Below are 280,050 nucleotides of genomic sequence, written 5' to 3'. Positions count from 1 at the left end.
TGTGATTATAATGAGAGGTATTTAACAGAAGCTTACTTCTATGGTATCGAATATCTGAAAAAAGAATCTCATTTTCATTTCAAAGAGTTTTTTGAGAATTTATCGTTTAGTCAGTTCACTAATTACAATATTTATTTCTTAAGAGTTCCATTTTAAACGCTCACAAAAATACGTGAAAATATTAGACACTCAGAGCTGATTGTCAAAGGAAAAAGCCGTAAACTTATAACGAGAACAATACGAACAAAATCCTTTCATTAAAATTTCATTATAATTCGCAATTACTTGACTTGATCTTCAATTTAAAGCCCCACAGTTTCGCTCAACTGCAGAGTTGCTCTCTGGAAAAAAAGCAATTAAATGGGCTCTTTTATATGTTTCCTATTTCTCTACCATTATTACTCTTTCCCCTCCTATCCTGCGTATCCCTCGTATCACAGAGAAATGTATAAAAGCGGCGGCTACGACGCTTTCAGCTTCATTCAAAAATTCGATGACGCCGCGTGTGTTTTAGCACCCGGGCGGAAAAAGGCTCGAAATCGTGAATAGACTTCGCCCCAAGGGCACTTGAAAGCGGGGGGGTACCAGGAGGGCAGAGAAATATAGGCCGGCAGTAAAATGGCTTTCAGTCTGCGCCCTACGTCTGCCTCCTGTGTGTGTTTGCACTCTCATTTCAATTCCAGTTCCGTTTGCATATTTTCCACAAATTAAAGTGCTCGGGCCTTAAAAATGCTAGTAAATGTTGTTGCATATAAAGGGCAGATGGCCTGTTCTACAATATAAAAACTTTATGCGCATATTATCCTCCTTTGGGATGCCGCTTTATGGGGTCCTGTGGAGTGTGCAATTAAAAGTGAGGTGGAGTTTTCTCTGGTTTTCTCTGTGGCGCTCCTTTGTCGCGTCAATCAAAAATCAAAGGTGCACTGATAATATAATAAGCTCCCAGCCTGTTGCCCCCTTGGTGGCATGCAACACATTTTTCTGTGAGACTAAAGTAGGAACAGGGACAGGAGCAGAAGGGGGAGCAGGAGGAGGATATGCATGTGGTTGAGGGTCTGATGAGATTCCTTTTGACTTTGACTGCAAAATATTGTAAGCTCATCCCATTCACCGCCCCGTCGTCCGCGAAATACAAAAGCAAACGCTGAAAAGCAGCTGCCAACGCCATCAGGCTGAGTGATGGGGCAACAATTTTGTATGCGTTTGCAGCAGAACAGAACAGAAGCTACAGTGATGTCTCGCTACGGCTGCTGAGGAAGTGAAGTACATGTGGAGAGCAGAAGTGCTCTTCACTTGAGATAATCTAATTCCTTTGAGATGTGTGCTGCTCTTTGGATTACCTGCCTGAAGAATCCTCCCGAGCCCTCACTGTATCTCTTTCTGCTTGCCCCCAATTTGTATGCATTATCTTCAGCGCTCTCAAAAGCGAAAAATTAAAATCTTAGCAAAGCAAATTGTGCGCACAGGACGGATAAAGAGATAGCGGCGGGAACAGTGGACAGGGGACAGGGGACAGGGGACAGGGATAGAAGCGGCTTAAACAGATGAAATGTTCAGGGTCTAATTGAAGAGCCCGCACATGAAGTTTGTGTCCCGGAATGATAAATGAATGATTGGTGTGCCGGAAAAGTGTGTCGTAATTAGCATATTATGCAGATTAACAAAACCAGCAGGAAAACTGACCAGAAAAATACTGCCAGCCTTCCACGGTGGATATCTGTGGGAAAGAGGTGTGGAACCATCCCCCATAGATATGTAAACACTGGGAGGTGCTCTGTGGCGGCTGTCAGTAAGTTGAGTTTGTGTTATCCATTAACATGCAGCACGCTCCATTCGCTCAGCGCCTCATACTCGTCAGTATGCCAGGCTATGGTCTCCGTTCTGTTAGCTCTTCTCTCTCTTGTATAATACTTAATAATTGCTTTGTTGTAATTAAAACTTTTCTTCAATGTTTGCACTGAGGATAGCCGCCGAGCAAAGAAGCGATTGGGTAAATACGAGAACGAGTGGTGGAGGGGGGGCCAGCAGCCAGAGATGTGTTTCGTAACCCTTTCGTTTCCTTCCTGCCTTCTCCTTTCCCCATTGGCATTGACAAGCCACAGAGCTGACAGAAAAATCCAGCAAATACCCATAGTGAAGGGGTGAAGCTTCTGCACTTGCTAATTTGTATCTGTGTTGCGGTTGAGTGAACAGAATGGAGCCCAAATCCAGCCAAACCGAACCAAACCAAACCACACCAAACCGAACCGTACGAAATGGAATGGAAGTGAACCGAGCTGATCCGAGCTCAGTGACTGAGGCACGTACTGGGAGCTGAGAGATGAGACCTGAGAGCTGTATTCGGTCTCAGCTTTTGCATGGTGGACCTATTATTATGCAAACCGCAGCCACAAGCTTTCCTTTTCTTTTCTTTATTTTGTTTTCCATTCTCCTTTTATTTTTTTGGGGTTTTCCCTTAAAATAATTTTCATCACGCCCGCTGATTGATTGATTGGTGGATGGATGTCCTCTGAACCCCCCTTTTTTGGACCATTCAATTAAATGAATATATTAAAATTTATTTGCGAGTAAAAAGCTTAAAATGGAAATGCTTTCCACTTGATGGAATTGCAATTGTGATTGTGAAGAGCCTTTCGAGCACTTCTGATCGGTTAAAGCTGTTAATGAGCTTAGCGGAATAATTAGCTGCCATTTCTGTTGGGCCAATGTGGCGTATGCGTGATTTGTGCATCACATTATGAACTCTTGATTCTATGCAATCAAGAAAAATGGCCAAATAGTTGACTAGTTCTATACAAATTATGATTTCTTGATTGTTTGGCTTACAAATGGCTAGGAAAACAAATTGATTTCATTTGTTTAGCTGTGGCAGCGGGACGTAGTAATGTTATGGGAAAGATTTGGATATTTATTGCCAGAACGATTGAGGCTCGGTGGGAAATCGCCCACTCGACACGAATGTGAATACGTATACGAACTGGAACCCCAATCCATTCGTTGAATCATTAAGAACCGTATCGTCAAGGAAACACACATCACGATATTAATGCAGATGAGCCCCACAGACAGCAACTTGCAACTTAATTTGTATATTTAATTATTTTTCAATTAGCATTTTAATTGATTTATGCGACAACGTCATTTACCATTCCGGTCCCGTATCGGGGCCGTGGCCGGACCCCAATGTGTCATTGATTTCGTTCGCCAAACATCTTCGGATGACATGATAAATCATTGCAAATTTAATTGAAAAGATTAAACATTAAAATATCAATATTTCATTGATTACATGCGGTCCAGTTTAACTGCATTAATTTTGATGGGCATACGATAAAGGTTTTTCATCTTACTTTTTTGTGTATTTCATTTATTGCCTGTCTGCTGATGGCAAAGGTAAATAAAATTTCGTTCTCCGGCCACTCGCATGACAAGCACAAGCATGCGTGCATCAGATGGAAACGGGTGGTTTGGTTCTATAGATAGACTTATCTGATGGGGCATATGCCCAGTGTATGGGGTAGGGTACGCACATGTCGCTCAATTGCCTGCCTAACAGGTTCATGATTGATTGCCCAGTTTCTGGGAAGATTTGGTCAATGACCAACCAAAGATAATATAATAATTAAGCAATCTTTTATTGTGTTGAATTATTTATTGTATATATTACTTAGTGCCTAGCACTTCTTCTTGAAAGCAAATTGATGTAAAGGCTAATTTCATTTGGTTAAATTTTTTTGGATTGAACAGGAATCGGTAGAATTATCGTAAGTCAGCATCTCATCCCATTTAAGGGCATCAAAGATTCGCCCTTATTGAATCGAACTTCTTTATCCCACGAAAAACAAACACACCCAAAAAAATATGATATAAATAAACAAGTAGTCGTAAATATACAAATAAATTGAAACAACAAGCTTAAAGAGTTGGCAGCCGCTGTGACAGACAGACAGACAGACTGCAACAAAATACAAACTTCTGAATTATTAAAAATGCTTTTAGAGCTGTTCGAGCAGCCCAAAGCCTAAACGTTGACTTTTCCGGGCCCTCAGATCGCTACCAAAATGTGGGTTAAGTGCAGTAAATACATATATGTATATTGTACACATGCTTGTGTGTGTGTCAAAGTCTTATTGAAATTTTCATGAGGCAGCAGTCCGAGCAGATAATGTGGCAGGCCTTTTGATTAGATTTTATGCAAATACTTTCCGAGCAGAACCCCAAAATTTGTGGGAAGAAACAAGAAAGAGCAACCACAGACCGAAAGAAAATCAAATAAATATATAATCATGCGGTTGGCGCAGAAGTATGCCGCGCTTTTCAAATTGGTATAAATGCGGCACGCAGTGGGACATAGGCGCCACGCCGGGGTGCCCGACCCCCCCGGGGACTAGAGATTCGAGGTGTGCCGGAAAGGAAGAACAGAGAAACCTCCATGAAGCTGCCGCGAGTGTACAACGACTGTTGCTTAAAAGCCGCGTGATGAAATAAAATAATAATCATGATGCTGTTGAAAGACGAGTTGGCAGTCCCTGGGCTGCCCACACCGCTGGCCCGCCCGTCCCCATTATTCCAACTGAAGGAGCAGCCTCGTCGCGAAGCAAGAAGTTTTTTTTAGGCGCCCGCACTTGGGGGAGCTGTGCCGTTTAATTAATTAAAGGTGTTCAAATAAAATACAGAGTCGCACTTGCCAAATTTGTTGGCTTTTCCCATTACACACATGAACATTAATGGACGTGGGTGAGGGGGCTGTGGTGTGTATGTAGGGAGGTTCCTTTTCCTTTCGTAAGGTTTGGTTAGGGCAATATTCCGACGACGTTGTTAATTGGGACCAAGCGCAGAGGAAAGTGTATTAAGGAAGTAAGAAGCTTAAGTTATTGTTCAGCTAAGGGTATGAGATCCGGTAAGAACTGTCTTATATGATAAACAATAAAATAAAACACATTTTAAGACGATATTTTATCCCTAAGATTTCAACCATCTGAACAGAAACTGAATATTTTAAAATACGAATATTCTTTGGCGAATTTTTGGGTATTTTGTTGTTGTTGCCTTTCATCATTTGGCAGGGCATACAATATTCGTTGTTTGAGTTATTTTCTTACCTGCTGTTACTATTACCAATTATATATTATTGTGGGTGAGTCCTGCGGCTTTCTTTGACTCTGTTTGCCACTGCCACAACACTCTGCCACACCGCACTGCACTGCAGCACAGCCCCTGGTCTGGTCGCTGGTTCGTCTATGCTTCGAATTGTTTGCTTTGAGCTGCATTTGCCATTAAAATTTTGCTGGACATTTTATTTGATTATGCCTGGCTGGGATTTGAAATTCATAATTGTTTGCAATTTATTTATTCCACGAGAATGACTTCTGTTAATTGGTTTACACTTTGGGTGTGAATGTGCCTGGAAAATGTGTTCGAGGAGTTTTCGGTTTTGTTTTGCCACGAAACTTTGTGCACAGAAAACTTTAGCTATTTTCGCTATTTTGCGTATAATGAGTCGACGAATCGAAGATCAGGCCGCACTCGATTCAAATTCAATTTGCGTTGACTTTGTCGTGAAAGTTGATATTGGTTGGGAAATTGTCACTTGAACTCTTGCGGCGTATTCTCAGCGTGCAGTATGTTGTTGGGGCATCCCCATCAGCCAGTGGCATCGGCCAGAAATACGAGAGTCACGGAAGAACACCTATTTATAGCGCTGCCGCTCGCGTCCACACCCAACGACGATTCGAACAGAACAGAACAGTGCCAGTGCTCGTCGTCCAATGCCGTCCTTAAACTCCACGAGCTTTCGTCGGCACCGTGGCACAGTGGCTCGTTTGTTGTTGAATTTGCTTGGAGAGCACCGTAATTGTACGCTTAGTTTTTCGTGCGAGCGCCACTGTGCGTCGCTCGTGCACTGAATTCGTGTTCGGCGTCGGTTAAGCAGTGCATGGCACCGCTCTCTTTCCGTTCTCTCTCTCTCTTCGTTGCCAAACTGTTGATTCCGCCTCAAATTGAAAATTCCATTTGCTAGTTTTCGGTTTTTATTTCCAATGCTGGGGAATTTCTAGATAGTAATTGCTTCTCCTCCTCATAGACACAGAACCGTTAAGAGAGGCAGCGGGAAGGAGTGTGACAATTCACATTAGACATTCATGGGAGTATGATGAGTGGTGGTTTGGGGGGGGGGGGGCACACAGAGTTCTTCCTGTTATTCGTTCATTCTTTTATGGCAATGAGTTAACAATAATATGTAGCTGCTGTTGGATCTCTGTGTGCAGGCAGGAAACTCAATTATCTGGGAGCATGAGAATGAAAAAGATGAGAAATAGCAGCACTTCTAAACTGTAGGGCTTCTCGTCTAATGCATGTACATACACATACTCGTACGTGTAAGCCCTTGTCCAGCCGGATATAATCTAACTCTCAGTGTTTGCCTCTCAACTGCTGCTGTCTCCTGTCGGCATTCTTTCCGTCTTGCTCTCGCTCTCTTTGCCTCTCTGGCGTCAATTAAAGTTTTAACAGTTGCATGTCACAGCAAATTATCGTGGCAACAACAGCACACACACACACACACACTTAAATAAATGGCAAACTGTGGCAAGGTCCCAGCCAAATTATAGACCAAGTGCTCTCAGACAGACAGGTACAGTGAAACAGTGTTGGTTGGGACACCATTAAATTTTGAGAAAAAAAAATATGCTTGGTCTCTCCAAAGATAGTTAACAGCAGAAGTTATAGAACTGTTTTTCTCTCAGTGTCTGTCAGCTAAAGAGACATTCCACTGTGGAAGGTGCTAGGGTAGCCCCCCTAAGGACAGTTTTTCTTCATAAACATTAGCACATAACTTGACCAAAACACATTAAAGTGTGATACATACATATGTACTACGTGGATTGCTGCTTGCAACCCCATCACAGACACAGACATGGCAGCTCCAAACAACACACAACTCCTTCAGAGCCTTTGCCCACCTCACACGCACACACAAATACACGTAGATGTCTGTCTCCGTCTCCGTCTGTGTCTCTGTGGTTAAGAAGTGGGTCACGTCACAGAAATTTGCATATTTCATTCTGTTGAACACATCAAAGCGAATCGAAACCTTAAAATAATTGGGCATTTCTTCGTGGCATTATATTTGTATTTTTTTGTTTTGTTTATAGTTTACAATCCATCCTTTCGGTTATTAACGGTTCAGTGGCTGGGCATTGGAATTTTCGCACCAGCCCGCAAACAATTTCGATACGAGGAATATCTAGAGTTATTTCATGTTTCACTTACATCTGTCAACCCCGCACAAAATTAATTTATCTTCCAGCTGAAATGTGGAAAAATATCGGGCAAAAAAAAATATATATGAAAATTGTGGGAATTGAAAATTGAAAAGTTGCAAATTACAATGGCTCGGATCGATGGTATATTATACGAATGCGAATACATATACATATGCATTCTATATGTCTGGTACATTGTTGTTCACATCCGATTGGGGTTTCTGTAGTTGTTGTTTTTGTTGATTTTTTGTTTTTCCTGTGGCACAAATGAATTGGCATCTTTCGAATGCTTTTGGTTTGCCCGTGCTCTGCGGCTGATATCCACTCTCTCTCTATGCCCCCACTTCGTGCTGCTCTTTTTCACTGCAAAATCGCCAGAGATGTTTGCTATTCGGTGTTTTGGCATTGCCGTTCTGTTTCTGTATCTACATGTGTGTGTTTGTGTGAGTGTGTGTGTGGGTCTCTTTGTGTGTTTGCCTCTATGTCCTTTTGTGTGTGCCTATTTGTGTGTGTGTGTGTGTGTGTGTTGCCCTATCGATGCATTGAACCAGAAATATGTAGATATGGCAATGAGTCAGTCCTCTTGCCTTTTTTGTTCCTGTATGCTGCTCTGTGTGCCACTTTCTGCTCTTGCTGAGGATTACGCCTAAATGAATGCCATGTATTTTGCCATCGACAGTGAAGCGCCTCTTGGGCGCACACCTACGGGTCCCCGAGGAGACAAGTGTGTTTATCCAAAGGCGCTTTCCTAACGTCTCTTGTAGCTCTATTTAATTATTTAATGCTTCCGTGTTGCTGCCAAGCCATTATGCTTTTAGCTATGATTTAACCCCCCCTCAATCGATACGAACTCCGCCCACAAGTGGATATTGATTTTCCCGGGCACAAGTTCCCGGACCTAACTCAACTTTAGTTGTGTTCCGGCAATCCCCTCGCGCATATCCAAAATAACCACTTTAATAGCAGGTGAAATTGCGGACAAAAGTCAACTGCCATTCAGAAGTCAACCTGTGGGTTAAATTTACCCAGAAATTAATTATCTTAACAATGGAAAAAACCGTGTTCGAGAGGCTCAGAGATAATGAAGTTGTCAGTGTTTAATTTTTAAAATGTCTCCTAAAGTCCCTCAAAGCCTCGGGTCAATTACTTAACAGGCTTTTATGTTTGGTTCTTGTCAGCCAAATGTTACAGAAGGCCAGGCCAGGTTCTTACGAAGGCCCAAACAAATGACGAGATGCCTCTACATACAACTCTTGATTTCATTTGATAAATGAATGGACCAAAGGAATCCGAGACCAAAACCGACTCCAGCTCCACGTCTGGCTGGGAAATCCAATAAAAGATTAGCCAAAGCCAACAAAAATGCGGAGCCGCGCCTTATTTTAATTATGCGAACAGAGATATCTTCTCTTTTCTTTCGGGCGTTCCATTTGCTCAGAGCCAGTTGGCAAAAGGAATGCCACACGGCCAGAATGCAATAAAACAATTTAATTAAATTTTATGCGAGCCAAGTGAAAGTATATGAAAACAAATAAACCACAATTTACTCCCGACAGCTGGCACATGTGAACTATACTCTGGTCCTTCTCCATATTCTATTCCTGCTTGGCCATTTCCATGTGGCAATTATGAGCTTAATGGTGTGTTTCCGTTCCTCTATTCCGTTTCCATTTGCCACAAACTGTTACACATCATCAGAGTAGGAGATGAACAGACTTGCAGAACCGACCCCACCTGACCTGATCATTTGGGGCATTTAAAAACTTTGGCTTTAAGCAACTGTTTGCCAAATATTTCATTCTGTTCCGCTCACCGCTTGCCGCTGCCTTGCCCTGGCTTCCCATGTGTGTGATTTATGCATGTGTTTAAAATGCTTGGCTTGTGCATAAATCGCTGGCAAAGTTTCGGCTCCTTCTGGTCCTGTTCGAGCTATGTCCCAGCTACTTTGTCTGGGTCATCCATCCGGAGTGCAGAGTCCGGACTCCGGGCTGGGCTCACTGACCACTCTTATGTTTGTGCTTGGGTTTCGGCCTAGGAATTTCCTTTGTTTGCTGATTGAAATTGACTTTCAGGGGAAGAAGGAAGCCAAGGCGCCAGTTGGCCTACTAACCGACCAAAAGAGCTACAACCAAATGCGGCAAGGCTTGCTGCCGCTTGTCGGTTCATTGCAAAAGGTCACTATGAGCGATTTGGGGGAGGTCGTAAAATGAATCAAACGATTTGCGTGTGGCTATGCCTTAATATTGAACTTATCATTTTTCAGGCTATATTGACAGCTTTGAAGGCTCAAAATTTGAATAAATTTTTCTTGCTACGGAGTTAGGGTAATTTTTCGAGGTCAGCTTTGAAAGCCACCCTCCACCATTGGTTATTTTTCCTAGAAGTCCAAGAAATTTATTGACTTTGTGTAACTTTAAGCAAAGTTTTTTATAGTTTTCTTAAACTTATTTCACCTTTAAAAGTTTCGCATATCTTCATAGAGTTCTCTCTGCATTTTGTATGCCTCTGATAGCCTTATTTATTAATTTACTATCACATTCATAACTTGATTTTCCTTACATTTGGCCACTCTTAATCGTAATGTCCCACATGTCCTTCAATCTCGAGTCCATCTGTCGATGGGAGGCTTATGCAAATGCAAGGCAGCAACGACTTCGACCTCAATTAGTTGTAAATACAAGCTATTGACCAATGCTTGACCATGATTATGGCAGAATAACAAGCATACGTCAGGTGGGCGCCCGGATACGTCAGCCAGATGAGGATGTGCACGGGGATTGCACTCATTGGACGTTTTTGAACGTGGATTGGGCTTGGGCCTATCCAGAGAGGGGACCGCAAACAAAGCCAATTAGCAAAGACAACAGCAAGCAATTAAAGTTGAAGATGTACAGCTTGAGAGGATGAGAGGAGTCTCCTGGCAACTCAACGCTGAGGCTTCTCGTTTGCCTAATAATACTGTGGGTTTTGACAGGCACGTGGCAAGAAAATGAGTGGGAACTCAGACAGAGAGTAGGCAAGCAGTAGCGGGAAAAAATGCCAGTGAATTAGTCTTGATTTGGATGCGTGCGTCACGTTATCGGAGCTGCTTTTACCCTCACGCTTTCATATTATTTACTTTTATTTTATTCCTGTTCCTGTTTGTGTTCCTTGGCTTAGTGAAGGTTGTAATCCATGCTTTCTGTGCTCCTCCCTTTCTGCCCCCCCCCCCTTTGTCACCTGAGTCTTTGCAGGCCATAAGCCAGAGCAAATTCTCTTGCCCCTCAGCCTTTCGAGAAATCCATATACCATTGGGGTGACGGGGAACAAATCTGGAGAGTTGAAAAAATATTTACATAACTCTTTGGTCAGCCATGTCCGAATGGTTTCGTCAAGCTTCAGCACTGTAAAGTTTCACAATTAGCTCCACCACAGGGCCAGTTCGAGAACAATGTGTTCTCCGCCTTAATACCCCGTAAACCGCTGAGCCATGAACATCTTTCTGACGAATATCTGCTTTTTTACACTGCTGCTGTTGATTTGCTGCCTCAGCCTGAAGGCTATGGCGGAGGACAATACTGCTACCACGATTAAGCCTTCCACGAAATTTGTCAGGAAGTGCTTTAAGAAGGGCTATCGCTGGAACATAAAGCAAGCAAAATGTGTGAAAATAGTGCGTAGAGTAGACATTCCGAAAATACATTTGTTGTGAACTAGTCAATAAAGACAGACTAGACAGACAGACTAGACTCGCCCGAAAGAAAAGACCCATTAGTTCTGTTGAATATTGTCCGCGTTTCTGTCATTGAAGAAGGATTAAATAAAGAGAAATGGCCTGCAATCATTGAACTCGAATTGTCATCATCTGTCTGGGCCTGAGGTGCGGAGGCCAGGACTATTAGCTGGCCTCTCAACATGTGCGCCCTCCGAAAGTATATGTACAAATGCCAATGGAGCATCATTCCCCCAGTTCTGATCCTCCGTCGGTCTCGGATGTACTTCAACGGCAGCTTAAGGCATTTGTAATGATTGAATTTGAATTGCAAGGCAAAGGCAAAGGCAGCTGGAAATCTCTCATGTGTTGATTCGAGACTCGAAACTTCTTGCCCTCCACCAACGACGCGTCGTTCTGCTCCGCTGGCAAGTAATCCTGCCCCTGCCCCTGCTTCCGTTCGGGTTCTCAAATCTCTTGCCAGCCAGTTTTCCTGCCCCGTTTTTGCTGCTGGCTAAAATAACATTTTATTTGGTAGCAGCAGGAAATGGTGATTTAAATTCTGTGAAAATATTGGATTGGCTCACTGGCGGCTTTAAGGGCTCTCTGCCGTATTTAGTTGTAGTTGAAGCTTAAGCTGCTTTTTCTTTGGTGGCTCTCATCGCTCTCTCTTTGCTCGAACGCTCAAAATTCCCTTCGAAATTCTCCCTTTTCGATTATTCCTACAAAATTCGAGTTTTGACCTTAGCGAAATGCAACCCATCGATCCGAACCTGGAGACGGCCCATTCCTTTGTCGTGTTGGGTGCTTCGGGGAGGCTGGCCACGCAGAAGGTTTTTCCGGCCCTCTGGGCCCTCTACAGGGACAATCGCCTGCCGCAGGGCACCCGCATTTTCACCTACAGCCGAACAAAACTCCACACGCGGACTTACCGGCTGACATGCGCACCCTATATGGACCTGGATCCGGAGCGGGATCCCCAGAAATTCAACAGCTTCTGGCTGACGGTGCACTGTGTTCAGGGGCAATACGACAGTCCGGAGGACTACGCTGCCCTAACCGAGGCCATGGTCCTGCAGGAGTCAAAGCACAACCAGATCTATGCCAATCGCATATTTTACCTGGCCCTGCCCCCCGTCGTCTTCGATCAGGTGACCCTCAACTTGAGCCGAAAGTGTAAATCGTCCACGGGCTGCACACGGATTGTGGTGGAGAAGCCCTTTGCCAGGAACGATCTGACCTTCAGGCCCTACCAGACGGCCCTCTGTCAGACGTTCAAGGAGTCGCAGATCTACATGATCGATCACTTCCTGAGCAAGCAGATAACGCAGAACGTGTTTGGGCTGCGCTTCGCCAACCACCTCTGGTCGGAGACGCTCAACAATAGTCACGTGGCCGCCGTGATGATAACGGTGAAGTGCGAGAAGCCGGTAAAGGCTCGGGCGGAATACTTCAACTTCTTCGGCATCATCCGCGACGTGATGACCAATCACATGATGCAGCTGCTGGCTTTGGTGGCCATGGACAAGCCCTACTCCAACACCATCGACGACCTGCGAAACGAGCGGCTGAATCTATTCAAAGAGGTGACCACCGCGAACATGGGGGACGTGGTCATTGGCCAGTACCGCAACAACCGCATGGAGAGCGATCCCGACAAGGTGGGCTACACGGAGCACAGCTACATACCCAGGGACTCTGCGACGCCCACATTCGCTATGGTTGTCCTGCACATCAACAACAGGCGCTGGTCGGGAGTGCCCTTCATTCTGCGTGCCGGCAAAGCCATGAACGACACCAAGACGGAGGTGCGGATCCAGTACAAATCGGTGGGATGCGATGAGGGGAACAGCAAGGATCTGGACATCAGGAATGAGCTGGTGCTAAGACTCTCACCGTTCGAGGAGATCTTCATGCGGCTGCGACTGAAGCAGCCCGGAGAGGAGCTCTGTCTGAAGGAGGCGGCTCTCAATCTGCGCGTGGATGACAGAAACACCAAGTACATGCCCAACTACAACAGCCTCATCCTGGACATCTTGAAGGGCAATCAGAGCATGTTCATGCGCACCGATGAGCAGTGCGAGATCTGGCGCATCTTCTCACCCATTCTGCAGAGGATCGATACGGATCGACCCAAGCCGCTGCCCTACGATTTTGGGTCACGGGGCCCACTGCTCGCCTACCGCAAGGCCGAGCGGGTCGGATTCGTGTTCTTCACATCAGATGAGTGGCGCGAGAACAAAGAGACCCTCGACTACACCGTGAAGAGCAGCAGGATCCTGAGTGGGCCACACCACGCATTGAAGCCCGACCGAGAGCCAACGGTCGTCAAGTTGAGGTCCACGGAAATCCAATAAATAAAATCAACAACGAAAGTTTTTTAATTAAACAAGTGCAGCCACTGGCACTGGCAGTGCTACTAGCAACTACCAACTATTACTGCACCAGCTGGCCATCATCAAGGCCCGGGTTGCTGCACCTTGACTTGGTCTACTGGCTTATCCCAACTTATCAACACTTTGTTCTGTGCTGCTGCTGCTGGTGCTGCTGCTCTGGGAGCGTATAAATAACACGCATGATTTGGCCATTGTCCCTTGGTCGGGCTCTGGGGGCTGTAAGGGGCTCGTAAATAACCAGTAGGTAGCGAGGAACAGCTAGCGACTAGGAAATTCCCTTTCAGTCAAAAATTAAGTAGAATAATAATGGAACATAGATGGGGCCACGAAGAATTCAATTTAAATGTGAAAGACAAGTCTATCTTTCACGGACAAGCACGAAGAAGATATACATATGTTACTTTTACTTCTCTTGAGCCCGTCTTCTCTTCTCAGCCTCATAGCTGATATACCACAGCTGTGTTTCTTGCAGTTCGTTAGTGTATTAACTGGTCCTGGGGCCGTAGTCAGGCGTTGGCCAGTTGTTGTTCTGCAGGAGTTGGCAAGTTGCCTGCTCTGCTCTGCACTGGCTCTTCTGGTTCAGTAAAAGTTTCCAATAACTGTATAGCAGTTGATGAAAAAATGTTTGTATAAAATGTAGATACATACATACAAATACCCCTATAACCGAAATAGATATAGAGAGAGAGAGCGAGAGAGAGATGCTCGCAATGGCTGAGAAAGTTACTTTGATTTCTTAAGCGCAACTTTGGCTAGGAAAACTTCTTCGAACTGCTCAATCACCAGTCCTTGACTTCTTGTTTACCCCCGTAAACTTTGCTGCGGTCATTCTACGGGTATGGTCGCTCGTGTTCCCGTTTCTGCTGCTCACGATGATGATGATTCCGCGCTGATTCAGGGCAAAGTTCAAATGTAAATTGGTTTGCGTGAATGAAGCGTGCCCCGTATGCTCTCCGAGATTAAAGCGCTTCCAGTTGATTTTCGAGGAATTCCCATCTAATTAGCTAATGCACTAAGTGCTCTATATACGTAATACGTATGCAACACATTGTTATCCTTGGCACAAATTTGCTTAAAAGATTTCCCTGCCAGCACAGTCCACAGGAGTAGCCATTCATTCGTTCCCCCAATCGCGCCATTGCCTTGATTTTTCATGGTCTTTTGTTGTTCTCTCGTAATGCGGCCGCCCACGCATATGCTTTGTGTTATATATATTTTTTCTCTCTCCGGTTTGTTTTGCTCGATTTTCCGGGCTTTCCTTGCTTGCCTTCGGCAGCCAAAAAGCCAAATAAAAAGATTCCCCTTCGTTCCCCATTCCACACGAAACGGGCGCTGTGTGTCGGTCTCGGTCTGTGTGCCATGGAAATCATTAAAAACAATATTGTCGCTTCCAATTGAGATTGCCTTCAAAGTTTATTTATTTTATTGCCACCTCCTGCCGCTGCCGCTGCCTCGGGCATTGCTTTTCTTTTCTTTTTTTATGTATCTCTCATAGGGGCGCTTCGGCTACGCCCCTTTGCTGCTGGCGCTGTCTTGCCTCAATATGTTTGCCTATTTAATTTCCAACAAACATGAACATGACCATTAAATCAGCCATAAAGCGATTAAGCCGTTTACAATTTTCAGCAAAGAGGAAGTCTCAGAAATCACCTCAGATCCACCACCACCATCATCATCATCAATCTGTGCAATCCGAAAGCATTTAGCTCCGGCTTAGATCACCGCAGCGTAACCGAAACCAAAACCAGAACTAGAAGTAGAACCCATCCGTACCTAATCGACCCAAACCTGAGCTAATCTCTGTCATGCCTCTCCCAAGGCCTGCCCGGCTCTGGCTCTGGCTCCGGCTTCTGTCCCTTCCCCGTCCGACATCCCACATGCTACGAGTATTCCCTCTACACACACGTGCAAACACACACATATGACTTGCATCCTTGGCTCGCTCTCTGGGGGTTTTGAGTGCCACCATTTCACTTTTTAATACCCCACAAACAGGAGAACCAAACAAACACACCTCCAGCAGGACACACAAGGGGGCGAGAGCGATAAAAAACGAGCCCTGGCTACACCTAGTGGCAAAAAGGATTTCGTGTTTGGAAACCGTAAAGTGAAATTAAAATGGTTGGGCCAGCGCTGAGCTGGTCAAAGCCGGCTCGGATTGGGCAGGGCTCGGAGGCGGTAAAGCAAATGGCCAGCGCGCTCACAAAACACGGGCAATCAAAAAATTGTAGTTAGTCGGCCATCGACTCATCCTTCGACACAGTCCGTTGCCTCCCTGCCTCTGCCTCCTCCTGCCTCTCTCTGTGTGTTGGTTGTGCTATCTTTACGGGTATTTTCAATGCTACAGCAAGTGCTATGAGTTCTGCTGCTGCTGCTGCTGCTGCCACTGACCAAGTTACAGCCACCTACAACGAACGATTACAACCCGTGACACTCTACACAACTTGTGGGCCAACAGTTTGCGGTCTCAGTCGGAACGGAGGTGATGGGCAAAAGGGAAGAAGAGGAAAGATTCTCTGGTCAACATTTCAAATTGCTTAATTTAAAAGTGACTGGCAAAAAAGGAGCAACATTCGTCGAAAACAGACACAGAAGGAGAAACAGAGTAGGAGAGTAAGAGACAGAGAGTAAGAGAGAGAGAGACAGATACGCTGTCTGAGACAGAGATAGAGAGAGTGTGAAAAAATAGTTAGCTAAATGTTGACCAGCTCAGTAGTACGGGTAGTTGGGCTTGTGGCTTTCGGAGGTGTTTCTGGATCTGCTCCTCTGCCTCTGCTTCTGCCCCTGTCCCTATCTCTATCCATTGCATCAGGCGGCAACAAGCTCGTAATCAAAGCAAACGAATTGGGCAGATTTTCAACGCTTCTTCCGGACGAGGGCGGTGCGAAAGAACTCCCAAAATATGTTGCAACAACTATGCTGTTGGATGGGATGTTGTTGAGGCTCAGTTGGCATAGAATTGCAATGGGCCTGGAAAGGTGTGAAATGGGGGATTAGTCAAGTGAGATGACAGTTAATGGAATTGAAGGCTCAGATATAGATATGAAAAGTAATTTGCAGTGATGTTGAGGGCTATGAAATGGGAAAGGCAAAACATCTTTCAGGTTGTTTGGTTCAAGGATTCTCTTTCAGAGGCGAAACTATGTTAGTTGCGGTTGAGCATCACCTGGGATATATTCTAGCTTGCCTTATGGGGGTTGTCCTTGGCGTGATTTAAGTGCTAATTATTTTATTCGCTTGCAGTTTAGAGTTTGAGGCTTTACCCTACATTTCGTTTTATTGCTCATAGTCCTCAAGCCACCCTCGCTCGTTAGATGCGCCTTGTCCATGCTATCCATACATTTTTCAGTATTTCCACTCTGTTTTACATTGGCTTTCCGGGGCGCTTCGCCTTCGCTGACGTTCTCTGCCATTCCGTTCCGTTCCGCTCCGTTCGACAGAGCGACGACACTCGTTACATTGATAACGTTTCATTTACTGCTTCTCCCTGTACCACTCAACCTGGTCGAAACCAAGGATAGCGGGGAACGGAGACCAGAAGAAGGTGTGTTAATTTCAAAGATATTGCAGAATAATTGCTTATTTGCTCTGGCCACTGCAGATTGGCAGTTTCTTTCGTCTTGTGTGCTAGCATCACTTCTTTAAGGCAGGACTTTAAGAGTTTAACGTTTGGCTGCACTTTTTGTGCCCTGCCATTGGCAGCCCTCCTTCCGGGGCACGTAAAAATGCGGTTTATAGTTCATGTGCACTCGCGGTGGCATCTTCTCCATGCCATCCCTATGGCTCCTCCACTCTCATCAGCGTCAGAGCTGCAGCAGGAGCTCCAACGGAGCCGCACAATGGCCGCATGCACGTCTCCCTGGTCATGGTGTTTGAGTCTGTGTCTGTGCCTGTATGTGCCAGTACGAGTATCTGTGTGTGTGCGCCTCGACGACTATTTGTATTGGTGCTAAAACGTGTCTTTTGATGCGTAGAGATGTCGTAATATGAGCTAGGTGCTCGGCTTGGCTGGGCTTGACTTGGATGGTCTTTCACCATTCCCCACTCCCAGCGCATTTTTTATGTGCTTCGTCAGTCTGCTGCTGCTCCCAAAACTTGGAATTCCTTCCACTCGAAGCATACCCGTACATATGCAAATAGTCTACGCTTTAGAGGGGGTTTCATTTATTTTGCATAAATATTTAGATGCGAAGTGTTTTTTTTTATTTTTCGGGAACTCTTTTATAATCTAATAGAGAGCAAGAGCAGTCGTGGACAAGACTTGGCCAAAAATGCGGAAAGTTGTAGGACTTTTGGCGTTACGGTTTTATGAATTTGAAGGAATTATATACATACATTTTGGCTGATTTATGCTGATATATGTATATACATATATATACAGCTATATATATATGATCGAATATTTACACTTCAGATTCAAAAATGTATATCCATATAAGCATCGAGAGTAAAAATTAATATGAAAATAAATTATCTAAATATACTAATATTTAAAATAAATATATTTCATATAAATACTTTTATATGCAGACTAAATATCTGTCTTAAAAAATTTAATATATATAATTTAATTATATGTGTTGAAGATATAGATTAAATATGAGACGCATTAAAATAACTTTTTAATACATTTAGGTTTAAATTAATGTGAGTTCCATTTAATTTCACTTCGTTTGTTTACCTACCATTTTTCTCCGATTCTATGTGATGTTGGTTAACATTGACTAATATTTTCTTGGGTAAAGAAAACCGCAAAAAGCCATATATTTTTCCTAAAATTTAAATACTATTTCTATCCATTTTTATTGGCAACTCAATTTCTTTAAACTCGCACTTTGGCTTACATACTTATTAGCACTGACAGCAAGCGAATCTCAATTGTCGAGTCATCTCCATTTGAGGCTGGTTCCTGATTCCCAGCGGGTTTTTTGACGGCGAGTTCCAAGTTTATTTGATTATCCGTGCTGGTAAACAAATATTATGCGCCAATTTGTCATTTACGAGCATTGTCCGGATCGTAAATATGTTTTTATGTTGCACATTGAGGGAAATTTATTTGTTATGCGATTTTGGTTTTTATAAACAAGTTATGAAGTGCTTTCCTCTGGATTACTGGCAGCTGGTAGGGATCCTACGATTTTATGGGTCTGAGTTATTGCTGATGGAAGCTCGCTGCCGGCGGATGATCAGGGTAAGCGACTCTAAATTTTATTTCAGCTCTGATGCTTCACCTCCTGGCCATACTATAATTTGAAAATAGTTCTTCGCGCCACAGTTCGGTGAACATTTTCATAATGGCAATTTTGGTGTGCAAATCTGTGGATGTGGTGTGGTGGATGAAGGGATGGCGGGCTGGCTCACTTTAGTTATGGCTGCATTATAAATTTCAAATGCAAAACCAGACACTTGCGAGGAACCGAACCTGGCTGCTGCCTGCAAACCGACTCCCATTTGTCAGCGTTATATGCGCCTCCGCAGGGGGAGTGTGGAGGAGGGCCCTGCGCATACGTTGCGGTTTATGCACATGGCAATCTCTATGAGTAAATGCCCTTGGCTCCCGGCGCCCGTCTCACGGCAGCCGCCTCCTTTTGCGACAATCGTCTGTCTGTTCTGCATTACGCTAATAACCTAAAACCGTGTGAGTTATGCCATTCCACTTGCCACTGGGTGAAGCTGGGGCACTTTGGTTTTGTCTGGCGGTTTAAGCTGAATTTGTGAGAACAGGACGCATCTTCAGCTTCAGGGGCAGGATATACATACATAGTTCTGCTAAGCTGCTAATTGACTCAATGAGATCTTAGGGAAAACACTTTGTCTGGGGCCACTTCTGTGCTGGCTGAGATAAAGAATTTACCCCCTCTTTGTGTGCGTTAGTCAGGCTTTAGAGCTGCGATTGAAATAACTTTTGCCAGGTAAACGTTACCCCGCTGCATGTTATTCCCTCCCTTATTGGTTGACAGCATTAAACGTCTGCTGCTTGGTTCACTTCCGTTTACCTTGAGGCGGAAGTTGACCAAACGCTCGAAGTTCGCTCCTCTGTGAGTGTTCGTGGCGTGTGCGTGTGAATGGAACTTCCGTGTCATGTCCTGGAGCAAGGGCTGTCATTGTCATGCGCCACGCTCTAGTTTGCATCCCCTTCAACCAAGAGCCGCCTTCATATCTTAAGCATATTTGCTTTGACAGTTTGTTAGCATATCAATGACCCCTCGGATGTCACCCAAAAAGGTGCAACCAGCAGCACATGCATATATACATATGAGTATATATATATCCCCTACATTGTACATATCCTCTATCCACATAGATTCTCATCCAACTTTTTACCTACGTCGGATACCAGAGCAAGCAGTAACCATAAAAGTGGATGATGACCACATCAATTTGGTTATCCTCTGTGTCTCCCACCCACTTAATTAGCGGCTCACAGTGGACATTTTTTTTTCGCTGTGATGAAGCTTAAAGTGAAAATAGTTTGCATGCCATGCTGGAATATATTTTGGATACTCTGAGTTAATACCCCAGATAATTATAACCGGTGCTCATGGAGTGTAGAGTTATGTTAGATTCGTGTAAAAAATCTCCCCTGTTTCCTCCCTTTCTCACACACTTTTCCTCAGCCAGTGTATGCCCCCTGGAGGTGTGTTGGTGTGAAGAGCGGTGTAGTGAACGGAAACAAGTAGAAAATATTCAAAAATTCGAAGCATAAACAAATTCTAAAGCTTTAAGCTGCCAAGTGCAAAAATTAATATTAGACAGCAATCTGCGGGCTCTGCACATGTCGTGCATAATGCTGGATTTAAGTGCGGTCTGAACACCTTCACAGAGAATTTGAAACCAGTTTAAAGCCAACCGCAGCTGTCAGAGCAATGTGTGTGTTAGCTAATAAACTAATTGAAATTGGACTGTCGAATTAGTCAAAGGGAATACGATCGAGTAAGTCGAAGGATGTCCAGTCACCTTTACTGGTTTACTCCACCACATTCTCATATTTCCACACACATACACAGACACACACAAACTAGCCTTAATCCCCACATAAAGTTTGAGATTTATCATCTTGTTGGGCTTAAATGAGTTAGCATAAATCACAGCCAAATGTGCTGTATATGATCCGCACATATTAACATGTTCAAGTCATAAATTTTGAGTACAAAGAAAAATATATATAAAAATTCCAGCCCCGGGCCAAAAGTTGACTGGAAAACGGTCCCAAAAAAGAGAACAGACAGGGACAGTCTGGGTGCAGAGCGGGACATGAGAAACTGACGAAGGGAATCTTGGCTCTGGCGCCAGTTCGACTTGGCCATTGTCCGAGGTTGAGGTTGAGGCTGCAGCGGATCTGGGTCTGGTTTTGAGGCTGTGCAGGAAATCATTTCAAATTTGGAACTGTCAGAGCGTACACCAGAAACAGAAAGATGGAGATTGGGGAGCTCGAGGTGGCCCAGTAAGCTCCCCAATTTGGTTTATTGTTGTCTGACGAAAGTTTTCCTGATTTCGGTCGCTCGCTTTTCGTTGCATTAGTGCAGACGTCTCGCGCAAAACTGTTGAAAGTTTTTGCATGTTCTAATACCCTCTAGCAGAGAAAGTAAAGGTATATGCAATGATATATTTACATGTGTAATGAGTAAGGGTATCCCTTAGTCGTTACGATCAACTGTGGAGCCTTTCCCTTGTATTTGATGTTGCTGGCGGCTAATTTGGCTGCAGGTGCCGTAGCGGTCTCAATTTAATTGCATTTGCCATGCTTCTGCTGCTGCTGCAGCTGCAGCTTCTCGTGGCCTTTGCTGCTGCTGCTGATTCTGCTGCATTTGGAATTCCTTTTACGCATTATTACTTAACTAACAAGCAACTAGCAAAGTTTCCATACTTGTGCTAACTTTTGTCTTTAAATTGTTTTTCAGCGCGCAGCCGACAGAGGCAAAAGGACAAAGTGCCAGCGTCCCTTCCTGCTGCCGTTGACAGCCCGGGGGCACGCGAGTTACACAAAAAAAAAAAGTGAGTAGATCCTACTCATAAGCAAAGGGAGGGACAAAAAGTATGTTTAAATTAAATAAGATAAAAATCTCATAAAAATGAAAATAGTTTGCCATCGTGTGCCGGCTTCAGCTGCCTTGGCTGCCGGGTCTTGCCCGCAAAAATGCTTAAATCAAAAATTTATCTCATTAAATCCGTGTCTAAAAGAAACTTCTCATCTTCCCTCTCTTGGCCCCGTTTGACATTTGCTTATGCGAAAATATTTTCTTAGCTCGATTTTTATTCTCCCTCCTTTTGGCGGCCAGGGCCACATGAATCAACATACGAAATTTTTGTCACATTTTGATGAATGCTTTGTGTGTCTCTCTCTAGATAATCTCAGGACTTGCTCATTTATTTTTCCAAAGCAAAAGAGAGTTAGCCAGTTGGTCTCGTAGATTGTTTGGTAGGCAGACTAATACTTTTGTGGTGCAACCTCAATTCGCCTGCCACATTCGCTGCAATAAAAGCTTTCATCATCGCCTGGCTGCATTTCAATTAATGCAACGGCATTTGCTTGCAAATCGCATCAGCGGCAACAATCGCCAACGTTTTTGCCGCATTTAAATAGGCGGCTAAAAACAAATTGGCCACCATTTTCCCAGCCATTCCAAGAGAAACAGCGGGGGAGAGAGCGAGCGGTGGAGAGGCCTCATTCATTTGCTCCGAAGCTCAGTGCTCGGTGCCGGGAGATTTGTTGGCGGGATAAGCCCGCAAACAATTTGCTGCCACTGTCGGCTCTGGAAATGTTCGAAGCTAAATGGAAAACTGCAGGATATGTGACAATTTGCATTTTTATGCAAACTATTTTAGCTCAATTATGGGGTTGCTGTACCCCATGCGCCCTTCCACAGGTGAGCCGCTCACGCGGGATGATGTCTTTTGCCCAACTGCAGCTGGGGAAGGGTTCCCATTGGAGATGAATGCGTGACACAGCGTGGTATTAGATTGTAGCCAAAAAATAAGCATACAAATAATGAAATAAAATAAACAACAAATAATAAACCAAAACTATATAAACAGGGAAATCCATTTTGATGTTTATGGATCATTATGCGGTTTGCCAATCGACTTGTAAATAAACACCATCTAGTTTTCTGTTCCTGCTTTCATATCCGACTTCTTCCGAGCAGCCTTTGAGCCACTCACGAGCGGTATCCACTCACGCATTCATCTCCGTGTCGGCTGCCGTCAGAGCAGGAGAACGTTAGGCAGGCATGCGAGAAACTCATTTTGTTTTGGCATATAAAACACGCGCGGCTGCTCATGCCAGCCATGGAATGGGAAGAGCAGTAGGAGCGGATGGTGCAGGTTGTTCCTCTAGTGCAGATTCAAAGCTTTGCATAGGCTTGCACATAACTTCACATACTTTGTGGCGCTGGCTGCCACACGACTGAGTACGAGTACAGTGTGTGTACAGGACAGGGGCTGGGGCATAATCTATATGTTTATAGAGAATTTATGCATTAGTCGCACCTGCCACGCCCACTCTTATTGGTGGGTCTGTAGGGGTGGAGCCCCACAGCCGTGAGCCGTTTTATGGCCATCAGACATGTAAATTAACATAATAACCATCATGAGCCTGAACCTGAGCTCGAGCCCAGCGCCAAGAGCCTTAGTCTGACTCAAATCCAGACTCTGCTTGGCGCTCTCTGAGCCGCAGCTTGGACTGAAATGCCTCTTGGGGGAGAAGGACGTCAGCAGCCCTTTGGGGGGCGGGTGATGGCGCTGGAAGTGCGCTTACGGTCTGATGAGGCGACGCCGCAAATTATGCAATGTTTTTCCCACTCTTAGCTGGCTTCTGTGCACCTGTTTGTTTAGCATTCTGGAATAATGTAAATCAAATTATGTTAAACTATGCAAAGCCTGTGGGGGGAGAGGAGTTCGTATGTTTTGTGGAAGGGATTTAATTTCGGCCGGATTTGGCTTCAATTTGGTGAGAATTTGCATTTTGACTCTATAATTACAACTAAAATTTAATAATAAATTTTAATGTGGGACTCGTCCTAAGCGGGTTCATCGGGTTCATCGGAAGTCTACAAATACTGGCTATATTTATTAACCATGTGTAGAGTATTAAAATTATAAGCCCTTACATAATATAAATATTTATCGCTAATATAATTATTTTGTATATAAAATTATACATTTATCAATACTACTTTGAAGTGGCCTTTAAATAGATTTTCATAATCACCGATGAGTTTTGATTTCCTGCCAATCACGCAAGTTCGCAGCAATTATCGCTTGTAAGCCATAATCCAACATACATATTTGAGTCCAGTGCCGCGTCCTGGGAGCTTTTCCATCAGCTCAGTCCACTGCGGCACGTTAAGCTCGTGTTGTCTCTTTCGCTGCATCTGTCTGTCTGTCTCTGCTGCTCTCCTTCTCTCTCTCTTGCACTCACTCGTTTGTATCACTTTATTAATCTGCCTGCTTGGCATGTGTACAAAAAAACAACAATCGCTATCCCTTGTTAATTAATAGCCGTTGCATTGAGTGTGCGAAAAAAGACAGGAATCGAGATATTTTAAAATCCCTCTTTACAAGCATCAGCAGCAGCAGCAAGCAGCACAGGCTTGGCTCCGGGTCCAGGTACGAGGCAACCATACAATAATAAGCACTGCGTTAAGCGCCTCATGTTGCACACGCAACAACAAAATGTGACAAAGGCTTTAAAACGATTAAAAATCAGGCCACAGACTGAGGGCCAAAATAAAAACGAAAAATTTAAAGTCTTTAAACTGAAGCGAGCGCTTTAATAAACGGTTTGGCATTATTTATGTGGCCATTGCTGTTGTTATTGTCGCTGTATGTAGTAGCTTCTGCTGTTGCATGCAGCTTAAATATTTTTAATTGCATTTCGCGTAATCACCGACACCTACACAACACAACACAACACACCAGCGGCAACGCCAACGCCAGCACAAACGTCATCATCAGCAGGCTCCGACTACTCCTTCGACTCGTTCGACTCGTTCGACTCCTTCCATCGCCGCCTCTGTATACGCTGCAGAATCCCTTTCATGGACGGGTGGAGGGGCAGAGCCAAAGTCGGGGCAAGCGAGGCGAACATTTTTCCAATAGTTAATGGCAATTTGCTGTTTTGCTATTTACGCCAATTATCCAGCATTTCGCAGCAACAACATGAGCACCAAGCCAAGTCAAGGCTCCGGCAACAGCAGCTGCAACACAATATGGAACCAGCCAGGAGCCGACCCAACCAGACCAGACCAGTCCCGACCAACTGGGTCGGGGCTTGGGGTTTGGGTCTACCCAACCCAACCCAACCCAAGCCACCCATCCCATCCCGCCTTAAATTCAACTGAGTCCGGGGCAAAGTGCAAGTGCGCTGCGGTCGCTTTGTGCGAGTGTGTGTGTGTGCATCAGGGGCTTAGTCAGAAGGGTTACACGATGGAGGGGAAAGTGAATAATATCCGAAACTAAATATTCCTCAGTTCTCCCCAAAGTTTTCGTTCTCAGATATTATTCAGCAGTCGTCAAGCTTCAATTTTTAGATCGTGTCGTTAGCTTGCGATCAAATGGCTATGGTCGTGATTCGTGTCTCTGCTTTATTTAATTTCAACCCCCCTATAAAATTCTCGTTCTACCCCTCTGTTCAATGTGTGCACCAATACAGGGACGCTGTGTAAACACATCATAATTGAAGCCTTCAACAAGTTTCACATACAATTACGGACACCTTTTGCTGGTGCTGGAGTACAGTAGGTGGAATGACGTCCAGGGCCTGGCTCCATACCCCTTTTGTTTAAAAGTGTGCGACATGGGCGGTCAGTCGAGGGGGAATTGGCCTTTTGTCATTTGACCCGTAAGCGGTCAATTGCATTAACGATTTAATGAAGGCAAAAGTTCATTTCTGGCCAAAAGAAAAATTCCAGCCCATCTCTGGGACTCTCCAGAAAAGTTGATAATTATCACTCTCATGAATTGTGAATATGGCCAAATTGTCATTAATTAATTTCAATTTTTAACAGCGGTTTGCTCATAATGGGCCACTATTCCCTTTAACATCTGTTAATGCTATTTACCCATAGACACACTCGAATTTATCGCTCAGAGGAAGCGCCGTTCACATTCATTTTAATCCACTCATAATCCTCTTGGAGTTTATGCTAATTGACAATTTGTGCCGCGCTGGTAGGGCTAGTAGGAATTTCGACAAAGTGCAGCCCTGTCTCTGCCTCTGCCTGTCTCTCTTCCTATCTCCCTGTCGCTCTCTCTCTATATCTCGTAATCTAATTAAAGCATTCAAGTTTTGTCTAATTTGTTGCGCACAGTTAGTTCTTGTTGTGTCGAGCTTAGTGATTTTATTAGCATTCAACACAGAACGCCAATTAATTCCATTAGTGGTGACGACGGCGTTCTCCTGGCTCCTTGCTGTCTCCTAGCTATAGCTTTGGCAGGCAGTGGGTCGGAGGAGCATTAAAAGTAGATAGCAACAGGGTGTGGAACGGGGACCAATGAACGCATTCTAGCTGATCAAATCAGTTGAAATAAATTTTCCCCACACAAATCATTTCAACTTTTTAATTGCTGTAATTATTTGTGCACCACGAGGAGGTGGTGGGGGGATAGTGTGGGGGGTTAATGTGATTAGCAGCCTTGCGCCACAAAAGTTGACCTCGTAGTGAGGGGGATAGTAAATGGGAGAGATCGCAGAAGCTGCTTATGATAGCAAATGATATTCCATTTTGTTTCCTTAATTTATGCAGTAAAATGGGGATGCATAGCTTTTAAAACGACAGACGAGAGTAGAACAACAAGTTTTCTAGACTATGCAACAATAACTTTTAATCTATTTAATTTCGATCTCTTGAAAGGAGAAATGGGAATTTCGCTCACTCCCTTCCTTTTATATATACTATATATCTGCTTAGGGGATAAATAATAAAAAAGTATTTCGAAACTTTGCTAGCGACTCTCGACAAACACCCAGCTCGCCTAGTCACACCTTCTCCTGCCGTATGTCACATTGGATTTATTACTATTTGATTGGTTTTATTTATTTACCCTACCACACAAAACGACAACTGTTGGGGGCAGGCATATCGAGGCATCGGCATTGGCATCGGGTTAGACCAGTGCGTCACAATCACATGTGACAGCTTGTGACTAAATACTTTCGGCTGGTCACTGGGGAGGGGCTTGCATGAATAATTCATGGCCCGGAATAGGATAGGTCATAGCCAAAATAAACATGCAGCAATTATCCAAGGCTTCGGACTTTGTTTATGCAATTGTGAAATTAAATTCAATTTTGATGATTTTCTGGGACAATTTAACATGATCGTCGCTTGGACAGACGACAGGCGACAGACTCCATACGGACATGACCGTAATGTTTGACAAATGCCTGCCTCTGGCACAATCTCATTGCAAATGCTGTCTGACATCAATTTGGGAGATTATTTCCTACAGCAACTCATATATATTCGTATCTCTTGTGTGCTTCGAGCAAACAAGACAATGCCCGTTGACATTCGAGTGGAGAAGTGCATCTGTGTGTGGCTCTTGTGACTTGAATTCGCCAATTTATCGAACTGTGTAATTTATGGCATTTGTTGTTAATTTGTCTTGCCGCTTTTCCCCATGCCATCACTCTCCCTCCCCGCTCCGTTCACCGTTCTCCGTCTCTGTCTAATACTTTTTCCCCAAACAAAGCCAAAGTCAAATAGTCTAGCAAACAGTGCGTATACTTGATGAATGGCATGGACAATGGACGTTTAGAGCTGGCCAATGAACTTACGCTTATTTAAGCCCGCATTGAGTTATGGCCATCAAGCGTTAACCACAATATAAACGGCTTTTGCAGGTTTAGTCCTGGATGGGAGTTGTACGAGTAGGGCGATGGAAAGGAGGGTCCGTAAAGTGCTGTTTGAGTTAACAGAAATTAACCTAAATATCTATTTTTCCACTCCAGCCGGATAGTATTATGGTTTTGAGCTGGGTTTCTATATATCCATTGGTTTGGATTTATATTTTAACTAAAATTAACAAGAGATAGTTTTATGTGTTGCTCCCCAGTTTGTCTTAAATCGATGTTCAAGGGTTATTTATTTTGCAACTTTAATTTAATTAATTTTCGCTCGCTGTTGCTTCAGAATTAAAATAAAAACACCTGAAGATGGATTGCATGTGGAAAGCTTTGCTTATTCGTTTTCGCTTTTGCTGCACCCCAGGCGAGCACCGTGTCCTGCCACCTACAGTCGCACCCACTAATTTCATTCGAGCCCTCAAAGACATCCGACTGCGCGTAACTGCATTTCAGCTTTGGCAATTAAGTTAGAAAGGTTTTTTTCCAAAAAATATGGGAAAATCGACTAGAAATTGATTTTCAGCAGCAGCAGCTGGCTGGGAGCATCTTAAGGCGTTCCCTGCAGCCGACAGCAGAGGAAAATTAATTTGAGAGTTAAATTTAAACCTGTGCAGGTAATTAGCGTCTGGCAGCGGAGTGGCTGGCACGCTTCAAACTTGCAGACGGAGTTTTATTTTGTTTCGCACTTGTTTTCCTCAGAGTGCTCTTCGTGTTATTCTTGCCGAGAGGCTCAAAAGTTGCATATGCATACACGGCTGAACAAATAGCGGTGGAGTGAAGGATACTTGGGGAATAGTTGTTGCAGCAGCAGCAGCAGTTTTCATTTCAAACTCTCAAGCAAGCGATACTCGTTTCGGTACCCGCAGTGCAGATGAGAAGTGTCTGAACTTTGATAAGGCAAATACCGGAATGCATTTCTTAGGAATTGAATATTTAATGCACTTCAAGGTGCAAAATTCTGCACATTTATCTGGTACGAGTATTTCAGAAGGTATTTCACGGTATTCATGCAACTTTCTGCTGCTGGCAAACACTTTTATTGGACACTTTACATGGCATTTGCCCCAGCATGAATTTCCATAAGAATTGTTCTCTGTACAGCTTGGTAAAAAAAATATATATATGTATATATTCACCTTTTGGGATTGGGGATTGTGGGATTGTGAATTGGGTTGTGGTGCGTGGGTGCTGTGCTCGTGGCCGTATCCGTATATCATCCGCAAGTTGCAATTAAAACGTTGTCAATGCCGGATTTTATGTGACCATACTTTTTTGCAATATTTATATGCACTCTGGTGCTGGTTCTGGTTCTGATTCTGGTTCTGGCTTCGACCCAACGAAATCCTCTCGGGCTGCCAGTGGCACCAGAAACATGTTACTTAGGAGACAGCCCCCTTGCCCTATCACTATCTCAGACCGTGCACCATCCCCGTTTACATTAGTCTGCTGCACAGTTCCGTTTTGCTGTTTGTGTTTGCTGTTGATCTTCAAGTTTGATTTTGCTCAAGTCCCCCAAAAAGCTGCGAGCATTTGTGTGCCACGTTTTCAGCAGCAACACAAAGGTAAAGAAGATGCGTCAGAGTGTGGCAGGAGGTGTGCGGCAGAGGCAACACTTCAGTTGCATGCACGCCTGTATTCCTTATGCACACACATACATAGTACATATATATGTATGTAGTGTATATATATTGTTGAAGTTAATGCCATCGCTAGTTGAGCCAAATGCATTTCTCTCATAATTGGATGGGATTTGCTTTGCTCCGTGTTTGGGGTTCGGGTCTGTGACTTCAACAAAGTGTTAACATTTGCTTTAGTCCCAGCAGCATCCTTTGCCCTTAAAGGATTTGGCTTCAACTTCTCACTGCTCTGCACAGCAGAAGGAATATTTCCCAGTTTAAAGAAATATTTAATTTTCTAGGATTCTCTGGCATTCCATAAATGGTAATTGCAGAACAATCGGCCAGCAGGCCACAGCAGCGAGGGCATGGCACAATGCAAGTGACAATTTAATTAACACATTTCATAGACACCGCAGTTGGAGGGAGAGAAAGCGGAGAGAGAAGCCTCGTTTTGTGGCAGCAACAATTGGTTTCCCTTTGGCATTTTAATTATGTATTTGTTGCACTGGCTGCCATTTTTGTGATTGCATGTTTAGTTAAACAATTTAATGGGTCCCGTAATTTATGGGTGGCAACCGCAGGCTGACCATAAATTAACACGCAAACGAACGCTTAAATGCCATTTTGCAGGATATCGCTCCTCTATAGTAATTTCCTCTCAACAATGGGGGGGCCCCAGATGTGGTCTGGTCTGGTCTGGTCTACATCCGCAAAACTAACTTTTAATAGAGCTTTTAATTCCCGCTTATCCCCTGCTTTCAGCTCATTACATTTTATCATTCGAACATGCGACGGAGGATAGAAAATAATATAAATGACTCTCCCCTCCGAATGTGCAAACATCTTGTAAGGCATTAGTTAACATGTTCTCTGTCCGACTATCTACATGAAAATGTTTTCATTTTCGTTTTTGTTTTCACTTTTACTCTTCGTTTTGCCTCTCCATTGATTTTGCCTGGGTGTTGTTCTGGTTGTTTGTCTGCTGTTCATTGTTGTGTCGTTCCCGACAGCCAACAAGGATTGCACGTCATTTGCAGTTTTTTTCTTTTTTTTTTCATTGGCAGCTGGAATGTTCCATTGAAGTTGCGGCTGAATGACAGGGTTAAGGGTGAGCCGAGGACGTTGGGAATGCGCCGCGCCAGTTTATTCAATAAGTTGTGGAATGTCAGGGTTAAGGAGGAGGGCAGCATCTCAAACTAAAGGAATAACTATGAAGAGCTCTAATTGAGGCTCTCTTTGCCTTCCTCTGGGACTGGGCCTTCATCTCTCCTTGATTGATGGCTGTGCGAGCATACATTAGAGTCATACTAATATCTCCCCAGTGAGCCACAGTATCGCCCTCCCGCCCCACACACCCACAAGTCACATTCCAGTGCCTATTGACAGACAATTAGGTGTGCCAGCCAGTCAGTGATTGATGAATCTCTGCACAAGTTTCCGCTTTTCCAACTAATTGCATCGCCACGACCGAAAAACAACTATTAATAGACTACGGCAAGAAACTACAAGATCAAACTGAATCAAGAAGTTTGCATATCCATTGCACGTTCTACAATTTAATTGCGAAATTGCAGGGAGAATTTGTCGTGGCGCAATCATAAAACAAACTGTCTGCCAGCTCCAGTTGTTGGCCTGGTACCCGACTCATGCTCCTGCTCCAGATCCGGTGTCCTGGATGCCCGGAAATGGCAGCCAGTTGAGTCAACAATAAACGACGCTTGGATTTTCACGTAAAGTTTCCCAGTGCAACTGCAGCGGCTCCGACTCCAACTCCAACTCCGACGACAACGAGGACGGGGACGACATCCGTTGGCAACATTTCACGGCATATTTAGTTGGCGGGCTCGGTGACTTTAATTTGCCTGGCCGGCACCTGGGGAAGCACAACCCAGACCCCTACCCCTACCCGTACCGTCAGCCACGGGCCCCTCGTCTACGGTACAGAGAATCAGCATTGTTGGTTACTTACAGTCGCTTGTTTTATGGTCTCGAGTCAGCCCCCGAGTTGGCAATTAGAAAAGGGAAACTGGCGAACACACGCGGCGTATGCGTAATTTCCAAGGCACAAACTAAAAGGAGACTAGGGAAATGCAAGGAAAGCCGGGAACGGAAATGCAGACGAACAAAGAGTGAAAATAATCTCGAGATGGGGAAAGGAAAACCAAGCCAAGGAAGGGGCTTTCCTTCCTGAAAAGGTTTCTTAAATTTCCATTTAGAGCATTCAAAAATGGCCATTCGGCTTGGTTCCATTGTTCCGTCTATGATTGTGAAATCCTTTAAGTTTTATTACCAATCAATTCCGATCCGCCTCTCATAACTCTGCCTGTTGTTCCGGGGAGTAGCCAGGGGAAATCATTCCGACCGTATCCAATCAACGCCTGGCCCACGCCTGACAACAGTCCCGCCAGCCAGCCATGTGTACAGTGCCACCACATGCCACCATGTCCCGCCTCCACACTAGGCCCACATCCCCCAGACGCCACCCTACCTCCATGCCACTCATCGCACTTTGTTTGCCTTGTTGCCACACACTCATTTAGCGCCGAGTTTGCTTTGTAATTGCTTTCCATTGTTGGACTGAAAATTGCAAAATGTTTGCCACTCCACTCCACGCCGCACGGGACTCGGGGCGGGAGCACCACGCACCTCAGACAGGGAGCAGGAGCCGGAGATCCCTCATTTGCCTACCGGTGCACATAATTGTAGACTTGGCAACGCTAAACGCCAATTGTTGACAGCCCAGCAAATCAGCTTTAATAGCTCCAGTGTTTCAATGAGAATGCGGGACAAAGAGGTTTATTAATAAACGACAGCTGGGCCAGGATAGCAAACAAAGGACAAATGACAAACCTTTCAATTTATGCCCAAAAGGTTCTTTATTATTAATAAATTTCGTCGCAGCCCACGCTCCCGCAGCGCTCAAAATCCAAATCGCGACTGTCGATGACACTTGCCAATTGTTCTGGGACGACCTCCATCTGCCAGATGCCCTTCGACCAGGGTCTGAATCAGCCCTGCTCAAGTTCAATCCAAGTTCAAAAGCCAGGCTGCACAAAGGACAAAGTCAAGGATTGTTGGGGGCTGGCCTTTAATGGAATTTCCTGGCAGTTATTGTGTACTAAGCACCTTTGGCATATTAATTAATGGCTGATTGTGCGGCTCGTTAGGCTTTGTGGGGGCTCTGAAAAAAAAAACCAAACCAGTTAATGAAGCCCCCGAAATTGCCGAAAATTTCAGCTCAAATAAAAATTAAGTCATTGAGTAATTGACCTCGGGCGATACCGATTACAGGGAACTGCTTGAATGGAATCTGAACACGAGTTTGAGCCTATGTATCTGGATAATGAGAGCCAGTACCCTCATTTGTAATTGACATATCAAGGGAAGAAAGCCTCACATTAATAGCAGGTGCTATGGGTAGCCAAATCTATCTAGATGCTATATATAGAATTCGTGGAAATTCCATTGAGTTGATCTTGGTTGGGGCAATCTTAGTTAATTCAATTATTATGAGTGCACACCAAACATATATATGTGTCTAAAAATAGGTAAATATTTACCTTTGCCACGTCACCTCATTTTTCACACGTCACGTCGTACAATCCAGAGATTGCTTCGGGGCAAGCAGTATAAGTCTGGCCGAGGTCATGAACATTGTCTGCACTGCGAATGCTCATGAGCCTACGACGAGTCAAGGCCACAGACAAATTCTAATCATATTTGAAATAATCAAAATAAATAAATACATTTATCCCGGCGAGAGATGGCAGACGCCCACCAAAGGTACTTTGTATGTAGTCGTGTGTGTTTTTTTGGCCCAGACCACATCAAATACTCGTACCAGCAGCGAACAACGGTACTAATTTCGATTCATATTCATATTCAAATACGGATTTATCTTTAAACAAACAAACAGAGAGGAAAATAGATGCGCGACAGAGCAATAAAAATTAACACATGCCCGATTTGTTATGCCATGCACCACTCTCTGCATCTGCCCATTCCCCATTACCATTACCATTTCCAACTGACAAGATATGTTAACGTGTGTACTCATAAACAATACACAATCGAATGGAATACAATAAAAGGTCCCATAAATAATGCAGTCCGACAATTAGAGGAGCAAAAACTGATGCAGCATTTCTAATATATAAAAGTTAAATCGAAAATGGTGTGAATGGAATTTTAATTGGCATATTGCATGTTTGTTTAAGCGAAACAATGTAACAGCAGAAGTCAGCAAATAAAAAAGGGAAAGCGCCGGAAAAACTGTTTTACTGAATGTGTTGTGTTGGAAGGCAAACAAACTGCTGTTGCACATTTCAAATGGAAATTGAAATTACGAAACACAAAAATTTCAATAGGCGGACTCTGGGGGAGAGAGAGAGAGGTCCAGTTTGTTACGCACTCTTCTTGGGCAGGCTCTGAACTTTTAATGGCTATTTATTAAGTACTTTCTCCCTCTTTACTTGCTTGATAAGGCGTTCATTTGGCTTCCTGCCAAGTGGCGCATTCATTTCATTCAGCTCTAGGTTTTTTCTGATAAAATGCTCGCCATTTCGCTTCTCATAATTCATATCCTGACGCAATCAATCCTCACGAACTCATTCACCGACTCTCGAAGCACTTTCCCTCTCGGTTGTCGTTCATTTGCATGCGACCGTCGTTTGTTTGCTCATTTATAATGGTCAAGAGAAGACCCAACTGGCCCGGACTCGATGCTCAGCTGGTCCAAACACAAATCCAGACCCATTTGTAAACATCGTGTCATATTTTTGCATTGCTGCAGAACACTCGTATTTATAAATATTTCCCATGCTCATAGTTGCCCCTCATCATGCCCCTCCGTCCTGTCCGCGAAATACATATACGAGTATGCCTCGCTGGTATTTATAGACGGAATGACAGTTTTTTTTTGGTTGTTCTTCTCTTTTGTTTGCAGACACATGGGCATGGTTTGTCGACTTGTGATGTGGGTCAATAGGGGGTCTGTCTTCTTTACCGTTCCTTCCGCTCGGAGACTAATGTGGCCTACACGTGCTGGCAATTAGTCTGCGACGAGTCTCCTCCAACGTGATTGGGCGCTGGGAGCTGTGGGGCAGCGCGCTGGAGAGACTCCGATTAAATGAAAATGAATTCGAACTTTGCGGATTAATTTGTGCCACTTGGAGCACGCCTGTATTTAATGTGATTAATGTGGCGGAAATATTTTGCATTGTCGCCCAATTCTCCTGAGGCGGCTCATCAAAATATTACGCATACGCCCCATTGAACTTCTCACGCCCCCTATACCGACATTGTTGGTCTTTTGGAAGGCTTTCGGCAAATTCGCGAATATTTGACAAATAAAAATATTAAAGCTCAAGCTAAAGCCTCTCGCCTCGTGAGTCAATGACATCGCTGCCCTCGTTCCACGGAATATTTGCTCAGTACTTCTGTGCGTTGCTCTGGCATAAAATTTATGAGCTTCAGCTTAACTTTCAACCAGCCGCAAGTAAACCACACAAAAAATTTGCTACTTAATGCGGCCAAAAAAAAATATGGGGGCAAAATGTAACGAGAAGAAGAAGAAGGAGGAGAAAATAAAACTTCCACTTGGCGCCAGGGGGAGGCTAATTTTAGAAGCAAAAGCAGCACTTGAGAGCAAAATACTTGGACGCACACTTTTAATTTTTCGCTGCAGTCCGGTGCCGGTCCCAGTCCCTTTCCATGTCCCTTTCCCTGTCCCTGTCCTCGCGCTGTACTTATGGTGGATGCACACGATGTGGGTGATGGGTGATGCATCCTCCCAAAGTGACCCGGCCTGACCTCTGCACACCTACGGGCTGCTAAGCAGTTGAACTTTATAGTTTTTCTATATATATATATATATTATATACTGCTCGTATAATATACTCTTAGCAAGAATGAGTCCCAATAAACTGAGCATTCGAAGAAAGTTTGCCCACTTGCATTGCAATTGCAGAAGTTTCCACAACTGGCGAACATTAAAGCCACATTAATCTCAAACTGTAGCCATCAAATATAATGCGATTTATGCAGCGGAAAGAGGAATGCGAAAGAAAGCGGAAAGAAAAGCAGCGGCAGTTATTTTTAGCAGCCGAAAATATTTTAATTAATTAAGAATATTCAGTGAAAAGAATCAGAACCCTTTTTTTTAGACCGAAAGTCATAGACAGAAATGAAAAATGGACGCTAAGTAGCGTAAAGTATTTGCAATGAATTTATGAAGCTAAAGTGAAAGAGACAGAGACAGAGAGAAAGAAACGGCACAGAAAGAGAGGAGTGGGGAAAGCTGTAATAGATAACGTTTCAAGGATGTCTGGTGGGAACATTAGCCTGGGCCTTCCTTGAATTTGTGGTATTTTAATTGGGTTGGGCCGCACATGTAACGTTTCATGAACACAAATATACAAATTATGCCAGGCTAGTTGTTGGTCAGCGAGGGGAAGCGCACGCTTAAGGTTTCCGGCTTCTGCTCGTCGGCTATTGGGGTGATGATCTTGCCCCCCTCATGCTGGTGGCCTATACTCATCCTACCAAAAATGAAGTAGCGTGCTACGACGAAAACTTAACCGGGAGATACTACCTATCCCTGAATACAAGAAAAAGCTAGGGACTGTGCTGCGAAGAGTTTCGACTCCGTCTCTGGTGTTAATGAGACCGTCTCGCCCGCCCTACCTTGGCCATTCCAAGCCGCCTTCATTGAAAATGGAATGGCCCCTTCTGCCTAGGGACGCCTACATGGGGAGGGTGCTAGCTAAGGCAAATAAAAAAAGGAATTAAAACATTATAAAATATATTCTGAATTCTATAAAAATGAACTTACTAACATACTTAAACTACGATATGCACGAGAAATAAATAATAAAATGAACGCATATAAATAAATAAGAACAAAGGATGAATAAATATGAATAAATACGAATAAATGATCAAACCGCTGATCGTTGTTAGGACAATTTTCCCGATCTGCGATCATTGGCTTGCAAAAAGTGTACGCGTAAACTTTGATGGCAGAGGATGGGCTAGCGCATGATTAATTAGGTCCGCGAATAAAGATATTACTGCTGGTTTTGGTCTGTTGTTAAAAAACGCAGCCTTATGTGGCCATAACAGCACTCACCCTTGTCAGGAATCCATCGACGAAAGCGCTCTCACCGACGTATTGCTTAACGGAGAGAGGGAGAGAGTATCGAGATGGAAGGAAAATATTCTAAGCGCGCACTCCTGACCTCTCGCTCTCATCGCTTACTGCCAAAACACTCTAACTTGCTGGGACACTAACCAAAACGTTAAAGCTTAAAACTATTTTTTTTTTGAACTAAACATTGCAAAAATCACACAAAACAAAATTAATCACAAAAAAATGAAATCTCTTGGGCATCTGGTATGCCTCTGGCCACCCCGTCCGGATCCAAGGGGGCTCTCGCGATTCCTTTGCGGATCCCTCGCTCCCAATAGCGCAGGGTCGCCGACGCAGCTGTCTCCTGCAAGGTTCACGGGCACTAACTAGCCATCCGCTGAGCACTAGCTCTGCCTGCTAGAACTTCGGCTAACTTCCCTCTTCCCTTTCCCCCTACGCTGCTACTTGCGAGCGCTGCTGGTATTTGGCGTATAGGGAGGCACAAGGGAGACAAAAAAATGGGCTCGTCCGAGCTCTGCGCGTGTCAACTGCCGCCTATATGGGTGATGGAGCGGGACTCCTCTGCTGATCTTCTCCTGGACACGGGAGCGATCCTCCAATCCAGTGTCCAACTGAGGGCACCTCTTTGCGGCGTCGCCTGTGCCCAGCGACAGCTAACGAGCGCCAAGATCTGCACGAAGCGATGGAATTAGGCGTTGCCGCCCTCAAACTTTGACTATCCATGCTCACCAATTCAACGCCTCTTCGCCAAATAAATCTTTTCCTTCTGGACTTTTTCACCGTCACTGTGCACTTTACTTGTGCGTATACGCGTATTATAAAATTAAGGGAGTTTTTCCACTCCGCACAACTGCACTGATTGGGGGACCAAAAGCGAAAGACCGAGCTAGACGCTTCCGTTTAAGCGCCAACCTCATGGTCTCGAAAAGGTTAATAGGGCCACTGAGTGAAAGGCCTGACATTTGCCCCTGTTACTCTCTTTTCCTCCGAAAATTCCTTGACCCGATCATCCAATCTGAGCCCTAGAGGGCGCCACCTGACCTTCCCCTGGCCGACAGAGAGCGCCACCCGCTAACACTCTAGATGCTGCTACAAGCGTTACACACAGGAAAGGAAATGCGGAAAGCAGAAGAAAACGCTTCAGAGAAAGGCTTACAGTTCGTGGGTACTCGTACTCGTACCCGTACTCGTACATTTTACCCGAACAGGAAATTGCCTTGATAATTGAGTGACCCTTGCCGTAGAGAGGTGGATGCTCCATGGCATATAATTGAAGAGAATCCCTAAAGATACGATTGAACAAGTCCAAATTGAATCTTCGACTGTGTATTTTCACCAGTCCAGAGACTTATCAGAATGCCATTTAAGCCTAGAACATAAAACAGGGACCTCTTTCAAGGCCCAATCAAGGCTCTTGATAGAGCATATTTGACATGCAGGACAAATGGCTGGATGTTTGAACATGTCCAACCATAATTTCTGCTGCCAAAAACAAACACAAAACAACAGCAAAAACAACAAAAAAAAAACAAAAACAATCCCAGAGACAGAAAGAACTGTGGCCGACAGCACACAGACGTCTAATAAGGCTCGTCCCTGGGATTTGATTGATTAAGTGCCTGCATTTGACGCTGCCCTTGACGAGACCGAGCTCGTCGGTGATGGACAGCTGGATAAAGTTGTAAAAATCTATAAAAGCCGGTCCTGTCCGGCCAAAGTAGGAGCCGAACGGAGCCCGCCCGTGTGGGAGTCTAAACACATTGTTAACATTTTCTTTTACGAGCGAGCGGCCGTGTGGACAATTTTATGCACATTACATTTATTACTAATACGCCACGTAAACACTTAAAGCTCGGCCCGGAAGCACGGAAAGCACAGCCTAATGGGAAGCAGAGAAAACAAGCCACTTCCGTTCTCCTTCGGTCGTCGGTCTCTCGAACAAACAAACCAACCAACAAATGGCAGTGGGTCAGTGGGCGTGGGCGTGGGCGAGCTGCAATGGGGATGGGAAGTTCAGGAACTCTCACAAAAGCCAGGCTCATAACACGGCAGCGGCTTTTTATTTAGATTGTGTTTAGTTACCCTACAATCTGGTGGGGTATACCTCATTGCAGATTAAATATGTCCCGAACCAAATCTCACCACTCAGTTTCCATTCGACGGTATCCATATCCCACAACCATCTTCGGATTTTCTGTGATGAATTTTATATTTATCCCAAATTTATATGCACGACCGCAACGTGACATTGTCAAATGTGTCTGCCCGTATGTCCTGTACGTCCTGTGCATGGGTTTGTGTCTGTTCCAAGACCGGAGCAGGCATTTCCGGGATCAGCGGTGGCGGTGTCGCCGTCACTGGCAGACGACCCAACCCGAAAAACACCAGACCATCAGCTCCGTGCGACCTGCTGTGCTCGTTATTATGCAGTAGCAAAATAATACGAGTCACAATCCCAGCTTGTGGTACGGAGCGGGGCTGTGGCATGCCAAAACAGCAGCAGGTGTTGCCAAAACATAAGAAGCGGAAAATCAACATGAAAAGATTTTGTTTTTCCGGAGCCTGAAAGAAATTTGCCATTGACGTGACGCCTGTCTAAACGGAGTCAGTGCCGTGCAGTGAGTCCGCCCAGTCCTAGTCCTAGTCCCAGTCCCATTCCCATTCCCCCCCCTCTCAAGTCTCAGTCTCGGCTGCTCAGTTTGTTTTTCCATCTACCCGTCCGCCCCCTACTAGAAGCGACTCTGTCTATCTGGTTGTTTGTCTAGGACTGTCTGTTGTTGGTGTTTGCTGAAGGCAGTACATCAGCCGGATGCAGACAACGAGCGCCCATGGAAGAGTTTGCATTTTTGCCAGCACTCATTGTTTCAGTCGTTCCGAGAAGCGGCTTTTCCTCCGAATAACCCACAGCGAGCTGGGCTCGTACGAGGAATATTTTTTGTGAGTGGAGATGGAGATTTTACGGGCAAAACGTAGCAGGGAACGCACTCAGTCTGATGCTAGATTTCCATTTCTCGGCCATTTGCTGCATGTCTAAGCTGTTGCTGCTGTCAGGGCTCTCTATTCTCATCCTGCTGCCGGCTGCCGGCTGCCTGCTGCCTGCCAGGCCCGCCCAGGCTAAGTGTGTGTTAATTTTACGCCTGTGTTGGGAGTACCCACTTTTTTAGGCGTGGGGTGGGGAGGGACTGGAGGGATAGTCGGGGCACATGTTGAGGTTAAGTTTTTGCAATTTGAATTAAGTGCACGCCTCTCATCCAGCACCCCAGACCAGCACCAGCACCGACCCACACCCACCAACCCAGAGGGAAGTGCGGACGCTTCTGCGTGTTGGCTCGTCTCCGATGATTTTATTGCAGCTAATTGCTCATTTACAGTCACTGCCAGCTGTATTCGCCCAGTGATCTTCTACGCCCAAATTAAAGGCATTCCATCTTCGTTCGCTCCCACTCTTTGGTAATTATTGGCTCCAGGAATTGCGGATTTATGCTGCTCGCCTAGGGAACGACTATCAAATGGCCACACGTGGCCGGTTCTGGATAGCGGACCACAAAACTTAATGCGTTTTTAATTTGCAGCGTTTTTATAGTCCCACTGTGGTGCTTCTTCTCATAGACCAGAAACAGAAACCAGAAACAAAAAAAATAATATAACGAAACCGCTGACTCAACGAGGCTGCTGTAAACACTTAATGTGCAGGTCGCGTATGGATACTAGGACCAGCCAGAGAGGGACGTCGCCAGCCGTGCAAAGGGTTCGTGAGAAAAAAAAAAAGGAATTTGCTTGGGTAACATTAGATCAGACCAGCGTATATGATTGTAAATGAAATAGTTGTTTAGCACGGAATGTATGAGTGATCTCATAATTCAAGATCCAAACACCTAAGCTATCAGAAATGAATGATCCATAGAACTCTATCCAGACCTTTTATCGGGCTAGTATTCAACGTATTCTGGACTCTATCCTAGCCAAACCCATGCCGAGCCTAACATAACCCCTTCTGCAGCTCCGCCACTGCTCCTACTGACCGCTGACCACTGACTTTTGTTTCCTCTAGCCACTCTTTCTCTTTCTCTTACTCTCTCTCTCTCTCTCTCTCTCTCTTTCATTCCCCTATCTTTGCTGTTCACAGTTGTACATTTTTTTTTGGACAGGACAGCGACAGAGACAACAACAAATGTGCACAACAAGGACAACAAATTTGCACACCACGTTTATGTAAAATAGGCAACATTTGTTTTATTGTCGTGGGCCGCCTCGTGTCATGGCATACCGCCGCCTGTTCCTGCACCTTCCCTTGCCACAGGCTCTCCAGTTGCCAGACCACATGCCCATAGTCGTCGCTGGAGGAGCACGCTTTCATTTTAATTGCACACATGCTTATCATTTCAACAACAGCGCAGAACGTACAATGCGACATTGGACCAACATTCATGTATATATATCTACATATATATATATATATATGTGCATAAAGTAGCTCTTGCTCGTACCCCCATAACAGCTCGTTAGCCCTTAAGGGTGGTAGGTAGCCGAAAAAAAAATGTTGCCAGGCTATTTCTGCCATCCAATTGTTCCACTGCCCGCACCCTCGCTGCCTCTACCAACCAGTTTTTGCTGAAATTTGCAAACGACAACAAGAGAGCAGACAACAACTGTTGAATATATATCTACATATATAAGTATATATACGTACGAGTAAGCGCGCGAGCACGAGTAAGAGTATGTATAGATATATGGAGAGTAGGATACTGCAGGCAAAAGCCATAAAAGTCAGCTACTTAAACGCAATTGAGCTTTAATGGTGGGTAACTGCAGGGTTTGGGGCATAGAAGAGGACCCGGAACGGGTCTAGAGCCACATCAGCGAATAAACACCCCAGCAAACGGGCCAGATGAACAGATTTCTGAGAGGGAGTCGAGCGCCTCGACTATAAAAAAGATTTACTGTCTACAAATTTATGATGCCGCTCCCACAACCCTTGGGCCACCAAACCCTCAGGACTGCCGCAAAAACAGAAGCAGAAATAAAAACAGAAACAAGGTTAAACCGAGCCATGAACAAAATTCGCTTTCTAGCTTGGCATTTTAACTCTCGGTGTAAATCTCAATTAAAGGGTGTGGGAGTCGTGGATGGGTTCTGCGGCTGCTCGGATATGTCTGGAATGCGATGGCCACTCAATCTAATTGAAATCCAAACGTTTAGCGCACAAACCAAAGCAAACAATGCGTCTCAAGGAGCTTCCTTCCGAGACACGCCAGGGGCAGGTCCTGACACAAGGGGAGGTGTCTGCTATTATTTGACCGTCGAATGAATTCAGTTGGGGGAATGGAATGCAATTTAATCTTACAGAATTCCTGGACAGAGTTGACATCGTTAAAGGAGGCAGGGAGGTAGGGCACAAAGGACTGGCAGGAGACAATCTTAGCTGCCCTGCCTTGACCCTTTACTTAGACTTGATTTTAGTTATCCTCTCTCCGCGCCCAGCCTATCTGATCTAAGCTTAGCCCCAGCCAACCCCACAGAGCTGCCCTCTTTGAGCTGCTATCTAACCTAACGGCACTCCATCTTAGCGTACCCACCAACTTGGACAATTATTTGCATAGAAGGACACTTAGTGAGGGGCCTTCGCCCTTCCTAGAGCGTGGTACCCATTGTCCGTTAATAGGTTCCCCTTCTCTCTCGCTCTCTCTCTCTCTCTCTCTCCCTCTCTGTCTTTCTATCTATTTCTACTTCGGTGGAACATTCTTTGAAAGGAGCTCAAATTGCATATTCTATTTCCAGATTTCTGTGTCTTCTTGTCTTTACCTCTCTCCGAGTTTACTTCTGCTCTTCACTCCATTCCCCCCTCGCTTCTCACCACCCATCATCCGCTTTCTCATTCCAATTGCCTCGCAGCTCTTGGCGTAAATCGTTTTAATTTCCAGCACATTTTACGCGCTACTCATCTTACCACACCCCGTACAAAAACATTCACACAAACACACACACAAAAGAGTTCCAGATAGAAAAAAATACCTGAACAAAAAAGAGGAGAACTGGAACCTGAGGAGGGGGCGGTGTACTGTACGTACTTGTGCACCCCTCGCGATGCAATGGGCAGTGGACTGTGCCTCGAGGGCAGGCCAAAAGTGTTTGGTTCTTCGGTACTTGGCGGCGGTGTCCGTGTCAACGTAACTTTTATTTCCCCTGACGGCCGAACAATACAAAAAAAACCTGAAGCACCCTTACCCTTACCCTTACCCTTACCAGCCTCCTCCAGTACAGCTCCTTCCAGCCACCTTCCTTCCCCCACCATTGTTGTCGGTTTTTTATGACAAAGAGGCGCACGCGGCCCCCACCCCATGAAAACTGAAACAGTCAAATGGCGTGGGCTGGGGCCTTGCACCCCATCCCAAACAGAACCCACTGAAAATGGGCGACAAAAAAAAAGGAACATTTTTACTAAAACGGAACTAGCCCCTCAGTGGAGAGGTGCCTTCTGCATATGTGGTGATGCAGGGGGCCGGTGCGGTCGTATATATAGTTGAGATATGCAGATATATACGTGGGGCGGGGGAAGAGCCCACGTAACCGAATTTATGATGTCGTTATTTACATGGCATAAACTTTTGCTGTCCGCTGTCCGGTGCCCGCTCCTGACTGCAAATAGAATTTTTGCTTTGTTTTACCTGCCAACTCGACACCCTACGAGTATTCCTATATCCATTTCTGGGTGGTGGGGACTTAGATTGGCTCAATAGAGGTGTTGGCAAGTGTTGACCGCGAACAATGGCCTGTTGTGGGCGGTCTCCACTTGCATGAAAGATGATCGCTCCAATGGCAATCTCTGTCAGCTTCATCTACGTCCATTTGCAGTGCATCTGCTAGTCATCTTGCTGATGCTGGCTGCGGGGTTTTTTTTTTTTTTTTGTAAAGTTCCACGCTATTTTAATTGGATTTTATCTTCCCGCTGCCATTTTCATGGCTCCACTTTCTACTCCTCATCCCTGTTCGGGTAGCGTAGCTCCTCTCTGTTGTCGTTTTCATGCTACGTTGATTTGAGCTTGAGGAAAATTGGCAAATGAAATGCTTGGGGTAAACAGCTGACACTGGAAAGGGGTTTGGTTGGTTGTTTCTCCACCTTCAGCTACTGGCATCGTTGTCATTGCTTTGACATGTTGAGGAAGGCCGCAAGCATCCGCCATACTGGTTTTAAGGGGCGACCTCCGGGTGCGCCAATACTAAGCCACAAACACGCACGAGCACACACACATTAAGGGGGAGCGCAGCATGAGCTGGCATTGGATTTTGGCACGAATCAATTCGACAAATATTGAAGCCAAAACTTTCTTTGCAGTTCTCAAAAAAGTTTGTGCCATTTGCTGGTTAAGCTCTTTCGTCTGTCTCCAATGTAACGTCAATTTGCTTAATGAGTTGCGGAGAAAATGTTACGCGCTTCAAGTGGGAAAGTAAGAAGAAACTACTGCTGATTGATCGTCCAATCAAAGCGTCCTACCCCTACTACCTTACTTAATTTGTTTCCATTTGCTATAATTTCTGAACAACAATTAAGTCCTTTGGGCGACTGGCAAATAAAAAGTGGCTAGCATTTTCCATTCAAAATGTCTCACGCACACACACACACGAGTCTGGGGTAAATAACATTTCGATTGAGGCACATAATAGATGGCAGATGATAACTAAAGTCATTTGCAAAGCAAATGGAGTGGGGGAATGTGAATGGGAATGGAGCAATGAAGTCCACTTAAATTTATACAATTTGTTTCATTTCGACAAGGGGAAAAAAATGGTTCAGAGCAAGACAAATGTTTCTTTTGTGCGTCGACCATTTCCCCGACTGAAGACGGGAATGAAAACGAAGACGAAAATCATAATGACAATGACGATGATAATGATGACAGAGGAATCCAGGGCAGGACAGGACAGGGCAGGGCAGGGCAGGGCAGTACGTTGAAGGAGCTGTGAGAAAATGTGTTTTGTTAACATTTCCACACGATGGTCTTAGGCTGCTCAGGAGGGCTTTCCTAATGGACAAACAACAAGAATTTAAGTGCTGGCTTCTCTGCTGAAAGGCGACAGACGAGACAGCGGAGAGTTGTGTCGGCTGACCATCATTCACACAACGGACGGCGAAGTCTTAAAAGTTGTGGCAAAGTTCCTTGACTTTTCCTTGTGGTACTCTTGCCTCAGGGGATGCTCTGACCGTACGATATGTTGTGGTATAACTTTTACAAGTATATATCTATGCATTGAAATTGAGATGAGATGATAGGCAAACAATTTTCCTGGACCTGCACAAATTTCATTTCCCTCAAAATTGTTATGATTTTTCTCCGTTGGCATCTGAAACTTCAGTTAAATTTGTTTTCCATCATTTAAATTAACTTTTCTCGGGCTGTTATTTGCTTGGAATTCATTTGCATTTTATTGTGTTATAGATGTGTGTTTATAATTGTTTTCCATTTTACTTTCGACTCAAAGTCTTGCTTCCTTATTTTGTCTGTGGTCTGGCCACTAACCATATATAGTACATATCTCTGAACAGAGACTGAGCTGCTGAATGCACATGAGAGGAAGAGGCTTATCTGTGAAAAGATTCTCACTGGATTCGCTATATTTCGTATATCATTGGAAGCCATTTGCCTACCCGCACCTGGCATTGCTCATGCCCCGATGAGTTCTCTCAGTCATGCAACATTAAGCATTTGTCTTTACAGCCCTGCCACTTTGTCCTCTGCAGTTGCTGTTTAATCTGGGCCCCAAAACCCATTGCACACTTCCCGGAGAACTCGCATGAAAAACCCACACAGACATAAATTTATACGCATTTTCGCGGTATACATACTTAATGCTACTATTAATTTATTGTTTCAACCGGCGAGGGTTGTTCTCTCAGTTGTGATCCGCGGTTCCATCAGTGTTGCTAGAACTTCTCGCACCTCCCACCCCCGAAGGCAGCTTGGGAGTACGCATCTGGGTATAATTCATATACTCGTACGAGTATGTGCATGAGCTCAGCTCGGGAGGGAGAGTTGCCGTATTTCCGTAGTCTTACCCAGGTTCCGCGCGCGTGTAATGCGAATGATTAAACTGTTACGGCAAACAAAGTACCAGGCAAGACAATGACGAAATGAGTTGAGTCGAAACCGAGTGAGTCCCAAATTCCCTGCGGGTCGCAGCAGCATGTTGTGCTCGAGTTAATGTTGAAAATTCTGGCACTGCTTGCCTTCTCCCTCTGCTTGCATGAAATATGCAAAGCCACTTTTCATAGGTTGCATCAGCATCTGGCATGAAGCACTTGCAGCTAAGGACTTAGTTACAGATAAAGATACCACTTAATAGAAAGAGATACTCGCATGTATACACATCCCCATCAATTCGGACAAGTTTACGATACGAGTATTTGCTGTTCCCTCTCAAACAATTCCTAAACGGAAGCTTCAAGATAATGGTATCAAGACAGATATTGTCTTCCCCGCTTAAGTTTTGACGCTTTTTTTGGGTGGGGATGGGCAACCTTTTTGCCACTTCTTTTCCTTTTCCTTTGCCTTCAGCATAAGTTATTATTTAGTGTGCTCTTTGTTCTGTTCTTCAGTTTTGTTTCTTTTTTCTTTTTTTTTGCCTTCCCTTGGTACGCTTTGTCTGTGCCACGAGCTGCAGTTTTGTCGCCTGCAGTGGTTGCTGCTGCTTCTGGTGTTGTTGCTGCTGTTGTTGTGCTCCATCCACTTGAATGAAATTTCCGGCGACAGCACTAAACAATCATAATAACAGATACTTTTTTTCCTCCTCACACAATGCTTCTTTCCTTCTGTCAGTCCTTCGCCCTGCTCCCTGCTCTCTGCTGCTGTTTCTGCTGCTGAAATGGAAGAGGAACTCAATGTCAGTCAGGGAAGCGTTCCCGGGAACACAAACGAACGGACATACAGACAGACAACTGTCTGAGTTTGTTCTTTCAGCTTTAAAAAAATTTCATATGCAATTAGTAGACGAAAAACTAAATAGAGACAAAGGGGAAAGTTTCTCAAAAAATATTAAAAGAAACTGGACAAAATATGTTTATTATTTACACTAAAAGAATTTGATGGGAAAGAATGAACTTATTTAATAAGAAAAATATGGCTTTCTGCATTCAAAGAAATCGAAAACAAAATGAAAACTTCTACGAACTTCTTAAAGGTCTACAACTACTATGATATAAAGCCAGACCTTTCCCTGCTTTAACGGCTTCATAGATCTCGATGATGTATTGCCCCTGCATCAGCTAAGGACTGTCCGTGCTTCTCCATTTCCTCTTGTTCAAAGTCATTTGGCCATAAGTTTCCCTTATCCAGACGAACGCACTGTGTCTCTCGTGGCCGGCCTAGCCAGGCGGCTTATTTGACTGCAGCAGAAGGCGATAACTTTTTGCTTAGAAAACATATTGAGTAAGTGTCTTGACCTACTCAACGGCCCGATTTTGTAGTGTGATTTGTGCCCAACAGCAGAGCAGGCAGCGCTGCTAAAGCAACGCAGAAACAGAACTTTTGCTTTCATTTCAGGCAAAAGTGAGTCAATGAAAGAGAGCGACGCAGAGCGAACGAAGAGCGGAGCTGCAACGAAGAGAAAATCCGAGTCGATAAAGCAGTTGGAGAGCAACGACAATGAAATGAGGCAATGGCTATATCAATGTGAATTTTGGAGGCTTTCAAAGAAAACCGAAAACCGAAATGCAATGAATGGATAATTGGGTAGCACCCCCTCAGGTACCCACACCCCCATCCATTAAGATTTGCCTTCCTTTGAGAGTTTGAATTTTTGTGGAAATTGGGGAAACTCATTCACCTCTGTTTTTCAGGCCATAAATGTCCGCGTGGCGTTTGTTTATTTCGGGTTTATTACACTTTGGCGCACAACCAGGCGTATGGGGGATATTGTGCATACGCTGCCAGTGAGTCGCTTCAGTTTTTTTTTGTGTGTGCTTGCTGCAACATTTTTCGCAATTTCATATAACAATTAAAAGCCATTAGGGCTAAAACTAAAACTCGTGTCAGTAGAAGCATCTTTACCACACAGCGCCCACCCCACTCTGCAGCTGCAGTTGCAACATCTGCTGCTGCTTTTGATGCTGTTGTTTGGAGGTAATGGCGTGTCATTTGCATTTTGCATGAAGGCAACAAACCAACAACAACAACAACAACAACAGTCTTGCATGAGTAGCATGCGAGTAGTGTGGCAAATGATTTTTGTGTGCTGTGGCATGCCACACACACAGAGAATGCGAATGGGAGAGATACTCGTATGCTGCGGATCCTATAGCTCAGCTGGGTAAAGGCTCAAATGGACCCGATGATGGTGATGAGGAGCTCCCTGGCTTCATGCCATTCCATTTATGGATATAATGTGCTAATGTAGTGAAGTTTTTACACTGCCAGGAACATTCAGGAGTACCGGAAAGGATGCAGAGTGAATCCGAGCATAATGCGGTGGGAAAAAATCTGTGAAAGTCATAATTCCTGCAGAATTCACATTAAATCCAAATTAATCACGCTCATTTGGCTGCACAACAAAACAATTAAAATGCTGCCTCTCATAGAGGTAAATCAAATATCGAGTGCTCTTTCGTAGCCGTCGTTAATTTGCTTGGGAACGGATCGGAACGGAACGGAACCCCCTTCATTAATGCACATGAAATGTAATTAATTTGCGGGTTGCCGTTTGATTTACAATTTTATTTGCCACTGGCCATAAATAACTGTTTTTTTCCGGCACGGTCAAAACGCACCAGGATCGAATGCCCGGTCGGTAAAAGGCCAACCCCGACAAACTCAATTCAAACGCTAGGACTTGACAGGGTATTTTTTGTTCAAAATTCGATTGCGGTTTTCCCCGTTTTATTGTCGCGATATTCCGCGTCAACGGCAGAGTGTCAGGCGATTGTCGTTATTGGCATGTTTTGCACGTTTTTAATATTGAAACTGTGTACCCACAATTGGTTTTGTTTTGTCGGTTTTTGCGGATACGTATATAATAAAATTTTCCATTTTCGATTGCACTCCCACGATATTTATACGTTTTACTCTCATTGGCATTTTCAATTGCCATCAATGCGAAACTATTTACACTCAACACGAATTGAAGAGTATATCAAGAGGATGTTATTGAAATATTTTTCAATTAGTGATTTTTATGTGGCGAGAATAGTGCAAGAGAATACTTTTTCAATGGGATATCAAGCAGGATTCAAGTATTATTGTGGGCAGTCTAATATAAAATTAAATTAAGTTTCAATTAAAATGTTTCGCTCATTGTATTGATGCCGTTTGGCAGAACTACCCGCAGAAGATGCAGGTTGGCAGCCACGTAGAACTATCCTAGAACTGGCAGACTTAGACCACTGGCAAATGCTGGCAGCTAATAAAAAATGGTATACGAGTAATTCAGAAAATTGTGACAGTTTCCTCTGTCCCAAGTTGACCATTTCAATATCCTGGCTGGAGTCCCCTCTCCATTTAACTGGAAGGCCATCTTCGTCTCATTCCCGGCACAGATCCTTTTCGGGCCACATAAATTATGGTCAAAGCACCAGCTAACCGGCATTACCAACTCGTTTAGCTAAACTTGCACAATAACTGCAAAAGCCAGTGGAACAGTTGCCATATTTTGCTCGACCTTTTCACTTTCCTTGCTCACTTTTCTTTCGCCGCCGTCCCCCCACCTTGTGCATATTGTGTGCAATATTAAAGAAATAAGCAAGAAGGGCAGCGAAACGACAAAGCAACAACAATGGGACTGCACACAGCCGGCGACCGCACCGCGTCTGGAATTTCAATATCCGAAGCACTGGTAATATGAAAATATTGAATTTTAAATTCAACCATATTATACGGACCATTGTTATTATTATTATTATTAAAACCAAGTCAAAGCTCAAAACACAATGCAGACAAAGGGAGAAATTCTCTTTAAGGCAAAACCTAATGCAAATTTATTAAATTACAAGGAAACCCGGAAAAAAAGGAACTCAAAGGGAAAGCATTAACAAAAGATTTTCCTGCTCAGAGCTTCATTTTTGCCATCTGATTGGATTTCCATCCCAAATTTTTAACTTTTTCCGCTCTCTCTCTCTCTCCTATTCTCTGTCGCTCTCTTTGACCGCAATTAAGCGATGGGAATTTGAGGCGCCAAGTCTGGAGGGATCTCAGGCCAGAGCTTCAGCAGAGTTTTTCCCTGAAATTAAAAAGCGCCAAAGGGCAACCAAACCAAACTAAACCAAACCGAAACTGCAATTGTTTCAACGTGGTTGCAAACCAAAATGTGCTTTTAAATAGTTTTCCACTCCTGTTATTTGTTGCGATCTATCGACGCGGGCGCCCTTCAATTCAATTCAATTGGATTTGATATGGTCAATATCCATAAAATCAGGGACAAACTTTTCAACTTTTCTGCGGTTTTAAGCTGGAAAGTTTTTATTGGCGTTGGCACTTGCCACCCCTCCACTATCCACCATCCACTCCCCACTGCCTCAGATTCACTCCCAACGCTTGCCCCAGCTCGTTTGTGGCTTTGTTCGACTGGCAAATGAAAATAGTTTGCTGCCTGCAAATGAAACCAAAGTACTGAATGGAGGAGCAGTGTTCAGGGTCAAATATTTAGCATCTTTTCCAAGAAAATTAAGGTCAAACCCAAAGACCCAGAATGCCAGAGACAGTGCCTGAGCATCTGTTACGGAACTTTTGTACATTTTTCCGCTTCATATGAGAGCTGCGCAGCGCAGACAAATACAAATATAGTACGAACAAATTATATATTCAGTCAGTGAGCAGAAAACTGTTTATGAAAGTCAAATTTTTTGTTATTTTTCATGAATATTTCAAGCTGTAATATGAGTTAGTTTTGTGATTGGAACTGCTGGAAGGAAGTCTCTCTATTAAGTTTGAGTTTATTGAGCTGTTGTAGAGACATTTTTGAGTCTTCCTTGCCAGCGCTGAATTACCATCCCGTAAATATAGCAGCTGCTTAGAGCACAATCCCCATCGATATACGGGCTCTGCCGTCCCACCTGCATATGGGAGCCGCTTCGAACTTTGCTGATAAAGTGGGAATGGGATGGGGATGGCAGGCTAAACCAGAGCTTAGCTGGAGGCGCCTGCTCCTTGCCATATGCAAATTGTTGCGGCTCAAGTCTGCAGCTGTCGACAGCCTCGGGGACCCGGAGGCAGCACTTGATTTTTACGGCTCTGGTCTGGCCGTATATTTATTCTGTTGCTGCTGCGGCTTCTGCTATTGTTGCTGCTGCTGTGACACACGTAGAATGGAGAATTTATGGTAATTAAAGCCAGAGTTTTGGATAAAGGAAAAACTGTTCTGTTCTCCGTCTCTCGATTCTGCTTGCCCCATTTAGCTGGGTTCTCAATCAGTCTGGTAATTATGTATGCACAACCGATGCTCGAGCAGCAGCAGGAGCCACTTGGATTGCACTCACCGCATCATCGCATCAACGGCATCAACGGCAGCAACGGCATCATTCCCCCATATCCCCATGTGGACTCTCTCAATCCGCAGGGAATCGCAATCGCAATCGGAATCAGCATTAAGCTGATTCGCATTAAACAAAAAAAAAAAGAACTGTTCGCATTTCGCTTTCACATATCCTTTTCCTTGTCCTCTGCCTCTGCCTCTGCCTGGCAATGCGATTGCCCTCCTCTTCATCTTTATGGCAGAGTGCACACAGAGTGGCAAAGCCGGCGGAGGGAGCGTCCTCGTTCTCGTCATACCTCCCTGCAGAAGAAGGAGCAGTGGAACGCAATTTATTGTAATGCCTTCTTTTCCTTTTTTTCAATAATCACTGCACTTAATTGCGAGCAACTATTAATTGAATTAGGAGCGCTTCCACACACACACACTCACATACACACCCACACAGTATACATACAGTTACACAGATAGATGGAGGAATGTTGTCATAGTGAGCTGGAGGGAGTTGGGATTTCCATTTCCACGTTGCCATGCAGCCACTGAAAGCGGCGACTGCGAGTGCCAGTATCATCCTTTCTATAAGCCCGCAATGTTTATGAAACCCTACCCTGTCAGTCTTTCTGTCTATCCGAGAGTCCCTTACCTGGATAAATCTATAAACAAGGGCAGGCAGAGCAGTGACAGGGGGGGACAGTACACTTCAGTGGGTGCCGCCAACAGGCGCTGGCTCTGACAAAGATGCGATAATCGCTTCATTCATGGAACTTAAGCCCGAAACGAGCCTACGCAGAAGGGATAAAAGGTGAAAATTGTGTAGATACACGTGATGGGTGGGAGAGTGGGTTACAGCAGGGATCGATATTTATTTTTCCACGTGAAGACAGCTGATATTCTGCAAGGCTTAAGCCAAAAATAGATTACGTACATTTATGCTTATCCATGGGTTTGACGAAGGTAAATCGAAGTATAATCAAAGTTTGCTTTCTGAAGAAATTATTGAAAGTTTTTTGTTTGTTATATGTTGCTTATTTCTCTCACTCTAGTCCATCATCTGTTTACCGATGATTCATAGAAAGTTGATACATAGTGAGAAATGATAAATATCTACATCAATCTTTTTCAGCGTAATTCTTTCTATAGAAGCACATACGTATATCAATCTTTGTGGGACATACATCAGCATTTTGGAGTTTTATTCGATACACATATCAATCTCTATAGATCGATAAATATATTTCACGAGATAATTGCTTCCTGTAAAGCCACACATGCATCAACGTCGAGTATGGGTGTCTGTCTCTCTGATGTTCTCTCGCAGCTTTGACATTTCTGAAAACATTTTCCATTAAATCGTTCCTTTTCGGAGCAGAGCCTGCACCTGCTGTGCACTAATTGAATTTAAGTTTAAGTTACGAAGAATAAAACAGAAACTCAAGAAGAGAGCCCACAACCATGTGGGTTAAAGTTTTCTCTCTTTTGGTGAAACGTCAGTTAAACTCATTTGGCATATACATAAATTTAAATTTGCCGTTTCCTGGAAGAGAAGACGATGATGATGATGATGTGATGGAGTCGACTCAACTGCGTTGTCTGCTGTGGTCAGCCAGGAGGGGGTTATAGTAGTCCCATCATGGATGTTACAGCAACAGCAGCCTATTCTGATGAAGATTGAGGGGTCCTGGTATCATGGTGAAGCCCTTTTCTTTATTAATTTCCTGTCCGCATGTGGTGCACCTCAAGCCCGGAAAACAATTTGTTAGCTTGTCAAAACCATCGACCATCAAGTCCAAGTTTCGGCCCCATGCCTCAGCCCAACACCCCAACACCCAACCCCATACCCAGTCCCAGACCCAGGACCATACCACCCGCAAACAACTCGTTAACTTTGGGCTTTAGTTCCAGAATTGTTTTCCTTGGTTCGGGGCAAATCTGCATAATGAAAACGGCAAATATATTGAAGTATTTGCCTTTGGCATTAACACCAAATTATAATGGTATCAATGGGCGGGTGCTGGGTGCTGTGTGCGAGCGGGTTGCCGGGGGCTAGTGCATTAAATTAGCATAATGTAAACAGCAACAAGCCACACAACACTTGCAACTCGTTGTTGCAGTTTCACCGACTGCAAAACAATTTCCAAACAAACTATCGAGGCAGCTTATACAGTGGTGGGGTGGAGAGGGCTCTCCGGGAGGCAATATGGAAACTCTGGCCAGACTGCAATTAAATTCAATTTGATGCCCAGACAAGAGTGGCTAACATGACCGACCAAACGATGCAATGGCCGAAAGTGGGTTTAGTATTCGAATAGTTGATACCAACAATTTTCCATTTTCCATTAACCATTTATCTTTCCCCGCTTTAAAACTCACACTCATCATTTCGTACCCTCATTTCAGCGGGGCTTCTTTTGTGGACTCGTATATTTCGGCTCTCCCGTTGTGTCCACTGATTGATTGAGTGGCCACTCCATTCCATTCCCATCACAATCCCATCCGAGTCCAAACATTTAGTTGTCTGCCAATTGCTGGCCCTACGAGTAGTTTTTGTGGCGGATAATGAACCGCACTTCGAGTGCCCCGGGGGGCGGGCCAGAATCGGTTCTAATGGAGGGTCAGTATGACTCTGTTTTACCATAGCACATAGTTGTTTGGTTTTCCTTTTTTTTTTTTTTAAGGATATCCCCATAGTCAGTGCGATCCCAGGAATGCCTAATTTTCCTAGCAGTTTAAGTTATTAGCAGACTTGCAGTGTTTATGGACACATTGTAAGAATTATAGCACTAAACTGAGAGTTCAACGCTTGTTGCCAGTTGCCACTGGCATTTGACTAATTAGGCTTCGGCTTTTGGCACCTAGTTTATTCATAGATTGCCGAATTCTGCAAAACTTTTCGTCCAAAAGTTGCCAGGTGTCTCTGTGTGCAACCGAGCATAAGATTGTGTGTGCGTGTGTGTGTGTGGGCGATAACTGGTGGAAAGTTTTTGCAGCTGTTAAATCTCTCAACTCTCTCCTTGAGTAGATGATTTCTGTCCATCTCTTAAGCTTCCCCAAACAAGTGGAAGAACAAAAGTCATGGCGACTGACAAAATGTGACAGGCGAGCAAAGCGCTGTGAGCTGCTTGACTCGGACTCGCATATTGACATTCCCCCAGCTGTCCAGTAAAAGTAAAAGTTTTCCTTGGACTGATTGACACTTGGTCCAGTCCGAAGCCTAATTAAAAAAGTTTTCCCCTCCTGCCATTTTGTTTTTAGGGCTCGCTTCGATTTCAGTTCGATTCATGTAGGTTATTGGTTTTTATTGTCGATACAACCGATTTGGATGGCACTTTTCTCCATTCATTCAACAGCTCCCGTAACTTAAAACCAAATAAGAAAATTCCGCATCAAATAAAAATATCGAAGATAATAAAAAAAGAAGGCGTTGCCTGCTCGTATTCTCTTGTTCTCTTTGTGTGGTTTCTCTGTTCTGTTCTCGTTTATCTCTCTATGTTAAAAACTTCTTCATCAACTAAATGTAATTTTAAAGATACTTTTTTCATCGAATTGCCTTCTGGCTAGTTAGCCTCTGCCCGGCCCCAGTGGCTAGGCAAATGTCTTATGCAAGAGACAAATACTAGACACAAGAACCCAAAGAGATGTTGGATGGGCTTTGGGGCTGGCCCGATGTCTGGGCAGCAGCGGAGGATAGTGCTTAGAAGCACTTGCGGTGAACGATGCCAGGGCCGGACTCGTCGTACTCCTGCTTCGAGATCCACATCTGCTGGAAGGTGGACAGCGAGGCCAGGATGGAGCCACCGATCCATACGGAGTATTTGCGCTCAGGTGGGGCAATGATCTTGATCTTGATGGTCGAGGGAGCCAGGGCGGTGATCTCCTTCTGCATACGATCAGCGATACCTGCACACGGATGAAAGCAAAATTAAACCATATCCTTTGAAAGGACAAAGGGAATCCCAACCTGGATACATGGTGGTACCACCCGACAGCACATTGTTGGCATACAGATCCTTGCGGATGTCCACGTCGCACTTCATGATGGACTGGTAGACGGTCTCGTGGATGCCGCACGACTCCATTCCCAGGAACGAGGGCTGGAAGAGGGCCTCTGGGGTGCGGAAGCGCTCGTTGCCGATGGTGATGACCTGGCCATCGGGCAGCTCGTAGGACTTCTCGAGAGAAGTGGAGGCAGCCGCCGTGGCCATTTCCTGCTCGAAGTCAAGGGCGACGTAGCACAGCTTCTCCTTAATGTCGCGAACGATCTCACGCTCAGCGGTGGTGGTGAACGAGTAGCCGCGCTCGGTGAGGATCTTCATCAGGTAGTCGGTCAAGTCGCGACCAGCCAGATCCAGACGGAGGATGGCATGGGGCAGGGCATAACCTTCATAGATGGGTACGGTGTGCGAGACACCGTCACCGGAGTCCAAAACGATACCGGTGGTACGGCCGGAGGCGTACAGGGAGAGCACGGCCTGGATGGCCACATACATGGCTGGGGAGTTGAAGGTCTCAAACATAATCTGGGTCATCTTCTCGCGGTTAGCCTTGGGATTGAGGGGGGCCTCAGTCAGCAGGACTGGGTGCTCCTCTGGGGCCACACGCAGCTCGTTGTAGAAGGTGTGATGCCAGACCTTCTCCATGTCGTCCCAGTTGGTGATGATGCCGTGCTCGATGGGGTACTTCAGGGAGAGGATACCGCGCTTGCTCTGGGCCTCATCGCCGACGTAGCAGTCCTTTTGGCCCATGCCCACCATCACACCCTGATGCCTGGGGCGGCCCACGATCGATGGGAAGACGGCACGGGGAGCATCGTCTCCAGCGAATCCGGCCTTGCACATGCCGGAGCCATTGTCGACCACCAGGGCTGATGCTTCTTCGTCACACATTCTGATTTAGTTCGGTACGGTTCGGGGAGAGCACTACAAGGAGGATGCAGGAAGCACTACAGAGCTATAATATATCCTGAATATATGTGGGGTATATATCCCAGCAGGGGCGACACTCACGACGTGTAAATCCAACAGCGACAGCAATCAGAGTGATTCGTTCTGCGAGAAGACATCGGCATTTAAATAAGTTCTGTCCCCAGTCCCTGTCCCTGTCCCTGTCATCTTGAACAATTGTTCATCTAGTAACATGTTGATGAATTTCGCGATATGCTACGCTTGGAGGGGATCAGGCATTCACAGCAAGGGGGAGGGGGCGGGCGACGGCACGGATACACATCAGTTCGAGTGTACGCGAGTGTTGCTCATTCGGGGTATTCCGATTTTCTGGCCGCGTTTGTTGAGCAATTGATGGAATCTATGTATTTAAATAATATAACGTTCTGCGACTGTCATCTCTTACCTTGCAAGCTTTATGCTTAAGCCGCTCTCTGAGAGCGCATTAATTACTCTCCCAGCTGCTCTGAGGGTCAGGTTCTGGCCTGCGCTACCTGCGAGTAGCGAGTATAACGGCAGGCACGTTCTGCGACTATCATCTCTAAGTTTGTTGTGCTATCTCGCTTTGCCCTACAGGCTTTACGCCTAAGCCGCTCTCTGAGAGAGCGCATGCATTACTCTCCCAGCTGCGCTGAGGGTCAGTTTCTGGCCTGCGCTACCTGCGAGTGGCGCAATAAGCTCAACAGGAAGAAAAGAGACCTGTAAAGAAATCGTTTTGTGTTTCATTCCTTCACAAAACTGTAACTTGATGAACTTTTTATTGAGATGCTCGTTTATATCCCCTCCCAAATCCATTAGGGTATCCATTTGTCTCCATTCGTCAAAAGCATTTATCATTTAGTTTCTTTTCGTTTTCGCTAAATTATGTCGGCTGCGTTTTTGCCAGCACCGCCTCGGACTTCCACATAGAACGGCGGGCATGGGCACCGCAGCACACAGAAGAGGGAAATATGCGCCAGGACTTGTATAGTCATCTGTTGTTGTTATATATTTTTAAGTTTTTATATAAATAAACCCCCGCAAAACTACAAAAAAAAAACCAAAAAAAAAAAAGAAAGAAAAAAGGCAGCTGCAACAAGAACAATGTAGGCATTTTACCCTCAGATGCAGTTTTGACGTCGCTGCAGAGGAAAATAGTGCCAATGAAGAAGAGAATACATCTCGATGCTCTCGGGCTCGGGCACGGTCTCGGTCCCACTCAGTCCCTAGATGGTGTGGCCCCAAAATTTGTCGCCCAAAAATGCAGCCAAAGCATTTACACATGATAGAAAATGTTGACGGCGTCGTGTGGATTTCATTGAATCTATATAAAATAAAATGAAATTTGTTTCGCTAAAATATGTGCTCAGTGAGCAGGGTTGTGCTGCAGAAACAGCCCAGAGGGAAGGGGATGGGTTGGGTGCTGCGGTGCAGCGGTGCAGCGGTGCAGCGGTGCAGCGAGTGCATTTGGCCCACGGCAATTTCTCGCCTGTCTTCTAATATCGCTCGATCTTAACGTGGTATTAGCCACAAGATTAATGCCTGCTATTCTAATTAAGTGGGCCCCAATCGAGGACTGCAGTGCTGGGAGGGAACACCCATTCGCATTCTCATTCCCATTCGCATTCGCAGTTTCAGTCGCTAGTCCCTGCCCATAAATGGGTAAACTTCTCCCCAGCTAAGTTGCTCAAGTGCTTGGCAACTACGGCGGAGAACTACGTGCTTACCGCACGGATCAGGTACGGGAAACTTTCACGTATCATTGTCTGTACGCGCGCTGAGCAGTTCAAAGAGGTAAAAATGATGCTCGTCCTGCCCTGTACACGTTATAAGAACGAGTTGCAGTTGCCGTTGCCCCCGAGGAGGAAGTAGAAAGATAAACAAAGCGGGTCGCTCGAGCAGTTCAAAGGGGAGCATCGTATCTGCTGCTGCTAATGCTCAATCCGCCCTGGCAGAAGCTGACCCCGTCTTCAATTTGGAATGGAAGTTAGGATGCAAGTGGGAAAGCCCGAAAAAAAGTTTGGCGCGTTGACAGGACGCTCCACAGCCACTCCACCACTGCTCCACCTCTTCTAACCTTTCAACACGCTCAATGCAGCGGCAGAAACTTGAGGCAAAGCGAAAGAGAGAGCGCTAAGAGCGCTGCAGCTGGAACACGGGAAACTTGCCCCAGTGAACATAAAAATTAAAATACCTGCCACGCGGTCGCATACCAAGTGGCGAGGAGCTGCAGTTCACGTTTCTTGGCTAATTTATGATTTGCAATAGGAATGTATATATACACGTGCATATATATGGATAGCTCCGTACTCGTAATGCTTGCGGAAGATTCAAACTTTAAGCGAAATTCTTGGGTACGAGTAATTTTCGGTTTATTTCATTTTCATTTTCCGTTCCATCTCCTTCTAGAAGGTGCGGAGGAACTGGAGCTGAACTTTCGCTGGGAAAACTTTCGGAGCCCAAGACAAGGGCTGACAGTTTTAACTACCCCTGGCACCACCTTGCAGCCCCCCGGCAGGGCAGCAGCCAGCCACTTCCTTTACTTTATTAATTACACAAGTTGTCTGGGCAAATATTTTTCACTCAAATTAATTTCTCCCATGTGGCCACGACGGCAGCTGTCATCAGGGAAAATAGGGGGGACATGGCTCAACTCCGCACCAGAATCCTGCACAATCCTGCCACCCACCGCCAAGTAATTACCCTTCACTCAAAATGCACTCCCGAAATCATGAGGCAACGTACATACATTCTTCTTCAAAACACGAATCCGGGCACTTAAAACTATATACAATTTAGATTAGATTGGTGAGTCCTAGCCGTCCAGGGGAAGGCTCTCGTGCAGCCACGTGCGCTCGCCGCCCTCTGCAAAGTCCGCCGCGGCATGATCCTGGCCATTCAGTACCCACTTGGTGGTCAGCAGCCCCTCCACGCCCACGGGGCCGCGGGCATGGATGCGTGCCGTCGAGATGCCCACCTCGGCGCCAAGGCCGAACCGGAAACCGTCCGCGAACCGGGAGCTGGCATTGTGGAACACACAGGCACTGTCCACGCTGCCAAGGAATTGCTTGGCCGTGGCATCTGCATGGGGGGAAATGGAAATTGTAGAAATTTCAGAAAATGTGAAAATGTGTAGAAATGCAAACACGAGAGGGAAAGTGTTGAATAAAATTAATTTCCCAAATGATTTAAATTTGTTGTGGCAAGCACTGCAAAGAGGGGGCGGTATGGTGGGTGGTAGTGGGTGGGGGCGTGGTAGTATGGTGGGTGCATGCATGCAAAAGTTCGCATGCAAAAGCTGACGTAACTTGAATTAGGACTTGGGTTTAGTTTCTGTTGCTTTCTGTGTGTTTTTCTTTGGTTAAGGTTTTGACTGGGGAACTGCAAATGTAATTACAGAAGCCTGTAGGGGGGAGGGGGCGAAGACCATATAATTCGCACTTGTTTGAAGGTTCTCCTTTTCTCTTTCTACTCCTATAATAATGATCATGATGGGGAATTTTCTAATTTCTAATTGAGCTGCATATTCTATAGTCGTTTTACGAGTGATTAAATGCTGGTTGGGTGTCTTTCCTTCAGCTTTAATTTAAATTGGAGTTGAATTTTGTGTTCCTCATACCATGTTTGCGACAATAACCATTATGAAAGGCCACTCCATTGAGATCCCAATTGAATTACAGTCGAAAGTCAGAGACCACCTGCCATGGCGCATATAAATCTCATATTTAAAGGTTCCCCTAATTCAGCTTTTGGCTTTGTAAACCCTCTAAAAGCAACTCGTCTGCAGCAATAACCATTATGAGAGCTCGCCTCGCTCCACAATCCACTCCAGCAGTGGAAAATTCTCATTACCTCCGAAACACAAATCAAAATGGAATGAAAAGATGGCCAAAAGGGGAGCCTGTTCCTATGGTCAGGGGCTTCGGCTAAACAATTTTTCTGCTCCGATTGCAAGCAATAGAAATTAATTTTCAATTACCGTTTTCCGTAACAATGACATCGGTGTGGCCACTGCCATATGTATGGATGTGATTAATGGCCTCCTCCAGACTGGGCACAATCTCAATGCAGCACTCGAGGGCACCGTACTCGTGCCGCAGGCTCTTGGCTGCGGGCGGGCCGAAGGTCAGCTGCTGGTTTAGATGGGGGCCGGCATTGATTTTGACGCCCTCGCGCTTCAGCATGTTGCAGACATCCGTGAAAATTTCGCCACTCATCAGATCCTCGTGTATGAGCAGGGTTTCCATGGCATTGCAGGCTATGGGATATACGGCAGCAAATGGCTTAAAATGTGTAACAGTTGGACAGCTGGATATGTCGGTTACCCGCCGGATAGTCGCACTTGGCGTCGCGTACAATGTGCAGGGCCTTCCTTAGATCCGCATCCCGGTCGATGTAGACATGGCAGACGCCCTCCGCATGGCCCAGAACGGGGATGTGCAGCGACTGCTCTTGGATGCTTCGCACTAGCTCGGAGGAGCCGCGTGGAATAATCAGATCAATGTGCTTCTCCATGGACAGCAGATCGCTTATCTCCTCACGGGTGGAGACCAAAGAGACGGCATGCTCGGCTCCCACTGAGACCAGTGCTTCCGTGACCAGGTCCATGAGCGCCCTGTTGCTGTGGGCCGCCTCCTTGCCGCCCTTGAGCAGCAGCCCGTTACCAGAGGCCATTGCCAAGGCGGCGACTTGGGGCAGCGAGTCGGGACGCGATTCGAAGATGACCAGAAGGACGCCAATGGGAACGGTGACCTGCTTCAGCTCCAGTCCATCGGCCAGTAGGGTGCGGCGCAGGACGCGACCCACATTCTGGAATGACAGCGAAACGGAATGAGAGTAAGAAAGAGAGAGAGAGAGAGAGAGAGAAAGGGCAGAGGCAAAGCCAATCGGCAATTCAGCATAAATCGCATAACGTATACGCCATGTGGGACCGCTGGTCATAAAATAACTCGATTCCTTATGCGACGCTCCCACTCCCAGAGGCTGGGACCACCCACTTGATTCAGTGCTCCCACCGCATTTGGATTCCCCGGCGTCCATTTTGAGGCGTTACATAAATCAAGACGCTCAACGCGTCGTAATCTTTATTTATTTTTAATGGCCCCCTCACCAAGGAGGTCCTTGCGTTCCAGGTCCCTTCTCATGCCATGAGAAATCTCTAGAAAATTGGCTGCAGATAACATAAAGAGATTGCGGAATGGGTCTGGTCTGGTGTGGTCCAGTGTCCATGTCCGTGTCCCTGTCCGTGTCTGGGTTCGGGTATGGGCTGCTTCTGACAGCAGTTGACTGGCCTTGTTTGCATAGACGAGACCTCCGACCAAGACATCCTTGCAGACCTGCCATCTCTGCTCTGCCTTTGTTCCTTGGCTGTCCGTGTTTAACCATTAAACTCAACTTGGGCGCTGAGTAAATTTGGTTATATGGTCATTATTATTGACTTTGGCATTGTACGATGCAAAACTTTAAATTATATTTGCAAAGGACAATTGGATAAGTCATGGCTGGGCTGGGCTGGTCTGGGCTGTACTGGACTCTATGCAGTGGAGTGGAGTGAAGTGTTCTTGCTTCGAAAAAGTTGGGGGCTTGGACAACTTTATTATGGCCCAAGAGAGGTCCAAGAAACAGATAACTGTGTGATGGGCAAAAGGAGGAAATTGAAGAATTTTCGTTGTTGTTGCATTATTAGAAGTCGCTGGATGATCTCGGAAATTGTTCGGTATTTTGGGATGGGTGAAAACTCTGTACCAAATCTGTTAGCACCTCCCTAACCATTCAGCTCCTAAACTCGAAACATTGGGCCTTTTTTTTCGCTCAGTACTTATTTTGCAATAAAAACTTTTTATATGAACTGTAAGTAGTCTGGGTAATTGAAAACTGAAGGAGTGCCCTGAACCCTGCCCCTGTGCCTACCCTTGACCCTGCCCGATTCCATCATCCCACACTCAACTTTCGAACGGTTCAGGGGGCGCAGGCCTGTGGGCCGGCCCAGCCCAGAGGCCAAACAATGTCCGCGGCATTTGGTAAATGTGGGCACGGGCGGGTAAAACAGAAACACTTTCCGCACCATCCGTGCGACATTTATGAAGTGCGTTATGGATTTTCTGTATGCCCAGCCAGCAGCAGCCTTATGCGGGTACGGGCAGGGGTACGGGTGCGAGTGCGAGTGTGTTTTGGGGTCGAGTTCGCTTTTTATGATTTTTCACGCTGTCGCCATTTTGTGTCACAATTTCGCTTGCCATTTTTACAATAAACTCATGTCCTGCCCCATCCTGCCAGCCAGCCAGCCCGTTGCCCCGCCACCAGCCTCAATGGAAAAAGTTTTGCTGAAGCAAAAAAAAAAAAAAGTAAACACGAAGGAAAAACTTTTTGCGTTTCCGCACAATCACATCCAATAAAACGGTTCGCTGAGAGGGTGGTGGCTCAAGCCCAAGCCATAGTCCGGATCCCTCCCCCGTTATTCCTGCCCCCAACGATATTCGATCAACTCTGTCTGGGAATGTGTCGTGGGGTGGGCGGGGCATCTAGCTAATGTCACTGGCAAGACACCCAACGAGAGGGCATACAAGAAAACTGTCTTTTATCTTCCACTTGCTTAGCTTCTGGCACACTCCCTGGGCAGGGGCCAGGGTGTATCCGGCTACACACCAGGACAGGCAGCTCGTCCCCCGTCGAACACTTTAGCTGCAGTTGCCTCGTGCCTCGTGGGGTGTCAATTTTTGTTGAAGTGTAAAATTGCTTAGAGATTTCATAATGTTGTTAAAGCGCTGCAAAAACTACAAAAACTGCATATGGCTCTCGCTCTGGCTGTGGCTGTACGCCACTCCTGGCGGAGTGCTCGCCCTTTGTTGCAGTTCAGTCCATGAAATGGCCATTTTGCCAGGGGAGACAAATCCACTGCAGGAGCTGCTAACTCAATTTCTGGCTGATTTTTCGACATCGCAACAAATGCAATTTGCTCGAACTTTGCCAGAGGTTAGCAGCTCAGTGTGCCGTTTGCTCTTTGACCTGCCTGCCTGGCCCACAATGCAAAAGTGGGTGGTAAAAACGGGCAGTTATTAAGTTTGGCTTACCTTGTGACTGACGTCGGCGATTTGCTTGAGGCCAATGGCCAGGTTCTTCAGCTTGGCCGAGTTGAGGGAGAGTCGCGAGAGCAGCGGCTTGGCCAGGCCGTTCTTCTGGGCCTCGGCCAGGTCCTTGGCATTCGCCTCCAGTATGAACTTCTCGCGGCTCACCAGCAGATCGGCGAGCGTATTGACGGCGCTGGCTCTCTGTGCGGGTGTCAGGGCCTGCATCTGACGGCTTCCGGTGCGAGCTGTGGCCGAGTGGGAATGGAGAGGGAGACCAAAGAGTTGAAATTAGCAACAGCCGAAACGAGTTGCAGCTGTCTAATTAACAGCCACTTTTGCTGCCAACTGCTGCAGCTAGCTCTAATAACAATTAAATTGCATTTTCCCCAACTATTTTCCCCAAATAGCAGCAACATCTTCCACCCCCAGTCGCCTTCCTGACCCACTTTTCCACCCACTGACCCACTCACTCTCTCTCTGGCACCCTCTGTGTGCCTGTCTCGGCTTGTGTAAGCCGTAATGGCCATTAGCCCGGGCCCCAGCCACTTGTCACTCGCTGTTAGAGCGATGCTGGTAAACTGCTTCCAAGTTGAAAGTTTCCAGCCAACCCGCTTAAAGCCTTACTCCAGTTGATTGGCAATCAATGTGGTCGGATGGGGAGGGGGTGGCGTGGCTGCCACGAGTGGGATGAACAAAACCGCTAATTACAGCCGGAGTTGCCGTCTTTTACTAGAGAGTACTACTCTTGTCCAGTGTCTAGCCACATCATTGTCTAACCAACGTTGTCATGGCCATAAGCCGGATTGAGCTCAGTCGGCGACCGACTCCTCACTTACCATTCTCGGCCATCACCTCCACGGACACGGTATTGGTGCTATCCGTTGCCTCCGTGAAGAAGGTGCCCACCTTCCTGCCGCCAATAATGGTCTTGATTGCCTTCTCCTGCATTCCGTTGCAGATTACCACGCTGACGCCACGATCCAGAGCCCAAGTGGCTGCCTTCACCTTCGAGTCCATGCCGCCAGTTCCCACCTGAGACAAAGGGAGTTGGAGAGAGTTAGATGCCAGATAATTTAGTTAGGAGGGATCTGCACCCACCTTTGACTTCTTGCCGAACTCGATGCTGTTGCTGTCGTCGCTGCTGTAGGTGTGCATCAGCTTGGCGCCATCCTCCCAGGGGGGCTTGTTGTAAATGCCATCGACGTCCGACATGAGGATTAGCAAATCCGCCTGCACCTCGGCGGCCAGCATGGCTGACAAGCTATCGTTGTCCTTAATGGGAATGCCCTATACACACACACAAACACGAAGAATAGACTTGGTCACGTTGTCCACCTGGTACCTGGCCGATAGCTAGGAGACATCCCACTCACCCGCCTCGCTCCTCCGGCCGGCTCATCGTCACGTATGAACATTGGCGGCGACACGGCGTCATTCGTATTTATGATGGGCACAATATTCAGGCTAATTAATTCGGAGAGTGTGCTGAACAGATTGTTGCGTGTCTCCTCGTTGTAGAAGTCCGGCTTGGTCACCAGCACCTGCAAACAACACAAGCAACAGAACCGACAACAGCTCAGGGTAATCCCAGGGTGAACCCTAATCACGGCTGCACTGTCCACGTACCTGTGCTATCTTGACGCCGTACTGGGCAAACATTGCATCGTAGAGGGACATCAGACCCGATTGACCCACCGCGGCCGCTGCACGCGGCTCCAGAGTGGCGCCATCGAACTAGGTTTGGGGGGTGGGGCGAGTGGATTATTGTGGGGTGGTGTGAAAAGTGTCGGCGATTGTTTGATGATTGTGCTCACCTCCTTGCCTTCCTTGGGGTTGAGAGTCTCGCGCATTGACAGTGACATGAGCAGCTCCTGGGCGAGCTTCTGCTTGCCAAAGGCCACCGCTCCGCTGGTGACCATCATCACCTCGCGGCCCTCCAAATGGCATTCGGCCACCTGGACAAGGGCAGAGGAAAGGTGTGGGTAAGGCAGGATCATCCAGTCAGAGTCGTGTCACTCACCTGCTCCACAATGGAGGCCAGTCGACCCAGAGCCAGGCCATGGTTATCCTCACGCGTGATGACCGCGCTGCCCAGCTTGACCACCAGGCGGCGGGCGTACTTCAGCTGGCTGCGATCCGTGAATGTGGGATGGGCCTTCTCCAGGCGCCTCTCGGGTGACACCAGCTGCAAGGATCATAAATCGTTAGCACCTATTTCTGGGTTGTGGGTTCTGGGTTTCAGGCCAGGAGCAGCGCGCTGGCTGGGCTTTCCTATCGCTGACAATCAGCGACAAATACACGAGTAAGGTCGTAAATTACGACAGCACCAGCACTGGCACTGGCACGGGCACGGGCACCGGCATCGGCTTTGGCCATAAAAACAACAAATCGAAATAAATGGCAATCCAATTAATGGCACAGTTCCCCCTCGAACGCGTCCAATCAGTTTATAATCAGCAAAAATACAACTGTTAGCTATCGGGTGAGATGAGGAGACCCCTATAATGCGAGGTTCTCGTAGGGGAGGTGGGGGACTCTAGTTATTCGAATTTCAAATTATTATGTGTGTTAATTGGTTTTTTAGCCAGCGGCGCGTGGTCAAAAAGTCAGTTTGGCTGCACTGCACGCCCCCCACTGGATAATCAAATGGAAATTATGCATAATTGAATTGCATAACTCTGCCATAAAACTCCGCGCGACTGGCTCTAATTATACCGACTATCTGGCCGCACTTTAAAGGCACACAAATTCAAGTGTTTACCATTTGGCATTTTAAGGGCATTTGCACTTCCGGGAATCGGAACCTCGCAAAAGGCTTCCTGGAACATCAAATCATGCAATAAAAAATCTCTAGAGCTGTGCCCCAAAATGCGGAAGTCAAGGACTGTGTGTTTTCCCTACTGAAGTGTAATTTCGAAGGTAATCGGATTACATTAACCATCAAAATAAATGCCAAGCTGATAAACAGAGTGAAGTGATAAGATTAGGTAGGCGGTCGAGATACAGCTAGAAGAAAATGGTAAGTGTAAACAAATTTGTGTCCCCTCTGCTGCCCGAACAGCAGAACAGCCATCATAATCATATTTTAGCTGACTCGTCCATCCATCCATCCATCCATCCATGCGTCAATCAATCAATCAAACAGTTTTTTCAGTTGTTTCCAATGGTTTCCAGTTTATTTTTTGTGGTTCGTTTCATTTTGATTGCCTTTCAGACGCAATAACATCAAATTAGCTTTGACTATTCACATAACTCGTCGTCGTCGCGTTCGTGTCAATTATGTCGGAAAAATCAGCTCGAAATTGAAGCGTAAATACTGTGATTTTGTTACTTCCCAGCTCTGACTGACAATCGCGTTGAAATTGCGATGATTGGTGACAGGTGCAGGACCGTAAACCCTGCTCTGGCACTGTCACTGGCCACGTTTACTGGGAAATTTTCTTGTTTGTTTGCTTTAGTCAATTGTTTGGACATTTACAGTCTGTTATCGCAAAAGGCACGCTTTGCCTTTTTTGTTCTTTTATCAGTACGAGGAGTACAAGTGCGAGTATCGCAAAGCAAAGACCTGCGAACCTGCCCAACAAGAAATAAACGAATCAGAATCAGCCAAATGTTTTACGAGCAATGGCCCTGTCTGACACACACCAAACACAATAATATTATGTCTGGCCGGTGGCGGTGGCGGTGGCGGCACTCATGGCATACATACTCGTAGTATTGTGGCATGGCGTGATATCAAATGCAATTAGTCGAAGGTCAAGTTTCAGAGCCCGAAATGGATAGATTGGGCTGGGCTCTTATCGAGTGTCTGGACATACATTCATATCTGCTGCCTGTCAAATAAGTATGAACGAATTCGAATTCTAATTATCGAGCAATTAATGCGAGCATTCTGGCACATAGCATCCACATCTTATCCGGCTCCACTCCAAATCTAGCTGTTGCCTCTGCCCCTACCCTGGACACTTTGTGGCCGGTCGCTGGCTGCCTTTTTGGTGCTCTGTTTTCGGGTTCTTTCCTCTGTGGCATGTTGCTCTGCTCTTTTTTATGATGTGCCCGGTACACGCACGGCGCCGAGTGAGAGTCGGGACCGAAGGCGCCATAACTGCCAGCACGTGTCAAAATGAAGCGACTCAATGGTGGGGCAGGGCAGTCAGGCAGTCGGCCAGCTTGGCAGTCAGGCAGTCGGGCAGTCGGCCAGCTTGGCAGTCAGGAAATGTGCTGAAGGGTATACGAACGACCCTGACCTAGGCCAATCGTTTCGAGTGTCAAAGGCTGGGCCTGATGTCGGACATATGCAAATGTGTGGCAGGCAGAGAGGAAGCCACCGAGTGTAGTCGAGTCGAGTCCTTGCCTGGGGGTTGGGTTAGAGCAGCACAAATGTTGCTGCATATTTAAAGGGGGGTTTTTAAGTTTATTGTAAAGTTCCCTCTCTCCTCTCCCCTGCCTGCCCCACTCATTCTGTGGAAATACAATATTTACACTTTTAGAATTTATTTGAACACGTTCTTCCATTTGCCTGACCTCTGTACCCATCCCGAATCGAGTCCGAATCTGGTCCGGCAGCTGTCATGCTGTGACAACATTTTATCAGCTTGTCGGGACAATCTGTACCCCCCTCCACTCCTCTCCTCTCCTCTCCTATCCACTCATCAACTGGCAACGATGCCTGTTTTGCATGTTTGGGAAAATCAAACCGAAACTGTAAATGATTTACAGCTCATAGCTCAGGCCCCAACCCCAATACTAAACCCCGATCGATGGCCATTCAATTAGCTTCGGCCCCGATTTTTGATGGCCCATTTTGGCCCAGTTTATGGCTTGGGTTGGCGCCGAGAACGGGAATCCTTTCAAGCTGTTGTTGCCCGGTCGTAAAGACCATAAAGAGAACTCTTTATACGGACCATGCCCCATGCCCCATGCCGGCAATGGTGATGGGGTTTTGTTGTTTTGATTGGCTTCTGATTAGATTCAAGTGCGAGCGAAAATTTTCCAATGGCACTAAGGAAAGCGCTACTAGTATCCACTCCCCCCTTAGCAGCAGCTGCTAATAAGTAGCTTACGCAATCAAAACAAAGCACTAGACAGAGACCCACTCAGAGTGGGACGCTCTGCTTGGGGGAACGGAACGGAACAGGAGAGCCCGCAGACCGGACCCAAACAAGAGGTTCACGCCCAGACGTCATGCCTCGGGCCTGCTGTAATTTTCCCCCTCACTGGAATCAAATTTTAATCTCCGCTTATCGGTCAACAGGCTGGCTGGCGATTTCTTAATGCTCGTAAAAAAAAGAACGTATGTATATATGTACGCGAGTAAAATGGAATACATTCAGATACTGCAGAGGTTCGTGCTCTGGTGTGGCGATGTTCTTTGTCGCTGGCAAAGTCCAAGAGGCTTAGAGCCGCAGAGCTGCAGGCTATATGCACTACGGCTATATTAATCTCTATAGGCAGTGCCAGCCAGCCACGGGCAGGACAACAACAAAAGGTACGGGTATATCTGTAGGCTGCCACAGGTTCGAACCGCTTCATCTAAGCACAAAGCACTGATAAAGACGCGAGTCGAAGGTTCATTTGCATTAATACAATTCTGAGACGGACTTTGCATTATTGGCGAACACTTGTCGATCTTTTCGGTTATATAAATCACACTCACTGGCTGCCGGGGTCCGTGCGCGCTGGCCGCTCGCCAGACATTGCTGGAGAAGCTGTTGCGCAGGGCATGTGCCACACTGAAGCTGTTGCGCAGCATTTCTGTGCTCGAATGAGTGTAACTGGCAGTTAAAACCTCTGTATGGGATTCTGCAGGATGTTGGGGTATATCACAGATTGAATGAAGACGAAAACGCGCTCGAACGGAACCGCACCGCAAAGCCGGACAAGTTCTACTGAACGGAGGCTAGTCGAAATTGGACTGACGGACTGTTGCTGTGTTGTGCCGTTTGCTGGCTACTAGCTTGTCGCTTGCGGCCTGTCGCCCGCTCCTGATAGCGGGCCGCGAACATGTGTAATTGTGAGTGCTCATTGCCGATTGCGATTATACCAGCAGTTCGCCCTCACTCACACTCGCACTTCCCCATCCAATCGCAATCCCACTGCCGCCTTCCATCTCTCATTCATTCACGCTCTCCCGGCTCTCTCACTCTCTGGAGGTGTTATCAATCAGCCTGCCTCTCTCTGTCTCTCTGTTCTACAAAGATAACGCTTACCGTTTGACCATGCCCAAGTGGAAGAGGGAGTGAAGTAGGGCCTTATCAAGTGGGGTATCTGAATGTTCAGTGTTTGCATCGCTGTGTGGCACCGAAAATCAATTTTTAATTGGAAGTACTGCGATTCCTATATAATACAATCAACGAGGTAGGTAGGTGGGTAGCCAGTCCCCAGGCTCTCCTCAACTCCTCAACTAGATAATCACTTGACGCTTCATTTAGCATTGTAGCATTGAACACTGAATTGCACATCAAACATTGCCATGGAAATCACCTGCCACTCAGCTGTAGTTGCAGCAGCACATGAAAAATCATTATAAATACCAGACAGCATGAGAAATATTAATTAACTGCTGAAATGCGAACTTGTTTATTTGAATGAGCAGTGGCCAGGAAAGCGAACGACGAGGGCGCATAATCAGTGCATATTGTGCTCCAATGTCCTGCAGCCTTTCATTTAATTATTTTCACAAAGCAGCCAGCAGCTACTGTAAAACATTGACGGAGGCAACGACTAGCAGCTGCCCTGTAAAGAGCAAACTTTACAGCACGGAATTGTTTCTCCACCAATGGACATCATTTCAGGGATACCCAGGCTTGAGCACCGACAAAAAGCGGGCGTCAGGACACCCGGACACGGAATTATTTTCATAATTAAATGACATTAAAAACTTTTGTTGGCGCTTGGTTGCAGCTCAGCGGTGGCCCAAGCATAGTTGCAACAACTAAAGCAGCACCCAAGCCTCCCCGCACTTCTCTTCTCTTCCCTACTCTTCTCTACTGTCCTCAGCCTGTCCTGTCGTGTCGTGTGTATTGTCCTCGATTGCAATTGCAATGCATAGAAAAGCCATAAAATACAAAAGCAAATGGCAAAAGGCCCCCAGGGAAGGTGGTGCTGGTGCTCGACTGCAGCAGGGTGGCGGTCTGCCCGGGGTCAGATAAGTGCAAAATTATGTTCCCAGGCATTGGCTCCTCTTCGCCGCCTCTCCTTCCCCTCCACTTGGGCAGGCTGGCAAAAAACTGAAACTGGCACAAGTTTTTCAATCGAATACTGCTGTTGTTTATGGGTCGGGCTTTCCAGTTTCCGTGGCGCTTTGTTTCGCTTTACGGGTACGGATACGGGTACGGGTATGCGGCCAGGTTGGCCCGAGCAGGAGCAGTGGCACTCTATGAATGGGAAATTTATATGCCTCGTGGCCACAACTAGTGCAGCAGCAGAGCAACGAACGAGCCGAAGAAGCTACATTACGCATACGCCAAGTAGGCCAGCGGCAGAAATAGTTTTCAAAGTTTTCGGTTTCTTCAGAGTTTCTTCTTCCCTGCGGCTAAGGCTGCTTGCTGCCTGCTGCTTGCATGGCGCTGCCAATTGAGAATTGTCATAAATTGTCATAAATTTTCTAATGCCTTGCAGTTCTTGTGCGGATTCTGGCTGCTGGTTTTTCCCTCGCACAGCACAAAGGCAAAAACGCATTCATGTCTGAAATTGTTTTCACTTTGGGCATGGCATGCAAATGGCTGGTTTTTCGTTATTGTTTCATCTGCCTGAATGAGCTTCTGGGCGGGGGCTAGGGCAGGGTCTGGGGCATCGTCAAAGAGCTTCCCAATTAATTGATGCCGGGATTACATACTCTTCTTCTTTATGGCCAGGGACAAAGGCTGGGGATCCAACAAAGTTGTGCATTTCCATAACTCTTTTATCTACTATCTGTGGGGAAGGGGGTGGTGTCTGTGCCTGGTCTGTCTAATCGATATTCCCAGGGTGTCCTCTCTCTCGCTTGACCAGCTGAATTCATTACTTAGCCCTGTTCTTACATGCCGGCCACTCCGCCTCGCCTTCCCTTCAATCTGCACGGGGGGAAGCCAAAGACAATCCACATCCTGCGGCCATAAGTTCGTCCTTGCCTTCTCCCTCTTTTAATATATGCGCATTTCCAAAGTAAGTCCTGCCTGTCCGCACCCCGCCTGTCAACTGGTTTTCTTTTCTGCCAAGGCAGTAAAAAATTCACTTACAAAACACTTACGCCGACACCTTGCCACGCCCACGCCCACGCCAACACACGCCCATACACCGCACCGGGTCGGGCTGGAGGAAGTTGTAGGAGCAGTGGGACAAGGGAAAACAGCAAAACTTGTGCATTGCTGCAGAAACTTCATCAAATCCAAGCTAATCACACTTTGATTTGCATTTTGCAACGAAGCGGAGCGGACTTGCCGAGTAAAAAGCGCATCGCCCGCCACCACGAGGAGCACTTAGCTCCAAGCGTTGGCTCCGACATTGATGAATGAAGGGCACCCCCCAACACCACTCCACACCACTCCACCCACAGTGGTGGTGCATCTGGTAATTATGCTAATGAGACGTCTTCAGCTCTCTAAGTATAAACTATAAAGGGGGAGGGCTGGTAGTGGAAGTGAACTTGGCTGCCTCTGCCACTTGAGTTAAATGCAATTAATTATATTTTTATGCCACCAAGACATTAGAGGACTCCAGTCCAGTCCATAAAGATAAACTCGTATATAGGGGAGAAATGATAAAGATACATGTATTGTAGATTGTAGATAGTAGATAGTAGTACAGTTAGAAGATTCTCTGGGTAATACTTGTGGGCCGGGGGAGAATAAGTGTGTTCCAATCTAGAACTCGGTGTGCTCGTAGCCGCCATTGTCGTACAGCTGCATGCTATTGCGATTGCTGAAGCTCACCTTCTTGGCCATGAGCGGCGGACGTGTGCCCGTCTTGGGGGTGGGTGTGCCCCCCGGTGTGGCAGCTGCATTGAACTTGGCCGCCGAGCGACGCTCCTGCAGCAGCTTCACGGATTTCCGATTGAGCGCCAGATTCTTGAGGTTCAGATCGTCTTCGCCGAAGAAGCGACGCTCAAAGTTGAACACCAGATTGCTGTAGTCGCTCTGCTGCTTGTTGCGGGTCTCGTGCAGCCGGAAGATGGTCTGGCGTCGCACCATGCTCTCCCTGTGCTCGCCATCGGGGTCCAGCAGGAGCTCGTCATAGTGGTGCTCCTCCTCGTCGTCGTCGAACAATCTCTTGGGGCGCTGCAGCCGCCTGGCTATGTTGACAGCACTGCCCTTCAGCTCCAGGGCGGCATCCGCGTCCGTGAACTGCCCCCCGGAGCGAAACCAGTCCACCTGGGTGGTGGCCAGCAGCTGGGACATGGTGGCAAAGCGGTGGAAGAACATGGCAATGAACTGAATGATCAGGATGAGGCCGAAGAAGATCACGAAGCACAGGCCAATGGGGTCCAGCTCCTTGTACTGGCGGTAGATGCCGACCTGCAGGTTGTCCCGATCGAAGGACACAAAGTCCGTGGGGTCGATAGGCCACTTCAAGTGAAGGAACTCCTTCTTCAGCTGCAGCAGGAACACGATCAGCACGAAGATGGCGTTCACCATCACAAAGGCAAAGGCGATCATGTTCCGCAGCTCCCGCAGCCCGTCGGCCATTGACTGCTTCTGCTCGCGGCTCAGCTCGAGGGGCTTGAGGTATTGCTTGATCACATCTTTCCAGAATCGCTGCTCCATGAGTGATATTTCGCCCAGCTCGGAGTTAATGAGCAGCGGATCATTTAGCCAGCCCGGCAGATGAATCTCCGCGTCATTGGCCGGCGACTCCTTGTCGTCGTCCTTGAGCACGGGTGCCTCGCGCGTGCCCCACGACACATCGTTCATGTTGAAGACCGAGAAGATCATGAGCAGCATGTACATCGAGGGTATGGTAATGTAGTAGATGACGCCGCAGAGCAGGGCCCAGAACTCCTGCGGATGCATGAACCCTTCAACAGAAATTAAAACTAATGCAGAGACTTTCTTTAAATTCCATTACCCACCTGCAATTGTGATCTGCACTGCCACCAGCAGGAAGAAGAGCGAAGCGGGAGCCAAGGGCCCATCCTCGAGCATCTGCACGATGATTCCAATGAGGACAGCCATCATGACCAGGCAGTAGAGCGCGCTGATCACGAAGGCAATCAGCAGCTGGAACTTCTGCTTCAGATACACGCACGACAGAATGAAGAACAGGATGGGGAAGAAATTCCACAGGAAGGCGGTCCAGATGTTGATCGAAAAGACAGCCACCAGAGCACCGACCATCATGAGGAATATAGTGCCGGGTCCCAGGACAGTGCCAATCATCAGCATGCCCTGGTACCACACGTACATCGTCGATATCGAGTTGTTCTTCTTCACCACAGTGTCCGCGTCGGCCAGGATGTCGAAGATATTGGCTATCGTGGAGGGCACCCAGCGACGCCGCTGGTTGTAGAACTCGTTGAAGCTCTCCGGGGAGTGGGTGTAGGCATCGGAGGCGGCGCAGTACTCCACACGAGAGCCCGCCTTCAGCAGGAGGGTGCAGAGCCAGCGATCCTCGCCCTGGTCGTACTGCACCATCTTCATGGGCTCCGATGTGACAAGCGTGTAGCGCTTCATCACGCTGTTCTCCATGAGGGCGCTGGCCCGGAACAGGCTGAAGCAGCCCGGGCTGCACAGCACACAGCCGATCACGTGCTCCGTGGCCTTCTGCAGCCAGTGGCCGATGGCGTACTCAAAGCGCTGGTACCACACCATCGGGCCGCGACCCACGGGGTGGATGCGCCCACAGGCGGCGCCCAGCTCATCCACCGCCTTCATGCGGTCGATGAGCAGCTGCACGGCCCGCGGCTGAAAGTCAATGTCTCCGTCCAGAGCCAGAATAAAAGTGTTCTCCGCTATCACCGCCTTGCGCCGCGGCGAGAGCTGCTCCGTCTCCATGATGCGGTAGCCCAGCAGGTAGTACATGTACATGACCTGCGACCAGCGCTTCTTGTGTCGGATCTTGTCCTTGTTCTTGAGGTGGGCCACCATCTTGGTACGGCCCGGCAGTGTCCACACCAGGCGGCCCCCGTACGGCGTCTCTATCTTCAGCGGCGGCTTCAGTCGAATGTTAACGCCGTACACCTCAAAGGCGGCCTTGTCTATGGTGCGGGTGAGTGTCTTTACGTACTCGTTGACTGGCGGGTTTCGTTTGTTCTGGCACTGACGCGGATCCAGCACAAAGGCGTCGTCAAAGAAAATATTTGCTGGCGTAAAGAGAAAGAAAACGAAGGCGGAATTAGACAGATCGTAAAGTTGTCGGAGACACTTGCAAATGCCATTCGCTTTGGCTTAATGCCATTTTGGCAAGCGCGGAAATGAAGTCGCCAAATGCTATAAATAGGGCTGCAAACCAGGGACTCGAGGACCCAACCCCAGCCCGAATACGACTTATTCCATGCAATTCCTTGCATAAATTTCCACTTTGACACATTTAATATATGCATGCAAATTCAGAAAATGCGGAATGGGCGAAGAGCATCGAGAGAGCAGCTGGATGGATTTTCTACTGGTGCTGATGCTGGCGCACTTGACACATTTACATACTTTCCAGTTCGTAGTATTCATCGTCCGCCTTGCCGCCGTTTAGGTGGGTCTTTGCCATGCGGCGTGCGCATTGATCCTCATCCAGGCGGACAATTGATTTGAGGAACTCCATCATCTCCTCCTCTGTCTCGTGCCACATTGTTGCACAAACAATCAGTTGCGGTATCTTGTCCTCCTCCAGAATGTCCCTGCTCGCATTCAGCTCTGATGCCAGGGCCATCACCGGCTCCCTGGGTGTGGTTAGGTCGCTCTGGTGGGTACGAAGGAGAATGAGAGAGAGAGAGAAGGATTATAGGGGTTCGGTTAAAGCTCTGAACAATTGCAGTTTGATATCAAGTGGTTTTGGCCATCAATTGCGGACATGTGCATGGAAATTACTCGTGAGGATTCTCTGAACCTTTGATGCCCTGCCCCCCCAGCTCATTAAAGGAGAGGTAGTTGGAGCTTGTCCCCTAATGGCAGAGCCGCATTACAAATGCACATAATTCGCTGGCATTCTAATTTATGCCCTAAAAACTCTCAACTCTTGTGCCCTGATTTTAATTACTTTAATGTCTTTATGCTGGCCCTTTTTTGGTGGAGGAGACCCGAAAACATACAGCCGAACTGAAGCACTCTTAATTAAGTTTACACCCACCCACACACACACGCACACACTCACACACACACACACGCATGATGGCGGTGGAAAGGGAAACGCAAACATTTCCTGAACTTTGCAGTTTCCCCGTCATTTAACTTAATTACATTGCCAGGCATTTGAAGCGCAAAGCGTACATCTCCTCCTGATGAGTAGTGCCAGTCCATACGTACCAGCAAATAGTCAAAAAGTCCTCGAATTAGATAGATGTGGCGGGGGCAGGAGATGCTGCTGCGCGATGATTGATGCCAGTCAGGGGGCGCCTCCGCCTGAATACAATAATTCATACACCATTCATACCCCATTCCTCGAGCGCAATCTGATTAGCGACGAGACACAATTAACAGCACAGCACTCACACCCACACCCAAACCTACCTTGATGGCCAGATACTCCTCGCTCCAGTCAACAATTCTCCGGTTCATCATCGCGCACTGATCCACCAGCAGGCCGCAATACCAGGGACAGACGAAGAGCTTCTCTGTCTGGGCGTTCTTGTCGTTGCGTGGCTGCCAGATATGCAGGCACGTCCACACTTGGGCCAGCCACCACAGCGGCCACATCCACAGAACGTAGTCCAGACAGCTCTGGCCCAGCTCCTCCAAACTGCCGGCCAGCGCCTGCAGCGTGAGGTAGTCCGGCATGAGACCGTGCAGAGAGCAGGGATCTGCCGTTCGAATGGAGGCGAGGAGCGTAGCCAGAGCGATGGTCACCGGCATGGCCAGGGTGAGGGGCAGGGCGTAGCTGAACTCCTGGATCTTGATTTTGCAGGCAAACTTGCCGAAAACGTGGCACAGATACGCGGCTGCCACCTGCACCAACAGGGCATACAGCACCGCATTCGGATTGGATTGCATCGTGTACTGTGCCCTTGCCTCTGTCCTGATAAATGAGCTGCTGCGGTTCGCCTGCGATGCGGAGGATTCTGTTAAATGTAGCGCATCGAGGTCGTCGCTTCTGCTGCCGCTACTGTCGCTGCTCTGCTGCAAGTGCAAGTGCATCAAAGTTGACTCGCGCTCTCTCTCTCTACTCTACTCTAATGATGAGCATCAGAATTCAGTGGTCTGCACTCACCACCAGGGTTATGAGATGGGGCCGCCAGGCGTTCAAAAACAGACTAAAGTACTCCACGAAGCTCTGGCCGTGCAGGAGGAAGGCCGTTGTTGCAAACACCACGATTTTGAGCGGTGCCAGATAGAGGTACGTGTGGTAGCGGGAGCGGGTGCAGCGGATGGTGCGAATTATGTAGGCTGATGGATGATACAAGGGGTGAGAGAATCAGTGGCGGGGTGGACACACTCACCGATGGCTTCGTGCGTGTTGGCAAAATTCTCCCACCAGCGAAATGAGACCAGCAGAAGGGGAATGGCCAGAAGCTGCACCTCCAGCTGAGTGCTCATCGATGGCCAGAGCAGGAAAACACTGCCCAGCGCCATCACGGCCACAATGGAGAGGGCCAGGACCAGACTGTCCACCGACTTCCAGTGGATACGGGTTCCCGTGAGCAGATCTGAAGTGTGGGAGCAATCAATTTAATTGTTGTCGGCCCCACCCAAGATAAGATTGCTGTGACTCACTGAGCAGGGCGGGCACAAAGCAGACACAGCACCCCAGCATCGCTCCACGCGTCAGGTCCAATGATGGCAGCACGGTGAAGGTGAGCAGGGCCAGGCCGACGACGTGCAGCAGTTCAAATAGGGTGACCTGAATAGAAGAACCACAGGGCCAGCAGGGATAGTGAGTAGCGGGAGCTTATCAATCACCATCCGGGCGGGCGGACCTTCCTTCCCTGACACTCACCAGAGCCACTTCCAGTCCGCTGGGCCGATGCTCGCGCTTGAACATGCAGATGCGGAGGGCGCGCAGGAAGGTGAGCACTTCGGGGGCGGCAAAGGCAAAGATCAGAGCCCACACCCAGGCGATTTGTTCCAGCTTATTGGGCACGGCCACCACCTCGCCGGGCAGCAGAACTTTAAATGAAGAGAAATACGGAATACACACAACACAGAACACAGAAAACAGAACACAGCATGGTGGGAGGGAGGGGCCTTGACTCACGGTATTTACTGCAAACTTGCACCTTGGTAGCGCTGCTTCCGCTGCCACTGGTATTGCCAGCCATATAGAGATAAAGCAGCTTGGCCACCACACTTGAGGCCAGAACGACGGCGAAGACCAGGAGGAAGACGAGCAGCTTGAAGAGCTTAAGAAAGAACTGTAACTTCTTCCAGTCCGCGTCGGAGCCGCTCGTCTTCTTGGCCGGCGGATCCTGGAAAGAGTCCCAGAGTGGCTGCTTATCGCGTAGCTTCCTGGAATCAACCGATTGTGATTTTAATGGGTGCTAGCGTACTCGTATTCGTATCTTATATACACATCAATATAGGTGTCCTACCGAGTACGCATAATGTAGTCGCTTTCATAGTCACCGCTCATGTCTCTCTGCGCCCATTGACAAATCGGAACTGAGAGACAGAGAGGAGCACCTGTCTGGAGAATCACTCACCAAAGCGATCGATCGACACTTGGGCCATCCGATCGGGCGATCGATCGTAAGATAAGGTTTCTTCGTCGTGGTCGTGGTCGTCGTCGTCGTGGTGATAGCATCGGGAACTGATGCGCGTAAGTAGTCAGCAATTACCCAGCAATTTTTACTCTGATAAGAGCACCTCCGAGACCCGATATCTGAATTATTCAATTGCAATTTCAATTACTCATAAATCAAATCACATTTGCCATCCATAAAGTAGGACAGAGCCCATATATATTGTACCACGGGTAGTGTCAAGTTTTTAAGGTTTTCCTCTACTCTGCAGTCTTTTTGGGGCGTGGATCGCTTGTTTGTTTATTGCACCAATGAGTCAAGTTGTACTGTTTATTGCATGGCATTACCTTCACCTCCCCACGAGAACAACAATGCTAACAAAAGTTAGCACTCGAAACACTCGTTTGCTCGTTTGGAAGGGGAAAGGAAACCACTTGAAATGAAAAGCGGATCTAACATATACTCGTACACAGCCGTGAGCTGCCAATGCGGAACTTCATTTTTATACCCGTACTCAAAAAAGAGTTAAGGGGTATATTAGATTTGTGGTAAAAGTGGATGTGTGTAACACAGAGAAGGAAACGTTTCCGACCCCATAAAGTATATATATTCTTGATCAGCATCAATAGCCGAGTCGATAGAGCCATGTCAGTCTGTCCGTCTGTCCGTCTGACCGTCTGTCCGTCTTGTTTGACGCCTGGATCTCAAAGACTATAAGAGCTAGGGCATGTGATATCACACTGCTACAAGTGTATTTCAAAATTTCGCCCCGCCCCCTTCCGCCCACACAAAGGACGAAAATCTGTGGCAGGCACATTTTTAAAGATACTATAAAACTAAAAACTTATCGTAGAGAATGCCTATATCTAGACTGCCAAATTTGAATCAGATCGGATCATAATTATAGCCAGAATGAACAAATTAATTTTCAGTTGCTTCCTCTGCCCCCTCCTGCCAACGACCATGCAACTCATTTTCCTTCTCGCTCGCACACTCTGCCGGGTTCAGTGCGCGAGCAACCCCTAGCGTAGGAGATGTAGAATATGAATGGAACATGTACAATCTACATGTTAGATGTAGAATAGACATTGTATATGTAGATATCAGATGTAGCAAAAAAATTTAAAATGTAAAATTTTTTTTTTTTTTTAATTTCTAAAAAATCATAAGCTCAAAAATGTATATACTGACTGAGTACGGGTATAAGTAGAGTCGTGTCCCCAGAAACGACTCACACGTTCCTTCTCGTTTTAATATAGATCGACAGTCTGGATCCCCACGATCCTGGGAGAACTGGAATATCGTTGCAAATATATTGCCAATCATTATAATACTGTTTTTTTTTATTTACGCTTTTTATATCTTAGCTATGAGGCTGATGATCTGGACATGGCATTTCTTTTCGTGATCGAAAGAGTCCTGCCAACCAATTAGCACCCGAAAAAATAACCAAAACTTAAAAGGGACTGTTAAATAGGCCAAAGCTCTGAAACTCAATGTAATGAGGCAGCCAATGCTTGCTAATGCCTTATACAATTTTAGAGCAGTTCACTTCATAGGAATCCATGCCAGACGTAAATAGATGGAGAATGGAGGAGCACGGAAGAGAGGCGGGATAATGGGATCGGGCCGGCAGTGGTCCAGCGCATGACCATATATGGCCATGCGATCACGCCACCAGCTGGGTCCCGTTACGAAGCAGGTGGAGCGCATCAGACGAGTCGATGGAAAAGTACGGGCACCGCGTGGAGGAAAGTCCCGTTTTTGCTAAGTAGCGACGGCCGCGGCCGTGCATCAGCGAGGGAATAAAAGGAGGCCCGCGGCAGCGTCTCGGGACATTCGAGTGCGGAGAGTAACAGTCCGTTTATCGGGAATCATAACAACGACGGTAAGGACAACAAGTCAGAAGCCAATACCAAAGGACCCGGCATAGGACCTGGAAAGCGAACGTGTCGTGTGCAGACTGAGTGTGGCGGATCATAGTCACAACAGTTTTAGAGCCGACAGTGCCACGCTTGGTAGAGGCGGGCTATAACGGCAGGCGATAAGAGAACCGAGCGGTGATAAACCAAAGACTAGGCTAAGGCATCCCTAAGTATTATTCCTCAGATACCAATAAAGAACTCGTATGCGAAGAAATCAACCAAGTCCTCTTTTATTTGTCGACCGGGCAACACTCCAAATTTTTTCCAGAATTTTTCGTTTCATATCAGTCAGCTTTTGTCAGGGAGCATTTATACTTTTTCGTTTCATATCAGTCAGCTTTTGTCAGCGAGCAATTCGAAATTTTCGTTTCATATCGGCCAGCTTTTGTCAGGGAGCATTTAAAAATTTTTTCGTTTCATATCAGTCAGATTTTGTCAGCTAGCAATTATAATTTTTCGTTTCATATCAGTCAGCTTTTGTCAGCGAGCAATTCGAATTTTTCGTTTCATATCAGTCAGCTTTTGTCAGTGAGCAATTAGAATTTTTCGTTTCATATCAGTCATCTTTTGTCAGAGAGCATTTACAAATTTTTCGTTTCATATCAGTCAGCTTTTGTCAGCGAGCAATGAGAATTTTTCGTTACATATCAGTCAGCTTTTGTCAGTGAGCAATTCGAATTTTTCGTTTCATATCAGTCAGCTTTTGTCAGCGAGCAATTCGAATTTTTCGTTTCATATCAGTCAGCTTTTGTCAGTGAGCAATTAGAATTTTTCGTTTCATATCAGTCAGCTTTTGTCAGATAGCATTTACAATTTTTCGTTTCATATCAGTCAGCTTTTGTCAGAGAGCATTTGCAATTTTTTCGTTTCATATCAGTCAGCTTTTGTCAGCGAGCAATGAGAATTTATCGTTACATATCAGTCAGCTTTTGTCAGTGAGCAATTCGAATTTTTCGTTTCATATCAATCAGCTTTTGTCAGGTAGCAGTTCGAATTTTTAGTTTCATATCAGTCAGCTTTTGTCAGATAGCATTTACAATTTTTTCGTTTCATATCAGTCAGCTTTTGTCAGCTAGCAATTATACTTTTTCGTTTTATATCAGTCAGCTATTGTCAATGAGCAACAAAAACATTTTTTTGGTTTTTTTTTAATTTTTATTACATTTTTACATTTCTTTTTACATTTTTCCTAAATTATTACATATTTTTATAATTTTTCTTACATTTTTACATTATTCCTAAATTTTTACATATTTTTCTAATTTTTCCTAAATTTAAACATTTTTTTTGACCCCCTCTAATGTATTGATACTAACCATACAGTATATAAATTAATTGACAGAGTTGCAAAGTCGAAAGCCGACGGCATTTGCACAATATGTAATAAAAAAAAACCTGGCTAAAATAGGGATATGTATCTATATGTAAATGTGCAATTTCAAATAAATCAAACAATTAACAATTAAATATCTTTTATTATTATATATTGTATTTATTTCCCACCCGAACTGGTACATCTATGTATATACTGTATGGCTAGTGACAGAGATGTGAAATTTTGCATATTAAAGTTTAACATTCTACACTGGCGCCCCCAACCGGAGACTAGCGAAAGTTTGGCACGCTTACATACATATGTATATGTGCTGTATGGTTAGTGGTGTAGACGTGTAGACTGTATGTAGAAAATTTGAATTTTTATTTGCTTAAAATTTAAATGTTGAAAATTGTGTATTTTCTTTGAAATAAAATCGACAATTACATCCAAAACCTAACTAAAACATAACGAACATAATAACAAATGCATCCATTGGCTTTCCTACACTTAAGTTATAAAATCTTTGGCGTTTTCTCGGACACCATGGAACAAACACCGGATGTAGATCAACACATCTTACGCGTACGAGCACCTTCTGTCTCCTCACCCACAACGGCGTGTGCCCTGCGCTTTGCCAGATTCAGGTCGCGTGCCTCTTCCATGGTGGTGGGCAGTACCTTGTCTGCCGTCTCTGGGAATGCCAGGGTAAGAACTCCGCTCATCAGAGCAAAGCTGGCAAACAGAATTTGCGGGGCGTATAGGTAATACTTGGCCTAGAGTAAGGAAAATATTAGACTGGTAAGTTGGGGATTGAACTGAATACTTATACGCACCAATAAAGGCGTCTGCGGCGCCAGCATTGAACCAATGCGACCCACCATGGAGCAAAGGGAAAGAAGACTGTTGCGCACATTGGTGGGAAAGATCTCCGAGGTAAAGAAGTACAGAATCTGAAAGCTGCACGTGATGGCCAGCTTCCCAATAAGAAACAATGTCAGAGCACCCGCGTAGTTATCTAGGGAGAAAGATGCAAGTAATCAGGTAAAATTTTGAGTTTTACACTTGGGAAAAATAAAGAGATAAACGTCCTGTGGCTTACCTGCTGCAATGCCTGCGGAGGCGCCCATGCAGACCGCACAGAGGAGCATCGATGCACAGAGGGAGTAACGTCGGCCGATTCGATCCATGATGATCAGTGGGAGGAGGAGACCGGGGATCTGGATAAAACCGTTCAGCATAAAGTTCGTGTACTTATTTCCACCCAAGTTGACCGAGTTGAGGCTGAGTCCCAGGGCGATCAGAGTGTGGGTGAACCAGCAGAGGCAGCAGTTGAGAATACGCAGCGAGAAGAATCGCACAGCTTTCATTATGGGGTACTGGCTCTCGTTGGCCTGACTCAGCTTCTGCCGATTGGTGGCCAGCAGCTCGTCCAACTGCTCATCCGGCAAGGGCCGTTTGTTGATGCGCGCTGCCCGGCGCAGCACAGCAGCGGCTCGCTCCTCCGATCCCTGGCTCAGCAGCCAGCGCACGCTCTCGGGAAGTATCCACAGGAATAGTATCTGCAGGACAGCAGGGGCATAGAGCACACGGAGCAGCCAGCGCCAGTGCTGAACTTGCGAGGCCAGGAAGCCGAGGAAAGCCTCGCCCAGGGAGTAGAAAATGGTGATGATGGTGGCTGCAGCCACGCGACGCTTGGGCCCAACCAACTCAATGGCCAAGAGGAAGGCCGTGGGGAAGAGGGTGCTGCCCACTGCCATGTCGAGGAACTCGAAGGCCAGGAACATGTAATAGTTGGTCGACAGCGAGCGAATAACACCCATGAATGCACTCAGTGCTCCAGCTATGGCCAACATTGTGCGTCGTCCGTATCTGCAAGGGCAAAATAAAGAAAATGAGGAAAATTCCTGGCAACTCGAAAGGAGCTCATCAAACGTACCGATCTGCAAAGAAACCGCCCAGGGGTATGCCCACAAATTGTCCCACATTGTTGATAGTGCCCACCATCGAGAGCATCCATTCATCTTTGCAAAATATTCCAAACTAAAGGAGGGAGGACAAAATGATCAGTAAATTAAGTAGCGTAACTCTTCGCCTGCAAAAAAGCTTACCTCAGTGGAAATGGTCTTCTCCTCATCCCTGAACTTGAAGTCATGGGCACAAGTCTCCGTCTCTTTGCTAAAGTACTCGGCATCGCAGTACGCCCCCGAAGGATCCGTGAAGGGAGAGTAAACCGTTTCATTCGCCACATAGCGATGGCAGTCGTCCCAGGAGGAGCCCTTGTAGGGAACTGTAAAGTTCAGCCAGCTCTCCTCGTAAACGCTAGCGGGGCTATCGCACTGAGTGATGTTGCACCTAACAAGAGGGGATATGAGTACAGACTATGGGGGTATATTTTCACTTCGATTTCACCCACCTATGCACCACTGTGCTCGCGGTAAACACATATGAGATCGAAAAGAAGGCATTGAAGAGCATGGGAACGCACAAGAGCACATAGTTGATTATCTGATAGCGTCCAAACTGGCCAATACGCACGAGAATGGCGTCTAGTGAGTTATCTTCATCGCTCGATTTCGGCTCCGGTTCCGGCTCCGCATGTCCGTTGCTCGCAGCCGGAGAGCTGCCGTTACCCTCCTTTTCATTTGGCATTTTATTTCGATTGAAAGTCTTTCCACGGCACGTGGTTGAATGCACTTTTTATGAGGCTCTCCGCGCGATGCGTGTTTTATAACTTTCGAACTGGCTATCGGAGACCATTCACTAGCCACTTTACGAGCAACAGATTTTATTTATAGACCATCGACACTCTGGAGCGTCTCGCTGCCACACACTGACTGATACTCGTATCGCTGTGCACCCACCACATCAACCGATTGAGGTTGCTCTCAGTTGTTGTGCCCTCTCGGAGGTGCTCTCCGTATGGGTAGCTTACTCTGTTTTGATACGCTTCTAACTATAGCGTCCGCATGGCAGAGAGTCCTTCCACTCTCACTCTTCGACTTTTTCCCAGTGACTTTCGTTTGTGCCTCTCACATTTAATATTTGTAATCTGTCTGCTCTTCTCCATGCCTCCACTCCGCACCGCTGGCCTGGCCTGGCACGGCCCTATCGCCGGTTGATCTGTTCCTATCTGTGCGCCTTATCAGTCCCAATCCACTATTTTCACTTAACAACTGTGTGTGAATAAAAAATTACACTCCAATCGTAGCCACACGTTGAATTCTGAATGGGTTTTGCTGGACATTATCGCCAAACTGTTGATTGTTTGTTCTATCAGACGGCGAGACATTGTGTCTGAGTAGGGGGAACGAGCTGTTCCCGTCCGCTAGCCGATGGCTCGACTGGGTCAACAAGTTGTCTGGCTGCATCTGCATGACGATGACCTTGTCACAGGCACTGCTCCCTCCGACAGTGACAGTGTTTGGCTTCACACTTGATTTGGGTAACCCTAAGATGATTAGATGAGGAAATTGAATACACAAGTGCCTGAATGACTGACAGTCAATTGGTTCAGACTGATAAATCAATGATAGCTAGCTAGCTAGGCAACAATGGAACCGCAATCAATGGGAAGCCTAGTGAATTATTGACGGTTTGTAATTGAAAATATGAGTACGAGTATTCGATGGAAGGAAGCTAGCTATAAATCGGTGATAAGTCGTGGAAATAACAGTCACTGCTGATAAGGCCCGTTGAGGCGTACTCAAATTTGATTCAGCAAATTCCCAAATTATTCTATCGTCAATCGGATCGTTAAAACTTGCCTAAAAAATGTCTAAAAATTCGCGTGGTTTCTTATATTTATAAATGTTTAATTGCTGATCACGCACCGATCGAACAGATCAGATTTCTGGTATCTAATGTTAGCCGAAAATTTATTTGTTTATTTTTCGATTAGACAGCACTTTTTGTTGCCAGGGGCTTTGGCATGCTTCTGTCCAGGGAGCGTGCCTCCTCCAGCGTGGTGGGCAGTGGCTTGTTTGTGGTTTCCGGAAGGAATAGCGTAAGGCAGGCGCAGGCAAAGCCGAATATGGCAAAGAGAAAGTGGGGGGCGTACTTGAAGTAGGGAATCTGCCAGAGAAGAGGTTCTTGAGTGGGAATAGACTTGTGGGAGCGGTAAAGCACTCACCAGAAGAGGAGTTTGGGGAGCCAGCATGGAGCCAAAGCGACCAACCATCGAGCAGAAGGAGAGCAGGCTGTTTCGGCAGTTCGTGGGGAAGATCTCAGCGGTGAAAAAGTACAAAATCACAAAGCTGCCAGTGGCGGTCATCTTGGCCATGAAATATAGCACTGAGGAGGTTACCGGGTAAGCTGGCAAAAGAGTCTGAGCTTATTCAGCAGTTCAAGTGAAGAGTTCAAGCAAAACTTACCCTCCTCCAAGGCAGGTACAGCCAGTAGAAAGATCGTGCAGCACGTCATGCAGGAGGTTAGGGCCCAGCGTCGCCCAATTCGATGCATCAACATTGTGCCCAAAAGAGAGCCAGGCAACTGCATGAAACCCAACACACTGAAGTTCTCGAACTTGCTGCCCTTCAGCGCGCTGGAGTTCAGGCTCAGCCCGAGGCAAATGAAGGTGTTGGTGAACCACACGAAGCAGCACTGGGCAATGCGCCAGCCAAGAGCATTAACAATCTGCCGTATGCTGTAGTGCCCCCCTGAGGCTGAGGACCGAGCCACTAGCTGGCGGTTGGAGCGCATCAACTCAGTCAGCTGCTGCTCCGATAATGATTTTCGATTTACCCGAGCCACTTTGCGCAGAATGTTCATGGCGTCCAGCTCCTTCGACTGGCTCAGCAGCCAGCGCACACTCTCCGGCAGCAGGCAGATGAAGATCAAGTGCAGCAGCGCCGGGGTGTATAGCACGCGTAGCAGCACCCGCCAATCCCTGATATAGTCGGCCAGATAGCCCAACGCGGCCTCGGCCAGTCCATAGGTGAGGGTGATCGACGTGGCAGCCACCACACGGTGCTTCGGGCCCACCAGCTCGAGAGCCAATAGAAATGCGGTAGGAAAGAGAGTACTGCCGACGGCCATGTCCAGGAACTCGAAGCCTAGAAAACTGTAATAGTTTGGGGCATGGGAGCGTGCCAGTCCGGCGAAAGCGCTGAGAATTCCAGCTGCAACGAGGAGGGTTTTTCGGCCATATCTAGAAGGGTAGAAACCTGCATATTAAACGGTGCCTTTATTCGACTCTAAGTCACTTACCGATCTGCTAAATACCCTCCGAGGGCTATGCCCACAAACTGTCCTATGTTGTTGACTGTGCCCACCATCGAGAGCTTCCACTGATCGGCGCAAAAGATTCCAAACTGTCGATGAAGGGAGAATCCTGCCAGTATAACTGCGTTTTTAGATCACACAAATACTTACCTCGCTTGCTATGGTACGTTCGTCTTCTACCAGCTTGAAGCCTGCCTCACAGCTGATCAGGCGACTCTGGTTAAAATTGCCTTCATTGCAAGCTGGAGCTTTAGTGTCCATTTCAGAGTTGAATTCGTAGTGCTCGCACTGATGCCATGCTCCATGGCTATTGGGGGTCGTAAAGTTCAGAAATGGAGCGGAGTAGCTGCTGTCGGGGCTGTCGCACTGGGTAATATTGCACCTGCGGATAATTTTAATTAGTTGACGGCTACTCATTCTCATTGGTCTTCTGACTTACCTGTGATCCATAATACTGGTGGTGAATACGTACGAGATGGAGTAGAAGGCATTGCATATGATGGGCAGGCAGAGCAGCAGATAGTTGGTGATCTGGAAGCGACCAAACTGTCCAATCTGAACGATAATCGAATCCAGTTGGCTGTCCTCCGTGGATGCCGTAGTGCCCGAGTCTGGTTTCTCCTGGACCACGTCCAGTTTGGGCTGCAGTTTATGCATGCTGCTGATAGCGCCGTCTCTGAGTGACTGACTCTGACTCGGCAACCCAGCCTCCAACTTGGAATGCCGCACGCTCAACGCTCTTAATTGGCAAAATTATTTACGCCGCCCTGAGGAGGCGTGGATCTTCCCCCAACGGTTTCCATCTGTTTTCATTTTTTTTCGCACGTTTCAATTACCTAGGCGTCTGGTCGCACCAACACGCTTACAAAGTACGCTGACACGAGCAGGCAGAACCTAATTGCTGAATTAAGTAATACTTAGGACCAGCTGTAACCTGAGCGGCGTCTGCGATATACTATTAATACGGGTAGGTGATTAACCTTTCCGGCTTATCAAGACTTCAATGGCATTGTAATGTAATTATGTTTTTATTGTTCAGATTCAATGCAAGAATTAAAAATATCACTTGATGTTGTTTTTTGTTGTTGTTGGTGTGTGTTGGAGTGTGCTTGTGTCTGTGGGTAAATAGAGAGCGAGTGTGATGGCTAACATATAAATATAGTAAAAATACAGACGTACGTAGATACATACATATGTATGTACCATTTAGAGTATTAAAGCTTCGTTCAAAGGAAACTTGGGGGCATTAAATTACGTACAAATACAAGTGGGCGTGAGGCAAAGTACTTCTTTCCAACATTTTCATTACTCCCTAACCCTCTAACTGGTTTAATATGGCAAATACCCCGCATTAAAACGGGCTCCAGCAGAGTTATCTGTACAACCTACAGGAGACTTTTTCCTGGTCCGCCCTGCGTCGTAAATCATTGCTACAATAATTATCCAAATGTTGCGTTTGTGTCAAACAGAATGTCAATAAATAATGCGTTCGTTATGGGTATACGATTCCTACAACTACATATTACATATGCATATGTGTGTATGGTTGGTATGCATATATGTAAACGGCGATACAACAAACGTTTTTCTGTCGTTCTACCCGCCTTGCTACGTTAATATCAATCAATCTTATCATTTGCAATGTGATAATTCCGTTTGTAACTAGTTAAAAGTGGACTACCGACTGTGACAAGCTCCCATCCGCAGATTACAGATTGTACATGGGATTACTGGTAGCATCGAACAACTGAGTCCCCGTCGACTCGATCATGGACCTCAGGGCAATGCTTCGTTGTTTGGCCACTGCCTTGCGCAGCGTGAGCTCGAACACATTGTCTTCGTCGATATTGTCCATGGGCAGGTGGTCCCTACCTTCGGCAGACTCCTCCGGACCCTTGAAGACGAGCTCTTCATGCTCATAGAGAACGCAGGTTTCGGCAAATTCCTTGGCAAAGTATTGCGCCGTATTCCGATTTTGAATAACCTCGCTGGGAAAGCACTGAAGCAGCTCCTCAAAGCTCAACTCTGCCACCAGATTGTTAAGGATCTCTACAAGTCGGGATGTTTAGGATGCTATTAGCTAAGAAAGGTCAAGGCTTATATATAACACACCTGTTATGTGCACTTTCCAGTTGGGCAGGGCATCCTGCTTGCTGAGAATCTTGCGCAACAAACTCTCCCAGTGTTTGGGTGTGAAGCCGCAGGACTAAAAGTAAATTCATTTATAGCTCAAATATATCCAGAATTATTATGGAATACTCACCTTTCCATACTGCCATAGATAGGCGGGACAAAAGCTCAGCATGTAGTTAATGGCCAAGTTCTTTGGCAAAATGATCACCAAAAAGCTGTCAATGCCCATCAAGTGCGGCGTCTTTTGAATGAAGGCCAAAAACTCCGATATAATGTCTCGATCCACTTTGCTGGAGGCCAGCAGACTTTGAATCTTCAGGGTCAGGGTCAGCAGCTCGTTGTGCCAGCTAACAAAGCGGACCTTGAACTCGCCCTCATCCTTGTTGGGATAGCTAAAGTCGCTGCGTTCGAATGGCGGCAGACGGTTCAAATACTGGGGACGTTCCAGCAGACAGGGAATGGGTCGTATATAGGATTTGATGTGGCGTTCGTATTCCTCGCCCTCGGCCAGCTTGTAGTCGGGAATAAACGGAACGTAGACCAACTTGCCGGCCAGGGGATCGTTGGGATTCTTCACCATTGGCTTGGGACAGTAATTCGGAGCCATGCCCACCATATAGGAGATGCACTCCATGCGCAGGTTGAGGAAATCTTCACGACTCGACTGCTGTTCCACATCCGCAGATTGAAGATCCGTGATGAGATCGCTGAGGGACTTTAGTCGGCCCATGTACATGCGAAAGAGGATCTTGAGACCCTTGAGATTAGTAATGGCCAGATCGTCGTCCGGCTGGGGCTGCGAAAGCGAGGCATTGGAGTTGCGCTTCTGGAATGGCGACGACTGCTGTTCCTGCAGCTGATCGTAGACTATACGCTGCTGCCTGCCGTTGATCGATAGGCTCGCTGATCTCTCCTCCTGCGCTGAGCTGGCACACGAGCTAGACAGCGACTGGGCATCCGCATCGCTGTGCAGCGAGGGAGCCCGGGAGCTGCTGCACTCTTCGTCGTAGTCGTCATCCAGCTGCGGTGGCGTCTGCGACCGAATCTCGTGGGGCTGCAGCGATGAGCTCACATCGTAGAGATCATAATAATACACCTGTAGAATATTCACAAAAACCTTCTGAGAGGTCTGATAGCCCTTCTGGCCAATGTGCGAGGCAATGTAGTTGAGGAAGAGCTGCAGCAGCACATCCAGCGTCAGGCTATGCTCGATGCAAAGCGCGTGAATGAAGGCATCGCTGATGGCCTCTATGAGGGCGGGCTGCTCGTTGGCCAACAGAATGGTTTCACAAAAGTCCGAAAAGGATACGATGGCATTCGGCGTGGGCGTGGAGACACCTGCGGGCTTGCTTTTACCACCGCCTCGACGGGTTTTCTTTCGCGAGTTTGTGGCCTGTTGCTGGTCAACTTGCTGCTGCTGGCGGCGCTGATAGATCACAGTGCTGTCGTCAAATAGCACATTCTTGTGCTTGATCAAAGCCGTGGCCAGGGTTCGCCTGGTCGACTTGGCTATGATTTCCTGGGCCAGCAGATAATTTGACATGCGACAGGCTGTCACAGCCAGCAGTAGGTTCTCATCGGGGGATCTGCAAGGGAAAATTTTAGTTGAAATATATTCAGTATATATATTATTTGCAGCCTTACAGCGCGTTCAAGTATTTCAGATAGTTGATTAGCTCTCCGCTCATGGTGTCGGCCACTACGGGGGAACACAGCATGATCTGGGGTATATCCACCGGAGCGTGCTTGATGAACATATTGAGAAACTCCAACGAAATCGGCACCTGCTTGTACCCCTGCTGCAGCACTCGTACAGGGGTGAAGTATGGTCGAACAGTCTGGTTTAGGAAAGCGGACCTCAAGCGATCTGTTGCCAGGCTGAGTAGGAATAGTTTTACTGTATAGATGAGGCCCGCCAGTTCGGATGTTTCCACATCTTCCTCGTTGTCCATGAACTGCTGAATGTAGTTGTTGTAAATGTCCACCAACTGGATCTGGCACATCTTGTAGAAGCCCGTTGCCTGCAGATACACCTCTTGCCTGCTGGAACTGCAACGGAAATTGGGGGGAATATCAAACAATTGAAGGAAAACTCTTTGAATCCTGGCCACTACCTACCGTATTGAGAAGTCGGCCAATTTTCTACAGTTTGCAGTAAACATTTTTCTCAGCAGCTGTTCGCGCTCCATGCCCAGCCGCTCGCCCTGCAGTGTGAGGCTCAGCCGTAGCATGACATGGGCCTCCTCCATGAGATCATAGAAATTCGAGCTGCTCGCACTGTGATACGATTCCGCAATGCCCTCCAAATCCTCAATAACGTGCTCCACCCGGGGCACCTCGAGGTTGTAGAGGGTCCACTCATTTGTGACCGTTGAGGATTGAGCAGCGCTGCTGCTCCTCAGAAGGCTGCTGTGCTTGGCCTTTGCTTCGGCCAGCAGTCTGGCAGCAATATTCCGCTTGACCGCTACCGTTGTGGGGGCCACTTCTCCCGTGCTGCGACGCTTGTGAAGCTCCAGGGCGGCGTTGGTGATCAGCACCAGCTGGTCCCGATTCACGCAAACAAACTGAACGTGCATAAAGGCAGCAAGACCCACGACAGCAATGGGCGTGGTGATGTCTGGTGCAGACTCCTCGGGGAAAATGCCTCCAATCGAGGGATATTCGAAGCGATTGTGGAAGAGCTTGTGGCCTATGCGCGAGGTGTGTGTCTCCACAGACTCCGAGGTGACCGCAAAGACCACATAATCGTTGATGTGCACCTGGATGACGGGAGCCGTGAAGCTGTAGCTCGCCACAGGCTTCTCGTTCTCACTGTACCATTTGCCCTGAGCGGAGAACTGATAGAGGTAGCCGTCCACACTGCTGGCCACCAGGAGAGCATGGCCTATGCACCGTTGATGCTGCGAAGACTTGAGGGTCCTGCGATTGACGTGCTTAAATGTGGTGACGGCACTGGGCACCTGCTGGTTGCCCATGTCGTACTCATCGTCCTCTAGGTCCGTGCCCTGGCCGCTCCTTTGATAGATTGCTTTCAGATCTAAGCAGCGCAAGATGTCCAGAGTTCTGGGCTGATGCTCGGATGTTTTCATGCATATCTGCAGCAACTTTCTGACATCATATTGAACAGAGGCATCCTCCAGTTGATTGCCCCCTGCGATGCCACGCACATTCATGGCCTTGGCCTCGTTGACGAGCTTGATTTTGATATCCCCGGCCCTCTGGGGTGTGATAGTGATCTCCTGGTTGTCCTCTGGGCCCCCATTCTTTCCTCCATTTCCACCATTCTCGCTCTGATCCCACTGAGAGCGTAACTCCGGCTCAAACTCGCGCCCATACGCGTTGTTCACCAGCTTGGCCACGTTAAAGTCCAACGGCGAACGTCCGGGCAGGGCTCCATTCATTGCCAAGGGAGCTTTGCCACTGCTCGTTGACTGCATGGAGTCGCTCTCGCAGCTCTGCTGACTGTGGGTGGAGCTAACCACTCCACCGCTGGCGCTTGCCTTGCTGCCCAAGCTCAATGACTCCGAGAGCGGCTCGTCTCCGCCGCCGCCCCCATAGTCGTTGTCCAAACAGCTCAGCTCCTGCCCGGCGGTTGCCTTGCTGTTTGCCAGAGCGTCAATCACCTTGAATGCCACACAGTACCGGTGACTTAGGCAGGCGATGACATTCTCCGCCAGACACAGGCGCATGGGAACAAAGTTCAGCTGCACAAAGAACTTGAAGGGCAGAAAATCGATAAACGCGAATCGGGGCTGAGTGTTCTCGTGGACACACTGTGTGTACTCGTACAGGTATATCCTGTCCCTGCTGCTGACAATGATGTTGCCAGAGGTCTGACAGCACTGAACCAGTTCGGGGGGACTGCGCAGCGGCAGCTCAATCACATCGATGCTCTCGACTAGCGGCGTCTTCGGCGTTGTCATCGAGGCTATCCTGATGGTGATGGGCAGCTCGTTGAGCTTGCTATCGGGGAACTTCCAGAAGTTGGCGTAGATTCGGACAAACATCTTAGTGTCATCCTCGGAGCAAACAGTATTGCTGTTGCTGCTCGATGTGCAGCTAATGGTCGAGGATGAGTGCACTGGGCTGCCCGCCTGCTCCTTTTCCAATGTGAGCAGGTACTTGCCTAAGCGGAAGAGAACAAGCATTCAATTAAATATGTACTCAGAGCAAACAGGGGATTCCTCACTCACCCGATTCGCAGTAGATCAACTGCACCACCTCGCCAACGGTGGCTAGCGTGTTTTTGACCGGCAGGCGCTCATCTCCTCCTCCAGGAGCATCCCCACTAATTGCCTGTCCTTCCTCTCCGTCGTGGATTCCATCCTCCTGCTGCTGCTGCTGTTGCTGCTTCCCAGCAATGTCATAAATCTCTATGAACTGCTCCGCGCTGCTGATGGCAATCCGATTGTTGCCAATCAGACTTGCTGCCAGGATCTCGCCATTAAGGGCATACGTTTGCTGCCTGGCAAAATTGTAGGCCTGCAGGATCTTCACCATGGCTGCTGGAACTGCTGGTCTGGTCACTGCAAGAATCAGAAAACACCTTGGGTCAGGCTCTTATTCAAAATTCCACAATCGCGAATACAACGCCCTGGGCAGAGTGACTTCATCGCCGGACGCAAACAGACTGTCTGTTGACGGTGAATCAGAAGTCCGTTCTCCACTACATCAGCGACAGCGAGTGCGAGTGCGAGCGCTCAGCTCTGACTGGGGAGTGGGAGTGGGTTAGCAGGCCGCTAAGCGGGGGTCTCACTAAAGTGGTTGTTGATGGTGTACGGTGTATGGTCTGTATGTAGGCATGTCAGCCATTAGCATAATTGTGCGTTTATGCTGGAGAGAGAGAAGAAGACACAAATAGCGACTGAGGGCTAGGCTAGCGGATGTGGGGGAAGAATGATGATCATCATTGTTATGCAAGTCACACAATAATAATTTCCCATTCCATTGGTTCCTTTTTAGTCAAATTTCAAGGTAGAATATTACAACAGGTCAGTGCTGCACCTATCACTTCCGCTGGAATTCATGCCGTATCCTTTACACCCTCCTCCCACCAAAAAATAAACAGACAGGAAATTAGGTCACAACAATATACACAGCACGCCTTTACCCCAGCACTGTCCTGTCACAGTAAACCCCCCACCTCTTGACAAGGGTTGGGCCCGGCGACCATTCTGACTCTGATTCCGACGCTTCTACTCGCCTAATTAAGCCGTAGAGAACACACACTGACTACTCTGCATACACTCGGACGCATCAATCAAAACACCGGCAAGGAGGTCAAATGGTGCGAGCCCACAAACGGAAAGAAAGGAATTCCGGAAATAGAGCCAGGCACGCCATAAAAGAATTTATTTCTGGCTGCTTGACCAAATCAATAAGTTCTACGATAATAATCCGTGCATTAACCCAAATGAACCTGGCAAGTGATCAAAGGAGGAGGAAGGAGTGGTAGGGTCAAGTGATACTAATACTACGGTAGGCAATCTTTGGATAGCATAATTTATTACTATATTTCTTTACCCAGCTAAAGCCGGTTAGGGCAGCTCTCTCAGACTGCCTTACCTTTTATTAGTATAACATGGGTTGGTGCAGGAAGGGTGGGTGTGTGGGCGTGCGTGTGTGTATGTATGTAAATTGCATTTTGGCAGCGGCATTTAGTAAAAATCAATAATTTTGCTGATTGCCAAGAATTTATGTAACAAACTTCACCACACCTCACTGCTTAAGGAATTATTCATTTTTTTTAAGCACTACAAACAAAACAAAAGCAAAAAAACACTGACAATTATTGTCAACACGCACATTCTTTTACCGCTTCGTTGTTGTCGCGGTTTTCGCTGATTTATGGGAATTTTCAATCCGTTGGTTTTCAGGCCACATTGCTAACATTGAAAGCACTCAGCCCGCACATACTCTATTCATTTAAGTGAATGAATGAATTAATTAATTAACGAGAATTTTTTGTTTAAAAACATCACAACCAGTGTGACCGCGGAGTTATCGACAAAATATACCGTCTCACCCTCAAAAATATACCCAAATATTCCTTTTCGTTTTCATAATATACCGTAAATATACCGAGGAAAATCATATTCATCAATTTTGATATTCGATTTAATATTACTAGTTAGTTTGGACTTTAACAGCTGAACATATCATTTTATCAGATAGATGAATCAATTTTCTACAAACTAGTTTATTTTAAGGAATCCCAATTATTGGATTAATTAAAATATAAGGTGTAAACAAAGAAGGTTAATATTCCACTGGATATTAAGCGCCATCTGTTGCTAGTTACATGAACTAATGCAATACCAATTTTTAAATTGACTTGGTATATTTCGGTACATCTCTGAGGGTAACAAAAATTGCGGGAACTTGTTGAGTGCGAAAGATTTTTGCGAAATGAAAACATGACCACGACTCGCAGCCATGTTAGCATGCAAAACAAATACGATCGGGTGGTCCTGCTGGTGGATATGGACTGCTTCTTCTGCCAGGTGGAGGTGAAGCAGCAGCCCGAGTACCGCAACAGGCCCCTGGCCGTGGTGCAATACAACAAATGGCGGGGAGGCGGCATCATTGCTGTCAATTACGAAGCGCGAGCCAAAGGAGTGACCAGGCACATGCGTGGCGACGAGGCCAAAGATCTGTGTCCCGAAATAGTGCTCTGTCAAGTGCCGAACATCCGGGAAAAGGCGGACACGGGCAAATATCGCGATGCTGGCAAAGAAGTGGCCAATGTTCTGCAGCGCTTTACGCAGCTCCTCGAGCGTGCCTCTGTGGATGAGGCGTACCTGGACATCACGGACACGGTGAATATCCGCATGAAGCAGTTGCAGAGTGTAAGCATATTCTTCCAGCGGCAGCACTTCCATGTTCACTTCCATCTTTCTCTGTAGGGCGACTTTGCCTTGAAGCCCCAGGAACTGGTCAACACCTTCGCCGTTGGCTATACGAACATTGGGGACTATGTCAACAAGATAACGAATCGATTTGCCAATCCCTACATGGATGATGAACGTTTCCAACTTGCCTACGATCAAAACGATTTGCCCGCCGTCCGGCAGAGCGATATTCGTCTCCTGATCGGTGCCTCCATAGCTGGAGAGGTGCGTGCAGCAGTCAAGAAGGATACTGGCTATGATTGTTCCGCGGGCATAGCTCACAACAAGATCCTAGCCAAGCTGGCCGCCGGCATGAACAAGCCGAACAAACAGACCATTCTACCGCTGGCGGAGATCCCGGGGCTGTTCGATTCATTGCCAGTGGGAAAGATCAAGGGTCTGGGCGGAAAGTTTGGCGAGGTGGTGTGCGAGACTATGGGCATTAAATTTCTAGGGCAATTGGTTAAATACACCGAGGGAGAGCTGCAGCGAAAGTTTGATGACAAGAATGGGTGAGTCCCCTTCCACGCCGTTAAATGTCACTAAGGAACGAATCTCATGCATAATGTCATCACATTTCAGCTCTTGGTTGTTTTACATCTCACGCGGAATCGATCTGGAGGCGGTGACTCCACGCTTCTACTCCAAGAGCATTGGCTATTGCAAGAAGTTTCCCGGGCGGAACAATATCACTGGCTTGAAGTCCCTGCAGCATTGGCTGGGGGAGCTCTCCATCGAGATCAATGATAGGCTGGAGAAGGATTTCATCGAAAACAACCGGAAGGCCAAGCAGATGGTGGTCCAGTTTGTCCAGGATATTGATGAAGAAGAGGTAGCCAGCTCTCGGTCCACTTCCATTAATCACTACGATCAGGAAACGTTGGCCAAGCTTGCTCTGGATCTGATAAAATCGAATACGAAAACGTTTTTACGACCTGGAAGCGATGCAGCTCTAAATAATTCGGTCAAGTTCCTTGGTATCAGCGTGGGAAAGTTTGAGACCATTTCGAATGCTCAAAACAGCCTCCAGAATATGTTTGCCAATCAGGCAGCGAAGAACAGGCGAATGAGTGGCGAGGAAGCTGTGCAGCAGCCGAAAGTCCAGGTGGAAGTCAGGCCCAAGCAGACTGAAGACTCCAAAATGAAAAGTTTCTTCGCCAACTATCTGCAAGGAGCCAAAAAAGAGGAGAAGAAGCCCGCAGACCCTGATCCTGTGGCGGATGCGCATACAGCAGCATCAGGAGCTCCGCCAAAAAAGAGTTTCTTTGAAGAGTATAAACAAAAACTTAAAGCCGTTTCGGAAACGGAAGGAGCAGCTGAAGGATCCACGCAGACATCCACACCGCCAGAGTTAAAGGGAAGTTTTTTTGCCAACTACTTAAAGCAACAAAATGCGGCTAAGGAACAACATATTGAGGCAGCAGCCGAGGGTCAAGAGGATGAGGAACAGACTAAGACACAGGAGGTCGAGGCGGCAGCCGATAATGCCTCAGATATGCAGGGACTGGCCGAAGAACTAGACGCAATTGAGGCAGGCGATTCCAAGGATTTCGATGAGGATACCCTCGAAGATGAAAGCCTCACATCAAGGGCGAACACAATCGTGCCACCAGAGGAACCAACCTCAACATATCAGCCACTCACGGAAGAAGAGCTCAAGCCATCCACATCCAAGCGAAAATTTGATCAGCTCAACAGCTCCACAAGCAGCAGCTATAAAGAGAGCTATGCCGAGTACGCTGTGCCCGAAATACGAGCCAATCTCCTGCCCATGGTCAAGTGCGATCAGTGCGGCGCCAAAATTCCCGACGATGTCAAGGCGTTGCAAACCCATCGCGATCATCACTTTGCCCAGGAATTGAGTCGCCAAATGAAAACCGAGCAACGCGAGAAGAGACATCAGAGCCCCAAAAAGTTATCCCCCAAGCCGACGCCGCCCAAAAAACAAAAAAAGTCTGCTGGATCATCTAGTGGTGGCTCCACGTCCTCCTCCACTACTCCTGCCAATAGCATAGCCAAGTTCTTCAATGTCAAGCCACCTGTAGAGCCGCCTTCGAGCAGCATTCCCACTCAACAATGCTCCGAATGCAAGGCCTACATCAAGATCGAATGTATGCCCGAGCACTTGGACTACCACATGGCGAGAAGTCTCCAGCGCGAGCTCAACCAGCAGGATCTGCGCACTCGAGCAGCAGCACTCAGCAAGGAGAACAGCTCTCCGGGCCAAGGCAAAAAGCAGCAGAAGCAAAAGCAGCTGAATGCCACCATAGCCAACTCCTCCGCCAGGGGCGGCAACAAGCCAATAACCCAGTTCTTTACCCAAACCAATTAATTGTTCAATATAAAATAACGAATTTTGAATTCCCAATCAAACTATCAGTATACGATTATATCTAAGCCTAGGATAGATGGATAGCCTAAGGATGGACCACATGCAGCTTCAGTTTATATTCTTTTTTTGTTACACCAAGTATTATTGCCATATTGAGAATCTAGAGAGCCATTGAGCTATGAATTTTTTGTTATTTTTGTATTTTTTTTTTATGTTCTAGCCTTAGCATTAGCTTTAAGAATGGACCATTAATATCTGCAATAAATATATCGATTGAGTTACTTTCCAGCATAATTCTTGTTTTTGTATTGCTAAATTATACGAGTAGTATGTATGATTTATTCTTATGGATACTATAACACAACTTTGAAAACTTTGTATGTGCAGGCTGCCCTAGTGTCTATGATTATTCTACGATTTCTGATACTTGCATTACGGAACAACTTGTGCCGGGTCCTCGGGCTGGTTTTTCGCGTGCTTCTTCTTCACGCCAATGGCATCCGCCTCCTGCACTGTGGTGGGCAGGACAACGTTTGTGGTTTCGGGGAAGAACAGTGTAAGACATCCACTCAATATGGCTGCGCCCGCAAAGAGCATGGCTGGAGCACTGGCATAGTACTTGGCCTACGAGAGAAAAGGTTAACAACTTGGAAATTATCTTATAAATGAGGTGCCATCGACATACTCACCAGAAGAGGCGTTTGAGGCGCCAGCATGGAACCAAATCTGCCCATCATGGAACAGAAGCTGAGCAGACTGTTTCTCAGATTCGTTGGATAGATCTCCGAGGCGAAGAAGTAGAGCACCTGGAAACTGGCCGTGATGGTCAGCTTGCCGGCGAGGAAGAGCACCAGCTGCAGCACGGGCTGAGCTGAGCCAGCGAAAATGGTGCCGATGCAGCAGATGCCACTGAATATCATTAGGCCACAGAGGGAGTAGCGCCTTCCAAAGCGGTCCATGATGAGCAGCGGCAGGAAGAACCCGGGAATCTCCACGAGCGCAATGAAGGCAAAATTGTTGTACTTATTGCCATCGAGCAGCACCACATTCAGACTCAGGCCGTAGTAGACCAGCACATGGACGATCCAGCATAAGGAGCAGTTGGCTATGCGCCACTTGAAGTTCTTGAAGGCCTCGCGAATGGGGAATCTGCTCTCCGCCGACTGCTCCAGCTTGTCCCGATTGGCCAGTATCAGCTTGTCCAGCAAGCTATCCGACAGCTTCCGCTTATTTACTGTGGCCGCCCGGCGCAAAATGCCCTTGGCCCGCTCCTCCTTGCCCTGGCTGAGCAACCAACGGACGCTCTCCGGCAGGATCCAGAAGTAGGCCAGAAGAATTAGAGAGGGTGTGTATGTGATCCGCAGGAGAGTACGCCAGTGGGGGAAGGCCTTGGCAAACATGGCCAGCGCCACCTCCCCCACCGCATAGAAGACGGTGATGACACTGCAGGCCAGCACCCGACGCTTGGGACCCACCAGCTCGATGCCGATGACGAAGCATGTGGAGTACAAGGTGCTGCTCGTCATATTGTCCAGGAACTCAAAGATCAGGAACCAAATATAGCTTGGCGAGAAGGAACGAACGATGCCCAGCACGGCGCCCAAAATGCCACCCAGGGCGATGGAAAAGCTGCGTCCATAACTGCAAGAGAGACATAAGCACTCAGAAGGGATAGGACCAGAGCTGGAGATTTTCCATTCTCACCGATCTGCCACATATCCTCCGATCGGAATGCCAAAGAACTGTCCCACGTTATTGATGGTGCCGACAAGCGACAATTTCCACTCTTCATCGCAGTAAATGCCAAACTACAAAAAGATTCCAGTCAAAAGTCACTCTAAATCTGTACACTGAATTGTAGCCCTAATTTGCATATGAATACTCGTACGAGCATCTTCAATGTAATTCGCTGTTCCCGTGCTGCCCGGTTGGCAGTCGCCGTGGCCAGACTTAAGGGGCACTTATCTCTCAGCTACTTTTCTGTCATCCCATCCAATCCCATCCCATTGACATACGTGTCCAATTGGGTGATAAAGAATGTCAGCCCATCAGGCCACTTGAGCAACCCGCTTCCCACTTTCTACGAGTACGGGTATGTATGGCTATGATTATGATTACGATAAGGGAGATCATCCGTCAACCTTCAAGAAGATGCCCATTAAAATTAAGATGCCATTAAAATTGACCGTGAAAATTCTCCTCTGTTTATCTTCTGTGTTTGTTGTGTGCCTCCAAAACTGGGGAAATTCTGTTTGGTGCTGGAAAATAAAATCACTCTCGTTCTCTCTCTCCCACCCTTGTTGATTCAGCTGACTGCGGGGCACTCTGCGTATTATTGGGTAATAATAGACGATATTTCTTTGCTTAACAATACCTGAAGCACTTTACAACCACTTAAAGCAATGTTATGTAGACTGTTGTAAACCCATTCGGGCCCCGACTGAGTGCCCCCTATTTGATTAAGATTATAGAAAACTCAAAGCGGCTGTCATTGATATATGTAGGTAAGTGTTTAAGTCATTGTTAAGCCATTGAACCCATTATGGTTGTCTAGAACTTAATAGGGATAAGAGGAAAGCCACCTCGATGCGCTTCTGACTTCCCCTATCCCGGCTGTTGATCCAGACCGGGAGCCATGTGCTGTGTAATCGGCTGACTTGTTATCAAAGTCCAAGTCTGCCAGAATCTAGCATTCGCTTGTCGTAGTACCTGATAAGGCGCGAAATGCACACCCCCCTCATTGCCGATGACACTTTGATACTCACGTCATTGGAAATGGTTAGCTCGTTATCGCGGAACACGAATTTATTGTCGGGACATGATTCGATTTGTGCGTTATAATACTTGGCCAGGCATATATCCTCCCCCGTCGACTGGTTCCACTGGGGCAGCTGATCGTTGTTGAAGCGTTTGCACTGGTCCAGATCCTTGCCGTTCCAGGGAATGCTGTACTCCGTCCATGGCTCAACGTAGGCGCTCTCGGGCGAATCGCACTCTGTAATGTGACATCTGTTGGTGGTTGCGGAGAGTTCTATTTTCGGTAGCACACAACTAACCCACAACATGGTCGCGGCATGGCATTAACTTCACCTGTGCGTCACAGTGCTGGCGGTGAAGACGTATGTCACTGAGAACATGGCATGGAACATCATGGGCAGGCAGATCAGCAGGAAAATGATAAGCTGGAAGCGTCCAAACTGACCCAAGTGCTTCAGTATGGCATCTAGGGTCACATCTTCCGGATCCTTTGGCGGTGGCGGTGCCGGTGGTTGGACCTCCACAGTCGCCTCTGAAGGTGGCGCTTCACTGGCTGCCATTTCTTGATTGTTGTTTATTTGTTGACTTTGGTGATTGGGGCACAATTACACGCGTTTTGGTTTATTTCTGCACCCGCGTTGCTTATATTTCGTTTATTTTCATCTACTCAACATATATGTATAGTTATTTTTATATCGGATGCCAAAAACTTTAGCGACGTGCACGGGACAGAAGCGCGCAACGAACTGAAATCAACGATCAGCGATCGGAGAGATCCCGTAACGATCCAAAAACCAAACAACGAACGAAGCGATCACGATCGCAACCCGACAACGAATGAAGAGATGGCTCGCTCCACCGTCCAACGACAACAGCCTTTGATAAGACCTGTTTTACGATTATATGGACCCTATATATAGTACGTACTTTCTTTTGAGTGGAAAAAGTGCTGCAAAAATAGCTTAAAATTTTTCAACATACGGTTTCATATTCCTGAAGAATTCCTGCTAATAACAATAAATCCATATGTAGTTAGGACAGAAACTTAAGTAGCAACCTACGTATAGATAGGCTTGTTGTAGCTCCGGGCGGTGTGTCGACGCTGGATTGGTTGTGGTGAATGTGGATTGTGGGATTGAAGTTCTGTGATGGGTAGACAAAGTCCAAAAGAAGATACCCTCCGGCCAACTTCATTACCACATTCTGATTTTTCTTCCATTGGTTTAGTGGGCCAACTATTTGACGCATTTTCACTGGTCACGTGTCGCAAACGTGATAGTTCCATAATTCTTATTTAACGCCAGTTCGTTTGTGCAGAAGACCTGCTGAACATGTAGACCGATTTGGCAGGGAGCCAAACAATCAGGCGAACAAACTTGTCGCCCGACTATCGCAATCTATGTATATTTATATCCATTCATTATCACAATCATGACCAGGGGTAAGTAATTTTATATTAATGCAATTATTTTCCAGAAATAGGGGTTTTTTTGTTTTTTTTTGCTATAAAAAGCATTAACTGAAGTCGTGTTTTCACCAATCTGAACTGTTGAACCCAAACCGGTTACAGCTCAATATACAATGTACATAGTACATGTGAATGTACATGTACATGTCAGGGGGAAACCATATAAATAATAAGTTTAACTGCTTTCTGAGATCTAATTGGTATGCAAAAACACTAAAACGGACACTGGGAATTGTTTTTGCGTCAGATTTTAAATGGGGGTTTTTTTTCAGAACGTGCTTGTGCTGATAAATATAACGGCAATACTCCGAGATTCCTAGTCAGGTGTTAGGCTGTCAAAAAGCAATTCAACGAAATGCCGTTTTTGCTGACAGGTCCCACTTATCAGAGACAATTAGCGGCTAGCAAATCGTTGCCTGACACAACTGACACAACTCCGCTCAACCCCTCTCTTTGTTTATAAATTGATATACGTTTTGTTAATTTACGCGCATGACTAATATAGAGAATAATTATGAATGAAGTGCGGTGGCCTTTTCGGCATGTATTGTTTCTCCGAGCATGTGTTTGATTTCGTTAAATCGAAACACTGGGCCACGGTGTCGTATACTCAATATCATTGTTTAGGCGTGTTATGACATTGTCATTGATATGCTTTTGTAGACCTTTGTTGACTGAATTTTTTATTAAGTTTAGCAACACAGTAGAGAGGCTCTGTCTTAAACGAGGCCAAAAACCACCTGAAAATAGAAATTCACCTCCAGTGTGTACTCCTATCCAGAATATAAACAACAGTTCGTCCATTATTTTTGAATATATCTAAACACATACCTTTATTTAATGAATTCAAAAATTGTGTTAAATTCTTGTTTTGGTTTTCTGTTCTTCTTCGCTTCTACTCTTGTCCATGCTTCTTGTGGTGCATTTTCACATTCAACTTTCTGCAATTTTCATGACTCTCACGCAGATACCCTGTAAGAGGGTATCTCTCTATTTATACCAAACGCTTCCGTTTATTCTTCTGTGTGTTTTTCTTTGCTATTAATTTTATTTATTTTTATGTGACGTTTTTTTATTGGTTTTTTTGTTGCTTTTGAAGTAAAAATTCGACTCAAAAAACATTTATTCAAAAGAACGCAAACACATTTATGTATGTAGCTTTCAAAAACCGTTCTTCAATTTTACAATTAATTTTTGTTTGTTGGGTAACTTTGCAAAGGGTTTTCTCTGTGTTTACTCTTGTATCTTTTCATCATACTTTTATTTTTTGGTTTCTTTTTATTTTTGAGATATGATGGATGATGATGTGTGGTATATGGCAACCAAATTTATTTGCTTACATGGATTTTTTGATCAACGAAAATATTCTTTAGCGATATATGCCTTGTATACAATATATATATATATATATATATATATATATATAGTGTATATTTATATATATATGTAGGTGTGTATATGAGTTGTGAATAAATACATATGCACTGTTAATAATAACCATAATCAGTAATCAGTTTAAATGATTTCACTTAATAGATTCATTTAATTCTATAAATTCAATTATAATGCACTTAACTTTGCGTGTGAGAGTGTGTGTGTATGTGTGTGTGTTTGTGTCGGTATTGCACATGTTTGTGTCAGTGCGAGTGTGTGTGTGGGTGTGTGTATAGTGTCTGCTCTGTTCTGATCTGAATCGTGTCCTGTTTTTGGGGGATTCTTTTGCACTCTATGTTGGATCGCACGTACTTACACATTGAGTTTGTCCTCCATATATATGTAAATACTTTTTTAAATATAATTTATATAGAATTGTAAATATGTTGTAAATAATGTTTACTTTTCGAGTTTTATTTCAGTATTTTTTTTTTCTTGTTTTGTTTATCTCAACTCGTTTTCTTGTACATTTTGCCATTATTTAAGAATTCTTTAATACCTTTTTTTGTTGCTTATTGTATGCTGATTTTTGTTCAATAAATGTTCAATATTTTATGAGTGAGTGTGTGTGTTGGTTGGTTGGTTGGTTGATTTTTTGGATATGATGTATCTAACTTATGAAGAGCCTCGTCTATAGGGCGGGCTGTCCGGGTCTTTGGGTCTGACTGAGATCCGAAGCTCCTAACGCCTCACCGAGCTGTGGTCTATGCATGCGTAGCCTGACTAAATCTGCCCTAGGACAGTCCGTTCTAGCCACTTCTACTCGTAGTGTAATTTAATGGGGTTTACATTGAGTTTTGTTTTTACGTTTTTGTATAGAGTCGTAATACACATTTAAGAATTATTTAAATATTATTGTTGTACACAGATAAACAAGATTAATTTCACTTACGGCTTAACTTTACGTTTACTTTTGCATTTGCCTTTCTAACTTTCCGTCGCTTTTTTTAGTGTGTGTGTGTGTGTTGTGTGTGAATCCGTAGTTTTCCATTGATACTCATTGGATGCAATCTAAATGTTCCTGTTCTCAGTGCTGATTTCATAATCTACTATCAATCTGAACATCCTGTGAATCCCTGTGTGTATTGGGGTCCTTTCTGTTCGGGTTCATCTGCTGTTTGTTGCTGTGCGAAATAATCGTGGATCTTGGCCTGATCTATATTTACGTGGGTTTATCTAGCCTCTACACTCTACACTATACTACACACTTTGGTTCACATCAATAACTAAGCGGTGCTGAGTGCTACTCGTACTATCTGTCCGTCTGCATCTCCATCTTCAATCTTCGCCCTTGCCTTTTCAAGATCTTATCGTTTCCATTTTGAAAATTTCCCAAAAATTGGTGGTTCTGAAACCAACAGTTTTTTTTTGCTTTTTTTTTTGTTTGGTTGGTGTACTGTTTATAACGTTGAAATGAAAACGATTACGCAAAAATTTGCACTAAAAATTGGCACTAACTTTTGGTTTTGTTCTTTACCTTTTCCCCTTTTTGTTTTTAAAGTTTTTAAAGTTTTTTTTTTGTGTTTTTGTTTTACTTTTACTTTACTTTAACCACAATAATAACGCAAATACATTTGATTCATTTGTGAATATGGCTTAAATATATATTTATCCAAAAACGTTTCTAGGCATTTTCAACTTGTATTTTTATAGCCATAACCCCTTCCTCTCTGTCTCTCTATTATGACATTTGTGGTTTTTTTTTCTTTTTTGTTTGTTATTTATTGAAGCTCTAGTTATATGATTGCCTTGCAGTTTTCTTCAACTTGTAAATATGTTTAGTTTTTCTTAGGTTTTCTTTAATTTTGTCAATTATTCATTAATTAATTTGCCTCATATTTATGTGCCTCTGTGGGGGCCTTCAATCGCAATCCAATTCTAGCAAGGTACCCGCAGCTTTGCGCAAGCAACGCGTTGCACTCTAAAATGCATCAACATAGTAGACATGAACGGGAGATATACATATTTATTCGGCCAAAAAGAACAATACAATTTTTACATTTTATTGTTGTCTTGCTATAAAATATCCATAGCACACCTCTAGGTCGCCTCTTCAATATCTTCCGTTTTTCGAAATTTTACTTTCATTCTATTGTGAAAAATTTATATTTTTGTGTGTTTAAAATCATCCTACTTTCGCTGCATATCCGGAATATTTATTGCTGTTACTTCAAATGAAGGAAATTCTACATGGTTTCTACGTGAATTTCACACAAATTTGTTAGCCTGAAAGCTTGCAACGAAGTCTGCGGGAAAGCCAATGGGGGGAAAATAGGGTGCTTGGGTGTTCTCAAATCCAAATTCAAATTGAATCGTCGCGCATCGCATCGTTTGGCACACTTTTGGCAATTGAACTGCGAATACAGCCAGATTGAATTGAATTATTCTGCAGAAATGATAAGTTCCATTGCCTACACACATCTATATGGTTTAGTACTGATTTGTATTTGTATTTGTATTTTTTTTGGTATTTTGGTTTGTTTAGTTTTCGTTAAATAAGCTCCTTTAAGTGCTTTGCCTTGAGCAAATGTTAATGTGAACATTTAAATACTTGTGTGAGTAGCTGTCAAATGTCAACTGTGAATCCATTGAAATTCGTATAATTCCTATGTGTTGTTCCCCCAAAAAAAGCAAAAGAATTTACTTTGTGTGCTTCACTGCGCTGTGATTTTGGCCAGTTGATATTGTTTTTGGTAATCTTCATGTCTTCTTCAATCGAATTTACCATCAGTTTTTATTTAACCCCTTGTTTGGCACAGTTGTCATGTTTTTCATGATTTGTTTTTCTTTTTTTTGCATTTTGTTAGTTGTTGTTAGAGTTAAGTAGCCGCCTACAAACTTCGGGACTTAATTAAAAAGTTTGCTTTGGTTTTTTTTTGGTTTTTACAATTTAATCTTATATTTAAAATATAAGTTGATCCCAATTGTTCAGTTTTATCAATTTTACGCTGCATATTCATTCTTTTCGTCTTCTTCAAAGATGAGAGTAAGAGAGATTCTTCCTACATGCTAGGCAACTAGTTTGCCTTATCCACATATCATATGCATTTTCATTTTCATTTCTGACTTGTGTAAGTACATACCAGGAAATATCCTTAGTGTTTTCCCCTTGGGTCTGTTTTGCTTTGAGAGATCATCTTCAACTTGATTAATACACATAAACAAACACACACACATATACATAAAAATATACATATGCTAATATCATTGAGAACATTTTGGAAATTTACGAGTAAATGTAATGCGCCGATTCCATCCGATTTCATCCGGTCCATCCACTGGAAATTGTGTTCCAATACGTCATACCCGATTATACTCAGAGATACATACATACTCGTACATAGTATATTGTACATATTGTATTGTCTGTCCGAACTATGAGACCCTGTGTTTTCTGTTGTAGGTTCTGTATATATGTATACATGCATGTGTGTATGTGGTAGTTAAGTTGATTGCTCTATATAGTTAATAAGTTAATATGCTCGATACATGCTTCATTTTGCTTTTTGTTTTGTTTTGGTTTGTTTTGTTTTTGTTATGCTGAGAAACCTTAGATGTTTCGTATATTTCTAGTGGCAAGTGCCCGGCCGGAGCCCTGACCTTGCCTAGGTGTTCTATTTTTCCTTCAATTTCTTCAATTGCTTTGATGAATTGGAATACACGTAGTTATATTTCCATTCGCCCATCTGGGTATACGGCTTTCAAGATAATGTGGCAACAAAAATGAATATGTAAGTATACTGGGTAACGGGATTGTTTGCACTCTACAGAGGAAGATCTTAAAAGACCACTCCTCCTCGGTTCTCTGTATTCTGATCCTGTCTTGCCTTGCGCAGATTACACGAGTTTGCTGATTTTTTTTTTTTGGTTTGCTTAACAATTTCTAACACCGATATTTAGTTAGTTAATACATATATGTACACATTCATATAGTTTATATTTGCATTACTTAGACCCGATCTTCCCATTTCTCTCTCCCTAGCTCAGCTTCTAAATTAAAACTCTTCACGTATAATTTCTTGTCTTGTTTTCTGGATATTAAATAAGAATATCTAAAATACCTTAAGAATTAGTTTCATTTTTACTTTATATATGTATATAAATATGTTGTTTTTTTTTTTGTTGTTCTTGTTGTGGATTTCTTCTATACTTTTTTTTCACATAATCTTTTCCTACAGTTGCAGTTACCTTAACAATGATCTTGCGTCCAACCAACGGTTCCATCGATAGATCGATCGATCGTTTCAAGTGCCTTAAATGCTTTTACTTTTGTTGCTTATTGTGTAGAGTTCTTCGACATGTACATATTGTAAAAATGTGAGCAAATACATTCAAGTGATTTGTAATTACACTGAGAGAAACATTAATATGCATGTGTTTTTGGATTGCTGTATATGTATATAATTTTTTTGTAGTAATATGTTGGTTTTCTTTGCTTTTGTTTTTGGTTTGTTGTATGGCTAATTGTTGATATACTTCTGGGTCTCAGTGTAGGTAGGCATCCACTACGCGTACTGCAGCTAAGTATTCAAATACAAATTCAAATTCAGATTCTAATTCAAATTCAATTTGAAGTGTAACGAAACGGGCACACACACTCGGACAGCTTTGAGCAATCGTGGGTCACCGTGTGTCGTTAAAAGGGATAAGTTCTTCTTGTGTCGGAATAGGTAGCGCATTTATAACTAAATTTATTATACAATAACAGTGTGCTCTCTCATCTCATCTTATCCAATTCAATTGAATCCGATCCGATCAGATCAGAGCAGATCCGATTCCGATCCAATCGAGCACATGTCGAGAAGTGTTCATGAAGAGTAGTAGAATGGAGTGGAACACTCACATGCCATCCAGTGGCAGCACAGTGGTGTCTGCCACTGGGTTCGCTCTGAGGGGGGGCAGGCAAGGCAGGCAAGAAGAAATTTGCTTGGTTTGGTTTTTAAGGCACCATTAAAATTGCTTTTCTTACACGTATTTTTCCTTTGCAAATTTACAAGTTGTCAACAAAATGTCGTTAATAATTACATTAATTACACGCATATTAGTAAAAATGTTTGTGAAATCTGTTTGAGCTATTTCTCTTATACACACACATACACATTATTTATTTATCCCTTTCATTATTATCATATCGTACAAATAATCCCAGTTACCCGCTGTTTACCCTTCTGTACTTCTGTAGCCCCATAGCTCTCGTCTTTCATTTTTTTTGTGTGTTTTTTGTTTTTTTTTTCTTTGTAACTTGCGCAAAAAATTTACTAAATATTTCAAATACAATTAAATACAAGTGTACATAATAATAATAATAATATATTTAATTTATGTATATTTATATATAGATATATAATTTACTTATATATAGATATACGGCTTCTGTTCTGATTTCGCATTTCCGTTTCTCTTTCTCTTCTCTTCACTTCACTCCATTCATCACCCAGTCCCATTCCGCACCGTTTCCGATTGGGGAACCGAAGGGTTTTGGTTTCAAAAATGATTGCTTCAAATTGTTTGTCCTCAGCGAAATATATTTGTCACTAAAATCACGAAATAGTTTCGCATGATATCGTCTGTATATCGCCGCCACTGCCGCCTGCCTTCTTGTTGGCCCGCTCCTCTTCTGATCATCGAGTGGTTTTCTGATCATTGAAATCTTCAGGAAGTGAAGCCAACAGTTGGGGACTTTCTTTTCCCCATTATTGTTTACAAGTGGTATGGTTTTATATTTAATACTCTTTATGCTATTAACAATTTCCTGTAATCAAGTTTTTCTCATAAGTTTTCCTCTTTTGTTTTTTTTTTTTGTCGTTTGGGTCTGTGAGTGGAAAAAGTCATAGAAAAGCATACAATTTTTGAGTGTGTTGACAAGGGAAATCACTTTCTTATCAATTCCTCAAGTCAAAATATAGTCCACGATATAAGATATACATAAATGGGGATAGAGGGAAATCAAATGGGTTTGTATATAGATTGTTGATCTGGGATATGTTTGCCTCTATATGTATGCATTGTTTGATTGAGTATTTGTTTTGCTGTTTGTTGGTTAATATAATTATGTTGCGGTTAAATTGGTTTTCTTTGCAGTGGATATGTTTTCTTTTATGCTTTGTTAATTTCTCTTACTAAATAATTAATTTGTAGAATAAAATTTGACACTTTTTGCCATTGCGCAAACTGATTCTCTCGCTTTCACCTGCGGCTTTTGACACCATTGTCTCTTAATCTGTTATGTATGTGTATGTGTAGGTGCATGTGTAAGTATGTGGGTGTGGCGTGTAGGTGTAGTATGTTATGTTTGGGTTAGTACAAGTAACTAAATGTGGTGGCTTAAAATTAGTTACCACACATGTGTGTCTTGATGATCTTTTGGTTTTCACTGCCCAGCCTATTAACTAAATTCGAATAAAATTAGTTTAATTTTTAATTTTAACATTGAAAATCAGTTTATTTTTTTATGTTTTGTTTTGTTGTTTTGCATTTGCATTTGCTTTTGCTCTTGCCTTTGTTTTGTGGTTGTTGTTGTTGTTTTTTTTTTAGTTTTGTTTTGCGTATAAATTTAACAGCTAATAAATTAAAATTATACTTTAATTTAAGCATAATTGTAATATAATATGTAAATCCATTGCTCGTTTTTTCTGCGCTCCAGAAAAAAGTCTTTTTAATCGCCGCAAAAGTGCTTAAAAGATATTATTGTAATTCAAATTGTTCTTTTTTTTGTTTTTTTTTTTTGCTAATTTTTAGGTCTTGTAAATATGGTATTGGCATTAAGCATTTTCACTAAAAACCGAACGAAAGAAACCATAACAATTTTGGATACAGACTCGTACGAAAGAAGGTCTGGTCTCCCCAATGGAAGATCCCATCCTTGGCTAGTTCGCATTTTATAACTAATTTCGAATTGGGGATATATTGTAGATATAGATAGAACGGAACGGAACGAAAGGGAAGGGATGGGATGGGGGTGACAACTAGTTAATTAGTCCATAATCATTAAAGTGTAGTTTTAGTCGTAATCAATAAACAGAATCAATTTTGCACATCAGTCTAAACATATTCAAAAATCACAAATACAATTTCGATAACAATTACCATAATAGAAATAATAAAATAATGAATTATCGTATCAATATATCGCCGTGTCTATATATAATATATATGCATATGTATGTATACACATCTGAACAAACACAAACACAACTAACAAACGCATCGCTGCTGCTCAATTGTAGCGCATAAAACATACATACATATAATGCCTTTTTAATCTGAATCATCTGTTTTTGTGGTTCGAGTCGATTGTTTGTTGGTTTGCTTGTCTCTTTCCTTTCCTATCCCTTCACTTTATGCTTAAATCTTTCTCGCTTCTCTCTCTCTCTCTCTCTGTGTCTCTCTCTTGTGTTTCCGCTCGTTTGCTGTCCCGTTTTTTGGTCATGCTCATGCACAATTACTTGTAAATGGCTTAAAATTAACTGCATTCGAAATGGTTGCCTTTCTTGCTTTGCTTTACTTTACTTTCTTATATTTCCTTTCATCTTTCATCTTTTATTTGTTGTTTGCTTCTTGTATGCATTGTGGTTAACTATTTTATTTTTTTATTCTTGTTTTTTTTTTTGTTTTGTTCTTTTTAGTTTATTTTGTCTTCATTTTGACTAAGCTTAGAATTAATTGCTGTTCTGTTCTTACTTGTGCGGGGTCGCCGCCCAAACCAATAGTGAGGGGGTCTTCCCCGTTGAAAACGGTTCAACATAAAAGTTCTTGTGTTTGATTTGCCTTTGCATTTAAAACTTAATCAAAAATATCATAATTAATAAGAATCAATGAATAAATATAACGCGTATGTATGGGTCGGTCTTCCTATGAGTGTGGTCCGTCTGTGAATGTGGGTGTAGGTGTGGGAGTGTGTGTTTAATGTATGATTTTTCCAGACAGTATTCATATGAGAACTGTTCTTGTGTTTCTGATTTTCTCTTCATATATTGCTTATGATTAAAGATTTGACGTTTCCTTTTTCGCTTGCGGCTGCTTCTCCTGTCCGTCCTCCTCCTGCGATTTCCAATGGGTTTGTTTGCTGTTGCTGTTGTTGTTGCTGTTATTTCTGCTTGATTGCTGGGTTGATTGTTGGTTGGTTGTTTGTTGGTTGTTTGTTTATTGTTGTTGTTGATTGTTGCACTTAGTGAATGGGTGTTTTAACAATTGCACTGGGCGCAATATAGTGATATCCGGGTATGGGCAGACCAGCAGTCTCCATTGATATTCTAGAACGCAGAAAGAGATTATTTAGTAAGACTTTGTTTCAATGAATTTCAAGTTAGGGACACTTCCACCCGACCCATATAATATCTGAGAAGAACCCCCCAACAGGACAGACACATATGTATATATGTATATACTATATAGTTTTAGTATTCATTTTTCACTTTATTACAAATTCATGTATTTTCCATCATTGTTTTCTTTTTGCATATAAATAGAGTTTACTGTGGCTGCTCTCTTTCTGGCTGATCTCCCTCCATTACGAAACAGAGGAGCTACAGGAAAAGCTTTCTATATATGTATGTAGCAGCTATAGCAGCTGTGTGTCTATGTATATGTTTTCGTAGTAGAATTCAAGAATTACTATTATTACATTCAAATATAAGAGGAGTTTTTGTTTTCGTTCGTATTCCAATGTCTCTGAACAAACTCTGTTTAAATGTTTCATATAAGTAGGTTTGCATATATGTATGTATGTACGGGATTGTATGCATGTATGTATGATGTATGTATATGTATAATTATGTTATGTTTATTTTTATATATAATTTGGTTATAAAATCGTAAGCCCGCTTAGCTTAAGGTGTTACATATGGTGTGTCCTTTGTGTCTTACGTCTACTAGTAATAATAATAATAATATTAATCATATGAAAAATCATACAATTATGGTTTACGCTTAGCAACTACAGTTATGTCGTGTACATTAAGGGTAGAGAAATTTCAATTTCCAAATACTTTTCAACATCATTTTCGACCAAATTCAAAAACAGTTTTTGTGTCTACAAATAATAACAATCGCATAAATACATAATAAATCAGGGGGCAGAATAAAAAATAGTGGTTAGGGTAAAACAATTGAAGACTTCAAGTCTAATACATAATAACGTTTTTTTTCTTCCTCATTTCATCATCTTTATCTTCATCTGAATTCTTCAGGCTCTTGGCTCTTCTCTGTTCTCTGTCTAATTTGTTCTCTATTCAAATAGTTTGGTTTTTGTACGCTCATTGCGTGGATTGTGTCAATTAGAGCGAATTGGTCCATAAAGGTCGTTGGCCCCGCCCCCCGTGCCGAGATTTGGCACCGGGCGGGCGGGGGCGCAACGCATTGGAATTTTTTGTTTTGTTGACTTCTTATAGAAGGTTATTTTCATTTCTTTTGAGTTCATTTCATTTTTCATATGCTTTCGGCTTCTGCTTCTTGACAAATGGCTTTTGGGGTCTTTATGCTTACAATCTAGATATAAGTATACATATATAGGTATGTATGGATAGGGTATAGGAGTATAGGATTATAGGTATAGGCAATAGGTTTTTAGGGATAAAATACATTGTGCTTACAAGCTAAAAGGAGTAAAATGGATTGATTATAAGATATTGGAGCGTGTGTTATATGTTACAATGAATGGCTTGGGGGAAAGATTGTTTGTGGTGGTGGTGATGGCTAAATTATACTCTCGTTTCCTGTTTTCTATCGATATTCGATTTAGACTTCGACTAATGTGATCTACTCGGTACTAACTATAAGTATATATGTAAGTATAAGTATATGCTTCGAAGAACTCTACTTGAGATGCGCTAAAATTTGGCAAATTCTATAATGTACGATATTAGTATGTATGTATGTACTATATATATTAGTTTGGATATATCAAAGGGTATTTTGGGGGATGTGAAAATCTATAACTGTCTAAACATAGGGTTAACTAGGGTCCTTGGTCACTTGGTCAGTAAATCTTGATTGGGCCACTCACAGATGATGACTCTGTTCTCCTATATATTCGATACGCGTAATATTGTTCAAGTGCTTGCTTCCTTTCCTTTTCTTTCCGATCGATTAAGTAGATGTACGATGTATGGATACTATAGATTTAGCTGCCCTAACTGGCGTTTCTATCTTTTGTTTAGTTAAGTGTTTCGAAAACATTGATAAATATTGCATAAGTCTATCAACTACTCGGATACTGTGGCTTCAACTAGATGTAAAAATTGTCTTGAATTTTCGAAAACGAATAAGAATATCAATACGAATTGGGGTGTACCCCATCAATGGGTACGAATAACTGAACCGAATTTATACATTTTTTGTTTGTTTCTTTTTGTTCAATAACCTAAACCCTAAAGCTTTCGCAACGCTATGCACAAATCATGCAAAAATTCTACAAAACTAAGCGACTATCAATCGTTGATCGGCCTCTCCCCTCCGCTCCCTCTCCAGGCCTGATCTGGCGGCACTTCGGGGCAGGCGTCCCCCTGCTCCTAGTACGGATTAAACTTGTTGCGCTGCTTCTCCGACTCGACCCCGGTCTCAGCCTGATGCTGGCGGAACCGCGCGTAATGTCCCTTGCCGCGATTCACGCCGGTCGTCTGCACTGGCGGTCCGCCCGGCGAGCCGCCGTTGTCGTTGCCCAGCGACGTGAGGCTGAGTAGATCGAGAGCACTGAGATTGGACAGGGCGCTCAGGGCGCCCGGCTTGGTCAGCAGCTGCAATGCCGAGGCAAGAGGACTGTTGAGGGCGGCAGCGGCAGCCACCGGATTGATCCCGGCCGCGGTGCCATTGGGGGTTCCGGCAGTGCTCTGGTTGCCGCCATTGACGCTGGCATATGAGGCGGAGACGCTGCCATTGCTGCTAATCGAGCTGCTGCTGCCGTTGGCGGCTCCCGTGGGGCTACCATTGCTGCCTCCACCTGCTGCTGCAGCTGCAGCTGCTGCTCCTCCTGCGGCGAGGGCCACTGTGGTCAGGGCTCCGTTGGTGCCCGCAGCGGATGTACCGACGGAGGTCCCAGCTCCGGGTACAGCTCCAGCTCCCCCCACAGCAGCCGCTCCACCGTTCTGCTGGGCCTGGGCCTGCTCCAGGAGATTGGCCTTCTGCAGCTCAACGCTGTGGATGAGGTTCGGTTAAGGTAGATAGAAAGAGAGAGAGAAAGAAAGGAACAAATTGGGATATTGTTGGTATTTGTTTCGGTTTTTGGGTGAGAGGTATTTTCAAAACATTTGGTTTTTTTTTCTTTCGATTTTGTGGAATTGAGTGGTTGATTATTTTTTCTTTCTTTTTTTTTTTAGTGTTTATGCAAAAGGTTAAGGAGGTTTTGTGTGGAGGAACGGTTCGGAGTTTACGGAGAGAGAAAAAGAGAGCTGTTTTAAGCTTTTTTTTTTTTGAGTTGGGGGTGTTTTGGTTTTGGTGGGGAGAGCGGCGTTCAAATTTTGGATGGTAGGATTAGAAGAACAAAAGTTTTTTTTTATTTTTTTAGATTGGGAGACATGGACCGAAAGAGTTGGTATTTATTTTATGTTTTTTTTTTTTTTGTTTAAAGGTTTTTGGAGGATGAACTGTGGTTGGAGGGATATACGGTTCGGTGTTTGATTTTTGGAGGGGTGAGAGAGGTTTTTGGAGGATAATTTTGGAGTTGAACTGCAGTTTGAAGTACCAATTGGATCAGGTCGGTCCAGCATTACGAGAGCATATATCATTTTATTAGTTTTCTGTTGTGTGAAAAGAGTGTGCGATGCGTTGATTGATTCGAGCTGATGGCGGCGGCTGGGCCTGATCACATTTCGATCATGAGATCATGATCATCCTCCTCCGCTCTGGCTGGGGCCTGCTGAACTGTTATATAATACATGGTTTTTGTTTGTTTGGTAATACTAGATGCTAGAGGTTTATATATTGTACGAGTATCAGTTATACAGTTTGTTATACAAATCGTAATGCTAGTAGAGTTCTGTAGCGATATATGATCTAGGGTAGAAAGTGCTGGACATGAGGCTTCGCAGGGCTTACGACTTATAGACTACGACATGTGTGTTTTGTGGCTTAAGCTATGGTTATGCTAACCTTTGACCTTTGACCTTCGCCCTCCCCACTCCTCGACACTCCCCGTTGAAACCCCATTTGAACGAGCCGCCACTCCACGACCGATAGAGAGAGAGAGACAGAGAGAGAGAGAGAGACCGTGCTAACATGGTTACCGATTGGTACCGACTGGTTAACGATGACCGACGACCTCCTTATACCTTACATACTTTTGGTCAATTAGCCAATCAATTCGACAAAATTGACATTGACACAGACACACACATAAATAAACATAAAGACAAAAAAAGACATACGCACAGACAGTGGACAGTACATAAGGATATATGTAGCACAGGGGCAGCACTCACCTCATATTGATTAAGTATTGGGCCAGGGCCACCGAATCGGGATTGCCACTAATGGTTATAGTGCGATCGGTATTGCCGCCCTCGCGCTCCTCACAATTGGAGATCCTGATCATGGCGCCGGATATCTGGCGGATTTCGGCAATCTTGGTGCCACCCTTGCCGATAATGCAACCGATCAGATCATTGGACACGGTCATCTCGTGCTGCTGCTGTTGGGCGCGATTGGCAGCGTTGGCTGTACGCAGTTGCGACCCGGCCAGTGCAGCCAGGGCTGCTGGGGCAGAGCCTAGATTAGATTGGAAATCTGCCTGGCCTCTGATCGATGAAGCGCTCAACTCACCTGTGTGGTTGATGCCCCCAGTGCTGGCTGGGTTCATGCCAGCCAGGCCCAGGGCAGCCAGACTGGCCAACGGGTTCTTGGCCACCTGCTTGGAATAAATAAGAAAAAAACGGGGAGGAGAAGGAACATAGACGAAGAGCATCGATTAGTATAGATTTCATAATTCGTTTTAGGGTTAATTCTTAAATTCAGGGGCTTCATTGGTTATAGTGTGTGTGTGTGTGTGTGTTTTATATATATATTCTTGAGGGGCAGTTTGGGTTCTGTTTCGGGGATAGATCGGTTGGAAGGGAGAGATCACAACACAACGCGCGTACAACTTTCAATAACAGTTAACAAAAGGGAACAAAGGAAAGTGAAACTGAAATTAAAATAGAAACGGGAAACGGGAAACAGTATGGGAACGGAGCGCAAAAAGCATTTAACAAAAACAACAACAACAGAATGCAATAAGCAAAAGCAAAACAGGATCAACATCATCAACATCTTTGACTCTTTTTTACACTTCGTATATTTTTTTTTTATACATAATTTTTGGTGTGAAAGCGTGTGGTACGTGTGTATGTGTGGAATGTGTTTGTCGTATATATCAGTTTGGGTTCGTGGAATAATGTTTCTCTGGTACATGGACTCTACACAAAAATTTACAAGAGTTTAGCTTAAACAATTTGAGGGTACATAGACAAAAAGAGAGAGAAAGAAATGGTTGGATAGCAACTATGTTCAGACATTAATTGGATATACAATGGAAATACACCTCATCCATATGTATGTACAGTATTTAAATGGGATGGAGGATGCTTCGCCTTGAGAGCTATAAATATTCTCCACAATCTGTAACCCCTGGATCTGGAACATCGTCAAGTTCTCTCCTATGCATGAGGGGGTTTTGCTCATATTTTTCTCTTCATTTTTCCACCACTGACACCTACAGCAAATAACATATATGTAAATACATATGTAACTTGCCCACAGAGAGAGAGAGAGTGAGACCCGCCGCGTGCATGATATACATGATATAGTTATACTCGTACTCGTACAAATATAAAGCTTTCCACACGGCACACATGTGGCAGCAAGGGTGCAAACGAATGTAGGGCGGACTCTAGGGCTAGGGTACACTAGGATATGCACGCGCTTTATAAATTAATCAAATCAAATGCGAGCACTTGCGAATAAGTTTCGAATAAATGCATCCAAAAGCAGCTCTCAAATCGAGTAGAACGAGAGAGCGAGAGAGAATGTTGGGGGACTGGGTGTGGGTCTGGTGCTGGTTGTGTGTGGGGGGTCTGGGAAAACTAGAACTAAGAGAAAATCTCATATAAATCATACAATATTGAAATTGCTTTGTGTGGGGTGCATGGTGCATGGCTGTCTGTGTGTGTGTACTGTGTGTGTGTGTGTTGCTGTGTGTCAGAGCTTAGAAAACTTAAACTGAAATATTTATCAGAATGCAATATGCAATGAAATTCCCCAAATGAAACAAATAAAACATGCGCCATGGAAATATTTTATGACCCAAAAATGAATTGCAACTCAATAAAAAAGTTCAGTGCGAGACGGCGGATGGAGGGATTTGGATGGGTCTACCAACAATGAATTATCTGGCAGAGAACTGTCATAAAAACTTCTGTGTCTGTGTGTTTGTTGTTGTGTGTTGGCATATTAACAAACATTCGCGACTGCACACTGTACAATATCTAGACCGAAAAACAAGTTAAAACATTTCACGAAAACTACAAGAAACTTGAAAGGGCAGGGCAGGAGAGAGCGGAGTGGAGTGGTTGGAGTGGAGTGGAAAAGGGGTTTACGACAGTAAAAATGCATTTGTTGATGACTTTTGTGGATGGGAGGGATGTACTGACGATTCTGTACTGTATGGGTTTCCGTGTCCCTCAGTTGCCTGATTTTTAGTGTTGCTGCTGTCCACTGGCAACCGGCAACTTTGTGGCGGCGACAGTGGCTGCGGCGGGACACGGCACACTCGTGAGCTGGCCCCAATGCTAATGTTATTGAAATAGCGTCGCAACGCAATGCTACTGGGGGGATCATAAAAGAAGTGCCAAAGGTAGTAAAGATGGTACACAACACACAAACTACGGAAACTTTAACGGTTGGAGGTTGACTAGGGGAACGACAACAGCAATATACAAACTATCTAGGGATTCATACAGTGGGTGTTTTCATACAGGCAGGCATAGGGCATAGGGCAGGGCTTAGGGTATACAGGGGTACAGAAAGATACAGGAGGGTACAGCTACAGCGGCACAGCAACATCATGCTCTGTCTGGGCGGGGGGATACGATTATAAGGGGCGGGGTTCGATTATACAGTAGTTTGTTTCTTTGATAGAGTTTTTTTTTGGTAGATTTGTTTGGAGTTGGAATTGGAGATTTTTTGTGGTTGGTTTGGCAGTTCTTGAACCATTGCGGAATTCGGAGGAGGATGATATCTAAAAACTCACATCGGGCATTTGCTGTAGGTGATGGTGGTGTGCTGGTACCGCTCCTTGTAAATGTGCCCCCTTTAACAAAGGATCCGCCAAGCCTGAAATACCAGCATGTAGGCCGCCGGCAGCCAGGGCAAGTGGAAATACTGGACAGGTCTACGTTTTATTTTTTGTATTTGTTTTTTTTTTTTTTTAATATGGATTCAGTTGAGTTTTTTCGATTGTGTGTGCGTGTTGCGTGTGTGTGTGTGCGAAGTAACAGTAATTTTTTTGGTTTCGTATTCGTTCGGTTGAAAATATTTTGCCAAAGAAGAAAGAAAAGTACGAAAGTTGTATACCACAAATAAATGAATTGCAACAATTTGATTAAATCTTAACTTTTGTAATTGCTATGGAGAGATGTTTAAGCTTATCAAATACATAGAAATATCGCTAGAGAAACTCGGAAAAAGCTTTCGAAACGTGTGTGTTTGTGTGTGTGTGTGCAAAGGCAGGGCGGGCAGATCGATGGGCAGGCTTCAATTGGGAAACGCTCAACAGAATAAATTATATTCGGAGGCGGGGGGAATAACAATAATAACAATAACAAATGAAGAGAGAGAGAGAGAGAGGGCAAACTAGTGGTCCAGGGGTATTCCAAGGGTATCAAAAACCATGAGACATGATAGAAATTATAGAACAAATGTGAGACTCATGTCAAAAAGTTAGCGGAGATGGAAGTAAAAGCTGCCAATCATTTCGGGTACAGTTTAACTATTTTTATGTGGTATCCCACACTTGCAGTTTTACAACACTGTTTTTCAACTTCAGTAAAAATGTACCACTGGTAATAGAGTGTACCTTTGTACCTTTCAAAACTGTACCCAAATGGACAACTGTGAAACGCGTTGAGAGGGATTTATAGACACTGCACGTCGCCGCTTTAGGCAAAAAAAAAACAAACAAAAAATGGTAAACCAACACCGACAATAGGACCAGGGAGAGACACAGATTCAGAGAGAGAGAGAGTGCGAGTGGATAGAGGGGGAACATACAACTTTTTTTTTTGGTTGATTTATTACATTGCTGGACATTAATTGAATTTGATGTGACAACAACAAAACATTTTAGTTTTGTTTTTAGTTGTGAGCAAAAGTTTTCATATTTGTTGTTGTTGTTTTACTTGGCTGTCGAGTGGTGCACTGAAGGGACAATGGACAGATGACTGTACTGAACGGTACGGAATGGAATGGCACAGAATTGTACTGCAGACTGGACGCAAGGGGCTCTGTTGTTGTTGTTTTTGGTTTTTGTTTTATAGCACAAAATTGAATTGCGGGATTTTAAACAGAGTTATAAACAATACTTATTGATACGGAGAGAGATTGGAGAGAGAGAGAGAGAGATAGACAGTGAGAGATGTGAGAGGAGGGCTCGGGCAGGACGAATATTCGAACAGTATGTTGTTGTTGCAGTAGTTGTAGTTGCTAATGGCATTGTTGTATGCATCGACACGAGTGTACTCTGGTATTCGATGGTTTTTTATTTTTTCTCTAAACGAAATTCATCTAAATAAAGGCTGGAATGGACTGGACTGGGCTGGGCTGCTGCTGTTGTATATTATTTTTGGTTGAAAACTTTTAGCAAAAGGAAACTAAATAATTTCAAAATTTCTGTACTACACAGAAAATCAAGAGATCGATAGAACGCAGGATATATATATGTATATATAGACAGAAAGAGAGACCGAGTTGTATTTTGGCTGAGGTTTTTTTTATATATTATAAAATAATTATGATTCGGTGTTTCTTTTATTAATTGATATTTTCTGGCACTCGATAGAGAGAGAGAGGAATCTGATATTTGTTGTCGTTTGTTGTTGTTGTGTGGATTAATTGGATAAATATGATAGATATAGATGGTTTTTGAGTTGTTGATTGATAGATAAATAGAGGTGGTTGGTTGGTGTTGGACTAGTGTAGTTTATGAACATACTTCTCCACACACGCTGCCAGCGAGCCCTCGTCAGAACAGAACTAAGAGACACACACAGAGATAGAGAGTTGGAGGAGAGAGCCGAGACAGAGATGATACAGAGATTCAGAGAGAGAGAGAGAGTTCAAGCCCCCGCTGCCCGAGAGCCATTTCTTTCTTTCTTTCACACAAAACTCACTCGCGCCTCGACTCGACTCGCCACGACTCGCCTCGCCTTGGACAAAGCCTCCTCCCCCGATTTTCTTTTTCTCAGATTTCGGGGATTTTTTATATTTCCCACACGACGACGACCGACTTTCGAAGTGAGACAGAGACAGATGCTGGCAGAGAGAGCCAGGAGGCTCACTCGCTCGCTCTTTTAACCTGAGAGAAGAGAGTGCAAAAGAAACTAAAAACAAAACAAAAAAGAGATACATATTTTAAAGTTTATTTCAAAAAATTGTTTCGTTAAGTTTAATTTTTCGTTGAGTCTTGATGGCTGTAAAATCGGTTAACACATTAGTTCATTTGATCGTGGTGGGGTGTCGGGTTGTCAAAAGGGTCACCACTTGGACTGGACTTGGACTTGGATATAAAGTAGATGAATAATCTCTTGGGTACAACGGTGTGGGGGATGGGCGGTAAACGGGATAAACAACTGTGGCTGGGTGTTAAGAGGGGCGATCAAAAAAGGGGCACACAAGTCGGAGGTTCGGTTCGGGTGTTCTTCTCCAGAAGGAGAAAGAGAGAGAGAGAGAGAGAGAGAGAGAGAAAGAGAGAGCTTCTTCAAGTAAAGACAGAGAGACAGGGAAAGAGAGAATGTAGAGGTTTGCAAATCATAAACGGTTCGGTTGGGTTCGGTTCTACAAAGTGACGAGCATTGGGGGGGATAGTGAGAAAAAGTGAGAGACAGAGAGAAAACTAAAGAGTTTTTAAAAGGCAAATAGAACAGAAATAGTGTGTGTGTGTGTGTGTGTGTGAGACGCGCAGAAACAAACAAAAAATAGAAAGAGAGAGAGACAGTTTTGGAGGGTCTAGGGCTAATTGATACAAAATTTGTTTAGCTGGTTTTTCATGTGAGGGTCAAGGGTCTGGGGGTCGGTTAAGATAGAGAGATACACAGACAGATTGAGCGAGACAGAGAGAAAGATAGATAGCTGGCGATAGAGTGTGAGTTTACACAACACTGTTCACTGTCTAACAACACTGTTTTATTTCGGTGTTGTCTAGCGCCTTGAAGACATACCTCTTGTGTGGGCACTGCATAGTTGCCTTGAATAGTAAAGGCCTGTCCATTGGCCAATATAACAGGGCCAGTTACTTGCGGTTTTGGTCGATACGGTATGGTGGCACCGCGTGGCGGGGACTGTCAATGGGGGGCGAAGGGAAACGGTAATTAGTTTATAGATTCGTTAAATACTTCAGAGTAGTACCCACCTCCAACATGACAAGACATATCTGATAGATGCACTGGGTGATCTGCTCGGCACTGCCACTCAATGTAACCGCTCGCTCTGTGGAGTTGGGCAGCATTTCACTGGCCACCTGTATGGAGCAGCCCGTAGTCTGGCGTATTTCCTTGATCTTTGAGCCACTCTTGCCTGTTGCAGGATAAAAACATTATTGAGACATGTCCACTGGCTACTAAATGGGTGACGTTCACTTACCAATTAACGATCCACATTGACTGGCAGGCACAATCAATCGTATGGGTATTTGAGTTTTGCCAATTTTGCCTGCATCATTGAACTGCGAGCACCACTAAAACGGGTCAGAAGTTAGTAATGTGAAGGGACTCAATATTTGAGGGGTTTCTGCTTCTTGTTTCAATTTTGGCGCACACATACCTCTTCGAATTTCTTCGTGATGAGCGTAAATGCCGAAAAGATTGCATTAGTTGTACCAGACACAGTCACAATACGTTCCGGGCATGACCCATCCGATATATTAATTTTGGCACCAGACTGTGGATAGAGATACAAACAGATTTAGCTACGGATTTAAACATTTAGATTGATGGCGGCAGACTCACCTCTTCACGAAATCTGTTGACAATTTCACCCTTTTTACCAATAATACTACCAACTTCCTGCAAAGAAAAAACAAAACAAATATTAGAGGCATGTAGTACAATATCTTGAAAATAAAGCTTCCCCACTCCCCTCCCCATCGCACCATTTTTCTGTCAGTTACAGATACATTCAAAAGCACTTTATTGTATCTCGTTTTTCTGTTTTCTGTTTCTTTCACTGCCACTGTCAGCGACGATGCTCGAATTTGATTAAACATTAAGTGATATTATTCCAGAGCATACACAAAGGAAGGGAAGGCACACATCCATCCATTCATCCCATCCATCCATGCGAGTGTGTAACTACTTTTGCATATTTAATTGCCACAAAAAGTAATCTCCACCCCTACCCACTGTGGGCCACCAGAAAAAGCCCCAATTCGATCCCATTTCCCTTTCAGTCAGTCAGTCAGTCGGTCGCCCATCCGTCTGCCTGTCTGCGGAAGAGCGTGGCAGTGACAGTGGCAATGTGCGGACTGGACTGTCGCACAGCACGTAATGAAATTTGCGGCCAGCGCATTTTACGCGTTTTAATTGATTGTAAATATCTGCACTGCCACACCACACCACAGCTCTCTCGTAACTGAGTTTCCAGAGTGCCAGAAACCAGAGTATAACAGTGGAAAAGAGGAGTGGTCGAGGGTTTTGTTCAAAAACTGTACCCTCCATCTCCCCCCCCACCCGTTGGGTATCAATAAATCAATCATTTTTAATAAGCAGTATTAATGTACATCAATCGGAATATGGTGTGGTCCATTCACATGGCAGTTGACAGATATCAAAGAGGTTTCCACTTTCCACATAAAAACCAGAGAGAGAGAGAGAGACAGAGTGCATGGAAAGAGATTTACTAAGTGACATACAGTATAGACTATAGATAGTTTCAAATGGACATGTTCTTGCGCCGAGATTTAATTTTCGGCAACTTGGATTTACCAACCTACAGACTTTTTTGAAGCCATTCACAGAGAGAAAAGTCCCCACACCAATCCAACCATCTAATCTTACATTATTTGGCTAACAAATTGAATTAAATACCTCATCTACTTTAACCTTTGAGTAAACCAGGTTTAAGGTAATCTTCAACCCTTTCCTGGTGGGTTTTACTTCTTATTTCTTCCTTATTTATTATCATCTAAATATTTCAACATCTCTGGGACTTTGGCTAATATTGATTGCCATGCTAAAATGTTGCTCTGGCCATAAACCATCCCGGCGGCAACCTTCACAGAAGCACCAAAAAGTGCAGCAATCCATTGTGCTAGTACAATGTATTATGTATCTTTTTTTTGGTTCAGCTATGGGCAGTTTGCCAGACAAAATGCACAACTATATACTGGGGGAGGGGGCTAGGGAAAACAATGTGCGAGGGAAATCAGTTGCATCTTCCCCCCCTTCCTCTGGCTCTGGCATTATCCCAATTCTTATGCGACCAAAATATTTATGCCTATGCCATGGATATTTATTGTACACAAATGTCAGAGCGAATTGGCATAATTATTGGCGCAATTATCGTTGAAAGAGCAAAACGAACGAGCCTCTGAGTCTCAGTCGCCGATGCGTTTTTACGCCTGTCTGCACTCGCAGAATAATTTCGATGGTCTCTGGGTAATTTATAGGACAAGTTTGCTGCCCATCTACTCGCATCTGTGGCTGTATGATATATCTGAGTGTGGCCTAGAGACGGCGCACAATCCCCCGATTCCCATTCACATTCCCCTTCATCTTTTGCTTGATGGCTGCGTACCCATCATCAGCGCCTTGGACGCGGGTCGCGGTTTGCCTCATCATCATTAATAATGTGGCCAAAGCTGGCGAGCCTACCTCCCTCCCCATATCCATTCAATTATCCCCATTCCATGGCCCCAGCCAGTTCCGTTCTGAAGTTTACGCAATTTGCATAAATCGGATCCGCCTGACATCGTTTGGCCTTTCCCCACTCCGCTCTCTCCGCTATCACCGCTATGCTATCTCCAATCATTACATTGAATAGGGTGCAAATTTCGGTGACTTTAATTTTGATCGATTTACTTGCTAGCCAGTTTCCTGACCAACAGTTAAATTCTTCTCATTCTCCAGCAACAATGTACAAACGCATTCTGCACTTTTCAATTTCCAAAACTCACTTTGTGGTCCAGAGACTGTGAAGCATTTTGGCCAGCCTTTTGCTAAATGTTTTTGGCTTTTGCTTGCAGTAGGGATTCGGATTCGAATACCGATTGTGAATCGATTTGGTTGGAGGATGGGAGCTTTTCGTGCCTAAAATATGCATAGGAAAAGTTGACATTCCGCCCAACACACAGCACAAAGCAGCAGGGGAGGCGAAAACTGTTTGAAAATGCAGGTTGGCACACGGCTGGTCCGTGTGGTCCATAGTCCGCTTCAGAGTACAGCAGGAGGGAATAAGTTTTCGATTGTCCATTTTGCGTTTTCCGTTTTCCCCATTTTTATTGATTTTGTCAGGGGATTCTGGGATTAGTAGGGGCCAAAGCGTTTGCGTGCCCCCAGTTAACACCGATGTCCAATATTTGAGGTTTTTGTATCTTAAGCCATGACTAAATGGGGTTTACGGGTTGTAGAGGAAATAAAGGAGAGCTCACAGGAAAAGTAGTCCCACTGGAAACCAATCCCTCTCTTACTTAAACCATGTTGCCAGACTGTTCCCCTGTTCGCTGTAAAAATTCCCCATAAGCGAGAAGACAAATTCGATTCGAATAAAACAAACGCACCCAGCTGCAATGGAAGGAATTGAATTGTTTACTGCTTGAAAAGAGAGCCAGTCCCGCAAGTCATTTGCTGCTAATGGAACAGAGGTAATATTTTAATATCTTGTCGCTACTGGAACCACTTTCTGTCTGGTTCCAGATCCAATTAGATCTAAACTCCGAATAGCGTTTCTTTACAATCTTTCTGATACGAATCGTATCATTAGCCAAGCATTATAAATACATGAGCATCACCATCATATCTTCACATAATAATCCCAAGTATTCACCCATCTAATTTTTTTTTTCTTTTTCCCACACAATTTCCAGCAGAGCGCAAAATTTCGGATAGCTTCCATTTATCACTCCGATGGAGAGGCTTTTTGACAAACAATAACAGAAAAGGCATTAAAGCTAAGGCTCAACGGAATGGACAACGAACGCTAATTGTCGAGGCCACAAAAGAAACACCAGAAGTAGCAACGGAGAGACAGCGGGGGGCCAGAAAGACAGAGAAAAGATACGAGTAGTTTTTGGTGTTAGTAGAGCAGACATTAAAGAAGAAGAAGAATGCAAAGAAAGGGGGGAAGTACAGAGAGAAAGAATGGAGAAATGGAGAATGGCAAGCAAACGGCTTTCGGGCTTTACCTCAGACGAAAGACGACAGTTTCGTGGAGCATGACTCGTTTTCCACAGCTTTTTGTGTGTGTTTCGTTGTAATGTTTTTAATTTGTGGCGGCGTTGAAAATTGTACGAAAATAAATAAATTGCAGCAACAATGAACAAACAACAAGTTGCAACAACAACAACGACAATAACAGGCACAGCAATCTCTGACGGCAATTGCAAAACCGTGAGAACCATTTATGGGAGCTGCCGCATGTTGCAAAGGAAAAATGCAAGAAAAACTTGCAACAAATGTTGGAAAATGCAATGTGACAAAAGGGGGAGTAGTGGGGGGGAGCCGACGTCGTGGACACATATGGACGGCTGTGGCACACATGTGCGGCCCCGCTTGCTCCTGCCACCACCCGCTCAACTCCATCCGATAAATCATGCAGCGCATTTTGTCGCCCTGCACATTTTTTGCTGCCATTGCCGCTGCAGTTTCTGCTCCTGGCAGGCGAAAACACAACGAAAACAAAAAATTTTACAATTAAATAATTTAAAATTTTCCAGGGCCAAATTCAGGGTACGGGTCAGGAGAGCCGCACGCAGCTAGTGGCAATATTTTAATTAAATTAAATAACAACAGAAACAGCAACAAGCAGCATGCAGGGAGGCGCAGGCAGCACTTTCAACAAAATGAAAGGGTCTGCTGCAGCGACATCCATCAACAGGCAGGGGAGGGAAGGGAACTTTGCAATCCCAGTCGTAGTAATTGAAGACACTATAATACCATAAATAATGGGTATTTCTATGTATCTAAACAATATCTACACTCAAGAACGCATCTCTCTAGCATTAAAAGTATTCGATAGCCAGGTGTTCAAATAGCCAAACGATGGGTGCCACTCGCAGATGCTGCCTACAGTAAAACATTTTCAACTATTGAAATTGTTAATTTAAAACACCTAAAACTTAATAGTAGCTACAGGCACTACCTATGCAAATACGAGTATCCCTAAATAAAATCCATTCTCCTACTATGACATAACGACAGCCGTGCTGTGCTCTCCATTTGAAAAATAGTTAAATTAGTAAAAATTAGACAAGTGCTTGGGAAATGTGGCAGACTGTGATGAAAATTTTTATGAAGGTGACTTCGTTCCTTTCTCTCCTCTGCGTTGCTTGACCCGTCTCTTATGCTGCTGCTGTTGTCGTCGTCGTGAAATTTCACTAATTAAAAATGCATGATTTAAAAATACAGCACCAACAACAACAATTTCAAATGCAATTGCAACTGCAATAAATACAAATATCTGTGTGTCTGCCACGGACAATTCTGGGCGAGAGAGCAACCCACATTTTCAGTTTCGTTTCTTTTCAATGCAATTCGCGGATGGCTGCCAAGAAAAACAAACGGAACAAACGTAGCGAAAAGGTGGAAAAAAGACACAACAACAAAAAAAAAAAAAAAAGAAAAAGGTGTTTTTTTTCCACATTGTCGCTGCACTCCAATGCATGGCTTCAAGTTGTTTTTTTTTCTTCTATTTCTATTTCATTTTTATTGTTTTTTTTTTTTAAGAAATATATATTTTTCCATAAATTAATTAACTGCATCACGACTTTGGTCGCGTCTGAGTCTCCGTCTTCGACTGTGCCTCTGCCGCTGACTCAGGCTGCAGCTCTCTGCCTCCATCTCCGTCTCCGATTTCGATTCCGAGTGACTGTGACTTTCACAGAGTACTGCAACAATTGCACGCTGGGGCCTAATGAGCCAAAGTTAATTAGAGAGACGCAGAAATATCAAAAAATACTTGAAAAACAATGGAAACTCTGGCAGTGAGTGCCCTTGACATGCACCCCGTATGAGAGGGATCCATCCCATCCACTCCTCCTCTGTCTGGTTCTTTGTCTCTCATGCGGCTCGTTGTGATATCTGTATCAATATCTAGTTTATAGATCTGTTTGGTTTTTCCTTCTCTTTCAATAAATAATTGCAACATTGATTGGATTGAGGATTTATGAGCAGATGAATAAAGGCGGGGGCGACGGCCTCTGATCCACGAATCATTTGGTAGATAATAGGAGGGCGGAAATCATGGCTTAAAGGTTTCATCAATAATTAAATGTTGAGAAAAACCTCACCATACATAGGGAATTATTTTTTTGTATGAGTATTGTACTTTTCGTATACTTTAAAATATCATCAGAATTTTGTCCATATCCCGTAAAAACATGTTTGCTTTTTGATGTTTTGTTGGGCTACGTTTTCTTCTAATACAATTAGATAAACCTCTATAAATCGCAGCTTCACTTTCATTATTACCTGTACCTCAACCTATCCCAACTATCATATGTTTCGCTCTCTCTATCTCTCCGTAATTACCCAACCATCCGAACCTACCTCAAAAAGCTAGTCTTACAAGTCCAAGCACAATTAAACACAATCTCAACGCGGATATACTCGCAATGAGCCACCCATCACCATTTCAATTTCTGTATAATGCCAAATCGGTTGACATTATTTCGCTGCTGTTGATGTTGGTTTTTCTTTTTATTTTATTTTATTTTTTCCTGTTTTGCCACATGATTTGCATTGCGCCTGAAATTTATTCACATCTAAATACGACGAACCGAATAAACAGCGGGGGGCAGGCGGCTCGAAAAATCCGCATAAATCATGCTAATCTATAACTATCGATCAAAAAAAGAAGGGGAGAGAATTTATTGCCCGAATCCTTGAGTGGTGCTGCACAAAGAGACACAAAGAAAAATGAAAATGAAGAAAATCCCAGCGAAAATGTACAGAATTTACATTTACAAAATGTACACACATTAATATCGTACATATATATTTATTTCTTGTGCGCAATTATTCACGGGTATGGATGAGGTCTCCGCTCTACGATCGGTAGTGTAGAGTAGAGAGGGTTTTACCTGGTAGAGCTCTTTTCTACCCTGCCCCTTTCACTTCTAATCTGATTTCAGATGCTGGCTTTTTTCTTTGTCTACTGCTTTGGCCCGCGGGCTGTCTGCCTTCTGCTTGGCTTCTATTTTTGCCATAAATTGTCGCGTCTGGGGAGCATATTTCTCTGCCTTTTTGCCAATTTTCAGCTACACATCATGTAAAGTGTTCCTCCCCTCCTACCCTTTGGATGCGATAGATGCATTGGTCTGTCGCCTTATCTTCTGCACCTGTCGCCTGCTTCTCACACACACCACAGCAGCAGCAGCACCAGCAGCAGTAGCAGAATAAAAATAAAAATCAAGCCAAAAATGTATAATTAAATCGATGCCTGCTGCCTGCTGCCTGCCTGCCTGCCTGGGCATCAAAATCTGGCTGGGAGTCAGCTTTACAGCATTTCAGCTTTACGGCTTTTGGCTTTTGCGGTAAATGGAGAATAAGGCTAGAAAGATAAATGACAGCTCAAACACGTGCCCAGAGCCAGAGCCAGAGTCTCCTCTTCGTCCCCCTTCTCACTCTAATGTATCTCAAGTGGCAAGCCTCTCCATCTCTCATCTCATCTCTCGACTCTCAACGACAGCAAACGATACGACGATCCGCTTTGAATTTGCGTGACAGCGTTTTTTCTGAATTGTTGTTGTTGGTGCTGCTGCTGTTGGTGGCTAACGTTGTTGAATAATAGTTTTTAATGGCTGTTGACTGTTATTAAATAAATAAGCAGCTATTTAGTGTCGGTTTTTGTTCCCCCTGCACTCTTCTGGCTTTTGTTTAACGCAGCTTTTTAGCTTGAATGCTTTTGTGTTCATGAATCAGTGTACGAGGCAGGTAGACATGTGGCGGCAGAAGTTGCATTTTATGCGAAACGATACGAAAACTACGGGCCAGAGATATCATTATTATTAATATTATAGCCATAGTAGACAGCAGGTGACACTTGGGATGTTTTAAATCCGATGCAAATTAATCACAGTATGAATCTGCTATTTAATGGGAAGGTTTTACCATTTGGTGTTGGAAAGGTGTAATTTTTGAGGATCTAGTGAGTATATATATATATATGATTTACTCCATTCACCCAATAGATAGTTTATCTCTTTAGAAAGTAATTGTTCTTGCCGTCGGGAAAATGATATGCATATATATTGAATAAATTTATATATAATATTATTCTCAGTGTATTTTCGTCAGTTTGGCTATGCATGAATCAACTACGAAGATATAGCGATAGAAGTAACAGAAGTGAAGCTCGCAATGGCGCGAGAGCAGGTCTTGCGTGAGAGGAGTAAAGCTCGCAGACGAAATGGAGATCAAGAGATAAGACAATTACGCACAGCACTAAGCTCCAACTCGTGTCAGAGTGGTGTCCACGGAAAATACTTTTCTTCATTCTAGATGTAATAATCATAAGAATCATAACAGACAGATTCTTCCAACTGGTTAATAAAAGAATTCTTTGATTTTGTACAGGCGTTTTTTTTTAGATGATCATTTCCCTTTGATTACCGTGTATAAAAAGATTGAAAAGCTCTAGCGATAAGTCTGATTGAATCACAATTAACAAACACAAGATTTGTTCTGTGGGGGGTGGTGGGTTGAACTTAAATCAATTTTCAGATGTAAGGTATTTTTGGTTTCGTGTTTGAAAATGAATTTTGCCTTTGGGTCGTTTTCGTTGATGTTTGTATTGGGTGGAAATTGCTGAGAAAAACAACATTTCACTTGATTGAACTGCACACACACACACACACACACAGACAGACAGAAAGCTCCTGGCTACGATTTGTGGTTAATTTTAACGAACAGGTAAACATTTTAATATTTAATTGTTTAATATTCAGTGTTTTTGCGACTGGTTTAACCCGCTGTGTGCCGCAGGCATCCGTTTTTTGTGCTAAAGGAGATCCGCGCACTTGCTCAATACAATATTTATTATTTTTACATTTTATATATATTTTTTTGTGAAATATTTTTGTTGTCATGGCAACAATTTGTACATTGATGCATTTTATTTTTTGCGTATTTCTTTTATTACTCATATCTGGGGGAGCCGTAACGATTGTTTAATAGCCGATGCCTTACTTCGCCTCTTGTTTGGTTTTTTATGGCCTTTATATTTTTACCTATACATAGTACTCATATATGTATACGGTAAACATGCTTCATATTTCTCTGGGTCTCCCTCTCACTTTTAATTTCTTTTAAATGCAATGCCATAATGCGTGACGTGGCGCGTATTTAATTTTAATTTGCATACAAAATGCACGCCGCTCCGTAATTTGTAAGTATATTTTTTTTTACCATTGTTTGTTCTCTCACTCTCTCTCCCTTTGCGACTGCCAGGTATGCTCACGGCCTCTCTTCAGGGTCTTCCCAATTTATTGATTTCTGCTCCAAACAAAAAATGGTGGAAAAACGAAGCCCATAAATATTTAAGATGTGACACAGAACCCAATGGTGTGCACAAAAGCGTTTATATTTTAATAGGCATACGCCAATGTGACGGGGAGAGTGTTGCTAAAGGGAATGGGAATGCCAGTTGTCAGGACTATTCCTCCCTTTTCTCCATTTGGTAATCAAATTCCCATTTAAACTTAATATAAAAGTATCTGAATGCACATACATATGTATGTATGTATCTTTAATCTACTTTTTTCTTACCTTTCCTTGCATAATCAGCCTTATTGTGAGTGTCACCGATGGGTCCTCGTGTTTGATGGACGTACCGCCCGCACTGCTGCTTGTGTTATTGTCCTCCATGGTATCTATCTTGAAGCCTTTCTGTGTCTTATCTGGGACTAAAATATGTATCTGATTATCGGACCAGCGATCTCTTAGCGGTCTCTTAGCAGTTTTGCGTCTTTTCTAGGGAAGAGGCCTTGGGGTTGTTGTTGTTGTTGCTTTGTTGTAAATATATGTATAACTTTATGCTATATATTGTTCATATATGATGATCAATATACATATATTCTAAACATATAGAGATTTTGGCTAATTTCTTGTGGTATTATCTTTATCTTTAGTTCAAAATTAGATTGGTGGTGTCTTTTGCTAGTCGTACTACGTTTTTGTTGTTGTTGTTCTTTTGTTTTTGTTGTTGTTTTGTTGTTTCTGGCTTAAGCTCGCTATCTCGTTTCCTCCGTTTGTCCAAAAAATGCAACAAATAATCACGGCTAAGATTTGTATCTGTATTTCTGAAGTGTGAAGAGTGCAGGGTATCTCTCTTCTATATCTTTATATTTATTTTAGTGTTGAGCAAAAATACTGTCGCTTAGCTGCACGCATTTAGAATTCTGTCCCTGTAAATAGAAAAACAGCAAATTAGTTGGCGATAAATCATTTTCAATATTCATTTTGAAATGTTAATTTTGCACTTAAGAATTTTGCAATTTCACATTTTTCCCACCCAGATAAATCATGAAATTAGCCAAAGCTATTTTCGTGCACACATTTAATCAAATTTTCGGTGTGTAGAGGAGAGTTTACAGCATCCGGCACTTGTGCAACAAGAGGGGAGAAAGAGACCCACACAAGGAGGGAAAAACGCATACCTGAACAGAAGGTAACAAGCGGCGATCTCTAAGCAAAGGACATCTCTCCACTACAAGAGATACCAACGAAGAAGTGACCCACTCAAAGGGATATTTCATCAGAAAGGTGACCCCGAGGAGAGCAGCTAGCGCGCCATATTAGCAGGATATCTCAACCAAAAGAAGAACCCAGCAAAGAGAAGCAGGACCTCAAGCTAAAAAGAGAACATTAAAAATCACGTGTACATTAGTACCGCGTTTTTCGTTCATCATCCATTCGCAGAGGATTTTAAATGCATCCTACGCCAAGTCCCGGCCCTCCCCCCTGTCGTCCTGTGGCTGCTTGTAATTTTGATATGAAATTCTTCCATTTCATCTTTTTTTTTGAGAATTTTTGTTGTTGAAACTGCGCCAAGTTTTTGTGCATATTCACAAAAACGCGAAGCTGCGACGCAGATGTACTTACATACATACACATACATATGTATGTGTATATACACTCGTATATATATTTATGTACATGTAATATTGATGTACTGTACTTTGTGTGCTGTTGTGAGGCATTTCTTACGCTTGAAATCACTTCATGTGCAATTTGGTACAGCACACACACACACGCAAGCAGAAACACACATCTTACTGCCTCTGCGCTGTCTTTCCCACTCCATTTCTTTATTTACCACCCTACCTCTCTTTATCTCCCTCGCCCACTGTTTCCCTCTCTTTAATTCCCTTCCCTCCTTTTTTTTTTGAGCGTACGAATTCCCAGCATAACTTGATGTATGTATTTACATATGCATATGTACATACATACATACATAAATACAAATGTTTTGCCAGCAGCAGAAGCAGCTGAAAAAAAATCATTCCCGGGGGATACCAAAAATATTTGCGCAGACCAACGCAATGACTGCCAAAAGCTTCCTCCTCGCTGTCGCTTCTTCCCCCCTTCTTCTCTTACTGTGGAGTGGTTTTTTTGTTGTTGTATTTTTTATGAAATTATGCACACTAATTCCCCATGTAACGGTGTCTCGAGAGTCCACCTCAGACGAAAAGAGACACCAAGAGATTGTACAGCAATGGATAGAGGGAGAGAGAGAGAGAGAGGAAGCAGTAGAAATATTCGTAGCAGTCCCCAAGTCTGGAACTAACAAAATGCGCATAATTTTTGGGTAGATCTGCTGCACTTAACATTTGACAGGACACTAGCCACAAAGCACTAACCGCAAAAAGCTTCCGACATTGTTAGGACCAATTTGAATTTCTCCCCAGGAACACCACTTTTGAACAGGGAAACGGAGAACAGAATCGTGTTCTGCTGGTAAAAGGTGATTAAGGCACTCGGCAGGCACTCCCTTCCTCTCCCAACTATGATATTTATAAATGCAAATTGCTGGAATGGTGGATAGAGCAGACTTTTAAGTGAGAGACCTAAACCACATAAAAAGGAATATTTTCATAGTTTTGCGGCGGCGGTGTAAGTTCTACTGCAAGTTTTTGCAGGTTTTTCTTCTCCGAAAATGTTTTGCATTTTAGATGCCCCAATTAGGAACACAATATCGTGGTCCTTACTGCGAAGAGTCCTTAAATTTACTCGCAGTCCCTGTGTGCTTCTTTGAAAGATGAAAATCTTTGATGTTCTTTAATTTCTATCAGATATCCAATCCCATAAGCCCGTCAAAAGGTTCAATCAACTGTCCATATGCCCGCATCGGAGATAACACAAATTAGAAATTACAAATGCCACCTCTCTGTGTCCTCTCTGTGGCACTTGCAACCTCTTTGGGCTCCTCAGTTGTCTCTGGCAATATGTAAATTGCTCTACAGGTATGACAATGGAACCGCCATTGAAAGCCAGTCACAGCTGGGAGTCCTGACCTACCCGGGTCCTGTCCGGGATAGTAGCCCGCAGCGATAACCCGCAAAAGGTTGCACACAATCACAGACCGCAAGCAGCGAGAAGCCGGAGGAGCAGGACAACAGCTGGGACAACAATGACAGCTCCTTCGGTCACACAACGGAGGCGAAGGAGACTCAAGACTCAGAGAAGGGGGAACAAACCCAGAGAAAAAGTGTCGGAGAATGCAATGAAATAAAAGCTTCCCGTTGCAAGAATCCTGCATTCTTTTGGTGCATTTTCCAGACACAAAAAAATGGGAAACATCTGCCATCATCTTGCTATCTTCTCTCTCGCTGTATATTTTCTCTGTCTAGTAGGATGTCATCTATCATTTCATTTCATTTCAACTCTCAACTCATTATCAATCATACGCACTGTCGTCTGTCGACTGCCTCTTTACTTTTTAATGACTTTTTCTTTTGGATGAAGCGAAGGTGATGCGCTGCAGAAGGAGGAACGAAAAGAACAGTAGAAGGAGAAGCAGGAAGGAGTGTGGCAGCAGCAGCAGCAGCAGTATAACTAGTTTTCTTTTAATTAACTCCTACATATAAATGCCAATGTCTGGGATCTGGGTAAACCGGTTTGCTTTCTAATTTTCCTTTAGTTTTCCCATTGGAGAAGACTGTCGTAAATCTGTCTGTGTGTGAGAGAGTAAACGATGACAAAAACAATGCCACAAATCACAAAAGACTCACCAACGACCAACATCTCATCCCATTCACCCATTCAACCTAACTCCCGTTTTATTCCCATCTGATTTTATCTGCATATAAACTTCTATTCTTTTGCCATTTTAAGCACATTTCCATTTACAAATTCAATCAAATATTCTATCAGAAGTTTCAGTGCTATTCCACACTGGGAGAGAGGTAAAGGGGCACCGCTCGGGAGCGGCAAAGGAGTGGCTGTGGGCGTAAGTTATGTTTTAATCAAAAATATAAAACTGTTGCCTACTTTTCCTACTATTTTACTCATAACTTGAAATCTCAATCTTTAGAAAGAGAAATATGTGCCGCTGGGTGCCACAGCTTTTGTCAACGATTTTTGGGTGACAATCTCTGCATCTTCCATTCAATAGCAGGAGAGTCTCTTTCTCTGTGTGTGTGTGTGGCACACCTTTTGGGGGACAACTTTTTCAATTGAATTTTTGTGTGGGCCTCTCCTGGAGACAATAAATGCTAAATGCTGTACGTGACACACACACAGAGCCGTCACATGAGGCAGGAGAGAGACTGAGGCACCTTTTTGGCCTTTAAAAGTCTGCCATGCGTTGAGAGGAAAAACAGAGACAGCAGGAAGCATACAGAGAGGGAAGAGGGCAGAAGGCAAGAGGCAGGAGCCACAGCAACGGGGACTTTGTTGATGCCGCTGACTTCTTTATACGTCAATTTGATTGCGATGAGTTTTCCTTCCATTTATGGTCGGAAAATGCTGTGGGTCGTCTCCCCAAGAACAAACATCAACAGCAGTAGACAGGAGGCTTGCACAGAGGCTCCTCCTGACACAGCCCCATACTCTCCTCTTGTCACTCGTGTCAAGTTGTGACAAAGTCAACCGCATCATCATCATCATCATCATCATTGTTCTTCTCCCCCAGTACAGCCACCCAGTACAGCACCCCCTTTCATTGTCGTCAGCAAACATTTTTGTAACAGTGTTCCTTCCACCTGGCTCCTGGCTCCTGGCTCTCTCTGTCACGGATATGTTTCTTTCGCATCCCCATATCAGAAATTACTTTTAAAACAGGGCTTAATTTTTCAAAATGAATTATGCACATGTGCAGCAGCTGCTGTCCAGAGGGATATCCCCTTTCGCCACAGGAATGGCTGTGACAGCAAAGGGAACGAGACAGAAAACTCATTAAATTGCATAATTATGTGTACACACACATACATGTCCCTGCTCTTACTCCTGCCCCTTGGTCACACATTCTGCTACAAATATTAATATTAATAACATAAAACACTGGCAAACGAAACTTTGAAAGCTCGAAAATGGTCAAGGGTTACGGGTGGCCACTACTTTCGGGCCTATTCATGGCTGTCCCTTGACTGCACTTGATAGCAGCATTTCCTGACCCATTATTTCTGGCCTTCTTCTATTTTCTCCTTCGGTCATCATAATTTGATTTATGATGCGGCACCCAGCCACTCCCCCACCCTGGGGTAGAACTTTATAAGTATTTTTTGAAATGCTTTCACTTGCTTTCTTTTGCTTCCATTCCAAGTTGTGCTGCTGTGAATTGTGGCAGAAATATTTAATTGGCTCGACAAAGGGACGCGCAGCCCGAAATTATAGCATACTTTTGTGGATTGAGAGGAAGAGGAGCAGGAGGCCAGTCTCTCTGACTGTGGAGCAGAGTCTCTGGGTGGGGTGCCATTGGCGAGTGCCATATTAATTTGTGTCAAATAAGTGAAACGCAATTAAACGCACATGTCAGCGCATGGCAAATGGCCAATAACCAAGAGTCGCTGAAGGCTGCAGGAGGAGTGTTAGTGGGTGCCAGAAACAGCATATCCTTGGCCCAAACGCAACAATCGATACACAAACACAGCTTCAGCTGGCTGCCTCCTGGCACAACAACATAACCAGAAAGCATATGAGCACGGCCCAATGGAATCCCTTAATATGATGACCTATTAAAATGACTCCATGCCATAACAATACACGTTGATACGGCAGGGGGGCAGGGGACATGGGGCATACAACAATGCCCAATATTTCCTTATAGTTCTCGTTATAGTTGGGTGTTCCGAGCATATTCTCTCCTCCTCCCCCCGCATTGCCATTGAATGGTAAAATGATATTCCTCTCTCTTGAGAGGCCGCCATGATAAAGCAATTATTGGGCATCAAGTGGGGGCACCACTCCACAGAAAGGGGTTGGGGAGGGGTTATAGGTGCGTGTGTGCGTGCGTGTCAGGCAAAACTCCGTGTAGAAATTGGTTTTGATTTCCTTTTGATTGTGTCACACAAGCACAACAGCAGAATTGCTGGGGTGCTCATAAGAACCCCCCCAAACAGCATAGAATAAATTAGTTGGAGGGAAATCCCCCAGTTTAATTTCCAATTACTTTGGCTTATGGCTCTCCCACAGTTCCGTTCCCCCTCTCGTGATGATTTTACCTTCATTTTGTGGAAGAGGATTTACATACACATGTATGTATCTGTGTGACACGAGACACATTTTCATTTAATAACTAAATCTAAACTATGGGATTAATAAATAAATGATGGTAGGAGTAAATTTAAATTATAAATAGAAATAGAAATAGCTGTCAGAAAAAGGACATTTTGATTTGATAAGCTGGGAAATGCTCTCCTTTGCAGATACAAAGTGTATTTGTATCTGTGTATTTGTATCTGCAGCTGTACAAATATTGTGTACCTCTGCTGCTGCTGCTGTTGCTGATGCTTTTGATTATGTTTTCTGACCCAGTCATCAGTTTTGGGACACTCTAATTAAATGTCACTTCTCCTGGCATTCTCTACTCTGACAGCCAACTATCCAAATACTCGGTCTGCATACTTATGCCACTGACTGTGTGGTCTCTGTGTGTGTGTGTGTGTGTTTCTGGCCGTGTCACATATATCATCATCGTTTTGTCCTTCTCTTTGACAAAACACATGTCATCATCTCGTGGGGCATGCAATGATAAAGGATGCTGCTGTCTGCCACAAAAAAAAAACAGAACAAAACAGAGGCAGGCAAAAAACCTGAGCCAACATTTTTTGTTTGTTTTTTTGTCACTCTTGTGTCATTGTTTGTTGCATTGTCTCATTCACTGTATATCTCCCACCCTTTCACCCCCTCACCCCTTTCTATTTGTGTTTTTGTGTGCTTCTGGCATAATCCTGAATCCTTAATCCTTCTACTTTATTGTGCATTTTACATATCTGCCATTCCCTGGCAGTCGTTTGGTCTACCAATTCTTCTTTCTCTCATTTATTTGGCACTAAAACTCCCTCTTTTGCTCTTTCTGCACACGGAAACAGTGTGCACAGTGTCAGCAGAAAGTTTGCCCCCCCAAAGCCCATAATATAGGAGCTTTATAATAACTTTAATGAGAGTCCAGTGTTTCATTTGAATTCATGTTTATAGTTCAAATTTTACTGCTGTGGGTCGCTAGGGTTGTTGTTGAAATTAAAGATAAATAAATAGCACAACAAAAAACCATTAAAATCAAAGTATTATGAAATTATTCTCAGAGTATTTTGATCAGTTTTCTGTGCATGAATCTATTAGGGAATTATTCTAAGTGTAGTATGATCGATCTTCCCTTGTTTCTTTTCCTTTCTCTTTGGTTCTTCCCCTACTTCAGTTACCGTTAATTTTTCTTCTATTCATTTAGTTATTGTACGAATAATTGCTGTACTCGTGTTACTGGGAGAGGATGCTTACGCTAATCATAGATGGATCATAGATGCATAGATCAAAGTCGATAAGCGCTGTGGATCTTGGTGTTGCTGAGTGAGAGAGAGGCGGAAATATCTGCCCATTAATTTCGTTGTATAAACATAGTCCAAAAAGAAGTCAAAATTCCAAAAGTATGGACTATGCAATATCTGCATTTCTACAAACACAATAAGATCAAATCTCACACTTAACCTACAGATCACATCTCCAAACGTCCTCTCGGGATTAAATTTTAAATAGAGAATAAAAATCTCCTTCTGTTTCTTTTTCTTAGAATCAGTTCTTCGTTTGTTTCTCCAATTTTCCACAAATTGTTTTTTTTATGTTGTCTTTAAATCATCATTATCCATACATCCCATTAACATTCTTTCTCATTCTGTTCGCAAATGGTTTTTGTTTTCCCCAGTTCTTTTCCATCCATCAGTTCTTTGTGCATTATACTTCACCTATTTATACAGATATTTTGCCAACTCTTTTCTTCTTTTCTTCATTTCTTATGTTTTTTTTTCTTTGTGTGTGTCTTCGAGAAGAAATCTTGTTTAAGAAATTAACGCCGCCTTTGATGCTACATGCTAGATGCCTCACGAAGATGATGATGGTGATGATTGCTATGTCTATGAAGATACAGATGATGATGATGCCACACAGCAAATCGCATTTCATGCTTTGGCATAATCATCATGCTTTTGGTGCTAAAAAGGCGAATGCCCCCTGTGGTGTGTATTAGTGTGCAAAAGGGGGTGGGTGGCAGGGAGGCATGCTGTGTAATTTATGCGACTTGCAACGGTGCCTTTCCGCTACTGCAACAAACATGCAGCAACAGCTTTGGTCCTCCTGTATTTTCACTCGGTTGTGTGTTGTTTTTTCCTCATCTTGTATTTTTCTATGTGTTTTTCCTCCGCTTTTGCTGTTAATAAGATTTCTTCAAGCAGACGATGACGATGTCTCAAGACAGGTGTAGTATCTGCCACACACACACACACATTCAGGTGTATCTGTGCTGCATTTGTATCTATCTATCTGTGTATCTGTGGGTGTCTGTACTTCTTTTTTTTTGCGTGGCAACATTTGTAATGTTTCGCCCCGTTGACGTCGGCGTTAATAAAGATGCGCCTCCGTCTTGGACCCTAACCCGCTGTGCGGAGCGGAGCAGCGGGAGAACCGAAGGGGGGGGAGTGGTGGCAGGGTGGCAGTATGGTAAGGTGGCGTCTGCATTTTGCTGTGTCTATGGGTGGCCTACTTAATTTATGAGACGCGAGAATTCGTTGCAGCAAAGGTGAGGAGAAAGGAGAAAACAGAGGCAGATACGGATGAGGCAGCAACTGCTACTGCTGCTGCTGCTGCTGCTTCTGCTACATGCTGCAATTTGTAATTAGTGTACAAATACGGGGCTACAAGGCGTAAATCTGTAGCTAAGGAAAATGTATCTGGCAGATACTTAGTGCTTCAGAGGCGACAACAAACGACAACACAGAACGGAACGGAACGGAACAGAGCAGAGCAGAACAGCAGAGATAATTTTACAGGGAGAATGGGGGGAGGGGAGCTCTCAACCAACGACAACGTCGTCATGTGATTGACCGCATGAGAGGCAGAACAGAGGTAGGGGAACAGTGTGTTAGTAAGGGCTGTGTGGGCATGTGAGGGAGGAAATTCTAGGGTAGAATTTTGAAGCGAGAAAACAAGGTTCAAAATGGAAATTATGTCATTTAAGCTTGCTATTGCATCGGATATGATTTAGAGGGTATTCAAGATCCATCATGATATATACCAAAACATTATTCGTATCTCATTTATCCACCTATCCGTCTATCCATTTAATCTTTTATATATTCCATCTCTCATATTCTATATTGGGCAAAAAAGAATATAATAGAATATGAAGATTGCTAACGATCCAATTTACTCGCTCTCTCTCACACATTGCCATTACATAACTAGGATTAGGATTTCCCCGAAATAAGAGTAGTTCATATCTCAACTCTCATCTCTCTCGTCCCCAAAATCCCTTGTAATTAACCCGTCAACGATTGTCAATCCGTTGGAGGCAACCAATTTCATGGATGCCCGTGGGCTCTGACTCTCAAAATCGTAGGCCAAGCACTCCGCTTTCTGCTGGGGGGGGGTTGGGTTCCAGTCATTAATTAGCTAAATGCACTTGTGACTGACCGATCCGTTCGGACCCCCGGTCAACCATGCCACTAATTAGATGAGAAACTTTCAGGGGAGGATGGGATGATGGGCTCCTGTTCCCATTTCCCATTTTGTTGCCGCTGAAATCTCATCCCTCTCTCTGCAGCAGCCGAATGTGTTGCAACATCAAAAGTATTTGCAGCAGCTTCACCTGCAACAGCAGGTGCCCTGCCTCTCCGCTTTCCAGTCTCCTCTCTCCCTCACTGTCTGCCTGTCTATGGGTCGGCTGTGGTTTGGTCATATTTGTAGTTTTTCGGGTGGTATTAGCTTACATGGCAACTGACGCAAAAACGGGTGCTGGAATGGGGTATGCGTTGAACGAGAGCTTTTCATTCTCGGCTTTTATGCAACAGTGCACTTTGAAAAGTATCTGGCAGGTACACAGACACACACGTAGAAAGTATCTGCTGTCACTAGTAGGGTTTCCGACAACAGCTACAACGAAAAGCAAAAGGCACAACCTGAACCCAGAGCACACAGTCAGCATATGAAAGTCGCTTTAAAGGGCATTAAAATTCATTTAGGTCGCCTCCTCCACCTCCACCTCCACCTCCAGCTCTACCTCAACCTATGTATGTACTCACAAAACACCCACGGGGCATGTGGCAAGGGTTCCACATCGATATTGAAATTTATGCTACAGATTTAACTAATAATGCAGTTAAATCCTGTCAGAGCAGACCAACTTCTCGGCAGAGAGAGAGCTAGCTGTAAGTAAAGCAATCACACGCTTCATAAGCCCAGGCAGACGCGACTCCACCGAGCCCGAGGCTTGGTTTGGGTTGGGCGATGGGGGCATGCCACGATGACTGGTTTAGTGGGTGGCAGAGAGAGAGAGAGTGGGAGAGACTCGGTTGGTGGTAGGGGTTTGGTTTTACTGCAAACACAATTGAATAAGCGAGGCAATCAATCAAAATACAAAATCTATTAAGGAGCAGGAAAGACGCAGACATTTGCCCGAAGGAACTTTTCTCATGGGTGGGCAGCAGCACAGTCAGTACTCGTACAGTGGGCAAAATAGTGCATTTTTTCAAACAAATAAATGTTACAGCATGAACATCGATGGATCCATAGATACGATAGATTAATAGCTTATATACAAAATCGATGAAAAATAATTTTAAAAAACTAAGTGTAAGTAATTTCTCTATCTTATTGATTATAAATCGAAATCGCATCCATATTTATATCAAAAATGGCTTCAAATCTACTTAAATCCATTAGATAAGTCATTTAACATTTCTAAATAAAATTGATTATAATTCGATGTTATCGATAGCCATCTACAACCATGTATAATAATATAATTCCATTTATTTGTTTCAAGAAAATAAACTCAATTATTTTAATAAGGAACATTCAATGATGTTCCTTTTCCTCCCACTGTACCCAGAGCAGCAGGAGCAGACTTCAAGCTAAAAACTCTAAGCCATAATGAGGACGACAGGGACACCACTCTATTCCAATTATAGAGCCTTTGGAAATCTGGTTCGTTCATTTTCATCGAACGCGAAAGCAAAGCTAATTTAAAAATATTTCGAACCAAAGTAAATGACATAAATTAATAATTTCATCGCTTTTGTTGCTCCCAGACCTCCCGCGCTCTCTCCGTGTGGCTCTTTCTCTCTCTGGCACTCACTGGGAGTCTGAAACAAAGTGCTTTCCATTTTAATTTATTAATTTAATGATGGGGGGGGGGCCAGAAGAGCTGCTGCCGACTGCCGACTGCCTGCTGTCGAGGATGCGAAAGAAATTGCCTTGCGAAAGCAAATTTTGAATTTTTAATTCAATAAAGCGACAAAAATGTTTGCCTATTGGAGAGAAAGAGCCCCCAGAGAAAAGAAAAAGCCGACAGAGCGATAGAAAGAGAGAGCTCCAAGAGCCAGGAGGAAAGGATATTTAGCGCGACAGTCGTCGAGGCCATAAAATTTAAGGGAGACCCCCAAAAAAAGTTTCTCTTTCTGGCCGAGCTATTTTTAGAGACAAAAAATATATTGCAGGAGTACATTAAATTCTCCCATGAAATGGGGCATAGAAGGATGGAGTAAGAGTAGGATATATGTGTGGGTGTGGGTGTGTGTGTGCGGCTTGGGGGAAAAACGACAAACGATGTCTTCGGGGCAAGTCATAATGCTTATTGGATTTGTGTTGCCCAGAAATATAATTATGGCTTAAAAAAAGGAAAAAGGACGCTGAACGCAACGAAAAAGAGGAATTAGGAATTTCAATTAAAGTGGCAACCAAAAAAAAAAAAAAGGAAACCAAAATCTACCAACCATTCCGGTATGGGGGGATAAATAAATGTTTTAAAATTTAATTAAAACGCAGCGCATAAATAAGAAATTTGATTTTAATAAAGCGCACTTTTAGGCACTCTCCGAGGAACCACCGAGCTCTCGGGTAATGAAAATCCTGCTGTTGCTGTTGCTGCTGCTGCTACCCACCGGTTTTCCCTTTTCCCCAAGCCTTTTGTTACTCTTTCGCTACCTTTTTCGCAACCTTTATACTCGTATATATTTTCCACTGCTAAAAGTTTACTTTGCTTAATGAAACTTGAGCGAAACGCTTAAGGAAATGCTTGAAAAATGCTTTTGTTCGGAGTTTGCTCTCTCGCTTTTGAAGAGAGGCCTCGCCTCCAGACACATCTCGGGGACTGGACAAAAGATACACCTTGTGTTGGTTGTGTGATTGATGGTTCTGTTTCTGTTTCTGAAATTTCTCGGTTAAGCAAATAAGAGTGCCCCGTTCCGTCGGCCTCTTTGCATAGATAATCTGCAAAACGTGAACTTAATTTGGGGCCCAAACTCTCTGAAGAAATGACAAAAATTCCAAAATTAATTTAAGACTCCAAACGCCAAACGAACGAAAACCCCACTCAGAAAATACTTCACTGGAGTGAAGCGTTTCCATGCAATTTATACAATTTTCTGCTAAAGGGGACAAGGGGGAAGAGGATATACAAATTTAAACAAATACCACAAAAAGTTTGCGTTCAGGCCATCAGGGGGGGATAGGATGTTGGCCCGAACACAACCGAAACCGAAACCAAAAAAATCCCATCCACAAGCAGAGCAGCAGCAGTTATGCAATATTTTTGTATAACGAAAAATCACTTTTGAAATAATTGACAGAGCAAAAATGCTGGTCCCACCTCAATGTACATACGAGTGGTATAGCTGCTGCTCTGTCTCTCTCTCTCTCTCTTTCTAAAGAGCTACCTGAAAAATTGCCAAAAAAAAAAAAGGTACAAAGAGAGAGACAGAGCGGTCCCGAGAGGAACACAAGAGGGAGAGCAGAGTTGCAGATAAATGCAGGTAGAGGTTTAGCCTGTTATCAGGAGGCACATCTCCTTTGGCTCTGCTAGGAGTTGCCTCAATGGCTCTCACTACTTAAATGCCCATTAGGAAAAGTTGTTAATTTCTACGACACCTTTTAGTCTTTTTAGGGTATTATATTTTTGATCAAATTTAAGACAGAATTTAATGCATAAGCAGAGGGATCTCTTAATTGAACGATTTCAAGCGAAGGGTCCAATGCCCTGCAAACCAATGTAGTAATCAATAGCTAAAAGTTATTTAACCTTAGATCATATTCAAGAGTATATTCAATTCGTATCTCGATATAGAGGATGTTGCTTCAGTATAATGCAAGCAGAGACTCATAGACACACACAGATATACGCACACAGATACACACTCGCACACATTCGAAATAAATAGCATTTAGTGCATATTTAGTACAAGCAACGACAACATGAAAATCCATGCCAAAAAAAGAGCAAAGAGAAGAAAGCAAACCAAACCAGACCACAGTATGTACCCCCTACACCGTCTCGACCCAACCGACCCGACCAGACCGGGGGCCAACATACCTGCCACAGCTCCGCCCAACCCCCCCCCCCCCTGGTCACCTAGCGGCTGTTGTGCATCGAAAAACGAAGGAAAAAACGAAGCCAAAGCAACATAAAATGCATAGAAAAATGGAAACAAGAGATGGTGCAGCAGTCGGTGAGAGAGACGTAGAGAAAGAGAGCCAGCAGAAAAATGGCCAAACATGTTCTATGAATAAAGAGGAAGAGGGGACGGAACGGGAGGGGTTTGGGGCTAGGACCAGGAAAACTTGGCGTGCCTGTTTGCCGTCAGAGGAGTTTTTGGAGTCAAAGTTGTGGAACCTGCGGGTTTTTCTTTCAGTCTTTCCATTTTTCATTGCCACAGTAGAGGAGGGGAGGATGTCGGAGGAGGGAGCAAGATCGTGTGGTGGAATTGAAGCTGGAAACATGTTTTCCTGGTTCAAGTTTAGTTGCAATTTCAACTAACTGGCGGACCAGGCTGGAAAATATATCCGCTTCAGCAGCGGGGGATTTAGGTGGAGTTGGACCACATTTCAGTCAGTCTTTCAGTCTTTTATTCAGATACACAGTCAATCAGTCCATCAGTCGGTCATTCATTTCCAGCTACTTTTCAGAAGTTTCCAAGTTTCCTTCAAAACATCCTTCAAGTGTAGGGAGGAGGCAGAGAATGAGAAACCAGAGAACATACAGCAATTAGAAAGAGCTACGAGAAGTGGAAAAGTGGGAGCGGGGCGGCCACAGAAAATCCCAAAAATTTCAAGATGAACTTTAAGTTGTGGTTGTGCCAAACTTTTGGAGTAGACTGTGTTCTGTTCCTCAGTACTCAGTTGGAGTGGAGTGAGTGGGCACCACAAACTTTGATGGTGGCACATTTTGGGGGGGAGAAATATGATATAATAAACTTTCAATCAAACATTGAAAGGGCCATGCGGGCCGCACAGCTCTATCTTCTGCCTCCGGGCTAATCTCCTATTACCAATTTTAAGAAAGAGCGAGAGAGAGAGATCTTCTCTTTTGGCAACCCGCACTCAATGCTCTCACGGAGAACCAAAAAGTTTTCCTTGCACTTTTAAGCAGCAACAACACTTTTACCGCCCCTACCCTCTACCCCACATATGAATGTATGCATGAAGAACCGCCGCGCAAAACTTTAAAGAGGAATTTAATTATAGCCAAAGCTCTTCTCTCCGTTCCTCTCTGCTCCTTCTTCTTCTTTCTCAACTCTGATGCTCCAAAGGGAGAATGAAATAAAAATTAAAATCATCAGCGGAGGAGCCCACAGCAGCAGCTGAGGCTATAGCCGCCTACGGTTCTTCTGCTCTCTGTCTCTCTCACTCAGTCTCCGTCTCCTCTCTTCAGCTGCTGCTGCTGCTGCCGCTGTCGGGTTTAATGAACGGAAATCTCTTGCAAATATTCAATTGCTATACAATTCTGAAGCGCAGACAGACGCAAATATATACATACATACATACATACATATATACACACATTCACAGAGCACACATACAGCATACAGCCAGACAAACAGCAGCGAGTGGAAGTCAAAAGACAAAACGGGGAGCAGAGGAGCAACGCAGCAACGTAGGCCCCATGTGCAATGAATGTGCCAATGTTCTGTGCCAAGTTGATAATGAAGTTGTGATAATGATAATGATGTTGCCCTACGGCTTGCTAGGCGCTCTCTCAATATCCTCTCTCTCTGTCTCTCTTCTGTCTGCATTTGCAATTATTTCAAGTAGTCAACGGCTCTCCCACCGAAAAAGAAATACTGTAAATAAACGATGCGGCTAGAGATTACCTTTTAAATCTACTTACACAAAATATGCTCTCAATAACAGTATCTATAAGCTGCGCATTACATTTTATAATCCAACGCAAATGTCACATATTTCAACTGCCTAATCCAGCCTTGGCATACCCCTTTCAGAAGTTGATAAAACTCTAGTCCTAATGCCAAAACATATTTATAGGCTGAGATGCTCCTCCACACATACATACACTCGCACTGCACTCCTCCTATCTCCTACTCTGCCGCTCTCATTCACACTCCAGCGTTGCTGCTATCTCCACTCTTCGCACACATTTGCAATATTAATAATCTGCTTGCCATTGAAAGCCATACAAGGCGCGACTTGCTCGTACGTGTCAACATTCGACGCTGGCAGCGACGCAGACTGCAGCTGCAGCTGCAGACTGCAGAATGCAACTGCAGGCTAAAGCTGAAGCTAAAGCTAAAGCAGCGACGCGTCGCCTTGGTGCTGCATGCGCGACGGCGCATATAAATTTTGTGTTCTTTTTTGAGTGGTCTAGGAACTTTTACGCCGCTTTCCGAGTGGCATGCAACCCAACAATGGTGCACATGGATGAGCGGCGGGGGCCCTCCCCGCCCTGGGTTTGTTGGGAGCACAAAGAAGAGACCTAGACATGCGACACAGTGGAGCACATAAATTATCAAGTGTGGGAAAACGATGTACAAGTGTAATTTTAACAGTTCAAAAATTTATGTTTCAATTATGATTTGTGTCACGGCAATAAACTGGTTTATAATTTAAATTTTATTATAATTTATATTTTTTGTAAGGTATCTCCCAGGTATAGTCCCACTGTACATATGTATGTATATATAGTGGTAGCAACAGAAATGCCTAGGCTTCTTTCTGTCTACAGTTGTCCTCTCTTTCCTCTACCTGCCTGGGGGCCTGTTACTCTCCCATTCTCTCTCTCTCTCTCTCCCTCTCTCTCTGGCTCTGTGAATGCCAGGAATACCGGACGGCCCATGTTCTTTTCTCTCCACTGCGCTGCTGCATTTCTACCTCTCCTGGCTGGGGGCTGGGGGCTTTTGTGTCGAGTGCACAACAAATATTGTCGCCGGATAGGTCGGGAAATCAACGCACTAAGCACACTCCGCCCGCCCCCCCCCCTCAGCACTGCACCATTCCCGTATGGCCGACGCTTGCGGGGACAGCGTGCGAGCAAGACAACAACACAAAGTAAATAGTAAACCGAAATAGTTTGCAGGCCAAAGTAAAAATGCTAAAGCAAAAGCAAAACGCAATAAAAATAGAATGCAAAAAACAGCTTTTTATCTCTCTCTCACACACATGCTCTCTACTACTCCGGCTCTCTTTTGTGGTTACTTTTCGCTGAAGTTAAACTAAAGCTGCAAATTAAATGCAACAGAAGAGACAAAGCAGCAGAAGAAGCGCACCAGAAAGAGTAGATGAAAAGTCAGTCATCTCCTCCCCGCACATGGTTAAGGGGCTCTATAAATACACACAAATGTACACATTTACACAGATATAGCTAAAAGCTATGGCTATGTGGCTATATAGCATTTATAAACTGATTAAATGAGTCAAAGAACCGGCAGGCTACGACTAGGACCATAAATTGATAAGCAATCGCAACAAAGAGATTAATCAGCACTCTGTTCAAGGGGTGGGTGTTTTATGGGTGGCATACAACAGCGTTAAATGTGTAGCAATAGTGCACGATAATTACACTGTCTAACCAAAACAAAATGTCATTAACGAAAGTGATTTACTCTGCCCATTCTCCGAAGAGAAAGAGAAATAAAAAGCACATGTGATAAGCGCACTGTAAAAAGTGAAAACGATCCACAGAAAGTCAGCGATCTATCCATTTATCGATAAGTAATCAGTATGTAAATATGTACTTCAGTTTCTAGCCAGCCAAACCGAGTAGAGAACACTCAACAAATTTCTCAAGCATGACCAAGAAGCGCCTTCATTATGCAATATAGGAAGGTCAAACGCCAGTGACCTTGAAGTGAGCGCATCGCTCCACAAAGAGTTCACAGGTCAATCGTTAATCCCTCTCCCCCATTGCATATCAACTACAAATGCAAAATTATTCCAAACAACCGTCAGGGAGCGAGCGAGCAAAAAAAAGGCAGATTAACAAATTGTGTATGTTAAAAATAACAAAAAAAAAAATGAACCAAAATTAAATCAAAATGCAGCAAATAAACACACACACAGATAGCAACAACAAAAGCAATCACGGGGAAGGAAGGAAAGAGCAGACACAGCAAAATGCGGGCAATGAACGCTTGATATACGCAAAAAAAAAAACACCGAAGAAACAACAAGCAGCGAAGAAGCAAACGAAGAAGAACCAACGAAACGTACACACAGCCATGGACAGACTGACTGCACATGTGGGAAGAAAGAGGAAGGAAGATGGAGATGGAGATAGAGATGTTGATGGTGGGGTACAGAGGAAAAGCTAAGCATTTGATTGGGTTCGCAATAGAATAGTAGGGAGGAATAACAAACAAGAGAAACATTCAATCGGATCGGTTCTTGATATGGGATTATGATGATAATATATTTTATAACGATTCGTTGTTTAAAAGCTCAAGTTATTAAAATTTTCAGTGGCCAGTTCCTGGCACTTGTATGCTGTCAGTGCAGTAGAACCGAACAGTCTGTATGTACATAAATACACTTAAATAATATGTACATATGTATATAATTTTTGGCCAAGGAAAAGTGCTCATGTTCCACTTGGCGTATGAGTAATACTTATTTCAAAAGGAGAGGATATATGTATAAAAGGGGAAATCTCCAACTGGTTTGCTGTGAAAAGTTCAAAGCGGCAATGAAGGAAAATATCATAGTTCGAAGCACTAGTATTTTTCGGTCAGATCTCTCTCTCTCTCTCTCTCTCTCTCTTTCTGTCCAGATGAAGGTCTTCTGCTTAGCTGGCTCACTCTCGAGTTGCTCCATTTTCGGATTTGCTATCCAATTACCTTGTCACGTATACAGCAATAACAACAGTAAGGAAATCCCTTAAATAATTCACATTTCACTCTCCATCTATCTCTTTCTCTTTCTCACTCTCTCTGTATCTTACTTATTCCTCCTCCTTTGCTCTGTAAAAGTCAAACTATCAATTACAATTATGTGTACAAACGAGACAACAATGCAATTGCAAATAGATACTCGATGCTCGCAGATACAGATACCACTAGCTCGGACAGATACATAGATACTCGAACAGGGCAACAGCAGCAGCAGCAGCAGCAGCAAACAATTAGCCAGAAGTCAGCAGAGCACAAAAGCCTTAAGCTCGCAACTAAATCGAAATGAGTGAACCAGAGAGAGAAACCGAGAGACCCACGGCCCAGGGGGGGCGGTGGACAGATAGTCAGACAGACACATGTGCCAATTTTGAAAATCGAGATACACACTCACACACAGTCCATTGATATAAACAGGCGGTGGAGGTGAGGCGGAAAGTGGCTGTACGTTCAAAATGGGGCTTGACCCAAGAGCCACAGAATCTCCCCACAGCCGAAAGAGAGAATTGGAGGCACCTAGGAACATGACTAAGCAGAGTAAATGAGTGAAGAACATTTTGTACATCTTACAGCTACATCGGGCGTATTTTTTTGGGTAAAGTTTGGATCCCCCGTAATTATTTTACAACTCTATTTATAATGATCCAAGGAAGTAGAATACTTTTTTGACAATCTAAAGAACATTGCCTTTGTCTGATCTGATATGTATATATAATGTACATATGTATGTATATAACCTTCGATGCACTCGATAAAGCCAACTGCTTTTCTTGTTTTTCCCTCAATATTATTAACAAGACTCAAAAGAGACAGAGAGCGACAGAGAGAGAGAGAGAGAGATAGATAGAGTGGGAATACAACAAAAGATACACAGAGTAAAGAGGGAGAGAGAGCGAGCGAGAACAAGACTTGTGGATAGGTAACAACAATTACGCTTCAATGCATCTATAAGATATTGTATCTGTACTGCATGCATGTGCTGCCTGTGGGCTGTATCTGTATCTGTCTCTCTCTGGCGCTTTTGTGTGCGCGTCTCCCCACCCCCCATTCCCCTCACCCTTCCCTTTCCTTTTCCCCTATTTAGATAGCTTTTTGCTTGTTGAAGAAACTTGTACAAGAGAAGCTGCTGTAGATGTATCTGTATCTGAGTATCTGCAACCGGACAAAACGAAACGCAGAGCAGATGCATCCTCCCTACCGCCTACCTCCGCACTGTCTATGCAAAACGACATTTCCCCCTCCACAAAAGGGGGCTTGATAAGATAAGAATGGCTGACACTTCCCCTTCCCTCCACCCCCCCGCTGTTGAGTAGGAAAAACATTGACAACTTTTCTATTAACGGACCGTGCAATGTAAAAAGAAGCAGCAAAGGCAGCCAGCAAGTATCTCTCAGTACGTTTTGTATCTACACAAAGAAAGCCTCCACACAAGAGAAAAATATGAGTTGGGTGGGGGGAGAGAAGGCTCTCTCCATCTCTCTCTCTCTCTCTCTCACTCTGTGTGTATAAGATGCAATGAGGCGGCACAACGCAGCTACAAAAAGTCTGCAATTGATTGCAGCAAAAGTTAAGTAGATTATGATGGAAAACTTTTGGGGGTGCGACAGGGGGGAGTGGCAGGAGACAGGAGGAGGCTCTGCTGCTGCCATGATACGACGAGTTTTGTGCCGCTGCCGTATAACCACGAGCTGCTGTAGCGAAAACTTTTTCCGAATCCAAAAAGAAACAGAAAAACACACACGTACGTACACACAGGAAAAACTAGTTTTTTCTCCAGCAGAGAAAAATGAATTTTCTTTCGTTTCAACCATTTTTCTTAGATATTTATTTGTGAGCCATCATCAAAGTTGGATGCCATCTCTTTAATGCCAGCCAGATGCGACCACAAGGAGGGGAGGAAAATTGGCAACTTCCTCTCTCTCTCTCTCTGGCTGTAAAGTCTGGCCTCGACGGAAATGGTTAACCAACTAAACTCCCGTCTGGAATCACTGTTATCTCTGTTAACTTGATTTTTTTTAATATTGATTCCACTTCTAGTTTCTAGCCAAGAATTATGAAAAACGAATTGAGTTTTGGGCGTAAGGTTCAGTGAACCAAAGAAAAGGAAGTGGAGGGCAGTTCTCTGGGAGAGAGAAATTACGTTAAAGCATAGGATCTATCAGAATGTTCTACAGTCCAGAGAAAGCAATTCTCACTAGGAAGAAAGACAATAAAAAATAAAATTAAAATAAAAGAAGATAAAAATTAATTCCAAGCGAGGGAGGGAGAACTACTCGCGCACATTCCAGTCGCATTACAAAATTTCGTGTTTCCCCAAGCAAAAAAAATCCCAATCCCAACCGGAGTAATCGTTGATCTTGGGTGTTCTTTGGGGGTCCCATTGTTCTTCCAAGATCGTTCTGTGCCCCCTCCCCTTCCGTTATGGATTGCCCGCCAACGATTGGGGAAGATTGATTCCGTAATTACGAAAAACATCTGCTGCCGTGAAAAACAGTTCATTTTGACGCCCCCCCAAAATCTACTACACGGTCAGCATTTTTATGACCCACTAAAACAAAAACTTACACGAAAATTCTTTAGAGAGGGGAAAATCAATGCCCAGACACGTACCTGAAAGAAAGAGAGAGAGAAATGAGAATGAATACAACATTTATAAAGAATTTAAATAAATAAATAGATTGCGTAGGGAAATGCACTGCTGTCTGGGATACTCTCCCAATAATTACCCACTAAATGCTAAATGCAGTAAATAATTTGTTCAACTTAAGGGAAGACTTTCTGTCCTATGCGTTCCTCGCATCTCAAAGATAAACAAACTCTCTGGGCCGCCAAAAGATGAATTTATTGGGTATTTCTTTTCAAACAGCTGTTGGAAAAACCATTTTCAATGTTTAGTTTCGTTTAGACAGGAAATGGAAATGGAAAATTACTCAATAATGGAATCTAGAAGGAAGGAGGTTCGATGGGGGGGTAGCACCAGGAAGCTGCTCAGACATTCTCTCTCCGTCACATTCCTATGCAGATTTAATGGAACCGGTAGAACCAACATCAGGATGGGAGCAGGATACCCTTGAACGGGCACGTATCAATCGGGTATATGCATTTCCTCAATGGTTTTATGGCATAAGTCAGCTGTTTGCCGTCTCTGATACAGAGCTACTACTGTATCTGGTATCTGTATCTGGTTTAACGAGCCGCCGCGCCTGTTCCTTGACGTCACTTTGAGCCGCCAAAAAAAAAAAACGGAACTGGTAGCCAAACCCCACTAAAAAAAATACAAAAACAAAAGACAGATGATGATGAACATTAAAGTAAACCAGCACAGCAGGTAGTCATTTATTCAGTCAGTCAATGATTCAGTCATTCATTCATTCACTCCATCTCAAAATGGTCAAGTGGGGCAGCAGCAGCAGCACCAGACAACTCCAAAAATACAAAAAAAAAAATATAAACCGGACGCAACTTCGTCTCTGCCTTAATTGCTTGAGTAAACTTTTATTGAGTAGCTCTGCTCTGCTCTCTGCTCTTCACTTCGCGTCTCGCATGTCAAACATAAATAGAAAACACAAATGAAAACAGCTAATAAATGGGAAGACTGCGGAGGGAGATACCCTTCTTCCAGACAATCAAGTGTCGCAGGAATGTTTATAATGATTTTATTTCAAACAAAATTTGAGTTAGAAGGACCCTTAAAAGTGTGACGTGAGATCTATCACAGCTTGACAAAAATCAATCGTTTCGATTCCATCAGAAGATATATAATTTTTTTATAATATAATATATAAACGAATAATCGTATAATTTTCTGTTCTTGGGCAGGGACTGTACAAAATATCTTTCACTCAAAAAAGTACAAGAATAGTCGAGTATTTTCTCTTAAGTGTAATGAAAATATCCCCCGACAATATCACCCTCTTGAGAGTTGTCGAAATATCCCCCTCCTTATATGCCAATGCCAAACTTTGAGATTAAAATCGTAATTACCCCATTTTATAGAGAGGGTATATAATTATGAAGAAGAAATCCAAATCATGCTCAGAGCCCCACCACCATGTGGGTCACAGAGAGAAACAATAAAATACGATTGTACATAATGTTGTATATAAAATAATAATTAAAAAATCGCATGTCTGACAGAATTTTTGACAAATTGTTGCCCCCGCGCAAAAATCACGGAAAGTTAATGAACTTGGGGGGACGGACGCCCGAGCGAGCTGGAGATAAAGAGAGAGGGAGAATCCCCACAATCCACAAAGCTAATGATAATGCCACAGCACACACACACACATACACACACCAGCAGATACAGATACAGTTACGCAGCAGCAGATAGACATCTGTATCTGTGACTGTTTATAAAAAGCGCGTGCTGCCCCTCGCATAAAAAGATTTATCATCCAAAACTGTTCCGTCCAACCGTCCGTCCAACTTTGTCTATGAATGAAAATGCCGACAAATAAACAATAAAAAAAAAAACAAAAGGAAAAGCAAAAAAAAGCAACAAACACAAATTTTAGTTTACTTCATCAAAAGCAAAATGGAAAAACATTTGAAACGAAATAAACGGCAAACAGAAGGCGTTTTTAGAGAGCGGAGAGAGGCACGGCACATCATAATTGTTTATCAAATAAAAAATTAACTGGAGAGAGGCAGACAGCAAAACGCTGTGTCTCTCTCTCTCTCTTTCTTTCTCTCTTTTTTCTCTCTGTGGGCGATGCGTCAGACCCGTGTTTAGATAATTAATGGAATGGACTGAGCGGTACGGGAGGGGCCGGCAAAAAGTGTTTACATTAAAACAATGGAAACATCATCGGCAAATAATTGCAACAACAACAAAGAGTTCACGCGAAAAGGTTAAGAATGCCGTCGAAAAAGTGACGCGAAAATAAATGCGAGATACGAGAGAGAAATGGAGGGATATAAACAAGAGAAAACGATCAGAAATGGAGGGATAAAAGGAGTTGACATGGAAATATAAAGGGAGGAAGAAAATTAATGGAATATACATACATATATAGAAGGCGAAATGAGGATAAATGGAAGAGGGAATGTAAAGAGTTGAAGAAAATACTTGAAAGTAAACAAATTTCAATAGGAAAATTGAAAAATATTCTGCACAAAATGTAATATAAGTCCCCGCTTTTGAAATATTTAATCAATCAAAATTCCATGAATAAATTCTGTGTCAGGATTCTGCACAAAATTTGTGTTTATCTTTTAAGCTTAACGTTTTCCACGTTTTTTCAATAAATATCTGTGCTGTTTAGAGAGAATATAATAGAATTATCTGGACTGAAGATTAATTTTGGCATGCATTTTTTTTCATTTTTATTAAACTTCCAATTTCTAACAATATTTCTACAGAAAAATCATTTCTCCAGTGGAAAATTTCTACCTAAAAAAAGTATTAAACAAGCTCTCGCTATAACTCTTTAGTTATAACTTTTCATAGTGAATTGTCCCTAAAACTTAAAACAACTGCATCAAACTTAATCCACCAAACGTGCCCCAAATTCTGTACTAAATTATTTTTCCATTGAAATAAATCAAATAAATCATCCGCAAAAAGGAACAAAAACATTTCATAAACTCTAAAATTCCAATAAACAAAGTTAAAATAATAGTGTTACAAATAGTGAGTTATTTTATTACTCTTAAACAAATAATAAATAATTTCATTAGAAAAGCAAACCAAATACGAGCGCAAGTTAATCCCCAACAATCGCCAGTGATATATTTCCAGTACGCTATAATGAACTATTAATCATCAGATTGCCTTTATAATAAAACCCAACGCCCAGCAATTGAAATGTTCTCATCTTCCCCGGCACACAGCTCGTTCCACCTAAACGCTGCTCATTTGCTCCACCGAGAACAGCGGCAGGCAGCAAGCAGCCGCCAGCCCACACATTCATTGCAGGGGCAGTTTAACTTAATAAAATTGTTGCTACGAGTGAATATATTTTTTGTATACTATTTTGATCAGGGGGAATCTCGGGCGAACAAGAGATATTCCCCCCTCCACTCGACGATCGGTCGGCGATCGGTGTGCGATTTGCATAAACAGGTCGGCCGCTGCTGTTGCTGTTGCTGCTGTCTTTCGACCCGTTTAGAATTTGTTTAATTTGCTGACGTGCCAAAAGATTTGCTTCCATATCGATGTATCTGTGAGATACATCGTGTATTTTTGGAGCAGCAGCAGCAAAAGTGCGAACGCGATTGATACGTTGACATTTCAAATGAGACGGCGGCGGAGCCGTATCTCTCTCGACTGAATGCAGCAAAAATAAGTATCCAAGTGTCTGTATATGTGTGTATCTGTATCTGAGCAATGCAACCAGCGACAAATTGGAGATATCTCTTGCGCAGGAAAAACTCTTGAGCATTTTTCTGCTACGACCGGAGTCTGTATGTTTTCGGGCCAAATAAGGCCCCCACAACGATCCACCGAAATGGTCATAGCCGCTTGCCTCTTTTCTCTCTATGGAAAAATCAATGATGGCTGGTTGCTTCGAGGCCTTTTTTGTGGTTGCTTCAACGATGTTTGCACATCCATGGAGGCTTTGTTGTAGTGTGGTAATTAGCAAAACAAAACAAAAAAAGTAACAGCCTACGAAATTCCTAGAAATGGTCATGCCACTGGATGGATGGATTGTCTGCAAGTATCTCTGCTGCTGGATAGATGCTGGATGGATAGATGATGCATTCTGTAGATGCGTTTTTGATTAGCACAAATTATGTCCGCTCACACACATTACATTCCGTAGATGCATTCTCCCAAGTCATCTGACTTTTCCTGCCAGTATATCTGTGTATCTGTCGGAACTTATTAAATTTCACATGTTTCTTTTTCGGTCGCATAGTAGAACTGGTTCCCCCTCACATTGCAGATACATTTTGAGATGCAAATCAAACTGGTTGAAAGATTCAATGAGTTCAGATTGCGCATATTTTAGGATTGCGGATTGACTAGATACTTGAATCAGTTTTAGAATTGATAAATACTTCCTTGGTCAAATGACGGGTGTATTTTGCATGAGTTGACAGTCATATTTCATGGAGCAAAGTAGCTGCGTCTGGATAAACATTGGATACGGCTTAGACTGGACTACTAAATGATATGCAACCCGTTCTAACGATTATCTTTTGATTAGCAGATGCACTTAACAAGTAAAAGATATCTGAGATACTTTTCAGCAGTGATTAAGCAGAATTCACCAACAGTAGATACATTTAAGAAGCAAAAGGGACAAGATAAATTAAAAAAAAACACATCCTCATCTCAACCCCAAAAGATAATTATTCAACGTTCATTTAAATATCATATATTGCAGCAGTAAAAAGCGCTTTTAAAATGTACCTTACAGATACTCCTTCCGCATATTAAATACCCTGTTGCCCACAAAAGATACTTGCATTTTTAGCTCTCTTTTTTTTTGTGCTTTTCAACCTTCATTCCTCACAGATACATGTATTCCCCCCGTCAATCCAGATACGTTTTACTCTCAACCACACCATTCCTCCTCACGCTTCCCCGTCAAAAGTAACTTCCTGCCACATACAAGAGCTGCCCCAAGAGTCGGCCGAGGAGTCCTTCACTCCTTTGACAAATCCGACAGCTGGCCCGAAACTGGAGAAAAAAAGCAAAGAGGAGTCGCAAAGAGCACACGAAAGAGTATCTCCAACCCCCAAAAAACGTAGCTCGACAACATAAAGCTTATGCTGCCACAGCCAAAAGGGGGTGGCAGAGAGAGAGAGAGAGGGAGAGAAAGGAACGCGCAGTCATTATCAAAGCCCTTCAAGGTCCCAGAGATTTTTATGTTCAGGACACGCACACACATACACACACACCACTCAACGGGAGCGAAGGGAGTGGGAGTGTGTGGGGGGCTGCAGGGGGTCTCCATATATTTCATGAAAATTAGGAGAACCAGGAAAGCAGGCACAGGGAGGCTATACAGAATGTGGCCATAAATAAATGGTCTCGTTTACGACTTTGGACATTAACCTGTTAAATTTCTAATGTGTGTGTGGATGTGCAACACCCGCCCCCCTAAAAGGCACTGCCTACCGAATACTGACTGCTGCCTGCTGGTTTCTCCCAGAAGGATTCGCCAGCGCTTTTGCATATTTAAGCAGCCTCAGCAGAAGGAAAAGCCTTGGATAATCTAACATACTAATGTGTGCGAGAGTGGTGCCCACAGAACACAGAAGCCGCCAGAATAGGCCCACAGACCAGAGACTCGGGGATCCATTTCTCACTCGCTCGAGTTCCAGCAGAGGCCCCAAACAAAATCAATAATGATTACATTTCCCTTGCATACAATATTTCAGCCAGCCAAACCCACCCGAGCCGGTTGGGCGGTTAGGGTGTGGGTTAAATGACATTTGGTGGCATACGCCAATTGGTTGGCAGGTCAGGTGGTTGCCTCTACCCCTATTACCCTGCTGCCCCCAAGGAGAGTGTGAAATGACAAAAGACGGAAAAGCGGTTAAGTGGCAAGGCAGTCAGCAGCAGCAGCACCACCACCAGAAGCCAAAAGCCAGCAGAACCAGAGCCAAAAGCTCTACAGAAAAGCCTATGACCACTTTTGCAACGACAGTAGAGACTCAAACAGAAGTCTAGCAAAGCGAAACAATATCTAGAATACCCTTTCGATACCTGCTTCTTTCTGTGTGACATATTATCTCAAAAATAGTATCTCAAGAAAGGAAACAGAAAACGATGCTGGTGCTGATATTCAAGAATATCCTCACTCTCGCTCGCTCATGCATACCCCCTCTCTCTCCACCTCATGGTATCCATAATTCCAATCACTGCTTAGCGTGTGTGCACTGTACTGTCTCCCCCCTTTCTCCCAGCAAAACGGGTTGAGTGCTTTTGGCTCTGGTGGGGCTTCGAAGCAAAAGAAATGCAGTGCATGGACTGCACCACCGGCAACAACAACAGCCCCAGCAGCGGCGGCGGCGGCGGCATAAGCAGAAGCAGAAGATGGCGGTGAAGAAGAGAATTGCAATAAGTGGCGTGCAGGGTCAACGATAAGAGGAGAGCGGGTGAGACGAAGACGCCACTCAATGCAGTCAACGGCCTACAGACGACGCTGACGCTGGCGACGGCGACGACGACGACTTAGCGACGCTGGAATCCTAGTCCAACCAGTTAGAAAATGCAGGCAGAGGCAGACAGAGGCAAGAAAGTGCAACAAAGTACAGACCTCAATCTGCACATACAAACGCACACACACACACTGATAGACACCCCCTTTGCCAGCCACCCACCTCTCTCTCATGACAGGTTGAAATCCAACGCAGCAGAACGAACGGAACGAAACGAAACGAAGCGGAGGCAATAGGAAGAGGAATGAGCGAAGCGACAGAGCAAAGTAAATGAGAAATAGCAAAGAAAATGCACACAGAAAGCACAAAAGCAGCAACAACAAAGCAAAAGGCATGGCAAAACTTTGATGACGTTGACGACTGAGGAGACGGAGCAACGGCGACGTCGCTGGCGACAAAGCACATGAACAAAATAGGCAGAGTGCGAAAAATGTACACGAAAAGGAAATGCAACATAAAGCCCAAACATGAAATGAGAAATGGGGGGGTGGGAGCAAGAAGAGCAAGCCGAGATTGAGCGAGACCACTAGAGGGTTTTCATTCACACCATTCACAGAGAGTAAAGATCATTCAAAGAGGAAAAGGAGAGAAGAACACTCTGAGAGATTGAGCGATAAATAAATCAGTCTGATATCATTCACAAAAAAACCGCAAAAAACAGTTGTGGTTTTTAGAAATAGCTGCTAAAAGAAAGAGAAGACTAGTCGGGTAGAATTCACAGCAAATATTAGTTGCGTAATGGATTCTAATTGGCTTTGCAGTACCTGATGAATAATAAATACGTGAATGAAACTAACTGCACTTCCCTCCCCCTCCCACACTCTCAGGTCAACCATGAATGATATGCCGTAACAATAACAAAGCCAACGAGAGAGATATAGAGAGAGTGAACAGTCGTAGACGTGTCCCACAAAGAGAGCGCAAAATTAAAATCTGTCGTCTTCCAGCGCCGCTGCTGCTCAAGTGCATCGAAGCAGCGACAGAGGCAGCGGCAGCGGACGAGACATCGGTTTTTGCGCCTTGAAAAGTAATCACAATTAAATTTCTTATTGGGATGAAGGTACATATATGCATCAACACATTCAAAGGAAGCACACAAGCGCCGGTCCCACACCCTTGTCAACGCCTTGTTTAAGCCGCAAAGAGGAAAATTGCCAAAAATTGATTCGGGAATTCAAAACAACAAAAGAGGGGCAGAAAGAGGGAAACAAAAATTGCGCGCACCGCCAATTAGAAATTATAAATCCAACTGGGCGTCGCTTTACAACACTAAACGTCGCCGCACACACACACACACTCATGCATTCAGAGCCAGTTTGTCTGCAATTGAACAATTGAGCATAAAGAGCGACTTGCGCTCAATTCTAGAGAGCAAGAGAGAGAAAGGGAGAGCAGCGGCGGCAAAGACGCGCGTAAATGAGACGCGTTTTGGTATGGTAGGGTATACAGAGAGCATTTTAGCACTATGCACTTAGTTACTATTAAGGTTCATTCTGAAAAAAACCAAAATCGAATGTCTGATAAGAGTAGTACAACAGGCAGTTGACAAAAAATGGTTATCAGTAATTGTGGTTTTAACACGGTTAATGATTCACACGGTATCCATCCCTCGATCTCTTCACTGCGCCCTTTCAAAAGGAATTAACAATAACAACAGGCAACAAAACGTGAGAAGGCAAATAAGAAAATAACTGAAAAAATAACGACAGAGCTGCCGCCAGCATACAAAAATCAATTTGGAGCGGCGTGGGGCTTGGAGGCGGCGGCCCTTGTGGATGGTGTTGGATCTTGTGGATGCTGTGTGCTGCTGCTGCTTCCATTATTATTTGCTGCACAAAATGTAAAAAAAAACTGTATACACACACACACGTACATTAAGAAACACACTCACACACCCAGGCAAGCAGACAGACGACAGCAACAAACACGCGACGGCTTTTTTTTTGCCGGTTGGGGTAAGAATACAAGGAATAAGAGAAGAGGCGAAGAAAGAGACAGAGCGAGGGCGGAAGGGCGAGCTGAGACTAAGAGAACGCTTAAATTATGCTTAATTTGTTGTTAATCAAACACAAACACATTGGAAGAAAAACGCACGCGGCAAAGTCATTAAAGTAAAAGTAATCAAAGTTTGAGCTCACGTTTTTGTGTTGTTTTTTTGCCGCTGCTTGGAGAACACTACGTTTTTTTTTTAGTAACAATTTCGTTTTGTTTGTGGCTCTCTTTGATGTGTGTACTGGTGTGTTTGTGTGTGTGAGTGAATTGCCGCCTTTGCACTCTTTCTCGCTTGCTTTCCTTTTCTGCTCGTTCGCACACTTTAAATTTGCCGTTTTTAACTTGGATATTACTTTTAATTGCTATTACGAAACTTGCTCACTTTTCACTTGGCTCTTTAGATTTTACTTCACTCTGAACGAAAACCGGAGGCGCAGCAACCGCTCAATTCAAAAGTGTATTTTATCTGAATTGTGAATTCAAAATGTCCGCTACACAACCGCTCTGTGTGAAATAATTTTTTTTTTGCGCTATAAATTTCCTCTTTGCCTAACTTTAGAAGCAGCTTTTAAAATTTCCCCGCTGGGAAATTGCTGAGAAAAAGGGTACGGACAACAGGCAAAAACGGCCGAGAAAAATAGGGGCCCAAGGTAAAATCCACCCCAATTGTTAATATACCATGATTTTGGAACCCATCAAGGCATATTGTTGATCAGATGGCAGGGTGAGGTGTGTAAAAAGTTTTGCCGTTTTAATACGGGGGCTATACCTTGCCATGACCCAGTCGAAAGAGAGCACTCAAAACGCTCTCCGGACTCATTTCTGCGTTTCAATTGTGAGCCACTATCGATAGTATCGATATTTTGATACGTTTTTGGAATGACGCATCAATGAATCTTCATTCCATACGCGTTCCCGTAAGATACATGTTGCTCACACCACGAAAAGTCACCACGAAAGCGCTCTCTTCACCTCTGAAAAGAGAGCAAATTTTGCAAACTCTCGACGAATTGAGAGAAAATTTTGAAAACTCTCCACGAATTGAGAGCGAAAAATCCCCAACGTAAAATCCACCCCATTTGTTAATATACCATGATTTTGAGAAGCATCCAACTCATGTTAAGCACTTAACATTACGGAAACACTCATTTTAATAGAACACGGTGGAAGAATTATTTATTGGATTCGGCTCTTGCACTCACTCAATCACGCTAACATTTTCTGAGAGCGGTATTTGTTTTTGTTGCGCGTTCTTTTGTGTTGGCAGACTATGGTTGTCTCCCTTGCACCGCCAAATGCGCATGGTTTTGCGCATTTTGAGCATTAACATATGAGTGTTAGTTCCTCTTAGTGTGAGTGAATGAGTTGTGTTTTTCTGGTTTGATTCTGAGTACTTTTCACCTAACAGTGCTGCTAGCTAGCATCTTTAAGTGTACCTTAACAGTAATGCACCCAATTTTTTTTTAATTTAAAATTTTTAAATTAAATTTATGTGACGGTAAAGTATACCTACAAGCAGCTTCGTAACCTCCGTAACTGATGAATTTTCAGACAATATAAGGATCTCATTAACGTGGATGTGAAAACCTATCAAATTAAGCAAAAGTTAATCTTATTTGGTATTTTTATTCTTGATTCTTGATCAAATTTTCTGCACAAAGTCTCTCTAACAATTCAACTATCTAAAAATAACTATCCCAGAAAATTGGACCAATCTCGTTTAACGACATATATTTTAATTTTTATTATACCGTAAATTATTAAGGTAAAGCCAGATGTGCGTCAGATGCCCCCGTGGAAAACAGGAAAGGTTTTAACATTTACTTAATTGGAAAATTAACTCTCAATATATGTATATCAGCAAGAAAAATATGTTTATCCGATTAGAGGTGGTTTTTCGGTTAAGGACATAATTTGGCTTATAGATATGAATGAATATATATTTTAAAATTCAGATCTGCACGTCTCATGTTTACCGCATATTTTTTTTTTATTATGAAACAATTTCCTGATAATATATGGAGCGTAGTTATTGCCTTGGGGGAGCAGTAATATTCTCGTATTGCGTGGGCTTAAAAGGTTAACAGGAATTGCATTGCGCACACGTACTCGTACCGCCTCCCTTTCGCTCACTCACCCGCCCACCAACACGTAGAATGCAAATTAATGAGTGGGATTAAAACATAACGGTAAATTGGGTTCAAATTAAATTATGTAATTAATAATACGACAAATAACAGGAAAAACAGCAACAACAAAAGGATTACACACAAATATTTGTAGTTCATTAAAATACAACTAACAGAAAAACAAAACAAAAATGGAAAAACGAATTTCCAATTAGATTCAAACTGCAGTTGGACTTCCCCTCCACTTTTCACCCATCGCTCTGAAGGTCATTCGGGGCCGAATTAGTTTAAAATTGCAGCAAATACCGAAAGCCAAAGGTTTTCCTTGGAACACATCAAATATGAACAAATAATGGAAGAGGTAGAACGGGTAGAATCGGTAGAAGGTGGTGATAGCAGGCTGAGGGGAAGAGCTCTTTTGGGGAAAGCTCAAATTAAAATGGCAACGAAAATTCAACAGAATGTGGAAATGGAGAAAAATAAATGCAATTATAGCTAGGATTGGGTAAAATTGTTGTACAATCTTCTGATTCGTATAATCAAAGAAATTTCCTGAATCTAGAAAATGCGAGTATATTCAGTAATTTAAATAGTTAATTAAAAAACATTCAAAAAGCCAAGGTAGGTTAAAACTATTTAAATGTAAGTGATTTCACGGGTTCTACGAAGGATTCTTTGTGAGTTTCTTTTGAGGGTTCTATGGGTGGATTTAAATGGGGCCACAATTTCAGAAATAATCAAAAATGTTTTACTTTTGCTGTTTCCGCTAAGATAATTTTTGTTTGAAACTTGAGGATTCCATGGAACGGCTAAGGAAAAATGTCTTTGCTTTTGACTATTAAATATTTAAGCTGAATAATATTACAAATTTCTCTAACGCACGTTTAACAAGAAATATATTTCCTAGTTTTTTGATGATTCTCCAAGGGAATTAACCTACTCTGAATTGCTTTTTGGTCTACACAACCTGAGGAAATCTTTGGCTTAGCTTGCATTTATTCAAGCACAAACAAAATGTAAAACAAGGAACTACAATAATTCAAATTATATAATAGAAAGAGAGAAAAGCTGAGAAAAAGCCGAAGCAAGTGGAAGGAATTTTCCACACATAAGCAGAATGCATAAATCCGATTAAAATAGTGCAAAAAGTGTTAAATAATGTGCAAATTCTTGCCCGAAACAGAGGAGGTTTTCGCTTCCACAAACCTTCCACAACCCTCCGAGCTATATGTACATACATACATAGATATATGTAAAAATTTATACTCGTGTCTATTTTTAAATAAATATTTTTGTATCTGTGTGTTGCAGGCGTAAAGGTATCTGAGCAACAAACACAAAAGTCAATTAATTGAATGAAAATAAAAGGAAGACCAAAAGTACAAAAGTTTTTGCATACAAAAACTGCTGGAAAAATCCGCAAAACTACTGTGTAAAAATACCATAAAAGGTTGGGAGGGACTTCGGTCAATGGTGGGCGTGGCATTCACAGAGAGAAAGAGTTGTGGCACTCGGCCTTTGTTCGTCGAGTGTTCGAGTGTGTGTTTGTAAAAACGATAAGTGCAAAACTTAATTAAATTTCATTTCAGGTGGAAAAAAAAATTCAGACAACAACAAAAATGTACCCTTGGAGAAGATGAACCTGATGCTCAGCAAGTGGACAAGCGCCGGCGAGTGGCACTGCCATCGCAGAAGCATCCTCATCCTGTTACAAGTGAAATGCATTAAGCCCCAGAGTTTTAATTAAATTATTGTTAATCTCATTTGCCTGCGTGTGGGTGTGTTATCCCTTTCATTCCCACCTGTACCCCCTGACCCACTCTGGCACTCTCTCACCTGATAAAAAATTAATTGCATTTCCATAACTGAAAACCGAAAAAAAAGAAAAATAAAATCCACGTGAAAAAAAATTTGACATAACCCACAAACACAAATAATTTTCTATGAGAGTGGCGCTTGCAGCGGAGCTGTGTGGGAGTAGCCTCATAGCTGTAAAGCGGAAAATTAGGTCGCTTAAATATTGAATGAACTCTAATTGTCATGAAATGTGGCTAAAATTTTCAATATAACCATCGATTGCCATCGATTTAGAGTGCTTCTTCGTCCTATCCTGCCGCCTCACCATCCCATACCCCACTCTGGGAAGGAAGTCCCTAAATCAACTACATCATCCACTCATTATCCATTGGGATTATGCAAATCGTGCTGTCTATCGGATCACATAATCAATTTAAATTTCAATTCATAAACATTATTGGAGATTGTTTTTTCTGGGTGGGAGAAAAGATGATGCCCAAGAGGAGAGAGATTGAAATTTTAGGATGAAGGTGGATAGAAAGTGAATAGAAGGGAAGTGCATAAGTTAGGGATAATCAGAATCAGGAAAAAGGAAGGAAATTACTTTTAGAACTAGAGTAATAGAAAGGGTTCAGAGAGGCTTAGAGGGCTTAGAGAAAATGGTAGAATGTTAAGAAATTAGCCAAGAACAGATGTAAAAATGTACAATTTAAATAAACGATTGAGGGCCAAATATAGAGGTGCAAAAAGATAGACGGGGGATGGAACGTAGAACAAGCAAAATTTTTTCGAATCGTGGTACAACATTTAAATAAGTTACCGAGGTGGAAACTAGGAGTTACAGCAGGTAATGATAGTACAGAAAAAGATGTATGCATATATTCCATAGACATATTCCAATGAAAATGGTTATAAATGTATCTTACATTTTCTCGAATTATAATTTGCTAACTATTTATTATTCTTTCTATTTAATTGTAATTATTATCTCCACCACACCACAAACTCACAGCCCACCTACAGAAATGCTGTTCGGTAGATGGCATTCACCTTGCATAAGCTTTAAGTTCTTGGGTTCTTAGCATTTAAATGTAAATCTATTTGAGTGAGCCTCTTTCAGTGGCTTAGTGGTTGCTAACTGAAATGGCCAAAGCCGTGCTCAGAGGCAGAGGCGGAGGCGGGCCAAGAAAGCGGCAAGTTCATTTAACTAATAGCCAACAATTTATAACTAGCTCGAGCTGCAGCTGCCCCCCCGTTCCCCGTGCTCCCTCCAAAGGAGGGGACTCAGACGACACACAACTAATGGTCTCTGACCCACCTGAACTTCGGTCTCCTTCGTCTCTTTGAAGCTGCTTTTCCTTTGCCTCAATGCGAATGCAGAGCCCAGACGAACCAGGAAAACTAATCCGCTTAATGTTTTGCCTATCTCTTAAAATATAATATGAGCAGGTCTGGCCAGGACTTGGCTCGGACAGGACAAGTTCCTTATGTCTGCTGTGTGTGCTGGAACTTAGTCAAAGTATTGATAAGCCAAAAAAGAAGTCCAAAAGCCAAAAGACCTCAACTTTTCGCCTTGACAACCCAAAAGGCAAACGCATACGCACGCAAAAAAATGGAAATAAAAGTGTTGAATAGTGCGTGAACAAAAGTTTTCAGAGGGATGAGTGGGGGCAAGGAACTTAAGAACAGTTAAATGGTCCCCACAGGCAACGACAGAGAAGGATGATAATGCGATAAGAAACGAAAGCAGAAACAGGAGCCTGCACAGGTCCTGGTACATGTGTGCGTCTACATGTGAGCCTGTTAATTAACTAAATTGAAGGCAAAACTTTTGTGTCTGTCAAAGAGAGAAAGCCACGACGCCACAAAAAGATGAAGTAGAGGTAGCTAGAGCAGATGAATTCCCCTAACAGATGATACAGATTCAGCAGGAAAAGCATAGACCTTGGAATGCCCTAATTGATTTCCAAGCAAACAATTGGTTATGGGAATATTTCTATCCTAGTTATTGGGTAGCTTGGGTAATTCCAAATGTTACTCACTTTGCAAGTACAAATTATTCGATGGATTGTGGGTCTGTGGGAAAGAAAGATGGAAAGGAAGATGGATATTAATAAAAAGCGATACAAAAAAGAAACGATTAAAGGATAATTGATTCAACATAGAAATAATATATGCCAGTGCATATTTTGTCTACAATTTGCTGTATCTATGCCTTAAGTCAGATACAATTACGAATCTTTGTCATCTTAGAGATCAGTGGAAATATAAATATATCATCTACATAGTAATGTCCATTAATCATTTCGGTAAACCACAACCTCTCCGCACTCCTTCCTCCAGGACCTTCCTTTATTCAATTCCAACATTTCCTTGATTGACTGCTCAGACCATAATTCGCTAAAATGTTTCACCACATGTTCACAGCAACTTCCAAGCACCAGCACCCCGAGCCCCCATTAATTTCCACACAGACTTTCCACACACGCACCTCCCATTAAAGCAACGGTTCCTCCTTCATCGTCCATCCTCCTACCTCATCCTTCTCCTCCCCGTCTATAAAGCTTTAAATGTGCCACACGCAAAGCGCGAGGCCGACAGTTGTGTTGCATACTTTGCTGCGCTCAGGATTCGCATGGAAAATAAGTGCTGGAGTGTGCGTGTGTGTGTGTGGCACGCTTCGTTTGTGTATTTAATTTGCCACAAAATTGTATACACACAACCGACAAAAAAATAAACTTGGCGAGCAGCAAGTTGAAAATGCTGTAAAAGACCAAAAAGGCAACTAAAAAGTTTTTAACCCCAAAAGCAGGAAAGTCAAAATACAAAAAAAAAAATACAAAAAAAGGAAAAACCGAAACCCCTAAAGAGGGATAATATCCGTTGTGGTTTTCGTTGTAGTTTCTACGAGTAAATATATTTGCAGCATTCGCATTTTGTTGCCTGGTTTATGCAAATTTGTTTGACTTGTCTTCACGCCCCACTGGCCTTGGACAGATTAAGAGTTCAATTAAAAACAAATATTTAAACACATTATTTGATATCAATTTATATACATTTTTCTGCACAACAAAAACTGAACTGATAAATGACAGATGGACAGAGAGAATATCCATGGAAAATGTGATAGAAAATTCATTTTGAAATCAATGGAATAAATAATAAATTTCAGTATAATTAAAGGTGTTTTTAATTGAAATTAAGTAAGAAACGATTGCTACGAGTACCATTAGAAAAGGTTGGTAGAATTAATAATATGTTAGATATCTAATGTCGGAAAGTATACATTATAAATGCATCTTTTGTCCATACAGAACATTAATTTTGAACCAATTGAAATGCACCTACAGCTGTCCCTATTCTTTGTCTACTGATTTCCTACACACTTCATAGTCTTCCCAGTGAATTGATCATATTTTGGCATGCCTTAGCAGCTTGTAGACATGCCTACATTTCACTGCAGTCAATCGTATTCAAAATTCTTTCATGAGAAAAGATTTCTCTGTTGAATTTTTGTGCCTACGCCTTTTGGCAATCAATTGTGAGGTCAGCTCATGAATATTTATAAATCAGTTTTATATGTGGCAAAAACCAGAATCAACCCGCCCACCCACACCCCGTGCCCGTGCCCGTGCTGCCACCATTCTGATGGTTATCCCCCTGATAGAAAGGAACCTCAAAAGCAAATTCAATTAACCCTACAGACCGTAGAGAGCATCAGCAAATACACTCAACCAATACAAATACCAGGACGAGACAGACAGAAACCAAATGCTTGCACACCTCCCTTTTGCCACTGTGCCCTTAACCCTTGTTCGTGCTCCTGCAACTCCATTCTGGGCCTCAACTGGACTAAGGCACGCGCCGAGCACTACAAATCCGCTTCAACAGACAAAAATGGAGATAGAAGTGGAGCTGGAGCAGGAGCAGGAGTAGGAGCTGGAGCTGGAGAAATGGTTGATGGTGGGAGATGAGTAGAGCAAAGGATAGAAAAGGGACAGCAACCACAAGGACACAAAGTAACTAATTATCTCGCCTTAACCCCTTGCCGACAGCTTCCTGCTGTGTTTGCTTAGCCCTCGCCGCATCCTCAGCATCCGTTTTGTGGTGGAAAATTCGCATGGACCATCGCACGTGGCTGGGAAAACGATCCAAAACAAAAAACTAGTCAAATTGAATGCAAACTCGATAGATTTTTCACATTTGAGTGGACAATGGGCAGGGGCACCCGCGGGTGGCAAGCGGTAGATAGCCACAAGGGGTAGGAACAAAGCAAAAAACTTTAAATGAAATGTGTCAAACGCCGACACATGCCGCGCGGAAAAGCGTTTTGGGCGAGGGGGAGTCGGTAGGGTGGGTGTTAGACGGTTTGCTGCAGGACATGTCAGATCTTGATTTGCGGAAGGGAAGAGAGAGGTGCGGGTGCTATTCCCAACAATCGATGGATAAATTAATATTTATCGATAACAAACAAAGAACTTTCAGCCCTGGATATTCCACTTCCACTTCGACACACAAAGTCAAACAAGTCTCCCAAAATTGGGGAGCTTTCATCTAGTCTGCATCATCTTCCTGCCGGGCTATACGTACAAGTATGTACATATGTATACTCAAACACAGGCGAGACTTCCATCTCTTCCAAGCGATGGATGGCTAGATGGGATGCCAGCCATTATTTGGACAGCACTCGCAACGGAACGGAACGAAACGACGCACACGAAATGAACATGGCCAACTACTGTTACGGCGGGGGATTTTGCTGGGGCTTATGAGTGTGTGTGTGGGGGATTCCCAGGATAGCAAATGGCACGAGCCATTGAGCTAACGATCAGAATTGTATCTCGCACGCGTTTTTTTGTATCTAAAGCTTATACACGGCCACTGAGCGAAGCGATTGAAGCAACAGCAGCAGCAGAATGTCCAAAGGAAGCCGTTTTCTGGGTCCATTTCTCGCGGTGTACACTGCCGTGCACACTTGGACAATCGAAGCTTGAAATCGTCCCGAACGTTTAACGTCAAATAAAAACCAAGTAAATAATTTAGCAGCAGTGCCAGGAGAAGTGCTCCTCCGACTAGAACAACTTTAGCGTATTTATTTGCAGTTTTCGCATTTTAAGCCGATAAAAGCGGGACGGGGGAGAACAGTGATGCCAGGCACTGTGTGAGTATAGAGATTGTCGGAGGAGGTGTGGGGGTGGGGCGTGTGGCAGAGTACAAAATGACAAGCGTTTGACACAAGCACCGGAATATCCGTCAGTGTGGCGACGATGCGGACGACGCGGTGTCCGGACCAAAAGCACAAGCACAAGCACGAGAATGAGAAGGCAAAAGGGAGTGCAAAGCAGAGCCAGGAGGACTACGATGCTGATGATGGTGATGGACAAGTGCGAGTACTATGAGAGGTAGGGTAGGGTAGTGAGTAGAGGGGACTGTGTGTCCTGCGTGTGCAGTGTTTGCTGGGCGTGTTACAGTGACATCCATAATACAAAAGGATGCTCCAAACTGGGCGAGCATCATTTCCCGATGCCATTTTTAGTTGTGTCTCTTTCGCTGTCGCTGCTCCGTCTCCGGAATGTCTCTCTCTCTCTCGCTCGCTATCTTTCTCTCTGTGTGTCAACTGTTCTAATAGTTCTCGCTCGAGTGTATCCTGGCTCTGCGAATGGGTGTGTGATTTACGCTGTTACGCTGATTGCAAGGATAATGCCAAAGTACTCTCTTCTCTCGCTCACAGGAAGCCTCCGCTTTTCTCCCCTTCTCTCTGTCTCTCTCTCTCTCTCTGCGCACCGCAGGAAGTCTTCGCTGTGGAGCAAGAAGGTCCCTGCCAAAGCGGATGTTAACTTAAAGGTATTAAGAAATTGAATCAAAGTGGAAATATTATAAGAAAAAATACTTACGAGCAGATAAGAGGAATGGAAGAAGCAATGGCTGGTTGGCTGCATGGCAGGAAGTGGAAGTGGAAGTGGGCAGGAGTGGCGGTTGCTGCAGTTGCAGTTGCCGTTGCCGTTGTCTAAGTGCCGCTCGACTCTGAACTATGACGTTGGCTTTTAGTGTATTAAGAAAATGTCAAAGGAGCTGGCAGCTCAAGTCAGAGTCGAATTCGAAGGCGAAGCTGCAGCAGAAGCTCCGGAGCTGGAGCCGGAGCAGGTGCCAGCAAATGGATGGTTCCGGGGGGGTAGGGAAACTAATACTCGTACATCTCGTACATAATAATGCAATTTCTACCAGGAACGACAACGACAATGAACAAGTCGGATTCATTTGGCTTAAACCGAATGCCAGAGCAGAATTGAAAGTCTCACAGAAAAAAAAGGCAGGACACGGCGAAAGAAAGTCGGTACACTATATGGCAGGAAAGCTGCTCTATACGGCCATTATAATTTCCAGTAATTATGTATGTATATTCGAGCCACTCTGGCACTCCATAAACGGAATAAACAAATGGAGCAAAAGGGGAATCGACCCAGGACAGTTCCATAAACCCAGCATAACAATTACGGCCATGTTTGTGCACACATAAATGTTGTATAAGCCAGGTATCCCTTGGAGTCCGACCGGGAATCTCATTGTGCACACATACATAAATACATACATACATACATATGTACATACTCGCCCACCTGGCAGTCCCAAGTGCCTGGCTGGCCTGCACTTAATCTCCATTTGATGCCTATTTTTATTATAGATTTTCATATGCATTTTTATTCTGGCCATTTATTACAGCCTCCCCCGGTTCCGGCCCGGCGCGTCCCTCCTTGTCCTGTATCCCGTAGCCCGTATCCCGTTTCTCCATTCACCATTCGCCATTCTCCATAATCGTATATGCCATAAGCGTATTAACGCAATTCAATTTTGGGTCCTGGGTCCTGTGTGCGGCTGCCAAAAACAACGACAAGGACCAAAAATAACGGCAGGCGCCAGGGTGAAACAATGTAGATGGTGGCGCCACCTGGGCACAAGCCCAGCGCTAGACAGAGATGCCTATATGGTTAGCCATAGGTGGGTGCTGATTGTTCGACTGTTTGATGCCCTCTCCACTCAACATTCTATACAAAATCAGGGATATTTTTTTTAATATACGATTTTCCAGTTGAAAACTTGTATTCTTCTTTTAACATCACGGCATGATTTATCCAGCGAAAGGGATATTTTGAGCAAGCATGAAATTCTCTTAAAATAAATATAATAAATCATAAATAAATAATAAATCTTAAAATCACTTTCTAAAAAGAAACTTTTTCGGGTTTTAAAACCAAAAAAAATGTGTGATAAAGGGAGGGGGTCGGAACCAGCTCACGAAACCCCGAATATAAATATTTAAAAAAGAAATAAACACTAATTTTAAAACATTATTACAAAAATATGGCAGTATTCGATCATCCTTGGCTGTTGCCCTTAACTGTACGCTTCAAGCCAGACTCGACTTAAATGTAAACTGTGTTTAAAGCAATAAAAGTGAGCACAGCATTGACTGATTGGAGTACGGACTTGCAAATAATCTGCTATTCTAATAGATTACGATGCAGTAGCAGCAGCAGCAGCAGCAATCGGAAATCTAAGAAATGTGAAACCATATTGAATGGCATTTTCTGAAGAATTATTCTATGCATTGTCCGTCACACCCAGCCTGCTGAAGGGTAGAATCAAACGGTAAACGTATTAACTTCCGTTCACTTTTATAGGCACAAGCAAACATACATATACACACAAAACACACACAGGCAAACGGTTCTCTCGATGATGGCCATGGCACACACACACACACAGGGGAGAAGGCCCAGGCGAGGGTCAGGCCAGGACAGGTCAGGCGGCAGTGGCCTGGACATGCACAGAGACTACATTTGCGTGTTTGCCTAGCCAAGCCCACAGCAAAAGCTCATGCATATGCAGAGGGACGGAGGACGAAAGAGAAGGCGGGGGGTGGGGTGAAGAACAATGGGATGCTGTGTGTTGGCCCAGTGCTGGTCCTTGGTGATGTTCGGTCCACGCCTTCAGGTAGCTGCATCTGACAGCCAGGAGCCAGTAGCCGGGAGAGCCTGTTCAATTTTGCATGGATACCTTCTTGGTCAACAGATGGCTGTGGCGCTCTCGGACGTGCAGGGTACTCCACTTTTGGGCAGCCGTTTTTTATGGGTCAGCAGAGCGAACGCTCGTGAGCAAAAACGAAATGAAAATATTGTGTCTGCTGTGCGTTAGACGTGTTCGATTGTGTAAGGGTTTTGGGGATTGGAATCGGGCGATTGCCAATGATTGTTTGTGGTATTTGTCGCCCCCCCATTCAAAGGAACGGGTTAAAAGTGGGGACAGTTTGCCGGTTGCGACAGGATTAGCCTCGGCAGGTCCATTAATATTTCATCAAACTTTTGCTATAGTTTGGTTTACACACACAAAGCGAGCGACAGACAGCTTTGTGAAGAAGTTAAGATTTATATCAACTTATGGAAAGCTTTCAGCTGGTTAAACTTTTGATGTTGGTTGGGTGTTGAGGGAGGGGGGAGAGGGCGAGAGTGAGCTCCATGTCAACTAAACTTATCAGTGGACTTCCGGTGTATGCCACAGCAAGACAAGACAACAGACCAATGCCATTACCAACAGCAGTCCAACACGTCCACCCACATCGAGTATGTGCAGCCCCCCATCCACAAGCAGAGAGAATGCCAGCCAATATCCTGCACGACATGGCGATACAATGCAAACAAACCCCCACTCCCCAGCCCCGCTACAGCAACGCCCCTGCATGTCCATGTAAACCAACTAATGAAACTGTCAACTGGCCGCAGCAGGCCTTGCCTCGGAGACAGACAGCGTACGAAGATTGGGGGCAAGAAGGAGGTAGGTGGATTTGAGCTGCAAACGGCTTCTGCTTCTGCTTCTTTTTGTACTTCCCTCTCTATGCGTCTCTGTTCTTTCTGTCGCATAGATGGAGGACAAGCAACAGGCTGGACCCATCAAAAAGGGAATGAAAGAAGCATGCATTAAAAGAGAACTGGGGACTCTTAATTGATTGCCCAGTCAGCTTTTGATTAGCACTCGAAGGCTTAAAACTCATCAGCAGCCAGCAGCCAACAGCCAACAGCCAACAGCCACGTCACGTCATCATATGCCATATGCCAAAGACAGACCAGCAGCAGATATACTTTTGTCCAATTTGAAAATTCAATTTCCTTCAGACAATGCACACCGATTGGCCAGTGCACAGGGCCTGATTGAACATTTTCCATATTCTCGCGGCATTTTTAGCATTGTCACAATCGGTCGGCGTCCAAGCTCCGAGTCAGGTTATGGAAATGGATTTTCCCAGCCTCTCACATACTCGTATGTACATACACCTGCTGTAGAGTAGCGGAGTACATATGTATGTCTATTATGCATAAGCTCTCGTCTGACTCTGACTCTGACTCTCACTCTGTCTGAGTGTAGGTGTACGTGTGTGTTTGTGTGTGGGGAACAGCTGCTTTTATGCGATACTCATTTGTATTGCCTATCCAAAATGTTCCAGTCATTGCCTTACCCCCATATGATGTTCCTCTGGCGTATACATTGAATTTGCCAGGCGGATGAAGCAGCAGAAAGTGGCATTTCGCTGGGAAGAGGGCCACGAATTCTAATGTTCTTTTATTGTTAGTTAATTGGTTGATTTGATCGCTGATATTTTTCAGATATCAACAGATAGAGTGTAGCAGCAGCAGCAGCAGCTGAATTTAAAAGGGTATTTCGTCAACGCCTTATTTCGTTTAAGGAAAATATGTTTTATGGTGCTCAACCTTTTGCGCGCATGCAAATTTATGACAGGTGGCAATGGGCTGGAGGCTGATGCCCGTGTTCCGAAACAAAAGCTGGATGTGGATGTGGGTGTTGGGGTGTGTGGCTATAACGGATGTGTGCAGTATGTATGTATGTTTTGCCGCTTGAGTGAGTGTCTGTTTGTATGGGACCGTGTTTTTTTTTCTGCTGCTGCTTCTTCTATAAAATAAAAGAGTGGCTTTGTATGTTAGGGGCCGATGGTGGCCAAGGGGTGTGGGCATGATGGAGCGGGCTTTTTTGTTTGGGTGGTTGAATCTGTCAACACGGTGTCCTGACACACACACACACACAGATACAGTAAACACAGTCGTAGTAGAGGCATACAGACATATGCACACGGAAAGGCATTTGTTTGCTCATGTTTGTTGCATGTGTTTGACGTTAACGCGACACAATTAAGTCGCTGAAGTGCGCCTACACACACACACACTACAGGCACACACAAGTCAGCCATTACACATTTCAATTTTGAAGTGACACGAAGACTGCCAGTCAGAGAGTGTGAAAGAGAGTGAGGACAGTGGTGGAAATGCTGTATGCTGCTGGAAATGCTTCATATGTACATATATGTATGCCATCCTGCTCCCTATAACACAACTTTCTTAATGAAATTTCAATTTATCTTCATCAGTGTGGTGTGGGTTGTGGGCAGAGAGAGGCATACAGAGAGAGAGGGAGAGAGAGAGAGAGAGACATGTAAATAACATTTCCTATTCCCCCCCTCATTTAGGATTCCCATTCGCATTCTCTTGCTTTCCACTCCTCCATTCATAATTGAAAGCATTATATGCACACATTTTAATTACACGATTTGAAAGGATTATAATTATGATTATGATACGATTATGCAGCGTACTCGTACTCGTAGAAAAATCTTCAGTGGGGGGGGCAAACACAAAAAAAAAGCGCTTTAAATGGCATTGGGGCTTATGGCTGATGGGTAGGTAGGTGGGTAGGTAGGTGGGTAGGTAGGTGGGTAGGGCTTTCACTTGGCTTAGTTTTGGCCCTGCCAGCAGCCTGTGGTTGAGTGAAAGTTGCCTTGAGACAAGGACAGCCAGAGAGGGAGGTAGAGCCAGTGCTACTGCACTTGATGGGAAATCAAGCATTGGCCTGATAATCAAGTGGCTTGTTGCATTGAGTGGTCATCATAGCCAGAACCAGAACCAGATAACCAGAACCAATGATGAGGCCTTCGAGTGCCTGCATACCAAACTAATTGCTGAAGCACCTTTTAAAGCGTACAGCTGCCGGTTTTAGCCAAGACATGGCCGTGACTCATCGAATGCTGTGTGCTGCTGGGGCAGGAGCAGGAGCAGGAGCATAGTCGCACGTCATCTAATTGCAACTCGAACCCCGCCATCAGGCAACACGCTATCATTTAAAGCCACTTTTAAGCACTCACCCACACCCCCACACCCCCACACTCCCACACACACACACACACATACAAGTCTAATTAGCAACTCATTAGCCAGCCAGACGATGCAACACAATGTGCCCCACAGGCGAGGGGAACAGTGGCGGCAGCGGCACGTGGAATCAACGCTTATCAGAAAAGTGCAGCAGCCACGGACACGGCCAAACCCCAGCAGTGGGGCTCCCGAGTTTATTGTCACGAGTGAGGAATTGTTGCAAGCTGCTCCCTCCTCGTTCCTGCCTTCCTTCCTTCCTTCCTGCCTTCCTTCCTTCCTTGCTAGCGAAATAATGACATTTTCAGACTCGCATTGTTGGGGCCAATGAATCAGAGAGTATCAAACCGGACCACCGTCAGAGTGGCCACAGAGCGGGGGGCGCATCCAGGGGCCAGAAGCTATCCGATAATGTGGTCAATGAGTGCCATATGCAAATCATCTCATTCTTGCTCTCTCTCTCTCTTTTAGCCACCGTTATTGTTGGCTGCCGCAGTTTCCAATTATCGATAAATAAGTGAAGTGAAGAGTTGGCAAAATTGTTGCCATAAAAAATGGCTTGTAAATTCATCAGCTCCTGGGCACATCGCCCATCCCCCATCCCATTCTCGATGCTGATGCAAATTACAAAGGGCAAAGCAAGGAACAAGGAAACTTGTGGCCACGTCCACAGAGACAAAGAGAGACAGAGGAGAAGGAAAAATAGTCGAATAAAGAGTGACCTATCAGAGACTGGTAGTTAACTTTATTGGAAATAAATTGGAAATGTATGCGAAATAAAATGGAATTAAATGGCAGATGATCGTTTTTAAGGAAGAGGAGTTGTGGAGAAAAGCTTCCCCTTTGGAATATCGAAATTCGCTTTCTTCTTTTGTACAGATTATTCAGGGGAAAGTTGCTGCTAAGATGATGCCTAACGACTCCATCCAGCATATGGAGATGAGGTCATACACTGGTCATACATCCACTGACGCTTCAGAGCTGGTAACGCAGCCCAAGCGAGCTGCCAAATGAGCTGAAAAGGAAGTGGAGCGAAGGACATGGCATGGCAGGACATAGCCAAGTCGATAAACAAAGAAGCCAACTTTGGTCCGGGCGGCATACGCTCACATGAGCAGACGTTTTAATTTTATCGAACGGATGACAGGCGGGCGACGCGGCTGGACAACCAACGCCGGCACTCCGGAGGCCGGACTCCGGAGGCTGGACTCCGGACCGGAGAACAATCGGGTGCCTCTCACAATTGAGCACGCTTGGCAGCGCAAATAAGTCCAGTCCAGTCCAGTGCTGTTCGGAGGCGTTGCCCATTGGACAATGACAAAACCCCTATTGGAAAAATGGTAAACGCCAGCCAGCAACGGGGAGAAAAACTCTTCTCTCAGCTTGGCTCAGCTCTGCTCATGTGGGTGCACGGACGTGTGTGTGTGTGTGTGTGTGTGTGTGTGTGGGGCGCATTTTACAAGCGGCTGCTCCTTAATTTAAATATGTTTCAATGCACAAAGCTAAATTAAAATGTATTTATAAGAGCACAAAGGTTGTCAGTGCAGGGCAGTGGAAGGAGCGGGCGTGGCACGCGAACATGAACAACAACAACAACCCTTTTTTTTAATGACTATTTTTATCAATATGCTGCTTGTTTCTGCTTGTTTCACCTTGGGATGCGATGTGCTGCTGTTGCTGCTGTTGCTGCTGTTGCTGCTGCTCAACATGGCGTTAAGTACAAAATCCTTTAATATGGCCCATCGCTCGTGTCACCGCCAACCCACTCACTGCCCCACCCACTGCCACTATATCCCCCCCATCTCCCATCCCCTTGGGCTTTGTGTGCACTTGCTTCATTTAACGGTGAACACCGCTGCGGATACCCTGAATCCAGTGTCTAAACAGTGTGAACCGCGAAGCCAAACCACAGTACCCGTCCCCCGTCCATATCCCCACCCCACCCCACCCTATGGTGCCAAAGCGGCCGCAGATTTTTGGACACTCTCCAGAGGTAATTAGGGGGCGGATGAAGAGACACAACCCACAACCGCTTTGCGGCGGAAATGTGTGTCAGATTGGAATGAGGGTTTTGTGACAGCCACAAGGGGCCAAGATGGACCAAACACTAATAGAAATGCTATTGCAATATTCATTGCGTTGAATCCAGCACGCAAAAGGCAGTCGGATTTAATCGGCATTTATAGACGAACTTTAAGAATGACTGAGAATACCAAAAGCAAGGGAATACATTTTCGAAATGCCCCATTAATCCATTCGGCACCTGTGTATATTGTTGTGGGATTCCGGGAACCGATTCAGCTGAAATGGAATCTGTTCCTGATGCAATTCTTGGAATTTTATAGTCTTTGCTAGCCCCTTAGTACATACGCGCATATTCTAACTTCCCATGAACCCCATGAACCCCTTGAATATGTGTTATTCCCGTGCACAAATCCCTCTCGATTAGCCGCTCAAAGACACTCGAAAAGCAGCAAAAATGGCAGCCTTATGGCATCCATTCCAGCATGAAGCGTAGTCGATTCCAAGCAATCACATCTTCTGTGTCTGTGTCTGTGTGTGTGTGTGTGTGTGGTTGTGTGGCAATCGTAAATCTCCAAAAACTTCGCCTCAATAAACACCTTTCAGGGGCATTCCGAAGCTGGGCTGGCAGAAGTAGTTCAATTAGCGCAGTTAAACCAAGCCGAAGAGGGCCACAATTAGCACCCAAATCAACGGCGATCCATGGCTCTACACCATGTAGTTGGACAAACTACAGCCAGAGGCAAGGCAGGCAGGCAGGGCAGGCAGGAAGGAAGGAAGGAAGGAAGACTTTTCACAGCAGTTTGCAGTTTCAGAACTGAAACTGAACCTCATAATCAGCAAGAATGCGGGTTAGCAGTGGTTCAGTCTGTGGTCTTTGGACGTGTAAAGCCGCCGCAGAGTCAAAGGCAGCCTCAGAGTCAGAGCCAGGCCAGAACCAGAGCCAGAGCTGGATCCAGTGCCAGTAGCAGCTTCATGGCCGTTTAGGTTAATTTCCCTTTGATGATGATGATGATGATGATGGCATGTTTTGCGCGACCATTGAAGCATGCAACGTACTGGCTCACTCCAGCAAACAGTAAAAGCAGAAGGGAGCCCCAGCTCCAAAAGGGGGAGAAGGCAAACGAATGCGCGCTTGAATAGTTCTCACCTCACAGCCCCCCATCTTCCAGCTGGAAACTCCATTCCTTCCTCATTCCATTGGGCCTGCAATAAAATTAACTTTCAGTGGCTTCATAATAATCATGCTTACGTTTGCCTACAACTCAAATAAATTTCCTTTATTTTGATATTTTTCCGGACCAGCCTAGACGGGCTGGAAACACGGTGGAAAACTCGGCAGAAAAAAAAGGCCAACTCAGCGCCCAAAAGAAATTGAACTAGAGTTGAAATTTAAATGGCAAAAGGCAGCCAAAAGAAGTGGCAGCAGAAGCAGCACCAAAGAAAAAGCTGAAGAGGCATGGGCACGTAGCTGCAGCGGCCGGTTGGCGGCACGGTCGCTCCTTCCCTGTTTGCATATTATTTATTTTAATGATTGTGATTACCCGAAAAGGAGCCCACAGCACCGACCAACCCACCCACCAGCAACCAACAAAAAAAAAAGCACAACTAGGCGGAACACATTTTATTTTTGTTTTATTTTTGTTGGTATGTACCCAAAAAGGCTCAGCCCAAAAGCGTGCTAGCAAATCATTTGTTGGGGCAGAGAGACAGAGTGGCAGCGGCAGAGTCCGGGAGGATAATCAGTTTGGGGCATGCTAACCTAAAGTTTGCTGCCAGAATGTGTGGCAGCTCATGTGATGTGGTGGATGTGGGCTATATGATGGGGTAATTTGTCAAGGAAGAGGTAAGTGCAAGGCAGGTGAGGTAAGGGATAACAAGTGTGGATTGATATACAATACAATACAATCTCTGGGCTGTTGATATGTGTGAGAAAAGAAAAGAATACGAAAGATATATGGGAGATTTAAGGGAAAGGAGACTCAAGCCAAGAACTCTCAGTGAAATGTGCAAGGAAAAAAGGAAAAAGAAAAGAGAAGAACTCTAGAATCAGATCAAGAATCAATTACGAAAATTGTAAAATTAATCGAACTGAAAAGATTGCTCTATTGGTTTATCCTTAATAGAAAATGATATATCCTTGCTGTACAAATTAACTAATTTTCTGCTTTTCTTCTTTATGTGAGCCGCAGCTTACAATTTGATTTTTCTTTCCATTTTCCCTATCAGTATATTTTAATCATTAAAATATATATAAATAAATACGTATATTTATGCTGTATATGTATGTAGCTTCCTGTTTTATAATCGTTATATTTCCCATAGAAAATATACCCTAAAAGATATTTCGATGAAAATAATTTCCCTCTCCTTTTTCGGGAGCATTCAACAAATGTTTGATACTTGCCCCAAAGCATTTTATGATTACAGACACATCATAAAAACGCAATTTAGACCAGTCACGCCTCCACGCCTCCAGCCCACACCCACGCCCACACAGCAAACAAGTACACTCCCCTACCCTACCCCGTACACCGCCTGGCAGGCATCCCCCCAAGATATTGACTAAATCTCAGCTGCGGAAATATTGAAATCTAAAAAGCAAATAATTTAATTCGCTTAAACTTTCAGCCAGAGTCAGGATCAGGATAGCGGCACGCTCTCTACAGCAGACAGGGCGGGGGAGAGGAAATGGAGGCATAAAGGGACGACATAGACAAGCCCTACATCCTGCCAGTGCAAAGGAGGACAGAGGGAGCGGAGGAAGCCACAGCCGCCATCAAATTTGAATTCGCAAAATGGAAAGCAGGTGGCAGGTGGGGCTGGGTTGGGGACCGCTTGTGGGGGGTGTTTCTGTCACGCATTACCTAACCAGGAGGGAAAACGTAAGCCCGGGTCTCTTCTCCTCTTCTCCAAGACACTCAACGTTTTTAGCGCAAGCTGTCAAGCTAGAAAGAAAGAGAGAGAGAGAGACACTCGCTGGCATACATGAGGAAGGAAGGCAGGCAGCTCATTCCCCTGGTTCTTGGTTCTGGTTCCTGGCTTTCTGGAAGGAGCGACGGCGTGTCCATGTCTGTCTCTGCTGTCTCATTTGCTTTCAATTTTTATTTGCCTTGTTACAAGAAGAGAATGAAGAACAGCGAACAGCGAACAGCGAACAACGAACGTAGAGAGAGAGAGACGGGAACAGCGACAATGTTGCCCGTGAGGCATTTGACGCGTCGCAGAGTTTGCCTCTAAATGCTTTTGGGGCAGCACTTTAATGCCATGGGACGGGGGTTGAGCGGTGTGTGGTGCTCCGAGGGAGGGTGAGAACTTGGTCAGGTCCATCAGCCACCGCACCTCCCCCACCACCAGGAGGCGCATCTCCACTTGAGCAGATAATTTTCACGGTTGTGTTTTGATAATGATGATGTGAAAATTTTCGTTGGTTTTCTTTATGTCTAGGGCAAGGGATGAGAGCGGTGGTGGGGTGGTGGCAAGCGGTGGCTTTGTTGTGACACTTTTTGGTAACAAAATTGTATATAGTTTGTCAGCAGGGGGGGTTTGTCACGCTAAGAAATTACCAATTAAAAATCATTAAAAATTTGAGTAAAATTGCAGGAAAAAGGAAGACCTTGAGGGAGGTTTACTTAAGAGACTCATACCTTAGAGATTCCTCGGCTATCTACTCTACATACCAAGCGCAGTCCTTGTGAAAGTTAAACCCCCCTCCCAACCACCACTCAAGATGAAGTGTCCTGCTTCGGCCCCGAGTCCTGGCTAACTTCTCCGTTTACATGCCATCAGGTTCTCGTTTAAATTTTATAGTCTCTGAGACGGAGCTTTGATTACCGTTTGAGGAGCTGCATTTGAAATCAGTTTTAGTTTGCATGGCTCTGGGCGCATAAAACGGAATTGAAATTGAATTTTTCGGACACTTTGATGTTGTTGTTGTTTGGATAAACAACAGGACACTTAACGCTTTTTGAGGCATTCAAGGCCTGGAGTCGAGTGTCCCTCGATATCTGCCATTCCGATTTGATTTCATTTGATGGACTGCCAGACTAACTGACTGACTGACTGCCCTGCTAAGAGAGTGAATGAGTGACTTGCTGACTGAGTGATTGACTGATTGCCTTGGTCCTGCTCTGGCTATGGCTCTTCCTGCTCCTTGTCAAGTTGCTCCTCCACCCACTGTCGTCTGTCATCTGCCTGGGGCCGGTCTTAGTGGGTCGGACTCAAAAAGCTTTTCTCTGATTATCACCATTAAGTGTCAATTCTAATCTAATGGAATCCGGCTAAATGTTTAGCCCAAGGCACAGGCAGGGCTTTGGCTTTGCCTAGAATTTTTGAGCTGAGTGATTAAAGTGTGGAAAATGGCAGTAGAAAATGCTCGGAAACTTCATAGAAATCTGTGGATTCTTGGGGATACTTTAAGCGAGTCTTATTTGAATTTAAAACTAAAATATTTCCACTCTAATTCTTCAAAATAATATGTATTATTTTTGTATTTAAAGTAATTTTAAAGCAATGCTAGTTTATATTCAGTTTTTTCATTTAATTCTAGATGAATTCTCTTATACAATTTCTTTGATTTTCTTTGGATTAATGTTCGATTTTTTCACCATTTTAAACTCGCGTTTCATTCGCACACGAATTCTTCAATAAAATTGACAAATTTTCAATGATTTTTCATGCATGGATCTACATATTTCCAGCTATCTAGCAACCGCTCTTACGTTTTCTGCCTCTCTTTCCGTGTCCTGTTTAATATGCAAATTACTTCGTTTCTAATTAAAATAACTTCGCTCCGCTTTTGGGGGTTTTTCTATTTTATTTTCATCTTTTATGCTACCTTTTTTTTTGTTGTGTTCTAAAACACATTTTGGCCATCCAACAGGCTGGGGTAGTGGAGTGAAGTGCCTGTCCTGGTAGCTTGGGGGATCTATTAGCGCTGGCACTGCAGCAGCAGCAGTAGCAGTAGCAGCATAGAAGGAGAGCAACAGCAACCGCCCCAAAGGAAAAACGCCACCGCATCAGGAAAAACGTTTGCGTTCTGGTTTCTGGATTGGGATTTTTCCCGTGTGCGTCTGTCGCCCGGCGCTTTGAATTACAGCAAAATATTTTCCGCCAGAGTTGCCACAGTGCTTTTAACACGGCAATTATAAAGTGCTGCTGCAAGTCTCGCGACTGGGATTGCAAAATTTATACCAATTTATTTAAATGCGAAGTGCGTGGAGCTTTAATGAGTTCGGACTTGGCTCTGACCTGAGCTCTTTGGACGAAGAGCAAAATGCGTAAATGGAAGTCGCCAAATCCCTTAGAACTTCGCAGCATCCACTGAAGTTTTGAAACCACACCAAGACCAAAACCCATACCAAATCCAATTCCAATTACTTTCAACCTCCAACTATTTAGCTCCAATTAAAAGTGCAATTTCCACGGCTATCCGCCAGCACAGAACTTTCCATTTAATCTAAGTAATTAAAGTAAAATACCAATAGAAACAATACGGAAAACAAGTGAAAGAATAAGGAGATGGAGTGGGATGGAGTGGAGGAGATGAGAGGAAATTCCATTTGGCAAATGGCTGACCAAAGGCAGACAAAGCCAACAAAGCCCCAAAAACATCTGCAACAAATCAATTATTGCAGCAACTTTTCAACTCCACATTGCCACCACATAACCCGCTACACCCTGACCCCCCCCCCCCCCCCCCCACCCTTTTGGCACAATACTATTCTCTTCTTTTGTGAACTTTTACTTGCAGCTATTTTTATTGGATTTGGTTTTTGGTTGTTTTATCGATTAACTTTTCGATAAATTGTAAGAGTTGGGCAGGCAGACGAGATGAAATTGAAATGACCCCATCCTGTGCTTGTCTTGGCATTCTGCTGGCCTGCTCTAAGTGATTTTCACTCTGCTCCTGGAACACATATCAAAGGACTTTAAATCACAATTCAATTACACTCTTCCCCCACCTCTGGCCACACTGCCTTCCTTTCTGCCACACTTTGAAGCTCTTAAGAATTGTGGCAGCAGCAGCAGTGGCAGCGGCAGCAGTTGGAAGGGCGTGAGCAGACCTCCCACCTGAAAGTCAACAGCATCGGGAGAGTGAACTGTGCCGCCTGGCACTGACAGAGCTCAGATGATTTTGCAGGCTCTTTGAAGTGTTTGATTGTGGCCCGGGCACACCTGTACTGCTGCAACCTTCCACAAACAAAAGCCGAAAATCAATCCATGCAACATTTTGCATATTTAAATTAGCAACCCCAGCCCCCCCCCCAGAAAATCAAGTTAAGTCTTCGAAACAGCTCCAGCACTCTTTTTTTCGGGGGGAGACATGCGGAGTCGGAGCCAGGGAAAATATTCAATTTTCAATTTACACATGGTATTTACCAGAGGTACGCAGAGGGGGGGAAACGAAGGGAGCCCAACTAAAGGGGTTGACTCTCTGCCATGGCGAGCACTTACAACAACTTATAAATAGCCTCAGTCTGTGCAAATTTTCACATTAATTAAATTTCAGCAACGACAACGCAACCACGAACAGACCAGAACAGAACAGAGCAGAGCAGACCCGCATGGGATGGCGACAGGGAGGGGAATGTGAGGGATGGGGATAGGGTACGGTACGGAACGGTACGGTACGGGTACACACCACGACAACGTTGACATATTGAAGGAAAACGACAGATTTAGTACATAATATATAGACAACATATATGTTGTCGTTCAGATGCACAGACACAACAGAGAGGCAGGCAGGGAGCAAGAGAGCATACGGCTAGGGATGCATCTTAAGCAGAAAACAGAAAGAAAGGAAATTTCGAGAAGACGTTGGCTAAGGAAATTTTAAAGTCTGGGGAATACTTATGGAACAGCCAGAGAAAAAAAGCATTGAAATTATAGGTTTACTAATGTATACCAATAGATTGAGTCGGGCAGAAAAAATTGTAAAAAAGAACTTACATTTTGACATTAATGTGAATATATTTGTATGGAATATATTTCATAGTTAATATAAATATATTTTAGACTTTAAATAAATGTATTCCCATTTAGATCGAATCTTTTTTCCACCAATTAAATGTGTTTTCTGTTTAGATTTAATACTATTTCTAATTAAAAAATACTTTTTAGCACGTTTATGTTTAAATCAAAGTAAATTCTATTTAATTTCATGTATTTTAAAGCAGAATATTTAACTGAATTATGGTAGTGTTTCTTTTTACTGCAGCTGTTAAAAGATGAACCAAAGACAAAGGCAAACAGCTGACCAGCTGAAAAGAAGCTCTGAAGAAAAGCAGAAAAATAAAAATCAAACTCTTGAAAAAACGGCTAATTACCTATCATTAAACAAACTATGACTGTCATGCCACTCCTCATTTAACAAACTATAACTGTAATTCTACCTATTTAGTTTCCCCATACCAATGAAAGCCCCCGTTTGGGAGCAGATCGAAAGCTTCCTTGGTCCTGGTGCCCTTCCACCCACCCTTTGGGAGGTACTTGTATTTATTTTTCCAGTTCTTGAGACATTTCCCACGGACATTTCACAATTTCCACAACTATGAACCCCCGCCCCACCTACCTACCTACCAATGAAGCTGAAAATGTTGCCATTGCCATGGCATCATAAACCACTTCGCATGGACCGAGCTGCATAAACATTCTCCACCGAGAGTGGAGGCCACTCCAAGACAGGGTCGAGAAGGATGAGAATAGGGAGAATGTGACGCAAGAAGAGCCAGCAGAGATCCATCCAAGTTCTTGCCCCCAGCCCTGTGACAACTCGAGTGACGAGGAGGCAGGCAGGCAGTCAGGCCACTGCATTTGGCATAGAGAAGAGAATCCGCAGCGGTCCTCAGTCCCACCATCCCCTCCCGCCAGTACAACCAGTCTATCCGATCCGTACCCGGGTCTAGATGTAACCGACGCAACGCAAAAAGGGTGGGGAGGGGAGGGGAGGAGGGCTGTGGAAAGGAAGGCTAGGAGGTAGGCACTTAGGAGTGGCATCGCTGTTGCCGTTGTCGCCATTCGCTGACGTCGTTTATTTATAGCTGCGATTTTTCTTTTATTTTTCGCTGATTTTCTTTCTCTTTGGCAGTTTTCCTTTTGCCATTTACAATGCTACGCAAAAATATGCGAAATTGCAAGTGCAGCACAACAGAAACAGCAACAGCAACAACAACAACAGCAAAATAAAAATAAAATTTATTTGGTTTAATTATTTGTGATTTTTCGGGAATGAAATACATGCAAAAATTATTGTTAAATTAATTGAAAGCTACGCAGCAGAAAAATACACAAATTGAAATTAAAGAACATGAACGCTGAATTCTGTGAAAAATCAGAAGCAAAAAAAAATATAAGCCCACTAATTGGGCTATGAAAAACATGGTCCGGTATTTGACATGGCTCTGACAGAGGTATGTTAACGATGGTGATGCTGCGGAAAGATTTTTCTTTTTTTTATGCAATCGGGGGGGGGGGGGATACAATACGCCACCGAATGGAACAGAGGTGGAGGTAATGGGGAAAATAAATATGTGTATAAATATCTAAACTTTCCATAGAATTTATAGCAAAAGAAGAGCAGAGATAAAGCGGTCTAGCATCACATTTGTTCGGAGTTACCGTGCGGTATAACCACTCGCTGTTACTGATCGGTGTAAGCTAGCTATTATCGCTCGCTGGATTCTCTGGGCGACTTTCTCCACACAGCTGTCATTTAATTGCACACCAATGTAAACAGAAGGAAAAACAGTCTAGAGATTTTTTTGACAGACTTTTTTCTTCCACTTATCGTTGGATTCCTACCTCCTACCAACACATGTTTTTTCTGAATTTTTTTACCTGTTCATAAAGCAAATACAGAAAATCCCTTGCTGAATTTCAACCAAACACTCAGAACTTAAAGTTGAATCATTTTCCAACTGAATCCCATGAGCATATTCCTTTGCTGCTCCACATCAAACCCAAATCTTTTTACATATCCCCGTAAGCATATCACACACTCACACAAATCACATAGAAAAAAAGCTGCAGAATCAAGCATGAAATGTTATTTCTTCTTGGTTGTTGTTCCTTGAGATATGCCTGATATACTATACTCGTATTTAATGGCCCTGTAAAGACCATGTTGGATTTTCTTGGAACAGCTTCCCTCCAGCAGGAGCTCAGCCATTGTTGGCCGCATCAATCATGTGCCGTGTCCTTGTCCAAGTGCACCAAAAAGTATGCAACGCACTTAAGTCTCTATCCCTCTCTCTCCCTCTCTCTCGGTCTCTCTTTTTCACTCCATATGGCGCACAGTAACCGCACAAATATGCTGCCATCTCCCTCTACTTGTTCAACCAAGATTTGTCAAGGAAACCACAGCAGAAGAAGAAGAAAGCAGCAGCAGCACCACCACCAAAATGTAGCAGTTGGGAGGTAGCGAAATTGCGAATGTTTCCACTCACTCGCACTGCCTCATTAAAATTTTAAATAAATATTATGTCGAGGGGTGGCAAATAATTAATGAAAAGTAATATCAGCAACACCAACAGCCAGCCCCAAAGGCAAGCCTTCGTCAAACTTCGGTTGACCGCAAAAAGTAGCATGCCTCATAATTTCCCACACAGACAGCACAGAGAGAGGAGAGCGAGAGAGGCGAAGGCAGAGGTCCTGGCTTCGAGCAAGCTTTGGAATTCTAATTTGATTAGCATGGGGCCCCGAGGAAAGCCATTTACCACAGCTTTGGAATGAAGTGCTGCTGCTGCTGCTGTTGCTGCCTTCATTTCCCGATTCCCGATTGCCATTCGTCAACCAGAAATTTTACAGGTCCTCTCGTCGAAGGCCACCTGCTAGAGAGCGGCGGCAGCTTCATTAAAACTTTGTCTGTGCAGCATCGTTTTGTGGTGCGGCAATTGGTTGCGGTGCGCGCTCTAGAGCGAAAAAGGATAACCGCAACTTTTCATTAAAACTCAGGTTGTCGCCAGGGCACAAAACCAAGACGGCTGCCACGTCATTTGTTATTAGAAATGGAATTTTCCAATGAACTACGATTTTAAAAGATAGTTCAAAGAACTTTTATGACATACAATATATAGCAATCGATGGCGATCTGCTTTTTCAAGAGGACATGCTGCATTTAAGTGCCGTGGAATTCTCATAAAATTTCTTAATATTCCTCCATTTCCTCAATTCTCAAGCAAGTATTACAGTTTTATAATGCCAATATTCATATTACCCGACATTTTTGGCCAAAATGCATATCCCTGTAGAGCGGCTCAGCGGCTGTCAGGCAAATGGCAAATAAAATGCAAAGGATGATAGGAAGCAGCGGCACAGAGCAGCAACCAGCGGCAGATGCAGATGCAGAGGCCAAGATAAATCAACAAAATTGCGCGCCAGGCTACAAATCAAAAGAAGAAAACGAAGAGAAAAGGATTTCTCCGTTTTTTCTTTGTCTTTTATTCTTCTGTTCCAGGCAGAAGTAGCTGCCAGAGATGGAATGGCTGGTGGGGAGTCAGTGCAAAATTGGCCAATTTACATGCGTTTGTGTTTTTGTGTTGGTGTTGCCACTGTGCCGAGAAAAAAAAGGGTAAGATTGAAGTTCAATTTGGAGTCTTTCTGTGTGTGTGTGTGTGTGTGTGTGTGTATGTGTGTGAGGGAATGCAAAGTGGTAGTTGCAAAGGCGGGGGAAGTGAAAAGGCAGAAGAAATTGCAGACTGCTGCAGCGTTGAAATGCCAGCAAAAGAGTTTAAGCCCAGCCAAGCGGAGCACTCAAGAGGCATTAGGACAGAGACAGGAATAAGATGAAGATGAAAGAGAGAGCCACGAATAGGAAATAAAACTAAAACAAAGACAAAGACGAAACGAAAATCGCTTTGAAGGCGTCTACAATGGAGAAGCGCTTTAATAAGCTCCAGGTGAGCTGTGCAGCTCCCCACAGGCAAACTTTGGTTTCGTTTCCATGGTTTACTTACAATTTAAGCTGCGTTGTACCCTTCAAGCTGTACTACCCCTCTGCAAACACCACCGCCCTCCCTGCAACCAAAATTTATCTCCCTGGAGTGCATACATTGCGTATACGCGATTTCTCTAGCGAACAAGATGGTTACATACTTGCATTACGCTAATGAGCTTATCAGGAACCCCGAATGTGACTAATAAGGGGACTCGACTCTACTCGTCTCGCCTGCAGATGTGCTTACATTTATCTGAAGTTGCGGTTCAAGTGCCATGGAAACGGAAACGAAAATGGAAACGGAAAACGGATGCGAATAAGTGGAAGGGGATATCTGAAGAGTTTTGGAGAGTTTTGCTTGCAACAAATTGCTGAAATTGAAGGCAAACATCTAAGCAAAAACCAATTAAAATTCCCAACTAAATTTTCCATCAAAAACCCCAAAAGATTCTATGGCTGCAGGCCATAAAGGAACTCTTTAAAAGGAACTTCATCCTGCCACATTTGAATAGTTGGCAGCCAATGATATACTGAATCTATCTACCTGACATGACCTTAGCCCGTCCGACTCAACCATAATCCACACACGAACTATTTTCCATGATAAGCCAACAAAATATAGTCCCCTCATAGATAACTAAGTCCTTCCGCTGGCTCACCTTTAGACAGAGCACTTCCTGATCCACAATCTAATCCGGATTACCGTGCATACTCGTCTCATCCCCTTCCCTGGCTGTCTTTTCACACATTAGCCAATGGGGTCTGCTCTGGGGACCGTGGGGGTAAACTTTTGCTGCACATTGCTCTAATTACTTGCCCCTACGTATGCATAGCAAAACAATTTGAAAGTCAGACGGATGGGAGATAGAGGAAAACCGCACAAATTTCAGGCACACAACGCAATCACAGAGGGGCGAATGAAAACAGGAAACATCAGAGTGACAGAGGAGCCTGTGATGAACATTTAACAATTTTGCAGGAACAATATTCAATTTCCGACTGTCTAATAAGTTTTTGGCCAGCACACAAACACATCCCATCCCATACGCAGCTGAGCAGGGGAGTTCGGCCATGTAATAAGCTAACTCGAAACGTCTGAGCTGTCTATCCATTCGACGCCCTCAGACCCAGAACCAGACCCCGACACAGAGCCAGTCCTAGTTTCAGCTTCCAATTTCATACCCCACTTCCCATCCCATCCCATTCCGACCGCCCGACAAAAGTTCCATTACTCAAACCAGGAGAGCAGAGCGACGCAACATTTTCCTTTAATTTCCTTTTTTAGTTTTTTTCCCCGACGCCAAAAACTAACTTGCCCTGCCATGTGCCAGACCTTGGCTCCAGCCAGAATATTGTCAGTCAGCTTAAAGTCTGGCATGGCGTACAATATCTATACATATGTATGTATGTATATCTGTACAGTAAAGTATATGTGTATGTATGAATGGAGCCCTCAACTTTAATGAATACCCGCGGGCCAATGCAAACACAAATGTAACGGCTAACGGGCCATATAAAATGCATTTCGAGTAACAAACTTTAAGCACAGCGAACGCGTTCATTTGGGAACGACACGGATGCTCCGTAACGTGGATGGAACTGGAAATGGGAACAGGGATGGGATTTGGGAGGAACGACAGTTGTGGGCGAATAGTTGAGGGCCCTGTCAGCCCCTTCCCAGGGGTTTGGGTGTGAGTCGGTTGCGCCACTAAAGGAGTATGTTTATGCGCAAGTAATCATGAACTGTGGAGTAGTAAAAGTTATGATAACCAAAGGAAAATAAATATTTACACCAAGGGTGGAAGAGCATAGTAAAGTAAAACACAACCATATTTAAATTCCAGTTTTAGGAAATTTTGTTGTAATCTAAACATAAAAATATTTAATTCAAATACGAAAAATATTTTATTTAAACATAAAATATATTTAAATAAAAAATCCTCTTATTAATGCTGAAATATAACTTTAAGCATTTTTTTCCGAATTTTCATTCGCGGTGCCCAAACTTATTGCGTTAGCTCAGCCGCATAAACCAAACATTTTTTTTTGTTATATGCAGGGCCTAAAGTAAATACGTCATGATGTCGGGCCTCTGTCGAAGTCTGCTCTATAATGCTCCCAAGCCACCCCAAGCCTTGCAAATAGGAGCGGAACTGATATTGGAAGGAGGCAGACGACAGAGAGCTTTTGCTGGGGGTTTTGAGATGAGGCGGTGCGGGGTAAAACTGCTGCGGTTTACACTGCCGCCGAATGCCATGGAAATGACAGACGATGTAAAAGAGTTCATTAATATTGCAAGGTATGCTGACGATGACGGTGACGGTGACGGTGACGAGGTCTGTAGCTGAAGAGGATGAGTTTTATAGGAGGTGTATGGAAGCAGAAGGAGAACACAGAACAGAACATAAGGAGAGCAACAGGGACAACGAGAACAACAAAACGAGGACAACATTTTGACTGTGCGCACAATTATTTTGTAATTTGTCATATTTTTGTAGGCCTCGGCTACGCCGAATCGTAGCACCCTTTACTACAGAAGAAGAATGTACAGAATGTATGCATAAAAGAGGCTGAAATGAGGACCTAGAAAGTGGAGGAGGTAGACGCTGGCTGGCTGCATTGTCCAAAATTTCAAGTAGCAAAGTCTCGGACTCAAGTGGCTTGACGGCCTACTAAATAGAAAATGATGGGAAGGCAGCGAACTGAGGATGGGGTTGAGGCACAGTCGTTGGAAAAGAGGGGTTTCGGAGCAGGGGTAAGAAACAGAAACAGCGGTTCGGTAAGAGGGGGTTGAATCTCTGCCTACCCACCCAACTGCATAATTGTTTGTATTTTACGCTTTACATGAAAGCTAAGCAAATCTTTTGTTACACTGTCTAACAGAGCAACAAGCCCCCTTAGACCTCCTCCTCTCTGTGCCCCAGAAGCCAGCCCCCCTGTGCCTTCCACTCTCTACCCATTCTTTCCCCCTTTGTTGGCCTTACGCTTTGTGTGCATATTCTAAACATGGCGGCGCCTGTCGGGGGCTACCTCAACCTACTTTCACTAAGACTTTAATAGTGACTTTTCTCCAGCAAAACAGCCCCCCAAACCCACCACGAAACCATTCCCTCTGTCCCTCTGGTAGTCAGTCAACAGTGGGGAACATTCAGGCAGTCCGTCAGGCAGTTTTCTTACTGTTATGTTCTGCCTGTTTGCCTAGCCTTCGCCCCCTTCAGATCACCCCTTTGGGTAGACTCAAAATGGGTGTCCGTGCCCCCTCATAATTATGCACTACAAAATGATTAGGGTATACAACAGGGTATGATCAGTAAGCGGGATCCCTTTTGCCAAGGTTTTCTTTATTAGAATCTATCTAGCTGAACGAATTAAACTGATCTTCGTCATACAATGCTGATGTCATCCAAGTACGCATTTGCAAACATAAAAATATGAAGATCTAAATATTATAATGCCACAATATCTTATTTATTTATATCTCTCGACATTTTCTGCGATTTTATTTTCATTCTATTGGTCTTTCCCCTATTTAATATTAAAGATGCAATCCTTTTTGTTTATTGTGCCTGAATAGAATATTCCTAGAGTATTCCCCTCGTACTTTTCCTCTTTGAACATTGTTACTTGTTACGTTTTTTTTTTTTAATTTTTCCTTTTTATATTTTCGTTGCCTCTCATCATTTTTTTTTTATATGCAGTAGTTTCTGGCCAGCTTCTACCTCTCCACGGACCGACCGACCGACCGACCCTTGTCCATTTCTTTGGTTCTTCCGCTGCTGCTGCTGCTGCTGCTTCTTCCATCATTTCGTGCACAATTTCTGTTTGTTTTTATGCAGTTGTTTTTGTTAAATTACACACACACACATGCACAGGGACAAATATTTATTTAAAACTTATGCCCGAGGCCTTTCATTACAGTGCACGGTGAAAATATATTTCTCTTTGCCTCAGCACTCGGCACTCGGTTGCGTTCTCAGTTTTCTGCTCTGTTCTGTTCTGGTTTGGTTCTTTTCACTTCACTCTCTCATCTCTCCTTTTAGTTATTTCCCTCTTATTCGTTTGCCTTTTTTTGTTTTTATTTTTACTTCTTTCTTTCAGGATTTTTGGTCCATGGCTCCATTAAAGGGAAATTTTTTATATACTTTCAATGAGTAGGGGGGAAAGCAGAAGACGACGAACTATAGAGGCTGGCCGCATGCTTTACAAAGCCTTCGCCTAGTTAATTTACTCGCCACCGCCTGGCCCAACACCCACCCCTCCCTCCAGCACGCCCTCCAATTATGACGTCTACCGGAGTTTTAATTAGTCCTCTTACTCCACTACTACCACCCACTGCCCCTCCTGTGTGTGTCCTTGCGTCTGGGCCATTGTCTTTGCCCCCAAACGAAACGAAACGAAAAAAATGCATTATGACGTGGCAACAAATAGCCAAAGTTGTTGAAATTTTTATGGGATTTACTCGCTAAATTATTTTAAATTGCATCGCTCGAGTTTCCCTCTAGAGAAGAAATGTGTGGAATAAGAGACGTACAGGAAAAAAAAAAGGGACGGGTCAAAATTGTTTCTAAAGAAAAGTATACATGACAAAATAGGATGCATGAATGGCGAGTGGGAAAGAGAGGAACCGAATTTAAGCGTACGCCAAGAGAACAACAAAATTTAAATCGATGCAATATGATTTTTGAGCTTTTCGTGATCGATATAAATTTATACCTTAGATCTTAGGAGGGATTATTGTTAAACAACAAATCTAAAGAAATTCAATTTACATAGTTTATTTCTTCCTATTTTGTAGTGCGAATAGAAAAATGAGCGCAATTCATTATTTGCGTATGTTTTTTCTAATGATTGTATTGCGAGAGCTATTCATCGAATCGAAGACCTTCAAATATTTAATGACCAAGGAATAACATATCACACTTTGATAGATATCCATTGCTAGATCATGAACAGTTTTAAATAGGTTCTTCCCCATTAAAAGTACATATTGTTCATGTAAATGTATATCCCCCTTATCTATGTACATACATTTATGTATGTATGTGTATACCAATCAAATAAATTACCATAAATTATATATATGCAATCAGTTTGCTTCAATCAACTTCATACCATACCGTCCATCATGGACCTATAAACCTTCATACGAGTATTAACTGTAACATTTATTTTACAGCCAGAACACTCACCTGTCAATACATTAAATTTCACTTGGTCGCAATGTTGTTAATTAGTTTGAATGTTTTTTCTGTCTGTCCGTTTGTTTGTTTGTTTGCTTGTTTCTGCTGATTCGCGCGAATGTTTTTGGGCGCCAAAAAGTACAGTCACTCACACAGGAAGAAAACACGCGGCAAAACACGCACACACAAACACACACACACGCACAGAGAAAGCAAAATGCTATTAGCTTTCGGAACTGTTATTTCCCTTCTACTCTCTCTCTCCCACTCTCTCTGTCTGTCTCTCTCTTTCTCTATGGCTCCGTTGTCTGGGATGTTGATTGCGGTTGGGCGGTTGGGCGGGCGGCCTTTTGGATAATGCACTTGATCCGCTGTTTGCTGCTGTGGGCACTGGCGGGGGGCGGAGCCTGTTAATTTTTGGCGTAAATTTCTGGCTGTTATCTGTGTTCGGAAATGGTCGATTTTGGGTCTGCTGATTGATTGAGAATGCTGAAAGCGCACACGGTCCCAAGGAGCACACAACTTGTCTGAGCGGAATTGCACAAATAACTGAATTGAAATATCCCCCCGCGAAACCTATAGCGAGTAAGGGCGAAAGAGAAAGAGAGTGAGAGAGCGAGAGCGAGAGAGAAAGAGAAAGAGAAAGAATTTGCTTATTTTCGTTCAAAAATTTCTTACAAATTTCCTAAAAACCCAACATCCCCATTGAGGAGGTGTCGTAGAGTGTGCCGGGTGGTACAATCCCACTCGAGTGCATTTTAATTGATTTTTTCTTTATTTTTTGTTCGTCCCCCAACCCGCCATGCACTCAGAGCGAGACGGCCTCAGCATGCTCATCTCTCTCTCGGGCCCATGCGGCGTATGCGTAACATTTTCAGTTGCACTTTTGCATCCGCTTCGGGTCTCCGTCTCCCCCTCGTTGCAGCAAACAACTTTGAGTGAGTTTTCCGGGTAGTTGTACCCAGAGTGCTTTCTCTGTGGGCCGATCTCTTCTAGGTCAGGGCATTAGTTGATGCTCCCCATCATATTTTTCAAGTTTTAATTAGCTTTTACTTTTTTTTTAGTGCATTTCTGACAGCAAACAAAAGTTGCTGCTGCATCAAATTTTTAATTAATTACATGTAAAACTGTTTGGCAAATGGAAAAAGTATCCAAAAAGGGGAATGGTTCAGGCATTTTCGGACAAACAATTAGCATTTTATTGTACCAAATTTATTACAATAAAAAAAACATAAAAAAGGAGAAAATGAATTGAAACGAAGCGAAAGGAACGAAAAGTTTAATGAAGTTTTGTGAAGGATAGCTTTCAGGAGAAGGTAGCGAGGTACAGACAAACTTTTTAATATGAAAATTGCTCATTTGGGGCAAGTAAATTAAGTGGCGGGGATTGGGGCCTGGGGAATGCGTCCTTTTCCGATTGATTCCAACCCCGAGATAAGGCTAAATGGTTAACATTAATGAACATTAAAGGGTTTTTGGGATGGAATTATATGGTATGGATGGAGTAGGATTACTATGATTGAACAGATGATTAAAATTGACCGCAATAGTCCCTTGAAAAACCTTAAATGCCATTGTATTTTTATTTCCTGTTGTATTTATGCTCTAAGATTGTAGTCGAGGTAATCCTAGGGTAGAACTCCAAATGTCAACAGTTTATAGCTCAGGCAGAATCGCAAAGCAGAACTTTAAATAATTTTCTAGGCTTTCATTTGAGAGATAATTATTTCAGTTGTAAAATGTATGGGCGTTGCTCATACTATTTATATTGGCTTTTGTAAAACCCTCTAAAAACGATTGTCTTACGATAGGAAACAACTGCAACAAAAGACGTTCCACTCTTATGCACTCAAAAACATTACTCAGCCTCAGTCGGAGAACCAAATGCGCGTACAGGGTGCTTCGAAATCAGTGCTTGAGCATGCTTGAGCATGCTTGAGCATGCTTGAGCATGCGCAAACACGTCCAAACTCGATGCAGATGCAACTCACTCAACTGGAGAGCAGCAACAATGCAACACCTACGCAAAAGCACACCTGGAGAACCGAAAGTAATGCGGCAATGTAGAGTGACAGAGAGAGAGAGGTAAGGCAAAAAATAGAGATGGGGAGAGAGAGATAAACGTCAGCTGCATGCGAACTCAAAGGCTCGACAAGAAGAAGAATAGAAGCGATGGCAATTCTATGACATTTGTTATTGTTGGCCAGTGTAATAGCACACACCAACACAAATGGGAAAAAGTATGGGAAAGGAAAAAGGATTTAAAAATTTATGAATGAATTTTCGTACACAACTTTGGCACAAGTTTTCTGTTCTCTGTCAGACCCCTCTCTCTCTCTCTCTCTTTCTCTTTCTATGTGTGGGTTTGGAAAAATGCATAAAATATTGTGACTTGTAATTTGTCAATGTACAAGGGCAAAAAGATGGGACAGGACAGCCCATACTCGGATAGGTAATCACCGTAAAGAAATTTGCAAGTTGATTGATGTAATCTATACCAGATTGGTTGGAAATTCCCAAGTATGCCCACCATGCATGACGAAAAGTTAAAAGTCCTTCAGACTGAACTCTCGGTCAATGCTTAAACTAAAATGATAACCGTCAGAAGAATTATAATTATTGACCTCATTTGAAGGGCGTTGATGAGCATTGACCACCCACCAGGCAATGAACCTCAAAGAGTGGAAACCACCCGAACAACAGCCACATGACTAAGCGGACCATCGAACAATTTTAAGGCTAATGACTATGTTTATGCGGAAAACTGGCCGCAAAAAACCAAAGCCCTGCCTAACTAATTGAAACTGAGAGCAAAACGGTTGTCAGAACAATATGTTGAGATAGCTTGTAAACAAATAGTGCCCAACAACAATTATGTGTTGTTTTGTTTCTGTTCATGGATGTATTTACGGTTTACACAATATTGTAAAAATACGTATACGCCGCTTGGGTCATGCACGAACAAGCAAACAGCCAGCGTACAGTGCGGCTGTGGCGGCGGCGGCGATGAGCAATGCTTGATGGGCAAGCGATTAAGCACCATTAAAAAAGCGTTTTATGGTTTGGTAAAAATCGCGAATATACAACGGGGGCGAACTCTATAAAATCAGTTAGTTCCGGAGGTTTTGCATTCAGTCAGCGCTCGAGGATTACACACAAACCAACCACCAAACAACATGTCAGCAAAAACTACAAGAGCTTGCCTCTGGCTGGGACTAGTCCTGTGGGCCACACTTCTGCAGATGGTTCAGTGTCAGTACTATGGATATCCGTACTATGGTGGTGCAGGTGCCGGCGCTGGAGCGGGAGGTGGCTTTGGAAATGGTTATGGCAATGCCTATGGTTATGGTTATCCCAGCTACGGCGGATATCCCTACTACTCATATCCAAGCTACAATCCCTATTCGATATACGGCCAATATGGTCAATACGGTCAATCGCAATTTGGCTATCCCGGCTACGGCGGCTATCCGTACGGCGGAGGCAACGGAATGAGTAAGTAGAAATCCATGCGAATCTCGCCGAAACTCTCTTAATCTTTCGCCTGCAATCTACAAGTGTTTTGGACATGTTTTCTCTTATAGACACGGCGTATGCCAGCAGCAGTGGCGGCTTTGCCACAGCCAGTGCGGGGAACGGCGGCTACTACGGCTGATCCTTGAGTGATATAATCATCCTAAGCTAGTTAGACAGTACATATTGGTTAAGTGTTTTCCTATAATAGATGTGTTCAAGCATGAATAAATGTGTAAATAACATTCCCAAAGCTTTTCAAATTTCAAATTTTGGCGCGGATAGCGAATGCTAGACCAAGTGTTGTAAAGTACGCCGTTGCCATGAGTCGATAGCAGTCGATAAATCAGTTCAAGTTCATTTGAACGAAGATAAAAAGCAATTTTTTAAAATCAAATAAATAAGAAGCCGACTAATTTGCAGCCAATTTGAAATGAAGCCAACCCCCCAGTAAATGCAGTCGTCAACAGATTTAATTCTTTTTAAATTGAAAAAAAAAGTACCCACTAAATTGACTATTTGAACTCGGTCAATGGCGCCAACCTAAAAAAATCACACGAAAGTATTCACATTGAAACCTAAAATCGGCTAAAAATAAATCGATATATATTTAACAGCACTACCGGCAACGGCCAAATTTTATAGCGCTCTTTCTATTTGGCTAAAATAGTCCCAGCCAAACAAAAGCACAGTCGCGTTTTTGACCGTCTCTGCCGCCTGAAATTAAAACAAAGTAAGTGGAAAACCAATGCAAATTTTGTGCATAGTGTTACAGTGGGAATATTTATTGAAAGCAAGGGTCGCAAAACGACCAATAAGCCTACAACAAAAGGGAATCAAAGACACAAACATTACATTGCATAATGGGTCACAGCAGCAGCAACAGCAACAACAACATCAAGAGTAAAACAGGCAAAAACTAAGTGAATTTGAATGCGCCTGTGTGTGTGTGTATCTACAGCTGAGTGACGAATTTTTGTTGTACGTTTTACTTGGCCTCAAAAATCAACTTGTGACTTGTTCTCGTTTTTGTTGGCTTTTATTGTTGTTCTACCGATAAATATACATACATACACACCAGTATGTTGTCTGTAGTCACGTACTGGTATGGTATGTATTGGTAAAATCAATCATCTTCTCTTTAATTGCATTTTATTGAAAACACTTGACAATCGACGAACAATGCAAAAATGCTTGCTCCATATATTGTTCTACCTTTCTCTTTCTAACTCTCATGGTTGCTGCTCACGCGCAGCATGAACATCCACGGGTACAAAGTGGGTTGTTTTTGCCGCTCTCCCCGCTGGTTCAGTCTGCTTAATTTCATAAATCAAGGCAGCGCCAGTTAAAAAACAACAAGAACTACATACATACATACATACATACGTACATACCTTTGGCATAAGCTCCAATGCTGACGTTGCCCTCCTTTTATGTTCGTACATACATATGTATGTACAATGTACATATATCGGTATGTTTCGGCAATAGGAACTTTCCGTAGCTAGCGCACAGTGGTCAAAATATTCAAAGCTAGCAGGCGATAATGATATTAATTCCTTCTACAAATTCTCTATAGCAGTAAATAGAAGACTGGTTTTTTCTCTATTATGGCGATTCAATGTCGTTGCAGGAAAGTTCAGTGTTGGCAAGCACACGCACCACTGTGCAGCGTAGACAGAACAGCTGATGCTTGTCAAATTTTTCTTTTGCATGTATGCAAGCAAGTTCGTGTGTGTGTTTGTATGTGTGCGCGAGCAAGACAATTTAGATACCGAGAAAAAAACTTTCAGAGTTTATTCAGTGTTCAATTCGCGCTAAAAAATCCACTTAACTTGATATTCGAGGTAATATTAAATGCAAGTACATAGCTTTATTCGATCAAGTGTAGCCTTATCTTGGTTTAGGCCCCGGGGGTGTGTCGGTTCTCTTCACGTTTGGCTGCTTATCAAAATCACGCGACAGTGACGCTGCCGCTGTTGCTGCTCGCGCGACTCAGCCGAGCCGAGTAGACCCCCAATGAATTTTCAAGGCTGCGCTGATAAATGAAAAATAATCAAATGTTTTTCGTTTCGTTCTGTACCTTTCGCCTGCCGTTGTGCTTATCACACAGATAGCTAAATTCTAGTTGAAACGAACTACCGCGGACGCCGACGACGACACCAAAGCTTATATAACAAGGCAGAAACCGACAGACAGGCCCCTCAAACCAGTAAAAGATGTTGCGATTGCTGCGCAATACGCCCGCCAGGTGCTCCGGCCAGCAGAGCGTAATCCAGAGGTAAGTTGCTGTGGATTTTTATGTCAACCGAGAGTTTTATGTAACGCCACTTATCCTCCGCTAGCCATGTGCGATGTCTGGGCTCTGTAATTCCGGAGCTAAAACTAAAGGACTTTAGTGTCGAGAATGAGCCGATTCTTAACTACTGCAAGGATTCGCCGGAACGCAAGGCCTTACAGCAAGCTCTGAAGGCAACGGCCTCCAACTGCGAGGAGATTCCAATTGTGATAGGCGGCAAGGAGTTCAAGACGTCCGAAGTGCGGCATCAGGTCATGCCCCACGATCATGCACACAAGCTGGCCCAATTCTACTACGCCGATAAGAAGCTCCTGCAGAAGGCCATCAAGACCGCTGTGGAAACGCAGCCTAAGTGGGATCGGGTACCACTGGCCGACCGCCTGAATATCTGGGAGAAGGCCGCTGATCTGATGGCCACAAAGTACCGACAGGAATTAAATTCGGCCACCATGTTGGGACAGTCCAAGACGGTCATTCAGGCCGAAATCGATGCGGCAGCAGAGCTCATTGACTTTATACGGTAAATGCAGGGAGTTAACGTCAAGGAAATCGCATTACTTAAGACTAATTTCCTTGCAGATTGAATGCATACTTCCTCAAGGAGGTCTCCAAATATCAGCCCATTAGTGAGAACATCAAGGTGACCAAGAATTCCTTGCGGTATCGTGGCATTGACGGCTTTATTGCCGCTGTCAGCCCCTTTAACTTCACGGCCATTGGCGGCAACTTGTCCTACACTCCCGCTCTGATGGTATGACGACGACCTAGCCCCTAAAATTCTCAATCAATTAAGCTAACAGCTGTGCCCTTTCTCTTTGACCAGGGCAATGCTGTGCTGTGGAAGCCCTCTGACACGGCCATGCTTTCCAATTGGCGCATATTCAATATCATGCGCGAGGCAGGAGTGCCCGATGGCGTTGTTAACTTTGTGCCAGCCGATGGGCCTGTGTTCGGAGACACGATTACTGCCAGCCCCCACCTGGCCGGCATCAATTTCACTGGCTCTGTGCCGTAAGTAACAGTCGGATTATCGATTTCTGTTCTATATGTATATTTTATCCATCTGGCAGAACATTTAACCGCTTGTGGAAACAGGTGGGCAACAACATTGACAACTACATCAACTTTCCCCGCTTGACTGGCGAGTGTGGTGGCAAGAACTTCCACTTTGTGCACAAAACGGCGGACGTCGAGTCGGTGGTGACATCGACAATTCGCTCGGCCTTCGAGTATTGCGGACAGAAGTGTTCGGCATGCTCGCGCATGTATGTGCCCGAGTCTCTGTGGCCACAGGTTGGTTGGTCGAGCACCATTCAGCGTACTGAATGCCCCCTACTAATCTGTTTGACCTTCAACCTCTTCGCAGATCAAGGCTGGCCTGCAGTGCGAGGCGGAGAAACTAAAAATAGGTGATGTCCAAGACATGAGCAGCTTCACATCGGCTGTCATCGATGACAAAGCATTTAAACGCATTACCAGCTACATAGAGCATGCCAAGAAGTCCCCAAACCTGGAGATTATCGCTGGGGGCACCTACTCAGACAGCAAGGGCTACTTTGTAAATCCCACCATTGTGGTTAGCAAAGATCCCAAGGATCGCATCATGGTTGAGGAGATCTTTGGGCCCGTGCTGTCCATTTATGTGTACAAGGAAGCGGACTTGGCGGAGACCATGAAGCTGGTTCACACCTCCACGAAGTTTGCCTTAACTGGAGCAATATTCGGACAGGACGAGTAAGCGGAATTATCTGAAAATTTTAAATATGTTTTGTATATCTCCTTTGTAAAGGAACTGGGTCCAAGCCGCATTGGACGAGTTCAAAATGGCTGCCGGAAACTTTTATATCAATGACAAGTCGACCGGATCTGTTGTGGGCCAACAGCCGTTCGGCGGAGGTCGGATGTCCGGTACCAACGACAAGGCCGGCGGACCCCATTACATTCTACGCTGGACTTCGCCGCAGTCCATCAAGGAGACGTTTGTGCCCCTGCGTGACGTCAACTATCCCTACATGAGCGAATAAGCTGAGGAGGAGCCGAGAAGCAGAAGCTAAAACCGACAGGAATCTCATATAAACTACTAACTATATAAATATATATAAATGTATATGTATTTTGTTGAACTATTTTTAAACAAGACCCAAACTCCCCCACCCTTTACCCCGCCTCCCGTAACACCTACCCCTAGTTCAGATAGTTAAATGTTGTGCACACACACGAATCTCGGATGAGAGCAAGAACCCATGAGACAATGAATGCGCCTCCAAAACTGTTGTAAATTGATATGCTGATTACCCTTTTAAACCGTCACACACATACACACACACACAAACACATGATTGATTATATGCCACGAATACTAAAATAATATCTCTATAAAAACCTAAAGTTTTAAACGTATTGTGATTGCTTAATTATATGATTTTTAATTATGTTTTGTCCGCCTTTTGTTTTTATCCTTACGATATATGCTCGTTTTTTTTGTTTTCAGTTGTGATCTGTATTATATGATAAATATGCCTCTATATACACCACACAAACGTATGTAAAAGCAAACAAACACTTGACAATACATTTCGAATACTAAATGTGAAAGATACTAAAAGAGATAAATGGAAACTTAGTAACATACAGTAAAAATAAATTATTTAAATTTCAAAACTAATCAAAATTTATATGAAATTGTTTTTAAGACTTTGTGGGTGGCAAGGTTCGTTCCTATGTCAGCAGCTATACGATATACGATATAATGATCATATCATAGGGGTTTCGACTTATATTTACATATATGGGCATATCCGCCGAATGGTCAACCAGGACCGAAAAATAAAATGTTCATAATCATCGTATTTTTTTGTGTATTCTTATAAAGAAATGTCCAAATTTTCATAATGCCATGGTTTTATGGCATATCTCAGTGGTTTTCATGAGAAAATTTGCCTGAAAACTTGAAAAATGTGATTTCTTCACTTTTAGCTTTTTTTAAAGGCATTTTTATATTTAATTATTTTGCATGCAAAACATATGATATGTTTGCACTCTTTCTACCAAATCTCTCTATTGCAATCTGTTAAGAAGAGAAAAATGCAAAGAGACCGAAAAAATCTTCAGTTAACGGTTAATTTTTATTTTGCTTCTTATCTATGTTCTAATCGTACGTTCGCGACCGAAAACATCATTTTATTGTAATTGCTTCGCATTGAATGCAAGCAGGTGGCTTAAACTGCATGTGTAAAGTAAGTTTTGTGTAACTATTTTATATATAAAAAAACTTTGGGGTTATTATTAACCAAACTTTTTATTTTGATTTTCGAAGTAGCGTACGTTCGCGACCGTAAGTATTTTTTTTATTTGTTACTTTTACTTTTAATTATTTAACACGCATATAAATATTCGTAGATGGCTAAAACAAGTGAAAAACAGACCCGATATCTCAATAAAATTAAAAGCGATCCACAAAAGTAAAATGAATTGCTCGAAAAAGCAGCTCATTTTTTTCATTTTAAATAAAATTTTCTCTTCTTACTATAAATGTTATTACGTACATAAAATGGAGTAATTAGTTGGTTTTAAGGGAAATATGAACTGATTCAAGAGAAAACGTAAGGTGAAAAAATTTAAAATACATATGGAAAAATCGTACGTTCGCGACCCGCGTGCACCGCTTAATTTAATTTTTTTAAAACCAATGAAGATAATTTTATGTGAATATACTTTATAGAAAGCTACATTAATCCTCTTTTAAAGTCAATTTATCGTTAAAGAATATTCCGTTCCAATTCGCAGATAATTGCATTTTTCTATATTAAGTCAAAGTCGACTTCTATTTTTCGTACGTTCGCGACCGCATGTTTTTTTAAATTATTTTAAAAACTAAAACTCGATGAACCCCATCATTTGCACTAAGCATAGAGCTAACAAAATGCTATTGAAACGCAGAAAAAAAGTCTTGGAATGTTTTTGTTTTCTATCTTTTTTGTGCATTAAAAGCGTGCGAACGTACGTTCGCGACCCGCGGATATGACCATATACGTTTAGGGCAAAGAATATAATTTACAAATACATCTAAAACTGAGAGGCAGACAAAAAGACGAAGGGAGAAAGACGAAGTCCTAACTGACTGGTTTGGAATAACACTTAAAATATTTTCTAAATAAGACTTCTCAAGTCAGAGACAAGAACATAACAATATTGATGCCTTCGATTATCTTTTCGATTCATCGGATTTATCAACCGATCGCTCTTATGTTAGATATGTGTACATATGATAGTTACATTTATTCATCCGAATTATAATCGTATACTTACTGTGTGTGTGCAGCAAAGATAAAGGATCTGTAAAAATTGGCAGCCTTGCAATAACGTTTAAAATCACCGTTTTCTTGATTTCAAAATACAAATGTTGCGTATATTTCCATCGGTTTATTTTACCGAACATATTAAATTATATAATATAAAAATTATATAATAAAATATAATTAAAAAAAATCATTTTGTAGTGTGGTTACGGTTTTATTGACCGCCAGTTCTCATTTTGGATTATTTCAATTTGAAACTTAGGCTCTATAATATAAGGCGTACCGAATCGAAAGAAGAAAATGATTTTACAGAATAGCAATAGTATTATTGCATAGGCCATAATGGCCATAACTGCTGTGTATATCGGTATAATGATGTAGAGACTATTCTACAAAAGTTTCCTTATCTGTTAGAATATAGAATATTATATATAGTGTGTGTGTGTACTCGTAAATCTAGTCAAATTTTATAGAATTGACGCCCATGTCAATTGCGCCGCCCCGATAGCTGCCGCGCTTCTTCTTGGTCTTCTCATGCTTGAAGGACTTGCCACGGGTGTGCTTCAGATCGATGTTGGCCCGTTCGCCCCAGGAGCCGGCAGCGTTTTTCTATACAGGGCAGGGGGTTCGCGTAAGCATAAAATTGTTTAAACTGATTTAATTCTAAATACATAACAAATCTGCAATCATCTGCGCATCCTTGTGTGTGTGTGTGTGCTTGTGGGTGGGGAGGAGGAGAACTTAGCTAGATCTAATTGTCGAAGGTGATTTTCTTGTTAGCCTTGGGCGCTGATGAGTCGAAAGATTTGTTGCCGAAACCACCGCCGCCACCGCGTCCACCGCCGCCACGGCCTCCAAAGCCGCGTCCTCCGCGGTCGCCTCCACGACCACCACCGAAGCCACCGCCACCTCCACGGCCACCACCAAATCCGCCACCACCTCCACGGCCAAAGCCACCACCGCCGCGTCCGCCACCACCGCGACCGCGTCCATCTCCACGACCACCGCCAAAACCACCGCCGCCGCCGCGTCCACCGCCACGTCCCTCGAATGGCTTCTTGTCAAAGCCACCAAAGCTACGACGATCGCCAATCTTCTTGAAGCCACCGCCCTCGCCGCCTTCCTCGCCACCGTTCTGATTGTTGCTCTCCCAGGTGCTGCGGTCCGGACGTCCGGCAAAACCGGAGCCTCCCCGGCCGCCGCGTCCGTTCTGCTTCTTGAAGCCGCCGCCATCCTGCAAGGGAGAAAGGCCAAAGAGGGCAAACCACAAATTAGCAAAGATTTGCAGATGTAAAAAAGGGAATGAGTGGGGAAACATAGGATGGGGCGGCAAGTGCCACAAATGATTTGAGTTTTTGTCGGGCGTATTGTCTTGCTAATTTGTGTGTTTTGCCCCCCCTTGGCTGCGTAATCCTGCAGAGAACCCTCAGTCCCAACCATACCCTGCTGCTGCACACACACACACACAAACACACATCTGACGCGACTCAAATGCATTTGCGGCACTCACCTTGGCCTCAAAGGACATGTCTTGTACTCGGGAATCGACCAGAATCTCCTCGGTCCGAACACGCCGGAAGGGAGATCGGCGTCGGCCACTCCCACCACCGCCGCTGCTGTTCAACTGCCTGCTGCTGTTGTTGTGGTTGTTGTTGTTGGGAGTGGAGGTGAAACTATTCTGCTGTGGTTTTGCAACAGATAAATGTCTCAATGGCTTGACACGGGATATTCACGGGGAAAAGGGCAAAGGAAAAAGGGTTCAACAACTCACCTTCTGGTCTCCCGATTTGACAAAGTTGTTGTACTTCTTGTTGGGCGTGGCCTCCTCCTCATCGCCACCGCTGAACTTGCGCTTCTGGCCAGCCTTGGCTCCACCGTTAGCCACCGCCTTGGGCTTGGCCTCGTCGGAATCATCGCTGTCATCGTCGCTGCTTTCGGCCTTCTTGGCCGCTGGCTTCTTGGCAGCGGGTGGGGCCTCATCGTCGGAAGAGTCATCCGAGGAGGATTCGTCCTTCTTGGCCGGGGCCGCAGTCTTCTTCACTGCCGGCTTGACAGCAGCAGGAGCCTCATCTTCACTTGACGAGCCTTCGCTGCTCGTATCGGCCGCCTTGGCTGGAGCCTTGGCAGCAGGCTTGGCCTTAGGCTTGGGCTTTTCGTCTTCAGAGCTCTCGCTATCATCCGAAGAGTCCTCGGATTCACCTGCCTTCTTAGTCGATGCAGCTGCGGGCTTGGCTGCTGCCTTGGCAACAGGTTTCTTGGCTGGCTCTTCCTCATCGGAATCGCTGTCCTCGCTGGAGGATTTCGCCTTCTTTGCCGGAGTTGCCTTTGCAGCTGATTTGGCCGGAGCAGCCGCCTTCGTGGGTGGCTCCTCATCGGAATCGCTCTCCTCGCTGGATGACGCAGCCTTCTTTGCAGGCGCAGCCTTGGCTGGGCTTGCCTTCACTGTGGCCGCCTTCTTAGGTGCCTCGTCCTCCGAGGAACTGTCCTCACTGGAGGAATCTGCTTTCTTGGGCACTGCCTTAGCTGGAGCCTTTGCAGCGGGCTTCTTTTCCTCCTCGGAGTCGCTCTCTTCACTCGAAGACGCAGCAGGCTTGGCCGCAGCTGTCTTGGCAGGAGCAGGCTTCTTCGTGGCTGGCTCCTCATCAGAATCGCTATCCTCACTGGAGGATTCGGCTTTCTTGGTAGGCGCAGACTTTGCTGGTGCCTTGGCCGCTGGTTTTGCTGTTTCCTCTTCGGAACTGCTTTCTTCGCTGCTAGATGCCGCCTTTTTGGCTGGAGTCGGCTTGACTGGTGTCTTGGCAACAGCAGCCGGTTTCTTATCGTCCTCAGAGTCGTCACTGTCCTCACTGGAGGAAGTAGCCTTCTTGGCCGGAGCGGTCTTTACTGGCGATGCTGCTGCTGCCTTCTTTGGTGGCTCTTCCTCTGAGGAACTATCATCACTGCTCGAGGCCTTGGCCGTCTTAGCGGATTTGCCATTTGTCAATGGGGTCGCTGCTGGTTTCTTCGTCGGCGCTGGAGCTTCATCAGAGTCCGAATCACTGTCACTATCTGCGTCTGTCGCCTTAATTGCTGGAATTTTTGTCGTGCTCTTGGTCTGGTAAAACTGTAAAATGTCGCTCAGCTTTGGCGTGTTCTTGCCAACTGTGGCCTGTGGAAGAAATGTATGAAATTATTGGTTAGTAAATAGCACGTGGTCGCAGGCACCGAAACCTGAGCTCCAGAGTCAGGGCGAAAGGCAGATCTACAGATCTGCAAAACCATTAGGATATGTTCAACCTGCTGTCTCAAATGCAGACAAGAACACTGACTGGCTGCATTTTTTTTCAGTGCATTGTATATTGCATTTGCCGCACACGAAAAAAAAAATACACTTACCGCCTTCGTCTTTTGTTGGAACACTTTGGCCAGGTTCTTGTCCTTAGATTGTATATACTCTAATACGATAGCGTCGGTTAATTTCAATAGGTCCGCCATATTTATTTCAATTATTTCACTGTTTTATTTCCAATTCCAAATCCGGCAACACGCTACGCTTACAATAAAAAGAAATGTGCACACACGTGTTTGTGACAGTCTGACACTCAGAAATATACCGAAATATACCTTCTCATTTCCATAATATACCGAAGGAAAACACGAACTTAGCCCACTTAAGCCCCCTCTATTTAAAAAGTTGAACATCTTGAATTAAACCGAGGAATATGGTACTGTTTGTAAATAAACCTTGCAGCTCTATTCTCCTCTTTACTTAAAAACAAAAATGAGCATGATATCTTTCACCTGAACTACGCTAAAATTATTCAAGTTTCATTACTTTCGTGGGAATTTTTAGTACCCCCGAGGTCGACAATGGGCTAAAGTTATTTTTAGTTGATCGGAAATCATATTCCATGATTTTGATATTCCGTTTAATATTACCAGCTAGCTGGGACTCTCAGCCCTAAACAAATAGTTTTATCCGATAGATACATACATTTTTTAAGAGATTGGCAAGTTTTCAGAAGTCCTTATTATTGGATTATTTATTAAATTGTCTTATTAAATTTGTATTATTATTCTACAAATTTAAGAAATTAAAAAGCAGCAGTTTACTTAAGCAATAATGATAATACCATAGCCTAAACTGCATAGATATTCTGTCAAAATTCTTATTTTAATCTTTTTCGTTTTAGGAATACCCACACTGGATCCAAACGCTTGCCAGCAATCGATAGTACTATCGATGGTTGTATGCAAGAGGACACTGGAAAATTCTATAAAAATAAACAATACAATACCCGTATACAAATCGTGTAGCATTATCTCCCACGGCCATGGCGTCTGACAATGAGGATTCACCGCCGTCTTCGCCGACCGGCCAAAACTCAGAGATACTAAAGCTGAATGACGATTGCCTGGAAGAGATTTTCAAGCGGTTGCCAAATTTGCAAACAGAGATTTACTTCTCACAAGTCTGCCAGAGGTTTCAAAACATTTCCCTGGGAAAATGGCGCATCAGCCATACCTATGACACAATGGATCTTGAAAAATGGTAAATTTGTGTAATTGCACTTGACACATTTATTGATTATAATCAATATCCTTTTATAGGCGAGAGCTGCTGCCCAACTTTGATGATTTATACTACTTCATTCATCAGATGCAGCCGTTTATAAAGGAAATGTACGTCAGTAGCTGTCTGTGCACATTGCTCAAAGATTTGGATGAAATACACATTACGGAGCTGCCCCAGGTGACCAGCTTTTACTACGATCCCGAGGACGTGGATTGTTATCCATCGAATCGAAGCATACGCAAGTTGACACTAATTGTGCCAGGCGTGCGCAGACTTCGCCTAACCACTCCTACAGATGGGCGCTATCTCTCTCACTTTAAGCACCTGCAAGAACTTCATCTGTATGAGGACCAGCACAAGGCCTACGAGCTGCGCCAGCAGTATCTGGATGAGGTTTGCCAGTAAGTAACGATTTGTGGCCACTTCCGCCAGTTTGCTCCTATCCTAATTCACCACCTGTTCCGCAGTCGGTGTGACCTCAAAGTGCTGGACATACGAACATTCGATGGCATCAGCAAGCTGCGCCTCAACAACTGCGTTAAATCTCTCCAGAGTCTCACCACCCTCAAGCTCAATCTGGCCACCATCAAGTCGGTGCTGCCCGAAATCATGAAGCTGCCGGCGCTCAAGCAACTGGTAGTTCTCCTGTGCTCCGAATGGCACATTCCCGCAGAGGTCAGTCCGGACGGGTACGATCCCAAAATACGAGAAGTCGAGGAGTTCTATGCGATTATGGAGCAGAAGGCAAAAGAAATTATATGCGTTGCCGTGGATGGCTATTACATGCCACTGGAGCCGGGTTGGGACAAGAATTTGCCAATTTGGCCGCACAAGAATCTGCAGCGCCTGGCCATTTGCAGTTGGGATCACTCTACCGACTATCTTGAGCGGTACACCTGCATGAAGGACCTACACCTGCTTTGCCTGCGAAATTGTACACACTTGAACGATGATGTACTACTCAAATTCGTTGAGCTATGCCCACGTCTGCAGCAACTGGACGTGTCCTACTGTCGAGAGGTAACGCCCAGTTTTCTCTCTCGAGCCTTGAAGATTCTCAAGCAAAAGGACCCGCATAGACAAAAGTCGGGATATAGCAAGACCCCGCCGTTGTTTATTTACTATGTACTCAGTGGGTTTGAGGAATTCGTCGACAAAGAGGTGATTACATTCATTGCTTTTATTATGATACATTTAACCCCAATTCTTTTTGATTTTCTCCTTGCAGAATCTAAAAACCTCGCCAGACTACCAGGATTACATTGTCTTTAAACCAGACTTTCCAGTCCGATCGGAGCGGGGGCTTAGCTTTGTAGATCGCGGCTATCAGTTCGAATTTGTGTAAACTCGAGTACACACATACATCTATATATATATTAATTAATTATTACAAAATTATGTTGCATAAAAAACCGAAAACAAAATGGTGTTAAATTAAATACTATCGATTGGTATTTTCACCAGCACGGTGACACTTTACAGAATCATGCATTATTTTTTGAAATACAATAAAATAAACAATTTTTTTTTAAATTAATTTAGTTAAATAAATGAATTATTTATAACAATTTCGTTGTATCGATATATTGAGTATTCTATCGATAGTTTTTCAACCCATTCCTCACGTTTCGTTTTTGTTTTTTAAACCGAATTGTGCAATATTTGGCTATAAATTTACGTATTTGCATTCAAAATTCAATTAAATTAATAAAGGCCCACAAGGAAATGAGTGACGGCAAGGAACAAAAGCCTGGCGATGGCATCCGCTCCATGCGTAGCACGGGCGTCTTCCGTTTGATCAACTTCGAACTGTACACAAAGCCGGTGGGGATTTAGGGACAGGAGGATTGGGACACCAACTTTCAGAGTTCTAATATGTTTATTATCATTGCAGAACATAGTAGTCATGGGACTGGGCCTGGCAGCCATAACTGGAGTCTTTGGATATATTGGCTACATGCGTTACAAGTACCAAAGTATGGGCTATTATGTGGCCGTGAAGGAGGACGGACATGAGGAGTTCATCAAGAAGAAATCAAATTGGGAACTGTAATAATGTATCTTTGTGGAAACTTCTTTATTCGCTTGATAGCACAATTTGGTACATAAATTTATGTTGTTTTTGAGTAACTGTTTGTTTGCCAAAAATGTTTAGAAATCACAATAGTAGAAAAATGTTTTTAACTAGAAACTTGTTGCGACACATCTCTTTCGCAAAATGAGCGTAAAACAGCAGGAAAGGGAACAAGAACAAACAGTATTTGAAAAAGGAGGAGGAGAGAAGGCAACTTGTGGTGTCATCTGGTGGGTGTTATCACACAAATCAATGGTATCAATTGTATTGTCCTTTTCCTCTTGCTTCTCTTCTCTCGCTCGTCGTCGTCCACGTCTCCTTTTAGTCGGACAGCTTGAGCGCTTTGAGTTCGTCCAAGTAAGTTGCTTCCATTTTAATCTTATTCAATTGATTTAGCTCGAGGCTTTCGCCCTGGCCCTGGCGCGACTTTAGCTTCTTTATATCCGAGAGCTTCTTGGCAACGGTCCGAATTTTGCGTTCCTTCTCGTTCGAATTTTGACCATTGGCCTGGGGATGTGGTTGCGGCTGCTGCTGCTGATGATGGCGTGGCTGGTCGGCGGCATTTTGCTGTTGATATCTGGGCGCCTGCGGTCGTGTTCTAGGCGTGTGATGTTGCGGGGTCTGGGATAGCTGCTGTTCCTCTCCCGTCACTGTCTCTGTCGCCGGAGCCGCAGTAGCAGCCGAGGCTGGATCGCCACCATTCACAACATTCACATCCCTCCTGGGGCCCTTTGGCTTATTCTTGTTGTTCTTCCTGTTGTTGGCACCACCTGAAGGCAACAAAAGAAATGCAAACAGCAATTAGCAAACACATTGCCCGTCCCTACTTACGGCCATCATATTAGTCCCTAATCCTAATTTGCATGTAATACGAAATGTTTAAGGGAGTGAAGGAGGAGGATGAATCGTTAATTCTAGTATCGCTTATACTGATAGGGTCGATAGCGTCTGTTGGATCGATTTGGCACGGTAGCGCCGGCATTCACTGTCGATGCATCACGACCGTTCGACATTTGGCATTGACCCTGTTCGCTCCGTCGCACGATCGGATTTTCCACGTCATATTGTCTGTGCCAAATCTTGCGCATTCCATTACCTGCTGATGCTGGTGCCAGTCCGGGTATGCTTGGCTGCGGCAAGTACTTCTCCGGATTCTTGCCCTCCTTCAGCAGGCGCAGATGGGGCGGTGTGTAGGCCTTCTTGCTGGCTTCTGGCTGACTGGATTTGATGCCCTCATGCTTGGCCTTGGTGATTTTCGGCTCACTGAAGGTCTGGTCTGCATACTGCTGCCACTCAATGCCGAGCAACTCCTGCCCCTGCGGCCACATGGTCTCGTGCAGCAGGGCTCCCGAGTAGTGGTACACTTTGAAACTACAATTAAAATTAGAATCAAAATCTACTGAGGGCAAAGCATATTATGGGGCCACTCACCCGTTGCTAATCCTGAGCCTTGGAGCGGTGGTGGCTGTGACAAACCATTCACCATTGGGATGCCACTCAAAGACCGTGGTGTCCGCCAGCTTCAGACTGGCCAGCTTCTCTCGCTTCGGCACATCCCACACCTCGACGGCTCCAGGCAGATTGCCAAATCCGGCAAGCACAATGATGTTTCCAAACGGATTGAAATAGGCACAGTTACGCGGTCCCTCTCCAAAGTCATAGATCACGTCGCACTTGAGATTGTAGAGAGCTGCCTTGGATGGCATGAAGCCATATACAACCACAAACTCGGTGGCTTTGGGACTCCATTTGACACAGTGCACTGGTCCCTCCTTCGACAGCGGCACGGAGCAAGTGTCGCCCTTGGTGGCCATAAAGTGAACAGCCTGATTGCCGTAATAGGAAGCGCCGCTCTTGTCCACCTCGGTGCTGGTTAGCAGCAGCAGGCCAGTGCCTCTCTTGTTCCACAACATTTCCACGCGATCCGCTTGGAAGAAGCTCTTGCAGGCCACCGTTTGGTTCTGGGCCAGGGCGGGATACTTGTACAGCTTGCACATGGACGGAGCTCCCTTGGCGCCGGGATTGTAGAAGGCTAAATACGGCGGACAGTGGCCGGGACCAAGGGATAGCATTCCTCCCCGACTGCCGCCAATTTTCCTTGAGGTAGTTGCGAATCCTTTAGCCGCTCCTTCGGGCAGGTCATAGAACAGAGCTTCGCCTCCAACGACGAGAGCAAAGATCGACTCGTCCGATGACCAAGACGGCTCCCAATCCGTTTGGATCTTCTGGACAATGGCAAACACTTCGGTGCCCGTGTTGACATCGTAGACCAGGAGATTGGGCGACCCCTCTGGGCGGTCCTTGGTGATGGCATACTGCTCCCAGGTGGACAGATAGTTGCCACGTGGCGAGAACTTGAGGTAGAATGCCTTGGGGCGCGGCAACGAGCACTTCACTGGCCATTCTCCGGCACCATCCTTGCACGCCTCGAGCACCTTAACGTCCAGGCCGTTGGAATATGCAAAATATCGGCCATCTGGACTGAAGCAGATCGAACGAGAACTCTTCGTCTCCTCTCGCGGCAGGTTGGACTTGTGTTCATATGGCAACTTAGGTCCCGCCGATGACCACAGTTCAACCGCCACGCTAGAGCGAACTGTAAACGAAGATACGATAGATTAGTTAGCAGAGAAACACACGAGGTCGCTCCCCCCTCCTCACGACCGAGAGTGACTTGCACAGTTTGCCATGCGGCGGAGGCGCCTCCAGCTGGCGCCCCAATTGTCTGGCATCGAGGGTAGTGTTTGGGGACTAGTTTTAATTCGAAACTGTTGGATTATATTTACTTGCAAGGGTAGGAACAACACCGTCCGCAGCTGCAGCCATTGTCTTCCAATCTCAGACGCACACACACACACAGGAACACGCACGGCGATGTTGTTGTTGTTGCTGGCTACTCCCGCCTCCCGCTCTGTTGCAGCCGGTGTTGGTTAACAGATGATTGGTTGTGCACTCACACGGTTGCTGTGTACTGTGTATATCGATAGGCGCCCAACTACATGCATTGGCGCGTTGACGGACACTTTGAACATGTAAATGTAACCCCAAACCAAATATTTAGAACTGCAACAAAACTTCAGCTCTACGTGAATTTAAAAACATTTTAGTACTAACGTGTCTGAGTGTCTGAGATTTCTGAAGGCAAATTCAAACGCAAGAATCTATGTAGATGCCTACTACTATTTTCCAAAACTCTTACTTTCACCCCCCGCACCGACATATGTATAAATTTTTAGAAGGTAGGCCCAAGTTTTCATTTCTTTTGGCAACTATTACGCCAGTTAATTGTGAGGCTCGAATAAAAGCATTTAGAGCGGTGGCGTCGGCGATGCACAATTGAAACTCGTTCAGTCACTTTCGCTGAAAAATGTCGTAGAGACTGCCGCCGACTGTCGATGACACTTTGCGCATGCGTGTCAGATCCATAGCCCCCCCAGATCCCTCCCCCTGGCAAAGTCAGAGTAACGGCGTCTCTCATGTTTCAGTTCGGACAATGTCCGAACTTTTATTGTTGCCCTGACTGGTCGGTCTGTCCGTCGCAACGCTTGTTTCAATTGTTGCTATTAATTTTATTTTATTTATACCGCAGTCGCAGTACTTTTTCTGCACGCCTCGACGCGACGACAATTGACTTCAAATGTCTCGCATTTGACCGAAGAGAAAAGTCACAACACAACTATGAAAGTTTCTGTGGGCTGGCTGTGTGTGTTGTGTGTGTGTGCATTATTTTTTGGCTTTTTCTTCATTTTTTCGATAATAACCATCACAAATTGAAACTAATATAGCTTGACTTGATAACTTTCCCAAAAGAAAATAATGAAAAGCGGCATTTAATACACGCACAGTTAGACAGAGAAAGATATAGAATATGAAGAATTACGTAATATTATTAATCGGCAACTAATTAACAGTACGTAGACCATCCATGCTAAGCCATTTCGCGATGCTTTCGGTTTTCATGAGAGTGAAACCTTCATTCATAATCCACAATAAAGTTATAAGTAATAGGTCTGAAAATGACAGTTATAGTGCAACTTGAATTCAACAGCGATAAGTAATTCTAGATCGATAATCGATAAATAACTGTTTAAATTTAAATTGGTACTAAAAAAATAACCGAAACTCAAAAGAACTCAACTCAAGTACTCAGCTAACAGCTAGGAATACTCTAAAACAGAGTCTCAGCAGCTATTCAAGGAAATTTCTATGAATAATACAAAAAATTCCATCAAATATAAAAACCAGAACAATGGATTTAAAGAGTCATATGCTGCACGATGATATATTTGAGGACATAGGACCTTTGGAAACCATTGGTGGCTTCTTTATAGTGTTGTTTTTTTTGATAAGCTTCTTCTTCTGCGTTGGCTACTGTTGCTGTTTCCCCTGTGACGGTCAGGAGTCCTACTGAATTGTCAGACATGAAAGGGAGCTCAATAAACTATTGGAAAAAATCATCAATCATCGAGTAAAATCAAATGGATCATTAGTCTTGCTGGCAAGGCTTTTTGATCGCTTTGAATAACCTGAGTGCACATGGTACATGTGACATCAACAAGTTACAAATCAAAGTGCTGCGATGTTAGTTACGAATTGATTGACACTGCTTGGGCCGACCCATCCTACCTGCATGCATCAATACGATTCAGTGGACTTATTTTCGATCCCTTTAAGCCGTCAAAATCTGGCATAATGTGTGTTATTCTAAGTATAATCCTTGCGGTTGTGGTCGCAATTGTATTGTTTGTGTGCCTGTGCTGCTGTTGCGTATTCAGCGTTTGCATGTGCTGCTGCGACTGCGTTCTACGCGGCCCAGCTCCAGTGCCACCCCCACTGCCTCCGCTGCCACCATCTCCGATACCACGAATAGAGGCAACAGCAGCAGCAGCAGTATCTGGTGGCGGTGGTGGTGGTACGACAGCAACAGGTTACGACGAGCCAATGCGATGCGATGCCACAGCAAGCGGCAGAGGCCAAGCCAGCTGCGCCGGCGCAGTCGCTGCTACTGCTGCTGCTGCCACTGCTGTTGCCGTTGCCGTCGCCAAGACGACACCTTAAGGAATGGTAAACGTTACCTGGTCCGTCAGTTCAAGTTGAGCGCTCGAGTTGGCCGGTTGTCAGAGACGCGTGTTACCAAAAAGATACCCCCAAGGCGGCAGTAGCAAGGCTTACACCACTCAGAGTCTGAGTTTTGTGTTGTTTCGTTTCTTTCTGGCAGAACGATACGATTCTGTGTAGTTTCCCATCGTACGTGAAGTGTTTGTGTGCAAAGCCAATCCAATAAAGTCGCAAAGAGACCGAGTCACAAGTGCCCCCAAAAGTACAGCCAATAAACCAACAACAACCAACACATACACCCAACAACAACACACAGCTACAAAATGGAATACCGGTGCTTTAGTAGAAGTTCTGTCAAAGTAAGTGACCCCAATAAGCACTAAAAAAATAAAATAAAATAAAATAAAAGAAATACCTCGAGAGGCTAAAGAAGCTGAAGAAGCGCCCACCAACAGGAGAAGCAGCTGCAAGATCTCTTACACTTCTCTCTTACACTTTATTGTTGTTGTTGTTGTTGCTGTCGTATTTTGCTTTTGCTTGAACTTGGCATTGTTCTCTGGAGTCGTCGCCGTTGCCGTTGCCGCTGCCATCGCTGCTGGTCGGTGGGTTTGTTCCTTTTTCGAAACCAGTATGGCATTAAAAAACTTATATAGCTGTGTGTGCACATCCATCCCATATGTGTTTCTATATGTGTACTCTCGAGCAAGAGTGCAGCAGTCAGCAGTCGGCGACGGCGGCGGCGGGCCCAACCCACAGCCAGGCAACACCTTCGGTGGTCCACTAAGTGCCTGGAATGGCATGGGATGGGTTCGGCTTGAGCTGGGTTGGGCCGGGTTCTCCTCAGGAATTCATTCTCCACTGGCTCCGCTTCAGGTTCGATTCGCCCATTTCGACCTATTTCCTTGGCCAAGAGTGGCGAGCGGCCCAATCACTCGATGGAATTAGCACCTTTCTTTGACTTTCTTTTTGCAGTCTTCTGCTGCTTTTGGCCTTAACGAATTTTTAATGAATTTGCTTTGGCCAAATAACTTTTACTAGGCTTCTTGCCGGCCGCATATGAGCATGGTATGTCTGAGTGTGTCCCCCCCCCCATGTGTTTGGCAGTCGACTCACGTTTCAGCCTGGCACTGAAATTGGCCAGAAAACCGTGTGGGCTGGTCATGAGCCCTGCTGATATATGGCATTACTTTGTGGGCTCTGGCTCCGGCTCCGGCTGCGGCTCGAAAGCCTAAGGAATGTTGGGAGGAGATTGTGAGGATCGTGGGCGAGCCATAGAAATGGAACCGCATTTTGCTGTGAGCATTAAAATGCTGCTCCATAGAAATATCCCAAAAGAATTTCCAAATCTCTCAACTTGTTTCGCTGTGAACTTGACCCACAAAAATGCTAATCAAGGAAGCAAACGTAGAAAGCAAAAACATGGCTCCGCCTCCGCTTCGCTTAATCTCATTCCATTGGGGGGGGATCGGATCGAATTATGTTGATTTCTTTGAGCCGATTTGACGTGGTGTGTGCCCCCGATTAATGAGTGTCTGTTTGCCTCTGAGAGAGAATTTCATTTTGCTTGGCTCACGCACGAGTCTGTCGGAAATTTAATCATCTTGTCCGGTAGCCCCCCTACCAGACGACGATGATTCAAAACGAATTCCCAGAGCAAACCCTAACCGTTGAGAGCTGGCCCGCGGGGCCAAAAGTAAAATAAAGAAAGAAAGAAAAAACTTTATAAAAAGTAGGCTAAATATATTCATACTTTGATTTTTTATGGGTTGTTTGCTGGCTGAGAGCCGGTCCCTCGGCTCGCTCACTCGCACACAGGTAGAAAGATTCTCATTCATGCGTGTCACCTCTTGGTTGCTGCCTGGAATGGCATGGCATGGCATGGCATGGCATGGAACAACCCAACCTTAAAGAGCCACCAACAGGCAGCAGTCAGCAGTGGGGGGCACGGCTACGGGTATGCGTAAATATATAACTATTTTCAAAACGGCATTATAAACTGTAAAAACAAAAGAGTTCTGTTCTGGGTCAAGTATTTCCCCCCATTTTGATTGGCAGTTGGCTGACACCACTGAGGGACCAAAAATTGTCATAAATTTGTGTTAATTGCCTGCTTAATGTAGCGCCAAACACTAACAGTACTTCCCTCCAGTCGCCTCCAGATATAATGATGCAAATTATCCAGTGAAACTTCAACCCAACAAAAAAAAACACAAAAAAACAAAACAAAATAAAAATAAATTCAGGGGAGGGGAGGGCGTAATGAGTAAAAGTGTTAGGGGGGGAGATGCTTCAGTTCGGTTCTAGTTTTGGGCAGCGAAATTTTGTTAGCCCCGTTTCCACGCGCCATTCCTCCCACACATCCCACGCTCTCTGGACAATGGCCGCCGCCGCGCATGCGAAGTGGCAGGCAGCCCAAAAATGAAAGCGCCGCTGTCATCGCTTTTGGGGGAGGGATTGAGACGAAGCCAGAGGCAGCAGAGTCGAAGGAGTCCATGCACTTGCCTCTTGTCTCTTTCTAGCGGTGGCCCCCAGGCCCCAATGCTTTTGTTGTTGTTGTTTTTGTGTGGTCTGGGGTCTGGGAAAACGTGATCTGCATAGCGGCTATGGCTATGTTGCGGATGGGACAAGAGACCAGAAAAAAAACCCATTGAAAGTTTTGTCGCTTCGGGGTTATCACGGCCTGCGCTTTGTTGTTCTGTCGCGGAACGGAAAAAAGCAATAACGAACGGGTCTAATGCGCAACGGTGCTGAGAACCGACATTAGCAGAGATCACAATCGATCGATAACATGTTCCACAGGGTTGCTATGGGATGCCGATGCCTGGCACACGCTGTGGTGTGGTGTGGTGTGGTCCTGTTTTGAGTCTGACTGCAGCAACAACTGATTGGATTGGATTGGATTGGCCAAGCTTTTCATCAACTTTTCCTGACCAACTGGTCCACAATCACAAACAAAGGCCTTTGGGAAATTGTGTCAGTCAAGCAAAGCCAACAATTCTCTCTCAATTCGTTTCAATCACAATACATTATCACTGACATCCATTGAGAGAATGTGGAACTCACCAGACAACAACCACCAGAACGGGGTGGGGGGAGGAGCACGCGAGAGGAGGTGGCCAGTGGCAGATCGAAAGACCAGAGACCCGAGGCTGTAGGCTACGCTTATCAATAAAAACCAGTTCCAAGACTCATTGCGTGCAACGGTCTCACAGTCACACAGTCACAGTCAAAGTCACAGTTTGTCGTCTGTCTGTCCGTCTGTCTTCTGGCTATTTGTAAGCTGTCAATAAATCTGTGTCGACATTGACTTGCCGGGTGCTTTCCCAAAAATAACCAAAACTAAACCAAACCAATTTTCACTTGTGTATTTTAGACATTAATTTTCATTTATTACTAAAGTCCAATGTTTGTTTATGCGCCTCGAAACATGCTCCAGGGGCCATCCATGACGACGACTTGGTTTGGGCTCCGGCTTGGTTGTGTGTGTGTGTGTGTGTGTGTGTTAGAGGGAGAGCCAGAACCGCCAAAGAGAGAGAATTGAGACAAGCCAGAGAGAGAGATGGAGATGTGGGTCGTTAACCTCGTTATAACGGCACCTGTGATACACGAACAGCGGAGCGGCGGCGCGGCGGCGCTGCTCTTGACAGTTTTGCTCGTCGCTTTGTCTCAATTTTTTTTTTGCCATGTCGTAGCTGGAGTCTGATTCTTTCTAGCCTTCGACAATAGCAGCAGCCAGCTACATTTAGTGCAGGTCTCTTGCCGCTGGCTCCCTGCCTGTACGGAGTACGGTGTGAATGAGTGTTATGTAAGCAGCCTAATGACGAAGCCTCTCAAATTGTCTCCGAAGCATCGTCAATGGTCAATGGGTTTTTGATTAATGAATGATTTGCTGATTTTTCAAAGCTCATATATTATTTGCATTTATTTGTGATTATATTTTTGTGTGTTTGGTACAGTCACGCCGCGCAATCACTTCAACGAACCAAACGAAACCCCCGAAGACAACGGCTACTTAAGAAAGTTGCCTCATTAGGAGGAGAGGGCGAGGGAGAGGGCTCGTCAAGAGCGACCCAATCAAGATGGCAATTACCAAGTAAAAATACTCTGTACATTCATTTTGTGACAGGTTCAAATGGCAATGGCTTGGGCTTGGTACCGGGTGGGGGGCTACATTTGCTTTAATGTCGAATTAAGAGAGGAGAGACCAGACAAGTCAGACGGACCGACCAAATGACAATGGGCAAGAAAAGCGCGTTTAATGAGCCAACGACAAACTACGGCACAGAATTTGGACAAAAGGCCAAATGCAGACAGAGAGACAGACACGACACTCGGGTTCAGTGCAGGGCTACCTACAGGCGGTGAGAGTGGACCCTCCACTCTCTGTCTCGTCTCGTCTCTCTTTCTCTCTGTCACACGATCTCCGCCGCCCGCTCTCTACCTCTCTGGCGGCACGAAGCAAGTTCATTAATTTCTTGTAATGAATGTGAAAAGAATTAAATAATAGAATTTCGCTTTCATTTATTTTTCCCACCAGCGAACCAACACACGCAATGACCATTATGATGGCCCCACAAACATTTCGTTTTTTTTTTATCAAATTTTTGTTGAACTGAAAAGAAAGTTTGTGTTTTGTTGGTCACAACTTACAAAATGTGCGAACAAACCATCCCACCATCCCACCAGCCCAAAGAAAACAAAACAATACAATACGTACTCATAACTGAATGGAAAATATTTATATCAATTAAAAAAGCAACGAACGAATGAATATTTACGGTATTTTCTTCATCGAGCAATCGGACAAAGGCCCGAGATGGCACGTTACGACCTGTCCTGTCCGATTATTTTATTTTATTTTATTTTATTTCTTCGCATCATGATGTCGTACGTGCAGCGATTTTCTCAGAGAGAAAAATTGCATGGCAAATTTTTGTGCTGCAATTTTAATTCAATCGAAACTGGTTTTCGGCTCTGACTGGGCTGCTGCCGCCTGCCTGCCTGCCACTTGATCAGCAAAAAAATCTGCACAGAGAAAGTGAAAGAAAACACAAGCAAGCGGGGCACATAAAAAAAAAATGCTATACTATACTGCAAGAAGAGGCAATAAAAAGTTCAGACCATATTAGAAGTCAGCTTTACATGCGGTTGAAAAATGTATTAACATTTCTTCTTGTCTTGTCTTGTTTTTTCTTGGCTTGCCTTGTCTTCTGCTCTCTCGTGGCAGCTGTCCGATTTGAATTTCTTCTTTTGTTTTTACTTTCACGTACGGACGGGGGCGATGGCTGTGGCTGGGCTGTGGTTGCGGATGGTTATTTATGAGCTTAATTAATTTGTTTATGGATTTCGAGTCTAAGCGGGTCAAGTATGTGAAAATAGAAACTTTTCATCAGCGCAGGGCCCCCGCCATATACATAACAGTCAAGAAACTCTTATAACTGGCTTTCGGTCTGCAGTTGGCGCACGTTCTTAGAACTCTGAAAAAGTTCCCCCGCAGAGTCAGAAGCTAGCCATGGTCAGGGTCGTGAGTTCAGCGGCAAAAACATAAAACATGTTACAACACCTCAAGCAAAGTTTTACAACAGACCCCAGAACCCGGTTGGGACTGTGCTTTTGCATGACGCAGCGACTCAGCATTGGCATGCCGTTATGCACAGGGGTCTGGTCTAATGTTCAAGTCTAACCTATCGATATCTCTTGTGTATTTGCAGCACCTAACGGCACTCTGCGTCATCAGTATTGCACTCACATGCGCCAATGCGGCGTTATGGCCCAGCTACAGCAGCAGCGACGATGCGCCTGCAAGCAGATGCGCCGGAGGGCGTGGACTGAAATATCTATCCGGCGATGCGCTCACGGATTCGCTAGACTGTTTGGGACCCAACAATGCGCCATACCCCAGGTTAGTCACAGGCTAAGTGAGTGACTGAGTGAGTGAGTCACTTAACGGTGGTCAAATTGGCCCGATCGTAGCATTGGGAAAAACTTTCTTTTCTAACGCCTCTTCTGCTTTGACTGCTCCCCATCCCCATCCCACTACCACTACCATTCCCCATTTGCATTTGCAGTGCGGCCGTTGCGCGCACATTCTCCAACTGGAACGGAAATTCGCGTCGTGGACGCCAGAGCAAATTGCCCGCCACTCTGGATCCCGCAGTGACCACGAGTGCACTTTTGAGGGCCTACGATGAGGTAAACAATGAGGCTATCGGAAGCAATCGTTATGGTAAGTCGGTCAGGCTAATGGACGTTGTGGTGTGGTGTGGCCGCAATTGATAGACCGCACAACTGATGTGATTGATTGAGCGACTGATTATCTGATTGTCTGATTGTCTTTACGCAGGTCGTTCCCTGAAGAATGCCTCGCCGGCGCATCAGTGCAAGAGCGATACACCGGCGCGACTGTGCAAGACGCGCTACAACACCACGGCACCCATGTATGGCGTCAGTTTGACTTCTGGCCAGCCGGTCACCATAGTTCAGAAGTTCCCCGATCTCCTGCAACAAGTCGTCTTCGAAGTGTGCGAGTGAGTAGCTGTTCCCAGCCATCAGTACCACTGATATCTAGCTCTTGCTCTCGTCCAAACACAGATCCTCTGAATGTGATGTGGTTCGCGGCGAGTGTACGCAAACCTATGTGCCCTACCTGTTCCTGGTCATTCCCCTGGGCCCAGTGACGCTAACCGGCCAGGACTATGTGCTCGTGGAGAGCGGATGCGTCTGCAAGCCGAAGTACTCGACGGGCGCCGCCCAGGAGCCAAACATGATACCGTAGGTCTTGGCGAGTACTGGCAGTACTACCCACCCACTAGGAACACAAACAGCAACCAAAAGAACTGAGCGAGTTTTGGGTCGAAGCTGAGCAGCGGCTGGCTGGCTAAATTAATATGTACTTAAACGAGGAATTATTTTTTGTAGCGAAATCAATTTTGCAAATGTTATTTAATGTTTTTCCAATCCCCCATATCCTCCTATATCTTCTCAACACTCTCAGCTGTATAAAATTGAAATGCAAATTTTGCTCGAAAAATAATCAAATGCTAATCTTAAGTTTACATTTAAACAAAATTAAATTAATGCACTCGTGCGTTTATAGTTTGTATTTATTAGAGCCCCTAAATAAAAAGCATTCGTTTCGAAATGTCAATATAAATATGGATATTTTTGTGGGGATAATATCAACTGAATGTTCGGCTTACAGCCCGAGAAACATTGTCAAGGCAGCATTTGTACTGAAGTAATAACTGTTTCCGATAACGAAACCCATTTTCTGTAAGGTGGACCATTTTTTCAAAGTGTAGTTTTGTTGCTGTTCCAAAACAGATACTTAACCGCCGATATCAACTTATCGCACACAAATATCGATATCGCAATTTTCGATTATTTGATATATCTCTAACATTCGCAGTTTGTTCTGCCTCTGCCACCACTGGCGCAGACCGTTTTCACGCATATATTTTATTTCGCGAAGAAAAATTACAAGCCGAAAACAAGCAAAACGTAATTGTAAGTAATCGCGAGAGGTGCAATTAGCCAATAACGAAGAGCACAGGTTTTTCGCCGCATTAGTTTTCCATCAAAAGCAATTAAAGCGCAACGCATCCCAACCCCCGGCCATCCTTAAACGCACACACACACCGAAAACGACGCTGCATGTGTGCGTGTGTATAGACAATTGTCTTGCGTGGTGCCGGGTTACATATTTTTATTGAATTTTTCTCGTGGGCCTGCCAAAACAAATGTGCATGCAGTAGAAGGGCCACAAATTGGCGGCAGCTTAAATAAAACCCCGTAAACACAGAGAAAAAACACGGTCTAGGAATGATGTTCACGGTAAGTGTGATGGTGTGTGTGTGATGCTCTGAACGCAATGCAATCGATAAGAGCCTTTTCTTTTGGAACGCCCTTTACCTCGTTTAGGGCACCAACCAGCAGCAGGACACTCGGTTCAGCGACAAGGAAAAGAAACTTATGAAACAAATGAAGTTCGGCGACTGCCTGAGCAAGCGCGTGGACATGTCCAAGGTGAAGCTGGACGTGCTGCGGCCGTGGATCAGCAAGAAAATCACCGACATTCTCAACATCGAGGACGATGTTGTGGTGGAGTTTGTATACAACCAGCTGGAGGAGGAGAAGTATCCATGTCCCAAGAAAATGCAAATAAATATGACGGGATTCCTCAATGGGAAAAATGCCCGCCAGTTTATGGGCGAACTGTGGGCTCTGCTGCTCTCGGCCCAGGACAGTGACTCTGGCATCCCGGCTGAGTTCATACAGCAAAAAAAGGATGAGATACTCAAGCGCGAGGAGGAGCTACAGCAACGCCAGCGTGACCGATCCCGCTCACGTTCTCGCTCTTCGCGCGGCAACTCCCGGCGTGACCGTCAGCGGGATCGATCTCCAAATGGTGGCAAATCCAAGTCCCGCTCCCGTTCGCGCTCTGCGAAGCCAGCCAACAATGGCTCGGTACCAAGTGCCGCCCGTGAGGCAGCAGCCAATGCAGCGGCTCGGATTCGCAAGCGCGGCGGCTCACCCTCGGCCGCCCGTCCTGCCTCCAGGGAGCGGCGACCCAGCCGTCGACCGCGTTCCCGCTCTCGCCAGAAGACGCGCTCTGGCTCGCGAGCGTCTGCCAAAAAGGCAGCCTCCTCGGACCCACCACCAACCAAGGCTGTCAACGGACGTCACTCGGCGGGGGACAAGTCGCCCGTACAGCCCAAGGGCAAAAAGTCGCGCTCACGCTCCAGATCGCGTTCCCCACGCAGCCGCTCTAGATCCAACGGCAAGCGTTCCCGTTCCCGCAGCTCCTCGCCCCGCAGTCGACGACGTGGCCGCTCCAGCAGCATTTCCCTGTCCCCCGAACGCAATCAGGATCAGTTCGAGCATCGTCGCAACAAGAACAGTGTCCAGAACAAACGTCAGTATCGCAATAATCGCGGCGACTCGGCCAGCTCCATGGAGCGGGGCAATGACCGTGGACGCCAGTTTGGTGGCGGCGGCGGAGGAGGAGGCGGCCGCCGAGGCAGGCGCTTTTCACCACGCGGTGGTAACCGCAGTCCCATGCGTCAGGATAATGGTGGAGGCGGCGGCGGTGGACGTTTCCAGCGCTCCAATTCGAGACGTCGCTCACGTTCCCGTCGACTCTCCCGTTCTCCCATGCGATACTCTCGGTCTCCCAGGCGGTAAGTGTCAAAAAAGCAACTGAAATTCAGTCGTAGCATCCACTCGCTCAGTTGAGAGTTGCATCAGAAAATTAATTAATAATGGTGGCCATTTCTTTCTCGTTCAATCCAAACAGATTTAACAATCGCCGTCGGTCGCCCATGATGCACTATCGGGGTGGAGGTGGTCGTGGCGGTGGACGCGGCGGCGGCGGCGGTGGTGGTGGTGGTGGCGGTGGTCATCGCCAGATGTGGCAGCATCGCGGCGGATCACCAAACATGCGTGGAGGCGGTCGCATCCACTGGCAGGCGAGATACAGCCCCGGCGGCGGTGGTGGTGGACGAGGTGGCGGCGGCGGCATGGGGCGCTTCGATCGTCGCCAGTCACCGCACCAGAATCGCTACAACCGGGATCATCGGCCATCGGACGCACAGGGACAGCCGTTCCGGAAATTTTCACCCCATTCTGGGCCGGGTCGTCGCTTTTCCTCGCCGCAGCGCCGCAACTCGCGCGATCGTCGCCCGAATTCTCGGGAACGTCGCAGCTCACCGGGGGGCCATGTCAATCGCTGGGACAATCCGCCACCGGCCAGGCATCGACGATCCACGTCGGAGAGCTCTGCAGAGCCGGCTGGACGGCAGCAGCGACAGCGCAGTGCCAGTCCCGCTGAGAAACGTGGACGCAGTCGTAGTCGCAGCCATGAGAGGAGTCGCAGTCATGTGAGGAGCCGCAGCCGCTCCAGTCCGCGACCAAGCCGCAAGCGAGACAGTCCTATTGCTGGTAAGTCCCTGGATAGGTTTGCTCCATTTGGCAAGGGAATAATACATGGACATTGGGTTCTCCACAGAGCGTTCTTCGGTGGAGTTCAGCGGCCCGGCCGTCAACACTATCGATCTCTGTCGCGAGGAGCAGCAGCACCAGCAGCGTAAATCCAATCCAGAGACGCTCAAGGTCGTCGAGCAGCCAGCAGCAGTAGCAGCAACAGTACGCAGCACTTATGCCAGTCTGTCCCGCACTCCATCACCGTTCCTTAAACCGCACGAGCGTTCGGCCGCCGCTTTATCAGCCGCTGCCGCCACCGTCTCCGTATCCAAGGCTGTTCCAAAGAAATCCCGCAGGAGTCAAAGCAGCAGCTCCGACAGCAGCGCCGACAGTGATGACAGTGACGATCCGCCGGCGCGCCGCAAGATCCAGCAAAAGAAGCTGCCAGCTCCCGTGGAGGTGGCCAAGTCACAGTCAAAGTCGAAATCGCAACGCAGCTCGGACACCTCCAGCAGCAGCGACCAGAGCGACGATGACAACTCGAGCATCGACGATAAGTTGAAAAAGAAGAAGCATCAGCAGCAGCAACAACAGAAAGTGGCGGCCGTCAAGCTGGACAAACGTCGCTCGGACAAGAAACTCAAGCGGCCCACCTCCAGTGCAGAGGAATCTACGGGCGTTGAAGTGGAGGCGGCAAGACCAGGCAGCAGTCGCAAGCGTAGCCATAAGAAACCCCGACGAGATGAGGGCGGCGATGTGAGCGATTCTGAGGAGGAGAATGCGCCCAAAAAGAAGCGCAAGAAGTCCAAGAAGGCGGCGGACACATCCGACAGCGACTCTGAGGACTCGTCCAAGAAGAAGAAGCATAAGAAACACAAAAAACACAGCAAGAAAAGCAAAAAACACAAGAAGCATAAGAGGAAGAGCAGCGGAGGAAAGACTCGCCCGGACACAAGCTCCCAAGGCAGCAGCGACGAGGAGGAGCAGTCGGGATTGGCGCCAAAGCGCAATGGGAAACTGCCGCTGCTGCTCGCTGGCGGCACCGGCCCGGGGGGCATTAACGAAGATCTGGAGAAACAATTGCGGGAGCGCGCATTGAAATCCATGAAGAAGTTGGACTGAACCACACACACAGACTATACGAAAATGATTGCCCATAACCAGACATACAGACACCCTGGATGCACTCAATCACACACGCACGCACTCACACAGTTGGAAAACTCCTTAGCCCACATAGAACAGACAGACGTACGTAGCCATTAAAATTATAAAAAACTACATTTACATTTACACCAACTAAACATTCATTGATTGTATACATTGTATTTCTTAAAATGTATTTCATACCTTTAAGTTCTTTGCCTAAAAAAAAAAAAACAGAATAGCTACTATAAAACCACGCGAACATTAAGCAAATGAATACAATTTGTATTATGTACAAACAAAACATAAAAAAAAACATTAAAATAATAACCTATAAACGATATATAGCCCCCAAGTGGTTTTATAAACGAAAGAAAAGAAAAGATCCATTCGGCAATTTGTAATGTTGCCTCAGTTTAATTTATAAGTAGGTTTTACAAATGTAATTATTAATGCCTGAATCAAGAAAAGTGTGTTTGAGAGAGCATTAACTATTGAGAAATAAACACAAATGTAAAATTATTACAAGTCTTGGCACGCCATAACATAAGGGCGAAAACTTAACATAACATAAGGCGAAATCATAACATAAGGCGAAATCATATCTAACAGGCCACAAAAACTCGTGAAAAATGAAGAAGAAAAAAACTCGTCAAAAATGAAGAAGAAGAAGAAAAACCTCAGCCGAAAATTTTTCCGCGGTATTTTTTGTGCGCTAAATGAGTTTGGCGGTCATTTTCAAAAGCATATTAATATATGCAAAAATAAATATTTTACTTGATTTCTTTTGTCGAGTGTGACTGGAACCTCAGAAACCGAGAAAGGAAAATAGCTTAGCCCCGCTCTATTTAATCAGGTTACCGAAAACTTGTATTTTTGGTATAAATTAAACGCCGATAAGTTTTTCTTATCGCACAAAAGTACCGATACTTTTTAGGTTACCCTGTGCTTCGATATGAAGAATCCGATTTCGCTTATTTATTTTATATATATAATCATATGACGTAAAGCAACAAAAAATAGTGTCAATTTGCTTAGAGTTCTGAAAAATACTCACGCTGATGATATATGATGCAAGCAAATGTACCCATATTCAGATTGCAGCTGTTCAAAAAAAATATCACCTTCAAATATATTGTCAACAAAAAATATATATCGATAGATTGATATATCAACATATTTCACATCCCTGACTTCCTTTTCCTGTTGTATTGCAAGACGGACGGTACGTGTAAAAATTAATTTGCTTATAATTCGGCCATCACTGTATATTATTGTACAATGACAAATAAACTGGGCAGCCAACGGGCCACCCCAATTAAGAGTGACAGTATGCAGAAATATAAGCCGAGTGAATCGTGTGTGTTGGAGCGGCTTTTAGCGGCTCAACTTGCAAGCCGACAATACAATTAAAGTGTACACACAAAGATAGCTAAAAGTTTCATTCATCTATTTTCAGTGAACGCCCGCACAATATATTGAATCGTAAAAGATGGTAAGCATCGCTGGCAGCTGATGTGCAGGCTAAACAAATGGATTGAGTGAAATCTTGTTTGGGCTGCCCACCGCCGAATTGAGTTCCACTGTATTAACTTGTAGGAATTGTTTTACAGGCGCGTGGCCCTAAGAAGCATTTGAAGCGTTTAGCCGCACCCAAGGCATGGATGTTGGACAAACTTGGGGGAGCCTTCGCCCCACGTCCCTCGACCGGCCCACACAAGCTGCGCGAGTCGCTGCCTCTGCTGATCTTCTTGAGAAATCGTCTCAAGTACGCCCTGAACGGTGCTGAGGTGACCAAGATTGTCATGCAGCGTCTGGTCAAGGTTGACGGAAAGGTTCGCACCGATCCCACCTACCCAGCTGGCTTCATGGGTAAGTTCTGACCGGAGATTTCAAACTGGATTTGTATGCTAAAAGTTTCTTCTCCACTTCCATAGATGTCATCACCCTCGAGAAGACCGGTGAGTTCTTCCGTCTGGTGTACGACGTGAAGGGACGTTTCACCATTCACCGCATCTCCGCCGAGGAGGCCAAGGTGAGTTGTCAACAGGAGGAAAGATATTTGGCTTTATCGAAGACCGATTTATGTCGTTTTGCCATACGTTCATTGGTTCAAAATGAAGCCCAAAGCAATTTTTGTTACGACGGTCACTGACCTGTGCATTTCACAGCCATTTCAGTAACTTTACGTGCAATTACATTCAATTTGAAATCCATCTACGAGTGAAAGTAACTAAATGTACGATTGTCATGTTCTTCTTTTGCAGTACAAGCTGTGCAAGGTCAAGAAGAATCAGCTGGGAGCCAAGGGTGTTCCATTCCTGGTCACGCACGACGGTCGCACCATCCGCTACCCCGATCCTCTGATCCATGCCTACGACACCGTGCAGGTTGACATTGCCTCTGGCAAGATCACCGACTACATCAAGTTCGATTCGGGTAAGAGTCTGCGTGAGCAACAATCCTCCCTTGGCTGGTTCGAAGACCACAAAGCGCTCAAATTTCCAAGCTGCGTGGTTCAAATACAAAGCCAAAAGCAATTTTTGTTACGACGGTCACTGATCTGAGCATTCCACAGCCGTTTCAGTAACTCTTACGTGCAATTACATTTCCATTATGCATTGCGTATTTAGTTGAAAACTAATCGGAGGTATTTTTCATTCCATTTACAGGCAATCTGTGCATGATCACCGGAGGCAGGAATTTGGGACGTGTTGGCACCGTTGTCAACCGTGAGCGTCATCCCGGATCCTTCGATATTGTGCACATCAAGGACTCGCAGGGTCATGTGTTTGCCACCCGTTTGACCAACGTGTTCATCATTGGCAAGGGCAGCAAGCCCTACATCTCTCTGCCAAAGGGCAAGGGTGTCAAGCTGAGCATTTCGGAGGAGCGCGACAAGCGTCTGGCCGCCAAGACCCACTAAACAAAATAAGAGCGAATGCTGGATAGGGGACAGGGAGTAATGAGGATTTTTACCTTTTAGCAGAACTCTGTACGTTAAGCTACGGAATTACAAACCAAGAACGTAAAAACCATGTGTTTTCTTTAAAGTGTCTGAACCACCTTGGATGTGTTCTCCAATCCAATCCCTTACAAATTTATATTATTATATTCCGAGCAGGCCGAAAGTTGGAAAAAAAAAAATTTACCAAATCTGTGGAAAATGTATTCATCAATTGGATAAAACTATATGTTCAGAGCTGAGAGCTTGCTAGTAATAATATTAGGCCGCATTATTTAAATATATATGATTTTTGATCATAGACGGAGGACGAATATTATCAGATTTTGCTTTTGCTTGCAAGTTTATAGCCTTTTCACACTGGGGACCATCCACCATCCATTTCTGGGATGGTCCGTAAGGTTTTGCCGTTCCGAAAATTTCCCAGTTATTCCACCATCCATCTGGGATGTTCCTAATTCTCACGTTTCAGTGCGGTATTTTTTCGATAATTGTCAAATGCAACCATATTTCACAACAAAAAATCGGAGATCACTACGAAAATGTAAACAATGACAGACCGGAAAATATAAAAATAAAAGAAAATAACCCCATCAGATCTCACAAAGCACGCAAAAAATAAAAAATATCAAATATCAGCTGCAGGTGGTTTTATTTCGATGTGACATCCATCTTATAGCCTTTTTACACTGGGCGTCTGCTATCGATATCGGAATAGACGCAATGAAGCAGAAAAGGCGTTTACATTGGAAGACGCGCGTCTTGAATTTTGTTTTGGGTGCTTGATGACAAGGAAAGTAAACAAATTTTGAGAAATCAACAGAATTATGCAAGACGACAAGAAAATGGACGAAAGAGAATTGATTCTTATATTTATTTATTATTTTCAGACATTTCTTTGTAGAGCTTGTGGGAGTTCTTCTTAAAATTATGAAAACCATCGAAGTTCGTCTCCAGCAGTGTCATAATGGCATCAGGGGATCACAAAAATGTCGTATGATAATAATACAATCAGTTTCAAGTATTTTATTTCATGATTTTATGTATATTTTCACCTTTTTGCACAACCATTCATTTTAGCGCCAAAATTTGATTTTTTAACTACAAGTTTTTGTTGTTCTTAGAGGTGATAGTTGCGCTGATAGGCAGAAAAGTGCAAAAATGTGCAGTTAAGCGCAAAAGCAATCGAATATATCGAATAGACGCACATGAATCAGAGACCGACGCAACTTTTTGCCACCACTAGGGCCCTATGCTTAACCTATGTAAAAAAAACTGCGTCTTCGCCAAGACGCAAAGAAGCATGACGCAGTCCCAATGTAAACAGCCTATAACATAAAAATTAAGTAATGAAATTAATTTACATATATGTATATACATATATTATGGATGATTTTATTGCATTATTACCAATTGCACCAGGCACTGAGGAAACCCAATTTCTTCAAATGTTTGGACACACTCGTCAATTTTCTCTGAAGTGAGATAGTTTTTGGACATGTATTTCTCTGAGAATTCGTTAATGAATGCTCTGCAAAACTCATGCAGGATATTGCAGACGCTGTTGGCTGACACTCCGAAAAACACTCTTTTCAGAAGAAGATCCCAAAGTATAAAAAGATATGGCGATACGCTTCTCCAGAGGAATTGCAGCTCGCCAGTTTGTGTCCTTCTTCCGTAGCACTTCCAAGCGAGTAACCAACAGAGAAAAGCAGGATCTCTCCATCCTAAAACTTTCCTTAAAAAACGCCTCGTTGTTTTCGGGTACATCCTTCTCCCAAAATGTACCGAACCGCTTCTGAAAAACATAACATATATATTTGTACTTTAAACATTGGTTGCATTTATTAGAAGCACTCACAAATGACCACAACCTTCCGGGCTTCAGTGTTTTCAAAACAGATATCCATTCTATTATCTCCTCCTCGTCAAAGTTATCTTCATCATCATCGTCCATGTCCAACAACATGATTAGCTTGTGCAAGAATATGTTTTGCTGCTGAATCACATTCACGACCATTGAAATGTTATTTATATTCATTTTAATTAAAGTAAACAAATTTTCACCTCACGCAATTGTGAGCAACAGCTGTTTCTCATGGATGGTGGATGGTGTCAATGTGAATCGGTGTTTCACATATTTCAAAAATTCCCACCGTTCCCCCAGGATGGACTCAGTGTGCAGAGAGTATATAACTAATTTTAATTTTGTTGTTCCATTGTTTCCATTCTGTTTCTATCGGCAATCGCATTTGGAGGGAAGTGTACTCGATAGTACAATTACATATGTACATATATACTTATGTTTTATCGTTTTTTTTCGTTGGAGTGTTGCAAAGTAAGTTATTGTTATTGTACTTTCCTATTGTGTTAGAAAATTAATATTTAACCAAGAAGTTGGTAACTTGCATCAATATTGAAATAAGAAAGTGGGCAATATACTTAAATTGTGATATATCAACTAACCTCTCCTATTATCCACGGTGCGTGAGTGAAATGTAGATGTATATGTACATATGTAGGCTGTTAATCTTCCACAAATACAAATGCTCACATACTTATTGCCTGCATATATACATAGATATGTTCATATGTATATTGTTATTAGTCAACCACGGCCTGCACTCTTACACAAAATTAAATTTTTTACTGTGAAAGGCACTACACGCTAGTGACGAAAGCCACACGAAGGCAATAGCTATGTACATACATATATATGTACATATGTGCGTATGTAGCTAAAATTACAAATCCATGACGATAGTCCGATCGAACCGTGTGATAGGTAATCGCAACTTAGTTAAATGTACTAAGAATGATAATTTACTGGGGAATGGGAACCATATGGCAATAATTCCAATTTGATTCTTTGCCTTAAACAACAGCTTCCATTCCCAATCAATCAGCTGTTCATGCAGATTTACTTGTAATAAATTGTTTTTAGAAAGTAAAAAAAAAGAATTATCTGCAAGCATATTGAAACTTTTACTCACTCTAAGATATGGTAATAGTCGTCACAATCATTTTATTCTACAGATTTACACCAACTAAAGTTATATATTGGAACGAATTGGATCGCTTCTGTAAGGATGCTAACCACATCAAGGGCATAAGATTCGGTTACTTTCGAATTCGATTTACTTCAGAGCAACCCTCCTCTTGGACGGTAGTCATGCGCAATAGAATTTTCATTTTATAGTATTGATTTCCGCATTGTGAATAATACGTATACATGTATATTTCGTTAAAATGATTGCCTCAAAAGCTATTAAAACATACAGGATGTAAAAATTCATTAAAATTTCACTAGTCTATGATAATTTCACAGAAAACATTAACATACGTTTGCTCATTTAACTATAGCCTAATCGTGTCTTGTATATTCTTCTAGACAGAAAATTGAAAAAATCGGCAAAATGACGCAAATGTCGCAGGACGAAATAATAACCAATACAAAAACAGTATTGCAAGGCCTCGAGGCATTGCGAGTGGAACATGTTTCGATTATGAATGGCATTGCTGAAGTGCAGAAGGACAATGAAAAGTCGGATATATTAAGAAAGAACATCGAAAATATTGAACTCGGTCTAAGCGAAGCTCAGGTTATGATGGCCCTCACATCGCATCTGCAGAACATCGAAGCCGAAAAGCAGAAGCTGAAGACACAAGTGCGGCGCCTGCATCAGGAAAACGCCTGGTTGCGCGATGAGCTGGCCAATACCCAACAGAAGTTTCAAGCGTCCGAACAGTTGGTGGCTCAGCTGGAAGAAGAAAAGAAGCACCTTGAGTTCATGGCCTCTGTGAAGAAGTACGATGAGAATCAGGACCAGGATGACACATGCGAAAAGAGTCGAACGGATCCTGTGGTTGAGCTCTTTCCCGATGAAGACAATGAGGATAGAAATAATATGTCTCCCACTCCTCCGAGCCAGTTTGCAAACCAAACTTCAGGATATGAAATTCCAGCACGCTTGCGAACGCTTCACAATCTGGTTATTCAATATGCATCGCAGGGCAGGTACTGTATTTAATGCTTAATGGAAAGTTGAGTCGACTGCAACAAATCGATGTGTGTTTCCAGATACGAGGTGGCCGTTCCTCTCTGCAAACAAGCATTGGAAGATCTCGAAAAGACCAGTGGCCACGATCATCCTGATGTTGCGACTATGCTGAACATTTTGGCTCTTGTGTATAGAGATCAGGTCAGCAAATATGCATTCACTTAAACAAACGAACATTTTCTAATCATATTCATTTATCAAATCCAGAATAAGTACAAGGAGGCTGCGAACCTACTGAATGACGCATTGTCTATTAGGGGAAAAACTCTTGGAGAGAATCATCCTGCCGTTGCTGCCACTTTAAATAATTTGGCAGTGCTCTATGGCAAACGTGGGAAGTACAAAGATGCTGAACCCCTGTGTAAGCGTGCCTTGGAAATTCGCGAAAAAGTTCTAGGAAAGGACCATCCAGATGTTGCCAAGCAACTTAATAATCTCGCTTTGCTCTGCCAAAATCAAGGCAAATACGACGAAGTCGAGAAATATTATCAAAGAGCGCTAGACATCTATGAATCAAAGCTTGGCCCAGACGATCCCAATGTGGCCAAGACAAAAAATAACTTGGCTGGCTGCTATTTAAAGCAAGGAAGGTACACAGAAGCGGAAATTCTCTACAAGCAGGTTCTGACTAGGGCACATGAACGGGAATTTGGAGCGATTGATAGCAAAAATAAGCCTATCTGGCAGGTAAAATGCCGTAAAATAAGCCTTTTATGATTGCTTAATATAAAAATTGATTCGTTTCAGGTGGCCGAAGAGCGTGAGGAGCACAAATTTGATAATAGGGAAAACACACCATATGGCGAATATGGTGGATGGCATAAAGCTGCGAAAGTGGACTCTCCCACAGTTACAACCACTCTAAAAAATCTGGGTGCACTATACAGGAGGCAAGGCATGTTTGAAGCTGCTGAAACCCTGGAAGACTGTGCAATGCGAAGTAAAAAAGAAGCCTACGATCTAGCTAAACAAACTAAAGTCTCACAACTTTTAACATCAAACGAAAAACGACGATCAAAGCAAATTAAAGAAGATATGGATTTCTCAGAGGAGGTATGTTCATGGAGATTGTTTTTAATGTCCTAAAAATTTTACATTGATTAGTCGTACCTATACACCATTGTTGGCTTTACAACTATAACTATAAATATGAATATTTTATCGTTACAGAAAAATGGCAAACCATGAAAATATTATTCGTTTCGTCGAAACTGGAATCTTTATGTTTATGATTAAAATTTAATAAAAAACACACTTTATTTATTCATTCCTTAATATACCTAAGTTATTTTCCCAAGCATATTTTTAGCAAATAAACAAAGTTTTATACCTTGTTGTATCGAAAAATATATGTACCGCTTTTAATAATAAACCAAAAATAACGGAATCGTCTAAATTGTGTCTATTTGTTTGTTGTTAAATTCTAGAAATAAAAAAGGCACTCCAGCACATATCTTTTTGTAAAGCGTGCTTAATGAAATAGTCTCTCTCTAGTCTGTTTTTTTGCATCAATTCCATAACACGGTCTCTTCTCGTTTAATTCAATTCAATTAAATTCAAAAGCAGCAAAGAAAAAAGCCAAACAAAATCAGTTTTTTTTTCCGTTCAGTAGAGATACAGTCGATAAACTAACTGTTGCCTGGTCACACTGTGCTACAAGACTCCCGTCGGTTTTTATTAATAAATTTTATACATATTAAACATGTCAGATAGTTTTGGTAATTATCATAATTATGCTAATAGATAAAATGTATATATTTGTTCATCAAATTAATATTTAATTAATCTTATTTCCAAAGCGTTCCATTTCCGCGTGTCATATGTACATATGTATGTATCAGTGCGGCAATCGATGAATTTTAGGCTGCATGGGGTTGATATCTTAACATACCATGCACAATTTGTGAATAATTTTTTTTGCCGGCGTTCGTGTTTCAGAAAAATAAGATTAAAAACAAATATATAAAATGAAATTAGTAAGGTAAGTTGTATTTTGTTTGTCATAATGCTGCATTTACCATTGGATAGAGTTAAATGTTAACTAGAGCGCGTGTTGAGATTTGTTTGTGCAAATACCCACAGCCACTTTCTTGCCGCGCGTTTTGGCCAAGAAAATGTTTATGGTTCGCATTTGACTTTATTAAACTGGTAAAGACTGTATTCCAGTGACTTCTTAGCTCTTGCAAGCTTGAGTTTTAGTTAGTGTGTTAAATTTTACTTTTGCAAATGTTGGCGTCCAAAATTTCCACAAACGCTAGCGCACACATGCATACATATGTACATATGTATTTCAGTAGAGCTGTGCTCCTGCAGAACCAGAGGTTGCGTGTGTGTGTGCGTGTCTGTGCGCAGACAGAAGGAAGCGTTTTTTTGTATTTCTTATAAAGTGCATATAGGCCGGTTCATGAATGAAAACATATTCCTATGTGACTATAATCTATGTACAGTGGAACCCACGAGTTTCTAGTGAAAAAGTAAATACCTTCAATATTGAAAAAACTGCCTGTAATAAAAGCGCTTTGTGGACTGCTTTGAGGGTCTTTAAACATTAAAACAATAGCACTAGCTGCAGCAAGGGAATAAATGGAAATGTTGCGGCTTCAAAACGTTTGCTAGGAATCAAGACAGTTCATTAATAACATCACTTTATCCCCACTAATACACTCCTTTTCGTTCAGATTTCTAATGAAGCTTAGTCACGAGACTGTGACCATCGAGCTGAAGAATGGAACTCAAATACACGGTACCATAACAGGCGTAGATGTGGCCATGAATACTCACCTCAAGAGTGTCCGGATGACCATCAAGAACAGAGATCCTGTTCACCTGGAGTCTTTGAGCATCCGTGGCAACAATATAAGATACTTTATACTGCCGGACAGCTTGCCATTGGAAACATTGCTGATAGATGACACCCCGAAATCGAAGACAAAGAAGAAGGACAGCGGTCGCGTTGGTAATCGTGGCAGAGGAAGAGGCGCGCGAGGACGTGGAGGACCCAGAGGACGCGGCCGAGGCAGGGGAGGATCAAACCGACGTTGATTTTGTAACTCCTACATTTAATAAAACTAAACAAAAGAAAACATTTTAGATACATGTCTGTTGAATTTACTCAAACAGTATTTATTTATAAAAACAAAGCTGTTTAACTGGAGATCCATCTGAAAAGTAATTCAATAAAACGAATAGAATATTACTTGTGGATTTGCATATAAAAGTCGAATGGTTTTTTATACTTTGATACATTATAATAACGATTATAGACGACGTATGTTGGATAAGTTTCCGATTTTCCGTTAACCTAGAGTCTTCTTTTATTCTGCAGCTGCAGGAAGTGTCGTGGAATAAATGCTTATGACATCATATACTCGTTCTTTAGCCAGACAAGAACATACGATTTATGCTTAATAATTATAAATTATAAGGTTCGTCTTGTCAGATTTTAGTATATGTGTATATTGTAACCAAAGAGTACGATATGTTCGCTAACGATACGTTAGAGACAAGCTTAGTCGCTATCATTATCATTTAAAATGTTGGACATTACGCCGGCCAGCTCCTCCGCTTTGTCGAGGAACTCGTCTCTCGTTAAACGGGTATCGCTGCGTAAACTTTGCGCAGTAATCAAAAGATTTTCGAAATCATTTAATTGCGTATCCAAATCCTCAGAACTTAACGATTTCATCTGCTGGGCGAGTACTAAATAAAGTATTTGCATTAAATGATCGGTACTATAAGATTTATCAAGCATACTAACCCGATTTCGTACTTATCTCCACATTTGACCAGACAACGTTTCTCAAACCATCCACAATTTCTTGATATTGATCTTCTGTTGGACCAGGAGTTGATGTCGCTGTCGATTCGGTTTCGGCATTGCTCTTCAGAGATATAAAGTCGAAAATGAAATTCGTGCGCTTCCTCAGGTCTGACAGGGATATTCCTTTTTCCTCACATGGAAACGAAGTTGTCAACAGAAACCCAAGTTTCAATGGACAATCCTTTAAGAAAGTATCTGAGAAAGTGTGCAAAAAGTTCATCTGCAAATGGAAGGATGGATGACGATGGTTTTTGTTGATCAAGATTGGTTGCACTTACATCGTTGGCGTCAAAAAAGATTATTACAGCTTCAGTGTCTTTAGTAATTTCAGTTGGAACATTTTCCCACTTTCCGTCGAAAGGAATTAGATTGACCGAAGTGTTAAAGTATTTCGTTTTAATCTTGCATTTATAGAAATGTGAAGAAACTTCGTTATTTATCGGTGTCTTTGGTTGATCCATTTCAGACAGGATGCCTAAATTGGTAAATAGCAGGTGTAGCCAAAAGATAGAATAGAATAGACCCAGACACAGGCACGCACAGCAGCAGTTTAGAAAATCAATCAGACGGGGTGCACGTTACATTAAAAAGATATCGTGGTAAAGATGTATTTCCATATGCTTTACAATTATATACAGTCTGCAGTACATACCTTCGGCGATTTCCAGGGCAGTCTTTGAGCCATAAGACAGGATTAGTACGGTCGGATCATCCATTTCGGTTTTTTTTTTCTTCTAGTTAATTGCTACCACAAAATGTAAACACCAGTGTGACCAACAGCGAGATTTGTCAGAAATCCATCAGAATAAATAAATCAATGCGAAGCATTCCATATTCCGTTGTTTCAAATCGACAAAAACTCAATTCCGATTAAATAGAAAATTAAATTTATCTTTTATAAATTAATACATTTCTTTAATTTTATATTATTTTTTCTACTTAGTATGGATTTGGTCAAGACCACAGCACTTTCCGTTTTCGGTATGGATACATCGTAATAAAATCTCTGTTACTCATAACAGAGGCCTTTTGTAGAAGCCGTACACTAAAGCGTGCGCTTAACAGCACTAAATTATGTGCGAAAATAAATCATATCGATGACAAACATTTGCGAAAACCGGAGCACCTAAAAACGAAAGCGTTTTGCTTGAAAACGCAAAAGTAAGTGCAAACTGGAGCCTGTCTGTATATGAAATTTGTAATCTTAATTTTTATTATATTTCGTCTTATAAAATATATGTCTTCTTATTTTCCTTTGGTAGCATTATCAATATTATACGTGTACACCTACATACATACATATTTTGTGTAAATTATATTCAGGCAAACTGAATTTACTTAAATACGTCATTAAAAGATAGTTTTATAAATATACAAATAATTTACCAAAACACACTTTGCATTTTGACATACCACCCACGTGGTGCCATGTTCTCGCTTATACGTAACCCTCTCAATCCTCTATCGACTCCGATAAATGGTGTAAGTCTGAATAATTCATTATTGCGCGATGTAGGAACTCGTATTGTGCCTGAATGAAAATTAACGAATGCCATTACATATATATTTTTTAATATATTATAACTTTTTACTTACGTATGAGTTGATAAGTCCCGGTCGCTGAGATCTTAATTTCCTTGTTGTTGCACAGATGTCAACTGATTTCTCTAATCTAAGATGCTGGACTAAAATGCACATGGCCACGAAAATAGAACTTCGATCAGTCCCGAGGCTGTGGGATAAACATGGTAAGGATATTAAATTGGGAAAAATAAGAGAGACGCTTCTAAGTTAATTACCTGCAATGAACTGTAAGGGGCGATCGACAACCAATATTTTTATGGCTTTTGTAATGGTTGTATGCTTGATCCACAAGTTCTATTATTCCCCGACATACTTCAGGAACTTCCCCTTCAACGGTTGGCCAACCGTTGTACTGAAATTGTGTTACTTTCAATGTGTCGTCGATTTTGCAGTTCGTAACATAGAATTCGCGCCGCGTATAGTAGGGGCAGTTCTCGCTGTGCACATATTTCACAAGTATATGATCATATTGGATTTCATCATCGGCCCAATAGCGTGGACATTTTCTTTGACCATCTCCAATCTGTGCAAATAAATGGATGTATAAGTCACCGAGTGTTTTTTGGCAGTGTGTATATGAATATGTGACTTACCTCAGATATCATTACAAGTGTGGAAATACTTTGCTCTGAGATCATTCTCCAGAAATCGCCAACGGTGCTTTCAAGTGGATCCTGGGCAATAATGAAGGTTTCACTATTGTCATAGCCCTCAATAAAAGAGGCGTTAATATAAGTCGAGTTATCTCTCACAGGAAGTGGAGTCAATATTACCTAGAATTTAAAAAAAAACTTAAAACTTGTAAAGGTACATAAATAACCTCATTGATTACTCACTCTATTACGATCATATGGAATAATCTCCAGGCTGCGGTTCTTTGAATTGTTCTCTTCGTTTTCGCCAACAGAGCATGATTTATTCACCTCATCCATGGTGATTAATAGTTTCTGAAATTCAATGAACATAATTTTAAAACGCGGCATGGTATGGTCGAGTAGAGTTTCTCTGGTTTCCTTTCGATTTTGTTGGACTCCTCCCACTGATGTAAACTAAAACCTAATTATAGCACATACCTCGAATTCCATTTCCAATTTGCATTTACCCTCATTCGGTTTTCGCTTAAGTGATTCAATTGCCGATGCCATTGAATTAATACATAAATCCGTATTTCCAAATGTTCCGGTGTCTAGCAAAGCGCGATATAGAAAAATGTATTGTTTCTAAAAGGAAAATAACAAATTATGGTATTAGTAAATTGTAGAAAGCTTTCCTGATCTAGTTTTCGACTTACCAGAGACTGAACTAAAAAATTGCGCTGATGTCGTAAGTCACATACGGTGTTGTATATAGAAACTGAGTCTTCTTCCTCCAATTGTTGTATAAGGGAATCCAATGCGACTAGTGTACCGGTTCTACCCACACCGGCACTGCAATGCACTAGAATGGGACCTCGCTGAAGAGAGTAAACTGAATTAATCTGTCGTATAAATTTGATAATGCCGTGCGGGTGTTCCGGTGCCATAAAATCCTTCCACGTTAAATAGTGGTATTGGGTAATCTCTCTGCGATCCTCCTCATCGCCAATAAGATTGCTTTTCGAAACATTCAAAGTTCGTACAACATAATCGCCAGTCTTTCGCTCTTGAGTGAATTTCACTAAAATATCTCCAAACTGCTTAGTATCAAATACTTTCTCAGGCCAATACTTTGCGCACTTTGCCTTGTTATACTCCTCCAAATTTGTGAGCATCACAATTATCTCCAGATGCTGTTCCCATATCATGCGCCAGAAGTCGTCTATGGTACTCTCCATGGGACCCTGTGCGCAAATAAACTTCTTCCGCTCCTTGTAGCCAATGACAAAGTTGGCATTTATATAATCGGTTGATTGAAGGCCGTTCGCAGTCGCCAGCTTCACGCGAGTCTGATCATAGGCCTTAATATCGGGGTATCTATTTTTGCATGCGTTTTCCTTAATGTCACTATTTTTCGTTGTTCGGTCGCTAAATCGATTCGGCAGCATTTCATATTCGCGCAGGAATCCATAATCAGTGTCCTTGTGACGATTTTTATAAGCAGTTTCCAGTTCAAATCTTTGGATGGGTCCAGTATCGAAACCTTTGTGGTTGCCAGACGTAATAAAATGACTGTGATTGTGGCTTCGACGTCCGAAAAACGCCCTAATAATACGGTAAAATTATATATATGTATTAGTTGTGCCAAATCGGGTAAAAGACAGTAGCTTCCATCAATGCAATAATTACCTCAACGAGTCCCTTAATGTTAATGCATCTTCTCCGGGCATTGCATTTTTGGTCTTGTTGTGATGGAAAATCCATAGTGTAAAAAAGACAATGATTATGCCAAATAATATGGCGCCCGCTTTGATGCCAATATTCAAATAGTAGTCCATATCCTTCAACGAATGATTTGGCTCCGCTTCTGTGGCTGGCGTAATTACATCAAAATAATCGCTGTATGCTAAGAGTGCTCCATTCACGTCGCGCACTGTTGCAAATAGAAAATATGGACTTAGAACGATTGCATTTAAACGGAATGTCAGAAATGCTTACCAACTATTTCCAGAAATCCTGTATAATTGGCATTAATATCTATCTCGCCGTCCCATATATCATGGACAGCGGCAGGAGTCGGGAGGACATCTTGGGTTGGATTGGAGCTTGAATTATGTTCGCTATTTGGATTAATTGTATTGCGCCTGATGCGCTTTTTATTTTCCAATATTTTAAAAGCATTTTCTGTTAAATTTCCGGCCTTAATCAGCTGTTCCTTTTGCGATGAAATGCGAAATTCGGAATCTAAAAGAAATATTCAAGGAAAATAATAGCATTTAGGGACTATAATGTCTATGGATATAGGCAATATATTACGTGAACCCATTGGTGTTTTCTGTGGCAGTTCAGCTTTTCTAAGGAATGCCGTACCCTCCAGGCATCTGCGGCATATCTCATCGTTGTCCATTAGTTGAGGGTTCTCCACAAATCGATTGCCATCGCCGAGAAAGATCTCCGGCTTAAAGTATTTGCTACTGATCATTTCTGCTATATAGGCATAGGCCTTGGTGGCATTCTCGCTGTGCACCTGATGATAAGTGTCGATATTTAGTTTATCTGGCGTTGGCAATTCCTTGTTGGCATTGGTTATTTTCACCAGATACAATCTATAGCAGCATATGGGCCCGTTGCGTTCGCTAATTTTAGGTAGATACAATTTTAATAGATATTTCGAGCCATGTTTAATTTTGGACCACATCGTACGGCCGACGACATCGGGCGTGGACACGGGCATCACACAATGTCCGCCCGCCAGTTCCCCATTCTTCTTGTGGCGCGTGATGGCCGAAACGGTCACGGAGTAATTTGTGTTTGGGCTAACACCGTCATAGGTGGTCTTGTGGTGGGGCTCATCCACCCGCCGGATCTTTGGTCCCCACTTCTCGTTGAATACATTACTCGCGAGCGTGTACCTATAGTTGCCCTCCAAAGTAATCAAATATGAAATGATCTTCCCATTTGGCACCTTGGGGTAACTCCAACTTATCGATATGGAATTGAGTCTGGAATTGTTTTGATGATGGCAGTGAATGGTCAGATTTGTGGGCTTTGTCGCCGCACCGTCCATGGTGGTGCCATTCACGACATCCGACCAGGGACCACAGGTCTTTGTCAGATCACTGCAGGCCCGCACTCTGAATTCGTACTCCGTGGCCGTTTTAAGATTATCAAACATGTAGGGTAGATTTCTTGAGTTTTGCTGGTGAATTGTTTCCTCAATCAGTTTGGGCACCTCTCCCGACTCGGACACAATCAGTTCGTAATACTGTATATATTCAATTATATCTTGGGGCGGCGGACTCCAGCCTATGGTTATCGTAGACGCTGTGCTGCCCGTCGTTTCCACTTTGGGAATAAATATGGGATCAAAGGAGAGGGTGGTTATGGCCATGGGATACTGGTTGGGTGCTCCATCACCGATCGAGTTCTTGCCGAGGATTCGCAGGGAGTAGGTAGTGTTTGGCAGGAATGATTCCAAAATATACGACGTATTGTTGCCATTAATGATATCCTTGTAGTATGTGTATGTGGGTGATCCCTGCTGGGAGAATGAAATGAAATACTTCTGGACGGGATCGTTGCCATCATTTACGGTCCAATTGAGGAATATTTTGCTTGCACCCACAGCCTTGGCGAACTCAATGTTCACTTGCGGCACTTCCATAACGAATAGGTTTATGTCCTTGGAAGTTTCCTCAGTGCCAGCACTCTCATATACCACACACTTGTACGTTCCGTTTTCCTTCTTATAGACCTCGGTAAACTCCAGGGTAAAGTTCAAATGTGTCTCATTAAGCTTAACAATCGATGAGAAGTTGTCCATGAATTCATAGGCGCTGCCGTCCTTCAGCCACTTGAGATTCTTATGGATCGTTGCATTTTGTGGGTAGACTTCAACCAAACAAAACAACACAACATCTTGGCCGATTTTTCTCCTTATTTTATCAGCGGTGCTGTGCACAATCTTCGATGGCAGGTATGTTGCCACATTAAATTCAATGGAATCATTTGTTGCCGAATGTTTGCAAGTGTAGTTGCCAGCGTCTGATATATTCACATCGCCAAACAGAAGTCTACTGACAAAAGCGTGGGTCCTGTTCGTTTCACTAACATTTACGTTGGGCATCGTTTGGATTTTCAATCTGCAAGTTATAAATTTTATATATTTAATGCATGTTCTGTATTTCCATTGGTTGAGAGTATTTCAATTGATAATATTTATGTCTTATTCACCTTGTAGTCTTTTCATCAATAGTCTTGTTGCCAAACATCCAGGTGGCTTTTTCATCTTCCGTCGTACACTCCAAGGAGAAGTTCCTCCCGATTTCAGCCCATTCTAAAATTAACAAAATACATTTTCAGTGTGTTTGATTTTATGAAAAGCGCTTCGGAACCCAAGGCTAAATATTGAACAAAATATCTTTCTTGGGGAACCAGTAGGGGCTTTGTCCTTCGACATTTGCCTTGACTTTGCCTTTGCAGGTTCGAAAGATTAACTGGAAACTGATGTCTGAAGAGCGTTTGCTCGATCAGCACGGCATGGAGGGGATAGAAGGTGACTAATTTCCACAGCCTTATACCAATAGGAGACGAGAACCTTGCAGCCGCCTGTCTGCGATCTCGTTTAAAGATGCCAGTGTTTATTGGCATTTTATTAACTAAAAATAGCATATGAAAAGCGCATAACGAAGAGGAAATGTGGGCAGGACCAGGTCACCGTATCTGCTCTCTGTACATAATAAGTATATACATACACATTTATGGAAGACTGTTGCACTAAAAAACATCAACATACATATATATATAAATGCCGGCTAGTTTCTTATACTATACACGATAAGATAAGAAAATACTCGACAACCTTTATTAATCATTTTTCTCTTAACGAATGGAATTCCATATCTATGGATTACTAGTTTGATAGATTGTCAACATACATACAACCATACATCTGTATGCATTAAGATGTGAACATTAAGGCACATTTTGGAGGCACCAAAAGGAATCTCAAAAAATCACTGCGTCAGACTTTGATTTAGTTTATAATTAAAACAAACTGATGCTAGTCCACTGACGACCAAAGTGCACATCACAAGGGGTATGTACCTAGTTTAAACAAACACCAGCCCCTAATTAAAATCCTGCCACAAAAAATGGCAATCTTGGGCGTTACCGATGTATCTACATGCATATGTATGTACAAATTGTAGTGTAATGCTAAAATTAATAGATGAAAATCCAGCATCACACATGTACGTCCCATCCAATGCACAAACAAACACATTATACAGCACAATTTATTGTTTAAATAACTAGAAAAAAAACCAGACGTTTTTTGCGAGAGCCGCTCAAAATTTTTTGCGGTAAATGTCACACATATTTCGTTGTTTTTGTTTCACTATAGCATATTTAAACTGTTGAATACCTTGCTTTTTATATCCATGCACAAATATTGTGCAAAGGAAAATATATATAAGGATAATATTTGAAAGCATTGACATGCGTCGGAAGAGGAGTAACGCCATGGCTCGCCAGTTCTCACTTCGAGCCGGGGATATTCATAAGTCAGATATTGTTCTCGTTGAAACAAAGTATATTTAATTAGTATTTAAACGTCTCTGCGGATTTAAAGCACTGATTTGTTTGTCGGCAAAACGCATACGAATTTAATTGCTTTGTTATTTTTTTTTTGTTAATACTGAGTGTTTCCGATTAATGATTCGGCAAAACGATGTTTTTTTTTTACCGATGTTTTATCTCTTCATCGATTGCATATCGAATATTCCGAATCCAACAATTTGGAACGATGGAATTTGAAGTACCGAAAAGTGGTTTATTTATCGATTGATTATTTGATTATTACTTACTATTATTGCTTACTCTTAAGCTTAAGATTTAATAATTAATATTAATATAAGGTAAACATTAAAGAAATACATTTTACAAATATCGATTAAATATACCGATATGTGGAAATATTTCTTGCATCCCTGACTTTTGCATCGATATGCCATCATCGTTACGAATCTACCATCTCCATTTGGCATATTGTTGTTTATAAAAATTTGCCGAAAGGCAAAACAAAATTCTTTCGTAATGCCGCCAAGTAAACTTGACAGTCTTTATCGCCGAATGCTGATAACTCGATTCTTCGAGAAAGGATGGGGGAAGCCTGAAAACCTGCGTAGGTAAGTGATACACTGAAGACTTGATCTAATTAAGCATCTTTACGTAATAGAGCAGTGCAACACCAGTAAAAAATTTGACGATTGTTTGGATTATCTTCGGTTTGTGGATCATTTTGTGATCAGTACGATAATACAATACAATTTGTAATGTTTTTGGAATATTTTCAGTAACAATTGAGTTTTTCTCACAAAGCATTGTTTTACCACCGATCTTTCCTATGGGGGCTCTACATTATAGGTGCCGTGCCCGATTTCGTCCAATGATCCTGCCAATATGGGATCTATACTTTGGAACCGCCAACATCACTATCCATGCAGCTGTTCTAGGAAAAATCGGTTGAAAAACAAGAGCTTTGTGAGCCACCGTTCGTAATAGGCGATGAAGGGAATAGTGGCTGCCAGGCCAACACTTCAATGAATACTTTCTCGCTGCTCCTAAATCTCCTGGTTCAGGTATGGAAAACAAGCATTTGAATGTCTATTTCTGTGCCTCTATTATAAATTTAAGGGATTTGAATGGATAAAATTAGAGTTACCGATGCTGATTTCCCCAGTAGAATAACTATTAAGATCTCCTATGAAAACTAATTACATAAAGATAATCCAACCAATCAGACCCAGATCGTATCACTAAGTATTAAGTCATATATATCATACATATACCTGACATGTGTGGGATTGATTTGTAATGATAAGTGGATAGGAATATCCCTAGGAATTCTGCTTAACACAACACACATTATGTAATATACAAATCTGCCCGCCCTCCCCCTTTTTAGAGTATTTCAGTTCCGTAAAATAATTTCCAATAGGGAAAGTTGCTTTAATCTCGTACCCCGCGATTATCCAGTGGAGATAACAAAAAAGGAAATCGGCGCGGAAAGCACATTGATAGAAGGCAAATTTATAACCCCACTTGAGTTACATTTACCGGGAGTTGTGCCCAAGGCATCAAGGAACTCGTACTTTCAGCTTTTAATACCCAACACCTGGAAGAACGAGCAGCATAAGCCGATATGCATACATTTGGCTGGAACAGGAGATCATGTGAGTTTATGTTTACATATTGCTGATTATTTTATCGATTCACATCTATATTATTCCACAGTTTTTTTGGCGGCGAAGAAATTTTATTGCGAAACCGCTGCTCAAAGATGCCAACATTGGATCCATCATATTGGAGAACCCATTTTATGGGCTACGAAAACCAGATGACCAAAAGTAATCTTAACTATATACTAAGATATATTTCCACAACTTTTTAATTTATGCAGATATTCTATAGAATATAAAATTGACTCCAAGAACAAGAGACAAGCAGGCGAATCCTTTTGGATTCTATTTTACTGCAAACTACTACTCGCCCAGCAAAGACAGCAATTATTCTTCTTTTAATAATAATAATACTTCTATTCTTTTTCTATAGGCGATCTAATCTACACAATGTGTCGGATATATTCGTAATGGGAGGATGTCTTATCCTTGAATGCCTCGTTCTACTGCATTGGTGTGAACGGAATGGATTCGGTCCCCTCGGAGTTACTGGATTGTCCATGGGAGGACACGTAAGATGATGCATAATTAAATAAATAACCAAGTTTTAAGGAGAGTGTCTTTTACAGATGGCATCTTTGGCGGCTACAAATTGGCCAAAACCCCTCGTACTTGTGCCCTGCTTATCGTGGTCTACGGCATCGGCTGTCTTTACAACTGTAAGTGAAATGGGATTTGTTGTGCCCTTCAGCTGTTAATCCTTGCATATTCTGCTGTTGAAGGGTGTTATGAGTCAATCCATTAACTGGGATATGCTGGAAATGCAGTATTTCTCGGACGGACAGTACCGCGAGCGTCTGTCCAAAATGGTGACTGTGATCGATGATGCGTTCGAGGCTGGCCAGCGGTTCATAAAGAACTTTAACCAATCTCTGCATGAGCTCAAAGAGGACATAAATGATACTAGAAATATCCAAGAACTGAATAACGACACTGTCGGCTATAATTACGAAACCCAAAATATTAGCTCAAAAGATGGCAGTAACTCGATATTCCTATCAAAGTCCCTACAAAACATCAAACTTGACTCTGGAAATCTGACATTACCATTAAAGGAGGAACCCAGTTCAAAAATTGTGCCCGATAGCGCCGTGGCCCTTTCGAAGGGCTCCAGTTCTAGCTCGACATTAACCAACCTTATGAAGTACATTTTGCCATTGTCTGCGCAACAGAAAACTGATAAAATTGACATTACCAAAACGAATTGGTGGGAGCGGGAGGCTCTGCAGTTCATGCGGGGCATGATGGACGAGTGTACGCACTTGAAGAACTTTTCCATACCATTCGATACCTCGCTCATAATTGCTGTCTGCGCCAAAGATGATGCATATGTACCGCGCGAGGGCTGCTCCAGCCTCGAGGACATATGGCCGGGAGCAGAGGTGCGTTATTTGGATGCTGGCCATGTAAGCGCTTATGTCTTACATCAGAAACTCTTCAGGTAAGCCAAATGAAACCACATTTGATTGCTTTTTATACAAAATATTTATTGGCTCTGACAGATCGTGCATCATCGAAGCCTTTGATAGGGCCAAAAAGATCTATGGGAACGATGTGGGTGAAGATCTAAAATGTGCCATTACATATCAGGAGCTCTTGAATAAATATGACAAAAATATTTAATTGCAATAATTTTAGGCGACAATATTTAATAAATTATTAGTAACTCTGTCTAGATGCAATCTAAACAGTTTTCTTAGTAAATGAAATTATACTTTTTGCGAAGTTTTAGCCTACGATCTGCAATGCGTTTCTTTTTATGCAGATAATCTTAAAAATATTTAATATTTTTGTCTGTTTCCATGCCAGTTATATGATGCGATGAATTAGTTGACGTTTAATATTTTATTCCAATAAATACTATTCGTTTGCAGTCGTACAACTTATGATGACTCAATGGGTGGGTTTCATCTGCTCATAAATCGATTGTTGCAATATTTTGTGAAAGAGGAACAAGAACCCCACTGAATCCACACAGACGCGGCCGGAAAGTTTTCGCCCACGAACGGTTGCAGAAAGAAACGAAGCGGCTTTATTAAGGTAAACAAGGACCAACGTTCGCTGTTTGTGTGTTGTCTTTGCATCACTGTCAGTGCTGTGAGTACTGACTTTGACACGTTTTCTGACTTAATTTTAGTTTATTGCTTTTTATGTGAGCGTCGCTTGGAATTTTCTGTGTACACTGCGTATCGTATCTACTACAACCACTGGCCCTTCTTAGCTTGAAACGTCAACCGTCGACCAAGTGACACGTGTTGCGGATAAACATCCACGAAAAGGCACACAGCCACAGCCACAGCGTCCTGCAACCGCTTTGTAGTCACCCACTGACTCGACCGTTGACTTTTCCGTTGGCATGGCATGGCCGGTGGTATGCCTGTGCCCCAGATCTTCCAGCACAAATCGCAGCCAGCCTCCGCGACAGTCAGTACGTATAGGGGTGTGATGATTCTGTTGCATGTACTTGTGCTTGGCCCACAGGGAGTTTTGTTTACAGTTCTCACGCATGTGACTTCCCAATGACGGATTGAAGTAGACAAATATTTGTTGAATAGCGCTGGTTGCCTAACATTTCCATTTGCCCTTAATAGATAAGGATGATTAGAGCCGAGTCCCGGTGCTGGTCCCGGTCCCCGTGTGCACGCGTTCGATTATTGCTCCACGATACTGTTAATTATTTCTCTAATATATTCATAGATTTGTTTTTAACTTCAATGGAGACATTTCTGTTGTACGCGTGCCGCGGCTTTACATTGCGATAAGGTAGATATAGATGCAAACAAAATAATAAATATATTTTGCCACAAAAAGTGGCATTACACTGCCGGGGAAAGCAAAGCTCTTCGGCGGCCAATATCCCTATTTTTTTGGGTTGCTAGAAGGGAAGTAGAAATATTTCGATTGTGAAGGAAATTTAATATACAAATACTTTTGCCGTTTGCCTAAAATATTCTCTATTCAATAAAATTATAGACTAAAGGAGGATTGTCTGCATAATTCGCGCTTGTTGATTTTTAGTTGGATCCGATTCTGATTTTTGTAATGTGTATGCAGGGAATACGAGCATTTATTTTACACATATAAAAATGTGTGCAAATACAAAGGCAAGCGAAGGACTTTGCAGAGTTTTCTCGAAACATACAGATTTCATTATATTAATTAGTGTTTTTCTTCTGCAAATACTAGCAGCTGGCAGAAGCTCTCCCTCAACGCGTGGGCATCTCTGCATAGCTGCGGCAGACAGGCAGGCAGACACTTGATGTTATGACCGTCCTCAGACAGAAAATTATGTTGTTTTCAGTTAAAACTCAAGAATTGTGTAAACACTTGTCCAAGCTCGGGTTGTATGATATTTCAATTTAATGAATATTTCTGTGTTTGTGACTGCTGCTCAGCAAATACTCGTAGTTGTGTATGGGGCATATCTAGTGCTAATTAAACCTTACCTTTTTTTCTGCACATGTAAAATATTAATTTAGCTTAAAGCTATCTAGTCTAATGTAGCTAAAAGCTACTGTCTACATAATTCACCAAAAATTCGTTGCGATCGAAAATAATCTGCTTGGGTGCTTTATTTTTTTGTTTGCCGCTGGGGCCAGATACTTTTCTTTGCAATAAATAAAGATAAACTTCGTTCTCAGCTTTCCATTTGGCATGCATCCGGTTGGTGACACTTACCCTTCGTTAACGTAATTAATTTCACTTTCAAGGCGCCCGGTCCCCGGTCTCTCTCGGTTGTAAGTATCTCACCCAAAACGAATTGAGACACGTGTATCATCAGAGTCGTCCGGACTTAAACATGTTGCGATGTGCCACCCTGCTGCTGCAGCGCCACCTTCAAAATCTTTCGGGCGGTTCCATACTGCGAGTTAATTCGTTCGATGTGGTTATGAATTAGGCACAACTCATCATTTGCAGCATCGGCGAGGGCGGGTCCCCGGTCCCCGGTCCACGGTCCACGGTCGCTTGCTCTTGGAAACTTCAAACCAGACCAGGCATACAATCATTGTGTTAACACCCAACCCATGCGTAGCCAGCCGTTGGGCATCAGCAGCAGCAGCATCAGCAGCAGCAGCAACGGTAACAATATGGCACCCCCGTGGCACGTGTCTCACACAGTGTCCTGCCCAAACAATGTGCCATTCACCAACAAATATAAAACATCCTCCTGCAACTCAAACCCTTTTAGCGCCGCTAAAGTATAATGTATAGTGAAACATTTGCCAAGAATAATAATACCGAGCCATGTATTGTGTGTGCTTTTATTTGTGGAACAAATTTTGTGACGCCAGAATAAGTTTTACACTCTTCCAACACTTCTATAGAGGTGCCACTACCGATTACGCTCATGGAGCTGCTCTAGGTGGTTCTTCTCTGTCCATTATTATGTAAATATTTGGCGGGTTGGAGCATCGTCGGGAACCTCTGCAGCGTTTTGGCAAATTCTCCAAAATTTGATTGTCATAAGAGGAACCAAACAGACAGTCAAAATAAACATAATAATTATTTATTGTTTGTGCAATTATAAAGAGAAAAAAAAACTGTTTTTTGTCTGCCTGCTGCCTGCCTGCCTGCTTGAGCCGTTCGATTTGGTGGATCCCATCCAGGCAGAGACCGAGTATCCGAGTATCATGCAGTGCAGGCCCGTGTTTGACCGGCACAGCAGGCGCTAGTTGACTCTTGGTTGTGATCTCATCCGCAATGTGGCACTACGACACAATGCTCTTTGCTCTCACTCGCTGGTTACTTATTTGTGAACTTGTTTGCTTGAGCTGAGGCGGTGATCGGGCCACGGCCACAGCTACAGCCACAGCTACAGCTACAGCTACAGCTAATCTATAGCGAATGCTTCCAAGTTGTCGTTTCGTTGTCTTATTTCCTTGTCCGTTTGCGGGTATCGGCATCGTGTTGGGATTGTTTCACAAGAACAAGTCGAAACAATGGGATGACATGAGGGTTGGCTTGAATATGGCTTGGGGGCATTAGTTCGCAGCATCCTTAACCAACCAACCAACCAGACTCCGACCGACCCCCTGGGGCCGCGAGAGCCACAGTCAGTCAGTCACATCCTTTGCTTGCCTCTTTTTCACATGCACCAAAGCGCTTTCCTCTAGATAAATATGTTGCGAATCAATAGCACCATTAAACAGGACGTTCAGCAATCTTATTTAGAATTCGAGTATAATAATAAAAATAATTTCCTCTACCTCGTAGCCATCGCATTGGGTCTCATGTCCGATTTACACTTTGGAACATGTGACAAAGATTTCTAAAGACCACTTACAGGGGTGTACTCGTAAGTATTTTGGGTTCACGACGTGGTGGTCCACGATTGTAGATGTCATGTCTCAAAATCCCCAGCCACATGGGCACATGTTTCCTGAATGGACCACAGAGCCAAGCATTATTGCAAACTCATTCCAACAGCCCTCAAAATAATAATGTGAGAGATGTGTAACAAACAATGTTGCTTTCTTTTTACTCCTCTCCCTGTCCCTGTCCCTGTTCCCATATCCCATATGACGTGCAAATTCTAGTAAAAAAAAGTAAAAGAAAAGAAAAAAAAAAAAAAAAAAAAAAAAGAAAAAGAAATTATGTTATGATACAATTTCTATGCGTAGCAGTAGAGCTGCCCAGTAGAGAACCTTGTGTGGCTCCGGCCAGATTTAAAACACAGTGGATATGCAGGCTCTAGGCTCCAGATCCGCCAGATACCTTTTGGCCCATACAAATCGTAGCCATTGTAGCCTTCGAGTGTCGGCGTTGAAAGTCGCTTTGTAATCCTCACTCTCTCTCGAGTTTCCTTTGTCTTAGTAGCAACATTCAATATATATGTATATGTACAGTGGATTGGAATAATTTTCGGTCACCTTATACACTGTGGCACTCGCACTTCGTCGCGGTCGGTCGGTCGGTCGGTCGTCTTCGAGCAAGCGCCTAAACAAATAAACAAAACAAGTAAGAAATATGCAAATTTGGTTTGGTATTCAACAATGGACTAACCGTTTAAGTAATTGGATCTCTATTTGGTTCTGTTTACATTTTCGGCATCGCCACTTTACGCCACTTCGACGCGGAGACCCTGCAGCAGCAGCGGCGGACAATGAAGCCCGAATGGAAATCCCGTTCTGGGCTCACTTCGGCATGTCCTGCGACACCGCAATTGAACATTTGGCTGCCACATTAAGTGTACGAAGCACTATGGGTATATATGTATGTATATATATATAGGGTGGAACACGAGCAAGCCAGGCAGCAGCAGAATGGACCAAGGAGCAGGGACCACGGACCAGGGATATGTGCTCTGGCCTGGCTGTCGTGACAATGGGTGGGCGTTGCCTTTCAATCCAATTTTCGGATTTGATTTCATTTATATGCACTGAAGGATTAGAATAGGCGAGAAAAAGATTCTCAATGGCCCAACTAGACAATTTCATTTGTCGTTCGTTCGTTCGTTGGGTGCTTTAAGGGGATTTTCTTCTCTCGCTGGAAATTGATGATGCTTTTCTCATTACATTTGCATTATATTACTCATTCGACATTCCTCACTACAAGCACTACAAGCACTCTAAAAATAACACAAATGTTCGCTTTATGCCCGCTCTCCTCCGCAGAATCTTTCATTGGAAAATGCAAACATGTGTTTGTGACAAATACAGCGTACCGTACCGTACCGTAGCGTCCTTTCTCACTCACTACACATAGAAGAGAGGGCATATTTACAAGGGTTTGTACTTTGGCACTTTGCACTATGCGGCATAAGCCAAATGTTTATTATATTCTATATCCTATACCCTAAGTATTTTGTTCATATCGCAGGACAGTTCCTATCACTCAATGTGGTTCCGGTTGGACGTGAGTTCCCCAATGAATCGATATCATAATGTAAGCATGCCCGACAGTCTGCCCCCGCGTGTCCGACTATCACGTTGGCAGGGTTCCATTGAAACGTATAATCAAAGCTAGTCCCAGGATCCCTGCGAAGAGTTCGGATAGCGCTTTGGGTAATGGATAACTGAGTGGAGTGACGGGTAATTCACATTCACCTCAGACACCTCGGATGCTCTCTGGGATGATCGTTCGATGGATTGTGCCAATCCACTTGGCATTAAATTTATTCTACGACTAGCCACAATGGCCGCTTTACGAGTTGGAGGGGTACTATTCCATTTAGCTAGGATTTCGACTGGCCGGCAAAACATAACCTGAAATTGTAAGTAAAGCCCGTAGATTGTCGAAAGAATTAAAAATGCAAATCTGTGTGGGTGGAACAGCGAAACAGGCAAACGGCCAAACAGCCGCCCAATGAGTCCAATGTGCGACCGCCCACCATTTCCACTTGATCCCTTTTCATTCATTTCTCTGCCGTTGGGTTAGGGGGTGGGTGGGCTAGGATAGAGGCGCAAATTCGTGAGTCGCTGCTCATTTCCCAATTAAATATCTCTGCCAGTTGTTTACTAAAAGCATCGCGATTTCTTCTTGCCGCCTGCTTCGTTTTGGAGGCAGGCAGACAGCCAGGCAGCCAGCAGCCATTCGGAGTTTCTCGAGTTAATGCGATAAATTTGCATATTTTGATTGTGTTGCGGTCAACAATGGGTTGCTCTGTGAATTAATGGGATTTTGGGTAGCTTATGCAAAATCCGACAAATATTTTACAATTTTAATTAAATTATGCTGTGTTCTTCGCGGGGTTAATCCATCTGACTGGAAGTCTGAGCCATTACAGCAGCAGCATCAGCAGCAGCAGCATCAGCAGCAGCAGCATCAGCAGCAGCAGCATCAGCAGCAGCAGCAGCAGCAGCAGCAGAGGCCCCGCGAAAGTGACAACTGTAGCCACATATTTCCACATACCCAAAGTGCAATTTAAAACATTGTCATAGCACACAGCACACATCCAATTCTAGGCCCCGCCTATCCGCCTATCGTCCTGTTGCAAAAACCACATCAAGGACAGCGAAAATTCAATTTCCATATGGAAATTGCAGTCGAGTCGTCGAGCCTGGGTGGGGATGGATGGAACCCACTTTAATGAGACTCCTCTGCCATGGAGCCAGCACGAGTACGAGTACACACCTGTACATGTGTATACCCCTCAGGCATGCATGTGCATACACAGTCCGAACAGCTACACCTGTCGCCCTGATGTTGTTGCCATTGCAATGGCAGTATCGGTATCAGTATCGGGACTGGGACTGGAACTGGGTCTGGGAGTTTTTGCGGCAACGTCAACACATGTTTCGTATTATCCCCGGGCTGTGGCGCACACCCATCTTGTACGAGTAAATGCCCACAGGGGATACACCCACACAGGCCGAACCAGACCGTAACATCGTTTGGGGTTTCTTTTACCTTTGCGTTACATCTGCGATTGGATTTTTGCGTACGTTCACGAATTGTTCACGAATCGTACGTCGAATTTGGATATCGTCTGGCTTCTGGAATTCTGCATCCGTATGCTGCCTCGGTAGCTGTAACTTTTTGTCCAATTACAAAAGTTTTGCGGGTCAATCAGTGGAGGTGGGGGGGAGAGATAACCCCCAATGTCACGTGTCCTGTCCTAATGGAACCGCACAAAATGCGCTAATTAGCAAGAAAAACATACAAACACCAACTAGCTGAAGGGCATGGCCGGCCGGGCATGCATAATAAGTGAGCTACAAATTTCAGTCGGACTATGGCACGTGGCAATCATTTCTGATTGTACACGTTTTTCTCGCGCTGGTATGCAAATTATATTCCGTTTAATACGCTTATTTCTGTTCATAGAGATGAGGTAATTTATGCCTAATACGACGAACCCTTTCTGGCTTACCAGGAGAAACTTAGGCAAATAATTAAATAAATATTAAACGGCTATTAGGCTATCAGGCTCGAAGTTTTTTATGCCTTTGACGATGGAATGGATAGCAGATGGAGTCGGTCTTAAAAGGGGTAGCCATTCAGAGCCTGAGCTACCTGAGCTGCCTTCACTTTAACACCTTCAACTACCAATTCTTGACTCTGTCTATATCTTTTCTTCCCACTAGCACATGTTCCAATAGCATTCAAAACATTATATGCCCAGAATATAATCTAAACTCTGCTGTCGAGCCCTCTCCAAGGGTTTTGGGTATCTGTGAGTGGCGCACATTTATCGGGTAGAATTTCCCTTCTCGGGTGTTCGTGTGTGTTCGTGTGAACCCACGTAAACATGATGTAGAATGAAGCTATTCATATGTCAGCTTAAATGAGAGTGTATGTATGTATGTATGCCCCATCCACGGGCCTGGGCCTGGGCCTGAGCCTGGGCTTGGGTAATCAGTCAAAATATAATTTTGATTATCCCAAACAACGTCAAAAAGTCACGAAGGGCCTTTCCAGCCGGCAGTAAGTATGCTTTTGCTCTCCAGCTACAGCAGCCAACGGGATGGGTTGGGAATCCTTCGGAAACCACAAAACACAATAAGTTAGAGGACCAACGATGAGTCTCTCTCTCTCTCTCTCGACGATGGAATACCTTTTAGAGGCTATCATCTTGAACCCTATAAAATATATGTATATATATCTTTCTTTTTTTTGCATTCCAAAAGCTATCTGAATAATACTCCACAGAGCCAGTTCTGTTTTGCTATGTTTACAAATGTCAATTGGGGGAATCAGCTGTTAAAGCTGATCATAAGTATATATATTAATTCTATGAACAAGAAAGGACTTTATGTAACTAAAGTTGATAGTACTCTTGTACTCTAGTACTATTTATCCATCCTGTTTTATCCTCTCCATCCAAGACTTGTACCTCTCGACACCTGGCAGATGTATCGACTGTGGCTATATCTCTGCTAAAGCCGGAGCTGTGATGCTATACCTTTGGTTTCTTTGGATATTCGATGCATTTAAAAATATCCTCCCATTTGGTGGTTCTACGGAATTATCACACAGTCAGATATTTTTGACAATTAATTAAGATTTCAGATTTGCAAACGAATGTCGTAAATAATAATGAATCTTGACATTCCCTAATACAACTGTAATGGAGCTGTTTCAATAAGGGTCACTTAGGCGAAGAAGGAGGAAAGCAGGCAGCCAGCCAGGCAGGCAGCCAGGCAGGAAGGTTTCCAAGGAAGAAAAATGCTGACAGTAAATATTTTGACTTCAAATGTGTTGTGTTTCCCGTATCCAGGAGAGAGGAGAGAGAGTGAGTAAACATAATAAGACAAACAGACTCGCTTTCATTCAGGCATTATTTTCCTCGGGCGCACAATTCAGTTTCAGTTTCAGTCACAGTTTTTCTTTCATCCCCCAAAAGAGCTGAGCTCGTCCATCCTAATGATACCACTTCGAATAACATCATGGCCAGATTAGGGGTTTCCGTTCCCAAAGCGAATAGACAATGCTCGAAATTAAATGAGAGCGAAAAGGTCATCCCATTCAATCGAATCTCGCTGGACAGCTTGGTATTTATTTATTATGATAGTGCGAAGCGCATGTGGCGGCAGAAATGGGAGGGCGATGTGTGGCACTGGTGGCACTGAAGCGGGAAATGGGTTCAATACGATGCCAATCTTGGAGTTGGACAATATGCCAAAGTGATAAATGGCTTGTGTATTATTCTTGTATTATTCTGGCCGCTCTCTCTCTATCACTCTCACTCGGTAAGGATACACCGGTCGATTCGATTCGGGCCAACTGTGGGGGGATTTATTCCACAGCGGGCTCTGGTCTCTGGGCACAATGACAATAACCAGCTCTGTAGCGCTGTGTGCTGTCTGCTGGCTGGCTGTTGTCTGCCATGTCGATGGACATAAAGGATATTGTGGCAATTTGGACAGGAAAACCAGAATTTTGGTGCACAGGACCACCACAGCGGACGCAGGCGCAAATACGTGGTCCGACAACCGTGCCACCAATCGACAGGATGTACTCCTTAGCCAGCCACGGGTGGTCCGGGGTCCAGCCGGGGCGTCCCGAGTCGAGTCGAGTCCAGTTCCTGGCGACAAATGACAAATGTATTTATTTTCCTTGACTCTCAACGAAATCTCCTTCATCGAATTATACAACAAAATATGAATTTAAAATCGATACGATACGATACGATTATATGGCTATTCATTCTTCTTTCGGTGGGTATTCACCATGCTTAAGAGGTGCACAAGCCAAAAACCCTTTTCTGTTTCTTTTTTGGGGTGGCATTATGCAGACATTTCAATAAGCACATTTAGCGTCTGTTGCCAGAGAATTATGCTATAAATTTAGAACAGCCGGCGACGTTTTAAAACGAATTTCAAAGTTTTATTGCCGAGAAAGCGCCACGAGTGCTGCTGACGTGGGTGGGCCCCCACCCCACCCCCCATTTAACCCTTAAAATATACGTATATATATATATATTTCTCTGACACATTATTAAAACATAAAGAGCGTCAATAATCATTACAGTTTTTAAGCCATTTATTTTTGCGCCGGCACCCCCCCAACCCACCAACCCACCAACCCACCGACGCCTCACAGCTTCAGTGGCGGCGGGCCTTCTGGCTTGTCGACAATGTTCTTCATTTTTCTGTGTTTTTTGTTTTGTTTTGACTCCAACAACAACAACAACACGACAATGTTTGAACGTTTTTGGAGGGCCTGCCCGTGTTTTGTAGATTTTCCCGTCAACGCAAAGGCAAAAGGCAGCAACAGCAGCGGCAGCAGCGGCAGCGGCAGCGCCGGTTGTCTGAACACTTTACACAATGTAGCAGGCACATTGTTCCCATTTGAACATTTGCCCAAAAGCGTGGCAACACAGCACACAGCCATTCCAGCAATCCTTTACACAAGTGCACAATCATACTACATATATATATATATATATATTTATATATTTAATACCCGATGTATATGTATAGAAAAGTGTGTGCGCCGTTTCGTTCTGCTCTGTAGAGAATTTTAGTTTCATAACTTTTGGGGTTAAGAAGTTGCCGTGCCCCAGCCCCAGCCCCAACACTACTTAATGTTAAGGTACTCAATGTAGAACATTGCTAAAATTTTACACACAAACACACCTACACAACAAAGGAAAGCGAAAATTAAATTGATTGTGACAGCAGCACGTGCAGCAAATGGGCACACAAGAAAGGAATCATAAGTACACCTTTATGCTGCGAAGCGAAAGTGCACAGAGGAGATCGTTATATGGAATATGTGAGAGCACACACAATACCCATTAGGAAGGATCCCATCCGCAACAAACCACACAAAACTGATACGAAAATTCAATGTTTGATGCGTAACCGGGAAAGGGAAAGGGGGAAAAAAAAATATCATACGAGTATTGCAACTGTCATCAATTTATTATTTTGGTTGCTTGTGACACATGTCCGAGTATTCGACCGAATTGAGCCATTCGAATAATTATAAATTCATATGGCATTGTGCATTGTACATATGGGTATTGGGTATGGGTCTCCGAGGCTCGTTTTGCCAAGAATGCTTGGGAAAAATTCATTCCGAGAAAATGTACCGGAATTCGGTGTAAAGCAAGAACAGAAAGCTGAAACCCATGGTCAGCACACTCGTGTTACGGCGACAGCCAACCCCAGGGACCCGGGACCCGGGACCCGGGGAGACATGGTACCATGGGCCCATGGGCCCAGACTGGAAATCAGACACGTCCTAGCTGAGGAGCACAGGTAATAAACGGCATCGACAGCGACAACAGCGGTGTTGACACTGTTGATATATACCCGTACCCGTACCCGTACCCGTACTCGCACTCCTCGGATTTGAGCAGTCAGCGAAAACTATGTGGTTTATTTTTATATATTTTTTGTGTCATGCTATGCTATGTCCATGCTGTTAGCTCTTTTGCCAGCCAAAGCTAATATTGCTGGCCATTTAAAGCTGTTTTTTGGATACAAACTAATTGAGATTGACTTTGAGCTAGCACTTTGATTTTAGCTAGGTATTAAAAGAGTACTCAGCTACCCCACACTTCAGAATATTGTTTGCATACTTTCCAATCACAGACGTCGGCTGACCCTTAAGAGTTCCTGCCTGGAGCTTCTTCCTACAAAGACCACGATAATTAAAATGGAAAATAGATAGACATGGAAATGTAATATTGTTCTTTGGATAATTATTTCTTGCTTAAAGGTAGCAGGTATCTTCTAGTCGGCATACATGTGTTCCCTTTGTTGCAGCATCGCATTTATAAGGAAGCTCGCGAAGAACATGCCCAAAATGGCATAAATTAATAAATCTTGAGTGAATGGAGCAGAGCCCCAATATTGCGAAATTCGGGCCGCACAAACTAACAAAGATTTTTACTGCCGAACTGCCAGAGCACAGGTAGAGGGTAGAGGGTAGAGAGGCGAGTGATGTGAAATTTTACGAAATGCATCAGCTAATAAATGTCGTCCAGTCGCAAATGTCGCGTTGCCCAGATACGAGACATCGTAATAATCTAGTTCTTTGACAAGGGACATGAGAGTACATCTACAAGGCATCATTGGGACTGGACTTGACTTGACTTTGACTTTGACTGGGGACTGGGGACTGAGTTCAGGATGGTCGCATTGCCTGCCGAAGATTCCACGCTCCGAAAGCGACCAATTAGTGCTCCTGACTTGACAATCATTTTCGAATGTAAAGCACGTACGGCCTGTGTGTTCTGAACAACAGTCCGACGTTCATATTTTTGTGACTCCTTTCGGCCACAAGGAATACATATGCTCATATGCTCATAATAATTCGAAATTCGATCATAAAAAAACAACAACTGGTTTTTGCAGGCGATCAACATTTTTTGGCCTTCATAAATATAAAGTCATCAAACATATGACAGTTTTATGTTCGTTTCGTTGCGGTAAATGTTTCGGCGACAAAAGACATGATTTTGAAATTATTAATGGTTTATATATTGAGTTTAACAGAGGGGCAACCAGAGGACCCATCGGACCCACTGGACTGTAGCAACGAATCATGAAAATAAAAGAGAACTTCCTTCCTATACCCACTACTGATACTTGGACACTCGCTGGGTTTGTTTATTGGAAAACAGCAGCCCAAAGTGTCTCTCTTGAGACACACAATGGCAGCCAAATATAGCTAGCGACAGATAGAAAAACTACCAAATATTACGCTCAAATGGAAGAACTCCCTGCTAAAGAAGTAAACTTTATGGCATTGGAATTGCTTTCTTGTGGCTCTTAAATACAGCTAAATGAATGCCATACCATACAATAATCTCTGTGGTGCGCCACCAGTAGCCACCAGTTTATAAAAGATAGAATTTCATGCCATTGGAGTAGCATTTATGTAGCATTCGTGTGCATACTCGTACGTGTGTGTACATGTGTACACTGTACAGAAATGATGGGCGGATTGAGTTACAAAATATTTGATTATCTGTTTGTGGAATCGTAAAGCCCCACGCTTCAAGTGAAGCACATCGGAGGAGAGGAGGCTTGTATAAACATTTTAATTATATGACTAATTTATGTGGAATAAATTAGCGGTCTGCTCGCTCCGTTTTTCTCCTGTTCACAACTTCCAACTGTGCTGTGCTGCACACACACACACACACACACACACACACACAGGTCTTTAAGTTCTTTAAGGGGAAGTAAGTTCGTTTCTTTTTTTTCTTTTATGGCCGAGCCATCTCTAATGGGCGCCCCCTTGTGCTCCAATGTGCTCAATAATTTTCCCCAATTCCAGCTGTCAGTCGAGGTGTCAAATCGCAGCTACTCATGCTGTGTGTTGTGCTCTGCTCTGCTCTGCTCGAAGACTCCACTCGACTCGGCTCGGCTCGCCTTGCTTGTCCCGCCCCTTGAGTAATTTAAATTAAGCATCTGACGCACACCTCTACCTCTACCTCTACCTCTACGTATCGCTCTCATCCGTCTGTCCATCCCTCCCCGAAACTTCGGGCCGACAACGACAATGCGATGATATGGGTATGCATGCACTTAACGAGGCCCCAGCACTGGCACGTCCTTCGTAGACGATGGCTGATTAAGATCATCCACATCAACAGAACCATCATGTTCATGTGGCGCGATCACGCTGACAACAATTCAGTTTGCCCCATAGGTGGAAGCATGTAGCAGCCGCACTTATAAAAGCGTTAAACAAATTGCCTTGGCTCATTCAAACATTCAAACACTCAAACATCAGCAGCCAGTACATTCATTCATATATATCGTGTATGAACAGCCAATCATTTGATACAGATATTATTGTGGTGAGACCGATGAGACCAAATGTGACAAACGATCCATAAAGGAGAGTGGGGCGTGAGTTATGCACTGGGATTGAGTAAAGTTCAGTCGGAAAAACCGGATTCGCCAAGTGCCAAGTGCCAGGAGGATCCCTTGGGGCACGTCACAAACGGATTGTATTCAAATTTAATTGGCCTGATTCGATTTTGATGGTAGCGCTTGATAATTTACAACTTTTCAATTCACAACCTACAGTCGCTCAAGCATTATATACATATATACATACATATATACATGCATGTATATATGTATATATAACAATGATTGGTTGCCGCTTAATTTTGTGCATTGGTTTTGGGAAACACACAGCAAAAGGCTGACACACTCACGACATGGTCGAGGAGGGAACATCCGAGTTCTGGTATCAGCGACAGCGATCTCTCTCGAGAGCCATTGAAATGTGGCAATCATTGAGGGAGCCATAGTCGGAGTCAGAGCCGAGTATTGTAGTGTAGCCATCTCCTTGCTAGTACCAGGGTACCAGGGTACTTGTACCACAGACACTCTCCACCCACATGGGAACACGGCAACAAGAGCCTCATGTTGTGTTCTGACGATCAGGCGCGATCGACGCGACTTGACTCGCACCCGAAAAGCAGTCGGCAGTAGGCAGTCAGCAGTCAGCAGTAAATCCCAGTTACGCTCCTCCCGTGGAGACGACAGTGGAACATTTCAGTCAATTTGAGCAACAAAAAAAAGAAAGAAAGAACCAACTCAACTCAACTCTTCTGTTCTGTTCTCTGTGCCCAGTGCAAGGCAGTTCATCTTAGTCAGCTCTCAGCCCCCTGCCCCGCCATCGTATGTGCGATTTCCGTTTAGTTCCTGGCATATATGCAGCAGATATACTTTTGCACACATCTGCATGTAGGTACGTATGTATGTATGTACGAGTACAACTATAATTGAGGTAAATATGAGAGCAGGAAACGCTTTGATCTCTTGATTTTAACTGCAAGAATACGATTCAAATCAAAAGGAAAGCCGCAGAAGGAAGCCAGCCACGTGTCAAAATATTTGTGACACCATTAACAAAATTATTGTTGATAGACCGCGTTATAATTACCGCGTCCAGCCCCCTTTTATCAACGTACATACGTGCAGACTTATTATATTACGAGAGTATGTATGTTTCTGGCTGCAAAACGACATTTGGTACTGGGATGGATCACAAGGAAATGCTCACTAAATTTATTCAGATATGCAAATGTGTGGCATAAAGTGGAAATTGTTTTATCTGCCTCTGTATCTACTTTTACCAATTCTCTTGTAGCTTCTCTGAGTAACCAAATTTGCTGCCTAGAATTCGCTTAAAATTTAATTTTCTCTTGGATATAATATCAGCTCTTTAGACGGTTCAATCAATATATTTGAGTAAAAAATATAACACCATCCAATCCAATCCAAAATTTCCATTACAGTATTTAACTTACCCCAAAGCAAATGCAGCAAATAAATACATAAATATGCACATATGTATGTATGTATGTAACCCACCTATGATTAAGATGTTCCTAAATTTAATTTCAGAAAAAAAAACAAAAACAATGAAGTGTCTTTGGTTGAAAGGTTTGGACATGTTTTTGAGTTTCGGTTCCACTTGGTTGAACACGGAAATGTGGGTTTTACTTCTTTGCGAAAAAGCTGCACTGCACATCACATCACCTCACCTATTGACTGGAATACTCCGAGTGTGAGTGAGTGAGTGAGTGAGTGAGTCGCCACAGTTCTTTTGCTGCTTGAGTCTCATCATTGTTTAAGGTTTCAGTGTGATCGTTGTCTGCATAATAACATGTCATTATCATTTTATTTGTTTGCCATTTTCAGGTCTTTCAGGGATAACGCCAAGAGACAACGTTCAGTCCGTAGTCCGGATGAAGCTTCCAAGCCAATGTGCTAAATGGTCGAAACACATGTTCTTACTCGTATGTCGAGTGGCTGGCTGGCTGGCTGGCTGGCTGGCTGGCTGGCTGCTAAGATTAGCATAATTGTTACCTACATTTCGGACAATTTTTCAAAACACATCCATGACAGACGACTTACATATATGAATGTATGCATTTAAATGTACGCTTTGTGGTGGAATGTATAACATTTCAATCACTCTTCGCCCAGTGGTTAGAGCCAATAAACTGTGGAATTGTATCCCATATATCCCACACACATACGGGGCAAGAGAAATCACTTTATAAGCACACAAAACATATTTTTTATTTGGTGATTACTAGAACTTTTGTTACGCGAAACGCTACCGTGACCGGGTTCCATTGTGGGGCTTCTGGAAATTAAAGCAAACAATCAGAAAACAAGCTTAAGCTGGAAAATTATAAAGGTCATAATTCTAAGGGGAGAACGAATGTCGAATGTCGACAGCTTATCAATAAGACGTGGTTATACACTTACCTTTGCCCAGTATTGTAGATGGACTGTGGGCTGGAGGGCTTGGAGGAATCCACTAAACCGATTAGTTTTGCCTTGGATTCCAAATGGAGACATTTGCCATAATATATTGGAATTTCCCTAAGCTGGCCCTGAGAAGAAAGTTCGTTTTTGTGTGATGTTAATTATATGCGACAGACACACCGCGGCGCGCATCTGTAAAAATTAAATTACACATTCTCATGTTGAAACTACTATAAGAAGATACAAGATTGAATAAAGCTGACAGCCCGAATCCGTTCCAATTTCCAATGCCCATTGACTCTTAACGGCGCTGACAATTCAGATTTGATTTTCAGATTTTGAGCGAAGGCTTTTGTGTGAAACGACAATGCAGCAGCAACAGCAACAGCCACAGAGACAGAGACAACAAAGCGTTATACGCGTGAATCAGTAATCTGCTTCATAGGAACAGATGTCAGCTTAACATTTCGGTGCCCCTTTTTTTTTGGGTGCTACTGGTTTTTATTTTTGTTCGTTCTATTATTTGCATTAGGCTAGGCTTGTATTGCTTTGATTGGCTGCCTTGCCTTTGCGGCAGGTAAAATGGGTCTGGTCTGGCCATAGAGTAATTCCCCTTCGATCAAGTAAGAAATTATTTATTATATTTTCAGAAATAAAGATAAAATAAAAATGTTTGATGCTCTTTAATGCCATAAGTTGAGGCCTCTTAAACTTACATCGTTTATATAAATATATTTATACTCTATTCCTCATTAATAATCTCAGTCTTCATTCATTCTTCATCCAGGATATTTGCATTGCTTTCTTTTTTTTTTGTGTGTTCCAAAATTAGCTCGATCGACAACCTAAAACCATAAATAAAATAAAATAACTTAAAAGGTTTATTAACCTCTGGCTGCCCACGGAGGGGCTACCACCTTTTGCTACTATGTAGTGCCATTCATAAGTTTTCTGCGCACACTGCTGCTCCGCTGGCTGTTCTGTTTATGTCTGCGAATGCGTTTCCGGTCAGTGACACAGGAAAAACGACTATGCTTAAACAGCACTAAAATCCGAACATCCATAATTGCTTAAATGGGAAGCCTCCAATGGCTTGTGCACTGATTCTACAGATTGATTGGCTTTATAGCTGCACTTGTGCCTAGTTGAAAATAAAACGTCAGTGCCGTCAGTTTTTATATGTTTTCCAATTTATTTATGTCTTGTGTGCATATTACTAATACTATATTTTATGTTTTTTAGATACATTTATCCACTGTCGGGGGCGCTTAGTTGCACTCGAAGCCCAGCTAACTATTTCATGTTGTAGAACCAAAGTTAATTTGTTGAGGTACGAGTATAGGGCTGATTTATTGATTATATGTATATAAATCTTGCAGGCAGAGTATCTTTTGCCTTATTATCTCTGGGGGTGTAGGTTCCTTCTGGCCTCTGCTGCTGCTGTCCACATATCCGAATAATTATTCTTGCATCATACCTTAACGAAATACTTTGCTCTGATTTATGCAGCGTCGCTTTGTGCTCTCGCCCAATATTTACTAGACAAATACATAGTGGATATATTCGTGTAATTGTGTGGGCATAGTTGTTGTCCCATTGCGCTGATTTCGCTTGCTTGCATTCAGATGAATAATCGGGTTTTGTTGTTGTTGTTTTTGTTTTGTTTTTAATTTATCTCTTTATCGTTTTTTTTTTTTTAATTTTTATTGTTGGTAGTATATACAGTTTTATTTGTTTTTCTTTTACTAATTTACACTATACGCTTAGGGAGCTATAATTACGCGAGCTTACATGTACTTACAACTTGTGCATACGCGAGAGTACATCGAATACTCGTACATAGATCTCTAGGTTTACAGACGAAATAATTACAGACACTACAGACGAAATTATGGTACACATTAAGTAGAATAAATTATGTTTACAAACGACAGGAACAATTTTCAAAACTTAAGACGATAAAAACAATAACAGCTAAATCAATGATTGATTGCTCGTGTACATTATTTGGCTTGGGTTTAGGCTCGGGCCCACCGATCGGGTGGGGAGCTGTTGGGCTACTGGACTGATGATCTTTTCTGGTTGATATGTTGTTCGTCCTGCCCCCCGCCGCCCGCCAGCCAGGTCCTTTATAAGTTCCCAAGGCTTGGAACTAACTCAAATTCAAATCATAAATTGTACAACTGAAAGATTTGCTGGGGTAGCAAGTGGGTAGCAAGTGGTACCCTCCCTCCACTCTGTGTTCACCTACAAGCTGCCAAAGAACTGCGTTTCTAGTGGGTGTTGGTTGAGTCTTTTTACCCTTTACTTTTGGTTATATTAGTTATGTCGATTAGTACTTTATTTTTATTTTCATTGATGGTCGCCCCCTGCTATATTTTCAAAATTTACATCCTATAAGCTCTGATTGCATAAGTGTGTGTGTGTGTGTGTGTGTGTATTTAATTAAAATTAAATTATTTTCAAATGATTTTTGGATTATCTTCTCCACAACAAATTGCACAACGTCAGTGGGGTGGGGCGGGGTGGGTGTGTGGGAGTGGGTTTGGGGGCTGGGGTTGGTAGCGGGATGGCGGCTGCGATTTTTGGTTCTCAATGCCCCAAAAAAAAGGAACCGCCACGTTTCAGCTGGTTTCTGGTTTCTGCTATTTGGTATAAGCGGCTTTAATCAAAATACCGAATAATCACATGTAAATTATTGTCCGAAAGTGTGTTATACCTTTCCTTGCCCGGTCTGTTCTGGTCTGGTCTGCGATCGTAAAATTCAGTAGAAGAAGATCATCGACTGCTGCCCATCCTATCAGTTGATCTGCTGCCCCGCCCCCATTAACCGATTTACCGATTTACCGCCTCGATTACGGCCGCAGCAGCGTCAGTTTGGGTGCTTGCTGCTGCAGGTGTTGCTCTCGAAAGGCAATTAGCGAGCGGAAGGCAGAGATTGGAGAAGCGACTGCTGCGGCGGCTGCGGCTGCGGCTCCTCCGTGGTTAACAATCGCCGACGGATCTGGGGACGCACATGCCGATTGGGGTCATGGCTTTGCGCACAGCGACGTCACATTCACACCCGGCGATATTTTACCGGACTGCGAGGACGATGACGAAGCGGTTGAGTGACTGGATATTGGTCCCATCATATTTTGGGCCGCCGACTGTCCGCTCGATGTGGGAATATGGACAACATCACAGCCCATCGATGAGGACGATGAGGACGCCGACGGCGATGCCACAGGCGGTGGTGCCAGCTGCTGGGCTCCACCCACGCCACCCCCCGTCGTCGTCAGGCTGAGCGGGGCAAAGTGCGGCCCGTTGGCCGCTCCCGAGACGGCTGCCTTCCACAGCAGCGGATTCATGCCGAGGCCGTTGTGCGCGGCCAGGCTGGCGTTGAACGAGCGCTGATGCTCCAGAAACTCCTGCGTCGGGGCACTCAGATGCGCTGCCGCCGGGCCATAGAAGCCCCTGTACAGGTCGGGGCGCACGTACGGCGAATAGTTGGGCATGCGGGCGGCCAGCGGCGAGAGGATCTTGCCGGGCGACGGCTGCTGACTAGGGTGGCCGTAAAAGCCCGGATGCGCTGGCGGCAGCTCCGCGCCCAAACTGTCCTTGGGCGCCGAGCTGGACTCCTTGTTGTCCTTGGAGGCCATGTCGGCGAGCGACCAAATGCGCGGCTTGGACGTCCCCCCCACGGCCGTCTGCAGGGAGTTCTGCTGCGCCTGCTGATGCTGCTGCAGCAGCTGCTGCTGATGGTGATGGTAGGCGGCGATGTCCGGCGGAGAGCCCGCCGGCGGCCGGAAGTGATGGTGCAGTGCCGCAGGATGGAACAGGGGATGGGCGCCCGGGGGCATGCTGCCGGGCCGATCGTACAGATCGGGCGAGCCATTGGGCGAGCCTGGCCGCGACTCGGACCACTCGCTGTTGTTGCTCTCGCCGGGTCGGTCCGTCATCATATCACCCAGTCGCCCGGAACGGTCCTTATCATCCGTGGAGCCCACACCAGAATCTTTAGCATCTGTAATGGAATGGCCAAGCAAATGGAGAGGGAATTGTTAGCATCGAATGTGAGGTAAAAGGACTCCTTGGAGGTGCAGGGTAGAGTCTTATTTGTGGTCTTATGGTTTGATTTTGCTTACCCAATAAGTCATTCTCTTCGGTGTTCTTGTCATCGTCATCATCGATATTGGCATCATCGTCATCGACGCGATTCCTTGGCTCCCACGTCATTTTGTTCTCTTTTTTCAGTCTTCTTCTCGCATTGGCGAACCACGTGGAGACCTGGGTGAGCGTCATCTTGGTGATGATGGCCAGCATGATCTTCTCGCCCTTGGTCGGGTAGGGGTTCTTCTTGTGCTCGTTCAGCCAGGCCTTCAGCGTGGACGTTGTCTCGCGGGTGGCATTCTTTCGTCTAGCCCCATTCAAATCCATGCCATAGCTGAAAGCAACCAAAAAGCGCCGGGTTAAAGAGTTATTCGGACACATTAATGCGATAGGGGAAGGAAGGGGACAGGGCACTCATTCTCCGAATAGCAAGCAGGTGATTAAAGGCAAATGGAATGCAGCCGACCAGCATGGCCTTTACGGCCTGTCCCAGCTGTTGCCTGTTGTCGTTTTGGGAAGTTCCTTCCATAAACGACAGACCGTCCGACCCCACAATTGTTGCAATTTGTTAAACTGGTGGCATTGTCGTGGGCTGTCCGAGGCCGAGGGTCCGAGCTCAGAGCTTCATTGGTGGTGGGCGGTCGGTCGGTTCGCTTGGTCTCTGTTCTGCGTGAAATTTGTTCATCATAAACGCATTTGCATGGCCGGGAACATTTATGTATGTGCAGTTTGCGGTCTGACACATTGTCCCCATGCTGTCCACAGTGCCGACTGGGCACTGGGCGCGGGGCACTGGGGGGCACTGAGGGGCACTGAGGGGCATGCGGCATGCAGCGCGAATTCGATGGATACAGTCGATGGATACAACAACTGTCCTTTATCGCTTTTTGTGGGCAGTTAACATGAACGTTTTTAGTATACATATCGGTATATATATACATACTATATATATACATGCATACATATGTATGTGCAGATGTGAATGCTGTGTGAATGTTCTTTCTGGCATTTCTGGGTATTCAAAGAGAGGACCTGAAACGTATGCCCGTACATGTGTAGCTGTCTCATTTGTAGTGTTCCCGGACTGGGGACTGTCAACCGATGCTACATATACACATACATATATATGTATGTATGTATGTATGTATTTATATGCTATCTGGCTGGTTGTTGCATTAATTAATTTAAGTTTGAGTGCGAAGTGTCGCCGAGTGCGAAACACCTGCGCCGACAGCTATTCTGCCTTTGATCACACGACAGCTGAATATATTTTTTTAATTCTTCCATCAGTGTGTGCCGCCAGCTCATTATACACAGCCCGCTACCAGGGTATATTGTGATTGTAGAGGAATATACAAGAATACCAAGAATATGCAACAGCATGGCATATAAATACTCGTATATTCCTATGCCTACACCGATAGAAAAAAGCCCTGAAATTTTAATATTTTCACTTAGATTTTAATATTTATGCCATTGATTTTCATCCAAGAGTGGTTGTATTAAAATTGAATATTTTTCACTTAAATTTTGATATTAATATAGAAATATTTAAATTTAATATATTTCATATTTAAATTTAATATGTTTCATATTAAATTTAATATGTTATATTTAATAGTTTCATATTAATTTAATATGTTTCATATTCAAATTTAATATGTTTCATATTTAATGTTAATATGCTTTATATTTAAATCTAATATGTTAAATATTTAAATCTAATATGTTTCATATTTATATTTATATTCATTTTTAACTAATTGGTTATTATTTTGCGTACGCAAATTACATTTCAAGTCCTCATGGTGTGAATTGGTTAAAGTTTTCAACTAGAAATAATCGCAAAATGAGTAGGACTGCATTGGTTCTGATTATGCCCCTGCGCTAAGATAATTTTACTGCGCATTCAAGGCAGCAGCAGCTGGAACTAGTTGGGAATTCGAGGGACATAAAAAAATAATATAAACATAGTTAAAATAAATACAAAAAATATTTGATTTCATTTAATATGGAATATTTAAAATAAAAAGTTTTTTACTACAAAAGATTGTAGTTATTTTTACTATGCCTTTTTTCTATCAGTGTAGGATCAATAGCCTTTAGCATCTGCCGCCCCCGCAAATCTATTAAATATTTCGAGCGGGGCATAGGCAATTTTCAACCATTTTTGCTAACCCACAAAATGCTTTGCTATTGGGATAATTTAATTATTAATGAATTTTAAAATTAAGAAAAAAGTTTTTATTTTTCAGAAATGTGGCATAATGTGGCACTTCTTTTCCTACACAATCTAAGAGTCTGCCTAGCACCGGGTTTGGCATTCCTACAAATCCCGCCCCGAGGCCAAGGCCTAGTAGGGAAAGGCAAAAGGCAAAGGGTAGGGCCCCGGCATTTCGCGCTGGCTATACCTTTTGAATTTTGAATCAAAAATTCGCCAGTAAATACGTATACGTGTGTGTACGTATAATATACAACACAGTATCCAACACGTCACGGCGAAATAACTCAAAATTGATTTATCGTGAATATATTTGCTGATAGACCCATAACGACAAGGGGCCGGAGCCGCGGCCGGGGCAGGGGGCAGCGGGGCAACGGGATGAATGAGTCAACTTTCAAAATTTGTTATGAGTGTCAATTACAGTAGAAACAATGAGTGAAGCATTGTTACCTGTCCGAAACGTGAGGCTGACGTGACGGGATGTTGTCGATTGTTTAACCGACAATTGTGTTTGGAAATTTATGTCAGCACTGGCCAGAAGCCAGAAGCCAGTTAGTAGTAGTAGTAGCATTGGGTACAATGGCAGTAGCCAGTAGCCGTGGGCTTGTGGTTGCGGCGGAAGCAACAACAGTCGAGGGAGGGGACTGTTGCTCAGTCCAACGACGACGTGCACACGATCAATTACAAGCGAATAAATTGTGTTGCTTGGCCAAGATGGGAGCGATGGGAGATGGAAGAAAATCGAATGGGCATGCGTGCTAATATGCATGGCTTTTACTATTTCGACGCACTTTGCGATGGAATACAAAAAAGTACATAACCCGATTCGGCTGTCATTTGAATGCACCTGCACGCACAGCCCCCCACCCACCTACGGAACATGGATGGGATGGGACAATGGGTTCGCTTGCAGCTCACGATCCGATGCAGATGGGGCGATCAACGCCTTTTGCCAGAGACCACCATACGAGTTCGCGCCGTTGCCAGTCTTTTTTTTGGGTAGTGGTAGGGGTAGGGGTAGGGGCAGGGGTATATAAGCTATATAGCTTACCTATTAAATGGATAGCCAGCAAATGCGGCATCATATGGATGATACATCGATGGATATGGCCATGGGGATGCGCCGGCAACGAGGTTCTCCTTCAGATCGATTCCAGCCTGCAAGATGACACAATAAAATATATATTTATAGAGTAAGTATTTGTTTTTGTTTTTTGTTATTATTATTAATTTCAAGACAAATTCAAAGTCGAGCTGCTGATTGGGACTTGAACTAAAGCCCATTTGGCTGGACCTTGAACTAAAATTATTAAAAATCATGTTAAACAAATAATTAAAACATCTTCCAAGTTTATTTTTGAACACATTTATTTTTGGGCTGGGGCGAAAAATGCTATCAAGACACAGACAAGTGCCCAGGGGCGCTGTCGTGGAGCGATAATGAAGCAGAGTATTTTTGTACTTTTTTTAAATCAAATATTTGCAGCATTTTCAGCGGTGAAAGTTCACTTTGAAATATAAATATATATGGATTTTAGTTGAATTTGATTGATTACATAAATGAATGGACTTGCCATACATATTTACATGTATTTGGCATCCACTATAATGTGTATTCCAGCCCACTGTGTCGGTTGTAGCTGTATATTGATAAGGGGCACAATCTGAACAGCATCGTTGAACATGTGCCCCAGTCGTGGGGCTCAGCAGCAGCAGCAGCAGCAACTCGAATGCTCAACATCAGCATTGTGTCTGCATTTGTGTCTTAATCCGAGAATAAAGTGTATACGTACGTATACCCTTGGAAGTGTCTAGTTACAGCAAACATGCCCCGATAAATGCCCAATGGAAAGTTGCATGCAAAAATACAAGCACAAGCATTAGAGCAGCAGTCCAGCAGGCTGTACACTGTGTTGTATATATTGTATAGTACATATAGATTAAGCTACACGTTTAGTACTAATACTGTCTTGTCTTGTGACTTAATTCGATGCGACAGATGTCAGCTGTTCGCCGCTATTCCAACCGATAATGAGCAAAGATGGCGCAGCGTAGAGAGACAGACAGACAGACAGCTGCCTGACTGCCTGTCTGCCCGCCTGCCTGCATACATATTATACTCGTATAATACATATTATAATGTACATCCCCAACTGAAACTAGTGCAGCATTCATTTGCTTTTACGAGTGAGTAAACCAACAAATGAAATGTAGAGTCAAAATTCAGTCAATGTCGTTTGGCTGGGTCAGTCTGCCAGTGTACCACAAAACAAGATGCGAAATCAATAAGAATTGAGCGATAGACATCTACATGGCACCGCAGGACGACGACGGGCAGGATGCAAACACACACACATAAACACACACAGTATGCAGGTCGCTCGTCGCATGCACAATGCAACAAAATCTATTGTCTGCAGCGGCAGCAGCAGAGTCAGAGGCAGAGTCAGAGGCGACACCACAACGATTCCGTTGCCCGTTGCCCGTCGGTGTCGTCGTCGTCGTCTCGACGAACGTCTGGCAAGATTACTGCAAAAGCGGAAATATTTTTATGTCGCCAACACGAAAATGTTGCTGTTCCCAGCCGCTATCATCCGACCATCGACCATCGACGGGTTCTGACTGTGGCTCTGGCTACGTAGTCTGCACTTGGATTGGGATTGGCACAGGGGGTTCGTTCAGGTCCTGTTCAGGTTCGCGCAGCATGGGGTTGAGTACAAGTACAGCGACGATAGACTGATAAACAGCAACAGAAAGATCGGCAGGCAAAGGCAGCAAGGCAAGGCCCTTTGACAGGTCCCAGGTCCTACTGCAGACAAACCCAAAACTCCAGCTCAAAATGCAGGCGGAGGAGCGCTTCGGTCTCTCTCTCTCTCTCTCCTGCTCTCCTGGATTGGAGAAGTCATTTAGCTGAGCATCTACAAGGTACATCGTACATACATCGTTCTGGCAAGGGTACACTATATTAAATTACAGTGCCCGGATGGGCCCGATCGCTCTGCTTCAGCTGGGTTCCTATTTCTCAATGGAGCCAAAGCCGAACCGGTTTTCTTTCCTACAACAATCATGCCCGAACTATCATCACCCGAACTGCACTGGCATTTTGGCCAAAAGTGCGGCTCCAAAGTGGTCTGGTGGGGCTTTTGCTCGCTTGCTCTTGGCGATTTTTTTGGCTGAATCTGTGCCGTGCGTGTGGAGTGGAGTGGAGTGCGTGTATGGGCCATGTCCATGCGGGTAAAGCGTACATAATAAATTGTAGCTGGCCTGGCTACTACACACAGCAATAGAAGGCAGCGAACGCCTCCTTCGGCATTCATCGCTACTGTTGCCAAGAACATACAGAACGGTCCGTTGTTGCAACTGCAACTGCAACTGCACGCCTCCTGTGTCGACTGGCGAATGCGCTTGCGGTGGTTAATATTAACAAGATTCGACATGTTCGCATCTGCGTTTATTATTACCAATACACAGTGTCATGCAATGCAGCAGCCAGCCAGCCAGCCAGCCAGCCATCCAGCAGCCAGATGCCTGCCACTTGTTTTCGAGTTCCATATTGCATTACCAGAGACAGCAGATTGTATGTACAAGTTTTGTAGTGAAGATTGCACAGAACCGATAGGGACCGTCCGTAAGTAGTATTTATGCATTATCTAAGATAATCTTGGCACAGATTAACCCACTTTTGAGCGGGAGCAAAGTTTCTTTCTGCAGCTTCCTCCACTGCTGACTGGCAAATTAAATAATTCAAATTAAAATGGGACTGTGACTGAAACTGTGACTGTTCATCTTCATTACGATGTAAATTCTGAGACTGTGTAGCCTTCACGCCAAAACGTCAATGGACATTTCTTTGGGGGGCTCCGCGTAACGACAACCGACGACAATTGGAGGACGCGAGACGAATCGCTGTGGCTGTGGCTCCGGCTCCGGCTCCGGCTCCGGCTCCTGTGGTCTGTCGCCCTGATGCGCCACAATTTGAACGATGCGCGTAATGACGGGTCGAGTTAATTAATTGCTGCTTCGATTTAAAAATAAACGCACGTTTATCCGGCGCATTCCCGCCCTGTGCTCATTGGAGAACGGTGTACTGCTTGCTGCTGCTGGCTGCTGCTGCTGGCGACGACCGAAAGAATGAATGGAATCGAAATCAGAATTGAAATCAGAATCGAGAATCGAGAATCGAGAAAATTGAAATTGACTACGAGACTACGAGGAGCTGCCACTTCCGACTGAGAGAGCTGCGAATGAATGCCTGAGGTGCTCTCCATTCTACGCCAAAAACCTCACAGCTCACAGTGACATTTTCTTGGCTCGTTTATAAAGTTTATAAAGTTGTACAAAACTGTTATGGTTGTTGTTGTTGGTTGTTGTTGTTGTTTGGCGCCTTGCCGCCGTGGTCTCGTATGGCTATGCTCGTTGCCATGACTGCTAATTTGTTTGTTGTAGGCAACCATTGAGGCTGAGGCTTTTCAGTATCAGAGAGCCAGCCTTGGGGTTGCCTTTTGCCTTGCCCTCCCTGCCTTGGGCCTGCCCTTCCCTCTGACCCTCATTGGGTGTGTATACTGTGTGTGTGTGTGTGTGTGTGTCAGGGGTGGGGCAGGACCTCATATAAAAGTGCAAAATTTACTGTTAACGAACATTCTCAACTTTGCCAAAAAGCCAAACAACAACGGCAGCAACACAAAAACTTTCCACAACACTTACTGCAACAACAATGAGATGGGTGACAGGGAGGGAGAGAGAGAGGGGGCCGTAAATGTATTTAGTACTTTGCCACGAACGCCCCTCGTCCTGGCCTGGCCCGTCACCTCAACCATTAGAGCCCCGGAGCCCAGGAGCAACCCCCAAAACAACACGACACCACTTCGACATTTTGAAAGTTGACAAATCAGTGCATGTACTCGTACTCCAGCTCCACAGCTCCACAGCTCCACAGCTCCAAGGAGAACGTTGCAGAGAGACTGGAGAGCGAGGAGGCTGGTTCTGCTTCTGCTCCTGGTTCTGGATCTGAATCTGAATCTGGATTGTTGCTCTTGTTGGGGGTTGTTTTCCGTAAAATGCTGCAAGTGGGTTCGGCCTCTGCCAGCCTGTGTGTGTTGGTCCGATTTGTAGTTGCCTTTCTGTTACATTTTGCAGAGAACTTGCCAAAAGGCAAGGGCAACGGCAACGGCAAAGGCAAAAGTTTTTGTAGCTCCCACAGGACATGAATGTACCACATTTGGCCCGACAGCCAGCAGCAGCAGTGGCAGTGGCAGCCTCTTTGTTGCCTCTTGCCGCTTGAGAGGCAGAGACCGAGTTGTACTATGTTGCCGAGTGTGAAATTTCATGCTTGCATTGTTGTCGTTGATGATGTAGCGGCACTTAAGCTATGGAAAAGTCAATATACCATGTACCATCCTCGGCGTCAAGTGCCCCCCCACACACACCCTTCAGGGGGGTATGTGTGTGTGTGTTTGTGTGTGTTACTGAGTGGAAATGGGAGGATGAAAACTTCAACTCAATAAAGAGGCTCCCAAGCAACTCTATTCAAAAGCAGACGCTGCAGATCGATGCGAATATATCTAAATTGGAATATTCACTTGGCCCGTCCCCTCATTTGACTTCTGAAGGAAACTAATTATAGGAAGTGCAGCTGGAACCTACTACCATGTAGCATGCAACAATATGCTGCTGCTGCTCTGCTGCTGCTGCTGCTCTGCTCTAAGTAAGTCATTCAGTTCAGGTCGACAATTTCCAACCTGAGGGACAAGGGATAAGTAATTTGACGGATAGATGAGACGGCTGGCTGGCTGGCTGGCAGGCTGGCTGGGGGCAAGTCGCAGGCGGACAGCCTGTCACTTGCGTGTTGACAAATTTATTAATAAGGTACGTTACGAGGAGTAGCAGCAGTGGCAGGCAGCAGTCGACGCCCCCCCCAACACATCGAGAAAAAAAACAGCAGGCGCGGCCTCTGGGTCGGCCTATTTGTTAGCGGGCGGCGCTCTTCAAATGTATCTTGCCATTTGAAATGACAGCGATGCCGCTTGAACGCGGTTGCACCATCATCATCCACCATCCAACATCCACCATCCACCATCCACCTTCGACCGTACGTAAACCATCTTCCATTTAGAGTCAAAGAGTCCCAGAGTTCCATTCGGGGGCATTTGGCCCCTGTGCATGGCATGTGCGGGGTGCAGTGGAGTACCGAGAAATATATACATATATATATATATTCCCGCGTTGCGGCAAACTGACAGCCGCTTGACAGCTCGTGTCAAAGTAATGAATCCACCGCATTGAGCAGACACTTTTACAACTCCGCCGGAATTCTATGCTACCCCAGAAAAGTGCCCATAGAAGATGCAAAGAGAAATCGCTCCAGTTTAGCCGTTTTGGCCTAAGCGCCGGCGGCAAAGCGACACCACGACACAGCGACACAGCGACACCAAAAGTGACTAATTACGAGCCACGGATGATTTATATTAGCGAAGACGCGACCCCGAACTGTTTTGTCTTTTCTTTTAAACGCTGCTATCACTCGTACGGGAAGCGTACGTACCTCTCCTCGATCCATTGAAGAAGTGCGTGTGTGGGGAGTAGTGGGGAGTACTCCATCAAAGTGCTGTGTCAGCGCCTCTTGGCACAAGTCTGTGCCGCAGGTATGGCTACGGGGGGGTACTTAATCATTTATCGATGGGTTTTCGAATGCGACTTTCATGATTCGAACACAACACAATGCCATATAATACGAGTATATCCATTCCCATACAAAACAGAATACAGAATACAGAAAAGAATGCCGCAAAGCACACAACTAAATCTATACAAAATCGCGGCTACTGGAAGCCAGCCGACCGGTTTTATATAAATGTTTTTTGTTGTTGTTGTTGTTGTTGCAGCCAAAAACGAGTTCAAATGCGAATGCGAATGCGAATGAATATTGAATATTTAATTTGGGCATTGTAGATAGCCGAAACGGCCTGAGCAACACCAATTCCCCAAACTCAGTGATTTACTATGTTTCCAAACACAAATTGCCAATCGGAAAACTTGCAACTAATTTTGTTTAAATATGCTAAAGCAGGGGCTGGGCTGGGCTGTGCTGAAGCTCAATTTACTGTCCCGGTAGTGACAAATGCGATATATACAATGATATATACAATACGATATATATATGTACGATATATGTACACGCAATGGATCATACCATTCATTAAACCGCCAGTTTCGGTTTCAGCAAGCGTCAGCAATTCTTTTCGAGTTCTGCTTCTGTTTTTTTTCTGGTTGTCAGCTTTTGAGACTCTTTTTTTTTTTTTTTTTTTTCTTTTTTTTTGGTTTTTTTTGGTTTTTGTTTTGTTTTTGACTTGTAAGCAAATAAATTTATGTGTTCACATTTTATTGGATCATATTTGGACTTGGAGTGCAGAAAAGAGGCCTCCTCCAGATGGATATTGATATGATAGATTTATTACGACGAGCATTACGAATCCGATTTCATCTGCAGTTTTCGGCTAACAAATGACCCCTCCTGAGTGAGTGCCGTACCCGTACCTGAGATATTGTGCGCCGCATGTGGTCCCCCAGTAATGTAACCAAATAGAATTGTTGGCAAACAGACAGAGCCAAATTACATGGATGCTATTAGAAGTAAAAGGGCGAACAAAGGGCCGACGCGTCGGCGGTTAAAGCGCCGGACATGTGGTGAGCAGGCGGCAGGCCCAGGCCCAGGCCCAGGCAGGACGTGTCCCATTGTCGAGAAAAATGTCTACTTTAGGCTCAGTCTCAGTCGCAGTCGCAGTCTCAGCAGCAGTCTCCCAGGTCGAGTATTTTGCAAACACACACAATGTGGCTTGAAATATCACCCAAGCAGGCCAAATGAGAGGTCAGGCATAGGCCCTAGGCTCCAAGGCCTGACAAATCGCTCGCTGGGCTGCTTAAGCGAATGCCAAAAGCTAAACCCCAGACGGACACTGGTTCTCGTTCGTTCGTTCGTTCGGAAGCAGTGTACCCATAGACTGGTACACGATCAAATGACGGAGACGACAACGAACCGACGACGCCGACGTGGACGTGGACGCTGATGGTGGTCTGCCGCTCCGACGCTGGACAAATTCACAAATTTATTGCACCATTGTTCAGTCATATGACTTATGAACAGACCGGACTGCAGCAGCACGAGTCCGTCCTCCGAGTACGTGGTACGGGGGGCGGTGAGTTTGGGGGCAACTTTACTTACCGGATTAGCGTAGAACGGAGGTTGATCGCCGGCAATGCCCGATAGGTATGCAGACATTCCCTCGGGATACACACCGAGCGGCACGCCACCCGCCGCAGCGAGCCGCTGATAGTTGAGCATATCGTACTGGCAGGAGCAGATCGTCTGGCCGCTGACGGGGTCCGTGTAGATGGTGCGACCCGTATCGCAGCAGCGATTCGGATTGGCGGAGGCGGGCGGTGGAACTGGACCGGACGAGTGCGGTCCCGGTGGCGGCTGTCCGAGCACGGGCAGTGCTGGCAGGCCGGCCGCCGCCCCGCACGGGGAGGTGGAGCGCGCTCCCTGAGGCACCGTAGACGTCACCATTCCACTGTGCCCGGGCCCGGCAACGGGCGTACCCAATGGCTGCTGGTTGGCGGGACAAGCTAGCGTCGCCACCGTCGACGGAGGAGTCTGCGACGGCGCGTTGGTTGGAGGTGTGTTGGGCGATGAAGTGGCAAGGTGAGTTGAAACGGCATTCTGCAAGGGAAGAATATACCAAAAAGTGTGCCATTAATATTTGTACAAATATTTTAATTTAATTTATTTTTATTAAAAGTGTGATGCGTATTTGGCAATTAAGATCGAACACTCACAATAATCATATATATTTACTGTGCACTGGCACATCGATTCATTCGAAGAGATCTTTTGAAGCAGAACACACGAAATTTGGTTCATTTATTTAAAGCATCCAAAGAAAATTATGAAAATTAATTTCAGACCAAAAATTAAATAAATAAAATGGAATTAAAAGAAAAGAAAAAAAAAAGAAATATTATTTGTGATCTTCACTTCAAAATCTTTTTTTTTTTTTTGGTTCATAAATGAATGAAATTACTAAAATTATGCTAATTAGATTTCATTACCAAAAACTTTAGTGCAAGAACGTCACCAAAAGGGTTTGGTTTTTTTTTTTTTTTAAGTTTCCCAAATAATCCAAATTATCCAATCCGTTTTTGAGTTTACGGCAAACCATTAACCGAACCGATGGCAGTCGATGCTTCTTCTTTTGACTGGATGCAAGTTGCTATGGTCGGAAGGTCTACTGTACCGTGTTTCGCTACCAGCTACCAGCTGGCACTAAAACTTAATTAAAAACGTTGACTCTTATCAATGCGATAAGCGCGTCTCCTCCTAGGTATACAGAGTCTATGGGTGCCCTGGGCCCTGGGCCTGGGCCTGGGTCTGGGCCCTTCAAAACCATCTCAACTGCTGCTGCTGCTGCTGCTGCTGTTGTCTCAGTCAATAAAAATGGAACTCTCTCGGAACTGAACCCGAGACCCCTTCGACGGAGCGGACGGATCTTCAAAGTGGGGCCGCCATTACCAACAAATCATGTTTTCGATTGACAACATTGATTTAAATTACACAGCCGATTGCTGCCAACGACGACAGCGGCAACAACAACAACAACTGCAGTGCCTCGAGAGGCATCGACATCCACAGGCCAACAACATACAACAACA

General features: G+C 44.0%; 26 protein-coding genes, 1 long non-coding RNA gene and 2 other non-coding genes across 65 annotated transcripts in view; 15 read left to right on the top strand and 14 right to left on the bottom strand.

Annotated features, from left to right (window-relative positions):
* Positions 1–5,738, bottom strand: part of LOC111070590 (tyramine/octopamine receptor) — a 30,351-nt gene extending 24,613 nt beyond the window's left edge. The window contains exon 1 of the mRNA XM_022361256.2: positions 5,103–5,738. The gene's annotated coding sequence lies outside the window, so the exon portion shown is untranslated. The remainder of the gene's footprint in view (positions 1–5,102) is intronic.
* The window catches only part of LOC111070599, a 105,104-nt gene extending 25,770 nt beyond the window's left edge, over positions 1–79,334 (top strand). For 3 of the 5 annotated variants that reach the window (XR_002607374.2, XR_005967556.1, XR_002607373.2), the window contains exons 4-5: positions 21,251–21,344; positions 78,572–79,334. This is a non-coding gene — a long non-coding RNA (uncharacterized LOC111070599). The remainder of the gene's footprint in view (positions 1–21,250; positions 21,345–78,571) is intronic. The other 2 variants (XR_002607375.2, XR_005967555.1) reach the window with 2 other exon arrangements.
* Positions 11,618–13,342, top strand: LOC111070593 (glucose-6-phosphate 1-dehydrogenase). The gene has a single exon (XM_022361259.2). The coding sequence runs from the start codon at positions 11,706–11,708 to the stop codon at positions 13,308–13,310; it is 1,605 nt and encodes a 534-aa protein (XP_022216951.2). The 5' UTR covers positions 11,618–11,705; the 3' UTR covers positions 13,311–13,342.
* Positions 53,826–55,528, bottom strand: LOC111070596 (actin, larval muscle). The gene is made up of 3 exons (XM_022361261.2): positions 55,422–55,528; positions 54,377–55,334; positions 53,826–54,315 (listed from the first exon to the last, which is right to left on the bottom strand). The coding sequence occupies exons 2-3, from the start codon at positions 55,299–55,301 to the stop codon at positions 54,110–54,112; spliced, it is 1,131 nt and encodes a 376-aa protein (XP_022216953.1). The 5' UTR covers positions 55,302–55,334; positions 55,422–55,528; the 3' UTR covers positions 53,826–54,109.
* On the bottom strand, positions 58,067–68,323 carry LOC111070589 (delta-1-pyrroline-5-carboxylate synthase). The gene is made up of 11 exons (XM_022361255.2): positions 68,061–68,323; positions 64,425–64,589; positions 64,219–64,359; positions 64,031–64,138; positions 63,778–63,945; positions 63,503–63,691; positions 63,241–63,436; positions 62,408–62,649; positions 59,663–60,146; positions 59,317–59,595; positions 58,067–58,418 (listed from the first exon to the last, which is right to left on the bottom strand). The coding sequence occupies exons 1-11, from the start codon at positions 68,154–68,156 to the stop codon at positions 58,153–58,155; spliced, it is 2,334 nt and encodes a 777-aa protein (XP_022216947.2). The 5' UTR covers positions 68,157–68,323; the 3' UTR covers positions 58,067–58,152.
* LOC111070587 (chitin synthase chs-2) lies at positions 71,079–77,134 on the bottom strand. 2 transcript variants are annotated; one of them, XM_022361248.2, is made up of 10 exons: positions 77,055–77,134; positions 76,721–76,971; positions 76,463–76,632; positions 76,240–76,366; positions 75,966–76,172; positions 75,737–75,912; positions 75,040–75,645; positions 74,023–74,272; positions 72,453–73,682; positions 71,079–72,398 (listed from the first exon to the last, which is right to left on the bottom strand). In XM_022361248.2, the coding sequence occupies exons 1-10, from the start codon at positions 77,093–77,095 to the stop codon at positions 71,248–71,250; spliced, it is 4,209 nt and encodes a 1,402-aa protein (XP_022216940.2). In that variant the 5' UTR covers positions 77,096–77,134; the 3' UTR covers positions 71,079–71,247. The 2 variants fall into 2 exon arrangements, with proteins under 2 accessions (XP_022216940.2, XP_022216941.2); XM_022361249.2 differs by having other exon boundaries at positions 75,040–75,642.
* Positions 79,335–80,638: 1,304 nt separating the features above from the next.
* On the bottom strand, positions 80,639–83,703 carry LOC111070591 (organic cation transporter protein-like). The gene is made up of 6 exons (XM_022361257.2): positions 82,861–83,703; positions 82,556–82,799; positions 82,384–82,487; positions 81,547–82,316; positions 81,281–81,462; positions 80,639–81,220 (listed from the first exon to the last, which is right to left on the bottom strand). Exons 1-6 carry the CDS (start codon positions 83,094–83,096, stop codon positions 81,014–81,016), a joined length of 1,743 nt encoding a protein of 580 aa, XP_022216949.2. The 5' UTR covers positions 83,097–83,703; the 3' UTR covers positions 80,639–81,013.
* Positions 83,704–84,201: 498 nt separating this feature from the next.
* LOC111070592 (solute carrier family 22 member 3-like) lies at positions 84,202–86,667 on the bottom strand. Its single transcript, XM_022361258.2, has 7 exons — positions 86,107–86,667; positions 85,818–86,049; positions 85,653–85,756; positions 84,818–85,593; positions 84,577–84,758; positions 84,321–84,518; positions 84,202–84,285 (listed from the first exon to the last, which is right to left on the bottom strand). Exons 1-6 carry the CDS (start codon positions 86,322–86,324, stop codon positions 84,342–84,344), a joined length of 1,689 nt encoding a protein of 562 aa, XP_022216950.2. The 5' UTR covers positions 86,325–86,667; the 3' UTR covers positions 84,202–84,285; positions 84,321–84,341.
* A 50-nt stretch (positions 86,668–86,717) lies between these two features.
* LOC111070585 lies at positions 86,718–92,326 on the bottom strand. Its single transcript, XM_022361247.2, has 6 exons — positions 91,994–92,326; positions 89,919–91,926; positions 89,445–89,849; positions 87,931–89,386; positions 87,780–87,873; positions 86,718–87,716 (listed from the first exon to the last, which is right to left on the bottom strand). Exons 1-6 carry the CDS (start codon positions 92,298–92,300, stop codon positions 87,376–87,378), a joined length of 4,611 nt encoding a protein of 1,536 aa, XP_022216939.2. The 5' UTR covers positions 92,301–92,326; the 3' UTR covers positions 86,718–87,375.
* Positions 92,327–94,165: 1,839 nt separating this feature from the next.
* LOC111070548 (DNApol-eta) lies at positions 94,166–97,063 on the top strand. Its single transcript, XM_022361188.2, has 3 exons — positions 94,166–94,648; positions 94,706–95,202; positions 95,273–97,063. Exons 1-3 carry the CDS (start codon positions 94,217–94,219, stop codon positions 97,020–97,022), a joined length of 2,679 nt encoding a protein of 892 aa, XP_022216880.2. The 5' UTR covers positions 94,166–94,216; the 3' UTR covers positions 97,023–97,063.
* A 93-nt stretch (positions 97,064–97,156) lies between these two features.
* Positions 97,157–100,629, bottom strand: LOC111070549 (solute carrier family 22 member 3). Its single transcript, XM_022361190.2, has 5 exons — positions 100,113–100,629; positions 99,788–100,031; positions 98,727–98,830; positions 97,712–98,663; positions 97,157–97,646 (listed from the first exon to the last, which is right to left on the bottom strand). Exons 1-5 carry the CDS (start codon positions 100,337–100,339, stop codon positions 97,455–97,457), a joined length of 1,719 nt encoding a protein of 572 aa, XP_022216882.2. The 5' UTR covers positions 100,340–100,629; the 3' UTR covers positions 97,157–97,454.
* Positions 100,630–110,768: 10,139 nt separating this feature from the next.
* Positions 110,769–193,826, bottom strand: LOC111070546 (poly(rC)-binding protein 3). Of its 23 annotated transcripts, none has more exons than XM_022361182.2 (13): positions 193,290–193,816; positions 165,972–166,005; positions 151,460–151,504; positions 130,842–131,479; positions 121,869–121,925; positions 121,684–121,800; positions 121,504–121,597; positions 121,274–121,437; positions 121,083–121,202; positions 117,899–118,039; positions 115,435–115,519; positions 115,095–115,380; positions 110,769–110,933 (listed from the first exon to the last, which is right to left on the bottom strand). In XM_022361182.2, exons 4-13 carry the CDS (start codon positions 130,938–130,940, stop codon positions 110,849–110,851), a joined length of 1,248 nt encoding a protein of 415 aa, XP_022216874.1. In that variant the 5' UTR covers positions 130,941–131,479; positions 151,460–151,504; positions 165,972–166,005; positions 193,290–193,816; the 3' UTR covers positions 110,769–110,848. The 23 variants fall into 23 exon arrangements, with proteins under 23 accessions (XP_022216874.1, XP_022216872.1, XP_022216873.1 ...); XM_022361170.2 differs by lacking the exon at positions 110,769–110,933 and adding an exon at positions 111,514–113,811 and having other exon boundaries at positions 115,095–115,368; positions 115,435–115,522; positions 193,290–193,826; XM_022361172.2 differs by lacking the exon at positions 110,769–110,933 and adding an exon at positions 111,514–113,811 and having other exon boundaries at positions 115,095–115,329; positions 115,435–115,522; positions 193,290–193,826.
* LOC111070568 (eukaryotic translation initiation factor 2A) lies at positions 191,763–213,141 on the bottom strand. 3 transcript variants are annotated; one of them, XM_041592178.1, is made up of 5 exons: positions 212,806–213,140; positions 211,451–212,615; positions 211,116–211,390; positions 210,544–210,789; positions 191,763–191,893 (listed from the first exon to the last, which is right to left on the bottom strand). In XM_041592178.1, exons 1-5 carry the CDS (start codon positions 212,843–212,845, stop codon positions 191,778–191,780), a joined length of 1,842 nt encoding a protein of 613 aa, XP_041448112.1. In that variant the 5' UTR covers positions 212,846–213,140; the 3' UTR covers positions 191,763–191,777. The 3 variants fall into 3 exon arrangements, 2 of the variants coding, with proteins under 2 accessions (XP_041448112.1, XP_022216919.2); XM_022361227.2 differs by lacking the exon at positions 191,763–191,893 and having other exon boundaries at positions 210,004–210,789; positions 212,806–213,139; XR_002607371.2 differs by lacking the exon at positions 191,763–191,893 and having other exon boundaries at positions 210,697–210,789; positions 210,851–211,390; positions 212,806–213,141.
* On the top strand, positions 196,151–196,967 carry LOC111070617 (prisilkin-39). Its single transcript, XM_022361289.2, has 2 exons — positions 196,151–196,775; positions 196,865–196,967. The coding sequence occupies exons 1-2, from the start codon at positions 196,457–196,459 to the stop codon at positions 196,933–196,935; spliced, it is 390 nt and encodes a 129-aa protein (XP_022216981.1). The 5' UTR covers positions 196,151–196,456; the 3' UTR covers positions 196,936–196,967.
* On the top strand, positions 197,506–201,753 carry LOC111070566 (delta-1-pyrroline-5-carboxylate dehydrogenase, mitochondrial). Of its 2 annotated transcripts, none has more exons than XM_022361222.2 (8): positions 197,506–197,526; positions 198,907–199,074; positions 199,139–199,612; positions 199,672–199,843; positions 199,916–200,103; positions 200,163–200,385; positions 200,459–200,826; positions 200,882–201,753. In XM_022361222.2, the coding sequence occupies exons 2-8, from the start codon at positions 199,013–199,015 to the stop codon at positions 201,114–201,116; spliced, it is 1,722 nt and encodes a 573-aa protein (XP_022216914.2). In that variant the 5' UTR covers positions 197,506–197,526; positions 198,907–199,012; the 3' UTR covers positions 201,117–201,753. The 2 variants fall into 2 exon arrangements, with proteins under 2 accessions (XP_022216914.2, XP_022216915.2); XM_022361223.2 differs by lacking the exon at positions 197,506–197,526 and adding an exon at positions 198,548–198,640.
* LOC111070565 (nucleolar protein dao-5) lies at positions 203,589–206,963 on the bottom strand. Of its 4 annotated transcripts, none has more exons than XM_022361219.2 (4): positions 206,766–206,961; positions 205,162–206,538; positions 204,901–205,068; positions 203,589–203,999 (listed from the first exon to the last, which is right to left on the bottom strand). In XM_022361219.2, the coding sequence occupies exons 1-4, from the start codon at positions 206,862–206,864 to the stop codon at positions 203,847–203,849; spliced, it is 1,797 nt and encodes a 598-aa protein (XP_022216911.2). In that variant the 5' UTR covers positions 206,865–206,961; the 3' UTR covers positions 203,589–203,846. The 4 variants fall into 4 exon arrangements, with proteins under 4 accessions (XP_022216911.2, XP_022216910.2, XP_022216912.2 ...); XM_022361218.2 differs by having other exon boundaries at positions 204,901–205,071; positions 206,766–206,960; XM_022361220.2 differs by lacking the exon at positions 203,589–203,999 and adding an exon at positions 204,062–204,624 and having other exon boundaries at positions 204,901–205,071; positions 206,766–206,963.
* Positions 207,561–209,513, top strand: LOC111070569. Its single transcript, XM_022361228.2, has 4 exons — positions 207,561–207,921; positions 207,981–208,346; positions 208,413–209,106; positions 209,174–209,513. The coding sequence occupies exons 1-4, from the start codon at positions 207,704–207,706 to the stop codon at positions 209,288–209,290; spliced, it is 1,395 nt and encodes a 464-aa protein (XP_022216920.1). The 5' UTR covers positions 207,561–207,703; the 3' UTR covers positions 209,291–209,513.
* LOC111070571 (small integral membrane protein 8) lies at positions 209,670–210,075 on the top strand. Its single transcript, XM_022361229.2, has 2 exons — positions 209,670–209,769; positions 209,840–210,075. Exons 1-2 carry the CDS (start codon positions 209,671–209,673, stop codon positions 209,996–209,998), a joined length of 258 nt encoding a protein of 85 aa, XP_022216921.2. The 5' UTR covers position 209,670; the 3' UTR covers positions 209,999–210,075.
* Positions 213,142–215,100: 1,959 nt separating the features above from the next.
* LOC111070575 lies at positions 215,101–222,230 on the top strand. Its single transcript, XM_022361235.2, has 5 exons — positions 215,101–215,436; positions 220,789–220,979; positions 221,146–221,303; positions 221,421–221,604; positions 221,669–222,230. Exons 1-5 carry the CDS (start codon positions 215,401–215,403, stop codon positions 221,850–221,852), a joined length of 753 nt encoding a protein of 250 aa, XP_022216927.1. The 5' UTR covers positions 215,101–215,400; the 3' UTR covers positions 221,853–222,230.
* Positions 222,231–222,490: 260 nt separating this feature from the next.
* On the top strand, positions 222,491–226,677 carry LOC111070583 (serine/arginine repetitive matrix protein 1). Of its 2 annotated transcripts, none has more exons than XM_022361245.2 (5): positions 222,491–222,583; positions 222,661–222,910; positions 222,998–224,256; positions 224,373–225,016; positions 225,084–226,677. In XM_022361245.2, the coding sequence occupies exons 2-5, from the start codon at positions 222,899–222,901 to the stop codon at positions 226,118–226,120; spliced, it is 2,952 nt and encodes a 983-aa protein (XP_022216937.2). In that variant the 5' UTR covers positions 222,491–222,583; positions 222,661–222,898; the 3' UTR covers positions 226,121–226,677. The 2 variants fall into 2 exon arrangements, with proteins under 2 accessions (XP_022216937.2, XP_022216936.2); XM_022361244.2 differs by having other exon boundaries at positions 222,516–222,583; positions 222,630–222,910.
* A 628-nt stretch (positions 226,678–227,305) lies between these two features.
* Positions 227,306–229,179, top strand: LOC111070563 (40S ribosomal protein S4). Its single transcript, XM_022361216.2, has 6 exons — positions 227,306–227,369; positions 227,604–227,639; positions 227,758–228,016; positions 228,082–228,179; positions 228,412–228,583; positions 228,817–229,179. Exons 2-6 carry the CDS (start codon positions 227,637–227,639, stop codon positions 229,068–229,070), a joined length of 786 nt encoding a protein of 261 aa, XP_022216908.2. The 5' UTR covers positions 227,306–227,369; positions 227,604–227,636; the 3' UTR covers positions 229,071–229,179.
* LOC121403917 lies at positions 228,204–228,347 on the top strand. Its single transcript, XR_005967558.1, has one exon. It is a non-coding gene; the product is annotated as a small nucleolar RNA psi28S-3327 (small nucleolar RNA).
* On the top strand, positions 228,611–228,755 carry LOC121403918. Its single transcript, XR_005967559.1, has one exon. It is a non-coding gene; the product is annotated as a small nucleolar RNA psi28S-3327 (small nucleolar RNA).
* Positions 229,180–231,393: 2,214 nt separating the features above from the next.
* LOC111077649 (kinesin light chain) lies at positions 231,394–234,519 on the top strand. 3 transcript variants are annotated; one of them, XM_022372001.2, is made up of 6 exons: positions 231,394–231,447; positions 232,501–233,127; positions 233,191–233,311; positions 233,378–233,857; positions 233,918–234,223; positions 234,341–234,519. In XM_022372001.2, the coding sequence occupies exons 2-6, from the start codon at positions 232,526–232,528 to the stop codon at positions 234,356–234,358; spliced, it is 1,527 nt and encodes a 508-aa protein (XP_022227693.1). In that variant the 5' UTR covers positions 231,394–231,447; positions 232,501–232,525; the 3' UTR covers positions 234,359–234,519. The 3 variants fall into 3 exon arrangements, with proteins under 3 accessions (XP_022227693.1, XP_022227694.1, XP_022227695.1); XM_022372002.2 differs by lacking the exon at positions 231,394–231,447 and adding an exon at positions 231,498–231,592; XM_022372003.2 differs by lacking the exon at positions 231,394–231,447 and adding an exon at positions 232,337–232,343.
* Positions 234,520–235,044: 525 nt separating this feature from the next.
* Positions 235,045–236,387, top strand: LOC111077665 (probable small nuclear ribonucleoprotein Sm D1). The gene is made up of 2 exons (XM_022372026.2): positions 235,045–235,151; positions 235,849–236,387. Exons 1-2 carry the CDS (start codon positions 235,138–235,140, stop codon positions 236,210–236,212), a joined length of 378 nt encoding a protein of 125 aa, XP_022227718.1. The 5' UTR covers positions 235,045–235,137; the 3' UTR covers positions 236,213–236,387.
* A 218-nt stretch (positions 236,388–236,605) lies between these two features.
* On the bottom strand, positions 236,606–237,777 carry LOC111077664. Its single transcript, XM_022372025.2, has 4 exons — positions 237,643–237,777; positions 237,269–237,465; positions 236,928–237,210; positions 236,606–236,869 (listed from the first exon to the last, which is right to left on the bottom strand). The coding sequence occupies exons 1-4, from the start codon at positions 237,704–237,706 to the stop codon at positions 236,679–236,681; spliced, it is 735 nt and encodes a 244-aa protein (XP_022227717.2). The 5' UTR covers positions 237,707–237,777; the 3' UTR covers positions 236,606–236,678.
* A 403-nt stretch (positions 237,778–238,180) lies between these two features.
* On the bottom strand, positions 238,181–244,875 carry LOC111077661 (tyrosine-protein phosphatase 69D). The gene is given in 12 exon segments (XM_041592206.1): positions 238,181–238,521; positions 238,587–238,722; positions 238,790–239,097; positions 239,168–239,347; positions 239,411–239,521; positions 239,648–239,794; positions 239,866–240,754; positions 240,839–241,082; positions 241,148–241,432; positions 241,466–243,291; positions 243,383–243,485; positions 244,575–244,875. Coding segments are annotated over 12 exon segments (4,407 nt in total). The 5' UTR covers positions 244,675–244,875; the 3' UTR covers positions 238,181–238,443.
* A 282-nt stretch (positions 244,876–245,157) lies between these two features.
* LOC111077663 (protein ABHD18) lies at positions 245,158–248,269 on the top strand. Its single transcript, XM_022372024.2, has 7 exons — positions 245,158–245,337; positions 246,117–246,384; positions 246,446–246,558; positions 246,764–246,902; positions 246,960–247,049; positions 247,113–247,831; positions 247,893–248,269. Exons 1-7 carry the CDS (start codon positions 245,246–245,248, stop codon positions 248,011–248,013), a joined length of 1,542 nt encoding a protein of 513 aa, XP_022227716.2. The 5' UTR covers positions 245,158–245,245; the 3' UTR covers positions 248,014–248,269.
* Positions 248,270–266,376: 18,107 nt separating this feature from the next.
* Positions 266,377–280,050, bottom strand: part of LOC111077662 (homeobox protein caupolican) — a 16,038-nt gene continuing 2,364 nt past the window's right edge. The window contains exons 2-5 of the mRNA XM_022372023.2: positions 278,564–279,061; positions 271,397–271,503; positions 268,157–268,455; positions 266,377–268,035 (exon numbers count right to left, since the gene is read on the bottom strand). Coding sequence (XP_022227715.2) covers positions 267,059–268,035; positions 268,157–268,455; positions 271,397–271,503; positions 278,564–279,061 — 1,881 coding nt within the window. The 3' untranslated portion in view covers positions 266,377–267,058. The remainder of the gene's footprint in view (positions 268,036–268,156; positions 268,456–271,396; positions 271,504–278,563; positions 279,062–280,050) is intronic.

This window comes from Drosophila obscura, unplaced genomic scaffold (assembly GCF_018151105.1).
Source record: "Drosophila obscura isolate BZ-5 IFL unplaced genomic scaffold, ASM1815110v1 contig_170, whole genome shotgun sequence".
Taxonomy (NCBI): Eukaryota; Metazoa; Arthropoda; class Insecta; order Diptera; family Drosophilidae; genus Drosophila; species Drosophila obscura.
The sequence above is the reverse complement of the archived record's forward strand: the minus strand, read 5'-3'. Positions and strand labels throughout refer to the sequence as shown.

What these genes read in the sequence shown, in the direction of transcription:
- LOC111070593 (XM_022361259.2), top strand. Translation starts at nt 11,706, where the DNA reads ATGCAACCCATCGATCCGAACCTGGAGACGGCCCATTCCTTTGTCGTG.
- LOC111070596 (XM_022361261.2), bottom strand. Translation starts at nt 55,301, where the DNA reads ATGTGTGACGAAGAAGCATCAGCCCTGGTGGTCGACAATGGCTCCGGC. An exon ending in TGGTACCACCATGTATCCAG is followed by an intron (nt 54,316 to 54,376) that starts GTTGGGATTCCC and finishes ATCCGTGTGCAG; the next exon opens with GTATCGCTGATCGTATGCAG.
- LOC111070589 (XM_022361255.2), bottom strand. Translation starts at nt 68,156, where the DNA reads ATGCTGCGCAACAGCTTCAGTGTGGCACATGCCCTGCGCAACAGCTTC. An exon ending in TGGCCTCCATTGTGGAGCAG is followed by an intron (nt 64,360 to 64,424) that starts GTGAGTGACACG and finishes GCCCTTGTCCAG; the next exon opens with GTGGCCGAATGCCATTTGGA. An exon ending in CGGCCGGAGGAGCGAGGCGG is followed by an intron (nt 63,692 to 63,777) that starts GTGAGTGGGATG and finishes GTGTGTGTATAG; the next exon opens with GGCATTCCCATTAAGGACAA.
- LOC111070587 (XM_022361248.2), bottom strand. Translation starts at nt 77,095, where the DNA reads ATGAGCGGTGACTATGAAAGCGACTACATTATGCGTACTCG. An exon ending in GCGGACTGGAAGTGGCTCTG is followed by an intron (nt 76,367 to 76,462) that starts GTGAGTGTCAGG and finishes TCTTCTATTCAG; the next exon opens with GTCACCCTATTTGAACTGCT. An exon ending in AGGAGTATCTGGCCATCAAG is followed by an intron (nt 74,273 to 75,039) that starts GTAGGTTTGGGT and finishes CGTACCCACCAG; the next exon opens with AGCGACCTAACCACACCCAG.
- LOC111070591 (XM_022361257.2), bottom strand. Translation starts at nt 83,096, where the DNA reads ATGCCAAATGAAAAGGAGGGTAACGGCAGCTCTCCGGCTGCGAGCAAC. An exon ending in AGAAGACCATTTCCACTGAG is followed by an intron (nt 82,488 to 82,555) that starts GTAAGCTTTTTT and finishes TCCCTCCTTTAG; the next exon opens with TTTGGAATATTTTGCAAAGA. An exon ending in CTCCGCAGGCATTGCAGCAG is followed by an intron (nt 81,463 to 81,546) that starts GTAAGCCACAGG and finishes CTTTCTCCCTAG; the next exon opens with ATAACTACGCGGGTGCTCTG.
- LOC111070592 (XM_022361258.2), bottom strand. Translation starts at nt 86,324, where the DNA reads ATGCATAAACTGCAGCCCAAACTGGACGTGGTCCAGGAGAAACCAGAC. An exon ending in AACGTACCATAGCAAGCGAG is followed by an intron (nt 85,757 to 85,817) that starts GTAAGTATTTGT and finishes CTTCATCGACAG; the next exon opens with TTTGGAATCTTTTGCGCCGA. An exon ending in GGAGGGTATTTAGCAGATCG is followed by an intron (nt 85,594 to 85,652) that starts GTAAGTGACTTA and finishes CTACCCTTCTAG; the next exon opens with ATATGGCCGAAAAACCCTCC.
- LOC111070585 (XM_022361247.2), bottom strand. Translation starts at nt 92,300, where the DNA reads ATGGTGAAGATCCTGCAGGCCTACAATTTTGCCAGGCAGCAAACGTAT. An exon ending in GTTGATCTACTGCGAATCGG is followed by an intron (nt 91,927 to 91,993) that starts GTGAGTGAGGAA and finishes TCTTCCGCTTAG; the next exon opens with GCAAGTACCTGCTCACATTG. An exon ending in CTGAAATACTTGAACGCGCT is followed by an intron (nt 89,387 to 89,444) that starts GTAAGGCTGCAA and finishes TTTCCCTTGCAG; the next exon opens with ATCCCCCGATGAGAACCTAC.
- LOC111070548 (XM_022361188.2), top strand. Translation starts at nt 94,217, where the DNA reads ATGACCACGACTCGCAGCCATGTTAGCATGCAAAACAAATACGATCGG. An exon ending in GCATGAAGCAGTTGCAGAGT is followed by an intron (nt 94,649 to 94,705) that starts GTAAGCATATTC and finishes CTTTCTCTGTAG; the next exon opens with GGCGACTTTGCCTTGAAGCC. An exon ending in AAGTTTGATGACAAGAATGG is followed by an intron (nt 95,203 to 95,272) that starts GTGAGTCCCCTT and finishes ATCACATTTCAG; the next exon opens with CTCTTGGTTGTTTTACATCT.
- LOC111070549 (XM_022361190.2), bottom strand. Translation starts at nt 100,339, where the DNA reads ATGGCAGCCAGTGAAGCGCCACCTTCAGAGGCGACTGTGGAGGTCCAA. An exon ending in AGCTAACCATTTCCAATGAC is followed by an intron (nt 98,831 to 99,787) that starts GTGAGTATCAAA and finishes ATCTTTTTGTAG; the next exon opens with TTTGGCATTTACTGCGATGA. An exon ending in CGCCTCAAACGCCTCTTCTG is followed by an intron (nt 97,647 to 97,711) that starts GTGAGTATGTCG and finishes TTTCTCTCGTAG; the next exon opens with GCCAAGTACTATGCCAGTGC.
- LOC111070546 (XM_022361162.2), bottom strand. Translation starts at nt 130,940, where the DNA reads ATGGAGGACAATAACACAAGCAGCAGTGCGGGCGGTACGTCCATCAAA. An exon ending in TCACGAAGAAATTCGAAGAG is followed by an intron (nt 121,598 to 121,683) that starts GTATGTGTGCGC and finishes GACCCGTTTTAG; the next exon opens with TGGTGCTCGCAGTTCAATGA. An exon ending in TATGTCTTGTCATGTTGGAG is followed by an intron (nt 121,203 to 121,273) that starts GTGGGTACTACT and finishes CCCCATTGACAG; the next exon opens with TCCCCGCCACGCGGTGCCAC.
- LOC111070617 (XM_022361289.2), top strand. Translation starts at nt 196,457, where the DNA reads ATGTCAGCAAAAACTACAAGAGCTTGCCTCTGGCTGGGACTAGTCCTG. An exon ending in CGGCGGAGGCAACGGAATGA is followed by an intron (nt 196,776 to 196,864) that starts GTAAGTAGAAAT and finishes TTTCTCTTATAG; the next exon opens with ACACGGCGTATGCCAGCAGC.
- LOC111070566 (XM_022361222.2), top strand. Translation starts at nt 199,013, where the DNA reads ATGTTGCGATTGCTGCGCAATACGCCCGCCAGGTGCTCCGGCCAGCAG. An exon ending in CAGCAGAGCGTAATCCAGAG is followed by an intron (nt 199,075 to 199,138) that starts GTAAGTTGCTGT and finishes ATCCTCCGCTAG; the next exon opens with CCATGTGCGATGTCTGGGCT. An exon ending in CCGAGTCTCTGTGGCCACAG is followed by an intron (nt 200,386 to 200,458) that starts GTTGGTTGGTCG and finishes ACCTCTTCGCAG; the next exon opens with ATCAAGGCTGGCCTGCAGTG.
- LOC111070565 (XM_022361220.2), bottom strand. Translation starts at nt 206,864, where the DNA reads ATGGCGGACCTATTGAAATTAACCGACGCTATCGTATTAGAGTATATA. An exon ending in TCAAATCGGGAGACCAGAAG is followed by an intron (nt 205,072 to 205,161) that starts GTGAGTTGTTGA and finishes GCAAAACCACAG; the next exon opens with CAGAATAGTTTCACCTCCAC. An exon ending in ACATGTCCTTTGAGGCCAAG is followed by an intron (nt 204,625 to 204,900) that starts GTGAGTGCCGCA and finishes TCTCCCTTGCAG; the next exon opens with GATGGCGGCGGCTTCAAGAA.
- LOC111070569 (XM_022361228.2), top strand. Translation starts at nt 207,704, where the DNA reads ATGGCGTCTGACAATGAGGATTCACCGCCGTCTTCGCCGACCGGCCAA. An exon ending in ACAATGGATCTTGAAAAATG is followed by an intron (nt 207,922 to 207,980) that starts GTAAATTTGTGT and finishes ATCCTTTTATAG; the next exon opens with GCGAGAGCTGCTGCCCAACT. An exon ending in AGGAATTCGTCGACAAAGAG is followed by an intron (nt 209,107 to 209,173) that starts GTGATTACATTC and finishes TTCTCCTTGCAG; the next exon opens with AATCTAAAAACCTCGCCAGA.
- LOC111070571 (XM_022361229.2), top strand. Translation starts at nt 209,671, where the DNA reads ATGAGTGACGGCAAGGAACAAAAGCCTGGCGATGGCATCCGCTCCATG. An exon ending in TCGAACTGTACACAAAGCCG is followed by an intron (nt 209,770 to 209,839) that starts GTGGGGATTTAG and finishes TTATCATTGCAG; the next exon opens with AACATAGTAGTCATGGGACT.
- LOC111070568 (XM_022361227.2), bottom strand. Translation starts at nt 212,845, where the DNA reads ATGGCTGCAGCTGCGGACGGTGTTGTTCCTACCCTTGCAA. An exon ending in TGTTGTTCCTACCCTTGCAA is followed by an intron (nt 212,616 to 212,805) that starts GTAAATATAATC and finishes CTTCGTTTACAG; the next exon opens with TTCGCTCTAGCGTGGCGGTT. An exon ending in AGGCTCAGGATTAGCAACGG is followed by an intron (nt 211,391 to 211,450) that starts GTGAGTGGCCCC and finishes TTTTAATTGTAG; the next exon opens with TTTCAAAGTGTACCACTACT.
- LOC111070575 (XM_022361235.2), top strand. Translation starts at nt 215,401, where the DNA reads ATGGAATACCGGTGCTTTAGTAGAAGTTCTGTCAAA. An exon ending in TTAGTAGAAGTTCTGTCAAA is followed by an intron (nt 215,437 to 220,788) that starts GTAAGTGACCCC and finishes GTGTATTTGCAG; the next exon opens with CACCTAACGGCACTCTGCGT. An exon ending in AACAATGCGCCATACCCCAG is followed by an intron (nt 220,980 to 221,145) that starts GTTAGTCACAGG and finishes TTGCATTTGCAG; the next exon opens with TGCGGCCGTTGCGCGCACAT.
- LOC111070583 (XM_022361245.2), top strand. An exon ending in TACTCTCGGTCTCCCAGGCG is followed by an intron (nt 224,257 to 224,372) that starts GTAAGTGTCAAA and finishes CAATCCAAACAG; the next exon opens with ATTTAACAATCGCCGTCGGT. An exon ending in GCGAGACAGTCCTATTGCTG is followed by an intron (nt 225,017 to 225,083) that starts GTAAGTCCCTGG and finishes GGTTCTCCACAG; the next exon opens with AGCGTTCTTCGGTGGAGTTC.
- LOC111070563 (XM_022361216.2), top strand. An exon ending in CTACCCAGCTGGCTTCATGG is followed by an intron (nt 228,017 to 228,081) that starts GTAAGTTCTGAC and finishes CCACTTCCATAG; the next exon opens with ATGTCATCACCCTCGAGAAG. An exon ending in TCTCCGCCGAGGAGGCCAAG is followed by an intron (nt 228,180 to 228,411) that starts GTGAGTTGTCAA and finishes CTTCTTTTGCAG; the next exon opens with TACAAGCTGTGCAAGGTCAA.
- LOC111077649 (XM_022372001.2), top strand. Translation starts at nt 232,526, where the DNA reads ATGACGCAAATGTCGCAGGACGAAATAATAACCAATACAAAAACAGTA. An exon ending in CAATATGCATCGCAGGGCAG is followed by an intron (nt 233,128 to 233,190) that starts GTACTGTATTTA and finishes GTGTGTTTCCAG; the next exon opens with ATACGAGGTGGCCGTTCCTC. An exon ending in AAAATAAGCCTATCTGGCAG is followed by an intron (nt 233,858 to 233,917) that starts GTAAAATGCCGT and finishes GATTCGTTTCAG; the next exon opens with GTGGCCGAAGAGCGTGAGGA.
- LOC111077664 (XM_022372025.2), bottom strand. Translation starts at nt 237,706, where the DNA reads ATGGATGATCCGACCGTACTAATCCTGTCTTATGGCTCAAAGACTGCC. An exon ending in TGCCCTGGAAATCGCCGAAG is followed by an intron (nt 237,466 to 237,642) that starts GTATGTACTGCA and finishes TTACCAATTTAG; the next exon opens with GCATCCTGTCTGAAATGGAT. An exon ending in GGAGATAAGTACGAAATCGG is followed by an intron (nt 236,870 to 236,927) that starts GTTAGTATGCTT and finishes TACTTTATTTAG; the next exon opens with TACTCGCCCAGCAGATGAAA.
- LOC111077663 (XM_022372024.2), top strand. Translation starts at nt 245,246, where the DNA reads ATGCCGCCAAGTAAACTTGACAGTCTTTATCGCCGAATGCTGATAACT. An exon ending in AAGCCTGAAAACCTGCGTAG is followed by an intron (nt 245,338 to 246,116) that starts GTAAGTGATACA and finishes CCCCCTTTTTAG; the next exon opens with AGTATTTCAGTTCCGTAAAA. An exon ending in CATCGGCTGTCTTTACAACT is followed by an intron (nt 247,050 to 247,112) that starts GTAAGTGAAATG and finishes CTGCTGTTGAAG; the next exon opens with GGTGTTATGAGTCAATCCAT.